At 40.3% G+C, this 288,358-nt stretch overlaps 5 protein-coding genes, 1 long non-coding RNA gene and 1 pseudogene across 29 annotated transcripts in view; 3 read left to right on the plus strand and 4 right to left on the minus strand.

Annotated features, from left to right (window-relative positions):
• The first annotated feature begins 23,028 nt into the window (after positions 1 to 23,028).
• CSTF3 (cleavage stimulation factor subunit 3) lies at positions 23,029 to 101,308 on the plus strand. Its single transcript, XM_037899881.2, has 21 exons — positions 23,029 to 23,402; positions 37,731 to 37,832; positions 37,962 to 38,057; positions 81,006 to 81,038; positions 81,528 to 81,625; positions 83,465 to 83,531; positions 83,619 to 83,653; positions 83,762 to 83,888; positions 85,302 to 85,379; positions 85,597 to 85,759; positions 86,360 to 86,469; positions 86,869 to 86,985; positions 87,339 to 87,413; positions 88,906 to 89,049; positions 89,138 to 89,240; positions 91,718 to 91,787; positions 92,936 to 93,131; positions 98,272 to 98,425; positions 98,901 to 98,995; positions 99,155 to 99,215; positions 100,618 to 101,308. Exons 1-21 carry the CDS (start codon positions 23,373 to 23,375, stop codon positions 100,818 to 100,820), a joined length of 2,157 nt encoding a protein of 718 aa, XP_037755809.1. The 5' UTR covers positions 23,029 to 23,372; the 3' UTR covers positions 100,821 to 101,308.
• A 3,147-nt stretch (positions 101,309 to 104,455) lies between these two features.
• On the minus strand, positions 104,456 to 125,088 carry TCP11L1 (t-complex 11 like 1). Of its 17 annotated transcripts, XM_043550183.1 has the most exons (14): positions 124,177 to 124,485; positions 123,304 to 123,378; positions 121,685 to 121,842; positions 120,730 to 120,846; positions 120,063 to 120,193; positions 119,457 to 119,621; positions 115,022 to 115,154; positions 113,713 to 113,833; positions 112,894 to 113,114; positions 111,566 to 111,702; positions 110,902 to 111,095; positions 107,889 to 108,070; positions 107,125 to 107,297; positions 104,456 to 106,582 (listed from the first exon to the last, which is right to left on the minus strand). In XM_043550183.1, the coding sequence occupies exons 6-14, from the start codon at positions 119,608 to 119,610 to the stop codon at positions 106,362 to 106,364; spliced, it is 1,536 nt and encodes a 511-aa protein (XP_043406118.1). In that variant the 5' UTR covers positions 119,611 to 119,621; positions 120,063 to 120,193; positions 120,730 to 120,846; positions 121,685 to 121,842; positions 123,304 to 123,378; positions 124,177 to 124,485; the 3' UTR covers positions 104,456 to 106,361. The 17 variants fall into 17 exon arrangements, with proteins under 17 accessions (XP_043406118.1, XP_043406111.1, XP_037755812.1 ...); XM_043550176.1 differs by lacking the exon at positions 120,063 to 120,193 and having other exon boundaries at positions 120,726 to 120,758; positions 123,304 to 123,375; XM_037899884.1 differs by lacking the exon at positions 121,685 to 121,842.
• A 3,724-nt stretch (positions 125,089 to 128,812) lies between these two features.
• DEPDC7 (DEP domain containing 7) lies at positions 128,813 to 141,708 on the minus strand. Of its 4 annotated transcripts, none has more exons than XM_037901506.2 (9): positions 141,387 to 141,708; positions 138,191 to 138,578; positions 136,181 to 136,308; positions 134,966 to 135,155; positions 132,709 to 132,923; positions 129,925 to 130,067; positions 129,576 to 129,701; positions 129,386 to 129,464; positions 128,813 to 129,132 (listed from the first exon to the last, which is right to left on the minus strand). In XM_037901506.2, exons 1-9 carry the CDS (start codon positions 141,457 to 141,459, stop codon positions 128,918 to 128,920), a joined length of 1,557 nt encoding a protein of 518 aa, XP_037757434.1. In that variant the 5' UTR covers positions 141,460 to 141,708; the 3' UTR covers positions 128,813 to 128,917. The 4 variants fall into 4 exon arrangements, with proteins under 4 accessions (XP_037757434.1, XP_043406119.1, XP_043406120.1 ...); XM_043550184.1 differs by having other exon boundaries at positions 141,375 to 141,706; XM_043550185.1 differs by having other exon boundaries at positions 141,381 to 141,593.
• A 2,576-nt stretch (positions 141,709 to 144,284) lies between these two features.
• LOC102935261 lies at positions 144,285 to 146,665 on the plus strand (annotated as a pseudogene).
• Positions 146,666 to 173,362: 26,697 nt separating this feature from the next.
• QSER1 (glutamine and serine rich 1) lies at positions 173,363 to 259,883 on the minus strand. Of its 4 annotated transcripts, none has more exons than XM_037899887.2 (13): positions 259,440 to 259,883; positions 229,664 to 229,776; positions 228,661 to 228,822; positions 210,000 to 213,704; positions 203,483 to 203,772; positions 201,549 to 201,665; positions 200,565 to 200,698; positions 196,540 to 196,751; positions 194,104 to 194,241; positions 192,105 to 192,202; positions 182,549 to 182,701; positions 179,752 to 179,847; positions 173,363 to 177,426 (listed from the first exon to the last, which is right to left on the minus strand). In XM_037899887.2, exons 1-13 carry the CDS (start codon positions 259,565 to 259,567, stop codon positions 177,286 to 177,288), a joined length of 5,487 nt encoding a protein of 1,828 aa, XP_037755815.1. In that variant the 5' UTR covers positions 259,568 to 259,883; the 3' UTR covers positions 173,363 to 177,285. The 4 variants fall into 4 exon arrangements, with proteins under 4 accessions (XP_037755815.1, XP_043406122.1, XP_043406123.1 ...); XM_043550187.1 differs by lacking the exon at positions 259,440 to 259,883 and adding an exon at positions 259,181 to 259,389; XM_043550188.1 differs by lacking the exons at positions 173,363 to 177,426; positions 179,752 to 179,847; positions 182,549 to 182,701; positions 259,440 to 259,883 and adding exons at positions 187,811 to 188,058; positions 259,181 to 259,389.
• A 102-nt stretch (positions 259,884 to 259,985) lies between these two features.
• On the plus strand, positions 259,986 to 271,967 carry LOC122466460. 2 transcript variants are annotated; one of them, XR_006291946.1, is made up of 3 exons: positions 259,988 to 264,782; positions 264,966 to 265,015; positions 267,287 to 271,967. It is a non-coding gene; the product is annotated as an uncharacterized LOC122466460 (long non-coding RNA). The 2 variants fall into 2 exon arrangements; XR_006291945.1 differs by having other exon boundaries at positions 259,986 to 265,015.
• Positions 271,968 to 275,552: 3,585 nt separating this feature from the next.
• Positions 275,553 to 288,358, minus strand: part of PRRG4 (proline rich and Gla domain 4) — an 18,035-nt gene continuing 5,229 nt past the window's right edge. Inside the window, exons 3-6 of the mRNA XM_007067889.4 lie at positions 283,998 to 284,161; positions 282,470 to 282,518; positions 281,523 to 281,658; positions 275,553 to 277,970 (exon numbers count right to left, since the gene is read on the minus strand). Coding sequence (XP_007067951.3) covers positions 277,745 to 277,970; positions 281,523 to 281,658; positions 282,470 to 282,518; positions 283,998 to 284,161 — 575 coding nt within the window. The 3' untranslated portion in view covers positions 275,553 to 277,744. The remainder of the gene's footprint in view (positions 277,971 to 281,522; positions 281,659 to 282,469; positions 282,519 to 283,997; positions 284,162 to 288,358) is intronic.

Below are 288,358 nucleotides of genomic sequence, written 5' to 3' on the forward strand. Positions count from 1 at the left end.
TAACTCACTTTTATGTATCCATTAAACTATTTCTATTTGATTTTGCTATTAATTTGAATGAAAGATAGCACTGATGCAAGTGAGAAAATAACACCAATTGCTAGAGCCAGGCATGATGTGAAGAGACACCATGTAGCTTCCCTTCAAAGTTCTGCCAATCCACAGCATTACTGAATCGTCTAGTCCTGGGAACTTCCTGAACAGAGACTGCCAAACAGTGGTGATTCAGCAACCTAGGGTAAATGTCCAAAACTCCTGCCATCCAAGCTACTCTGCTATTCTGCAGAATTATTATTAATGCTGTAATCTTCCTTTTACTCTATCAGGTTTGTTTGAAGAGCACAGCCATTGCCTTATCTAATCGGTGATCAGTTTTAATGAACAGAAAGGACCTTGCCCTTCCAATTCCTCAGCTGAACCACAATTATGTATGTGTTATTTTTGTTTGAGACGGTTTTGTATGTTTATCTTTTATTCATTCCTGAGCCTTCATTATTGTAAAAGGCTATACAGATACGTGTTGCACATCATGCAGTGAAAACAGTCAGCCCAATTTAAACTGATCTCCAGTTGAAGGCCCATCAGGTAGAATGCTTTGCCCACTCTATTGTATTGTCTTTCTTGTAATGTTTTAATGGTTTATGGCCCAACCTGCAGGGTCCTGAGTGTCCTCAACTCCCACTGAAGTCAGTGGGAAATGAGGCTGCTTAGCCTCTCATAGAACCAACCCTAGAATATTTTAATCTACTTATGGGTTTTTTTTAATATTCATTATGTTCTTGCTGTAATTTGTATATATGTCAGAAAGATTAACAGATCATTTGAAGTAACAGTGCTTGTACCTCTGTTACTAGTTATAAAAGCTACATCAATGTATTTTAAATACTGTAAGTACAATATGAAATGGCAATAAAAACTACATCACAGTCAATTCCCTGTCCATTTTTCTGGCTATGACAGCACATATGGGACCAGATGATTCCTCCCCAGGGGTTTCCAGATTTGGTGACAGGTAGTTTTCCACAACCCAAAGGGCTGTGCCTAATCTGCATATAATAAGGATACTTTATACTTGTAAGGCATTTTTTTCCCAAGTATTTCAAAGCATTTTACAAATATGAATATATGTATTATAAGTATTTTTAGTATGGCTGTCGATTAATTGCAGTTAACTCATGCAATTAACTTTAAAAAAATTAACTGTGATTTAAAAAAATAATTGTGATTTAATCACTCTGTTAAACAATAGAATACCAATTGAAATTTATTAAATATTTTGGATATTTTTCTACATTTTCAAATATATTGATTTCTGTTACAACACAGAATACAAAGTGTACAGTGATCACTTTATATTATTATTTTTATTACAAATATTTGCACTGTAAAAATGATAAACAAAAGAAATAGTATTTTTAAATTCACCTCATACATGTACCGTAGGGCAATCTCTTTATTGTGAAAGGTTTCAGAGTAACAGCCGTGTTAGTCTCTATTCGCAAAAAGAAAAGGAGTACTTGTGGCACCTTAGAGACTAACCAATTTATTTGAGCATAAGCTTTCGTGAGCCTGATGAGCTGTAGCTCACGAAAGTTTATGCTCAAATAAATTGGTTAGTCTCTAAGGTGCCACAAGTACTCCTTTTCTTTTATTGTGAAAGTGTAACTTACAAATGTAGATTTTTTTGTTACATAACTGCTTTCAAAAACAAACAATGTAAAACTTTAGAGCCTACAAGTCCACTCAGTCCTACTCTCTTATTCAGCCAATTGCTAAGACAAACAAGTTTATTTACATTTACGGGAGATACTGCTAACTGCTTCTTATTTACAATGTCACCTGAAAGTGAAAAAAGGCGTTCAGATGGCACTTTTGTAGCCGGCGTTGCAAGGTATTTACGTGCCAGATACGCTAAACATTCATATGCCCCTTCATGCTTCAGCCACCATTCCAGGGGACATGCTTCCCTGCTGATGATGCTTGTTAAAAAAATAATGAGTTAATTAAATTTGTGACTGAACTCCTTGGGGGAGAATTGTATGTCTCCTGTTCTGTTTTACCTGCATTCTGCCATATATTTCATGTTATAGCAGTCTCGGATGATGACCCAGCACATGTTCGTTTTAAGAACATTTTCACAGCAGATTTGACAAAACGCAAAGAAGGTACCAATATGAGATTTCTAAGGATAGGTACAGCGCTCGACCCAAGGTTTAAGAATCTGAAGTGCCTTCCAAAATCTGAGAGGGACGAGGTGTGGAGAATGCTTTCAGATGTCTTAAAAGAGTAGCCCTCCGAAGGGAAAACTACAGAGCCCGAACCACTAAAAAAGAAAATCAGCCTTCTGACTCAGATGATGAAAATGAACATGCGTCGGCCCGCTCTGCTTTGGATCATTACCGAGCAGAACCCATCATCAGCATGGACACATATATTCTGTAATGGTGGTTGAAGCATGAAGGGACATACGAATCTTTAACGCATCTGGCACATAAATATCTTGCGATGCCGGCTACAACAGTGCCATGCGAACGCCTGTTCTCACTTTCTGGTGACAAGACGTGGGCAGCATTATCTCCTGCAAATTGTAACTAAACTTGTTTGTCTGAGTGATTGGCTGAAGTAGGACTGAGTGGACTTGTAGGTTCTAAAGTTTTACATTGTTTTATTTTTGGATGTAAGGGGTTTTTTTTGGTACATAATTCTACATTTGTAAGTTCAACTTTCATGATAAGGAGATTGCACTACAGTACTTGTATTAGGTGAATTGAAAAATACTATTTCTTTTGTTTTTTTACAGTGCAAATAATTGTAATCAAAAATAAATATAAAGTGAGCACAGTACACTTTGTATTCCATGTTATAATTGAAATCAATATATTTGAAAATGTGGAAAACATCCAAAAATACTTAAATAAATGGTATTCTATTATTGTTTAACAGTGCGATTAATTGCGATTAATTTTTTGAATTGCACAATTAATCGTGATTAATTTTTTTAATCACTTGACAGCCCTAATTTATAGAGAACCTGTAGATGGTAGTGTCCGATACTGGCCCACTGAGGTCAATAGGAACTTTACCATTGACTTCAGTGGGTTCAGGATCAAGGATCAAGTGCTCAGAGGAACCCTGTGAAGAAACAGAGGTATTATTATGCACATTTTACAGACATGGGGACTAAGATTAAGTGATCTTTTATTATATTTTGGATCTTATACTACTTCCATCACCACAGTATCTGGGTGCCTTCCAGTAGTGCATTAAGTGATGTGACTAACATCTGTCACATGTGGTTTATTCTCCCATCCTATTTCCAGGAGGAGAATTTTGTGTGCAGTGGAGTATTTGTTTTGGTAGGTTTGGGAGTTTGTTTTGTTTGGGTTTTTTTGTTTTGTTTTAGTTTTGGTTTTTTTGGTTAATGCACAGGCCGCTGTGTGTTCAGAGAAGGCAAAGGCAAAGAAGTGCACCTTGCTCTTAGAGCGGAGAAGTGCACCTGGCACCTAGAGCAGGAGGTGGTGAGGTTTGTGATAGGATGGCCTTGACTACTCTGGGAGTTTGTTCCAAAGTCTTGAACCATTCTCCAAGTGGCTAAAATCACATAGCGAATTTGTGGGACACAGAATCTCAGGCCTGGTTTAACTAAAGGTATGACTTTTGAACTGATTTAGTTAAACCAGTGCAACTTTCTTGTGCAGAGAAGGCCTGGGAATCTAGACTCACACTCCCCACTCTAAACATTAGAACAATTTTTTTTGCAGAATGCATAGAAACATATTTGCTTGTGCTTCAATCTACCTTGAGAACTAAACATTACTAGTTGTTTGAGTTAAAATGGAAAACATACAGAGAAGGGCATCGAAAATTATTAGGGGTATGGATTGTGACAGACCCAAACCAGTGGGGTACAGGAGTTTGATAGAAGGCAAATATACTGGCCACTGGATGAATAGTTTTCTGTTCCCTGAGTGACCACAGCAGGGGCTGCACTAGAGCAATCAGGAACCTGCTAGAACCAATTAAGACAGGCAAGCTAATTAAGACAATTGGAGCCAATTAAGAACATACTAGAATCAATTGTGGCAGGCAGACGAATCAGGACACCTGATTTAAAAAGGACCTCCCATCAGTTAGTGGAGGGCATGCAAGGAGCAGGGAGTGAGAAGGCGGGCTGCTGGAGGAGTGAGGAGTACAAGTGCGATCAGGCTTCAGGAAGAAGATCCTGCGGTGAGGATAAAGAAGGTGCTGGGGGGGAAGCCATGGGGAAATAGCCCAGGGAGTTGTAGCTGTCCCGCAGCTGATACAGGAGACATTGTAGACAGCTGCTATCCACAGGGCCCTGGTCTGGAACCCAGTGTAGAGGGCGGCCCCGGGTTCCCCCATTCCCCCAACTCCTGATCGGTCACAGGAGGAGTTGACCTGGTCTGTGAGCAACACCAGAATGGAAGATCTAATTTGGAAAGGGATCTGGCCTGTCCCTGACCCACTAGGTGGGACAACAGAGACAGCGGAGATTGTTCTACGTTTCCCCCATGCTGGCCAGTGATGAGGTTAGCTGAGTGAACGGCAGGTTTGAGCCTCTAACAGAAGCAGCCAAACTGAGGGCTGCCGTGAATCTCTAAGGTGAGCAAATCCGCCAAAAAGCGCAGGATCCACCAAGGCAGAGGATGAACTTTGTCACAGGATCAGCTTCTATTTGAAGAGAGATTAAAAAGACTGGGACAATTCAGTTTAGCAAAGGTACAACTAAGGGGGGATATGTTAGAGATCTATAAAACCATGAATGGAGTGGAGAAAGTGAATAAGGAAGTGTTATTTATCCCTTCACAAACACAAGAACCAGGGTCACCCAATGAAATTAATAGGCAGCAAGGTTAAAACAAACATCGGGAAGTACTTCTTCACACAGCCAACATGTGGAACTTTTTGTCAGGGGATGTTGTGAAAGCCAAAAGTATAACTGGGTTCAAAAAAGAAACACATAAGTTCATTGAAGACAGGTCCATCAATGGCTGTTAGCTGAGATGGTCAGGGATGGAACCCCATGCTCTGGGTGTCCTAAGCCTCTGACTGCCAGAAGCTGGAACTGGAGGACAGGGCATGGATCACTCAATAAATTGCCCTGTTCTGTTAATTCCGTCTCAAGCATCTGGCACCAGCCCCTGCAGAAGAAAGGATACTGGGTTAGATGGACCATTGGTCTGACCCAGTATGGTCATTCTTATATTCCAAAAAGGTCTCAGGCTGGTGATTAGTCCTTCAAACCCCACACAGGAGTTTTTCTTATGGTCAGAAGTTCACCACAACTTTAGCTCAGAACAAGCACCAAGTTTTATTGGTATTCAGCAGGCCAAAGACCTTCAAACCTTCCCTAAGGGTGGGGGCCCCCTTTGACCAGAGGACCTGTCCATTTGTTGCATCAGAGAGAAGGCCCTGCGACAGTTTAAACTCAGGCTATTTAACAGAAGTCCTTGCTTTTTTTGTTGGTTCCTTGAAAATCTAGTTTGAACCAGTATATGTGAGCCTTTCCAGGTGGTGGTAGCTCTCTGGAGGTGTTACAACCTCAGTGAACGGTTTCAGAGTAACAGCCGTGTTAGTCTGTATTCGCAAAAAGAAAAATAGTACTTGTGGCACCTTAGAGACTGACCAATTTATTTGAGCATAAGCTTTCGTGAGCTACAGCTCACTTCATCGGATGCATACTGTGGAAAGTATAGAAGATCTTTTTATACACACAAACCATGAAAAAATGGGTGTTTACCACTACAAAAGGTTTTCTCTCCCCCCACCCCATCCCAGCTACCTTCGAGACACCACTGACTTCCTGAGGAAACTACAATCCATCGGTGATCTTCCTGATAACACCATCCTGGCCACTATGGATGTAGAAGCCCTCTACACCAACATTCCACACAAAGATGGACTACAAGCTGTCAAGAAGACTATCCCCGATAATGTCACGGCTAACCTGGTGGCTGAACTTTATGACTTTGTCCTTACCCATAACTATTTTACATTTGGGGACAAGGTATACCTTCAAATCAGCGACACTGCTATGGGTACCCGCATGGCCCCACAGTATGCCAACATTTTTATGGCTGACTTAGAACAACGCCTCCTCAGCTCTCATCCCCTAATGCCCCTACTCTACTTGCCCTGTATTGATGACATCTTCATCATATGAACCCATGGAAAAGAAGCCCTTGAGGAATTCCACCATGATTTCAACAATTCCATCCCACCATCAACCTCAGCCTGGTCCAGTCCACACAAGAGATCCACTTCCTGGACACTACAGTGCTAATAAATGATGGTCACTTAAACACCACCCTATACCGGAAACCTACTGACCTCTATTCCTACCTACATGCCTCCAGCTTTCACCCTGACCACACCACACGATCCATTGTCTACAGCCAAGCTCTGCGATACAACCGCATTTGCTCCAACCCCTCAGACAGAGACAAACACCCACAGGATCTCTATCAAGCATTCTTACAACTACAATACCCACCTGCGGAAGTGAAGAAACAGATTGATAGAGCCAGAAGAGTTCCCAGAAGTCACCTACTACAGGACAGGCCTAACAAAGAAAATAACAGAACGCCACTAGCCGTCACCTTCAGCCCCCAACTAAAACCCCTCCAACGCATTATTAAGGATCTACAACCTATCCTGAAGGATGACCCAACAGTCTCACAAATCTTGGAAGACAGGCCAGTCCTTGCCTACAGACAGCCCCCCAACCTGAAGCAAATACTCACCAGCAACTGTATACCACACAACAGAACCACTAACCCAGGAACCTATCCTTGCAACAAAGCCCGTCGCCAACTGTGCACACATATCTATTCAGGGGACACCATCACAGGGCCTAATAACATCAGCCACACTATCAGAGGCTCGTTCACCTGCACATCCATCAATGTGATATATGCCATCATGTGCCAGCAATGCCCCTCTGCCATGTACATTGGTCAAACTGGACAGTCTCTACGTAAAAGAATAAATGGACACAAATCAGATGTCAAGAATTATAACATTCATAAACCAGTTGGAGAACACTTCAATCTCTCTGGTCACGCGATTACAGACATGAAAGTTACGATATTACAACAAAAAAACTTCAAAACCAGACTCCAGCGAGAGACTGTTGAATTGGAATTCATTTGCAAATTGGATACAACTAACTTAGGCTTGAATAGAGACTGGGAGTGGCTAAGTCATTATGCAAGGTAACCTATTTCCCCTTGTTTTTTCCTACCCCCGCCCCCCCCCATCCTCAAACGTTCTTGTTAAACCCTGGATTTGTGCTGGAAATGGCCCACCTTGATTATCATACACATTGTAAGGAGAGTGATCACTTTAGATAAGCTATTACCAACAGGAGAGTGGGTTTGTGTTTGGGAGGGCGGGGGGGGAGAAAACCTGGATTTGTGCTGGAAATGGCCCAACTTGATTATCATACGCATTGTAAGGAGAGTGATCACTTTAGATAAGCTATTACCAGCAGGAGAGTGGGGTTGGGAGTGGGGAGAGAAAACCTTTTGTAGTGGTAAACACCCATTTTTTCATACTTTGTGTGTATAAAAAGATCTTCTATACTTTCCACAGTATGCATCCGATGAAGTGAGCTGTAGCTCACGAAAGCTTATGCTCAGATAAATTGGTTAGTCTCTAAGGTGCCGCAAGTACTCCTTTTCTTTTTGCGAACCTCAGTGAATTTGCCTAACCACCCCACCACTGTTCTTAGTTCCTGGAGATCTGTGGTCCCCCTTCCCCATGGAATTACATACAATCCCACAATAGTACATAAACATTGCATTTACCGTATATACTCATTCATAAGTCAAATATTTCTGGCAAAAAAGTGACGCATCAAAGAGCAGGGGTCGGCTTATATATGGGTCTACACCACAATTTGATTATTTTAAACTCTATGAAATGATTGAATTGAATATCTAATAGATTGCCATTTTGTTTACCTGGAGTGTCTGCAGACATGGAGCCCCTCAATTCCCTGTGGCCGCGGTTTGCCATTCCCAGCCAATGGGAGCTGAGGGGCTCCGTGCCTGTGAACGCTCCAGGTAAACAAAACGTCCCGACCCACCAGCAGCTTACCCTGACAGGCCTGGAGCCAAAGTTTGCCAACCCCTGAAATATAGGGTCGGCTTATGAAAGGGTCATACAGTTTTTACTATTTTTACCTATCCATCTTGGGGGGTCGGCTTATAAACGAACGGGCTAATGAACAAGTATATACGGTATATTTTTAATACAATGAACTCCTAAAGTACCTATGCTTAATTCAGAAAGGTTTCCCCAGGATATTGTCTTTTCTGTCACAAACAGGAACTTGGTACTTATTTTTCAGGCCATAGTCTCCACCTCTTCATGCGTGTTGATACACTAAAACCTGCACATACAGGTAATTGGGTCTCACAACTGTTTGTGCAAAAAATACTGGATAGAGAAGGAGGTCATTTTGATGCCCCATGTAAAATCTGGCCCTCTTTATACACAACCTACAGAAAGGGGAAAAACGTGAGGATTATGTTCTGAGCTTTTGGGATCATATGTACACATCATAGCACACAGTGAGGTGTTTTCTTTTCATGATGCACTGACCTCTTATTTATTTTAAACATGCAGTTACATACATATCTAGAGGAGAGGATTAGATTCCTGCAAGGAGTTTGGAGGCTCAACAGGGCCTCTGCAGATCAAGAACTTTGCGTCCCCCAAAGCAGACACCTCCCTCTGCCAAACTATGGTTAACACCTGTCAAGGTTCCTTCCCCACTCTGAACTCTAGGGTACAGATGTGGGGACCTGCATGAAAACCCCCTAAGCTTATTTTTACCAGCTTAGGTTAAAACTTCCACAAGGTACAAACTATTTTACCTTTTGCCCTTGGACTTTATTGCTGCCAGCACCAAGCGTCTAACAAATATATAACAGGGAAAGAGCCCGCTTGGAAACATCTTTCCCCCGCAAATCCTCCCAAACCCTACATCCCTTTTCCTGGGGAAGGCTTGATAAAAATCCTCACCAATTTGCATAGGTGAACACAGACCCAAACCCTTGGATCTTAAGAAAAAGGAAAAAGCAATCAGGTTCCTAAAAGAAGAATTTTAATTGAAGAAAAAGTAAAAGAATCACCTCTGTAAAATCAGGATGGTAAATACCTTACAGGATAATCAGATTCAAAACATAGAGAATCCCTCTAGGCAAAACCTTAAGTTACAAAAAGACACAAAAAACAGGAATATACATTCCATTCAGCACAACTTATTTTATCAGCCATTTAAACAAAACAGAATCTAACCCATATCTAACTAGATTGCTTACTAAGTTCTAAGATTCCATTCCTTTTCTGTTCCCAGCAAAAGCATCACACAGACAGAGAGAACCTTTGTTTCTCCCACCCCCCTCCAGCTTTGAAAGTATCTTGTCTCCTCATTGGTCATTTTGGTCAGGTGCCAGCGAGGTTATCCTAGCTTCTTAACCCTTTACAGGTGAAAGGGTTTTTCCTCTGGCCAGGAGGGATTTAAAGGTGTTTACCCTTCCCTTTATATTTATGACAACACCCCTCTGCCCCCACCTCTGTTTAGTATAGTCATCTATAATTCATTTAGTACAAAAATCTGGGTTATTGTGGTGAAAATAGTGTATCAAGCCTTGGTTCAGGAACCAATCCCCCCCTTTATACCCTTGATTCCTATGGGAAAAGCGGTTTCGATTTACAATGTTTCGACTTACAACGCAATTCTGAGGAACGAATTGTGTCGTAAGTCGGAGGACTCCCTATAATTTTTAAAAACAGGCAGATCTCAAAAAATATTCTCTCCGGTTCAAGGCTGGACTTGTATCTTACACAGACACCCTATATATGCTTTTTTAAAAAGGCTTAGACGCACATCCCATTTTCACTGCTGCTGTCATGTGCTATGTGGCCTCTTAAAAAATGTACTAAATATAAAAACAGAATGAAAGCAATACAGCTAGAAAAGTGTGCAGATGCACACTTGAGACAGCTATATGGATGAATGCATGCATTTTAAAAAATTAGTTATAATGCATCCAGTTGGTTGTCTCACTCAGTGTTTTGATTTAGTATTAGTGATGTATGATAAAACTTTTAATTGTCAGTGCAAAGCTGAAACCAGCCGTAGCAGCCCTTGAATCAGAAGTCCTGGCTTTTGAGTTTGACTAGAAGATTAAGGAAATATTTTGTTATGATTAATAGTAATCATTGCTCACCATATTTAATGCCAATGTCCATTTCCCCCCCCCCTTTCTTTTTGGTATTAAATTACTTCCTTATTCAGAGTTCTCACTTCACTGACATGGTAGAGCAATGTTTTCCCACCAGACTCAGAAGTGTTTGGAACTGGAGATACATAAAGTAATGTTATTTATGTCCTCAGTACATCTTTTCTCTTGATGATATTGTATTTTGCATTAGTAACTTGCAAACAAAAATGCAGAACCTGGTAGGGCTGGAAAACGTAAGAAGTCCCAAAGTTTGTAAATATATGCATAATCCAGCCCAGAAATTCTCAGGGCACATCTTCACTAGCAACGTTAAAGCAGCAGCGCTTTAACATAGCTTGTGTAGTTGCAGCATAGTGATGGGAGAGTGCTCTCCCAGCTCTATTTAAAAAAATCACCTCCGCAAAGAGAATAGCTCCCAGCTATTTTTTCCACAACCTGAGCGAGAAAGTTGCAGCGCTGTAAAGTGCCAGTGTAGACAAGCCCTCAGTGAACTTGTGAATGACAGTAGCCAAAAGAAGGCAATAGGACCCACTGTAGAAAATAGGGGGCAATACCTTATGTGTAGTAGTAAAAGACAGTATTGTATAGAAACACTATAAAGGTTCTGTGAAATGCTGCATGAATCAGACAGGAATACAGGATAAAAGGCTCATTTCTGGAGGCACAAGAGGGCAGATCACAGAACCACCTGGGAAAAAGATTTTGAGTCAGATTAGATACCAGAATCTTTTAACTGTGATGTATTGCACAACCCCTCCCCCTACAAACCCATTATCTTTCACTTATTTAAACACAATTGCCTCCTTTGTTTGTTGATCAAGTAATTAACCTTGACACCATTATAGGCTCTGTTCTTCTGCCCATCACATACAACTTGTACCATCATCAATTATTTACTGCTCTCTCTATAAAAGTTTAGGATCTTTTTTCATGTACTTCAGATGTTTTGCATTAAAGTTTTTTGCGGTTGTTGCTTGAAAGAGGCCCAATCCACATCATAACTTGTATGTCATCATTACCCTTGTTGTGCTATTTAAATAATATGCCTTTTTCAGTGCAAATACTTTCCTGTTTAATTTTTTTGTTAAAAGCAGCTCAAAACAAAATAAATTGTACTTTGTGCTGTACTGGCTGAGTTAAACCCTGTCATGACTTAAGTTTTAGAAGGTGTTTGATTGAGCTAGCTAACATAATCTAGCATCATACCTTTAAATCTGTGACTATTTGTATACTAGGCAAAAAGGTGTACATCTAACACACCTTTTTGAGTGAACACAAGGCCCTAGTCAAGACAAAACCTGAGTTCCTATGAAAAAAAGGCTATAACATACTTTTAGATGACATTGGGTGTGCACTTGTCTTTCTGTCTGATCTAATTACTGCATCTATGCTGTGCTCATCATGATGGGATCTGAATGCTTCAGAAGCAAATATAAAAACACAATCCCTGATTCAAAGAGTTTACAAACTAATGCCCCAAACCTGCAAGTTCTTACATACATGAGTAACTTTACACAAGTGAGTGAACTCAGTGGGACTACTCATATGCATTGTTACTCCAAGCTGCAAGTGCAGGATGGGGGCCTAAATTTAGACTAAAGATTTAAGAAGTGAAGGTTATTTAAGAAGGTTATTGCCAACCTCCAGTGTTCAAAAATCATGAGCCCCCAAAAATCATGAGGTCTAGAAACTTTCTTAAGATTTTTTTGTTTAAATGAAAGCACTAGTTTCCAGGAGCTGGGGCTTTAAGTAAAATATTAAACATCCCAGTTCCAAAGCAGCCCCACTCCCCCATTACCAGGTTGGGTGATTGTTCAATTTCACTTCCCCCAGCTCTCTGGACTCCACACACAGGGAGCCAGAATCATCAGATTTTATGTCCGGGGTGTGAATTTCATCTTCTGAGTGTAGAACTTCCATCTAAGAAAAGAAGTGTTCTACACAAAGCAGGTACAGAATTGAACCTATATGTCACACAGGTGTTGGTGTAGTAATATATTATGAAAACACATAGCAGTCAATGGTCGTTAAACTCACTCTTCCACTCATGCCATGTGGTGCTTAAATGTTATTCAACTATACTAGAAAACATGTAGAACAGTGCAGGCAAGACTGACTAAGTGTTTTGTCTGCAGTGTCTACTTTTCCTTTTCAATAAGCACTGGCATTTTTTTAGAAACAAACAGATCTAAAAATTATTCATCATCATCCTGATGACCATTAACTTGTGTACAGTTCACCCAAAAATATAAATTAAAAAAATTTTACATTTAAAAAGTTTTGCATGTATGTTTATAGCCAAAGCCTGCACGAGAGACAAGGTGGGTGAGGTAATATCTTTTATTGGACCAATTTCTGTTGGTGAAAGAGACAAGCTTTCAAGCCACACAGAACTCTTCTTCAGGTCGAGGAAAGATACTACAAGCCTCAGAGCTCAATGTAAGATAGAACAGATTGTATAGCATAAGTTGTTAGCACATATTCTAAGGGACCATTCAAGGCAGATACTTAATACCCAAACATGTGACACACAAAATACAAATATGCTCTGCCCCACCTTGAGCTTTATTTTCTTTTTTAATTATTGGATATTAATCACTGCTTAAACTATTCTAAGGCTATGTTTACACTGGCAACAGAACGACAAAACTTTTGTCTTTCAGAGGTGTTAAAAAAAAATCCTGAAAGACAAAAGTTTTGCCACAACAAGCGCCAGTGTGAACAGTGCATTCGACAACGCAAATGCCACTCATTGGGGGGAAGTGTTTTGTTGGCAGGAACGCTGACAAACAGCGGCTACACTGCACAACATTTTGCAGCACGGCTGTAGCGACACACCCATGTCACTAAAAGCTGTGTAGTGTAGACAGCCTCAATATTAGGAGCTGTTCCCTCCCTGAATGACATTCAGCTTTTAACATCTGCTTCCTCCCTCCGACATCCCCTTGCTTGCTACTTTTATCTCTACCTTGAGTGCAAACAGCTTTAGAACTACCCTTCTGAAATAAGGCATAGTTTGAATACTTAAAAAGTGACCCATCATTGCAGGACGAGTGTCCTGGAGGGGAGTCATAGAAAGCCACATTCGCTGTGACATAGGAATGTGAGAGGGTAGAGTTCTGGAATCTAGATATAAAACCACCAGAAATTACAGAGATTCCATTTTCCCTGTTGGACTGTTGCCAGGAATGAGCTGAGCCTCATGACCACATGCTTTCCAGAACTGAACTAAAGAGTTTTTGCTGGAGTTGTATTAGTCTGCCATCTAGCGAATTAGTGATAACACTGAAACAAACACTTGCCAGAATTCGAAGGGATGTGAGAAAGAAAAATTTGGTTATCACTTGGTGGTGGTAAAGATATGTTTTAATTACACACAAAAAAGACTTTGTGAAAAGAATGTTATTTAGGTTGCAAAGTCTAGCACTCAAAAGTTTGCAAATGCCAGAACTAAGGTTGTCTGTGCAACCTTAATTATGTACCTTTGTGAGTATACGTAGTTCTTATTACATGTTCACATACTATTCCCTTCATTCGGTTCACAAGTAAGACAGTGTTGATCAATATTTCGTTTTACTTCCATCTCATTTACTGCACACCATCCAAAGCTTTCACGGAATACAGATATACTTTACAGACATTAATTTCCTCATGGCCTTTTCTAGTATGTTCATAATGCCTCACAAATGTTAATTTTATCTTTACAACCCCACTAAGAGCTAGGAAGATATTTTATCCCCATTTTATAAGTGGGTAACTGAATCACAGCGAGATTAAAGCCAACATTGTCAAAAGTATCCACACATTTTGGGTGCCCAGTTTGAGACATGCAGAGCTTGGTTTTTCAGAGATGCTGAGCTGCATCTCCGGCTTCAGTGGTGAGTGCTCAGCTCCTCTGAAAAGGAGGCCCTAGGTGTCTCAGGTTGAACCTAGAAAATGTGGGGCACACAATTAGGCCCCAATCTTCCAAACATATATGTCTATGCTTAACTTCAAGCATGTGACCATTTCCACTGAGGCAAATGAGACTACTCACTGGGTTAAAGGTAGGGACAAGCATAAGCATTCACAGGATTGCGCCTTAAATTACTACTGCAAAAGAGGATTGCTCTCTGCCCTCAAATTAGCTAAAAACCCTTATATAATTCTCTTCTGTATAGACACCATTTCACTCCTGAAGATTTCCAGCAGTTGAGAGCCAGAATACCCCTAATTGTTGGCTTAATGTGGATGTCATGCTGTTCCTGATGTTTAGCAGTCCATCTTCAGTTAAAAAGTGAACCCTGAAAATAAAGTGCTAATAGAAAGACATGCAGCCCTAGATTCCAGCTTGTTAAGTTTCCAAAAGGGTTTACAAGAAAAATGTAAATAAAAAATTATTAAATAATAAAAGTTGACTAATATTTGTATAAGAAAGAAAAATAACTGATTGAGTGGAGAAGAATATTCAAGTAAAAAAGGAACAGGAATTAGGAAGAGAGAAAGAAATCTAAATACAGGTGAATTATATATACTTCCTGGAAAGCTCACCCAAATATTTCTAAGGATGTTTATTTTTATTTCAGTATTGTGCTAAAACACACAACCAGGGTGAAATCCTAGACCCACTGAAGTCAATGACAAAACTCCCACTGGCTTCAATAAGGATGGGATTTCACCCTTAATATTTGTTTATGCCACATTTATGGTAATATCAATAAATTCCTTAGTTTATATTATTGTGCTAAACTGAAGCAAATACTCACCAGCAACCACATACCACACAACAGAACCACTCCCAGTCTCTATTCAAGCCTAAGTTAATTGTATCCAATTTGCAAATGAATTCCAATTCAGCAGTTTCTCGCTGGAGTCTGGATTTGAAATTTTTTTGTTGTAAAATAGCGACTTTCATGTCTGTAATAGCATGACCAGAGAGATTGAAGTGTTCACCGACTGGTTTATGAATGTTATAATTCTTGACATCTGATTTGTGTCCATTTACTCTTTTATGTAGAGACTGTCCAGTTTGACCAATGTACATGGCAGAGGGGCATTGCTGGCACATGATGGCATATATCACATTGGTGGATGTGCAGGTGAACGAGCCTCTGATAGTGTGGCTGATGTTATTAGGCACTATGATGGTGTCCCCTGAATAGATATGTGGACACAGCTGGCAATGGGCTTTGTTGCAAGAATAGGTTCCTGGGTTAGTGGTTCTGTTGTGCAGTGTGTGGTTGCTGGTGAGTATTTGGTTCAGGTTGGGGGACTATCTGTCAGCAAGAACTGGCCTGTCTCCCAAGATCTGTGAGAGTGATGGGTCGTCCTTCAGGATTGGTTGTAGATCCTTGATGATGCGTTGGAGAGGTTTTAGTTGGGGGCTGAAGGTGATGGCTAGTGGCATTCTGTTACTTTCTTTGTTGGGCCTGTCCTGTAGTAGGTGACTTCTGGGTACTCTTCTGGCTCTGTCAGTCTGTTTCTTCACTTCAGCAGATGGGTATTGTAGTTGTAAGAATGCTTGCTAGAGATCTTGTAGGTGTTTGTCTCTGTCTGAGGGGTTGGAGCAAATGCGGTTGTATCGTAGAGCTTGGCTGTAGACAATGGATCGTGTGGTTTGGTCTGGATGAAAGCTGGAGGCATGAAGGTAGGAAAAGCGGTCAGTAAGTTTCCGGTATAGGTGTTTATGTGACCATCGCTTATTAGCACCGCAGTGTCCAGGAAGTGGATCTCTTGTGAGGACTGGTCCAGGCTGAGGTTGATGGTGGGATGGAAATTGTTGAAATCATGGTGGAATTCCTCAAGGGCTTCTTTTCCATGGGTCCAGATGATGAAGATGTCATCAATGTAGCGCAAGTAGAGTAGGGGCATTAGGGGATGAGAGCTGAGGAAGCGTTGTTCTAAGTCAGCCATATAAATGTTGGCATACTGTGGGGCCATGCAGTGCCGCTGATTTGAAGGTATACATTGTCCCCAAATGTGAAATAGTTATGGGCAAGGACAAAGTTACAAAGTTCAGCCACCAGGTTTGCTGTGACATTATCAGGGATACTGTTCCTGACAGCTTGTAGTCCATCTTTGTGTGGAATGTTGGTGTAGTGGGCTTCTACATCCATAGTGGCCAGGATGGTGTTTTCAGGAAGATCACCGATGGACTGTAGTTTCCTCAGGAAGTCAGTGGTGTCTCGAAGATAGCTGGGAGTGCTGGTAGCGTAGGGCCTGAGGAGGGAGTCTACATAGCCAGACAATCCTGCTGTCAGGGTGCCAATGCCTGAGATGATGGGGCGTCCAGGATTTTCAGGTTTATGGATCTTGGGTAGCAGATAGAATACCCCAGGTCGCGGTTCCAGGGGTGTGTCTGTGCGGATTTGTTCTTGTGCTTTTTCAGGGAGTTTCTTGAGCAAATGCTGTAGTTTCTTTTGGTAACCCTCAGTTGGATCAGAGAGTAATGGCTTGTAGAAAGTGGCGTTGGAGAGCTGCCTAGCAGCCTCTTGTTCATATTCTGAACCTATTCATGATGACGACAGCACCTCCTTTGTCAGCCTTTTTGATTATTATGTCAGAGTTGTTTCTGAGGCTGTGGATGGCATTGTGTTCTCTGCATTTACAGTATAGACTGGAGTGTCAGATGAATTCCATTTTTTAATTAGGGTCTGTGGAGATGAGGTATTCATTTTGGACTACATTCTTCCTTCAAACCAAAGAACACCCATTGAAATCAATGGGAAGATCGTACAAACTTCAAGGGTAGAATATGGCCTTTATGTAGTAATGGGGCCACCCACACAAGAGCCATCTGCTGAGCCGATGGTGGGGCCCACCACCACTCTTCCCTAGGTAGACTTCATCCCCCACAACTCCCAACCAATGCTTCCTCGTCTTCAGGCAAGCAACAGTCCATCCTACCCAGCAAAGGACTCTGTGTGGTATTCCCTGCCAGCACTACCCCAGAAGAACTATGATGGAGTGGGAACAGTGAAGGCTTCCCACAAAGCCCTCTGATGGGGTGAAGAGCTCTGGGTTTCAGAGGTAACCCCTAATAATTGAACAGGACAGTTCACACCTCTTAGAGACATTGTTTCAGGCCTGGTCTATGTTTAAAACTTAGGTTGACCTAGCTACATCACTCAAGGATGTGAAAAATTCACACTTCTGAGGTACATAGTTAAGCCAGCCTAAGCCTTAGGTCTGTTCTGTACTACGGGCGGGGGGATCGATCTAAGTTACGCAACTTCAGCTACATGAATAACGTAGCGGTGTCTTTACTGCGGTGAGTCGACTGCTGACATTCCCCCGTCAACTCCGCCTCTCACTACGGTGGAGTACCGAAGTCGATGGGAGAGCACTTGGTGGTCGATTTATCGCGTCTAGACTAGGCACGATAAATCGACCCCCGCTGGATCAATCGCTGCCTGTCGATCACTGCCCATGGATCCAGCGGTAATGTAGACAAGCCCTAACTGTAGACAGCATTAGGTTGATAGAAGAATTCTTCCATTAATCTATTTTCCACCTCTCAGGGCGGTGGATTTGCTGCTGATGAAAGAACCTCTTCCATTGCTATAGGGTCTACACTACAGTGCTACAGCAGCACAGCAGCAACTATGCTACTGTATCACCATTTCTAGTGAGGACCTAGCCTCAGGATGTCTCTAGACTCAGGAAGACATAGTTATCCACTACACTCAGTTCACATTTAGTAGGTTTTCTTCAAAATGTAGAAGAATTCTGACAATTGGAATATGTCATGAGGGCCAAATACATGAAGTGGGTTGAATGTTTGACAGCAAGAAATTTCTGAATAGCTTGAGATTCAGTTATTTGAAATACTACCTCTTACCCTATACTCTGCGGTAGCAGTTAAATAGCATCTGGGCAACCAATGATCTGAGAGCAGTTGCCTTTGAAATCTGCTCCACTCTGTGGTCTGCCAGGGTTTGAATTTCACAACCTTCAGGGTGTAATGTAAAGTCCATTTATCTTGTTTAGCATTTGATGGACTGATTCTACTTTAATTGTTTCTTCAAGTAGCATGTAATTTGTATCTTTAATTTTTGTAATTGAAGCACCTAAGGTGCCACAGTAACAGCTGCTATAAATATTGGTACCATACATAAACTCCTTTGTGTTCGTCCACTGATGCATAACTCCTACCATACTCAGTTATTGAGCAGTGGAGTCCACAGAGAATTACTCAAATAATTCACACTTAGTTGTGTATTTGCCCTTCAGCTTCATGCCTATTACTGAACAAAGCATGAATCACTACAGTGTAGTTCAAATTAGAAATTGTCTTGTTGCTTTAACTATGTGAGCCTTTCAAAAAAAATTCAGAGAAGCTCTGTTTAACAAGCAAGCTCAGATCTATAAACTGTTTTTCATGTTATTTCCAAACACAATCTATAATTTAAACAACACAGCCCTTGCAAATGCATTTGGGCTGACTCTTGTTAGGTGACAGACTTCACCTCCCACAAATAAAATAAAAAAATAAAATGCCTTTTTAATCACACTACTGTGAAAGCCAATAAATGTAATTGAAAAAAACATTCAAAGCTTCAACCAGAGTTTGCAACAACCAAAACATCTACAGGGATTTTTCTAAAGGAATTTTATTTCTGTAACTTAGGTGCCTCTTTTAATTCTCTCATGTTGGGCTGTAAAAGAAATAAGATGATGGGGCATGCCCACAGTTGGTGTAAATTGTCCTGGTTCCATTGACCTTCACTAATTTTAATGGAGCAACAGTTTACACCACCAGAGAATCTGCTCCCATATTTCATACTGGCTTACTTTGTGCCTGGATTGTAGTAAGAAAGTAATTCTGTTTTTAAAGGATGGAGTATTATTTATTACCAATAAATTAAATAAATAAACATACCAGTCAGTGAATAAAGAAGAAGGGCCCTGAAGAGTTTATAGTCCAAAGACAGGAAAATAAACAGACAGCAGATAGAGAAAAGAAGAACAAAAAATATAGAGCTATTAGGGGTGTCAAGCGATTAATCGTGTGATTAAAAAAATTAACCGTGCGATTAATCGCCCTGTTAATAATAGAATGTCATTTATTTAAATATTTTGGATGTTTTCTACATTTTAAAATATATTGATTTCAATTACAACACAAAATACAAAGTGTACAGTGCTTACTCTTTATTTATTTTTGATTACAAGTCTTTGCACTGTAAAAAACCAAAAGAAATAGTATTTTTCAATTCACCTAATACAAATACTGTAATGCAATCTCTTTATCATGAAAATTTAATTTACAAATATAGAATTATGTACAAAAAACTGCATTCAAAAATAAAATAATGTAAAATTTTAGAGCCTGCAAGTCCATTCAGTCCTACTTCTTGTTCAGCCAATCGCTCAGACAAACAAGTTTGTTTACATTTGCAGGAGATAATGCTGCTGCTTCTTGTTTACAATGTCACCTGAAAGTGAGAACAGGCATTTGCATGACACTTTTGAAGGAGCATACGAATATTTAGCATATCCGGCATGAAATACCTTGCAAATTTCAATTGGTATTCTATTGTTTGAGTATGATTAAAACTGAGATTAATCACAATTAATTTTTTGGAGTTAATTGGGTGAGTTCACTGCGATTAATTGACAGCCCTAATAGTTATATTCCTCTAACAGCTATTGTGTGAGTGATATAAGAAATACTAAGCTTATTTTTCTTCCATTAACTTGTAAATTGGTAGGGTTTATTTTTATTTTGTTTTGCATTCTCTATGCTAGAAAATTATCAGAATACTGAGAGACCAGCGTGAGACTTAAAATATTCACAATCTCAGTCTTGTTATCTTCATAATTATTTGAAAGTGATCTTTAAAATGCTATTTAGCTAATATATGGATAAGGAGAAGAAAAATTTGTTTTCAAAGCCACCAACAAGGCTCAAATGGCGATAATTTTGAAGGCCCAGAATACAGTATGTGTGGTTTTAAGATGTAAATGGTTGTGAGAGTCTCTTTGGGCCATGCTCTGAATAGTTCCTTTTATACCAGTAATTGAGTAGGATGAGAAACTGGGAAGGGCATTACACTACTGAATCAGAAATCGAGCTACTTTAAAACAAGATTGTATTTATAACCAAAAATCTATTGCACTGAAAGTCATTGCGGAGAGGAGGAAATTAATAACCTACACCACTACCCTGATATAACGCGACCCAATATAACACGAATTCGGATATAACACGGTAAAGCAGCGCTCTGGGGGGCGGGGCTGCACGCTCCGGCGGATCAGCACGTCAGCATGTCTGTCTCTGACACGCTGCTCTGAGCGGCCTGTTAAGGGTGCCGGGCCGGGGCCGAGGGATTGGATAAGGGGCAGAAGGTCTCGGGGGGCAGTCAGGGGACAGGGAGCAGGGGGGGTTGGATGGTTCAGAGGTTCTGGGGGCAGGGCGGTCAGGGGACGGGAAACAGGGGTGTTGGATAGGGCATGGGAGTTCCGGGGGGCCTGTCAGGGGGTGGGAGTGTGGATGGGGGTGGGGCAGTCAGGGAACAGGAAGCCGGGGGGTTGGGTAGGGGTGGAGTCCTGGGGGTGATTAGGGACGGGGGGGGTCTCTGGAGGGGGCGGTCGGGGACAAGGAGAAGGGGGGGTTAGATAGGGGGTGGGGTCTTGGGTGGGTGGTTGGGGTGTGGGATCTCTGGAGGGGGTAGTCAGGAGACAAGGAGCAGGGGGGGTTGGATGGGTCAGGGGTTCTGAGGGGTCAGTCGGGGGTGGGGAGTGACTATTAATAATGGAAATGCTTGAGGCCAAAGCAAGTTCGATATAATGCGGTTTCACCTTTAACGCGGTAAGATTTTTTGGCTCCCGCATACCACGTTATATCGGGGTAGAGGTGTATATGTTAGGTACATCAGGCAGGATGAAGTGGTGCAGACCCCAGTGAAGTATTAAAGTCATGTAACTAATTACATTCTTGATTTAGCAATTAGGGTGAGCAGTTGGAAATTAGACCAGTGTCATAAAACCCACCATCATCTCCAGAATTCTGAGATTGCGGCACTTTACCCATCGGAGTATTTTGATAGTTTGTCTTCGAAGGCAAATGGAACCAGAACTCTTTATGAAGACCCAGAAGGAAGATACTGTTCTTCCCACAGGCTGCTCTACTGTGAGTTGATTAGGATGCTATATTAATCTTTTATCCTCAGTCAAGTACCCAGTGGGCACTTCTTCTTTCTTTGCCCTCAGACTTCCATGGTTTAACAGATGATATGTGAAAGATGTGGCAGGAGAGAAGCTGACTAGAATGTCAGTATCAGAAGTCTTTAACCAAAGCTGAGTGACTGTATCATACAGAGAGATTCAGAATTCTTACGTCATTGCTGGGCAGGAGGCAAAGAAAGTTTTGGCTTTCACCTCAGCTGGTGTTCCTAAGCAGTGGCACTGTGATAATGCAAATAATTAAAAATAATAATAATAAATAGTGAATTTGTTTCACAAAGCAGACAGGTGGGTTAATCTAAATTTCTTCCTGTTGTGGAGAAGTTTCTGATTATTTTGCAGATTTAGGATGAGCTGTCTGGTTCTGTGGCTGCAAAGCAGTATAAATGCTTTCTTCTTTGGATGAGTTTGGGGTAATACTCACTGAGGTACTAGAGGTGCTGGGAGCTCTTCATCCTATAACCTGTCCTTTTAACAGGAGTCCCTTTTGGCTGATGTGGGCCTCCTAGAGATAAAAATTGATCCACTGCTGGTGAACATTGTTGACACTTTCCTTATGGAGGGTAGCATGCCAGCTTATCTTAAGTAAGCTGTTGTGCAGAAGACAAACCCACATGATTCTAACAAGCTAGTTAATTATTGCACAATATCTAATCTTCTAGTTCTGGATAAGACTAGAACACCTATACGTCTGAGGTCTTCAAACAAACAGCACTTCTGGTAGATCTCCTCTTACTGAGGACGATTGGGTTTCCATACTGATAGATTTAATGCTATCAGTTGTTTTTGATATTATTGACTTTGAGGAGTTACTGATTCACCTGAAAACTGTGGCAGAAATTGACAGGGCTGCTTTTGGTGGCCCCGTTCTTTTTTTGCTGAGCATTTACAGAAAGTGATGTTGGGCAATTGCTTTTATTCTTAAGAGTGTTGTCTTGTGCGAGCTCCAGAGGCTTCCATCTTGTCTCCCCTCTTGCTGAATATGTATACAGGTATGTTGAGAGGATTAAAGAGGAGACGTAGGCGGCTGTGCTGATGCTCTGTATCTCACCAGACCCTGCCACTGCAGTTAGATGCTTGGCCCCGTGATCCAGGCCTACATGAGAAGCGAGTGGCTGAAGCTCACTCTATATAAAATGTAGGTGATGTTGGTGCATTGGGGAACTCAGCCAGATGATGGTGGGAGATGATGGATGGTGTTTCTACCACTTGTCGGGGTCCTCAGCGAGGGGTGCTGTTGGCTCTCCCGTTAGTATGAAACAATCAGAGGGAAGCGGGGCCCCCAGGAGGCTTTCTCCCATCTCCCTCCGGCTAGAGGGCTGCAGCTACTTCTTGTAGGTGTGATCCTGGTGCCTCTGACTCGCACCACAACCACGCCATTAGTCTGGCGCAACGAGCTCTGAGGGGGCTGCTCTTCACCCACTGTTAGCGCGGGGAAGCTGAGGCTGACACCACAGTGCACGAGGGCACCACGACCAGGTCGGGAGAGTACCAGCGGCTTCCTTCGGCCCACCCACGGGAGCCTCCTTTTGCTTCTAGACCCATCCCACTTATGTACACGCGCCAATCACTTCCGCCTCGCTGCGGCGTGCTGAGGTCAGAGGGTGTGCGTGACACGCTGTTCCCTCCGTGTCCTCCTTTTCCGCTCGTCTCCGCGCAGCGCGGCGCCCCTCTCTACAGTCCTCGCGCATACGCTCTGCTCCTTCGGCCTCCCAGCAGCCCCCGCGCGGTGCCGTTCCTCCCCCCGTGAAAGCCGATCGGGGGCGGCTGGGCGGCCATTTTGTTCCTGGACCCTGGGTTGCTGGAATCGGCGGCGGCGGCGGCGGCCGAGTGGCTGGCGGGACCCGGGGAGCCGCCGCAGCGCTGGTCGCTTTTTAAAGGGTTTTAATCTGTTTTGGGGGCCGCTGCTCGGCCCTGTTTTAACCCGCCATGTCCGGAGAGGGAGCCGCTGGCGACCAGGTGAGCGGGAGCTACGAGGCCGGTCGCCTAGGGGCAGCGGCCTGGGGTGGGCAGCGCGGTACGGGGGCGGCGGGGGCGAAGGGGGTACCCGCGCCCCTGTAGGCCTTGGGTGAGCAGCTTGGCCGGGCCTTCTCTGTGGCTGGGGGAGGGGACGGCCGAGTTGCAGGGCTCCGCTGGGCGTGTGCACGGGAGCAGCAGGGAGGTAGGTAGGTAGATGGGAGGAGTGGCTCTGGGAAGCGCGGAGCACAGGCGGTTTTTTCGCTCTTTAGACTTAGGGCTCCCCCGACCAACTGCAGGGCCTTACTGTAGGATGGTGGCACAATCAAAAAATGGGCCCGTTTTCGCCTTACCCCAACACATATTGTACGAAATCTTAGATTTCCATATTTAACCAAATACAGTCGGGAAACGCCTTGCATGCGACTCATGGTGGGTGCTGGCCTTTTAGATTAGTTAAATCGAAGAAACTTTTTAAAATTCGCTTTTGCCATCCATGTTGGCAAGCACGTTTTCTTTCGAGTCAACTTGGACAATAGGAAGTGTAATCTGTTTCAGTTTCTGGATGCCATGCACTACTAGTAATATTTCGGTTTCAGACTCCAGAGGATAGTTGAAACCCAATTAAGCTGTTTAGAAACAAATATTTTATTTGCTTTTGTAAAATAAATTTAAACTTTGGGCTTATACTAAGAGATTGTGCCCTTTTAAACAAACTCTAGTGACTTTTCTAAATTTCAGAAGAGTAATGTACTATCAAATCTTTTTAAACAACACATTTGAATGCATCCGATGAAGTGAGCTGTAGCTCACAAAAGCTTGTGCTCAAATAAATTTGTTATTCTCTAAGGTGCCACAAGTACTCCTTTTATTTTTACATTTAACAATGAAAATATTAAAACATACTTGTTCGACAGAGGTTGTCTTTCCCCTGAACAGATTTGTAATGGAGGGAATCTCTTCCCCGTTGGTTTTTGTACAGCAAATACCTCTTTTTAATTATGTTTACCTCAACTTCATTGTGTGTTTAATATGCTGTTGTGGGAAATAACTTTTCATTAACTTGTTTTTGTTTATTTTATAGGCAGATACAATCTGGTATTGTACATCATCCCCCTTAGAACTGGTGTTACTATGAAATGCTTTCTTCACTTTCCAGCTTTCTTTCCTTCCGTCCTTCCGGTATTGAAGAGCCTGCTCTGCCAGTCAGAGCTATATTTTAAATCCATACTCACTTTGCGGGAAAACCCAAAGTTTCTGAAGCAGGGAGGAGTGATGGAAACAAGCTCAGAGGAGATGGAGACCACATATATACAGTACTTAAACAAGTTGATGATTCTGCTCTTCCCTTCTTAGTGAACTTATTTTTTAATGGAGGTGTGAGTTAAGAGAAGTTTACCTGCAAGTCAGCACTATCACCCCCACTTCTCGCCCAGGCTTTAGTAGTGGGGGAAGTGAGTGTCTAGGTTATAGGGAGACACTTCAAAGGAACACCGGTTCTTGGGGGGGGGGAAATGGGGACCTCATTATCTATTTTAAAGCTCTCAAATCTTGTCTGCCTGTAAAGTAAAATAAATTTAAAACAAGCTAAATTAAAATACACGTCACAAAAGTATATAGCAAAATTGATCTAATACATATTCAAAATTCAGTGCTTTTCCCATTGAAACCAATACGGAAAGTTTCTTAATCACAGTTACGCTGTTTACTTCTTGGCAGCCATTTTCCTTGTAAAGTTCACTGCAACAGGAATTCTGATGTTCCCATACTTGTCTGCTTTTGATGTAAAATTGCAGCAGTCAAAAAAGCTGCCAGTGTTGGGAATCCTTAAGAAAGGAGTCGATAATAAGACAGAAAATATCATATTGCCTCTGTCTAAATCCATGGTACGCCCACATCTTGAATACTGTGAAGATGTGGTCACCCCATCTCAAAAAAGATATATTGGAATTGGAAAAGGTTCAGAAAAGGGGGGAAAAAATGGTTTGAGGTGTGGAACAGCTTCTTTATGAGGCAAGATTAAGAAGATTGGAACTTTTCAGCTTGGAAAAGAGACGACTAAGGGGGGATATAATAGAGGGCTATAAAATCATGATTGGTATGGAGAAAGTAAATAAGGAAGCATTATTTACTCATAACACAATAACTATGGGTCACCAAATGAAATTAATAGGCAGCAGGTTTTAAACAAACAAAATGAAGTATTTCTTCACACAATGCATAGCCAACCTGTGGAACTTTTTGCCGGAGGATGTTGTGAAGGCCAAGACTATAACAGGGTTCAAAAAAGAACTCCATCAATGGCTATTAGCCAGGATGGGCAAGGATAGCCTCTATTTGCCAGAAGCTGGGGATGGGGGATGCATCACTGGATGACTACCTGTTCTGTTCATTCCCTCTGAAGTACCTGACATTGGCCACTGTCGGAAGACAGGATACTGGGCTAGATGGATCTTTGATCTGACCCAGTATGGCTGTTCTTATGTTCTAAATATTGTATAATATGCAACATTACATAGGAAAATCTTAGTGTTTCTCTTTAAACATTGAATGGAATTATACTGATAATGGTTTGGGCATTTTAAAGTTGTTTAATGAAGCTTTACCTCTTGGAAATAACTTTTAGTATAGTTTCATGGAAATTTCAATAAGGCAAAATTACTGGGCAGTGACTTAATTGTATACCTCTTTCATCACTGCAAAGACTATTAGAAAGCCATTTATGGAAAATTAAAAATAATGTTCTGTCCACAGTAAGGGTAAAACCATTCTAAAAGTAAGCTTCCTGGTATAATTATTCTTGTGTAGCCATGCGTTTGAGGATTTCCACAGTCAAAGAACTGTCAAGACTCGTTGTATGTGCAGCATGAGAGTGGAAGGTAGTGGTGAGGTTATCAATTTTAGTAATGTTTACGTGTGAGTAAATCTTGTATAAAGGGGAAAATACTTCAGTTTAGCACCTTAGGGCCAAGTCCTGAAGGGTATCCTCAACTCTGATACTGTCTGCAGTACAGAAATGTAGGGGAAGATGTCCATGAGCTACCTACCACTGGTAAAGCTGCTGTTAGCAAGATTAATTTGTGTGATGGTATAAATGCTAGATCCCACTGGACTGTTGTCAGCATTAGATCTCCCACCAGTTCTATCACTGGTATTACCATTTAATTACTTTTTAAATTACCTAGTGTAGACAAGGCTATGCTATTTCCGATAAGAGTTAAGGATGCTGAGCACCTCAGAGATCAGGCCTTTAAGCCTATGCAGTTTGAGAGTTCTGTATAGCCTGTCTAAAGCATGTAATTTCACAAGGTTTTGGAGCTTGTATGGTTTATATTAAGGTTGCTAATATTTTCCTCACTGCTCTAACTCAGCTTCTTACTGATCTCATGATCCTTAAACTGTATCCATGCTGGTGAACCCATTTATTTCAATGGGGCTCTGTGCAGACACAGGGTTTTGACTGTGTGGATCTAATCTGAGGATCAGGGCACAGCTTCTTCAATGTACTGGGTAAAATTTCCAGTAATCTAAGAGACTAGACGTCCAAATCTCTTTAGTGCTTTTGAAAATTTTAACCACAAATTAAGTATCTGTAACAGAATTTTACCAGGATGCAAGTGTAATTGGGTTCTGTTTTGTTCCCTGGATCAATGTAAAATGTCTGTATTTCCATTTCAATGATAACAGAATACATTTTAATATTAAAAGGTTTTCAAGGTAAAAATGAAACCACAGAGAACAACATGATTAAATAAATCCTGCAACTCACTCCCCTCCTCCACTACACTGGAACTACTTTTACCAAGGTATTTCACAACCTCTTTCTGGCCAAATCTCAAGGCCTCTGTATTACATTCTCATTCTCCTTGACCTCTTTGGTTCTGCTGATACAGTTACATGTCCTTTTTGAACTCCCTTGGCTTCAGCGATACTGTCCTTGCCTTGTTTTCCCACCTCTTTTATTTCTTCAGTGACTGTTGTCAGGGTGCTCCCTCCTTTCTCAGTCCTGGATGTCTCACTGCCAACTTAAACTTAGTGAGCTCAATATCCTCTACTGCACCCAGTTTCCACTGAGTGCAACAAAGGAGGTGTGACAACTCTTTGATTAGGGGGATATCTAGATGCCAGGTTGCCACCTCAAGATAGTGTAGAGCTGTTTAAGTACTATTTTAAACTCTGCCCTAGCTTTAGATGCCTCTGAAGGCCAACTACCAGCTAGGGATTGCTGAAGTGCGTGCAGGTCTGCCTCTACTTGTTCCCCTATACTGATGGCTGGGCAGGAGATGGTATAGCTGGCTACAGCACTGGAATCCCCAGCTATCCGTCCAAGTCCATATACAGCTGAGAGGGTCTGTAGTGGGTCCAAGGACTGAATACAGCATTGTCTACCAGAGAGTTCCTTGTTTTTTTTCCCCACAAAGCTCACCCTAATCTGTGCATTCTTTTGTCAGCCTCTGTGTCACTCAGCTGTAGGTCATCTCTGAATTCTTCCTGCAGCTTGCCCCACACATCCAGCCTCTGTCTAAATTCTGTTGCTTTTTTCTCCACATCCCTCTGATATGACCCTTCCTCTTTATCCGGACATCAGAAATTCTCATCCAGGTACTCAATGTCTCCTCTTTTGATTACTGCAACTCTAATCTGCCTGACACATAATTTTCCTCCATTTCATACAAAATGCATTGTATCCCCAAGGTCATATTTGCCTGAAAACCTGATAATGTCACCCGTATTGTTCTCTCCTTGATCTTTACATTAACTCCCCATTTCCCCCTCACTTTTTGTGACCTTCAAACTACTGCATATCTGTTCTTCTGTGCTTGTCATCTTTTGCCTTTTAGCTGTGCCTCTTATCTGCTTTGTCAATAGTGCTAGCCTCGGAAAATCCATTTGTCCACTTTTCCCACAAATATCTATTTTGTCCACACTGCCTTTACATAAGCAACACTAATTTAATTGCTAATCTAATCTGTAAAGCCACAACCCAAGAGTGGATTAATTTGATAATGATTTAAATCCCGAAGCCGGAAACATTGATTTATATACTTGATTTTAGTCTTGTTTTGTATTTGTACTTTTTAGTTCTTTTCCTAAAGAGAGATTCTCATTGGTTGGTAACCATTAAAACATGTTTTTCAACTAACTATGGCCTTTAAATACACTTGGTGCTTTATCCCCCCGTTTAGCAAATACTGTGTCTGTACACATTAAGGAGTTATGTAGCATAACATATATTTATTTTGATGCTAAATTTTTTATTTTTTTTATTGTTAGAAAATGGTGACTAACACATTGATTTTTATTTTATTTTGCCAGTGATGTGTCAAACTGTATTTGGATGCAAATTGGAATTCAATTAAAAAATTGAACAAAAACCGGCATTTTAAATTTTTTTAGTTAAATAAAACAACCTTAGAAGTGCTAGAGATGCATAAGAAGAAAGTGTATCAAAATGTGTTGCATTTAAAACTAATTGATTACTTAAACAGGAACTATCATTAGTAGTTAGTGAAGTGAATTGATTTTCCGGTTACCAAGATTTTAGAAGTAGTAGATCGCATCCTTTTTAGTCATAGATATGAAGAGGAAAACAAGTTTTTCTGTTTTTCAACTCCCAATCTGTTTCTTAATTTTTAACTAAACTAGATGAATAAACTGAAAATATGCCTTCATCTGAATAAGAGGCAACTACTGTCAAAAACTGTTTAGCACTTCAACAAACCCTGGTTCCAGATGCTTAGCCACTCACTTCCACTGGTTCAGTGGTTTGACTTTACTTAAAACTTTGGCAGCAAATATGTATGGCTTGAATATTTATTGAATTTAAATTATTTTAACAGATTATAATAAGTTTAGGCCTTAGGATAGAACATAAGAACAACCATACTGGGTCAGGCCAAAGGTCCATCTAGCCCACTATCCTGTCTTCTGACAGTGGCCAATGCCAGGTGCCCCAGAGGGAATGAACAGAACAGGTAATCATCAAGTGATCCATCCCCTGTTGCTCATTCCCAGCTTCTGGCAAACAAAGGCTAGGGACATCATCTCTGCCCATCCCGGCTAATAGCCATTGATGGACTATCCTCCATAAACTTATCTAGTTCGTTTTTTTTGTTTTTTAATGCTGTTATAGTCTTGGCCTTCACAACATCCTCTGGCAAGGAGTTCCACGGGTTGACTCTGCGTTGTGTGAAAAAAATACTTCCTTTTGTTTGTTTTAAATGTGCTGCCTGTTCATTTCATTTGGTGACTCCTAGTTTGTGTGTTATGAAAAGTAGTAAATAACACTTCCTTATTTACTTTCTCCACACCAGTCTTGATTTTATAGCCCTCTGTCACAGGGGTGGCCAACCTGAGCCTGAGAAGGAGCCAGAATTTACCAATGTACATTGTCAAAGAGCCACAGAAATATGTCAGCAGCCCTGCATCAGCTCCTCCCCCCCCCGCCCCCCCCCCAGCCCGCTCCCAGTGCCTCCCACTCCTTGGCAGCACCACTGATCAGCGCCTCCCCCTCCCCACACCTCCTGATCAGCTGTTTCGTGGTGTGCAGGAGGCTCTTGGGGGGAGAGGGAGGAGTGAGGGCATGGCAGGCTCAAGGGAGGGGGTGGGAAGGGCTGGAGTGGGGGTAGGGGTTGAGCAGTGAGCATCCCCCAGCACATTGGAAACTTGGTGCCAAAAGCTCCAGCCCTACAGTCAGTGCCTATACAAGGAGCCGCATATTAACTTTGAAGAGCTGCATGTGCCTCTGGAGCCACAGGTTGGCCTCCCCTGCTCTGTCAAATCCCCCCTTAGTCGTCTCTTTTCCGAGATGAAAAGTCCCAATCTTATTAATCTCTCCTCATACGAAAGCCATTCTATACCCCAGTCATTTTTCTTGCCCTTTCTGAACCTTTTCCAATTCCAATATATCTCTTTTGCGATGGGGCGACCACATCTGCATGCAGCATTCAAGATGTGGGTGTACCTTGAGTGGTAATAGCTAATTTAGATCCCATCATTTTATATGTATAGTTGAGATTATGGTTTTCAGTGTGCATTACTTTGCATTTATCAACATTGAATTTCATTTGCCATTTTGTTACCCAGTCACCCATTTTCGTGAGATCTGTTTGTAGCTCTTCGCAGTTTCCTTGGGACTTGAGAAGTTTTGTACCATCTTCAGATTTTGCCACCTCACTGTTTTACCGCTTTTTCCAGATCATTTATGAATATGTTGAATAGGACTGGTCCTAGTACAGACCCCTGGGGGACACCACTATTTACCTCTCTCCTTTCTGAAAACTGACCATTTATTCCTACCTCTTGTTTCCTATCTTTTAAGCAGTTACAGATCCAGGAGAGGACCTTTCCTCTTATCCCATGACAGCTTACTTTGCTTAAGAGCCTTTGGTGAGGGACCTTGTCAATGGCTTTCTGAAAATCTAAATATGCTGTATTCACTGGATCCCCCTTGTCCACATGCTTGCTGACCCCCCTCAAAGAATTCTAGTAGACTGGTGAGGCATGATTTCCCTTTACAAAAACCGTGTTGATTTTTCCCCCCAACAAATTGTACATCTGTGTGTCTGACAATTTTGTTCTTTACTATAGTTTCAACCAGTTTGGCTGGTACTTAACAGCTTATAATTGTCGTGATCACTTCTGGGGCCCCTTTTAAAAATTGGCATCACATTAGCTATCCTCCAGTCATTTTGCACAGAAGCTGATTTAAATGATAGGTTACAAATTACAGTTAGTAGTTCTGCAATTTCACATTTGAGTTCCTTCAGAACTCTTGGGTGAATACCATCTGGTCCTAGTGACTTATTACTGTTTAGTTCATCAGTGTGTTCCAAAACCTCCTCTAACAACTTCTCAATCTGGGACAGTTCCTCAGATTTGTCACCTACAAAGAATGGCTCAGGTTTGGGAATCTCACTCAGATCCTCAGCCATGATGACTGGTGCAAATAATTCATTTTGTTTTTCCGCTTTGACCTTATGGTCCTTGAGTGCTCCTTAGCATCTTGATCATCCAGTGGCCCCACTGGTTGTTTAGCAGGCTTCCTGCTTCTGATGTACTTACAAATTTTTTTTGCTATTACTTTCTCAGTCTTTGTCTAGTTTGTTCTTCAAATTCATTTTTGGCCTTCCTAATTATGTTTTTACACTTCTCTTGCCAGAGTTTATGCTCCTTTCTATTTTTCTCATTAGGATTTAACTTCCACTTTTTAGAGGATGCCTTTTTATGTCTCACTGCTTCTTTTACTTTGTTTAGTCATGGTGGCACTTTTTTGGTTCTCTATTTTTTTTTAATTTGGAGTATGCATTTAAGTTCAGCCACTGTGTTATGGTGTCTTTCAAAATTTTCCATGCATCTTGCAGGGATTTCACTTTTGGCACTGTACCTTTTAGTTTCTGTTAACTAACGTCCTCATTTTTGGTGTCATAATTTCAGATAGGTTTATTTTTAAAAAGTTAAGTTCATTTAACTTAAATAAAAAAATGATTTTTATCCATCCTTTTCTGCCTTCACTTCATTCATTTGCCTCCTTGGACCCTCTTCTGCTGTGACACCTGGGAGCAATTGGCTTACTTATGATGGCTCAATTCATTGGCAGTTGGGTATATCTGATATTAAGGAAGGGTTTTTTTTAATTTAAATATTACCAAGTTGTACAGTAGTTAGCCTACATAAGTGATTCCTATTGTGGGATTTTTAGTACTGTTACACTCCTGCTGCTGCCCCCTTCTTCCTTTTGTTTCACACTTCTATTGCTTTTGTGAACTCTTTGGGGACGGAGTTTCTCCCTGTGTATTTGTACAGCCTAGCCCATTGGAGCCCAAAGAGGAAGAATGGCCTCAGGGTTAAGACCCTGATTGACTTGAGAATCTGCGTTCTGTTCCCAGCTCAGCCACAAACTCTGTGAGCCTGGGCAAGTCATTTGTTTGCTTCATGGTTACTTCCCCATTTTGAGAATGAATGTGAGATGCTCAAATACAATGGCATTGAGAACCATAAAAAAGCTTATTAAGAAATCATGATTGTGACCTTTCAGCTCCACTGAAATGCAGAGATTTTTCTGCTACTTTTTTTTTTTTTAGCATTAGATCCCTTTCACATATACAGTCAGGGTTATACCTTAGCTGATTTATTTTGGATACAAAAGTCAGTGGACAGAGCCCAATTAAATGTACTACAGCAGGGATTAATCTACTTCATTTATATTGTCTCTTCCGTTTCCAGATTCTATATGCAGTGTTAAATAAAATCTTATTTAGTTTAAGTGCAACTTTAAAAATGTGTGGCAGCAGTTAAATTACAGAGAGCTGTCTAGTCTTGAGTGATGTAGCGTGGGAAGTGAAATTTAACTTTGCAGTGTTAAGAGTGATCAGAAGGAAGAGCAGGTAGAAGTGTAGAGGTATTTAGAAGGTAAACCCCAAAGGGGAAGATACTTAGGATGGCACAAAGGGCTTGTTAACACTTATATATAAAGTGGGGGTCTTAGTTACAGTATGGCTAAAACCATGGATTATTGAAGTTTTTGGCCTGGTTATTGAAGTTCCAGTCCCCGTGTAACTGTTTGTAATCAATTCTCTGCTTTGGTTATATTTATCAATAAGCCATAGGTGTACTGGGAAGAAATTAAGGAGAAAAAGTGGTCCAAATGCTGAGATCTGTGGAATAGCCGCACAAGGGGGGGATGAGGTGTAAGCCTCATTTGCTTTTTTACAATTAAGTTTCTTCAAGCTTTCAAAAAAGTAGAGTCCAAACAAACTTGTACAGTTAGAGGTTGGACTAGATGGTCAGCTTAACTGCATCGTTCATGTGTGTGGATTTTTCACATCCCTGAGCGACATAGCTGGGCTGACTTAACTTTTTTGAGTGCCTTATTCACAGTAGTTACTTGTGGTTTTCAAAAAGCTCAAATCAGCTGTTGTGAATGATTGTTTAAACTGATGTCCTGCCCATGTGAACCAGTTTAACCATATTTAAACCACATGAACAGGAGGAGGTTTTAAACTGCCAAACACCTTTCAGTAAATGCAAATTGAGCTCAAATATGAATGAGTTGTTTGGGTTTTGATTCTGTTATGCACTTTGGAGTCTACTATGCTGTGGGATCAGGAAATTGAGGGTCAAACTGTTGAGTGCTCTTGATGGCAATCTGGTAATGGATATGAATGAATTTTTCCTTGAAATGACTTGCCAAAGAAAATTCAAAATAAAGTTTAGCCCTGAAATATGGCTTGTTTTTTCCTCACATTAACCAGACTCAGTGGAGCATTTGACCCATTTCGAGGTGAACTCAATTTTGAATTAACATGTTAGATCATCTTTTGAAAAGGTCCTTATGAACTTCAAATTGAGTCATCTGAAAACTAAAATTAGTTGTAGGTACAACTGTTTCTATCTGTGTTTGGTTTTGCAGGATTTTCCTATTTTTAAAAAAAATTCACCTTCACAAATAAAAGGAGAAACTGATTAACTGAAGCTCTTACTGCAAGCAGTTATGTTTATGGTTAACTTTTCACACTTCAGTAATTCCATTTTTTCAGTGGAATTACTTGTGTGTAAAGTTAAACGTGTAACTGATTGTGGCGTAGGGGCATCATTGACTATACAGGAGAAAATGACTGTACACAATTACACCGAAGTGGGCTGCTCTTACCCAAGAATGCCTTTCCTGGGAACTGCTTACTCAGCTTGCCTCTCAGGGTAGGTGGTGGTGTCTTACTTCCAACTTTTAGGTCAAACAGCATCAAACTGAGCTCCGGCAGAATCCATGCACTGATAATGGGGAAAGCTTCTCTGCTTGAAGGAAGGGTTGATTTTTTTTTTTTTTTTTTTTTTTTGGTACCACTCGTACTTCCAGTTTCCACTCTGCCACAGTATCAAATAGGAAATAGATTTCAAATTAAGAGCTCTCCTTCAGTCAAAATATATTTAGAAATGTTACTGACAAAGCTGAGAATTAGTTTCAGGTCTGAATAGGAAATAAAAGAAGAATTTTTACCTTTAAAATATAACTTAATTTAAAAATTGTAGAATGGGCAGGGACTTACATATTTGCAGTTAGTAGAGACCGATTTGCCCCCTTTGTTGCCCTCTGTAGCAAAATAGAGAACTACAATACAGCAGCTACTGCTCTGAGTGAATGTTTGCCATTTTGAGGTCAAATTGACTTAATTTTTTTGAAGGGTTAAAACATCAGGAGCACAATGAAGCGTGTCATTTTTCTTACCCCCAAATTTCACAGTGATCCTGCACCATGCTATTTGAGTTACATAAGTCTACTGGGTCATTGTTAGGATGTGCTACTGTGGCACAGCCCATCTTCCAACCTAAAAAGTACCCTGTTTCTCTACAGACAGGTTTGTAGAGACTAAATCCTCATAAAATAGCACATTTTTGTGCTTCTATAGCACAGTCAGACTAACAAATTTTACTTGGTTTAAATTAACAATAGTGTGATCTAAGCAAACAGTATTTGCCAGGAGCAAAATTGTATTCCTATCATGTTTCATAACTTCACTAAGGCAAAAAACAGGTGTCTGTGAACTAAGCTTTGGTGAAGTTTGTGACTTCATTGTAAATTCCAAATACAAGAAACAAACTCTGTGTATATTTTCCCAGAAGGAGTCCATTTGGAAGTGCTGTAAAACTGAACTTTAAATTTAAAAGCACAAAGCAAGCTAATTAAGTGGTGACTTAAATAGAAACTTTGATTCCCAGTAAATACGCAGCACTGTAAGTCAGAACTCTGAAAGAGTAGGGATGTGACAAATTAGATTTATAAACACCTCCTGTTTTCCATCACCTGTAGTCAAATAATTTTTAAAAACTATCTACTAAAATGGTTTTGCTTCATGACACTGACCATTTTAGGTATGTTTTAGTTCTGTTTTGGGCTCTTATGGTGGTTGTGTCCCAGAATGAATTGCTGTGAATTTGGAGCAGGTTAATGTTGGGGAAGACTCACATTAAAGATCTGTATGTAGAGATGGCAGCACTATCTACCACTGACTTCTCTCTTCTCTACTGTCCCTTCTTCCTGGTGTCAGTATGTCTTCCCTGACATTTTCTTTGTTTGTTTTTTGGTACTCCATAGAGTTTTAATGAAAATCAAATTTTGCTCATATAGTTAAAGAATTTCAGACATTATATATCGTTAATATGTAAGTGGCATTATGAAACTTGGTAGCACTGAATGAATAAAAACATTTTAAAATGCTTCTTTTTGAAGCTATTATGTGGTCCTAGGAACCTTTAATATATGTTTGAAATGTACAGTAAAAAAAACAAAACAAAACAATGAAAATAAAAAGCGACGGTTCCTGCACTGGCATTAACTCAGCCTTGTTGCACATATACAGTGTGTTTTTTTGGATTTCTAATTAAAACAGCTTTTTTGAGAATTTTGTATTTCGTTGAGGCTTTTAAAATCTCATGCAAATTATCCTACCAGTAGTTCTTGTTCCTTTCCAGGCCTCAGAATATGGTCTTCCAAGGGGGTCCATTATTTCACTGGATTTATATTCTTGGAATAATGAGACTTCAGTGGGGTAATGCACTCTTAAGGGGGTGTGATTTCTAAAGCACACTAACATGTTGTGCATTAATTGGTTCATGCAGACCCTGCTGGTGTGCTTTATGGTAGTGCTGTTGAAACAATTCTAACATTAAAATGCACTAAAAAATCTTTGCACACCAGCAGGGTCTACACAGACCAATCAGTGTGGTAGAGTGTCGTGTGCCTTAGAAACCACACTTCCATAGAACACATTTCCCATGATGTAGACAAGTACTGTGACGGGGATGGAAATTGGCTGACTTACACTAAAACAACATTTAGTGTTCAATGTATTGTCAGTATTTGTGCTTCTTAGCTGCTTTGTCATCATCTGCTTTTGTAAGTTTGAATGATGGTATGAAGTGCTGATAGCTGCTGCTCTTCCATAACCAAGTGTTATGTCTGCCGCCTATTTTCTTTTCATTGTAATCCTAGGTTGTGCAGGTCTGTTTTTTTTTTTTTTTTAAACCATCTAATGCCAAGTAAACTTCAGAATGGAAATCCCCATTTATTCTTCCAAGTTTTTCTAGCGCTATTGTCTAGTGCTACAACTCTTAGCAAGCTAATGGTTGTCAAGTATTTAAATATACTAGTGTTGTGTACTTGAGGCTGTAAAACATGTCGTTACACTTAAATTTTGAAAAGAAATAACAGAATACCAAGTTTTTTAGTAATAGTTACGGTTGCAAAACAGTTTATCATAACCCCTTTTTTCCCACAGACATAACTTACTGAAACATCCAGTGCTTAGGCTGAAAGTTTCCTTATTTTGTTTCTGACTGAAATTGAACTGTTTTTGGAAAATGTGAGCAAATCACTTCACCTGTTTTGTGTTACTGAAGAGTGGTGCTGGTGAGAACCTTACCTACTGTTAAAAGAAATAACTTATAAACACACTTGTTTGAACAAAGCAGCCTCAAAATAAGCTGAATTTGTAGTTTAACATAACAGTGGTCCTCACAGAAGTTGGTTTGTTTAATGGCTTTGACTTAACATAGGTATGACAATTTGAAAGTTTGGTATTGAATTTGCTAAGAGGAAAATTGCAGGATGTGCAGTACGACCATGTATTTTTTGCAAGGTTAACTTAATTAACTATTTTTTGGCACTTAAGTTGTATCGTAAAAATAATTAAACTTCATGTTCTTTTGCATTTTAAGAACCATAATAAATCAGTTAAATAGAATTACAAATACAGAACACTTCTTAGCAAGCTTATGGACTTAGGCTGTGTCTACATTGCCACTTTTGTCACTCAGGAGTGTGAAAAAACACCCTTCTGAATGAGAAAAGTTTTAACAACGAAAAGCGCAGGTGTGGACAGTGCATTGTCGACAGGAGCTGTGCTCCTGGCGATGAAGCTACCGCCCTTCTTTGAAGGTGGTACCTCTTAGGGATAGAGTGGCTACACAGCACACCTTACAATGACACGGGTGCAGCAGCACAGCTGTGCCGTTGTAAGGTGCGCAGTGTAGACATAGCCTTACACTATCATATTATTTATTTAACTTATTTCTTCTTTGGGCAGTGAGACATCAAATTTTGAAGTTTGCCATTGGGAAGTTGGGAAATACATTTTAATGTTTCTGTAGGAAAACTTGCTTTTCATTAAAATAATCATTTTACTTCAGTTGTTTCAGTGTAACAGCGGAGATCAGAAATTCCAAGATGTGAAATGCTGTATTTTCAAAAGACATTAAACTTATGCTATAGGTAGTATTGGACTCTTCAGACTCTTGTAGGCACTTACGCTCCTACTTTGTGTTTTTTTTTCCTAGGCTGCTGAATATGTTCCAGAAAAAGTGAAGAAGGCTGAAAAGAAATTAGAAGAGAATCCATATGACCTTGACGCTTGGAGCATTCTCATTCGAGAGGCACAGGTTTAGTGACATAGGATTACATTTCCTTATCTATGGGTCCACTCACGCTGTGTGGTTCTGGAAGTCAATATAAACATTTACATAAATCATAATATTGTAAATGCTGTTTGTTGGTTTTCAATTTTTTAGAATCAACCTATAGACAAAGCACGGAAGACCTATGAACGCCTTGTTGCCCAGTTCCCCAGTTCTGGCAGATTCTGGAAACTGTACATTGAAGCAGAGGTTAATATTTTAACATTTTTTCTTATATAACACTTAATAGGAATTTACGTTTACATTCTATGATAAAACATAACTGAAGTTAGGCACATAAACAAATCCAGGTAAAGGAGGATTTTAAAGATATCTTGCCTTTATTTTGTAAAATAGGTGCAAAAGAGCAATTAAAATGAATTCTCGAGTATTTGGGTCTTTTTATGAGCTGATGATTGTTGCATTATGGAATTGCAACAACATTAAAACCGTTTCAATGGTGTTGGAGTGCTTTAGCCTTTTATTTACTTGTCGTGTCAATTTATTGCCTCCTGTGTCATTTATTTAGAGCTCATTTTTTGCTCATATGTACAAACTGATTTGAATTACTTTCTATGAATGTTTGAATCTTTAATATTTTTGCTTCCTAGGATATTTTGGGTGTCTCTGAAATAGTCTTTTCCAGCGAGGGTGTGGGAAGGAAGATTATTTCTGATGTGAAATGTCTTGAAAATGCATAGTTTATGCATAAATATTGACTAAACTATCAAAAGTCCAACTAACTTACATAACTATTTTTATGTGTATAAATAGTAGCTGTTTTTTGTTCCAGTTGGCTAAGCCCAAAGACCAATCCAAACAGTCTTTATTTCATGCCATGCCATGAAATTATTTGTATGGGTATTTTGATATTTTTTTTTAACTTTCTGTAGGTAATTGATAGTTTATCCTGATACACATGATTTTCACTGGCATTCTTAAGCTATAAATTTTGATAAATATAGACAAGTCTTTTATTAGTTAAACTCCTCTAATGCAGGGAATTGCTGTTCCTCAGGTGATAAATGAGCTAGTTTAACCTCAGAACAAATAAATGTCTGCAGATTGGTGAGTAGGAATCTGAGTGGCAAACCACATCGCTTAATCCTTACTATATCATATAAGTTGTGTCCAGATTAGCTCCGACACTAGATAAACGTTTTAAAGGTAATGCAATAAAACTAATGAGTCCGTTGTAACTAAAAATCTTGCATACTGTACTTGAATTACTGCTTATACTTACGTGTAAAATATGCAACATAAATTCCAATATTCACTCTGGTTACATATCCTATAATTGGCACTGTTTCAATCATATGTAGAAGTTAGTGAGGCATCAGCTGATAGGACATGTGTGGGTGTGTGTACTCTAATGCATTCATGTGTGGGTATCTCCTATCCAATATTAAGGTTAGATCTTGCAACTAAGTCCATCCTCTGCAACCATACAGGTCTAAGTTGCAGGATCAAGACCATAGCCTCAGGACTTCATCATCAAAACTCTCTCTCTGGGATCATTAGTGCCTATTTAGAACTGTTGTTATTCACTGGAGATGCCCCTGACTTAAGAGATGAATGAGACCTGATCTGTGCTGCTTTTTGGGTCACCAGGAGCCATTCTTGTATTAAAGCAAGAAGCCTCAAGCCACTTCTGTATTGGATCTTCTGCAGAAATGGCCTGACAGAAATACTCTTGCCATTTATTTAATGCCATACCTTTTAACTAGTGAACACGTTAGTAGTATATATAAGCACAAATACTATTGTAGCATAAACAATTTAGGATACAGCTACCTCTCGGGTGATATTTCAGTAACATACTATATAATAACTTGGGAGGGAATGAGTCTGCATTGAGTTAACTATAGCTATGAATATAGAGGGTTTAATTACTCTTGACCTGTAGGATAAATGGAGGATAGAATTAAATCTTTCAAAAAGATGAAGAAAAACAAATGTGGTTTAGTATTTTGACAGACGTGTCTTGAGCATGTTACATTTTAAGCTTGATTTCTCTTAAATCAAAGTTAATTTTTTTAAACCAAAATTTTGATTTTAAATTTGAACATATTCTCTTCTCGTAACTTTCTCTGCACTAACCTATATAGTTAGTGATATAAGTGAAAAACCTGCATTGTTCATTTCTACCTTAACAATTCTATCTGCTAATGTGTAGACTTCAGTGTAATAAGTTAATTTGCTTCTTTTTCTTTTCCCTTCTGACTTCATTGACAAGAATCAACATACAAATTGGATTACTTGGCAGTACTGCCAAAATGTTGCTTTAAAATGCATCATGTATGCTATGAACAGACAGCTTCAAAAAGTAACTGCAGAATTATACATGTTTCTAACAATGTAGTTGAACCGAAATTAACACTGACACAAACTCATTTTAAAGGTGACCTGAGATAGGGGCTAGAAGAATTGGTATGTGGATTCTTTTCTTGTTGCTTTATATTGTACAAAGAAAACCCTGAAAGGGTTTATCTAAAACCCTTTCTGCTTTGTTTATTGCTTTAGACATATCAGAAATATCAAATTTAGTCGTCTTACCTTGGTGGAGGCTTTTCTTGAATGATCCAGAAATGTGAATAGGGAATTTCACAGCACTGAACAGAAGCGGGTGGGCATGTTGAAACTTCATCAAGAGGAGTTCTTAATGAGCTGCATTCCCATGGTATTTTAAATCCTAAACCTACTAATTGTTCAGTCATCCATAACCTGCATTTTTTCTGGAAGACCAGACCTGAATTTCTAATGTGAAAACACAAACAGATTTTTTTCATCTCAAATTAAAACACAGTTTTCATTGTTATCTTTTATACATCACAGAGAAGCAAAGAGGGTAACAAATAATTTTCTCTTGCTTTCTCACTTTTAGCAGTAGTGAAAGTCTTTCTCTTAAGAGTTTGACAGAATGATATAGGAAAAAACTTAGGAACCAAATATTTAAGTGTTGTGTATTGCATAGGGAAATAAGTTAGTGTGAAGATTATACCCTCTGGGACCTGTTAGTGTTAGTGTGGAATAGCTATATTCAGCTATTTTCTTTATGAAAATTCAGATGTCTTAAATATTAAGAATTTTTAAATCTCCCGTTAGCTGATTTCAGGAATTGACCTTTTTTACGTCATTTTTTTATACCTTTGAGTAGAAAGCAATTCAAATTAGTCTTCAGCATTGATATTTTAGTGTGATAGACAAATGTGAGACTGTGAGAGACAAATCCTTTTCTCCCCTACTTCATTTTTCTCTGTCTTGTAATTTTTGGAGAGAGCTATAAACCCTAGTAAAATATTTACCTTTATTAACTTCAGTATTACATATTTTTGCAGTGCTGTCCTGTCATTTTGTGTTCGAGTGTGTTCTCTGGTGGACTATAGTAGCATATTATATAAAGCAGCTTTCATCACTTACCTATGATAACATTTATTGCCAGAAAATTTGAAAATAAATATGTGCTGCAGTAAATTGGATACTTCACAATACCATTTTTTGGTATGTTGAACGCTGCTGTGGGCTTTTATGAAAACTACTGACTTTGTAGTGTGTGAATGAATCTGAACATAGGTTTGGACTTAATCTGAGTTAAGTACACTTCCTCTCTGATTCCCTTCACTGATGGGAGACAAAACTACTACTACACAAAAATATAAACCTGTAGCAGTGAAAACAGCCTGCTTTTCACCTTGGTTCCTATTTGTGCAGTGACTTCAAGAAACGGTTGGGTGTGGGATTGAAGGGGAGGGGCAGTTATTAGCAATAGAAGAAATAACTCCATCTGCAATAACAGTTTATTAGGCGTTGGTGTTGAACCACTTACGGTCTGTGACCTTACGGTTTTGTTTAGGGGTTTTATGTAGGCTATCCTCAACAACCTGTTTTGTAGCAAGTTGAGAAAAAGGCACTTGCTAATATATACTGTATCTTTTTTGAAAATTATTTATATGGCACAGTAATAGCCACTGTAGTGATGAGAAATTTATCTTTTTCCAGTTGCTTAACATTAAAATAGTTGGTTATCCCCCTTGATGCCTTTTTTGGCAAAAAGGCCACTCCCACCAACCTGCTTGCATAAATCCACAAAAATGCCTCTGTTTACAGTTTTAAGGGAGCACGTTACAAGTCTCAAACATCCACATATGCTATGCATCCTAAATTAATAGTTCAGTGATCTGGATTCTATTTCTGCCCAGCTGACTTGGTGTGCCATCTTGGGTAAGTTATTTAAACTCTTTCCTGCCAGTAAAGTGGGGATACCTACCTCACAGGGTTGTTGTGAGGCTTGTTTATAGAACAATGAGGTGCTATAGAGGTGCAAAATATGTATGTTCTGATGAAGTACACCATGTGGGCCCATGAAACCTAATGCATAATATATATCCATGATCTCTGATTTTGATCCAGACGGCTAGATGACCCACTTACTTGTAGATCATTATTTTTAGAATTAGTTTAATTATCTTTTTGAGACACTTGAAGAATTTACACGTTGGGCAGTATCATAAATGTTTGAATAGTACAGCAGTGAACACTTGTATGAAACATGTAGTTACCTTTTTAATTTTCAGAAATTTCCCTGCATTCCTAGTTTCCCATGGAAAAATGGATCTGCAGAAAATCCTTTTAATCAATTCGTTAGAAATAATCTATACTTACAGTATTTTAGAGAAGTAGTATTACTCTCATTCCAATTCTGACACTTGAAATGGTATCTTTGAAAGATTTTAGGATCCTGTGCTATAGTCCTTGGATGCTCTGGGCAAGTTTACACGATGCTAACTTCATTCTTTCATGGGTTTATTTCAGTATCTCCTTGTTCATTCTTTCTGCTGTTGGGAGAGGTCAAAAAGTTTGCTATAACAAGATATTTAAAAATCACAACCACAATACAGTTCCGACAAACACGTAAAAAAACCCAGAAACTAATAAATGCAAAGCTAGTCCATGTGCTTGTAAGGTATTTCAGCTGTTCATATGTATTTTCACTGTTATACATTTCTCAAGTTTGAATTGTGTGTAATTGCATGCACTAAAGAAAAAAAACTTTTTATAAATAGAATAGAAATATTTGTAACTTTAATATGAACATAGTTTATTTTAAATGTAGTTTAATAGCAAGAGATGTGGTACAAGAACTCTTTCTGTGGGAAGATGGGAGAAGGAAGAGGGCTTGAACTATATAATCAAAGGCTAGGATTGATGGCTTTTGCATTTCCACATAAACATATACATGAGTATCTTTAACTCGTGTAATTCAGTTTGGTGTGAACACTAGCCAGAATGTTATCATTTCAATATATTTGTACATTAAAAAAATGTAACTTTAATAAAATCATTTAGAAAAATGATTGGTTTTGTTTAAAATGTTTTTTCTGCTTGACAGTATTTTCTTACTCCTAATACTTTGATTTGGGGCTGGAGAGGGAAATTGTGAATACAAACTTTCAAAATCAGTGTTCTGCTTGGAAAATTGAACTAACTTCTGTCAGGATGAAGCTGATGTGACCTAAAGTCAAAGTAGACTTCTCCACTACTGATATTCCTTTATTGGCAAGACCTTACCTGAATTAGACATAACTACTGTTTGCTAAATTTATGTAAACACTCTTATAGTAATTGAAAAATATACCCATATAAAACTTGCTGCTCCAGTTATCTAAGCATTTTTCTTGGTCAACTTTTGTTGCTGAGAGAGTATGTTGTACAGAGTTTCTGCACATCCTAAACGTTGGAAACTTCTGTCCTAAGCTTTTAATCTTTACAACTGTACTACTTATGATCTTTTCTTATTCTTACGGACTTGTTCCTTTCTTGTTAATAAATGTTGTTCTATGTCTGTGTGATTATTGTAGACTTGTACTAGAAATCAAATGCAATTTGTCCGTCTCCTGTCCCCTCTGCCCAATATGTAAATATAAGGGTGTGCAATTTACAAAGTGAACAGAACATGTTTTTAGTTGTGAAGTATCAGAAATACTTTTCCACACAACCACAACTGATAAAATGTTTCTCACTTAAAATAGATACACAATATTGAAGTGGAAGACTGTATATTTATCTGCCTTCCATAAATATCAATTACTACATAACTGTTCATTGAACAAATTTTAATAATGAAAAAGGGGATAGACAATATTTCTAATATTAATGGTGAAAGGACAAGATATGATCAAAGAATATCACTATGGCTTTCTTTTGTAGTATGTTGTCATTTTCGCATGAAGAAATGGGTTGTTCGCTCTTCTCTTAACTGTATTCTTTCCACGTGGTGTGGCAGTGGAAATGTTCACTTCATAAGGGTTGGCTAGCTGAACACTGTTCCTAAAGATATCTACATTCTAGATCAATTAGAACCAAACATACTACAGTAGAAATGTTACACCTCCATTAGCTTCATCTTTCTATTCTGATTTTAATAGGAAAAACAAGCATTTAGCTTTCCTCACTGGGTACAATTTCCAAAAGCTTCTAAGACCCACTTATAGGATTTATGTAAACAGTAAAAAGAAAAGGAGGACTTATGGCACCTTAGAGACTAACCAATTTATTTGAACATAAGCTTTCATGAGCTACAGCTCACTTCATTGGATGCATCGAGCTGTAGCTCACGAAAGCTTATGCTCAAATAAATTGGTTAGTCTCTAAGGTGCCACAAGTCCTCCTTTTTCTTTTTGCAGATACAGACTAACACGGCTGCTACTCTGAAACCTGTCATTATGTAGACAGTGAAAACTTTAGCCATTATACTACTTTTTTGATACATCAATGTGCTAATACTACTTCTGACTTTTCTTTCCTGTAGTTAGGCACAAGTTAAGCCTCTTTCTGCTCCAATTTGCAACAGACTTTCAGTATAGTATAGAACTTTCTCTGCCCTGCAGTGTTTATGGGTGGGTCACTTGAACCTGGACCAAAGGGACTACTATAGCCAGCTTTCTTCTTACTTTGTCTTTGCCCTCATTTTTGTACCTCACTCCAGTTATCAGCTGGTCAAATCTCTCTCTACTCCTTGGACTACTTCAAAAACTTACTGTATATCATTACTATTTCTTTGCACACCTGTCGTGCTAAAAATATGTAGGTAATAGCCCCATTACATACTAGACTAGTGCAAGTTTTCTTATATCTCAAATCCTTGCGGACTGTGAATTACCTGTTGAAGGGAACACAGTGGCCTCTCTCTGCCAGTAACTTATGACCAGTCATGTGATTTACTGTATTCAGTTATGGCATTCATTGTAGGATATGAATATGCTTGTTTAAAATTGGACATCAGAATCTTTTCCCTAGCTACAATAAGCTTTGCCAATCTTTGTGCCACATGATGTCCCGTGTCCAGTGACCGCCAGCTTGTAAAAAGTTTGCGGTGATGTATCAGGTAGTTGATAAAAATCATTTGTTATACTATTACGAGATTAAAAACATGTTTGTCAGACTTCCTTTAAAAAAAAAATATATATATATATGTAGGCAACTCCTACATGAGAAGAAATGGCAACGTATGTGTGCAGTGAATATGTGTACATGTTTATATACAAAAAGCAAGCAAACATCTTTGTATGTATCAACATAGTTTGTGTTTATGAAAGCTGATTATATTTTGTAAATTTCTTGCAAAATTCAGTGATCTTATCTCAATCTATTTGTAAATATTTACATTATGGTAATTGGATTGGGGCTTATAGTGCTTTTGTCTCTGATCAAATTAGCTAACTTTTGTAAGTATGGACACACTTTGAGTGCAATATGGCTACTTGTGCCATCAGAAATTTGGTCAAGTGTATTGTCAACAAACTTTTATATTTGAGCACCTGCAAGCCATCTGCATTAGGCTGACAGTTTTATTGTGAATAATCCCAAACTGATCCTCTGAATAAATTACACATCTTAAGTGTTAAGTGTCGTGACTTGTTGAACATCTGCATTTTTTTGCTTCCCATTTGATGTAGATTCTAAGTAGCTTAAATAAGCAGTATCTCTTCACACAATGAACTTCCTAATTTGGTGCAGTTCAGTCTCTCATCAGTTCCCTCATATCTCCTATTAGTCCATGAGATGGAAAACAGGAGAATTTTAATGTGGAAATCTAGTTTATTACAGGAACACATTTTGCTTCACTTAAAGAAAATTCCATTAATTGGTGTGGGGAGTAACTTCAGTTACAAAATTCTGGTAAATAAGGTTCTCACCTAAACCCTTAATTGTACAAAATTCATAGTAAAAGACAGTCTGAGACTTTGACACCAGTTCATCTGTTGTAGTAATATTTTTATATATATTAAGATACATTTAAGATACATTAGTGTGAAGGGTTAGTTTGTTAGGTTTAAGTGAGAGGCTTCATGTTGCTAACTGGTTTTGTAGTTCCTCTGTTTACTCAGACTTTTATGTTTTGGACAACTTTACTCAGGTCTCTCTTCTAGAAGTACAGGATTTCAGACTCATGAAGTTCTGTCACTCTCTTCTTATTACTGTACAAAATCAACAGTTCTGTAAAATGAGACTGGGTCACTAATGGTTCCTAAAAATTGTTGGAGGATGTGTATAAGGATGTAATCCTGCCAGTACATAAATGTGTGCTTATCTTTATGCAGATGAGTAATCTCATTGAGCTCAATAGGACTACTTACATGCATAAAGTTAAGCATGTGCTTAAGTATTTGTAGGATTGGGCCCTTACTTGCTTGAAAGGGATGCTTTCAGTGACTCTCAAAATAAAATTTAGATTTTTCTTTACTACTCTTTGGTTTGGAGGAAAATAACTCTTCCCTGTTTTACCAAAGGCAAGGCCCAAACACAGCTTCCTTTCTGTTTCTCCCATCTCCTTGCACATCTACCCCTTATCTTCCTCCAAAACCAACAGACTTGTTGTGAATAAGCATTACATGGGTAGTAATCTGCCAGAGTCAGTGGAGTGCAGGGAATAAATTATCCTCAGCTGTGAGAGTTAGGTTTCTCCTATACAGTTGTTAACAGACTCTAGAGCAGCAGTGAAAAACGTGATTTACTTTCTTCTACACTAGGAACATGGAAGTTTTTGAGAAAACTAAATTTAAAGATGATTTGGAAAAAGTAGGGTTATGCCTTACTTAAATTTTTATTTTTCAAAAACAATTTTGCTTAATTTTTGAGTAGAAAAGTTAGCTCTTGCTCAGTGTCCATTTTGGAATGCACAATGGGTGCCTGGAAAGCATATGTTTGTCAGATAAATTGTGCAAGTGAAATCTACAAGAGGAAGTGGCTTTTATTCAGGCATCTAAACTTCTATTTTGTAAATATCTATTTAACTCAAACTACTTCTAGAATAGTTATTTGCTCTTAAAGATTCAGCATCCCTGTCCTTTCAATTAAGGGCTGAGATAACTATTTAAGACATAGTTGAGCAAAAACACAGTGAAGAATTGACATTTCTAATACTTCTAAGGTAAACAGGGTCCTCCCTATATTTCTTGAGTAGGGGGTGGGGATTGAGGTTGTCTTTATACCTAAAGAAGCCAATAGGAGTTGAACTTTTTTTTTCCATTTTTTGTATGTAATACCCAAAGTTTAGTTCAGTTTCTGGTTAAGTGGTGTGTGTGCGTGCATATGCTGTGGGTATGTATGGTTAAAAAAATTAAAACCTTCCATTGGCCCCTACCCTGCAAAAAGAACTGCTACCTCTGTGGAGTCTTAAGGAATCTTTTTGGATTTCTGTGTTGGTAAATCCATTTACTGGATATGGAGACACATATGGATTTAAATGGACAAAATAGAAGTTTAATCCTGATTATTCTGATAACTCATCTAGATTTTTTTTGTTACTCTTAGTTGGATCTTACAAATGATTTGAAACAAAAAAAAGTGTGAAAATATACCATGATCGGTTTTTTAGTCCCAACATTTGGAAAAGGTTTTTATGAGAACTTTCAACCAAACCTGTAACCTTAAATAGTTAACAGATTAGTTCCAGTTGTGTGTGTTTCTGGAGTGGGGGCTAGACCAAATACATCTAATCATGGCCTCTCTGGGATAAAACTTTATATATGCACTACACCATCCAGGTGGTTTTACATGTAATAAGCTTATAAAAAATTGAGACATCTTACATTCATTTTTCTTTTATTACACCCCAGTGGCTAAAATTAATAATCTACTAACATGATATACAACTCAAGAGCATGTAGGGAAACGGCTGAATACAAAGCAAGGAGTGACTGAACTAGATTGTCCTACTCTGTCATCCAGTCTTGACTGCATTCTTGTAAAATGTGAATTTTCGTATTTTACATGGTCACAGGCAGTTTGAAAAACATAAGCAACTTATGAATGGCTTTTGTTGATTTGGAGGGATGGGTCCTAGTGTACTTGAAGAGCAACGCCCTCATGTTGCCTAGCCCCTACCATTAGCTGCTGAGAAAGGGGAAGGTGCCAGGATTCCTAGCCAAGGTGTAGTCCCTGGACTGTACCACAGGATTGAGTTTAGAGCCAGTGTTGGCACCTGAGACGCATGCCATATATTAGGATTTTGGGGGGGCTGAGAAATATCAGGACTAACTTCATTTTCATTTTAAAAATAGTTCCTTGCCCTTTTCCTTTAGCAACAGATCTTCAAATCTAAACGTATAGCCAGCACTGAAAGTTTATTTGCTGATTTTTTTTTTCTGTCTTCCATCCTTGTAAAGATCATGGGTTATTCAGTGTTTCCCTTTCACCACCTTACAGTTGTTCTAGCCTGGCCTTCAGTTATGGGTTTGTCAGACCCACAGGTCAATTCAGGGTTTTTCTAAGGAGCAGAAGGGGTACTGTCTAGTGGCTACTACTGTTGCTACAACTATTGCAAGTTACCTCCTTGCTGGGTGCCTCTATTAGATCTGCCTCCTCTGCTGACCAGACAATGTGATCTTTGATCACAAGAAGGTGTAAGTAAATAGCATAAAGCAACCTGGGATAGAAGACCAAATATGGGACTAAGACCACAGAACTCCTGTGTTGTGATCCTGGTTCTGAGTTTGGTTTCCTTTGTGCCCTCTATCAAGTTATTTAACCTTTCCATCTTCGTTTCTGTCTGTAAAATGGGGCTGCGTTATAGAGATGTGACAGAATAGTTAATGCTAGTAAATTAGTATAAGATACTAAAATTAACTGGAATGGGCACACAACGTTTAGTGAGGGGGTGACTTGTCCTGTTCCTTGTAAAAGTCTTGTAAACATTTGCAGCTATGCATAGTCACCAGCATAGGCACCTGGGATCCACTTCTGCAGAGAAGATTATTTTGGTGGCCCACACCAAAATACAGATGGCTGTTTGATTTAGGCAAACATACAAAAACTTGTTCCTACTAATTTTTTCACTAAAATAACATAGAAACTAGCCAGACTGTAGAAAGAAGATGTTAGTAATTTTAAAATTACAGGTTTAAAGTTGCATTTTTGTATGGGCATAGTATACAACTTTCCACGTGTTCTAGTCACAACAGCATAAATGTGCTTCTTGGAATTGAGTAGATAAGGAAAAACTGTTTTCCCATTTCTGTAACTGTATTTGTAAAAAGGTGATGCCTGCAGGTTTAAAGTCTTGTGCAAACACCTATTACAAGATCACTGATGGTTGGCAGATGTTTTGTGAAAAAGCAGAATTGGAGAAATCTGTAATAAGTGTCTTCGGAAAGCATGAATGCAACTGCTCTAACTCTGGAGTTCATGTTTCTCCCAGATTGATTTGATAAGTGGAGATTTTGCAGTTAAATCGTGTTGGAAGGCAACTTCTCTTACCAGTTCTGCTTTTGGGCAAAGAGTATCCTTCTCTGAGCACCAACGAAAAAGGCATCTATCAGTAGAGGCTACGTTTTTTAACTTTATTTTTTTCTCTGAATTTCCCTGTATGTGTTTTAGTTAATAATAGTCTAGTGCCAAGGCTTGAAATTAAAATGCAATAACTCTCTGCCCCAATCCCAAGATTCAAATGTTACAGTTCTTCCACCAGCGTTAACACGGTTCTATTTAACATACTGCTCATTTATATCTATGCAACTTCATAGATGCTGGTGAGAGTGGTATTAGTGAGGGCAGAAGTAGGCCTGTTACATATATAGGAAGATACATATTTAGCAGTATAAACAGCAGTCTAAAATGCGTGCAATAATGGCCCATTAACTGTTTCATAGCACATTTTGGAATTAAATTTGCCTTTACAATCGGAAGTTAGTTCTACTGTACAGTCACCAGTAACTTTCATACTGTCTGAAAGAAGCATCTGTAATTCTTAAATGATAAATTGGCAGTTCTCTTTTAATATGGCATGGGGATCTTGGGGTATAAAAAGTCCAATGGTTTCATTGACTCTTCTGAAGAAACCAGGTAACTAACGTCTTTTTGTTCTGTTTGCACAGTGCCGAGCACAATGGGGTTCTGGTCCTTGACTAGAGCTCCTAGGTGCTAGGATAATTAAAATAAATGGATTTCTATCAAACTGAAAGTGTTGTGCACTCCTAGTAGCTTGTTAATATGGTTTAAAACTGAGCGCTACCATGAATGAATGTGTATAGAGACAATTACTGTACTGATGCGTTTTCTAAGTGGGAGTTTCACATACAACTTCCTGCTCCTGGATGTATGTTGATTGCTTTTCCTGAATTTTACATAGGCGATTCAGTAACATAATTGTTTTCAAAATGGGCAAAATACTTTTTACAAGTCTGTATACTTTGAGAATATTGACAGCTTTACATATTCCAAAAGGGAAAAGTGTTCCTAACAGATTAGGTTGACAGATTTTACATTGAGGTGTGGTTTTAGGCCAGGAGTGGGAAATCCAGAACATCACTTAGCCTCGGTCTTCCCATTTGTAAAATACCCTGATAAATATTTTAGCCTTATTATGACAATTATTGGGAGACTGTTTTAAAGAACATACGTTAATATTATAGTCAAAAACAGAAAAGTTCGTGTGAGCTGGCCTTTAACTGATGGGAATCTAGAGTCAAGTGTTCAGTTATTTAGGCATCTATAGGTACAAATAGTACCTAGTGGGATTTTGAAAAGTGCTTAAGCAGGTTAGATCCTCAGCTTCCATGTTAGGCACCTAAGCAGATTCGGGGTTTTTGAAAAATCTCACTAAGTACCTACCTAGATCTTTAAATGTCCAAATACCTTTGAAAATGATAGTCTTGCTGAACATTGGACAATGTCAGAAAACTTAAGAAGGAGGAAAACTAATCATATGCTGAAAGGGGCACTATCCTATTTCTTTGAGTCAGCTTCAGAATTCTGCCTGATAATATTAAGTCTGGAATATATGGATGGATGGATGGAGTGGGTAGACTGAAAAGAACTGAAAATATTCCTGAATGTCTACAAGAAGAGCAGTTGTTATCAATGGAAAACAATCATTAAGTTAATATAGGGATACAACTACACAGAATGTGCTACTTACATTAAAATGTAAAACTTCATTTATGTTTTCTGCCATAAAATGTGTCTGAACACAGGATTTGACCCTAGAAGGCCATAAATTAGAATTAATGTTATGTCAATATGCCGCTTTTTTTTTCAAGTCTGATATAGCTCACTCGCTGATTAAAGATGAGACATCTTTACAGTTCTAAATGTAGTGCCTAAAATTTTTATTCTGCGCAAATATTTTTGCTGTAGTGTTGGTAGATCCAGGTAAGTGAATCTTCAATAACAGCCCAATCCCTCTGCTCTTTCTTTCCTGTGCTGAGGAAAGCACAGAAGACTACAGTGCATATAAGAGAGATCTCATTGTTTGAAAATAGCTTTTTGATTAACATCCGGTCATGTACTACATACTAATTTAGTGTTTTTTACTGATGTTCTTTGACTTCTACACTTAAAAACGGTAGTGTTTCATGTGTGTTTGGAGAAATTTTAGACTTTCCTACTTTTCCCACTTAGAAATGAATTTGTCTGCCTTTGCTCTTATGTAGATGAGTTGTCATCTCTTCCTGTTGATGGCTATTGCTCTGATCAATTAAACAGTGGTCATGAATCTACCAATTACTGTTCTCTTATACCGTTAATGGTTGAGTGGAAGGTCAATCTACCTGCTGTGGTTCACTGGTCGGTCTGTGACTGCTGTAGTGCTTTGCTGTAACACTTTCTCATTGCTCTTGGAAAAGCCTGTTTGTATTGATTCACTGGGTAAGAATCTTGCTTGAGCCATAAAAAAAAAATCTGATTACTTGGCTTCATAATTAGCTCATCTATACTTCCATCTTCGCCCATATGGCTGGAGATGCTAGAAATACAAGCTTATCAAGACACAATTTTCTGTGGTGGTTAAGCCTCTCCGTCAGTGCTATCCACTTCAGTGCAGGTCCTATCAGAGTCCTTCATAGTGATGCTTCACCATATAATGGCCAGACCTGGAAGCTGGGTGTGTTGAGAACATTTTGTGAGTGACTGATGGTGCTTAATGCTGTTTTTAGGCTTGGAGGCACCATTTCTCTCAAAGGGCAGGCTAAGTTCTGAGTGAGGGGAGATCTATTTGCTGTATCCTTTCAGCTAGTCTGCCCTTACTATTGACTTGGATTTTATGAGTTTGGACACTGATAGCTCAGACTCATGTTCTAGCTGCAGTTTGATCCTTTTTGTTTCATCAAAATGTTTCAGTTGTGCGCTGATGGATGTACCACATCTTCTGGCAAAGTGAGCTATTGAGCTAATGCAAGAACCCCTTTGGAGATTAAGCGGCTTGGATGTCCTGTGATCAGTGCATTGATGTAACACCTGCTGTGATAAACCTACCATCTGTCTTACCTTAGGAACCAGAACCTACTAAATGGGACAATAAGGGATGATTACACCACAGTGTTACCTAGAGGAGCCTGGCCTCTGACACACCCTACATCTGTAGGCAAATGGCACCCTTGACACCTCAGATTGAGGAGCTTAAATATTCTTTTTAGATACTGTGCATTAGATGCCAGCAGAATTTCAGCATTGAGATTATTTAAACCTTGTGGTGATCCTTTACGTGGATAGAAATGTCAGACCACCTCATCTTCAACTGCCTGCTAAAAATCTGTATAATACTATTGCAGTCTCCAAAATAGGTGGAATACAAGTGCTTTGCACATCAAGAGATGCTTATGGCTTCTTCCATCCTCCTCACAGTTTGCCTATGGCTTTTGTAACAGTTTGCACAGTTGAGTGGTCATGGAGCACAATTACAAGCATTGCAGTGTTATAGCTGGGAAGATGTGTCTTTGAATCTAGGTGCTCATGAGTGCTATAAATCCCACATGGGCAAATAGTTTAAGTTTCAGAAGGTGGTTCACCCATTTGTGCCTCAAAGAATAAATATGTGGACTTCCAAAACATTCATAGATTTAGTTTTAGAAATGTCTAGCAGTAGGTATGGGTATTACATGATGTGACAGTGGAAAAATATCCAGTAGGCACACATGGCATTAAATTTGTCCTTTCAACCAAGAGGTATAGCAGTAGTAACTGGAGGACCTTCTGTGACACCATTACTCCCTTCGGAGATAATGTGGAGGCCAGTCTCAAGAACATGGTACAGTTTGTTTCTTTTGGTCAATAATCTTACTTTTCCTCTTCTGAGAAAACAGCGGACAACAAGTCGCTTTAGGCTATAACCAATACAACAAGTATCCCCCAACAGCATACTGATTTTGGCAAGGACTGAGTCTTTGTACTTGGGAAACATCTGTCACCCTTCGGATGCTGTGTGATCTCAGCAATATGCCTTAACTTCAAAGCAGCAAAAAGTTAGATTTTTTTTCTTAAATTTCTGGATCAAATAATTAACCTGCTTCTGTCTGCCCTCTATGATCTCCCTGTCAGAGGAAGATATGGGCTTTCTTCCTTCTGAGTTCCCTAATTTCATACACATGGGTCCTCAGGATTATCAAGCAGAGTCACAATACTTTGTTTAAAAAAACAAAAAACAAACAACCAAACCACAAATCCCAACTAATTGAGTCCACAGCCTCACTCCTGCAGGAATGCAGCAAATGGGCATTCTAGTAAATATAATTTTAAAATAAAACCCAACATCAAACTCCTATTACTGTATGTCTCTGATAACTGAACAGTACTACCAATTCAGTTTTGCCTTTTGGACTGGTTGTGAGATTAGCAGTTAGAGCAGGATACTGACTGAAAATGGGAATTTGTGTTTTTCACTGCAAGATAATAGCTTAAGAATAGTATTTCTTGAAGGAATCTGAGGATTTGCCCATGTCACCAATGGGTGCTGGAGTCACTGGAGCTCTTTAATATAATTAACTGACTCAGTTTCTCTCCTACTGAGACAATTGGAATATGAGACCTTATGAACATGTCTTACCTCAGTGCCTTCTCTCTATTCCCCACAAGTCAGTGAAATTGTGAACCTTGTAAGAAGAATTTGCCAAATTAAACAAGTTTCAATAAAGAACAAGCTATAGATATTGGGACTAATAGCCACAGCTAGTCATTGTACCCATAGCTTATCTCCATGAGGCAATCTCAGTAGACTGAGGTTTATGTGGATCGCAGGCCACGCATGTATTCAGTTCCCTCTTCATGAAACATTTGGTAGACCTCTAGGAGCAATCTGCAATATGGCGAGTACTTCCAAACCTATGCCATTTAAATTCTTGTAACCATACATTGATCCACTGGAAAAGGAGGGATGTTTCACAGTCAAGGCACTTAGTTTCTGCAGACCCCCATATCTCCACCTAAGTTTACTGGAAGTGAAGAATGTGTACACTTCAAACTTTCAGAGACGTAGATTATATAGGTGATGTGCTATTACAACTTAATAAAAGATGGTTCTGGTTTAAACAAAAATCATACCAGTGTGTTCCAAGTTAATTAGCAGGAAGAGACAACATGTCCCCTGTACTGGGAAGGTATTGTAGATATGGAACTGGGCTTTATCCATATAACTCCTAGAGTCCATTTACCTAGCATGGAAAGGAAACACGTTAACCAACTAGCTGAGCTTGTGTGTAATTAGGCCTTCACAGGGAGACCATATATCAGATAGTAGTGGTGCCTATCTTTACTGCGGCAGAACTCCCAAGACTGAACTCTGCTTTTTGCATCTTTTCTGAACTACCAGTTTTGTGTGTGTACTGTGTTCACTGTCCTCTGTGGTAGGAGCAGTAATCTTTTCTTTCCTGTGACAGAAACTTCATGGATGTCTATTCCTCCACTGTTCTCACAGTAAACATCCTCGCTAACCTCTGAAAAACAATGTTTTTGTGATCCTGATTGCCTTTTTGGTAGCCAAGACACATCTGATTTCACTGCTATTGCACATAACCATTCCCATTAAAGGATCTTGTCACACATGATTGCTCATATACAGGACACCTGTCTATAGCTCAACCTGGAATCTCTCCCCTGTCAGTTTTCTTTCTGAAAAGAGATTTTGACAGGGTCTTGGTGTGTCTAAACAGGTGTCTGTTCTTGTTGCTGGGAAAGACCTTGTCCAGTGTGAAGAGGGCCAGTGTGAATCTCATTATTTGTTCTGAATAAGCTGTTTAATTACATTCTTCACTTTGTCAATAGAGCTATTGTGACTAAACTTTGTTTCTCATGAGCTGCTAAAGGTAAAAATTTCTTTAAGTTCATGAGGTTTTTGTTGCATTTGAAAAACATTGTTAGGTATAGTGACAGATATTTTCTAGAAACACCTCAGATGCTTAAAAAGTTCCCACTGTTATGCAAGAGTAGCATAGTCCTTTATTAAGCTCTTCTTTTAAGACACTTCATAATTGTGACCTGAAGTTTGTATACTTGGAAGGTTTTATTCCCGTGGCTTCAGTTCAGAGAGGGAGAGATGTCCAAGTTTGCTACATACTTAGGCTCTTTCAGAAAGAATATCATGGGGCAATTCAGGGCCTACGAGAATGGCTTTTTATCTGTTGTCCCCATTTCTGAGTATTTTAGGTAGTCCCCTTATCAATGAACATATGCTCCTTTATCATTGTGTAAGAATAAAAGTATACATCAAGTACAAAATAAATGATACACACGCCTACCGAAGGTGACAGAATTATATCTACACAGTCAAACATCCTGCCAAAATATTTCTCTCAGCCTATGCCCATTCCAGGAATATATTTTTAATAGCTTAGTGTTAGGGCTTGTCTATGTGAGAAAGTTGAACCTGTTTAAGGTGTGAATTAAAACCAATTTAAACAGGTACAAACCCCTGAGTGGACACTTTTCAGTTAAACTGAAATATCTGTTTTAGACGAGCTAAACAGATATACGACGTTTAAACTGAAGTAAAGTGTCCACTCAGGCATTTGTGCCAGTTTAAATTCATACCTTAACTTAAACAGGTACAACTTTCTCACATAGATAAGACTTCAGAGGGTGTTTGGGGTCTTACCTTGAAAAGACTAAAACTCAGTCTAATTCCTTAATTTTGTGTACGTGGCCCTGCAATTCAGGACAGTGATGTGAATTGCAGTGCACACAAGCATGCTACGCTGTAACTGCCCTGTGTGGAGCCTGCGAGTGTGTACGAAAAGATACCTAGTTTGCATTAACTCTACAGTTTATACCCTCATAGTCTGAACTGTAGAGCTTTGCAGGGGTAGGATCTGTTGTTTCTGTAGAGACTGGTTCAGTAGAATTTATTTGGAGTCTGTGCTTTCTCATCACTGTTTAAACTTATTACTGTTCAGTTATCTTGATTTTTTTTTAAATATAACAAATATGGATTTTCTTCATTGTTGCTATAATAAAACTTTTGCCACCTTGATTGAGTGTAGACTTGCTGTGTTTTTGGTCTTCAGTTCTGTATTCTGTAGACCTGTATTGTTTAGAATAGAGAGTAACTTTGAAATCTTTTAAGGGATAGTAGACTGCAACGTCAAACTGGAAAACAGTCTCAGTGGAAATGTCACTTAAGTAGCTTTCATTAATAAAGCTCTAAGGCATGACTTATAAGAACACAGCCTATATATATGTGTGTATATATATAAAATATATTTCTCTTGTTTGTTACATATAATAACTAAACAAATACAGACCTAAATCAGCAACTAAGAAAATAGATTTGGATGTGAAAACAACTTCAAAAACTTCATAAAATAAGTTATATGATCCTCATGAAGCTTGGGTTTTTAGTTTAATAGTTTTATACTCCAGAAACAGCAATAAAATATGTAGTACAAAAGATAATTAACCCAAGTACTTCAGCTTATTCTTTTCATTCTTTTTTCCCTTGCCTCTTTATAAAATAGATGTTTGATGGGAGGAAAAAACTTTTTAAGAAGCAATTTTAGGGGAAATATTCTCTTTAGTATGTTTTCTCTACAAAAAATTGTAAAAGATCATAACTTTCATGAAGAATGCTTACCAGTACGTCCAGTCCTATTTTGAGAAGTGACTTCATGTCATGTAGGTATGACTAATTACAGTTGTGACGTGTAGTAAAAACAGTGGATAGAAAACTGGATGCACTAGAGTTGCACTTAACTTATCCCACCACTTCCAATGAATAGGCCAAAGTGTAAATGCAAAATAAACCTCGTCATGCATCTTGGAAAATAATTCCAACCCAAACTTGTTGAAAACTTAGGCAGTTTCTCTCTCCTTCATCCTCTTAAACTCTTAAAAGTTTCAATATATATTGGAGAAATGGAACACATCCTAGATACGTAATCCACTGAATATAGGCTTTGTCAGTAGACTTATAGTTTCCCAGGTGTTTCTCCATTAAAACATTAGGTTAATGTTAGTTCTGAAACAAGGGCATATAATCCAGCAAGGTTTGTAAACTATTATTGTGGGATGCCAGTTTCTCCTGTAACTTCTATCCACCTCTTCTCATTCATATAGAATAAGAATGGTGCCTTTGGCCTGTGCCTTGGGACAAGTAACCTGTTTGAGAGCTAAAAGTCTTACCATGGGACTTATGTTGCATTAAAAAACAAATGCAGGATACTGCTTCCTGGATCCAGATCAGCTTTTGTTCTACCAGCTTGTATTCATTTTAAGTGCATTAATCCTAATATTGATTATGTATTCCCACACATTAAAGTCTGCTTAAATACTAGTTTTAATACAAGTGTAATTGAATTGATGATTTTGAAAACTTTTTATTGTAAACAATATCCTTATTGTAGATACTTTGGGACACTTATAATGTCATCATTAATTGAATCTTTAAGTGGTTTAGCTAGTTTAGGCTCAAAATTTAGGCTCTTGGGCACTGAGAATGGATGGTTCTGCAAAAACTATTAAAATTATGTATTTAAATTCAACATTTCTACTTTTTTATTTAAAAAAACTCCTTTTTTACAATAGCTCTTTTGGATAATTTGTTTTAAAAATTAATGTAAATAAAATCTTGGGAAATAGGAACCAACTGTCTTGTGATCTGGTTCTCCAACCTTTTATGCATGAGTTATTTTACTGACATAAGTAACCTTATTAAAGCCAATGATACTCTTTACCTGAGTAAACTTTTACACGTTTCCAGGATTGAAACCTTACAGAAAAATATTTAAATGCCCATTTTTTTTAAAGTACAGGAAGGTTTGTCAAAATATAAATGGTGTTGACAACTTTTAAAAATACTGATTATGTAATTTTTCCATATATTAAATGGACTGTGTGTGGATGTTTGTAAAGATAAAAGCTGCATTTCCTTACTTTAATTTTCTGATACTTATACAAATAAGTACATGCATCAGTGATTAAATTATTTTTTAGTTTTGTGAAACATCTGTGTTTTTTTAGGTTTTGTGTTTACAAAAATAAAAATAATCCCTCAACCTAAATTTTGGACTAAACTACTTTACAATGCCCCTTCATTTTTCCTTTTCATGTCTGTCAATTTGAGCCTAATAAACTGTTACTCCCTCTTCCTAATGATAAGTACTGTTGTGCTCAAGTTATTAGTTTGAAAGTAACTCGTGGAGTCTATTCTCCAGCTATACATTGTGACATGTAATATAACCATTAGTGGTATGGTACTGTGCTACAATCTGTGTTGTCAAACCATGCAAACATGTTTTCTAGCTTGCAAACATGTTTTCTAGCTTGCAAACATGTTTTCTAGCTTGCAAACATGTTTTCTAGCTTGCAAACATGTTTTCTAGCTTGCAAACAAGAGAACAAGCTTATTTAAAAAAAAATAGATTACATTTACCATAATAGCCTTATTGCTTCTGACCATGTCTTTCTACTTTTTCTTCTGCTTAATTGATACTAATATGACTTGTTCTAATTCTCAACATGGGCTGCCCTTTAAGGTTCAGTTTAACCTCCCTACACATCAGGTGGTTGTGTATAAACAGTTGTAAATATCTTTGTCTTCCTTTTTTTTTCTTCCTCCTTTCAGTGGAGGAAGCAGTTCTGGACTTGAATATCCTGTAATTGAATTATGAAGGTTTTTTCATATTTTAAATCCACCCTGAGTAGCTGCACTATTTACAATTGCAGTGTAGATACTATTCCAGTAAATTCCAGGACAGAACTTCCGAAAGTCATGATTTCAGCCTTATGAGAAGCTTATCCAAAGTCCAGTGAAGTCAATGGAAAGACTTCTGTTGTCTTTCATGGCTTTGGATCAGACCCTGAGTATCCAACCTGCAGTATGTGAGGCGACTGATTATTGAGAAGACACTCAGCAGCAAAATTCAGAAATGATGAAAATTCATCTGAAACCATTAATTCTCTGTTGGATCCTAGTTTTGTATTCCATAATTAACTCTTTACCTGTTTTTCTGTGTTTCTGAAAGACTGCAGGTGTAGAAAATTAGGTTTTCTTATGTAATTTTCAACTTCTTGAGATTAAACATGACTGTCCAATCACTAATATTGGGGAAACTTTCTGGTTAGTGTGGTGGAAATCACTGGAGAAGTTCCTGGTTTTCTGATTGGCCCTTGATGGAGTTGGCTTTAGGATTCCAGGGGATATATGTGCAGGAAAAAAATCACTTCATATCAGCTGAGGCTTTCTCTGTATTTACATTGCCCCGTCACTGTAGTATCTGAACACGTCACAATCATCAACTTGTTCTCACAGCACTCTGTGAGGTGGATTACTGTCCCTATTTCATAAATGGCTAACTGAGAAAAAGAGATTAAGTGACATGCTCAGGGTTCCGCAGGAAGCCCATGGCCGAGCTGGGAACCAAAGCCAGATCTGCATCCCACTGCTTTAACCACAAGGCCATCCTTTCTATAATGCAGCTCAGTATTCTTGAGTTCTGCTTTAGTTACTGTACTTTCCATGTAGTGCAGTACTACTTTTGTCATCCATGAACTTACGAGTGCAACATTATACAGTGTGTAGTGAGTTAAGGCACTATCTGTATGTAAGTCCCATTCTCTAATAAGAGAAAATAATAACTCTGAGTTAGTCTTGGAATTCCAGATTGTGATTCCTCTTTTCCTTTTATCTGACGTCTCACTTTTTGCTTCAAGTATCAGTGTAGCAGACCAATTTTGATGGTCAATTTTAGGAGATTGATCTTTAGTTGCATTCCATCCCAGTGTTAGGAGCTGTTTGTCTTGTCTTTGGAGTGTTCCTGCAGTAAATTAGAGAGGTGGTAGCTATTTGCTGTACAATGCCATCCTCCAAATGTCTCCTAAGCATTCCTTTCTTTTTGCACCCTTCTTGTTTCACATTGGCTTATATGCAGTAAATGAATCTTTAAGGAACAAACCGTGGCATATTAGTAAAAGACTGTTGGTCCAATCAAGCACTTGCATACTGTGTGAAGTCAAGGAGGCTTCCTCGTTTCCACTGTAGCGAGGGTGAAGAATTGTCTGGCACAACTACATCTTGGGTTGTGGTGGTTTCCTCAGTCTGGTCTGCTTGTGGCCCTTTACCAGTTAAGCCATTGCTCACTGTGGTGGCCTTTCTTTTCTTAGTGAGAAGACAGCCCTGTTGAAGTATGTGTCAGCATGTGAGGGGGTGAATGCATAGTCTTCGGATAAATTTGACACACTGTCTCTTTGAGATATGACAGTACTTCATAGCTCTGTCCTACCATTCATGTGTGTGGACCATTCTCCTTCCTGATTAGCTACGGTCAGCTGGGAGATGTTAAGCCCATTGTTGATGGAAGTAATTTAGTGCTTTTCTGGGTTATTTCCTGCTCTTAAATGAGTTTAGATTCAAATGTCACTTTAAAAGTAATAAGATCTTAATTTGGTCAGATGCCAGTTGGTCTCTAACCATGCCTTTTCCTATAATCTTCCTGGTGATTCTTTGTTCTGTGTTTATTTAATCATTCAACTGTATCTTCAAACTTCTGTAACATTTGGTAACCTCATTCAACAAATATTTGTCTAGTACTTGATTAGATTTGTAAAATACCGTGCAATCCTTATTTCTCAAGGCACATAGTCTGCTTATTTGGGCTTTTCTATTGATGATAATATTTGAAAGGGAGACTATATGGGACTGTAGCCACAGAAGGAAAGTAGAGTGGAAAAATCCATAAGACTAAGAAAAGTAAACAAGAGTATGATTTACTTACATGTAATATAATGGAAATGTACTGGAAAGGACTTCGGTAGGTCATCTTGTCCTGTCCCCTGCTCTAAGACTGAATACCATCTAGACCATCCCTGACAGGTGGCTATGTTACCTATTCTTAAAAATCTCCAATAATTCTATATCTCCCTCGGTAATTTTGTTCCAGTGCTTAACTACCCTAACAGGAAGTTTTTCCTAATGTCTAACATAAATCTCCCTTACTGCAGTTTAAGCCCATTACTTCTTGTCCTGTCCTTAATGTTTAAGGAGAATGGTTTATTACCCTCCTCTTTAACAACTATTTAAATACATGACAACTGTTATTTGTCCCCTCAGTCTTCTCTTCCCCAGACTAAACACAATTTTTTTTTCAAATTTTCCTCACAGGTCATATTTCCTAGACCTTTATTAAAATTCTGGACTTCTCCAGTTTGTCGCCATCTTTCTCGAAGTATGATGCCCAGAACTGGATACAGTACTCCAGCTGAGGCCTTATCAGTGCTGAGTAGAATGGAAGAATTACTTTTCGTGTCTTCCTTACAACATTCCTGCTTAATACTGCCCAGAATGAGGTTCTCTTCTCCTCCCCACCCCCCACCCCCTTTTTTTTTGCACTATGGTATTACATTGTTGACTCTTACTCATTTTTTGATCCTGTATAACTCCCAAATCCTTTTCTGCTGTACTCCTTCGTAGGCAGGCATTTCCCATATTGTATCTGTGCCATGCATTATTCCTTCCTAAGTGTAATACTTCGCATTTCTCCTCATTGAATTTTATCCTACTTATTTCTGACTGTTTCTCCAGTTTGACAAGAACATATTAAATACTAATTTTGTCCTCCAAAGCAGTTACAATCCCTCCTCGCTTGCTATCATTCACAAACTTTGTACGTGTACTCTGTCATCCAAATAACTTAAGAAGATATTGACTAGGACCAGACCAAGGATAGATCCCTGTGGGACCCCACTCCATATGCCTTTCTGGCTTGATTGTAACCATTGATAACTACTCTAAGTATCCTATTTCAACCAGTTGTACACCCACCTTGTATTAGGTTTGTATAGGCTATACTTCTCTAATTTGTATTCTTGATATACTGTATGGATAGAAGTAATTGGATCTGAAAAGATGCACTCTAGTAACATTATTAATTTTTAAAAAAGCGATCAGCTTAATCTTAACTAGATCTGCGAAGAATTGGTATTATAAACAAACCATTATACCCCTTTGTGTTCTTTAATTCAAAAGCAAACTAGAGGATTTTTCAGTGTTCAGTCAAATCAAGGAATATATATGCAAAACCAACATAAAATACTATGGTGTGAAACTAATCTGTATAATGACACTGAATTAGAGTAATTGTCACTTGGTTCTTCACCTTTCTTCCAGATATTGCTGCATAAGGTGTGTACACTTGATAGTATGTTACCTGTTGCACTAATCTGGCCACTGCATTAGTTAGGCCCAATGAAATCAGTACAGTGTATCATCTTATTTTTTAATTTCCTTTTGTGCCACAACCTTAAAATTAACTTAAAATAACATTTAGTGGTCTGACCAATGTGTAAAAGATCTTCAATCTTTAATTCATCCCATTGTACCTGGGTATGTTGAGGGAATGATTTTGCATTCCATATGTGCTATATTGATTTTTTTTTTTTATTTCAATGGTAGTGTAACTTGAATCGCATCCTTCTATTGACAAGTGAGCAACTACAGTGTTAGTTATGGTTGTAAAGGCATTGTGAATGTGTGTGTGAGAGATGCCTCCTTACAGCTGCAAAGAATACCAGTAGGTCTGTTTAATTGAATTATACTTAATATCTATGAATACTTTCATAGACCTGTAACAACTCCCATGTGTGTTTAATACTTTTTCACTTTCATTGTAATAGTTTATAAAGACTGAGAAATAGGGAGTGTGAAATGGGAACTACAGTAAATAGAACGAAGACCTGAAAAGTGAGCAGAGAAATGGGGGCGGAGGAATAACTGTTGCAGAGGGAAGCAAGCCAGTCTGTTGTAGTGAGTGTGTAATGTTTATATTCTTTGCTGTTGACCTGGAGGTGTCATATGGGTAAGCAATATAAGCTGTTCAGAAAGCTGAAAGAGAAGTTGAGGCTGGATGTGTAACATAAGTCATCTGGGATGCTGAAGACTTTTCTACCATTTTATGCAAGAGATGCTTACAGCTGAAATTAAGGAAGATTTCAAACACAAGAGGACTGAATCTGAGTAGAGAGAAGTGGAAAGTAGAAGAAAAGATTGTGTTCATAAAATGGGTTATTCCATGTGAATACATCCAGGGAGAGTGTATTATCTTGCATTATATTTGACAATGGACAAATAGAGCAAACTAGTGGTCCAAGTTGAAATGTGAGGTAACTGCACTGATCTGAGAAAGTCTTGAAGAACGTTGTGGATCAATGAGTGGAAGATCACCATGATCAGGGTATTTGTATGGAAAAAAGAGGGATTTGATAACATAAAATAGGGATAAGGAGAACAGAGCAGTACATTGCTTAAGAGTTTGGAAGAATGGTTGCAAAGTGTCATCCACATTAATATTGACACAAGCAGTAAGCAGGGCAGAAGTGTCGTACAAAAGTTCAATGACTTGGGGAGCAAAACAGAGATGATTAGGTTAACCATGCTGAAGAGTGGGCAAGGCCTAGAAAACGAGAAACAGATTGTTGGATTAAAGGCTGTTGCTTGGAAAGAAGTTTGGTTTAATGAAATAGAAATTCCATGTATTGAGAGAAGGAGCTGTTACAAATAAAAAATTTTCACTTGTGTGCATGGGGAATCAGCCTCCTGGACTCAAGACTGGACAGGCTTTTGAAGACTTCTTTTAAAATGTGACAAGTGAAGTAGTAGGTACAGCTCATGTCATGAGGAACGTAGCAAAAAAAAAAAAAAAAAGGCGGAGAAGACAAATTTTCCTAAAGACTATATGAACAGACTAAATGTAAAGAAATGGACAAAAGATAACAGAAGATAATCTTCAAAGGAAAGAAAAGTAACTGGACTAATGCGAGAAGCATGATGGACAGATAATCACCTACAAATATTAGTTAAAAGATTTGGTTCTGCTGACAAACATGGGTGAGAATAAAGAAACATGTAGAGTAGATGGAACAAGGAAGTTGATAAGAAAAGAATTCTGATGGGGCCTATTGCCTCTAATCATGGTCAATGCAAAGAAGGATGTGACTTAATTATATTAGGGCTACCAGTACATAAGACTGAACTAATGGGTTTGTTTTTTTTTCGAGAAAGGGCTAACAACTTGTGGATTTCTAAATACCAATTTTACCCATGTAGTAAAAGAAACTTACTTGCAATAAACTGAGGAATTATTAAGAGAAGTGAAAGAGGAGGACAGAGACCCCAACTACATTTTATATTTGACTATTTTATTTTGGGGTAAGAGGTCAACTAGTGCTCTGTTTGAAAAAAGAGTAACTTGAAAAGGGTGAGAAAACTGAAAGGTGTTTAGCTGTCATATTTTTCAAACAAACTCTTGTATGTGAGCCTGCATCTGCCATTCTTACTCATATCAAGCAGCATCTAACTTCGCAAGAAATATCATTGGCTATACTGGGACTATTTTGTATTTAGGTACTGGTGAGGAAAGTAGAGATGTGCACTGGCCTACAAGTGTGGGCTCCCTTTTTAAATTGGTATGTGATACTTACTTGAGATCAGAAATACATTTCTCTTCAAAATACGCACTCAGGGATGGGAGGAAGAAGAAAGGAGCTGGCCATGCTGGTGAAATAAAAAGAACAAGCAACAACTGATGTTGATGATTGGAGGAGGAAGTAGATATATAGAATTCTTCAAAAAAGGAGTGAGTGAGGAATCAAATATAGACTAGAAAGGGAGAAGAATGAACCTGAGAAACAGACGGATAATGAAAAGACAAAAGTTGAAAGAAAAAAATAAAAAGCCAACATAAATAGTGGGTAGGAGGAGAGAATTTTCAGAGAGAAATAAATTTTTAAGGGTGAGTTAATTAGTAATAGCAACCCAGTGCCATTTCCTGTTGGTTATTTTCTAACGTCCAGAATAGAAAATCTTTTTTTTGTTTGTTTTTTGTTGTTTTAAATTAGCTTTTCTCCATAAAGACTTAGCTTGTATCTTGTAGACTGAGGTCACTGAACTGTATGCTAGCTTCTAAGACTATCACTCTAAAGAGTGGGCCTCTTTCTGTGAAGTGCTGAGCACCCTTAATTTTCATTCAACTTCCACAGAAATTGGGGCTTAAAACTGCAAGCTGCTGAATGCCTTCAAACTACAACTGTGTTGTCTGAAGTCTATAGTAGAATGTGGACTGCTAAGGTGGTGACCAAGATATACACCATAGTGTGAGTGGTTAAATTCTTCCAAGAAAGCTCAACAATGAATCAGTCCTTAAAGCTTTCCTGCACTTTAAAATTAATTTGGATTAAGGTAGGCTGTGAATTTGAAGAGCAGTAACTGTTCCTGAATAACTCCTGAATAATAATCGTGAATAGCAGTTGTGGACATCCTTGTTTTGGAATGTGTTGATTTCTGTTTAAATAATCCACATTCAAAGTGGATTAAGATAAATGGGAACAATGCACTCTTGCTTCTGAAGAGCTATTTGGGAATAACCCAATGTGCAGAAAAGCCCTTAGTATTCGAAAGCATATTCTTAGCTGCTAAGGGAAGGAAACTTATGTTTCAGTGAAGGTTGTTATGCCCTTCTCTCTCCCCCCGCCCTCCTTTAGGGGATGTAATTAGGAAGGTTAGCAGCCCAGGTTTCACCTAAAGTTTGATGATTAGGGTATACCCAGATTCTGTGTGTTGGTGTTTCTCTGTCATATTTGAATGCAGACTTGATTTATATAGTTCAGGAGTTTGCATTTTAATATGTGACCTTGAATTAATTCCTCCCATCTTACACTGGAGATTTAGTTAAAGCAGCATATTGGATCAAATCAGTAGATTCTGTGAGCAGAAAGAGAAACTTGTCTGCAAATTGGTTTTCGTTTATTCAGATCTTGTTGCCATTCAAATCTATGTTGCCCTACATAGGCCTCTCTTAGAAGGATTTAACTTAGCTTCCAGTGGAGCATAATATATTCAGAGTTTCCAACTAAGGGTTCTGATGATTAGTGTTGGATGGTGGAGACACCAATATGAAAGCCTCTCTCTCATTAGTCTGCCACTTTGGCTTTAAGGAAAAAGATGTATAAAGTTCATTAATCTAGATTGTGGAAACAAAGATCTCAGACAGAAAGGGCTACTACATGCTGCCATCCGGTCTGATTGTCCCCCCGGGGGAGGGGAGTGCTGAGGCTGTAGAGGGCTGCAGGTTTCCAAGAATCCATGAGAAAAGCAAAAGACATCCTTGCATATACCAGGCCATTCCTGGAAAGGCCCTGCCCCTCTGTACTGCTATTTTTTTCCCACCTTCCCTTGGCAGGTTGGCTCCCTAAAGAGAAATGCTTCCATTTATGTCAATCTGTCCTTCCTCCTAGAGGAATGCTTTCTGCTATTCCAAGAAGCAGTAACTAATGAGCAAATTTCCACTGAGTTCTTTGAGTTCTCTGAAGACCAATAGATTTCCTTTTGTCACCAGGAAGGCTGGGGTGGGGGTACTAAGTGCCATTTTCTCCTTTTCATAACACACAACAGAAGATAACATGAGGCGCATAGTTTGGAAGTAAAAAGTTGCTAATTTTGCTAAATACTCTTCAGTTTCTTTATTGCTATATTTGTGTATAGTAATTGGGTAAATTGACTATACAGAAATATAATCCTTTTATAGTTCATTTGAAACAACTTTCTCAATTCTTTGGAGAATGTTCAGAGAAAATGTGTTCATATTTAATTTCTCTTATAAATAGTTTTTATTGTGAACATGTACAAAGTGACTATTCACATTAGATTGAGAAAAATCTTCTAAATGTGGCAAAGCAAGTTCTTTCATTCATTTCAAACACCTCCATCTTACACTTTCCTTCAGGAAAATAAACTATAAAACTTAAAGGATAATTATGAGAAGAGTGACTATATAATGGCATTTTCTTACTCAGCAGCCCAGCTTTCAATGTAGATGCAGAGTCACAGCTGCTGCTGTCTTGCATGACAAAAACCAAATTGTTCTTTTACCACTGCAGAGCCAATACAGCTAAAGAGCAAGGGGACTGATTGTGTTTTGTTCTGGTAATAGCTAAAAAGAACACAGCTTGGTTTTCAGGTGCTGATGTGATACTACAGTGATGGATGCTTTAGAACTAAGTACATGTAATAGTAGAAATAATCCTAAATTGAACTTCTAGCACTAACAGAAGAAACTCCTTTTTACATGTAAGATGAACTAATCTGATCTGGAATCAGAAAGGGACAAGAACTTTAAAACCCAACAAAGCCATTTTAGAGTCACTTTCAGAGCAGGACTTCACTTCAAAACAAAACAAAACAGTGGAAATAAAGAAGGGAAAATTTACACTAACACGATGAGACTTGTAAATATAATTTTTATTGTAATTTTAAGGAAAATGTATTTCTTTGATCCACTTAAAAGGGGTTTTTCTTTGTCAATCTTCACTCTTTCCTTTATCTGTTTTTTTTCCCACCTCTCATTTCTTAAATATTAGCTCTTAATTATCCTTCAGTATGTCTTATTGTGAAATTTCGGGTAATGGGGGGGGACAAAACTCTAACTAATATTTTGTAGTGATTTACGGTTTGATTTGTATGTAGAACTGCTGCAGAATTTGAATCTGTCATTTCAGTCTTCCATGAGTGCATTACACAAGTCCTAGTAAAAGAGCACTGCCTGCCTTTGGCTTCTAAGGCTGTAGTTAGTGTCCTGGTATTATATAGAAATTAAGGAACCTGCATTTAAAATCTTAGTCCCTGAAAAATCTGACACATTTGGAATCTATAAAAGTCCTCCTTAATGCAACAAATTAGTTGAGAAGGTAAACATTCAAAAATCGAGAAAGTGATTAGAGCCATCATAATCCAGCCCTGTTGTATATAGATATTTTTGATACTGTATTAGACATTTATGTTCTGTTGCCACTATAGAGCCTTTCATCTCTACATCACTTATTTGAACAGACCCTAGGTTGGTAGCGACAAAGTTGTTAATGGCTGGTGGGTGTCTGGCCCACATGAAATGAGTTAAGTCATCTCAGGTGCTCAGTGAGATACTAGAATTGGCACTAGGTGGCATGTTGGCAGTCTGAGCAGACAGGAAAAAGACTGAATGTGCATAAAGAACAAACTAACATGTTACTTTACAAATGATCCCCCAGGTCAGGGATGAAGCTTACTGGTGGTCAGTGTAGGGAAGCTTATCAGTTCAGAAATGCTGGATTGGCTCTAGAGAACTGATTATCTTATTTTACCCACCAGACAGGTACAGCATAAGAAATGGCTGTACCTGTTTGTGGGTAAAATGAGAACATCAGTTCTCTAGAGCCAATCCAGCATTTTTACAAACATAACATTCAACAAAGCCAAATATTAGTAAATATGCTATTACTACTATTATTTGTACTGTCGTAGGACCTAGATGTCCCAGTTAGGAAATGGGACCCTGTTGTGCTAGGCCAGCGGTTCTCAAACGTTAGGAACCCGAGGACCCCTATTTTGACTTAAATTTTTTCATGGACTCCCAAGCCCCTGCTCAGCCCCAGGCCCTGCCCGCCCTTCACCTCTTCCCTCAAAGCCCCACACCACCCCACCTCTTCCAGCCCCCCTTCCAATCCTGCCCCTCCTCTTTCCTCCCCTGAGCATGCCCCATCCTCATTCCTCCCCCACCCACCCAGTGCTTCCTGCAGGCTGGGGAACAGCTGTTCAATGGCATGCAGGAGGTGGGGAGGAAGGGGGAGGAGCTGAGCTAGCAGACCCCCTGAAGTACCCTCGTGGATCTCCAGGGCTCCACGGACCCCGGTTTGAAAAATGCTGTGCTAGGCAATATACAGTTAGGCAGTAAAAAGACAATTCCTGCCCCAAAGAGCTTAGTTTTTCTCAATGAAAAATGCATGAGTTAGATGAGACCGAAAAATGTATTGAATGTGTGGATGAATTCAGTGAAGCCAGGTTATTTTCTTTTGGGAATGGTAACTTTAAATCTTTTGATTTTTGTGTATTTAAATTCTCACCTATAAATTGCATGAATGTTGAGTGTTAACATGGAACTCTAATTGTTCTTGAATAAAGAAAAATTGTGACCTGCAATTACTGCTCATTCAAATAAATACTTAGTTTAAATATTCTTGTGTGTATCACATATAGAATCACATACTGAAACGTGTTGGTATGTGGTATATTTTAAAAAAAAAAAAAGTGGAAGGCATTTTGTATGCAGTATGTTTTGCAGTAACTTCATTGTGCAGGAACAACATTTCTTCAGACATATTAGACATCTGTCACTGTGAACTTAGTCGATAGCAAATTTTACTTCAGGATAGTATTGCTGCTGTGGCACTATACAATATTTAAATTAGCCATTAGGAAACGAGCTAGTCCCTATATCTTTCAAGATTCTCCCCTCACCCCTATGTTAATTGGGGTTACTCTTTCAGAGTGATGGGATGGTTTGTGGCCACTGGAAGACAAGGTCTGTTTGGGACTACCACCCCCCCCCCCCTTTTCCATATCTACTCTGCCATTTCATCCCATAAAGCATCATGGCCCAGGAGACACCCAGCAGCACCGCAAGCTGAGTGGGACGGATGGTGGTGCGGGGACCAAATTTTTTTGACATGGATGTCAGAACAACCACATGCAGGGACGTGAGCTAAAGAAAGTGGAGTTGGGAGAATAAGACTTTCTGCTTGGGAAAATTTGGGGCTACCTTATACAGCAATCATGGAAGGAACAGGGGGCTAGAGAAATAGGAGAGGTCTCATATTGGAGAGGCAGTAAGGAGGAGTTGTCATGAGTAGGGAAGAGGTGACAGGGTTGAGGAAGTTTCTTCCTTAAGGGTCAGATGCTGTACTTTTAGGCTTTGTCTACAGTACGCACCTTTTAGCGCCACAGCTGTGCTGGTACAGCCGTGCTGCTAAAAGGTGTGCAGTGTAGCCACTGTTTGTCGGCAGGAGAGAGCTCTTCCGCCGAGAAAAAACTTCCAACCCCAACGAGCAGGGGTAGCTTTGTCAGCAGAAGAGTGCTCCTGCTGACAAACCGCTGTTTGCACCGGCGCTTTTCATTGGCCAAACCCTTGTTTGGGGGGGGGGGGGGGGGTGTTTTTTCACACCCCTGAACGACAAAAGTTTTGTCGTTCAGTTTCCAGTATAGACAGACCTTACTGTCCTATTGTGTGGAAAATGGAACACTGAAAACCTGTTCTAAAAACAATCAAAATCCTTCATGCTTCTGTTCAGAATTGTTGACTGTTGCTAAGTCTTGAGATTTAATTCTATAGGTAACATAATGTAAGAACTTATCTTGTGCATACTATAAATAACCTCTTTTAGAAGCCAATTAAAATCCATGCACTACAGCATCATAATATATGGGCTAAATTTTGCCATTGATTTTGTAGTAGGAGTTGCGCAAACACATATGAGGGCAAAATTTTGTCCCTGTCATTGTAAAATGATTACTATGAGCTTCTTGTTATTATAGTATAATACGTTTATTTTGTAACAATTCAACTGGACAATAAGAATTACTTATGATTGGATCTATGAAATACAGAGCTGAAATGAATCTTCTATTATAATGGATGGTCTGATCACAGAACTAAGAGCCAGGAACTCCTCTTTCTATTACTTATTATTACAGAAGCACTCAGGTGCACCGGTCAGATTGGGGTTCTGTAGTTCTGAAAACTGTAGAAATACAAAGTGACATTCCCTGTCCTGAAGAGTTTATGATCTGGATTAAGACAAGACACAACAATTGAAGGTAACGAAGGGAGGACAAGGATAAAAATTATGAACACACATGGTAACAAATCTGGGATTAGCTTAATTTGCAGGGTTTGTTTTTTTAAGGATAAAAATAAAGGAAATATTATAGCAGTAGTTCCTAAAATTCCAACCCTAACTTTATCATTGTCGATTCCTGTGTCCATGGTCAAATCACCTAAGTTCTTTACCTCTGTTTCCCTATCAGTAAAATAGAGGTAATATGTAGTTCATAAAAGTGATGTGAGAATTAATTTTGTGAATATTTGAAAAGTGTTAAATATTAATATCCAAATATAATCTCTTTAATAGTTTCATATAACCCACTGCATCACAGCTGCAGTAGAGGAACAGATCTCAGATTTTTAAATTTAATTTCAACCTAACCTGAGTATTATCTTGATAAAATAAGATTGCAGGTATCAAAAATGAAATAGTCTGCAGTGTCAGCTGCATCCAAGAACGCTTATTGTTTAAATGTTAAGGGTCAAAGTTAGAGGTGAGAGAAACTGCAATTTAAAATCTTCTGCCCTGCCTCCTTCCCAACAACTATGTTACATCAAATTAGTCTCCTATTAGAATCAGACCCCTTCTTACCCATCCCTTTGTATTTTGGTCCACTGAAGAATCTGAGAATTCAAAATAGTCTGACTTGTCCTGAGGAGTAAGAAAACAGACTGCTATTAAGAAAAGCATGAAAAAGGATGTAAGCAGGTGCAAGTGAAAGTAGACTCTTCTCCTTACTTTAATTCTTTAGGTTCTTCAGCATGTAACTTACACACCAACTCAGTCCTTTATATGGTATCTGTGGGTATAAGTGGATTTCAGAGTTTGCCTACACATCACCTCCTAAATCTGTCTCTGAGAATTATAAATATTAGGTGTCCTTGCACATCAATCCTTGTTCAGCAAGATGGTGCCTAGATGCAAATGTCTCAAATAGTTTGGCAGTAGCTTAATTTTATGTATTTTTAAAAGATTTCTTACGTTAGCCTGGACATGAAAATAGACTCAGAACCCACTAATAGTTAATACATCCAAAGGGCCTGCTCTTTATATCTCTGCTTTGTAAATCAGAAGTAACTCCGATGAAATTCAGTGTAGTTACACTGGTGTAAGGTAGATGTGAGGTTAGAATCAGGTACTAAAAGTCTAGTTGATTTATTTTTTTTTAATTTACTATTCCTACTGAGGAAAAATCATAAGTTTTTGATATACTCTAAAAATACTTTTTCTTCTGAATGGATTTTATCACAGTTTTACTCGTGTTTGTCATTCTCAGTAGCACCCAGATTTGAAAAAAAATAAACCTTGCAATACAAATAAATATTGGAGCTGTTGGATTCTCATGCTGTAAACTTGTAAACCACTGCTGCTTGAAGCAAAATGGGCTGCTTCTATCTTAAAAATATTTATAAAAGTAGAAAGCATTTTAAAGAAAGGGTTTTAGATTTGTATTGTCTGGTCCAAAATGTGACAAACTTGTCTTACCTTTATGTTGATTGTTTTTAGACTTCATGAGCATGTAAATTTTTTCACACAGTAAATTAGATCTGGATTCTCTCCTGCACCCAGTCTCCTCTAAGTATAGCCTGCGGGAAGCGGTCAGAGAGTTGGTTTTGACTCCCTGACCTTGAGGTTGGTTTTATGTCAGCCCTAGCTTAACAACGTTTAGAACAGCCTACATCATGCTCTAGACTGTGCCTGCTTGGGATAGCTAGAGTGAGGTGTGCTCTGGCTATGTCCTGTTCTACAATCTTGACATAGCTCTGAAGCCAAGAACTGTAAGTGGGGTGTGGAACAGGCTCTGGCATCTATAGTACCTGTGGCGATTGCACCATATTAGGGAAGCTCCAGCACAGATGTTGTGGCCATTCCCCCTCTATACCTTTCCAGTGGCACAAAGCAAGCTGACTGAGGCAGAAGGGGGCAGTATCTGGTGCCTGTTATGCTTTTTATAATCAGTTACAGCAATCCAGTATTAATGGTCTAGTAAACTGATGACCAGTGTAATGTGGGCTGATATTTTTTTTCCTAAGGAAAGATTTCAGTTGCAGCATCTCAATTACTTATTAAAAACAGAGTTGAGGTTTTTTTAAAAAGGGGAGTTGAAAGCCTGATCCCACTGAAATCAATGCCATAACTCACATTGGCTTCAGTGGGGGGTAGGATTCATCCAAGGACTGATTTTTTTTTTTTTTTTCACCATATAATCTGCATGTGTCTGAAATACGCAGGAGTAGCTTTCTTCTAAAATTGTCAGCTCTGCCGCTGTATTCACATTGCACTGAACTCTGAATGTTAGTCAGTCATAGGGGCAGCCTTCCTGTGACCAGCTGTAACTCATGTAGTGGAGAGCTCCCTTGGTCCTTCATACAGCAGTAACACATGCATAACAGAATAAATTTGCACTATCTAACTTTGTATTGCCTTTATCTTTTCAAAAATATTTTTAAAGGGGTGTTCAAATACTTTGGATCAAAAATTGGGCCTTTGGATTTTATTGGTTTGCTTTTGGCTGTTACCAAGCAACAGGCATAATGCCCCATAACCTGCATTAATAAGCTAGCAAAGTACAGTTGCTGAGATCAGCCCTAAGCCACCCTCTTCATACTGAATGTAGGAGTCATGTGAATAGGGGGTTGCAGGTTGGGGCTCTTGCCTTGATCATGGCAGATACGTATGCAGGCTGCCCCCACTGTTCCTTCAACTATGCCTGGTTATTCTGGTTGACAATATAAGTCACAGATGCCCTGCAAAACAGTCTTTCCATGGCTCTTCACAGGTGGCAGAATCCAGCTGACCAGCATCTGTCTTGAACTCCCCTTGCTGCCTGTATTGTTTTGCGCATGCAGAAAATCAGGCTGGTCCCGCACTAGTGTCTATTTATGATTAGTCAGTGACCAAAGGGTGAACTATGTTAGGAATAGTTTATTTTTTTAATATACATTTCAATTTTTAGATCCCTTGTGGGATTTAGAAAAAAAAATGCTTTGGGCCTCCTTTCCTGTGGGGAACAGGGGCAAAACTTAATTCATATGCTCAGCTCTAAGAATTGCCTTATTTCTGCTGATCTTGATGAAGATTCTACATTAATAAGTAGAAGTAAATAGAACCAAGGCCCCTGGGCTTCTCCTGCATTAGAAACAAGAGTCAAAAATCACTGTTAGCCCAATGGAAGAGGATAAGGGACATGAGCCTGTAAGACCTCCTTGAAGATGCTGAGAGCTCTCACTTCCAATTGTCTTTAATGAGAGTTGAGGGCACTCTTCAAACTTCCTAGAGATGAGCAGCACTTTGTAAGATTAGACCCAAATCATAAAGATGTCCTTTTCAAGCTTCCAAGACCTTACAAACAATGGAGAATTTTAAAGCTATTGACAGTTATGCCCCTTCGTCCTCAATTAAAAAAATAGGATGGAATTGAACCCTTCATGAAAGTTTGCATCCCATGAGAGACTTTTGTTAAAATAATTGTAAGGTGTCATGGTAAACATTTTTAAGAGAAGTTATGCAAACATTGTAATGTTCCAATTATATTAAGAAGCAGTGAGAAGTGGAAGTAGATAGGTACTCCATACCTGGAGGTATGCAAAGCTGATACCTCTTATCACAGTGTCCCGGGACAGCAGGGACGCTCTAAAATTTTCTTCTGTTAAATATTAAATTGCCTGTCAGAGCAGGAAATGCCTTCTTCTGAGGCCAGCTGCTTTTTTATTACATGGTTATTGCATGCATCATAATGCACGATCCTTTATAGAGGTGTAGAAAGGGAGATGTACTGTATATGCTGTGCTCTTTGTGTGTAAAAAACATACTCTTGTGGAATGGTAGGGTTTAATTTTCCACTATGGGGACTTCGTGGAGTTATTTATGACTGCAAAGTGATTGTAAATACCCCTGTTCTAATGTTTACATTCACTGCACAGGTGTAAATGACTGCATAGGGTTCAAGGCAGTGCAGAATCAGGCCCACAGGCTTTTTTTTCTTAGATTTCCTCTGTAATATTTCTTTCATGTTTTGAATTCTCAGAGTTTAAATTACTCTTTTTGTTCCTGAATTCATTTCCAAATATTCAGGAATGAAGGCGCTGGAAATCAGGTCACTGGGGAATGTGGGAAGCCATCAAAGGAACAGGAATATTGAGAGACAGTATCTGTGTTAGGGTCCCTATACCAACATGGAGGAGGAAGTATTTTAGTCCAACTTCTGCCCCTTGTCGCACTTGCAAAAGAAATTATTCCCTGCAAATGAGTGGGAAAACAAAGGCAAAGTTACCTTCTGGGTAAAGGCTGTCCCTGAAGTACTACTGGCCACTAAATATGTATAAAAATATGAACAGAACTTTTCCAAGGCTAGGGAGAATAAATGGAAACTAGGGCTCTGCTTAGAGGAGGATTCAGCAAGAGGGAGTGATTCAGATGAATTGCAAGAGGCTGCAAGGGTAAATAGAACCTCTGATGCAGCTGTTAAAAGTTTAGAACCCAAAATAATATTTCCTTCAATACTTGATCCAAAATCCGTGTTTCCCTCTTTGTGGAAGTTAAAGGAATGGGAGGTAGCAGAATGTATAAATAGGAATGTTTATTTGAGGCCTTCTGCAAAGCTAGAAGGCGCTCCTTCTACAAGCTCTTTTAAAACCTATCTTCCTAGTGTTTTAAAATAATAATGAAAGTACATCTACATTGTACATCTACATGGGCTAAAACAGTACATCTACACTGTACATCTACAAAGTACATCTACATGGGCTAAAACAGACCTTGTTCACTGTGTCCTCATGGATTCCTACCTCCTCATGGAGAATGAGAAAAGGCCAAGAGCTTTTATCCTGTGGCTCCATAGCTAAAGGGTAAAAATTTTGAAAGCACTGAAAAAACAAGAGCAATAGGATTTACCATGCAAACTGTTTCTTTTTTCGTTAGTTTTTAAATATTCCAGCACTTTTCTCTCCTGTTACAAAATAAAAGAATGCAAATAGGATCTTTGAAAATTTTTTTGAAAATAAAGTATGAACTTCTTCCATAATGTTTAATGGCTATAAATAAACAAGAGCCGTGAAGAATATATTACAAATCAAATGAGAGAGGAAAGGTCTGAAATATGCACTGCTATATGAGAAAGCGTTAATTAAATGAGGATATAATGATATATACATTTCATAAACCTAGATAGGCAGTGGCCTTAAAACGTCAAAGAGAATCAAGAAGCTGGCTATAGCTAAGCCTGAAATTCAGGAACAGAGTACTTCACTCATAGCTTTTCAAGCTAAATAATTTCCATTCCTTTTGGTTTAAGGATCCTTTTTTTACTGCAAGCATATTTTTTCTAGCACAGATGGAACTTACATTTGCAGACTTTCTCCCTTCTACTTTAAGGAGTGACTGCTAATACCTTAGCATATTTATGCAAATTTAGCCTATTTGTACCTGTGTGGTTAGGTCTTCTAGTCTGTGGACCTGAACATAGCTCAACCTACCCTGTAAATGCAGCCTTAAAATCTATTTTAATTATCCTACCACATGCTCATCAGTGTCATGAGAGGCAACATATATACTTAAAGCTGTCAGTAAAACTATATTTTCTATCCTTTATTTGTGAGCCTTCTACTTGGGTGTGTGTTTCACTGTCTGTTGGGCAGTTATTGGATGAAATAAAGTGTTATGAGACGAGTATTAAGAGTGAAATGTAAGGTCATGAGATCCATGATCAATGGTATCTTGTAGAAAGGAAGTTCCAGAGCTGTGGGGCAGATACTGAGAAAGGCAGGTCTCCTTGCAAATCTCAGTTTCAGTAGAGTCAGCTCCAGCATCCCTGCTGCTGGTAGGGTCAGGTCAAGGAAGGAGAGGCAGTCCTACGATAGATGGGTTTCTGCACACTGAAATCCTGAAAAATCAAGACCTTAAGTTGGAGCCAGTATTAAGCAGGGAGCAGGTGCCATGTTGAGACTGCAAAGGTGATGTGCTGTCATTGACCTGTGTCAAAATCAGGAGTAGGATATAGGGTTTATTGATCTCCTTAATATCTCTTGTTTGTTTATAGCCTTTAAAAATTAAGAAAGCAGTTCACACTTTAAGGTAAAATTGGTAAAGAAATATTACTGTTGAAATGTGTTTGTTAATATTGAAGCAACCGATTTGTTTTTTGTGTCTTTGACAAGGTGCGCATGATTCACAGGAAGTTTGCTGGAGTTGGTAACTCCTGTTAAAATAGTTTGTTTTGTTCATGGGATATGGGCAAGCTTTTGGAGTTGGCTTTAATAAAATGTTTACTTGGGTATTAGTGGATCAGTTCCATGTGTTTCTGTAAATGTTTAAATACGCATGGAAATATATTGGGGCCCACCGGATGAATTCTGGAAATGGCTAATGTTCCTTCTCCTTTCTTTTACGGGGAAGGTTCCTTCATAGCATTAATCCTAGAAAGATGATACTATTACTTATTATTTACTGTACATGTTTCCCTCAGTTTAATTATAGAGTTTATCTGCATATCTAATCAGACTTAGGTCCAGGGCTAAGGGCAGGCTTTCATTTCCTTTCGTAAGATATTATAATACTGTTTGTCAGTTACTGTTCATTAGCAGGAATTGTGATTCTGTCCCTTGGATTTTATGGTACAGTTGCCCTTTTTCACCACAAATAAGTCAAAGATGTTGGTTAATGTATTTAGTGCTCCATCCTGCATGTGGAGATGTTTGTATAAATTAAAGGGAAAGGGCTCTCTCATCCCTCTCCTAGTTCTGTGTTCCTCCTGGGATTTGTGAGATTTGTTTTTGAATGTCAGAGAAATGGTACAAACTTGGCTGATTGGCTTGGAAAATCATCCATGATTCAGAAAAAAGCTAGAAGCTGTCTTTTGTATAAATTGTCTGGTAAGCCAGGGGAAAGGGAAATATAATAATCAGTCCTGGAAGTGGTAAAAATATGGACTAGAGGCCCTCAATCTCCTGAGAAGACAAAGTATGCATTTCAGCTAGATACTTAAGGACATAAACTGAACATTCAGAAATGCATGCAGTGTGTTCCTACAAATAAAGCTGGAAGACAGAAATGACAACTAGACATTTAACCATTCAAACAAAAGCAAAGTCACATATTCATACATTATCCCAGTTAGTTTGATAAGACTATAAAGCTAACCAGAGGCTGCAGTTCCTGGGATGGCTTCTGTAATGGGAGGGAATCTTAGCATCAAGCTGAACTTTTATATGAAGATGTTGGGATGACTTACACGCACAACTTAGTTTGTTCATTAGCCTTGTGAACTTCCAGTCACAGAACTATGTGGGAACAAATGGGCTAAAAATTAGATGAGATCTTTGTCTTTTGATTTTATATTTGTAGTAATTATGAGCTAATTGTGTACAGCATAAATATAGGGCTGTAATAAACTTGAGAGGATCTGTTTGTCACAGACTGTAAGGCTGCAGTACAGTTAAGCTATAAGCAGGTCTATGAGACTTCAACTATGTATTTATTCCAGAGCCGTCAGTTATTTATAATACATACATCAACTTTTTCAAAATCCCACTAGAGGTTACAGATAGTCTCCATGTTACTAGTGAAAAGCAACTGGTGTTTCTCTGACTTCTTGGTAAAATTCTTTTTTTTTCTCTCTCTCTCTCTCTTTCTTTGGGTCAGGGAACATGGTCTTTATAAGTTTGGCCAGTACCTAGGAAAATAGGGCCCTGATCCTGATTAGGGCCTTTAGGAACTGCAGAAGTATATATTTTTTCCTCCTCTGTTGTGGTTTACTTCATAAATATTGACCAGGAACATTTGTTTCCTGGCCAGTGGAATAGATGGTCCAAGGTGACACCAAAGGCTGTTAACCCAGCTGGTCATTAGCAGCCTCACATAGAGTTCACTATTATTGCTGTGCTCTGTGAAAATATAAATATTTATGGGTTGAAAGCTGAACTCTGTTGGTTTGGGCTTACAGTTTGGGGAGTTTACAGTCATTTCCTCGTATTGTAAGACTGGTTCCGTAACTGATAGGAAAGCAGAATTTTGTTCTAAACTATAAAGCAAATTCCTTATTTCACATAAAACTAGTTGGCAAATTTAGCCGTTTTCCTGTTTGTGAACATTCACAAACTGATCCTTAATTTTTCTAATATATTTATTATTTGTAAATATTTGCTGAATAATGCAACCAACCGAACAAGTTTGAGCCTTTTGGTTGTTTGCAAACTGTTTACTATGACTAAGATACCATGACTTCTGCAGCGGATGGTGCAGCTGGCTCAGGGGTTGCCTGCAGAAGTTTGGGTGTGTGTGAGGGGGCTCTGGGCAGACGGTTGAAGTGCGGGGCGGCACTGACCTTGGGGGGGGGGGAGAGAAGCGGGCTTCCTGGCTTCCACCGGCATGTCTCTGCAGCTCCTAGGCAGAGGAGCCAGGTGGCTCCGCGCACTGTCTGTGCCTGCAGGCGGCAGCCCCACCCCCCAGCTCCAATTGGCTGTGGTTGCCAGCCAATGGGAGCTGCAGAGCCGGTGCTTGTGGTGGGAGCAGCGCACAGAGCCCCCAGGCCCTCCACCTAGGAGCTGCAGGGACATGCTGGTTGGAGCTGGGTAGAGAGCCTGCCTGCCCCGCCAACCCCCTCCTAACCCCCCCCACTAGCGGGGGGGTCCTGGGCCACACTCCATCCCCACCCTCCCCCCAGCATCAGCGGGGGTCCCAAGTCACGCACCACACCTGCCCCCCCCACCCTGCCCCAGCCAGGCCACCTCCTCCAGCACCCGTGGTGCCCCCAGACCATCCCCATAGAGAAACGCTGGCCCAAGTTTTAGTTAGGGGTATATAGTAAAACTCATGGTCGGGTCACAGGCCATGAATTTTTGTTTACTGCCCATGACCTGTCCATGAGTTTTACTAAAAATACCCGTGACTAAAAAGTTGCCTTAACTAAGATTACTCAGAAATCAGGTTCAGTTAATGAACGATTGGTCACATAAATCCCTGGATATTTCTGCTTTCTAATTGGATGACTGAAACTTTTAACAGGAAAATAATATTCTTCTGGTATGGAGTTGGGATGAATAATCGCTCTTGCTGAAATTTGTAGAAGTTGCTAACATACTTCCAAATGATAAATAATATGACTCCACAAATGTGAGAGAGCTGAATTTACTGGGTTTACTCAAGAATACTTTGTTATTCAGCCAACTCTTGTTTGAACATTTCAGGAGGTTTATTTTAATACATACACTTTTCAGCATGATGTAATGATGTTTGCCAGCAATACGTTACAGAACATCATTCAAATGTTATAGTGGATTGATAAATGAAATGACCCATTTAGCTCAATATTCAAACTAGGGTGGTTACGATGGGGTGCCCAGAATCTGGACGATCAGATGGGCACAGAGGTAACTAGTATCTGTTTTTGTGCACTTAAGTCCACAATTTAGCACCTTAAAGTAAGTGTCCAACTTAGAAAATTTGACTTCCAATACAGAATATAAGTAAGAATGCTCATTAAGGCTGAAATTTTGGTCCTGTTGGAAGTCAATGAAGTAAACCTCCATTTGACTGCAATAGAACTAAGACTTGGCCCTAAAAACAGAAATAGCCAAGAAAAATAGAGGCTTCTTGTACAATGAATAATAATTTTGCAGAGTTATGTTGTGTTGAAATATAGGGAGGCAATGTGGCCTAGTGGACTAGAACTCATTATTACTCTAAACACAGACAAACCATTTCATCACTGCGTATACAAAATTTACTTTTAAAAATAGGATTTTTCCAATTTATTTATTCTTTTCTGCTTCCCTACAGATTAAAGCAAAAAATTACGACAAAGTAGAAAAGGTGAGTCCAATAATAAATTCTATACTTTATGTAATTTTTAAGATTTTGGTTTTTAAAACAAAAAATTCTTAGGACCTTACATATGAAATATATATTTATAAGGAGACCAGGTATCATCTCATTAGGCTGGGGTAGAAATTGGAAAGAACTGCAGTTTGCATTGAATATTTTATCTGAGTCATTCTTTTTTTATCCAGTTTATCCAAGGATACCTTAGAAGTATGATCACTAAAGTGGGTTTTATTGCTGTCAACACACTGTAAACAGTGGGGTGAGCAGAACAATTGTCCTGCATTTTATACCTCGCCAGTTCTCACTACCTAACATGAAGATAATCTTATCAAATCAGTGGGTATTTTAGGTATTCTTTCCAATACATTTCAGCTCAGAATAACAGAGAAGGTTTTAATTGAGGCGCTCAAAGAAATAATATAAAAATCTAATTTTTGTTCTTGGATTCCTGATCATGTTTTCTCCATATATTAACAGTTGTTTCAAAGATGCCTTATGAAAGTGCTACACATAGATTTATGGAAGTGTTACCTTTCGTATGTACGTGAAACCAAGGGAAAGCTACCCAGTTACAAGTAAGTAAAAATGGTTTGTTCCAAATTCTTATTTAGTTTTGGTGGTGGTTCTCTTTTCCTTTACAAGGCATTGAACAGGGGTTTTGTCTTGACAAACCTGGCTCTGATGATAATGGGTCTATAAGATATCGCCTGCTCTCTGTTCCAGAAACATTTTCTCTTGATTCTTTCTGGTAGGCAGTTGCCATACTCATGCTCCATATAAAATAGCAGATAAAGTTGCTTCCTTGAGACAACCAGAGAAGTTAGAGAAGTAAATTGTCCTGTCCATTTGCCTGTTAATGAGGGATTGTTCCCTATCATACATTATCTTTTGCCTAGTCTAATCTAATTTTAAACTTTCTGGTCAATGGGGGCAAATAATAAAAGCCTCCTGTAGACCAGGATTGATGGTCAAGTAATAGAGCTCAAGTGTTAGCTTTAATCAAGATTCAATATTCGAGGTGGGAAGAGTTGAAGAACTCTAGTTTAGACAAGGCCTGGGAAGATTATTCTAGAACTTAATACATCATGGTGTTGGGAAGAATTTTTGGATATTCATTTTAAACTTTTCTTTCCTTAATTTCATCCCATTTCTCCTACTTATACTCCTGCGTACTGCACTAAATTCCTCTCCATCCAAAGGCCTGGCCTACACTTACAAGTTAGATCGACATAGCTGTAGCACTTAGAGGCATGAAAAATTCACACCCCCAAGCACCGAAATTAAGCTGATTTAACCCCTGATGTAGATGTGGCTAGATTACTGCAGAATACTTCTGTCGACTCTGCTACTGCTGCTTGGAGAGGTGGATTAGTGATACCAATGGAAAAACTCCTTCTGATGCTGCAAGAAGCGTCTACGCTATGGCACTACAGCAGCATAGCTGCAGTGGCATAGCCGTGCTGCTGTAGCACTTGTATTGTAGACGTGGCCTTAATGTTTACACTTTAAGAAGCTGTAGGTTGTTGTCATGTTCTCTCCACAGTCATCACTTAGCGAAGCTATACATACTCATTACTACTGCTGTTAAAAATGGTAAATAAATTTGATGAAGAAAATCAGAATTTTTAATTTAAAAATATCAATTAAAAATATGAAAAATCACATTTTTGGGGGTATTTGTTCTCCCCTTTCCTTTGTCTTATATTCCCTAACCCTTTTTTCAGTGGCAAAATGTGTGGAGAAGGGGGTGAAAAGGGAGGTGGGAAGATGGAAAAAGGGAGAGTGAAAACAAAATTACAGTTTTTGGCAGAGACCGGGGCAGCGAGAGGTTGATGGTTGAAAGATTTTTAAAAAAATTTCCATGAAATCTTTTGATTATTAAAAAGAAGTAATTTTTATGGAGGGAGGGGAAGAAGAGCATTTCAAAGTAAAAACCAGGTTCATTCAATTTTTTTAATTATAAACCACTCCTTTTAATTCTTAACTGCTTTTTGTTGTTTTTCTCAGGGATTCCTAATCTCTTTCAGGTATTGCCACTAAGTAAATCAGTCAGCAAGGAATATTTATAGAGCAACTGGCCTTATCTCCTCTATTCCTGGTGCACATGGCATATGTGAGCTCCAGTCATCTAAGAAGAGAGAGCCCCAGGCACACGAGAGCATTACGTACTGCCATCAGTGCACTAGGCCAGCTACAGTTTTCCTTTTAACTTCCTTGCTTGTGGTAATTGTCTGAATACAGAATGCCAGGAGTTTAAGGAAACCAAACACCTGTTTTACAGCACTAGTCTTTTTTACTTAAATATATATTTAGAATTTGTTGCTAAAAGAGTTTTTAAAATAAATACTATTTATTAAAATTGATAAAACCTAGTCCTAGCTCTGAATGTTTTCAATATTGTGGCATTTTTTCAGAGAAAAAATGGCTCAGGCATATGACTTTGCTCTGGATAAAATCGGCATGGAAATCATGTCATACCAGGTATGTTTTGTTATCTAACTAGTTATTTCTGATTACTGTACTAAGTGCTTCTTGATTTGATTTTTTCTGGGGTTTTTTTTTACATAGATCTGGGTCGATTACATCAATTTTTTGAAAGGCGTGTAAGTACTTTTAAGTATATTTTAAAAGTTAATTCATGTAATTATAATGTTTTATAAAAGTTACAGTGTTTTAATTACTGACATGTTAGTGTCTCACTTCACTATTAGAGAGGCAGTTGGATCTTATGCAGAAAACCAGAGGATAACTGCTGTTCGTAGGGTTTACCAGCGAGGTTGTGTGAACCCAATGATCAACATTGAACAACTCTGGAGAGATTATAACAAATATGAAGAGGTAACTGAGAAAATAAAATTGTTTGTGATTTTAGGTTTGTTTAGAAAATCCTGTCTTAAAAACTACTAAAAGTTGGTCCCAGAATTGTGTCCACCCTATATATGCGTGCAAACAGATAAAAGGTAGTCCAATGCATGTTTTGCATGTACAATGGTGAGCTCTTTGTGCATCCATGCAAGAATTTTACAGGGTGATAATTTGTTTCTTTGTATTTCTTCACTTACAGACTATTTGTTCGGATAAACTTTGAGAATTTTTCCCTTTTCATATAGTTTGTTGTGATGTTTTAAGTTACATAGTGTCATGCGTTTTCCGTCTGCTGTATTGGAGAATTTTAGTAGCAATTTTTTATTTTTAATATTGATATCCATTGTGAAGAGTCAAGAAAAACGTGAGCCTTTTGAACATCTAAGTGTGCTGGTTTTTAGGGTCTTATTTGATCTGTACTCAGTAGGTGCCATATCCCCACAGAGTTCCCTTAAGGCCTGAATTCAGTAGGAGTTTATGGCGTTCAACAAATTGCAGGAGAGAGTAAAATTTGCAGGATCTAGTCCAGTTCATGCCCTTAGTCCAATGTGTAAGGCATTTGAAGTAGCAAATACCAAGGGAGTTTCATTCCATTTAAATGAACAGCACGATGAATTTAAAGAATATGATTATCTTTCTCAGAAATTTAAAATTAATATATTTATTTAAGGGGCATGATTATAACTTGTCCTATGAGCCCACCTGGGGGAATAAGTGTGTACAAAGCCTACTCACCTACTTGAGTACCCAGATTGCCAATCTGTATTAATGGGACAGAGCAGATTTTGTGGAGCTGTTATTACTCTTAACCCCTCATAGATGAGCAAGGAGGGATGGGAGTGGCCAGTGCCTTGGCTCTGACCTCTGCAATGTGCTGGACAACAGAGCTGAGCTTCACTTGGTAAAGGACAAGGGGTAATGAGGGAAGGAATTGTGACTGACTGTGGACTGATCATTACTTCGGGCAAGACAAAATTTCAGTCTTATGTCCCATAATTTGTATGTAAAGTTTATTCTTATGTTTTAGAAGTCTTAAGTCTCTGAATCCTTCCTGCACAGTCAAACATCACTTAGGGCATGTGTGTGTTAGAAGTAAAAAAATCAAAAATATTTTGTGATATAAATGACTAAAAAGTTTTGGGAGCAAAAAGAAATTGCCAAACACAGATTGTTCACGTCATCGCATTTGTTCCCTAACTTGGCCGCTTATCATACATTTATTTGGAGATATTTGTTGTTTTCTGATGTCCATACCTTTTAAAAGACTTCTGTTGAACATTCTTAAATTGTTTTACAGGGCCCTTCCTCTCTCTGAAATAAAATCCAGTAGTTTGTATGTTTTTGTAAAATAGTGTATTTTCAATTGCTGTTTATTTTTCTCCCCAGGGAATCAATATTCACTTAGCTAAAAAAATGATTGAAGATCGGAGTAGAGATTATATGAATGCTAGACGTGTGGCCAAGGTACAGACTCCTGTTCACTTCATTTTTACATTGGTTAATTCCATAAAAGCCAGAAAACATTAAGCCTAGTTAAGATTTTCAAGTACAGCTACTTGTTTGGTAGGCTGATAGACTTGATATTTTCACAGGACAAAAATGCTAAGCATACCTGTAAGCAGTCACTTTCATGATGTCTATTTCTCTCTACAACTTAAAACATTATCTATCTCTTCTTCAGGAATATGAGACTGTTATGAAAGGTCTGGATCGCAATGCTCCCTCCGTCCCCCCACAGAATACTCCCCAAGAGGCTCAGCAGGTTGACATGTGGAAGAAATATATCCAGTGGGAAAAGAGTAATCCACTGCGCACAGAAGACCAAACTCTCATAACAAAAAGAGGTAACATGATTAGATATCAGAATCAGACATAGATACTCTGCAACATGTTTTGAATCATTGTTGAGAATTGGGAGTGACCTTCAGCTGCAGAAGTAAAGTGTTCTTAACATTATCAATGTTAAGGTGCTATGTCTAAAGTTGGTCAAATCATGTGTTTTCTTCATTAATCCCAATTCCGGCTCTACATACAAATAACACTGCAACACTTCTGTCAGTACTTCAAGCTGCCTTAACTCCCTTCAAAGGCCAGGCTGCAATTGCCCTATAGCGGGCCTGGAAAATCTGCAAATATAGGCTATTTCAGACCATGATGGGAGGTCACAGGCCCATATGCAGAAGACTTTTCCAGTCACCCCCTCTCTATTATACTGAGGGGATCTTGCATCAGTATGTCCACTGACTACAACTGAGTAGTGTCCCAAAGAGAGGCAGGCTGTCCTCAAGCCACATTGGGTATTAGTAGGATCTACTGTATTATCTGATACTTCTGTGTTTGATACATTTGTAATTTAGTTACCAGTAACCAGTGTAAGTTACTAATATACAGTCATACAAATTCTTTTGCCAGGAATATTTATCACTTTGACTTTTTCTCCCTAGTTATGTTTGCTTATGAGCAGTGCCTGTTGGTCCTCGGGCATCATCCAGATATCTGGTACGAGGCTGCACAGTATCTTGAGCAATCCAGTAAGCTGCTAGCTGAGAAAGGGGTAAGGGAATGGATACGGCCAAAGGGGAAGACACATTTTTAGCATTTCAAACTGTGTGTAGATTTTAGAATTCTGAACAGTATTCCATAATATCAAAAATTAAAAATAATTGCACTTAAGAGACTTTGAGTTATGAAATGCAATTATAATGTTGACATTAAATATTTTAAGTAGTTTAAATGTTAGATTTTTATGGTTGATACATATAGTAGCATTCTAATGCTGACCCTTCAAACGCTTATGTACATGAGCGAATGGAGTGAATACTCCATTTGAATTCAGTAGGGCTACTCACATAAATAAAATCCATGTGCACAAGTGCCTGCCAGATCAGATCTTAATTTTGTCTTCAGTGTCATGAGTATTAAATAATGTTGTTACAATGTTTGTTTATCATAGGACATGAACAATGCTAAACTGTTCAGTGATGAGGCTGCTAATATTTATGAAAGAGCGATCAGCACTTTACTAAAGAAGAACATGCTTCTGTACTTTGCATATGCAGACTATGAAGAGGTAAGCGTAAAGATTTCAGTATTGACTCAAACTCCAGTGTGACAAGATGTCTTTTCTCCAAAATCTCATCTGCTTGAAAAGTACTGTATAAACAGAATATTAATTCTGCCAAACTTCTCAGCCTATATTGATACTTTGTAGGCTAAAGCAATATAATGGAAATATATTTCTATATTATTAATTCCAAAAATATGTTAGAAATATTCAGCTTTCTACTTAATTATTTAATTATTATTATTTTTCAGACAAGTAGGTAGAGGCAGACAGTGGCAGAGAGAGACTTCCAGGAACTTCAGCTTCTCTAGTATTATGAAGCATGTTAGCAATTTTTTTATTTTATTTTATTTCCTCAGAGTCGAATGAAGTATGAGAAGGTGCACAGCATATATAACCGGCTCTTGGCTATTGAAGATATTGACCCCACTTTGGTAAGATGATTCTATACTATTCAGTTTTAGTTTTTACACATTTCCAGTCATATTGATCTCAGTACACCCAAAGAATGGGTAGCGTTCTCATCAGTTAATAGCTCGAGTGGATGACTAGTGGACTAAGTATTAGGTTGAGAATACGTAGACTCTTGGAAACCACAGTTTCAAATTCCAGCAGGGTCATCAACTCTGCCCTTTAGTCTTCCAAGGTAGATAAATTAGGTACCATGCACTTTACTCTCTGTGTCCTTAAAAACCTACAGCAAGCCATCTCCATTTGAATGGACTTTGAAGATCCCTTGACATGCTTCATAAGAATAGGCATTTGCTTTGTTGACTTGACCAAAATTTCATTTCCTCTTGCCATAACTGCGTGCTTTGCACCCATTGATTGCCACTCTCTATCCCAGTGGATGATGCAACGCAGTGGTCCTTTATGTTTAAGTTTATGAAGCACTTTGGGATGAAGTACACTGCATAAATACCCAAGATTAGTACTACACTGACACTTCAAGGAGGAAAAAAAAGAAAGTTGTATTATTACTATTTGTATTACAGTAGTGCCCATTGTACTAGCATTGTACGAACACATAGTGAGGTAGAGTTCCTGTCCTGAAGAGCTTATATTATGAATAGACAAGACAGGGTGGGAAGGGAACAGAGGCGCAGAGAGGTAAAGTGATAAGTCCAAGGTCATACAGCAGGGCAGTGGCAGAGTCAGAAATCTGGTCTCCTAACTCCAGTCCAGGTCTCTGTTTACTAGATCGCAATGCAGCTTCAAGTACAAGTGCATCTCTGTGAAACTCTCAGAGCCTGATTCTCTCTCCCTCTCTCTCACCAGTTTTTCAGTTGAATCAATGCTGTTACTCCTAATTTAACCCAGAATAAGTGAAAGGAGACTCAAGTCCATAGAGAATACACACCACAGATCAGTCAATTAATTACCATATGCTTGCTATTTGCATGACCATACATCAAAATTACAAGTCTAATAGGACAGAATGAATAGTATTTCAGATCCCGTTACCCACTAGTAAATTTTTGAACAGACTTTTAGCATACATCTTCAGTTATGGGTCTTATGGCCTCCTGTATGTGCTCTGTTATCCCTGTAAGATACTTGCCATTTTTAGAAACAGCAGATGACTTATGTATAATTGTAATTCTCTGAAGGCAATAGCATATGTAAATTCATACCCACCTAACCACCTCTCCTGCCTCAAGAATTTTAATATTGATTATCCTTGTAATTTTATACAGGCCTCGTGTCAAAAATAAATAGGTCGATTAAAGCTATGGTGCAGTATATATTCCATGATGCTGCCTCATAGTTGCTACCTTGTCTGAACGTGTTGTTTCTATTATGAATTATTATATTTTGTGACTGGAGCGGATTCTAGATGTGCCCAAAGGATCTTTTTCATATCTTAATACTTTTATATTTTGCATACCATCTTGTGTGTTGAACAAATCATCATGTATATTTCAGGTATATATACAGTATATGAAATTTGCAAGGCGGGCAGAAGGCATCAAATCTGGAAGAATGATATTTAAGAAAGCGAGAGAGGATGCCCGGACTCGCCATCATGTCTATGTTACGGCAGCTTTGATGGAGTATTACTGTAGTAAGGTAAACTCAGACATCTTCTTTGGGATTAATGAAGTGTTAATAGTTGTGCTGCTTTTTGAAGCTAATAACGCTATTTTAACATTTGCAGGACAAGTCAGTGGCCTTCAAGATTTTTGAGTTGGGACTGAAGAAATACGGAGACATTCCAGAATATGTACTGGCATACATTGACTATTTGTCTCACCTTAATGGTAAGCTTTGGGAACTGGGAGGGCTACTAATGAAATATGAACCTTCGCTATCAGAGTTTGGTTTCAGTCCAAGTTGTTTGCATACTGGTTTGAATTCTTTCCTACGGGGCAATAATCTTCTTCACAAAACCTCTGTGATTTTGTGCCATTTTCTGCACAGTGAAGATCCAGAAATGAAGTGACATTGAGATCCCATTTTGTCTCATCACTATACAGAGTGGGCTTTCCAAGTCCTTAAGTACTTTGCACTGTGGCAGTTTCACTGCATCTGTAGTTGACAATGGAAAACATATTAGGAAAATCTAACTCCTTGGGCACAAAGATTCATAGGGGGTTAAAAAGTCTGTCTGCAGACTCAACAACAGTGATGGATTGATCCTTTCCTGTAGTGACTGCGGAATTCTGCTTTCAGGGTTTTCTGACCTTTCACAAGTACAAATAAAATTCATTCCCCAACAGTTGATGGGAAAAACAGAATTCAAATTAGTATTGTGAATTCACTGACAACTTAGAATTGGTGTTTCCTTGGCAGGGGGCTATGGCTGTCAAAGGCCATTGATACGAGGGGCATATAGTGCTCCAAGGATACAAAGCCATACACGTGCAAGGGGAGAGGGCGTGTATTCAGTGTCAGTGTACCTGTTGTGGGGCTAGCAGCAGGGCAATGCCACTGCAGGACTCATTACTGTGGGAGTTAATGGAACAGACAAGAAACTGGAGCTGTCTGAAGCAAAGGTATGGGGTTGCAGTGGAGGCTGTGTGTGTAGCTGCTGTGGTGTTTCACAGATTCAGAGAAGAGTAGGGAGAGTGGCTTGTCCTAACTCCCTAGTCTCCTTCCCTGCCCAGCCATGCTTTCTAAAGATTCATCAGATCCCCAAACCGCTGAGCTCACATGGAGGGGCTTCCACAGCTCTGGGTGATGTTACTTATCCATCCACACATAGTGGCCCATTTGGGCTTATGCTTGCACCACTTTCCTTTCCCTACACTGGCATTTAAATGATACAGTGTAACCCTTAGTTATTATCTAATAGCTCAATTAGCACGCTTCATTTATTTTATCTCTTTGAGAGATTTTGAAGAGGGGGCATACTTGAAACAAGGGGACGTTTGTACAAAAATCCAGTTCCCTAACATCCCTCTGAGAAAATGGATATTTGTGTAAATTCTCATAAGAGCAGATGTAGAGAGGGGAAAAAAGCAAAGACTTTGTGACATCACATACCAGTGAACAGAGTTGGCTGGCTGAGCCTGCTCACTTAAGAGATTTTTCTGAACAAAGGTAATATTAGTGCTAAAGAGCTTCACACTAAATATTTTTGAAAATAGCTCCCCCTTTTTTGTTGTTGTGACTATCTGGCTGGCATAGGGGGATTTTAGGGAAATCAGATGAACAGATAAGAATTTACTCTGCACCATTACACACAGTATCAGCTGGAACTTCACCAGCAGGACAGGATAGCATCACAGCAATAGATGGTGGTGGGTGTCACAGTTACTGGACTATCTGCACCCCGACCCCTTGCTGGTCTCAAAGTGCACCCCTTCAGCTCTCAGGCCTTGAGTCTTTACCTCTTTTGGGGTGGAATCCCACTCTTGGCCCAGGGTCTGGGCTACAGTGCTCTGCAATCAATCATGCTTATTCCAGCAAGACCACGTGGGTTCAGTACCTGAAGTTTCTTCCCTTCAGGAGTCTGTGGCCAGTGGTGCAAACAGTGATCAGACAACCTTTTTTAAACCAAAGTATTGTTTGTTTTTAACAGTAGAAATAAAGCATAGCATAAGAGAAAAAGGATTCTAAAACAGTAGGTCTATATGCATCTCTTTCTTACCTAGAGGCGTGCCATCTCTACAGAGACTCTAGCCAGGCCTGAACCTGTTGGTCTGGGTGTCAGTCGTTTTCCCCGTTTGATGGGGTGTCCTTTTAAAACTAGTTTAGTTTTTTGTTCTCCTGAGTTCAGACTTGGACCTTGCTGCCCACAACCAGTTTGGGGAACTCTGCAGGCAGTCAGAGAGAGACCATCAAAGCAAAGGGCTCCTGCATTGTACCTTGCTGGGCAGATGGATGGTTATCTCAAGCCATTGTCCTGTTTCCTGCTTGTTTTTCCAACAGCCTGGTATTAAACTAAGCCAACATATTCATACCGTGAAAAACCCAATACACTATTCATATGTTACAGAACAACTCCATTTCCACCACAGTAAGTACCTATAAAATATTGAGAGGTCCATGCAGGAGACTTTTGCATTTCCTGATACCACCGCAATAGGATTGACTTGCATATTGATACAGCTGTAGCTGTGTATTTAGGTTTATTGAATCCTATTTATTGAAAATAAAATAAAGTCAGAATATCATATCGTTGGAACGAGCTTTTATTTTTCACTTTAAAGACAAATTTCTCTGAGTAGAAGCAGATTTGGAACTGGATTTAATGTTTATACTTTTTAATTGTTATATATTTTTATTTTTTTAGAGGACAATAATACAAGAGTTTTGTTTGAACGTGTTTTAACATCAGGAAGCCTCCCACCTGAGAAATCTGGGTAAGTTTGTCAAATTATTTTGTTTTTCTATCCTTGAAAACCCTCCTTTAAAGCTTAGATGTCACAAATTAACTAGAAGAATTGCTGCAGGTGTACTCTCCCTCATAATCCCACCTAAAGGAAAGGGCATAGAATTCACCCCTTGGACTACAGAAGCTGCTCAGCACAGCGCTGGTGACGACATAGGACAAAAACCTCCTGCACTGTAAATATACAACACTTTCTTTAGCCAGTGGTACTGCTGATCACAATATTGTTCCCTGCCATTTTGGGAAAGGAAGGGAAAAACTGTGGGGAATAATGCAAGCCCATGAGAGAAGGTGAGATGGGAACTGATGGGAGATGGACTTTCCAAGGAGTACAAAAAGCAGAGAAATAACTACAGTGCAAAAGGATCGTAGATGAGCTTGCAGCCCTTTCCCATCTGGTCCCTAACCCTGTCAGCCATGCTTCCACCATCTCCTCTATTAAACACAGTTCTTCCAACAAGACTACAAACCCTGGTGCTCCCCACGGGGAAATGTCCACAAGCCTTACATTACAAGACCTATGCATCATAGTCAAATGTTCCATTGCTCTGCTCATTCATGCCCCAGTTTGTTGCTTCTGATCCTCTGAGAAAGAAGAATTTTTATCCACATTTCAAAGAAGGTATAGAGTTTAGAAGCCAAATTCTCCTCAAAGGTGGGCTGTGAAGCTCAAATGAAAGTTGAATTAAGCCCAGATATACGTGCTCAGATCCCTTCTTACCAAGCTGTGTGGGATTTTCTGCAAAGAAATTGGGATATACCATTGTGCAGAACACGGGGCATTGGTTGCTTGCTCGCTCTCTCTCTCTCTCTCGCTGCCCTCCACACTACTGCTGTGGTGTTGGTTGTATATAGTTTGTAAAATGCTATAAGGTCTATTGGAGAGAAAGGTGTTATAAAAATGAGAGAGATTATTAGGAGCATAGTATTAGTGTTACCTATTATGCATGCACATAAAATAGATACTTGAAGAAATAATTTCTTCAAATGGTAATGTCCATGCTTCCAAAACCCTTTTATTGAAATTTGTCATCTTGTGTATCTTTACAAGTAGGAGGGATTCAGCATAGCTTTCCCCCCAGACAATCATTCATTTCCTTTATCTTTTTTCTTTCGCAGAGAAATCTGGGCCCGGTTTTTAGCTTTTGAAAGTAACATTGGTGATCTAGCTAGTATACTTAAAGTGGAAAAACGGAGGTTTACAGCCTTCAAAGAAGAATATGAGGGTAAAGAAACAGCTCTACTGGTAGATAGGTACAAATTCATGGATTTGTACCCTTGCTCTGCAAGTGAACTTAAAGCTCTTGGTTACAAGGTAGGTAGCTAAGAAAATTTAATTTTGTGATTAGTTCTTTTGAGATCTGGTGCAATCCTGTAACACTGTCTCACCTCATCTTAAAGTTTTCCTTGACAGACAAGAAAAAATAAAAACGGGTACATTTTTTATTAGGGTTTTACTCTAATTTTTTAGCCTGATCCTGCCCCCAGTGGAAGTTTTGTCACTGAGTTTCAAATAAAGCAAGATTGGGCTGTTATTTCCATAGACTCCTTCTAATTTTTAGTTGTTTTAGCTGGGCCCAGATCTGATCTAGAATGGAGTTAAAAGCATCGGGGTCTAATTCATCCCTGATTTAACTCCAAGTTAAACCAGGAATTAATGTAGTTCACAGCCTTTTTGTTCAGTCCTTCACCTGCAAAGTTATTGGGTGGCAAAGTGAAAACTTCAAGAAGTCCCAGACTGCTGGCTCTTTGAGTGCCAGGCATTAACTATTGGGGGGAGAGAACATGACTAACAGATACAACTCTGCCTAAATTAATATTTAAGTTTTTGCCTCCCACCAATGAAAAGTTGGTGCAGTAATGCCTTTGCCCTGTAGTACCCAAATCCTCAGTGCAGGCTTAATTCTGAGCTCCTTACTCAAGCAAAATTCCTGCTGAAGTCAATGGGCATTTAAAAGCAGGCATTCCTCTGCTAAAAAACTTAAAAACGACAACTATCGGAGCAATGAGCCCAATTGCTGTTCAGTCAGTAGCAAAACTCCCATTGACTTTGATGGACTGAACATGATATTAAGCAGGAGGGCTGAGAAAATCTGCCTGTCCTAGGTGGATTTGACACTGCCTTTATTTAATAACAACCATACTTCTGTTAGTGCTGAGAGCCTCAGGCATGTCAGTCACGATTTAATAGAATGTGGTAAGTGCTTGTATCTGATCTGTGGTACTGGCAGTTCTCACGTCTGTTAAGCTCTAGGAATGTTTTAACCACTAGTTTAGTTTTTTCTGGGTGTATTTTTTTTCTGATGTTTTAATTTTTTGCAATATGTAAAGTTTTGGGAAAACAATAATTGAGGGATAAGACTAGAAGGTTTTTGTGTTCAATGTGAAATAAGTAAACAAGTGTGAGAGCAATAAGAGCTTGTCTGCTGGAAAGGTTGTTTTGTTTCCCACTTCTGCTAAGAGGAAAGACACTGGAATCACATCTCTCAGAAAGGGTGCTTCAGAGTCACTTGTTGTTTTCCAAAATTGTTTATAAAGAACCTGATCATGCGAGCCAGCTTCATGTGAGAATCCTTATGAGAACTAGCTTATTGGCTTCAATCAAACTGCTCACATATGGAGGACTGGGCCTAAACATCGATTACAAATAATCATGGTTGGTGGAAGCAGGGCTGGTGTTCAGGCTTTGAGTTTGTGGACTCATACTTTAAAAACAAAATAAAAAAAACCCCACAGATTATTCAAACATAAAATGTTTATAAATACACACAATATACGACAACCACATGTTTTAGATGGTGCAAGTAGCAATGCCTTTAATTAAGGTTGCTTAAAATTTTCCATTTTAGGATACTGTTTTCAGTATCCTATAATTTTGCTAAATTTCTGCTGCGCTGAAATTTCTGCTGTGCTGAAATTTCCAATGCTAGGTACAGGCCTCATGCTGACTTTGGTTTTTGTTTTTTTGGTGAAGTTTCAGCTAAAATGGTTCAGCTCTTTCCACAAATGAGATGTTTAGGAAAGACCGAAATAAAGGTAACAGTGATGGAGTAGCACTGTATATCAATGATGAGGTAGAATGTAAAGAAATAAGAAGCAATGGAATGGATAAGACAGAGTCCGTCTGGGCAAAAATCACATTGGGGAAGAAAACTATTAGAGCCTCCCCTGGGATAGTGCTTGGGGCGTGCGATAGACCGCCGGGATCTAATTTGACTATGGATAGAGCCCTTTTTAATGTTTTTAATAAAGTAAATACTAATGGAAACTGCATGATCATGGGAGACTTTAACGTCCCAGATATAGACTGGAGGACGAGTGCTAGTAATAATAATAGGGCTCAGATTTTCCTAGATGCGATAGCTGATGGATTCCTTCATCAAGTAGTTGCTGAACCGACTAGAGGGGATGCTATTTTAGATTTGGTTTTGGTGAGTAGTGAGGACCTCATAGAAGAAATGGTTGTAGGGGATAATCTTGGTTCAAGTGATCATGAGCTAATTCAGTTCAAACTGAACGGAAGAAGGATTAACAAAAATAAATCTGCAACTAGGGTTTTTGATTTCAAAAGGCTGACTTTCAAAAATTAAGAAAATTAGTTAGGGAAGTGGATTGGACTGAAGAACTTATGGATCTAAAGGTAGAGGAGGCCTGGGATTACTTTTAATCAAAGCTGCAGAAGCTATCGGAAGCCTGCATCCCAAGAAAGGGGAAAAAATTCATAGGCAGGAGTTGTAGACCAAGCTGGATGAGCAAGCATCTCAGAGAGGTGATTAAGAAAAAGCAGAAAGCATACAGGGAGTGGAAGATGGGAGAGATCAGCAAGGAAAGCTACCTTGTTGAGGTCAGAACATGTAGGGATAAAGTGAGACAGGCTAAAAGTCAAGTAGAGTTGGACCTTGCAAAGGGAATTAAAACCAACAGTAAAAGGTTCTATAGCCATATAAATAAGAAGAAAACAAAGAAAGAAGAAGTGTGACTGCTAAACACTGAGGATGGAGTGAGGTTAAGGATAATCTAGGCATGGCCCAATATCTAAACAAATACTTTGCCTCGGTCTTTAATAAGGCTAAAGAGGATCCCATTTGTCATGGTAGCATGACAAATGGGAATGGAGGTAGATGCAAAACTCAAACAGCTTAATGGGACTAAATGGGGGGCCCAGATAATCTTCATCCAAGAATATTAAAGGAATTGGCACCCGAAATTGCAAGCCCATTAGCAAGAATTTTTAATGGATCTGTAAACTCAGCAATTCTCCAATCATACGGTACAACCCCTAACACAGTTCCTATTTTTAAGAAAGGTAAAAAAAAGTGATCCAGGTAACTACAGGCCTGTTAGTTTGACATCTATAGTATGCAAGGTCTTGGAAAAAATTTTGAAGGAGAAAGTAGTTAAGGACATTGAAGTCAATGATAAATGGGACAAAATAGAACACGGTTTTACAAAAGGTGGATCGTGCCAAACCAACCTGATCTCCTTCTTTGAGAAAGTAACAGATTTTTTAGACAAAGGAAACGCAGTGGATCTAATTTACCTAGATTTCAGTAAGGCATTTGATACTGTGCCACATGGGGAATTATTAGTTAAATTGGAAAAGATGGGGATCAAATTGAAAGTTGGATAAGGAATTGGTTAAAGGGGAGACTACAACGGGTCCTACTGAAAGGTGAACTGTCAGGCTGGAGGGAGGTTACCAGTGGAGTTCCTCAGGGATCGGTTTTGGGACCAATCTTATTTAATCTTTTTATTACTGACCTCGGCACAAAAAGTGGGAGTGTGCTAATAAAGTTTGCGGATGATACAAAGCTGGGAGGTACTGCCAATTTAGAGAAGGACCGGGATATCATACAGGAGGATCTGGATGACTTTGTAAACTGGAGTAACAGTAATAGGATGAAATTTAATAGTGAGAAGTGTAAGGTTATGCATTTAGGGATTAATAACAAGAATTTTAGTTGTAAGCTGGGGACGCATCAATTAGAAGTAACGGAGGAGGAGAAGGACCTTGGAGTATTGGTTGATCATAGGATGACTATGAGCTGCCAATGTGATATGGCCGTGAAAAAAGCTAATGCGGTCTTGGGATGCATCAGGAGAGGTATTTCCAGTAGAGATAAGGAGGTGTTAGTACCGTTATACAAGGCACTAGTGAGACCTCACCTGGAATACTGGGCGCAGTTCTGGTCTCCCATGTTTAAGAAGAATGAATTCAAACCGGAACAGGTACAGAGAGGGGCTACTAGGATGATCCGAGGAATGGTAAACTTGTCTTATGAAAGGAGACTCGAGCCTGGCTTGTTTAGCCTAACTAAAAGAAGGTTGAGCGGAGATATGATTGCTCTCTCTAAATATGTCAGAGGGATAAATACCGGAGAGGGAGAGGAATTATTTAAGCTCAGTACCAATGTGGACAAAAGAACAAATGGATATAAACTAGTCATCGGGAAGTTTAGACTTGAAATTAAACGAAGATTTCTAACCATCAGAGGAGTGAAGTTTTGGAATAGCCTTCCAAGGGAAGCAGTGGGGGCAAAAGATCTATCTGGCTTTAAGATTAAACTCGATAAGTTTATGGAGGAGATGGTTATGAGGGGATAACATGATTTTGGTAATTAATTGATCTTTAAATATTCAAGGTAAATAGGCCTAATGGCCTGTGCTGGGATGGGATCTGAGTTACCCAGGAAAGAATTTTCTGTAGTATCTGGCTGGTGAATCTTGCCCATATGCTCAGGGTTTAGCTGATTGCCATATTTGGGGTCGGGAAGGAATTTTCCTCCAGGGCAGATTGGAAGAGGCTCTGGAGGTTTTTCGCCTTCCTCTGTAGCATGGGGCACAGGTCACTTGCTGGAGGATTCTCTGCTCCTTGAAGTCTTTAAACCACGATTTGAGGACTTCAATAGCTCAGACATAGGTGAGAGGTTTTTCACAGGAGTGGGTGGGTGAGATTCTGCAGCCTGCGTTGTGCAGGAGGTCGGACTAGATGATCATAATGGTCCCTTCTGACCTTAATATCTATGAATCTGTGAGAGAAAATGTTTTGCAGATGCAAGATGAACCATTATAAGTCAGGTTTAAACATATATAAAAGTGTGTCCACACAGTGATTCAGTTTAACTGCTTTTAAACCCATTTAAGTTAAGCTGGTACAACTTATATTTAGACAAGCCCTAAGTCATTGTACAGTGCCTAGAACAAGGAAGCCTGATCTCAGCTGGGGCCTCAAGGCACAACTATAATACATATAAGTCATAGTCTAAATATAGGATCGAGGAACCTCCTAAGGCACCCAAGTTTGAATAGATTGAACAAATGTCTTCAGAAAGCATTAGAAAAAGTGTAGCTGAGATTGTCATTCTATCATTAATTCCTACTATAATATTGTGTGTAAATTAAAACATGAAATTACTAAATTCCCTGGTTCAGTGCTCTCTAATTTCCGTTTTCAGGATGTCTCACGTGCCAAGTTAGCAACCATAATTCCAGACCCTGTGGTGGCTCCTTCTATAGTGCCTGTTCTAAAAGATGAAGTGGACAGAAAACCTGAATACCCAAAACCAGACACACAGCAGATGATTCCATTTCAGCCAAGACATTTAGCACGTAAGTCAAGAGTTTAGTCATGTTAAGGTTGGAGACTTCGTTCAGGAGCCTGTTACTGTTCCCCTAACTCACATCAAGCCATCCCATTGAATTTAATGGGGATACTCATGAAGGCCCCTGTTCAGAAAAGCACCGACTTAACTTTAGGCATCTGCTTAATCCCATTGGGACTTCAAAAGAATTTACGCACATCTAAAGTTAAGTTGGTTCTTAAATGCTTTGCTGGATTGGGATAGACATAAGTCTTTGCTGAACAGAGGCCAGACTAAGGTAAGCATGAGAAAGGGTTGCAGAATCTGTTACAGCTAGCAGAAGCCTCAGGGCTAACATGCTGTAGGTTGTTTTATAGGATTCAGATAGCTGAAGACAATGACAAAATGTACTTCTGCCAATTAAACATTTGTGTCAGAAGAGCTCTAAAGCCTGAATTACTCTGCCGTTCACATTTGATTTATACTGTTCTTTTCCTCAATAGCTCCTGGTTTGCATCCTGTGCCAGGTGGTGTATTTCCAGTCCCACCAGCTGCTGTAGTTTTAATGAAACTCCTCCCACCACCTGTGTGTTTTCAGGTTTGTTTCAATAATTAAATATTCCACAGGCTTCACAACTGGTACATACACTCCAGTAGAGTGCTTTAACGAATGAATTATATATACTGTGCTACTTAATGCTTCCAGTAATGTGTAAGTATTTCCTAGTCAGTCGTCTAAATTCTTCTCTAATAACAGGGCCCTTTTGTGCAAGTGGATGAACTCATGGAGATTTTTCGAAGATGCAAAATGCCAGAAAGTAAGTTTTTTCTCCATTTTTATTCTATGTCCTTGAAGTAGCAACATGGCAGTGCATGGTGAGTGTGGGGATAGCTGTATATCCTCTTACACAGGAAATCTGCCTAGCAGTCTGTACTGAGATTACGCTGCTGCTTGCTGCCCTTTGATTATTTGAGATTTCCCTGTAATAAAAAAATGAGAATTATTGGGTCAGTATATTTCTCTGATTCATTATTGTTTCTATTAGGGCTGCTGTAAATTCTACAACTTTCCCATTAGCATTTCCTGAGGTGAATGGTTCATAACTCAGCTAATAAAAGCCCCTCAGGCCTGGACCTGGGCATACACCTTTTCATTCCCCAAGTACACATTTCACAAACTTAAGAGGCATTGGCCATTTTAGAGTATGCATTGACCGTTCAGAATGGGGCTGTATAATGAACAAGAGATCTGAATGGATCAAGAGTCTCTTTATGGGTCTGGTCCCCTAATGCTTATAGTAGAACATGACACAATAGGGCTGCTGTGAGATCTAATATGCAACTTTCTCAGTATCTTCACCCTATATTGGAGCAAGTGACCAGACCTGAAACTAAAACTTAAGTCTTGCTTGTTACAGGAGAAAGTCACCTTAGGCAAGGATACTAAAGAAAGATGTTGTTTTCCATTTTGGACATCAATTTCCACCTGAGATGTTTTCTGAAAGTAGCATGCAGCCAAAGTGACTCAAAAGTCAAAGCAGTACATTTCACTTGACTTTTCCCTGAAGATGTTTTCCCATGCAGTATAGTTTCCAGCCCACTCATTATTTTTGTTGCAAGATTGACATCCCGTGAGATGACTTAGATTTTGAGAATTCCCTAAATGGAGAAGGTGCCTTGTTGTTTTTAAAGTAAAGTAATTAATTTTTTAAATGACAGTATCCTAGACTCTCACAAATGTTTGTAAGGAGTAAAATGGCAGAATTCTTCATTGTCCCAAGTGCAGTGGATTAATTAGTGACTTAAATGAACTGTCTTTTTTCATGTCCTTGTTAAATTTGAGTCAAGCACCATCTTACAGAAACATTAAGAGATACTGAGAAATGTGGAAGGAATGCCTTGTTAGGAAGTTTCTGAAATGTAACATTTCAAAGCTAAAAAGTCCTGCTTTCGCAAACTAAGCTACACTACTCAGTGTGAGTTCTATTCCCCCTTCGACAACACACTTTAACAGCAGCATATCCTTTGTCAGAGGCAGTAGTAGGAAATCCTGACTCATATGTGATGTCAAAGGGTGACACATTTCTGTTCTGTTTTTAGCAGTGCGTCTCAGTACACCTGCATAGTGTCTAGGGCAGCTTAATAACTTGCTGACTTGTTTTGCTTATCAAGGAAAACCCAGTTTGTTTCTGAAGCCAATTAATCTTTCTTGTTCCAAAGCTGTTGATGAAGCTGTACGAATAATTACTGGAGGCCTGCCTGAATTAACTGTGGAAGGCAATGGACCTGTGGAAAATAATACCATGTTCAATAAAGCTGTCAAGAGACCAAATGAAGATTCTGATGATGAAGAGGAGAAGGGATCTGTGGTTCCTCCTGTACATGACATATACAGAGCACGACAGCAAAAGCGAATCCGATGAAACAGGTTCCAAATCGGACTGTGAAAGACTTGTATGAAGAGATTTTTTTGCCTCTTATGTCAAATGTTTAAAAAGGGACAACCGTTTTTAACAAACATCTCCACCATGAGGTTTTGTTACTGTGGTGCCTCTTTATACTGTATGGTTCTTGATCAGCAGAGTCTTAGAAAGTGCTCTAAACAAAATTAGGTTTTTCAAAAACAATAGCACAAAATGTCTGAATTGCATTTTGTTCCTCTTCAAGTGTGTTAACATCTACCACTTGAAGTTTTGGGGGGCTTTCAACAGTTTTATTTTAAAAACTGGATGGCTTATAATTGTGAAGCATTTTTAATTCACAGTTCCTGGAAAACAGTTGTTCTCAGTTTGCTCATGTAGTGTCCTGCCTTATTGTTTGTTTTTATTTATGGCAGAATGTATGGAATCTGTTTTGTAGTTTTAAAATGGAAAAAACATTCCATTAAAATAAAAAGATATCAATAACTTCATGCCTCATTTGGATTTTATGTGTACACTCTTACATCAGTCAAACAAAGCAGCCTCCCAAGCAATGTTCAGCTAAACATATTGGTTGGGAGGTAAATTCCTCATGATGTTTTCAGAGTTCTACTCCCTAGTCCCTCCCCAAAATGTTGGAAGATAGTACATTTCCTCATTGCAAAGTAAGTTAAAATGAAAAAACTTATCTTGCTGTGTTGTCAGTTCATCAGATTGTATACTGAAATTTCCAGAAGCACTGTTAGTCCTGCATTAATTTTATCCATAGTTACGGTTTTTAGGTTACAGGCAAAAACAAGCTATTAAACATTAAAAGTGTTTTTTGTTTTTAAAATCACTGCAGTCTTTTTCAAATAAGTTAATGGTGCATGGTACTTTGAGAAGCAAATTCTGGGTAATTGTACATCTTAGATTGCATTTAAAAACTTGCACCTTAATATTCAACATTGCACTTCAATAATTAGAGCATTATTTTTTCTCCACATTATACAGGCTCTTACTACATAAGAAACTTAAATTCCGACCACTGATGTGGATAACTGTAGTTTAGTGGTGCCAGTGAGATTTGAAGAGGTGGACGTACTCAGCCAGTAAAGTGTATTCTTCACATTGTGCAAGCTGAATTTGCAGTAGGAATTGCTTAGTAACCTGCAAAAGCATAATTTCATTTGACAGGAGAGAAGGTAAAGTGTAGAGGGGGATATTTACAGAGGTAGCCCCTGATCTGTTTGGCACAGAATCCTAGAATGGGGAGCAAATGTGGTTGTGTGAAGCAGCACAAAGAAGTTGAATCAGGTTCTAGTTGCTGGCCTGAGTGCTTATATTGCAACACTTATCTGAACTTATTTTTTATCAGAATATTTTTCAGTTTAGCTTGTCATCCAACAATCAGAACACCTGGGGAAAGTAACCGAAATGTGACATAGTAACATTTAAAAAAAAAGTTTAGTAGTAAGTAACAAATGCCCAAAATAAACATAACACAGCAGCAACTTACACTATCTGCAAGACTGACAAAGCCCAAACATGGAGTCACTGGTTCTTGGTTAGTGCAGTACCCCACACTCAACCAATGTGCCTGCTGCCCAGATAGCTTTTACAAAAAATGTAAATAAAGCTTTAGGAACAAAACACAATATTGAGAAAAACAGGACTTACTGTACTGACCAACGTGCACTGGTGTGTGTTGGGAACAGTAAGCAGGAGCTGGCACTCATGGACATCTGGACTTTGCAGCTTTGCCTGAATGGGGGTGATGATCTCCTACATTAAGCAAGTACACATTTATCCAGACAATTTGGTATTTGACTATTGCTTATCCATACAGTGAATCACCCATCCTGACATTGTACTTATTGCAGCATTTACTCAATGGATGCTAAGCATATGCAGTCTCTGCTCATGAGTGATTGTTTCTATGTGCTTATTTTAGCATTAAGCTTGTGGGTTGGTTTGTAAGTAATCAGTTATCACAGTGATAAATGTAATAAGAAAACCAGAACAGATTCAGTGTATTTTTAAACAAAGCTGGTAGGGGAACCACTCTTCCACTGCAATCAAGTAGTTTTTCTGGGAGGTACTAAAGTTTAAGTCTGGAACTCTGTGCAGGATTTCCCAAACACTTAGGGTACGTCTACACTACCCACCAGATCAGCGGGTAGTAACTGATCTATCAGGGACAGATTTATCGCGTCTAGCGTAGACACGATAAATCGATCCCCGATTGCTCTGCCATCAACTCCTGTACTCCACTGCTGTGAGAGGCAGAGTCAACAGGGAAGCGGCAGCAGTTGACTCCGCGCCGTGAGGACGCGAGGTAAGTCAACCTAAGATACACAACTTCAGCTATGAGAATAGCGTAGCTGAAGTCGACGTATCTTAGGTCAATCCCCCCACCCACAGTGTAGACCAGGCCTTATATAGCACAACATAAATAAAGCTCACCCACAAAAGCCATATGGGGCTGAGAGGGAATGGTGCCAGTCACCACTCATCTGCTATGCTTATTCCTCACTTAACCACCCAGATCTAAAAATCTTTGGTGTAGGTGTCTAAGTAGTTTTATTTTCAGGAGTGCTGAGCACACAAGAACCAGGTTTGAAAATGTTAGCCTTAATCCTCAATTTCACATCATATCAGCTCATGACCCTTACTTCTCATTTTGGCTTGTTCCTACCTTGAAATAATCACTCAAAAGGTTTGAGGGTAAAGTAGCCAGAAGTTTGGGAGCTTTCACTGAACTTGAATCTATAAAACTGGACTAGAAATTGCACTAGGAACTGTGCTGATGACCTGAGAACCAGGATGTACAGAGGAGTGTGAAAATGAAAACAAAAATTCAATTTAAAAAAAACCAAACCTTAAACAGTTCAGCTATGTCCCTCCTCCCTATCCCATACCACTGCACCCATATCATAAACAAAAATGGATGTAGTGGTACTAGAAAAATGTACTGATCACTTTGTGGGTTGTATCCTTTTCCCCAGCACTGTTATTTTTAAGATTGTAAATCACTGCATTTATGGACAATATGGGCACTGCTGAAATATAAACAAAGAGCAGCAATTTAGGACCTGTACACTTAGATCCCATTAACAAGAATATCACAAGCAGAGTAGTTTGTTTTCTAACCTTCATCTCTCACAGAAATTGTTCAGGTGAAAACCAAAACATAGGTTACGCAAAAAGGTAATATTGGGAGCTGCAACAGCGTTTGGGCTATTGTAATTCAAGAGCACCAGCTGTTGTAATAGGTTTGAAGCATCCACTGCTAATACACAAAAGAGTTAAGATCACACTGACACTACGCAAAGGTATAGAGAAATGTAGTACCAATGCTTGAGGACAAGAGCAAGAAATGCTTCTCTCTAATAGCCCTCAGTAACTGCTATATACAGAAAGTATAGAGTTTAAAGGCCAGAGTCATCTAGTCTGAATTCTTGCATATCGCAGGCCACCAGTACCTGCACACTAAACCCAACAACTGAAATTAGGCCAAAGTATTACAACCCAGAGAAGACTAGACTATTATGTGCCACAGGCAGAGAACAGAGGGACTGAGGCCCACCAGTGAGACCGAGAGTAGAATAGAACATAGACAATCCAAAAAGTAGTGCTAGACAAACTTTTGAGCTTAAGCTACTTATTTTCAATTTACTAAAGAATGTTCAAAATATACATTTTCAGGAGTTCAGCCAAAAGAACCATCCAACAAAGAAAAATGTTTTTCTAATATTGTCATTAGTTTTGTAATCATAAAAATGAGGTAAGCTTTGTTTCAACCAAAGTTTGAGATTGATTTAATACGCTAATGTGGGGATACATCAAGCAAGTAAAGCTACTGTTATTTTATTCCATCTTCCCCATAGAGCAGGAAACTGTTAGAGCCGTAATCTGATCTCAGTTCAAGCCCTAGGAACTACTGAAATTTCAAAATGCAAAGGGAAGTGTAAGCATTAGAATAAGTACTCCAGGGTACCTCCCTTCCTATCACCATCATGTTAGACTGGTTGACTAGTCTGTGACATTCATTATTTTATTAATCAATAGTGTCAAAAGAGGCCACCTTTTAAATTCTTCATTTTAGAATACAGTAAATATTCTATTTTTGTCATAGCGCGCCCCCACCCCACTGCCCCAAAACTCTTAGGACAAGGTACCAGCCTATCATTTATTAACATGAGCTCCTTTCACCTTATATTACCTGAGATGCTAAGAACTTTGGCAACCATTTCTTACCCAAAACCGGATGGGCTCTATCAGCTGAAGAAAGTTTCAATTTTGCTTTTAAACTGTCCTAAACCTTATATTTACTTCCAAGAAAAGTTTAAATTTCAATATTTTATGAATTACTAAGAACAGAAATCCTTCAGAGTGCATTTAGAGGACATCTTGCTAGTTATCTTCTCAATAATCTAAAATATTTCAAGATCATCTGTAAAAAGTGAAAAAGTATCTAAAACACTAAATAATATTTTCCCATGACTTTAAATAGTTCATTTCCTACTATATCTTTTAAAGTCACTGCTTAAAATATTAAGGAATTCTTGGTATGTTTCAATTTCAGTGATATTTCTGAAACTATGAGCATATACAATTGTCTCGTAAGCCACACAGTCTTAGGGAAAAAAAATGAGGAAATTTCCTCAAGCCTGAAATTCAATGCACAAGTCTTTATCCATCTTCTGAAAATGTTTACTTTAGTATTTCACATAAAAAGGAGTAAACTACCAGCAAACGAAAGGCAAGAAATGCCACTCTTTTCAAAACATTTCTCTTGGCCCATCTGAAAGTTTTACAAAGAGATAAATTCAGCTGCAATCTTATAGACTGTCACCCTTGTAACACTGTACATAGAAGAAGAGCGTTATTTGATAACCAGAAAATTCACTACAAAATATAATTATATCATGTTTTTGGTAACTTATTTGCAGATAGAGACCAAAAATTGCCATAGAAAAAATGTGATTAGCAGAAAGACTAGTAGCCTTATATTATTACAATAAAATGCAATGTTTGGACCTGCTCTTAACTACCATTATTCAAGTCTCTTACATCTCAAATTTTAAATTATTTCTTCAGTTGTTAAAATAGGATTTCAGAAGGCCAAATCACTCAATATGGAACAAACCTTGGCTAATCTTCTCTAGATGAACGCACACACTAATTTCATGGTAAACTGGAGAGTTAGAATGCTACAAAAAGCCCCCCACAAAATCAGCAATTTAAAAATGCAGTCTGTTTGTACAATTGTTTAGTCTTATCTAACATCTGCTCAGTAGCAAATACTACAGCCATAAACTTAACAAACATATCCTCAGCATGAATACTTGTGCTAAAAATGCATCTATTTACCATTTAATTCAAAGCACCTATTCCAACTTATACATAATTTTCCCCTTCAGAATCAGTGCTATTGAGTTATAGTAATAAAACTGTTTTAATGGAATGCCATTTTCCAAAGCCAAGTTAATTGCAATTTTGTTAGCAGACAAAATTAACACTATCTAGATAGCATACAAACTGGTATGATGATTCTTCTGACTACCCTAACAATTGGGATTCTTCCTTATTCAGTAGTTTGCTGAGGATCACATCATAGTAAGGGCTAAACACCATCTTGTTATAGTTGACAAGGCGAACATACTTGACAGCAATTTCTTCCATCTCTCTTTGAATAGGCCCTAATCCCCCAGGAATAGCAGGAAATGATTTCTGATGACCAGAAGCCAGATAGCTCTCCAAAAATTCCTGAATTCGAGAATCTGGAAAAAAAAAAAAAAAAAAAAAAGGACCAACGTATTTTTAAATACAAAACAAGAATAATGCATGTGATCTTCCTCCATGGTGCACTACCAAAAAACCCTCAAACCCACATTAAAAAGAATTGGTGAGAACACCCTGTGTTATGTACTTCAATCCAGAGACTCCTCTGAGCATAGACTCCCAACATTATGTTTTACTGTCCAAAAAGATCATCGTTTTAAATAATCATCACTTCAGGCAGTAGACTTGGTGATGCAGGTGGTAGGGCAGCTCAGTGAAGATCCAAGTTTAGGAACAGATCACTTCTACAGTTGGAACTTGGGCAACTACATTTGAAAATTCTGACCTGATTTTCAGAGTTGTTGAGCTGCCCAAGAGGTCAAGGTAAGGCACTCAACTTTGTCTAGTGGCTCACCATACATCAGAAGCAAGTGTTATTAATTAATTAAATCAATCATACAAAACAGGTTATTCAATGAGTTTACTAGTAGCAAAAGTAAAAAGCATGCTTGAGAACACTGCATATACACTCCAAGATTACCTATCAATTTGCATATGGTGTTGTCAGAATTTCCCAATGTCTGGATCTGTCCTTTAAGCACAATCTCTTTCTCAGTTGTCAATGGCATGAATCCATGTTGGGAAAGACAGCTACTAACTTCAGCACAGAGCTTCTCACCAACAGTAGCCAAAGATTCACTCAGGTTAAAGGAGCTAGAGAGAACACAAAGGAGTAAACCATTCCTTAAGGATTGTTGCTTAGTCATTTATTTTGACTCTTTACAATCAGTCCAATTATATTGATTTGAGCTGCCTATATATAAACAAAACACTTGTTCCTCTCACCACCACTGTCTATGGCAGTCATCCTAAACCTACAGGTGTCTGCACATATGTACAGAACAAACAATTTTGTGAAGGATGGAGGGAGACTGGTCCAAGCTATGAAGCTTGGCTAATTGCCAACATAAAGCTGTGGACTTGGTAGAAGACTTCACATGAAAGACAGTAATGACAGCAAATGAATTGTTTGCCACAGGAATGTCAGATGGGGAGGAAAGGAATAAGGTGGTTAATTTCCTTAGGAAAAACTGCTAGCTTTGTATACTTGTGAGTGAAAGCCCTCCATTCTAATTGCTTGTCCCTTCTATCCTCTCCTAAGTTTCTTGAAGTCAAGAGAGTAAGAGAAGCCCATGCAATCAATACTCACTAGGATCACAACAAAATTAAGCCACTGAACACCACTTCCACTATTGAACATAGCATAGTTGAGAGATGCTACGTAGGAGTCATTCAGATACTCACGGAAGGTGCATTCCCGTCAACAACACCTTTATAATGGTTTTGATTTTGTCAGCAAACCCTGGCAGATTGGAAAGCGCTGCACCTGCTACATTGAACATGACCAGGAGGATAGCACCCGTCAAGGTGAGCTGTTCCAGCTCCAGCTGCATTTCCTGAAAGCGGGTGTGGTCCATTAACAATGTCTGCAAAGACAGAGTAAAATCAAAATACTGGGATAACAAAGTATAGTGAAGATGAAATTACGAGGCCAGGTAACATAATGAAGATTATTCTGAAAACTGAATTCCGTTAGTACACTGACTTCAAAATTGTATCAGTATTCCATTTATTTGAAGGATGGGCCAGTGGTCCGAATGCCACACTGAGTAAAATCTGTAAGCAGCATGTTTGGAAGCCCAGAGAGGAAACATTCTCCATTTGCTTCTCTTACAAGATTTCCCAATTTGCTCCTAAAACCAGATTCCCAGATAGCAGTATAATTCAATGTCACTGTTAATATATAGCAAAAAGATGCAATACTCAGAAAACAGTCCTCTTCAGATTAAAAGCTTTTACTATGGTTAAAGTTAGATAATTACTAGAGATTCCTCTCTCTAGGACCCTTCAAGGGATTGGTGTTGCAGTGGGATAGTGCACCAGTCTTTTATTTCCAACACCTAATTACACAATCAGTCTAGTTAAATATGGTCCATTTAATCTGATATTTTCCCTCTAATGGAGGACAGTGCAACAAATCCACAATGAACAATTATAGAATAACCTTCCTATGGGAGAAATCTTTCTACACTGGTTAGTTAGTGGCTGGTTTATGGACTGAAGATGTTTGTATCCATTATATGCTTTTTATCCTAAGGCAGACCCAAGGTTAAGTCTCAGTAAAGGTCTCATCTTAGTGCTCAGAGGACATTTGTTTCCATCCCAAATACCACCATTTACGTTTATTAAAACTCAGCATGATAGGCAGTTTGTGCTCCAGAAGTGGAGTATCAGGGATTAGCAGGTAAGAACCAAGGTGATTTAACAGAGCTGTGTTTGTAAACTTGCACAATGCCTGGGGCTTTATCTAATGTTTTCAGTCCCGCACTTTCATGAGCACTAATTCAATTCACAAAAAGAAGAGAGTGTTTTTTAAAAATGCTGATGTTTCATCTTTGAATTACTCCGCTTCTATTACAGATGGATTTGTTTCAAGACAAACGAATAAAAATATGCTCCTTTTGAGATAAAAAGTTAAAACTTATTGGGTTACTATATTCAAAATAAAGCATGAGAGTTATCAATTAATAGATCACATTAACCAATCATAATTTATAGTGAACAATTTAAACTTTTGTAGCTCAGTTGTGAATGTTAGTTTTCTGAAGTCTCTCACATGTCCCTCCCTCTCAAAACAGAGTTACAGGGAAATACATTAGATGGTTCATAAGATACAAGTTATAACCACCATAAAGGGGAAAGATTTTGTAGAGAGTTCATCCTGGGTGGGCAAACAGCTGTTTGATTACTTAACTCGGTCAGTTCTTGACATGTCATATCCCTTATGCTTCTCCTCCATCAAACTGAATACAATGGTCAAAGTTAATGGAATCTCTCTCTCTAGGTTTACAGTGGTACAACAGAATCTAGCTGCACTGCTTCTGCAATAACCTGAAGGTTGTAAATCTAGTTTAAATTCAGAGGTTTGGGTTCAGAATCTTCCCAGCAATGAACTAGCTGTCCAGGTCTTAAATATAAGAAGGTAGGAGACAATTGATTAAAGATATCAAGACAGAAAGACAATTCTTCTACTGCGAAATCCTAAACCCTGAGATTTATGCTATGAGCCTCCTACACAAAGAGATAGTTAAACGGAGACATTTTGCATGCATAAAACCAGACATTAGTAATGAAAACATCTGCTCAGTCATGCAGGAAGAACTCTTTTCAGCATCTTTTTTCTTTACAGTTGCTGCAACTCACATAACATAATGCAGTTTATGAACCACTGTAGTGAGAGACCATGTGACAGTGTTTGAGAGTGATATATACACATACATAACCCACAGAAAATTACAAAATCACACACAGAAAATTCATAATGGAACTCCCTAAAGGATCACCTATAAAGAAGTAACCTGAGAAAAAGAATACATTATGATTTGTATTACAGTAGCATCCAGGGGTCCCACTGAGATTGGAACACTCCTGTGCTGGGCACTGTGCAAAGTATTAGACTATCCCGGTCCTGAAGAGTTTACAGTCTAAATAGATAAGACAGAAAAATGGTGGGAGGGAAATCAAAGGCCCAGAAAAGGAAATGACTTGTGCAGTGACACAGAGCCAGGAACAGAACCAAATCTCCTGATTCCCAGTCCAGTGCTCTATACCAGGGATGGCCAACCCGTGGCTCCGGAGCCACATACGGCTCTTCAGAAGTTAATATGCAGCTCCTTGTATAGGCACTGACCCTGGGGCTGGAGCTACAGGCGCCAACTTTCCAGTGTGCCGGGGGGTGTTCACTGCTCAAACCCTGGCTCTGCCACAGGCCCTGCCCCCACTCCACCCCTTTCCGCCCCGAGCCTGCCATGCCCTCGCTCTTCCCCCTGCCCACCTCCCAAGCCTCCTGCACGCCATGAAACAGCTAATTGGGAGGTGCAGGGAGGAGCTGATCGACAGGGCTGCCTGTGGGCAGGAGGCGCTGAGAGCGGGGCTGCTGATGTATTACTGTGGCTCTTTGGCAATGTACATTGGTAAATTCTGGTTTCTTCTCAGGCTCAGGTTGCCCACCCCTCCTCTATACAGTAGATTACACTCCCTCACCTTCAGTTAAACTTCAGTTTTGAGGGGGAAAAAAAAAAAGAATTCAGAATGTTGTTATCCTATTAAAAGAGTTGCAAGAGTTCCAGTTAAATCCTAAATCTTTTAGTATTTTATGTCAAGAACAAGGTTATAGATCCAAATGATTTCTGCTTTTTCACCAAACACAGTGTAGAAAATTAAATAAAAGAAGCTACATCTTCTCTTAAATACCTACTTCTGGGAAAGGCCTGTGCACATGATCCCACTTAAGCAGCTTTAGATAGGCCCAATTCTGTACAGCAGCAGGACACAATACAGGAACTCTACTAGCTGCAGCACCAACACCAGGAGAAGGTGGATTTTTACACCTCAAATTGGCAAGATCATCTGATGCTTCTTGCAGCCAGTCGGTGACAAAGTCTAGAGAATCTGAAAGAAAGCGGTTTGGTAAAAATCTTACTTTCAGGAGTTATCTTTTTACCCCCATGAATAGTTTTCAAATAATACCACTACTAGGCTCTTCTGATACCCATGGTGCTAGTTACTGAAATGCATTTTATTTACTTTATGATTCAGAACTTCTGGAGGACACCAACGCAGATTGAACACAGAGAACCTTGTGGATGGAAACCACAAATTAATCTGGCAGTACTACAGACTAGCATGTTGATGCTGATTTATAGTGCCATATATTACATGGATATCCCGGGTCTGGGTTTGTTTTAAATGCAGAATTGTTGTACCGGTAAATTTCTTGAATTGAAGCCTACGGACCAGAGGTATCTCTATTTGAATCATGGAGCAATGTAACAAAATACTTATTTTGGTGGATTGTTTTGTGTTTGTGACACCAACATGCAAAGGCACATAATTCAGAAGAGGGGAAAAAAAAGTCATACTTGGCTGTTTCTCAAAAATCCTCTGAAACTTCTCTCTTTCGTATTCAACAGATTGTTGCATTAAATGCGGCCTAATGCTACTGACAGCAAAGTTAGCCATGTCCATTTTCATTAAGTTTAATACAGAGAAAATTGCTCTGGAAAAAAAAAAAAGAAAAAGAAAAAGAAAAGAAAGATGTTATTTTTTCAAGCAGGGTTGCACATGTTTAAAATGTACAGTTTGCAAGATTTACTTAGCATAGATTGTCCAAGGAAATGAGCTATTAAGAACACTAAAAAAGCATGATAAGTATTTACACGGAGCTTGAAGTCTTGGGAGAGATTGCCAGGGTAATGAGGCTTGTTCGCCTGTAAAGAAACTTTTAAGAATGTACTAGAGTCCTTTTCACAGATCAGTTCTCCTGGGACATGTGTCACCACATGCTGAATTTAGGAAAGACTTAGTTTTCAGCCTAACACAAGGCTTATCGCTATACATGTGTATACTCGGACCTCTGTCAACCTGTGCATGTATACTCCGCGAGGGAGCTAAATAAAAGTGAAAAGGCCATGGAAGAAATTAACTCCAATGTCTACTTAGGTGTAAACATTTCCATTTAAAAAAAGAAAAAAAAAAAAGATGTTCTCCTCTAAGGAAATCCTTACTATTGGAGACTACAAAGTTAGGAAATGCCTTAGTCAGGCAAGACACACAAATGGCTCAATATGCTACTGATGACAGTTCACAAAATTCCCTAAAACTGTTGATAACTTGCACAATTTATTTAAATGAGATAGTAACAAAACAGAAAATGGCATATGACATATCCAGGCCCTATATGCTTTCCACTTTTAAACACCTGTAATATATTCTTTTATTACATATGAGAAAGAAGGTGGAGAGATAAGGGAGGAATTGACTGAAGAAGACCGTAAAGCTGAGTGAACGTTATTTTCTAATTTATTTAATGTATCAGCAGAAAGGAAAAGTGAACAAGGAATTCATACTTTTTCTTAAGACGGTCTCCCAATATCCAGGGAAAGATCCTCTTACCTAAATATGGCATTTCAGAAAATGATTGTTTCCAATTACACAAAGGTACAAACAAATACCTTCAGTCCACTAGAACCAAAAGGGTCCTTGCTAATAGCTGCTGGAATTTTCTTCTTTATAATTTCCCCCCTCTGCTTGCTTTATATTTTTCCAGAAAGAAATTTTTGCTAGCAGACTGTATGCGCCACCAGCACGCACAGATAAAATTTGGATCTTTAACAAGGATCTACAAGCAAATTCGAAATAAGTGACCCACAGTCTGATTCCTTGCAATTCCTTAACGTCATTCCAGTACCTGAATAGTGGGACTATTTCATGAATGTCTTTCAGTTTCTTAATTTCCTCATCTCTAACTGGAGCACAAAGGGTCCCCATCATTCCAATGATGAATTGTGCCAGCTTAGAAATATCCAGGGCCCCATTCACTGCCTCCTGCTTTATCAGATCCAGATCCAGAACTTCAGTAATCTGATTTCTTAATCTAGTATGACCAGGCAATAAGAAAGATAGAAGAGTCTGAAAGAAAACAAATTTTCATTTTGTTAGTTTTTCCACAACAAACATTATTGTTTCACCATCTTACAAAGGAACTGAATAATGGTCTGAATTAACAACCAAATTCATACTGGATTTCTATGGCAGATGACATCTTAATAGTTGTTCAAAACATAGGGCCACAAAAATTACACAATATATTTTTTAAATCATAGTTTTCCTGCATTCTATACAGTATTAGTGTTATTCAGATTGTAAACTCTTTGGAACAGGGAGGGTTTTTTCAGTGGTGGGAGGAAGGGCGCACATGTATGCAGCGCAAAACCTAGCCTCTAATTATTTGTGCTTCAATAGCACCTGTCACATTTTGCTACTGCAACCTCAGAATTATTAAAGTAACATAACCTGCAACCTTCCCTTCATCTAACATGACTCGGCATTTCTTGCTTTCACATTTGATTACTTTTCCCCCCATGTATGCATGCAGCCTATAGATAAAGCTACTGTCTAGACTTCTACAGAGCACTTTACACACAGTTGTTATACAGCAATGGCATACAGTTTGTGTATTTGTGCCATGTAATCTCTGTAAATTACTTCTGATATCACACATTCTTACCTCTTTAATCTCCCCCACAAGTTTAATTGAATGATCGTATGTTGGTGGATCTTCGCTTAACTGGGCTTCCAGACAATCCCAAAAAGCTTTGTGTACAATCTCTTTTACGGTTTTCTCCAGGCTGTTGGTAAACACAACAATATCAAAAAATGACAGTATCTTACATGTAATGAATTAGAGAGGTTTAGAGGAGAAAACTGCCATTTTAATCAGGCACAAGAGTATAAAAACTGGAATGATTTGGAATGGCTGACTTCACAGCTGAAAAGATACAAGCAGAGTTGGCGAAGAACAAAAAACAAAAACAAGACCCTTAAAAGCATCCAGAAAATGACACTTCTAAAAGTAATCTATAAAGAGAAGACAAATCACAAAATCATAATTTATTTAGTCTTCACATGAACAACATCTGTGTTTCTTAGCAATACGTAACCCATTTAACTTCTTAGAAGCAGTGCAAGTCCTCTGGGTAAAATTTTGAAAAGTGAAACCAGAATGTGATAGCAGTGAGGTATTTCCTTCATCACTGAGCACAACTCACCGCTTGTCAAAATACATGGGCATTAAGATATTTTTTTACTAAATTGGATGGTCAAATTCAGACTTAGTGTAGATAATCCCATTACCTCAACAACAAGTTACAAGTTCAAATGTTCTGATTTAATTGTGCAACTTTACTAAAGCCGCATATGTTCATACCAGATCTGAATGTGGCCTTGATCCTTTTTTGAAGATGCCTGGGGCTACCTTGGAATTCTTACTCCATTAACCACTGAAGTTCAGGCAGATCCTGAAAGCTGTAACCATTTGTTCCGAGAGCAACCTAAGGGTATGTCTACACTTCAAACGCTACAGCGCTTCAGTCCAGACACTACCTGTGCTGACGGGAGGGGTTCTCCCATTGGTATAATGGCAATTCACCTCCCTGAGAGTCAGTAGCTGGGTTGACAGAAGAATTATTCTGTCAACATAGCGCTATCTAAATGGGGACTTATGTTGGCTCAGGGATCAGGATTTTTTACACACCCAACCCACATAGTTAATTTGACCAAATTTTCTAGTGCAGACCAGGCCCAAGAGTCAATCTTAGCAAGTTATTACAAAGGAAGAGGATGTTAAAGAATACAGAAGAGTAAAATAGTGGTGCTAGAATGAAGAAGTGGTGAAAAGCTAAGAAATATTACAAAGCTAAGAAAACACATTACAATTCTTTCCATGGAATTTTTCCCCAAACATATTTTCATATTCCACTCTTACATCCAAAGGATTGATATAAACTGCTATTTATTTCTATCAGTAACCATCTTACCTGCCTTCTGGTAATTCAGCTGGTTTAATCTGGAAGCCTCCATTGACTACAATTTCATGTGCTAATGCCATATTAGAAACTCCTTTCGCTGTTTCCATCAGCTCTTCCATCGACACAAGCCGAGGGGGACTAGCTGTAACATTAACAAATATATCACATTTCATTATTCTTTCAAAAGCTGGAGGTAAGATCCTCCTCCACCTTTCCGCCAGTTGGCCAGTACAAAGGGGATGAGAGCCAGCAGACAAACCCAGCTGAGGATGCCCTCGACATCATAGATCTGATGAGGCTGTTTTCTCTACCACCCCAAAAGGGACACGTCAACAGCATTGTTGTGCTCCAATCAGCCATCAACTAGGCCCCAACATGCCTGTGACCTCTGCTGCATCAAGTCCCTCCTTAAAACACACATCTTTTAGGGCTATAGAATCAAGTCCTTCTCACAGTGAAGGGGGCAAACCATTTCTACAAAATATGCAAACAACATTGTGGGGCCAACAAGCTTCATATGCAACCTCACCATTCAGTCCTGGAGATTTCCGCTGCGTTTATCATGTGCCCACTGCCATTTGGATTATACATTTTTCAAGGCAAGGAGGGAATCTCATCTTCCAAAGTATCTGTAAAGCACTTACACCACCACCACCACCACGCAAGAAAACAGCTAGTTTTCCCTTCTCTACTTTCAGTGGAACCAGCAACCTCTTTGCCCCGTTTCCTGAAACCAGGGTCTTGCTATTCCTAACTTGCTAATGATTTCAAGGCCTAGCCTGTGTGCTGATGCCACAGCTCTTCTCCTTCCACTCATCTCTGTATACTCAACGGGACATGGGTTGCGCCATATCCTAGAACACAGCAAGTAGCCTGAGACTGGGGTTTGGAGTGGCATGAGCATTAGAAAGTGCACACAGGAATGGGAGGCAGCAGTGCAGCAGGACACCACACAGAGCAGGTCCAGCTTTCATTAGGCAGTAAAGGAAAGAGGTCACTAGCTATAGAAAATTGGGAGGTGGAAGGTCACTGGGTAGTAAAGCCAAGCCTTGAAAACAGCACCAGCTGTCCGTGCTCGAATTTGTCCTGACTTATATACACACCAGTGGGCCAGAGCGGATATTGCTGTGATACAGAATGTGCCACTGCATTAGCAGCATGTAGCAATAAGTGTGGCAAAGTTGATAATGATGCTGATATAACAGGTGCTGATTAAGGGAGTAACGCTGCACCCACTGAAATCAACTGGAGCTTTGCCGTTGACCTTCTTAGGAGAAGGTCATCCCCCCGCCCAAGTTGTGCTTGTAGCAGTGCCTATGTCAGTGCTAAGCAGCACAGAGACAGAGCAGGCCTGCAACGAGCTATTCCGAGTAATAAAGCATGTGCCTTCCAAAAACTGAGAAGAAAAAGGAAGAGAGCTTTTCTCCGGTCCAATCATCTGTGAGAAGAGACTATATCATTAGCGCCATCAGATGAAGAGAGGGCTGGCCAGACTTCTCCCCAGCTGGACAGAAGGAAAAGTGAGAAAGAGGAAGATAAAGAACAACAGAAAGCAAGGACTAGTTGCTGTGTCATCCTGATTGTGATAATTCTGTCGCTTCAATTCCAATCTTGGCAAAAACATTATATATATAGATTACACACCCCACACTGAAATAAAACCCCTTGAGCCACACTAATCACATATTGGGTTAATCTGGAATAGATTTTTTTTTTTTAGATCGACGAACAGTTTATATGATTGGGTTTATGCGGGTAAAAACCTTCTACATGGAACAGGCCCTTCATTAAGAAGTCTTTCCCCAACTGTCTGCTATACAAAGTGTTATTTATTTAATAAAGAATTACCTGTGCTACTTTGTCATAAACAGCTCTTCACCCAGCACTCTAGACACTTGTATGTTACTGCCTAGGGTTTGATCCTGCAGGATGCCTGTGGGGAGTATTGCAAAATCTGAAGTCATGAGCAGACAGGCAGTGCGCTCACTCTGCATTTAAATCAAAGTGCTCTTGCCCGATAGGCAGGAATAATTTGGCAAACAGCAGAAGTAAAGACTAAAAAGGGAACCTATAGTTAAGCACCTCATTTGTATGCTGAAAAATGCACTTAAGCACATCTCTTGACCTTAGGCCCTTCTTTACCCAGCACTCATGACTTGATACCTCTCACTGTAGAGGACTATGCCTAACACTTGACTTTTGTGTTTGTTCACACATGCACTGCAGCACGCTGGACTCTCTGAAGGGCATCTTGCAATATCAGGGCTTAGAGCATAAATCCCATAGGGAATGGCTCCTGTGTTTGATACAGCTCCAAACACCATCATGCTCAACAAATAATTAGCACCGTTTTCAAAACAAAAACACAAATAATAAAATGCATTGTATTCAATGGCTCAAGACATAATTGTTGCCAGGCTTTTGCAAGTATCATCTGGGGTAATTCTGCTTCTTTAGCCATAAGCAGAAATCATACCCAGGGAAATTCCCATTTGCTTTTTCATTTGTTTTACCTATAGGGACTTGCTAGTCATACCAGACTTGTCAGAGTCAATAGTAATATCATAACCAGCTCCTACATTAAAAACAAAAACACCAAACCAGACAGACCATACTCTGGCAATAAATTTTAACACAACGTGATGATCTGGCAAGAATGTTTGTCACTGCCCTGTAGCATTAGGACTGAAAATGTTTCCAGCCCCATTAAAGCCTCATTAATTTTCAGACTTAAGGTACACTTCACTGACTGGCAGAACCAAAAGCTGACACACCCTTAGATTTGACCTCTTTTGCGGGGTAAGGGCCATTTGAAGATTCCTCCCACTTAAGGAAACAACTATTAAACTATAAACCAAAGGCTACAACCCTCCAGAAAACTAAGCAGGTGGATTGGATGATGTAACAAGAAAATGAGCATACTATATTGGGGCCAGATCCTGTAAATACTTTTAGACACTCAAATATTCCCACTGAAGTCAGATAACTCACAAGAGTTCTCAAATTGGGAACTGTGACCCCTTATTATGTGGGGGTCGCAAGCGGTCAGCCGCCACCCCCAAACCCCGCTTTGCCTCCAGCTTTTAGAATAGTGTTAAATGTTTTTTTTAAATGTGGTTTTAATTCATAAAGGGGGAGCACTCAAAGGCTTGCGGGTGTGAAAGGGATCATCAATACAAAAGTCTGAGAAGCACTGAGTTACTCAGATGCATAGGTATTTGCAGGTGCAGGCCCTTGGTTAGGATCACAGACACAGGCATGTACACGACATATGTAGAATACACCACTCTACTGATTCTGGCTCATAGTAATGTTAGGTGCAAAGGGCTGAAGTTTATTAATACCTGTGCTTTCCTTCCCCCCCTCCCTTATGGGTATCTCTAGACACAAACAGGACCTCTATTATTTGCCTGTGGGCTTTCAGCAACGATAGGGTTTAAAGTAGATGTAGATTTCACATAGTAGTGGACGGTGTAAGAGACACTATTTCAAATGTTCCTGGGAGCCTCCATGACCACAGGGTGTTCTACAATAGCACTCGTATTCTCCCCCAACAAAACACAGCAAACCTGCAGGATTGCTGCTCCTTGCAGGCAACAGAAATTGCTAGAGGAGACCACACAGAGGCTGCCTAGGACGTGTAGCGTGTCTCTGAGACCCTGCTAGTTTGGGACTTAAATTTGGATCCCTGTACTTTGCAAAATCGACCTGATACAAAAGCACAAAACAATTATTCAGAAAATGACAAATGGCCAAATTCTGAAGCTCTTATTCATGCAAAATTCCTATTTATTTAAATAAGAGTTTTGCTAATGTAAGGATTTGGCCCAATAATTGCAAAAAGTGAACTGAAGGAACAACTCTTCTCAAGGAGGAGGTGGGTGGTGATTTTATGATGGAAGGATAGCCAGGCAGGGTGGCAATCCCACAATGTTGATGAGCGCCTTCCACCCACGTTGACTTTAATAAGGATGGAGGGCATTTGCACCTTTAGTATCAGGCCCTAACCAACCAAGGCCAGTAAAATTATGAGTTGATGACAACGGAATTCCAGGACTTCTTCCAGTGACAGCTTTCACTTCTCGAATTTACTTCCTATAACTAACTGGAATGAATTCCTAACCTACTCTGGGGAAGAAACACATTTGTTGGTTTTTATTCTGGTATTGTGGCCTGATCAGGAGTGCTTGAGGAGTGCATTAACTTATGGCAGTCTTACCCAGCATGCCTATAGGCTGTTTCACAGGACAGAAAAGCCAACCACATTAAAGAAAAAAAATGTTTGCTTCTCCTTTTTAATTGTTAATGATTGATACAATATTTAATTAATTACACAATAGTTAATTGTATAGTAACTAATGAGCCTTTTAAAGGAATCTAAACTTTTATCTTCGCAACAAGAAAAAAATTTATTTTTGTACTTTATTTTAACAGATTTGCTTACATTGAGCTGTGTTGCACCTGTGTGGACTTGAGGAACTTTGTCGTATCCTCGCTCTCATAGACTGATCTGGGTTGTTCAAGCTGTCCTCTTTGATATCCTCTGAATCGCCTAATTTTTCTTCACTTGTATGTGGAATATCAGGTTCCTGAGACATTTTCAAAGTTTCTTTTTTTAGGGAAGAGGAAAAAAAAACACAAACAGAATGGAACTGCATGGATATATACTCTTCCTGCCCTTGCAGAACAAAAACAAAATCAGAAAAATTCCCTGTATAGGTATAGATATATCAGAGATCCTCCCTCTTAATTTTTTTTTAAAAGGTTCAAAATAAGGAGATCCTTTCAATGCGATTATCATTTACTCAGTCTTTTTGTTCACAAGCCCTCAAAAATCTGAAACGGTTTCCTTCCCATAATGTACATGATAGAGACAAAATATCTGGTTTGTTTTTTTAAGATTGGTAATGAGTGCTTGACTTTTTAGAATATATATTAAAAGACAAGAGACCCCGAAGCCATTTTATGCACATACGTTACTTGGATTTTGAAGTTAGATAAAGGATAAAGGAATTAGATAGAGGAAAAGTAGATTACATTTTTAACCTACCATTTTAGAAATTATCCTTACTTAGGAGTGTAATAAAGTGTTTTGCTCATATGTTCCAGAACTGTAGCCAAATTCTGCACTGACTTATTATCAGAACTCAGTGTAATCCACCTAAAGACAATGGGATCCACCTGCAGATAGTGAGGTAAATCAATGCAGAATCTAGCTCCTAAATTTTAATTCCATACAAGAGGCATGATTTATCCACACCGGGAAGTTAGGAGGATTTATTAAAAACCATAAAAAACCCTGATTTAAACAAACAGTAGTTGTGGAGATTACAATGTTGGATTTTCTAGCATAATATCACATCACATACACTTTAGAATAGTCCCTTGGTACACTGCAAAAGTGGCATTTGTAAAATATTTTACTCAATTCAATAACTTTACTTCAACTATTTCATGTTCACTTTTTCCTCTAAAGTATGTAATTTGCATGTCTTCATGTTAAAGAGTACCTACTATATATTAAGTTTCTGTTCACTGGTCATGGCTTCAGGTAATAATAATTATAATACCTAGCTCTTAAATGGAAAGCTAAAAACATTAAAAAAATATATCATTGCTCTGAAATCAAATATCCAGCATCTCCCATTTCACAGAATATCCTCTGCATGGAGGGGGGGGACGGGAGGGAAATAAAAAACAAAAAACCCACCACTTACTTTTTCACTTAATATCTGTGGACCACAGGCTGCAAAAGATGAACGAGTCAGGCTGTCAGCAAGAGAAACTGTCCCAGGATCACCTCAAGGCTACTAAAGGAAAACTGGAGCATAGGCCTATATGGATGAGAAGGTAGCAGGAAGTAATACAGAGAAAAGACAAGAAGCTGCTCTGAGTTTTTTATACAATAATTAAAAGACTGAACCTGGTGCATCCTACCTCCCTCATCTTAGAGGAGGTAACAGGAAAACTCAATGAGTTCATGAATTATTTTGTATTACGTAGTGACTAAAGGGCCCAATTGTGCAAGGTGCTACATACATTCACGTAGTAAGAGACGGTCCTCTGTTCCAAACAACTTACAATCTAAATTGCCAAGACAGATAAAGGGTACGAGGCAGGAAGTATTATTATTCCCATTTTACAAATGGAAAAGTGAGACAAAGAGTTTAACTTGTGTAAGGTCACACAGGAAGCCTATGGCAGAACCAGTAACTGAACCCAGATCACTTGTGTTCCAGTCCAGCGTTTTAGCCACAAGACCAGCCATGCCCCAATCTGTAAATTGCGCCCAAGAGGGGAAAAGCTACACCACGCATTCCTCTCTGCGTGACTGAACCAGCACCGGAATCACTGACCATCTCTATATCACATTTCTAATCACTTGAGCCATCCAACCTCCACGTACAGGACTACATCCAGTGCAAACAGACCAATGAGCAGAGAGCACCAATCCTGATGTCCTGGAGTCAATCTAATACTCAACTGAGACAAGAAATAGGTCCCATCCTTGAAACATGGTTCTGTAACCCACATGGATCTGCTGCCAACCTCCTTACCCCATGGCATGCAAGGGATAACCTGAGCTCTTTCTGATAGTACAAGAGCAGCCCCAACCAAGTTCCAGAGCCACCATGTCCCCAGTATACGAGAAAGGTAAGGATGGCAAGATACCAGGATGTTCCATGAGCAGAAAGGGTAGAGCAAAGGGTCTCAGGCCTGGAGAATGATGGGTCACAGCTACAGTGAACAATGCAGCAATTAGGAGAAGGAGGTCTGATGACAAAAAGGCATCTAGAAGATGAGTACAATGATGGATGCTGTAGAAAAAACTAAGATGGATAAGGTAGATCTTGTTAAACAAATGGAAGAGAAAAAATTTAAAACAATTTGTATCTACTTTTTCTTGGAAAATAGTGCTGACACAAAATTTCCCCAAATATATCAAACAGATTGGATTGTTACTATCTATCCATTCACATAATGTGGTTTCCCCGAAAGCCCCAATCTGCCGCTTCCTTTGAAAAATGGCTTCCAGAAATTCTGGATCTGGAGTGCAAGCATGGCTGTATTACAATCTCTCTCTCCTTATGCACCACCACAATATCTGAGTGCGTCACACTCATTAATGGATTTAAACCACACAACAACCCTGAGATATAGGGAAGTATTATCTTTATGTTACAGATGAAGAAATTGAGGCATGGAGTGGAATAAGTGATTTACTCAAGTTCATACAGCAGATCACTGGCAGAGCCAGGAACACAGACTAGGATCTGGCAGACATGGGCTACCTCCCAACCTACTAGAACATCCTTCTTATGCTACAGGCTGCACTCTAATCGGTCAGTCTCCACAAAATAACAGACCAACAGCTATACTCTCCAGGCTACACAATTTCACATGTAAAATAAAAATTATTCTCCACATTTCATCTGTGCAGTGTCGCTTTGAAGAACTTCTATGCCATCTGATCAAAGACCTTTTATGCATTTGAGGCAGTACTTATTAAGTTAGTGTCTAATTTTCAATAGTCTATTTTCACTAGATTGTTACTATTGTCTATTAGAACGTATCTAGAACAACCCCCGTTTGCACTGGTCAAATAAGCTTAACAATGTCTCTTCTGAATCAGCTAGCTGCATCTTTTGTAAAGAGATTGGAGTCCATTCAATTAAAATGAAAGGAGTCTTTCACTGGACTTCTCTTCACCTTCTTTTGACTAGAGAGAGAAATATAACACATTTAAAATATTAAATTTCTTTTAAAACTTAAAAATAATAATTTGCATGGACATGGCTCACTTCATTCAAGGACCTCAAACTGTCCTGCAAATACTGACAATGTTAAATAAATGTCGCAAAGCCCCTGTGAAGTATTATTTCCAGTTTTACAGATGGGGATTCTAAACTGCAAAGATGTTGAGGTCTCAATGCTGCAATGAGCTCCATGCGAGCTCTGGCATTTGTTTGTGTGTAGCTCATTGCGACAACAGTATCAAAATCACAAATCAAGTCACCATCCAGGCTGAGCATCTTGACTTCCCAGCTAGACAGATGATACTCACCCTTTAATAAGTGTCTCATCCAAAACCCACTGACTTCAATGGGAGTCTACTGATTTCCATGGCCTTTGCATCAGGCCCTATCCACCTAGTGACAACCCCATTTACAACTTCATAAAGTAACAGTAGTAGTGAGCACTATTGCTCTCCTCTTTAGTAAACAAGCCAGGGAATCATGGGCTCTAGACTGCCAGGGCAAAATAAGCATGCAGAAATTGTTAACGTTTACCTTGCTTTATTAATCCTTCCACGCAGTGCTGTAATATGATGCCCTGGGACACACTATGCTGCTGGAGCTGACCTACTGAATTAAGGCAAGTACTAGAGTTATTTGTTTTGTCTATAGTACTGTATGATTTTGCTAATGGTTCCTTACAGAATCATAGATGATTAGGGCTAGAAGGGACCTCAGGAGGTCATCTAGTCCAACCCCCTGCTCAAAGCAGGACCAACACCAACTAAATCATCCCAGCCAGGGCTTTGTGAAGCCAGGCCTTAAAAACCTCTAAGGATGGAGATTCCACCACTTCCCTAGATAACCCATTCCATTGCTTCACCACCCTCCTAGTGAAATATTATCACTCCTTTTGGGCTACAGAATATTAGGAATGAAGGAGTCAAGCCAAACGCACAGTAGGATGGCAGGAATAATAGGCTTTACCCACACCCCCACTGCGTATCAACCCCCACACACCATGCTCCCCACCCCACATGTAGGGCCAGAACTTCAACCCCAAGCAAAACAACAGGAACCAGACAGAAAGCGAGGCCTACCCTCCCCGCCCTGACTCAGCACTGCAGCAGGGACACGGGGCCTTTCCGCAGACAGGGAGCCGAGCCCGCCAGCCACAAGCCAAGGCGCGGGCTTCCCCTGGGGGCTGCTCCCCCAGCAGGGATGCGGGACGGAGCTGGCCTCCTGTTCCCCCCAGGCACCGCCTTGCACACACTGGCAGCGAGCGAGCGGGCAGCCCCAGCCCCTAGCGGGGGGGGAAGGTGTCTCTCCAGCCCCCGTGGGGACAGGGAGCGGCTCGGGGCGGGGACAGGGGCGCGGGTGCTGGCGCAGCTACCAGAGCATGGGCCAGGCTCCGCGCCCCTCGCTTACCTGGGCGGCGGGCTGGGGAATCCCTTGGCGCCGGCAGCCACAGTGACTCTAAGCACCGGCAGCGAGGCGGAGGCAGAGGGAGTGGGCGAGCGTCCGCAGCTCTCCCCCGCACGCCGGGCCCCGCTGCTCGCTCCGGTGCCGGGCTACGGTGCGCGGGGGCTTCGCAAAAGGCCGGGAGCGGCCAGCCTTGCGCAGGGCGGCGTCATGGCTCGGAGCCGGGAAACAGGAGTCGCCGCCGCAGCAGCAGCAGCAGCGGGGCCGGGAGGATGCTGCGGAGCTGCAGCCAGCCAAGGCCCGGGGGCGGCGCTGGCTGCACCAGCCGCTGGAGGGGGCTGCGGGCAGGAGCGAGCCAGCTAAGGAGGGGAGCGCAGGTCCGGGGGGAGAGTGTCTTGGAAAGGGAGCATGCCAAAGACACAGAAGAGGAGGGTGAGAAAGTAGGGAAGTTTTCTTTACAAAAGAAAAAAAGCCAGATGTCTGACATGCTATGAATAAAGACTATATATAGACCAGGAAATGTATTTCGTCTGTTTAAAAAATTGATCCCTTAATTCTTTAAAGTGCATAATTTTCCTTGCAACTAAGCTATGGTTATTTTGATTCAGTTAAGGTCTTATATAATGGAACACTAAAAGCCCTTAGGGTAGATAACCTACCATATAACAATCAGTTTTACAAGCTATCTTTTTACACACACAGGATCAGGATAGAAAAGAAATTTTAACAGTGACAAAAGTTAGACTTATTACGGCATTCAAATTATAAAGCTGTTGTAGGGTGAATGCAGAGTACTTACCACTGTCTATCTCCTTGTGGCTGCATGGCATAGCAGGCTCTCCTCATCTAGCACTACCACCAGCTCCGGCCCTGCAGCAGTCTGCCTCTTCTCCTGAAAAGGCCCTGCAGTCAGGTAATCATAGCATGTTCCCCTCAATCTGGGGTAACAGAATCCAAACAAGAATCAGACATCTTTAAATCGGATCTTCATCCCCTGACTCTGGGCTCCGTGGTCCTTAGAGTCCCCTCTTTCAGCTTTCAAGAGTCCCTATCCCCTTATATCAGGGGGCTTCAAACCACATTCCCTTGTGGCTGGTAGGGGAACCCAGGCAGCCCTCCTCCTCTGGGTTCTAGCCCAGGGACCCTGTAGTGAGTAGGCAAGAGCAGTCAATTCAGACCTACTTCCAGCTATCTCCCTGGACTTTGCTATGTCAGGCTAATAGCAGGGTTCCTACCGTCCCTTCCTAGGCCCACCATGTACCTGTATTCTTCTCAGGTACCACAGCCTCTCAAGATTCACCCTTCTTTCCTGGCAGGGCTTAACCAGGCTCCTCTTTAGCATCCTCCAAACAAATCCCAACTGAAAAATATAAACTGACAATAACTTCTGTCCTCCTAGGGCTTGGCTTTTCATCCTTCTTTAAGTTTTCTCCTACTCCAATGAGAATGCTTCCCAGAAGTCTAGGTCCTGCCCTTTTAAATCAGGGCTCATCACCAGAGCTTACTCCATGTCTCTCTTGACCCTTCGCCAGAGTGTCAGTGCAGGAGAGGAACCAGGCCTCCTCTGCCCCAAGAAATCTTTTGGCCTGCAGCCCCATCATACTAGCCAGCCAGCTCCTCCCCAGCTGGGTTTCATCCCACATTTGTCCTGGCCCAGCCTGCACCTGCAAACAGTGCACTAAGTGAGCTCCCTTTAACTGTTTCAGTGCCAGTAGGGGGGTTTACACTCCATCACAATGTAGTCTGGTTTTTGGAAAGAAAAGGTAAATAATTATTTTTTCTAATGGAATTCTGGACCATTGTTATGGATTTCCCCACTTTATTTACTACTATTTCTGCCTTTTCCAATAATCAGATATTTGAATAAGGGCTCTAAATTAGAGGTCCCCAAACTGTGGGGTGGGATGTACAGGAATGTTCAGGGGGTGGGGAGCCCAGGCCAGCCCCCATGGGTTCCACCCAGTTCCGCCCCCACCTATGACCCCAGCTGCCAGCCTCTAACCCCTGTCCGTATCTCCAGTGGATAGGGGTAAGGGAGGGTGCGATTTGGGGAGCACTGCTTTAGATTAAGTTCCTGAATTTAAAAAAAGGGGGGGAGGGGGAGGTATCAGTGCAGTATATACAGTTACATATTCTCCAAAAATCTATAGCCAAATAAAGAAAAGGAATGTACTTAAGCCTGGATAGTCTTTGAAGGTCATTATGTTCTAGACAAAATCTTCCCTCTCAAGAACTAAAGTATTATTGGGTTTTTCCTTACACTCAACCCCAGATTACTCAATATCAGCTGTTCTTTATGTGAAAATACTCTAAAGTATGTGTTGGTAGCTGTAAAATTAGTTGAGACACTCAGACTGACAGTTGTCTACACATGGTATTTCCTGCCCTATTACATCAACTATTAAGGCAGTTTGAAGAGAGGAAACTCTTAGAACAAATTTGGTACAAATGGGCACAGACAGTTCCCACAGAGCTAGGATAGTAATAGCAGGTTAAAACTGGCATGTTAAAAGTGTAGCAATATTAATATTGCTTGACAAAAATAAGCCTTGTCACTTGCTACCAAAGCTTTTTCAAAATGGATAATTACCTCTTTGTAACTCTTGCTTTTTATGTCACCCTTCTAGAAAGGAGAGGAAACAATTATTCTTTGCCTCAAATAGGTGTGAGGAAGAGGGACTAGGAAATTTAAAGAGGGACTAGGAAGGGGGAGGGAAGGGTAGGGAGTCTTGAATCCTACTACTTCACATCTAGTTTGTTTTTCCCCAGAATGCAATAAAGGTGGTTTCAGTACTCAATCAATTCACTTAAAAAAAAAAGAATCCACCAGAACAGAAGCAAAAATACAGATCAGCGTAGACTGAGCAGCCATTTGTTACACAGAAAATTATATATTGAATTAATAGGGATCACTGCCTATGCACAATACTTGACTTCTGCGGTATATGAAATTCTACGGTTTCATGGAGAGGAGAGTGGAGCTGTCATATTATAGAAAAGATTATGTAATATTTGCATAGAGGTGTTGTATGTGCTCATTGCTGTTCTTACTGGAGTACTAGGTAATGTGCATTTTGTAATAAGTCTATACTCCTACCGTTTAAGATGAGGCACTTTATGGACATCTTCAGAAACAGGCTTGGATTTAGGCAGCTCAATGATCCATTTCACAATACTCACTCTGATCTTGAGCCAGTGCAAAGACCATTTCAATAATCTGCCATATGTCATGAATTCTCAGATTTACAGCTGTTAGGCACAGTTCAATCTCCATCTTGAATGTAGTTAAAAGTAACCTAATAAGAAAAATATAGCAAGAGCCTATCTTGCTTTAGCTACACTGAATCAACACTGTGTCTGAAAGTCAATTGACTTCAGACCCATTAAGTAGCATCAACTATTGTTGATCTTTCTTCAGGATAATTCACATTTAGGAGCCAAGGAGCAGAGTGTCATTGGGAGCTGGAGGAACAGCCATCTAGTTTTTTTGCCCCTGTAGTTCAGCAACCCTAAATGGCAGTGGCTATTTGCATTATGGCACACTAATTAACCATCCTTACTCTCCCAAATTAAATAGTAGATAGTTTCTCAGTTACATTGTTCCGCACCAATGAAGGCAGACAGCAATAATGCAATTTAGAGTTCCTGTACAGCAAGGGACATACATAACGAAGGGAAACTGTTTTTACTGGCACCAACAGCTTGGTGAAACCCTCTCAACTCCAAGTAAGGGCAAAGTTGGCTCCACGTCATTGAAGAGACTGATGACTACGCTCCCACTAATCTTTAAGAGCACAATAGGAAGATACATCGCAGCCTCCAGGGTTTCACTGTGGGTTTATGTGGACAAATCACATGTCCACATTGTAGAATTCAAAATCCCTGTGTTTGTTCCAAAATCACTAACTGTAGCTAGAAGGTTCATACTAAGAGCACTCCATCACTGACCATTACTTTGCAGTAACCAAGATTCATTAAAGCACTGAGACTGGCTTTTCTGCTAAACCAGTTGATATCCAGCTACAACTGAATATTATCTTTTCTACAGCAACTCTAAAGCCATTAAAGTCAATGGGAGTTGAGGGTACACAGCAGGATCAGGCCCTTAATGATCAAGTCATTCCCCCATTAAGCTTAAATTGGCACAATGAGTCATCTTAACATGATGAGAGTTCAATTAGTTTGATACAGGTTGTGGAATACCAAACAAGTGTTTACACAATTTTCTAGACTACTGTGGTACTGCATTGGTTAAAAAAAAGGAAAGATATGTTACCTTGAACTATGTCTTACAAGGGCAGTTAGATTAGGCTAAGATTCAAGACCAAAAAAATTGCTGGAGGAGGAGAAATAACCCCCCCGCCAAAAACCAGTCCCAGGCAGCCAGAAGTAAATACTTTTGCTAAGTGACTCACTTTCCATTGTCACAGAACTTTACTTCCATGTTTGAAGAAAGTAATATTAAAAATAATACAGGAGTTGGGATTCTTGGTTTCAGATTTCACTACCATTGTTTTGGCAATTCAGCAACAAAAATTTAAAATGAGCATTCAGACTGTTTCATAAATATCAGCTGCTTTATAAAAGCAACTGAAGACCAAGATTATAGTTTATAATTTGGATTAATTACTTGTAAATTCCATTCATCTTCAAAATAATTTTATTATGTGGATGAATACAAAATCTTTAAAAAAAGACATTAATGTTTTGAAAACTACTGTACAGATTACATTTCTTTAATTTTAAATTACACACACATATTAGTAACTCTGTCACCAAAGTATTGCATGAAAATAGTTGGATTGCTACTATGGAATTGACCTAGCAGCTTCTTTCTCTCCTTGGCAGAGATTTTTGTATCTTCATCAATAGTTTTTAGCAAAGATAACAGCTCAGCTTTTGTGGTCTTCTGAACACTGTAGCGATATTCACTTTGATCAAGTTTCTGGCAGAAGGTGTAGCCTAAAGACATGTGAAAGACAGTCAGATAATTTACAAGCAATAGGACAGAATTAGCCATCCTGTAGATTTTACAGGCATGTTTGCCTTTAAGATGGTTCTGTACCTTTCATGACACACCCAGTTTTAAAAAGGATCCTTTGATGCAGGTCTTAGACTGCATTTTTAGTGAGATTACGTATTTGTCCAGATTACAAAGAGAGTGACTTTTAAAACACATTATGTATAGTCTAAAAGGCAATTTTAAGACACTTACCTGTATCCTTATTAGGATCTTGTCCTTGTTGTACAGCCATCAGCTTATCACTAACCATTTTATGTAATGTTGCTGGGATCTTGAACAAGAGAGAGTAGAAAATATAAACATTTTCTATGGTTAATGTTTTAGGTAGATTTGAGATGTAGTTTAGTTCAATTGTCTAAGGTGGCTGCTTTCTCAGCCTTACCTTTAAAACGTCTTTTTGCTGGTCCACCAAGAACAAAATGAGGAGGTCAGTTTTTCCTTTGGATAAAGTTTTATTGTTGACAATAGCTTTAGAGAATGTTCTTTTTACAACCATCCTGTTGTCACTCTACAAAATAGAGTGACAGAATAGTCAGAGGATAGCGCTATAGTTTTCTTATTTACTAAGTATGGTTAACAAGAAAGCATTACCTTGTTCATTTTAGCGTACTTTTTTAGTATACAGTCTTTCAACATTAAATTATATGAAGACACAGAGGTAACCCCCCCACAGATATTACAAGTCTGCTGGAAGTTATAAGAGTGCTAGAAATCTTGGACATTAAATTTACCTCTTTCTGCAACTTGAACTCAGAATGATGTGCTGCAATAGCCATGAAGTACAACAGCCTCCTAAACTCCTCTCTAGTTTGACTATCCAAAAGCTTCAAGTAGAGTTGAATTGCTTCTAAAGCTGGTTCTGTCTTTCCATTCACTGGGACAAAACACAAAGTTGAATAGGTTCATGCTCCTATTATATATCTTTTTTGAAAGATCAAAGTCCAGAAACATTAATTTTTAGTAAATTAACCAACAAAAACAGATAAAGTTATCCATTAAACTAGACATATCTAAGCAGAGACTAAGGGCAAGTCTACACTACCAAACTGAGTTGACCAAAGTTACACTGACACACAGCCACCACAGTAATCAAATCACTTTTGTATGTCCACACTACACTCCTTGCGTCAGCGGTGTGCATCCTCGCCAGGAGCGCTTGCACCGATTTAACCGTCAGTGTGGGGCATTGTGCAATGGCTTCTGAAAAGCAACAACAGTTGCCATAAGTAACACAAGTGCCTGCACTGACACTGCGTTGACCATAGCACTACGCCTCTCACAGAGGTGGAGTTAAGTCAGCATAGTGGACGAGTTACATCAGCGGAGCTACGTTTCAGTGTAGACGCTTACAGAATTAGGTCTACGTAAGCTGCCTTACGTCAACCTAACTCTGTAGCATAGACCAGGCCTAAGCGTATCCACATGCGAACAGCAAGTTTCTCTTTCACTCTGCTCCTGTTTTAGAAAGGTAATTGATTCTTGTATTAAAATTTAGGAGTAATTTGTCTCTATGCAAGCAAACAAATTTTTTTCCATTAGATTATGCAGCCGTAAATAGATTTATACAGATTTGAGGTTTATAATGGAAAATATTTCTCTATCAATTGATTTAAAAATATTTAAATTATATACCAGCTTTGAACCTGTAAGGCAACAGGATGCATACTAACAGAGACAAAGATAAACACAAAACTAAACAAACCACCCAACTGAAATAATTTTTGCATTTGTGTTACTTCTGGCAGTTTCTATAGAATTCTATGCACTGAATGATTTCACAGGCCACTTTGCTTTAAGTTCTTCAGTATTCTTAAATGACACATGATCATTGCCCCGATCAGGCTGCATTTATGCTCAAACTGCATTTATGCTCAAACAACCTTTAGCAATTCCGGCCCCTGACCTGGACACTCGGATTCCAGGTATTTTCCACCTGTACCATGATAATCAGTGTTGACAAGTCTGGTGACAGGTCTGTTTGGCTTGCCATTGTAGAACACTCCACACCTGAACTCTCTACACTCATATTTAAGAGATCTCACTTTGTCAACTTCAATTAGCAATTTACATTCCACAAAATAAGATTGAATTGTAAAGTCAACATTACAACCAACTTTGGCAACTTTACAAAAAATAGCTAATATATCAGCATGACCTCCAGTTGTGCCAGACATTGCATTGTGTAGAGTCTTCAAAGGGAATTACTTCTGAAGTTCTTACTGGCACCAATTGAACTTAATATTTAAAAGTTAATTTACACAAGACTAAGGTAATCTCCTCCAGTAACTCTCTGAATAGCAAGTGGCACTTCAGAAGAGGATTGGTAAAGAGAGATGAGGCTCTGTGTTTTCAGTATGCTGATGACTCCCCGCTGTATGCCTCGATTTTGTCTGATTTAGATGATGCACTTCAGGTAAAGTCTAGTCAAGTTAGGGGCATGGATGAGAGTGAGCTGGCTCAAGCTAAACCTAGAAAAGACTAAAGGCAGTGATGGTGGAAGCAGCTGGAGGAGATGGCAGAGATAATCATAAGAATGGCCATACTGGGTTAGACCAAAGGTCCATCTAGCCCAGTATCCTGTCTGCCAACAGCGGCCAATGCCAGGTGCTCCAGAGGGAATGAACAGAACAGGTAATCATCAAGTGACCTATTCCCTGTTGCTCATTCCCAGCTTCTGGCAAACAGAGGCTAGGGACACCATCCCTGCCCATCCTGGCTAATAGCCATATTTAAAGTGAATCATATTAGGTTATTCACCTCTGAAGTATTTTTAAATGAAATATATTATCCACAGTGTGGGGTGGGGGGAGCCACTAGCAAGCTATACGCATGTCTACCTAACGAAAACCAAACTAGGCTTAAAAGAACACTTGGTAAATTCTAATGAACCAATACAGATATGCCAAAATGAAGTTGTACGGAAGTAGATATGGTAACTTAGGCCTGATTCTCTACTGCTTTACATCTTGCGTAGTCATTTACACCTGTGTAAAATAGGTATAAAATACAGTCACATCAAAAAGTTAGAGTTTCACATCCATTTTGAACAGGTGTAGACAATCTGGCCTTGAGGCTCCTAAGTTAGAGTTCTCTTACTCAAAATTTAGGCCACAGCTGCACCGCTGCTTAAATACAGCTGCATGGCTGCATCACATGTGGAGAAGATACTCGGACAGGAGAGAGCTCTCCTGTTGGCATAAAAATATATATTTTTTTATATTTATCCATCCACCCACACAAGCAGCATAAGCTATGTCAGCAGGAGAAGCTCTCCCGCCGACATAGCACGGTGCACATGAATACTTATGTCAGTGTGTAACTTACATCACTCAGGGGGGTGGAATATTCACACCCCTGAACAACTAAGTTTTGCCGACATAGGCTTAGTTTTTAGGACTAGAGTTTATACCTTTGTAGCACAGCAGTCAAACCTGAAGCCTGACAGCTACGTACCCAGTCCTGCTGTCCACTCACCAGATGAGCCTGGGATCTCAGCTTCATTTCATTTCACTTACCCAACAGCTCTGTAATTCCTGTGTGGATGTCAGACGCATGGCTTAACAGTGGCTCCTTCTTTTGGCTGTAGTATCTACCAATGGTATCAAACAGCAGTAGTTTCCATGCGTCTGCTTTATCAGGTTGACTAGGCAAATTTCTGCTTATATCCACCACCATTTGATCTGGAAGATACTCCAAGCAATCTATTGCTGCAGAGAGCCATTCATCAGTCCTAGAAAGAAAGACCATTATCCAAAGACCAAAAAATAATTCTATGAAGATACAGACATGAAACAGTCAGCCAGCTGAATTTTGTCTCCAGAGGACAAAAGACTCTGCAAATACATCCATGTAAATGTTCAAACCAGTAAATGAAAATATGTTTGGTGCTCAGATGATATAGTAACGGGCAAAGCCTAAGAACCTAGACTGAGAGTTTAGGATCAAGTTAAGGGTTTAAACGTCTGCTCCTCCACTATTTGCTTTTCAAGATCGGAGTTTAGGATTCCTTTTGCTTGAAATACTTGTAATCTCATTTAGCTGGACAAGGTCAAAGTGGCATTCTATGTATGAGGTATAATTACCAGACCTGATCAGAGATTCCTCAACTTTGATCTGATCTTAACAGATAAGGACAGGTTTCAATACATATTTTTAATAGCAGACTATACAATTTCAGGCTAAGACTTTTTTAAACTAATGATTAAGGATTTGAAATCTCTTAAGTACACTGAAGAGATTTTTAGTCTGCTCACTCACGGTTGATTAAGAGCTTCCAGAATCCAAAAGAAGGAATTATACAGCCATACTTAGTTTTAGGTTCTTTTTTTGTTGTGCAGTATGGTTAAAGAAAAATTTTATGTTACCTATCCTCACTGTCATCTCCTCTAATCAGGTGCTTTTCTTTTTTTGTCTAATTAATTTCTCCCCGCTCTGAAATAACTTACCAGCACCTATTCTGATCAGAAGTGCTAACCCTTAAAAACTACATTTAATAAATTTCAAGGCAGATGATGTTGGCTTACTGCATACCTCAGCATGCTTTTTGTATTTGCATACTTCAGGTGTGAGACAAGTTTAATTCCATGCTGAACAATGCTAATCTTTTGAAACCTCAGGGAGTTGACACAGCAGTAATACACAATTACGACCAAGCCCTTCATTAAAAATAAACTACATTACAAGATTACACTGTTAATACTTTAATATTAAAAAGGAGAGTGCGCTTAATTATTTTCCAGCTGATTTTCCACTATTTGCTGTAATTCCAACGACATATCTATCTGGAATACTCAGCAGAAGAGAATAAGTTATAACTCTAATTCCCCATAGACAAGTGGTGTCCAAACTTTTCCTATTGCACCCCCCTTTACCAGTAATGGAATCTGTCCACACACATCCCCCTCCATTACTGCACAGTTGGTTCAGCAGGGAATCTTGGGCTGGGGTCTAGCCAGCCGGAGGGCCCTCCCCATCTCCTGCAGGGGCTGGCCCAGGCCCAGCTATGCACTCCCTGAACATTCTTCCATGCTCTCCTTGTGGGGCATGCCCCACAGTTTGGGGACCACTGCTATAGACTCAACTTAAAAGTTTCCTATCAAACCAGAGTTCCTAAAACCTCACACTAAAAGGATGATTGGCTAAAAGAAAGTCAATTCACCATGTGTAGAAACCCCTTTACTTAGAATAAAATAGACCATAATTGAAGGTGGCTGATGGACAAGCTTATCTCTCTGTCCTGGAGAAATCATTAAACACAGTCCCAGGCTTGTCTCCATTTCTGTCCAATAGCTTCTTGACTTGTGTTGCATGTTGCTCACAATCTACAAGTGTTGGAAAGTTAAACCCTATTTTGAGTGTTTACATCTCCATGTAATAAGGTAGCCCTTACTGGAGAATTCACCAACTTTGCTAAGTCAAATGAAAAACCAGTGGTATTTTGCTGCCATTTTAAAAGTTTATTTTAAGACATTTGGGCACTTTTGTTCCTTACTTAACTATCAGTGCTTTCAGAGACCTTCCAGGGATCAGCAGTAATGGTCTGTGTTGAATCTGATGTTAGCAAACTATATCACTATTCAACCCAGTCAACAGATACCATCCATGCCTGTTGTCTTTCATGCAATAAGGGAGGCTGATTTTATTACGCTTATTACAGTCATGCCTATGGATGAATCAACAATAGGCCCATGTGTGCTAGGTTTCTATGTGACTTAGGAAGAGAACTGTCCAGAAATGCTTCCTGCTCTCACAGTTAAATAAGTTTCTACTTACTGAGAGTCACTGAAAGCCTTGAGAATTTCTCTGTCTATGTAGTTGCTTGTGATGACGCATCCCGCCTCCTTCTTGGGTTGGGGAAGCTTGGACCTAATCCCTTGATGTTCAAGTAAAGAGTCAAGAAGTGGAAGGTCCACAAGCTGCAGCAGACGAGCAATTGTTTGTTCTTGCCATACTTCATTAATAACTGGGAGGGGTTGGAGCATATAAAGACAGTGAGATCCTGCTAGTGAAGTGAAGAGTCAAGAAAGTTACAATATTTTTCTTTCCTCTAACAGACTTCAGTGTTCTCTTAGCACGGGGTTCCAGTAACAAGGAGTGGGTTTCTTATCAACTTTAAGGGCATTTTATCACAGCAAGAGAAAAGAATTTGTTTAGTTAGCTGTTAGAGTAGGAGAATTACCTTTGGATAAGTCTGAAATGCTTTACATTTTTTGTACTCTAACTTGCAAGCAATCTTTGTCATAGATAAGGAATCAAGTCAGGTAATTCATACTCACAGGGCCTTCTGAAGAAAGAAAGGTTTGTTGAAGATTCTAAAGCTCAAACAATGACTCTTAGCTGTAGATCCCTACCACATTTAGGGCTTCCATAACTGAAAACTAAAAGACCTGTCTACTGTAGTTTCCAGGAAGTATATTTGAATCAAGCCAAGAGAAGGAAACATCTAGCAATAATCCAAAAATCTAAATTTTACAAACAATTTAAATTGAGTGAGAAAACACGAACTGTCAGCCACCATTTTAAGCCCTCTCACATAAAGCAATTAAGGGGGAAGTTTGGAGACTGGGTAGAGCATATGCACATTTTGCGGGATAGGAAAAGGGTTCGAACCAACAATGAGTTATGTCTATGATGAAGTCAGGTATGACTGTATCTTAAGATGTTAACTGACAAACAGGGAAGATTTCTGACTCCAGTTTGAATCTGTGCCAGCCCGTGACAGTAGCGTGTTCTCCCTCAGAAATTTCTACACTGATGTATTGATTAAACTGGAGAGAACAGATCTCTGTTAAAATCTAAGCTAAAACAAAACTTCAGCACACAATGTTCTCCTTGTGTTTCGAACTTTGAGTTTCATAACAAACACTGAAGAGAGTCTAGCTTAACATCTTTCCTCCAGTTTAAGACTGGATAGGTGTATGCCTGTCATGCTAGTATTAGTCCTTCCTCCTTGCCCCACAAGTAGTTGGGACATCTTATCTGGCTTACCTTGACGAGACAAACTTGCAGAGAGGTTTACTTCAGGAGCATTAGCAGGTTTTAGACTCAAGTTTTCCCAGAGATCTTCTAAGCTTTCTGATTTGATTGGAGGAGGATTAAATGCCATTTTCTCAAGTCTGAGACAAAGAGAAGGGGTGATCCAATATCAGGACTTCAGAAATAACGGCCCATTTACTTATTAAAAATCAAATCTATACACATGAAACAGTGACTACCCTTGGTGCCAATTAATAAAGAGCTTTATTTTTTAAAAATCTTACTGAATGCTTCTGCAGAATAACGGCAGGGGAGGGGCAGGCGGAAGAGAGCACAAAACTCCTAAAGACTGACGAAAGTAGAGTAAAAGTGCCTCTGAGCTTCTTGTTAAAATTCCCTTTGCTCTCATTGCTCTGCTCCAGTTTGAACAATGCAAGGGAAACTGACATTCATTTCACTTCCTTACTGCTTGTTCATGGAGTAAAACAGAGCAGCACCAAGTGACAAAGCTGCACAGTGTGCTATAGAGGAGGGAAGAAAGCAAGTCACCAATATCCCTAGCTCACTGCCACGACTCTCCATCCTAGGCTGCACAGATATCACGGAGCACGAAAGCAGTGCACTGTTTGGAAAGCTTTTCTGCCTTCCCTGTAGCCACAGGCAGCACGTATAGACGCAGCCACTTATCAGGACCCAGCTAAGAGCCATGAGCACGTGTACTGGTTCACCCTTGCCTCCCCTTTCAGGCCTGGAATTGGCAGGTCCCTCTGAAGCAGCAGGGAGTTCTCTTCCAAAATGACCCCTGAAAAATGGGAGAAATAAAACAGGAGAACGGGATGTTCCAGACACAGCACACACCCCCGGTGAAGGATTTGTTGGGATTAGGTTATAGTTTGTGAAGCAATAAGAGGTGGGAACACATCATTGCTAAGGCAGTACGGAAACAGCCTGTGAGACAAACTTAACATGAACACAAATGTTTGTAGGCTGTTAGCCCTTCTGTCCCTGCTCCCTCTCCACCCACTTCCATATTTTACTCGATTCCAGTCATGGCCTACTGGATCCAAGTGTCTTTCCTTCTTTTCAGCTATCCACCATACGATGGGAGAAATACCATAGCAACTCCAGCTGGCCACTCATTTCTGCTTTAAGCAGCTAGAAACAGGAAGTAAAGGGGACTGCTTTATAGAAGTATAAAGATAATGGACCAAATTCATCCCAAAAATAAAGGCAGTGCAATTATGCCAGGGATGAATTTGGCCCAACAACTTTTATATAGCAAATTTCTTCAAACATTCATCAACATAGGAATATGTATAATGTTTTAAAATGGTAATAATTTTTTTTGCATTTATCTAACTCTGGACAGCAAGACTAACCGCATTAGTCTCGCTTTCTGATTGCATGTGCAAACTTTGCAGAACTGTGGGCCATAAGTGCAGCTACTCAGAAGAGAGACCTCTGTATACATAAAAGTAGTTGTTTTCGGGGTTTAAAACAGTAAATTTGGAGCCTAATTTACACAAGTCTTTTTAACAGCTAGGGACTTCCAAAAGTGGCAAGACAGTAATAATTTTGCAGTTTTTCTTGGGGACTACATGGCTCAGTCAATTGGTAATGAAACAACCTCTGGATTACTAGCCTAAATCCACACCAGAATTGCAGTGACTGAACATTATTCCATGTGATTAGTGATCAGATACCTCCATTAGATGAGACTGATGGTCTCAATCCATTTAGTGGATAAACATCCCATCTCCTCCTCCCCACAACTAGCTCCTTGATTTCAGTCCTTGTGACTTCTTGGACAGAGATGGCAAGGGCTGAACCGACATAGAGACTAAACTTTCTCATTTGAAGATGTGGTTCCAACAGGTAAAAACCACCCATGCTGTACTGGTTTTGTGGATGGAAGGGATTAGCTGGATGCCTTTCAAGAAAAACTAAATACACAAACCACAAAAAATAGCATTATTTCCCCACTGCAAAGCATCTTATCTTTGCATACCATTGAGTACTAACCTTTGACTACTAATATATTCTTTCTCAAATGAACTGTCTTCTGGGCTAGGTACATTTGTCAACCTATAGAGGCTGCAGCTACTATCTTCGAACATGGACCGTTTGTCTTTTCCAAAGACTCTAGTTGAAACTGCCTCAAACACTTTGTAATCCATCAGTGCTTGACACACTCGCACTACTTTAGCACGGGAAATATCGACATCCCCAAAATATTTGTTCTGGAGGAGATGAGCAAAGATGACATCCACTGCATCAGAGCCAATAAAACAGTTATTAAAGTATTTCAGGTTCTGTCGCCGCTTTTTCACTTCCACTTGAGTCTGAAGAGCATTGATGATGCTGCTCCATACATATGTTGCTCCAAATGGCTTTTGTGCTAAGCTGAAACCTAATGGCGGAAGGACAGGGAAAGCATTAGTAACGGCATTTACTGTGATTTGCTGATAGCTTGCTCTGCAGTTTTTCAGAATTATATACTCTCTTCAGAGCAGACTATCACTCAGCCAAGAAAAAAAAAAAAGGCTAGGAAAATGTAGTACACTGGTTTCATGCATGCTCTTTCCCCCAGCACCTCAGCCTGCTACTTATTCACAGCTAAAGTTCTCCTGCCCCTTAACTGGTAGCGTCCTGTGATTTGCCACTCAAAGTACCTTGTTCAAGACACCACTGACAACCAACATGAGATATATATAGGGGACCACTTACACAGACATTTATCTTCTACAGAATTTAAGACCACCAGCAAGTTAAAAAACTATGGACCCTATAATCCCAGCAGTTGCATGTTTGGAACTCCCTGGCTTCTCTGCTATGGCTGCCAACAGGATATGTTAACCGTGTTAATTTTCATACAGATTTCTGATAGAAAGCCCACCAATACAGGAAGGGAACACATCCTCGCAAGTATACACATGCACCCCAAACCTATGTAGCGTTTACACATACTAACTTCCACAAGCAGCCAAACGGATCATATAGCATCTCCCCTTTTATTAAATATATGGCCCTGTTTCACTTGTGGAAGCAAAATTCAGGAGTTAAGAAAGTACTGTCAACATCCACTGGGTCAGTCATGGCTATCCAGCAGCACATACCCTGGTAGCAGCAATATTCATTGACTGATAAACTCAAAATTCAGCTCAAAGTTAACACTAATAAATGGGCCATCTTGATTATCACTACAAAAGTTTTTGTCTCCTGCTGATAATAGCTCAACTAATTAGCCTCTCACAGTTTGTATGGTAACTTCCAATTTATCTGTATGTGTATATAGATATATCTATCTTACTATATGTTCCACTTTATGCATCTGATGAAATGAGCTGTAGCTCACGAAAGCTTATGCTCTAATAAATTTGTTAGTCTCTAAAATGCCACAAGTACTCCTGTTCTTTTTGTGGATACAGACTAACACGGCTGCTACCCTGAATCTAATAAAGCGGACATTAGAAAAAATAACTCTGCTCAGTAGAAACCTGCTGATGTCAATTTATGTTTCAGGGCCCTCTGGTACGAAGGAGATGGGAGCAGAGAGGCATCACATTCATAATCCTGGTCAACAAATTAGGTTAATGTTAATTTCAAGAAGTCTTGGAATGCTGGGGAAGTTCCAGAAGACTGGGGGATGGGGTGGAGGGAAGTGGGGAAAAGAATCTAATGCTTTGCCAACATTTAAAAAAGGATAAACCGGATGTCCTAGGTGATTATAGGCCTGTCAGTCTGACACTGATCCTGGGAAAGATAACAGAGCAGCTGATACAGGACTCAGTTAAGAATTAAAAGAGGGTATTATTATTAATGCCAATGATATGGGCTTATGGAAAACAGATCCCATCTAACTTGATTTTTTTTTTAAAAATGAGATTACAAGTTACAAATCAGCACTGATAATGTTTGTGGATGACACAAAAATTGGGGGAGTGGTAAATAATAAAAACAGGTCACTGACACGAAGGGATACGCATTGCTTGGTAAACTGGGCACAAGCAAACAGTGTGTGTTTTAATATGGCTAAATGAAAACCATAACCATCTAGGAACAAATAACGTAGGCCACCTTTACAGGGGGTGGAGGACTCTATCCTGAGAAGCAGTGGCTCTGAAAAAGATTTAGGAGCTGTGGTGGATAATCAGCTCAACAGGAGCTCCCAAGGTGATGCTCTGGCCAAAAGGGCTAATGCAATTCTTGGACATGTAAACCGAGGAATCCAGAATAGGAGTGAGAGGGTTCAGAGAAGAGCTGCAAGAATAATTAAAGGATTAGCAAACCTGTCTTACAGTGACAGACTTGAGCAGCTGAATCAATTTAGCTTAACAAAGAGCAGGTTAAGGGATGACTTGATTGCAGTCTGTAAGTACCTATGAATCTATACAAGTTACTAGAGACAAAACTAGAGTCTCAATTTGCAGCTTGTGCAGCTGTGGAATATAACCCAGAGATGCTTAGCCTCTTATGCAGAAACACTTTTCTCCAGGAGTTTGGGACTCAGGAAACTCCAGGCAAGTTCTGAAATACTGTCAATAGGACAAGGAGTCAGCCAGTTGCATATCCTACCCAGCGAGGGAGCAGTGCTGCTAGGGTCAGGTACATCTCAGATACCAGGATAAAAAACAGTGACACCACAGTATGCTGTGCAGGGTCAGAGTACACAACTCCCCTTCGCCCCCGCAGGATGGAGTTGACTGTTACTTGCTCATACCCACACTAGATCCCCTCATCGCCCCTCCCTCACAATGCCAGGCTCTGGGCAAAGGGAAGAGGGTAACTTCTAGGGTCGTTGGGGACAGGGAGATTTCCCCCCCGGGCAGAGACACCTCCACAGAGAATGGGTTTGGGGCACCGAAGACACACCTGCGTGAGCCCCACCCTTGCAGGCCTGGGGAAAGCGCCCTCAGACCTAACTGCAGGGAGACTGCTGAGGGGGCTAGGGGGGAAGAGCCTCAGGCAGGCAGCGCCTACAGCCGCCCTCCACAGGTTCAAGGACACATTCCCCCCACCCCCGCTGCTCGCCTGCTCCCTTTGCGCAGACACATCCCCGCTCCCAGCAGCTTTTCACGCGGGTGCGTGCGGAGACGGGACCAGCGGGGCTGAGCGAGGGCAGCGTGCGGGTCACGCCTCGGCTCGGCTCCCCCCGCGGTGTTTCCCACTCACCCCGTCCCCCCTCGGCCAGTGCCCGTAGCCGTACCCGTGCCCGTACCCGGGGGCTTGTTAGCCGGGCTGTACACAGCGCAGAGATTCAAAGCTGCCGCCTTCTCCCGCACGCCGGCCATGGCTGGCCGCTCCCAGCGCCGCGACCCGACTGCGCCCGCGGCCGCCGGCCCAGCTGGGATCTAGCCGAGGACGTGGGCGGAGCCTTCCTGAGCAGCGCCCCCCTCCCCATTGGCTTGTCTAGGCCCCGCTCCGTCCTCCCTGTATCCGCCCCGCCGGCCAGGCCCCGCGAGCGCGCGAGGTACAGGCAGCGTGGGCGGGTCAGGGACCTGGTCCGCACCCCAGTGCCTGGGGGAATGAGCCCGGCTTCTCGTGTCCGCCTGCTCCGCCCCCAGTGCCGGTTTACAGTCTCCCTCGTTTCCACTGGCCCAGCAGAAGGATAACGGGAAACATAATTTAAAACGGGACAGCCACTTATAATAAAATCAAAACCAGGCGCTCAGGGAAACGGCTCCCTGCCCATGTAAGGACTTTTAGCACCTAAGGCAGGCACGCGGACTTCTCTTCAGGTTGCAGTGGTGGATTTGGGGGGGGAAGGGGGAGAGAGCTGACCTGTTACCGCAAGGCAGTTCACATACATTCAAAATTTCTCCAAAGTCCTGGGCCCGCCTCTGTCAGTATTTTAAAAATATATAATGTTTAACCATTGGCTCGTGTATGTGTTTCAGTTTTTGTAAGTAGCAGTGGGATCATCAGCAAAAATTATTTTTTGTTCATGAAAAGGTTAGTATTTCTACTTCTTACACTATTTTCTGTGATAAAAAAATGCTCTTTATTTAATTATATGTTTTTGTGATTTTAACAAAATGGTGTTTATTTAATTATAGTTTTAGCTGGATAAAATTACAACCCGTTAAAAAAACAGCAGTAGAGAGCTGTAATATTTCAAATGCCTCTCAACCGCAATAAAATCTTCATCTTATACTCCTAACAGGAGAATATATAACCCTGTCACAACACAAGCGTAATCAGGTTAGTCCATTTACTCTGCAAGAATATTTTAGATTAACAAAATAATAAAAGGGGACAGACTCAACAAACAAAGATCAAGGTCTCACATAATTCAAAACTGGCCAACCACAACATGAAAGCAAACTCCTAGTAAATCTTGCAAGTGATTTTAGATGAACACGTGATAAACAATAAAAAATGCTCTTCTATCTGTTTAAGAGACACCAAGTATTTACTAATCCATCCAAAACTGTATGTCACTCGCATTTCACTGATGTTTTCAGTGTATCTTACAAAGTCTTTTTATTTGGTGTGAAAGAACCATAGTTTGTTGACCAGGGCTGCAAGGAAAGGTCTGCCTACTTCCACAGGCTTTTGCCTTGGGTGGGAAGAGGTGAGCTTTGCTTTTGGTAGGGATAGCGAAGTTGTTGAAGCTTTTGTCTGACACTTTTTCAGTATGTTGTATTAGCTTCCCTCTTGCATTATGGCCTTCAACAGAACTTCCACCCTTGAAGTAGAAGCAGCCGCAGAGCCTTAAATTGCATTTTAATTATATACATACACTAAGACGATGTAAGTTTATTTTAGAAATAAAGAAACTAAATTATAGAGATTTTAAAAGTGAAAAACAAAGCTATTAAACTTTTGATTCTAGATTATTAAAAATATTGGGCCCAATCCTGCCTAAGTTTACAGATGTGCAAAACTTTACTTAACCCAGATCGCAATTTGCTCAAGGCTGGCAGCTCTTGAGTGGAGATTTTCATCTGCCCAGTACAGCCTTGAAGATTTTGGGCAAACCTCAAGATGCTGGCAGATACAGGCTCCAGATACCTTAAATTTACACTTAGGTGTCAGTGAAATGCAGATGTATAGCCAGCAGAATGGATTTATTTAGGTCCTGTATAAACAATGGCTGTAGTTTAAAGCTGGAAATTTCAAAGGGGCCTAAGGAAATTAGACATCCAGCTCCCTTTAAATTTCAATTGCAGTTGGGTGCCTTAGGCTCTTTTGAAAACTGCAGCCTATGTATTAATTTCGCATTGACAGTGATAGATTTTTTAAAAAACATTGCATTTTGAAGATATTTACTATGCTATTTAACAATGTAAGTTACTTTTGAGGCCTAAGTTACTTGATAATGTCCTTTCAAACACACACGTAAAAAACAGAGAGACTCACCCAAACCAAAGCCCCACATTTATCTTCAAAATAAAATGTAGGTGGAAATTTGTTAATTATTCTCCTTTGTGACAGTTCTAATTTTGAAGGGTGAAAATAAGTATATTTTAAAAATTAGATAAAAGGTTAGGCCTCTCACTCTTGACAGGCCTATAAAATGATCTTGGTATCTAGACTAAAAATAGTTCTGCATCAGAGTTGATGGTGTCATTAGCAGTTAAGGCAGGGGTGGGCAAACTTTTTGGCCCGAAGGCCAGCGGCGTATTATTGCCTAGGCCGACAAGGCCTAGGGCTTGGGCAGCAAATTTGCAGGGGCGGCAAATTTATAACAGCAGCATTTTTGTAATCGCTGCATCAGTGATGCGCACCGCAATTCTACCAATTATAGTGCGTATTGGAACCACCCATGACGGCGCAACACCATTTAGTAAAGAACATGCTCGCGACAATCCTAAGCGTTAACAATATGACCAGAAGGAAGAAATTAAGTGGTTCTCAGTTAAAAAAAATGCTATACAAAAGAAAGGGAAAATGAAATGATAGCAAAAATGCGCAAAATTGATTCCTTTCTTGTATCAGTTAGTGCCGACAGTGAGACAGAACAAATAGTGAAAGTAGTAGTGAAGTAAAAAGTGAAAATACTGGTGTTGATATTGAAAATATTGAGGTGGTTAAAGTACATATTGAAACTAATGAAGAAATTCCGGCTGCGGTTAGTTTTGAAGAAAATGCTCCAAATACTAGCATATCAGAGATGACCAGGAATCATGTTGATCTGGATATCTTTGACAATACTGCAGAGATTTGCAAATCATGTCAATCAGATATTCAATCTGGCATTGAAATATCTACCATAAGTGACGACCCAGCCCAATGGATATTGAATGGTGCTACAATTGAATATTTATCAATGCATAGTATTAAACAAAATATCGACAGTGATTTTACTAACTCAGAAAGACAATATACTGATAAAAAGTGTGTTCTAACAAAAAATGTGTTTGAACGACATTTTTTAAATGGTGAAGTAAAGCCAGAGCAGTATCTTGTATATCCGGAGAGCAAAGGAGCCGTGTTTTGTGCCCCATATCGATTATTCAGTGGGATCTCTAGTCTGGCGACAAGTGGATACCATGACTGGAAAAATGTATCAGCTCGACTAAGTGAACATGAAAATTCGACTGAACATAAAACATGTGTATTGACAATGGTGAAGAGAGGCGAGATACCCGGAAGAATTGATACGAATGTAAAATTTCAAACGGAAGACGACATGATTTATTGGAGAAATGTGTTGAAGAGGATTGTAGCAGTGGTAAAGAAACTTTCGAGCAGAGGACTTGAATTTAGAGGTAAGGTGGAAAAATTTGGATCACCTTATAACAACAATTACATGATGGCCCTTCAGCTTGTTGCAGAATTCGATCCATTTTTAGCAAATCACATTGCACGTTACGGAAATGAAGGTCGAGGTAACGTATCTTATCTTTCATCCTATATATGTAATGAATTTATAAAATTGATGGTTTCAAATGTAATCTCAAATATTATTAAAGAAGTAAAAGAAGCCAAATATTTCTCGATAAGCGTTGATTCAACTCCCAACATATCTCATGTTGATCAATTGGCTTTTATATTGAGATATGTAAACGATGATGGCATACCGGTAGAGAGGTTTCTTTGTTTTTTTTTACCAAATACTGGCCACAAATCAGAACAGTTAGCTGATGCTGTACTTTCAACTTTGAATTGTTATGGATTAGATATCGCAAACTGCCGTGGCCAGTCATACGACAATGCCACTAACATGTCTGGTGTATATAGCGGGTTGCAAGCAAGAATAAAGAATATAAATCCTTATTCTGTATGTGTGCCTTGCTCTGCCCATTCTTTAAATCTGGTTGGAGTATGTGCAGCAGAAAGTTGTCAAGAAGCATGTTCATTTTTCTCAACTGTCCAACATTTTTATTCATTTTTTTCTGCCTCTACTCACCGGTGGGAGATTTTACTAATTTGAAGCCAGGCAGTAAAGTAATAAAAAAACTTTATGAGACTCGATGGTCATCTCGAGTGGAAACTTGTCATAATTTGAGTGAAAACTGGAATGCTGTAATTAAAGCCTTAAATACAATAAAGTAACATGCTACTGAGAAACCTCTTACATGTAAAAAGAAAAGGAGTACTAGTGGCACCTTAGAGACTAACCAGTTTATTTGAGCATAAGCTTTCGTGAGCTACAGCTCACTTCATCGTAATGAAGCTGCAGGCCTGCAGCGAAAACTTTATCAACTTGAGGCAGCTTTTATGGCTGTATTTTGGAGCTCACTCTTGGAAAGATTTCATATAACTAGCCAAAAACTGCAAAATGTTTATATTGATATACAGGCAGTTGTAGAACTCTACAACTCACTAATAGGATACATTAACTCTATACGGGACTTGTTTGATATGTACGAAGAGACAGCCAAAGAAAAATCTGAAATTGAAGACTATAAATTTGACACAAGGCGAAAAAGAAAGCGTAAAGTTCAATCTGATGAGACACGCAAAGTTGAAGTGGAAATGCGTGGTAGAGATAAATTTAAAGTAGATACCTTTTTAACAATACTAGACCTTGTATGCTCTGAATTAAAACACAGAAGTAATGCTTATCAAGAAATTTATGGCAGATTTCAGATTAGGTTTCTCTCTAACATTACCAATACTTCAACAACAGATATAACAGTTCATGCTAAAAAATTACAGCTATGCTACCAAGGAGATTTAGAAGAATCATTCATGAATGAGTGTCTACATTTTTGATCGTATTTGGAAGGTGTCAAAATTCCTGAAAATGAAAAGAAGTCAATTTTAAGATATTGCAGCCTTCTTCGAAATTGAAATAATCATTCAGTATATCCAAATATTGATATTGCCTTCTGAATGTTTGTTTGCACACCTGCTACAAACTGTTTAGCGGAACGATCATTTTTGGCATTAAAAAGGGTGAAAAACTATTTGAGGGCTAATCTCAGTGAAGAAAAATTAAACTCCCTTTCTCTCCTGACAATTGAAAAGGATCTAACAACTTCTCTGGATTATACAGAATTAATTAATAAGTTTTCCTCTCAAAGGTGTAGGCGTAAACAAATGTAATTACTTATTACTCACATACTTTTATTTCTTTTATTGTATCTACATAAAATAAAAAATAAATATTTGATATACACCAGACCCCCACTTGAATGTGGAGTTTTGGATCCATGTGCTGTTCCGCCCTATAAGCAAAATCGTGCTATACAGACGCCCGTTCAAGCGAGGGTCCGCTGTACTTGTAATTTTATTTATAATAAAACTTGCAAATGTTCAATTATTTTAATGATATTTAGATTCATTTTAGTTCAAACGAATTTGTAAAAAAACTAAAACAAGTTCGGGGGCGGGGGGGCACGGCAATTATTTCAGGGCCTAGGGGCGGCAAAATCATTAATCCGCCACTGCCGAGGGCCACATTGGGGTTGCAAAACTGTATGGAGGGTCTGGTAGGGAAGGCTGCGCCCCCCCCCAAACAGCCTGGCCCCCGCCCCCTATCCGCCCCCTCCCACATCCCGCCCCCTGACTGCCCCCCTCAGAACTCCTGACCCATCCAACCCTCCTGCTCTTTGTCCCCTGACCATCCCCTCCCAGGACCCCCTGGCCCTAACCGCCCCCACCCAGGACCCCATTCCCTATCCAACCCCCTTCGCTCCCTGACTGCCCTGCCTCCTATCCACACCCCCACCCTCTGACAGGATCCCTGGGACTCCCATGCTTATCCAATCCCCCCTGCTCCCTGTCCCGTGACTGCCCCCCGGGATCCTCTGCTCCTTATCCGGCCGCGCCCTACTGCCTGTCCCCCGACTGCCCCGCCCCCTATCCACACCCCCACCCCCTGACAGGCCCCCCAGGACTCCTACGCCTACCCAACCCCCCATTCCGCCTCCCCTGACTGTCCCCCCAGAACCTCTGCCCCATCCAACTGCCCCCTGTCCCCTGACTGCCCCCCTGAGACCTCCTGCCCCTTATCCAACCCCTCCCCCCCACCCCCCTTACCAGGCCGCTCAGAGCGGCAGGACTGGCTTATTGGAAAGCCTGGGAGGTGGGCGGACGCAAGCTGTGCTGCCCATGCGGCAGTGTGGCTGCCGGGGAGGGGGGACAGTGGGGAAGGGGCCAGGGGTGAGCCTCCCCCGCTGGGAGCTCAAGGGCCGGGCAGGATGGTCCTGCGGGCTGGATGTGGCCTGTGGGCCGTAGTTTGCCCACCTCTGAGTTAAGGTTACAATAACATAGCAATGAATGGTTTGGATCAGGAGACTCCATTTAAATGAGTATGCGTTATTACTAACATAATAGCAGATTTGGCTACTGCTGTCCCTTAAAGGTCTGGAATTGAACCTAAAAATCATCAAGAAGTTTAGTCGCCAAATTAACTGCAAAGCAGCCATAGTCCAAATTCCTACTGAACTTTTTGTAACTTTATTTTCAGTACATTGCTGAAATAAGGTGATACTGCAATGGCCTGGTATCTTCAGGACCCTCAGTTTTAAACCTAAAGAGAGTTAAGACCTACAAAAATATTTTTAGGAACTAGATATAGCACCGCAGTAAAAGTACAGTACAACTTTTATCAGAGAACAAGTTGTAAAAACTCTGTCAGAAGATAATGAACTAGTGCTAGCACGTAGTGAACTGTATGTCTCTGAGAAGGTTGTGAGCTTTTTTTTTTTTTTCTAAATAAAAGAAGAAAGCAGAAGAGGCTAAGTTCATTTCAAGGTAGTATTTCACTCGTATTGCTATAAATAATTTATTTTGCTTTGCTTTATATGAATGCATAACATTTCCTGTTCACCAGAGGACCATCTGACAAAAAGTCATCCAAATTTATAGGTTAGCCACTTCTTATCTCACTACAGATACTGTATCTGTATCTCACTATAGCAACGGTAACAGAAAAGCTGGACATTTTCCTTCCTTTTCCACTGGCCAAAGGACATCAAAAAGCAGTGACAGATTAACTGTTCCCAGGGGCCCTGGCCAATTTGGGGGCTTCTGCAGAAGCACCAGAATCCATACAGAATCCACCCCTTGCTCCTCCTCTCCCTCACAGGGTCCCGCCCCCTGCACCTCATCTTCCCCCAGAAGCCCCATCCTCTGGCCTGGCTGGAAACTGGAGCCGGGTTGTGGTAGGGTAACCATATTCTCCCTCTCCCCCTCCCCGGTGTGGAGCTGGCCCAAGCCACTCACCTGAGCCTCCGTCCTCCCCTGCACAGAGCTGGCCTGCCACTCACCACCCCTCATTCCCGAGCCCCTTTTTGGAAAAACTGGGCATTTGTCCCGGTTGCTCTTGTTAAACGATCAGTTGGAAAGAACAAACAAGACAAATGCCCAGATTTACCAAAAAAGTTAGGACGTCCAGGGCAGGGCTGAAAAGGGGGCCTGTCTCGGCCAAAACGGGACGTATGGGTACCCTAGGCTGCACTAAGAGCTGCCCAGGGAGCTTGGGCTGCAGTGGGGGAGCCCTGGACCCTCCACCTGCCCTGGGCAGGGGGCTAGGGTGTCCGAGAGCAGCCCCTGGCCTGTGTATCCGCCCCGTGGGGTGTGCTGCTCAGGGCAGGTGGAGGGTCCAGGTCTCCCCACAGCAGCCTGGCTCCAGCTTCTGGCCTGGCCAGGGCCTTGTGGGGAAGGGGAGGTGGTGAGCGGGGGGGAAGAGGGGAGAAATGTTCTTTGTTCCCAGGGTCTCAATAAATCTTAATCCGCCTCTGAAAAAAAGGTTATGAGGCATATAGTCATTTCTACACTGAAAACAATGTAATTAAAAATGCAGATTAAAAAGGTGTGTATGTATTTGGGAAAGGAGCCAAAATTACACTGAATATTTTTATAGACCTATTTTAAAGGGTAGTAGTATCCATTGATATTACTCTGGGATTTAATTGCTTGTGTAATTCCACTGACCCCAGTGGAGTTACACCAAGAGGAATGTGGAAATCATGATTTCTTCAATTTTCCAGGTTTTTTTTTTTTTTTTTCAATTGCACCTTCATAAACTTGAACCTGTCAATATAAAATTCAGTTTGGAGGCTATATTATCACTTCCTATCTAGACTCATAAGAAGAGGCCCCTCTTCTGACCTTCCAACAACCCCAGCCTCAGCATCAAAAGCAAGCCCCCACAGACCAAGACAACAACTCAAAGAGGCACCAAACCCTTCCAGAACAACAGATGCAAAACCTGTAGACATAGCTCCACTGATATGATGATTAATACTCCCCACAACACACCTTTCAAGATCCATGGGTCCTACAGATGCCAATAGCAACATGTGGGGTACATCAGCCAGTGCATCAAATGCCCCAACAACTTTGTGGTTGAAAGCAAACAACTACTCTGCTCTCGGATGAACTCATGCAGAAAAGTGATAAAGGACAAAAAAAAACTTACCACCCCTCAGCAAACACTTTTCACAAAGCCATCACTCCTCAGTCCTTCTGTCCAAAGGAAACCTGCACAACACCTTCAAAAGATGAACCGGGAAATTTAAATTCATAACTCTACTAGACACTAAAAACCATGGACTTAAAAGAGACACTGGTTTTATGGCTCATTATAACAATTTGTAACACATCCTACTGCCTTCTAACCCTTAATTGCTCACGTAAAATTAAATGATCTACAGCATGTGTGATCCCTTGTGCTTAACAATCTGTCCCACTTTATATTTAGCTTGGACACTTTGCTTACTTTCTCCAGACCTGAGGAAGAGCTCTACGAAACTTGAAAGTTTTTCTCTTCCACCAACAGAAGTTGGTCCAATAAAAGATATTATCTCAACTACCTAGTCTCTTTTATAGATAATTCGGATCACTCATCCAAATCATATAGGGTCAGAGAGTGACACACTTACTTAAATTCTGGGATTTAGATCTCATGAGTAAAATATAGTTTTTAACAAGTTATGTAAGTGAATCCTAATTTGTATGAATGTTGTTACAGCTGAATTTTTTGTTTGTTTGTTTTGAAGCTGTTAAAGGTTTTGTATATAGCTCATCTTTGATAAATTCCATGTGTGACTCTGAAGTAAGTTCTGTGAAGAAAACCTAAAAAATAAATCAAACCGAGGGTTTAAGGACCAAGATCCTGCTCCCATTGAAATCAATGACTGCCACTGCCATTGCCTGCAATGGGGCCAACAGCAGACCCTAAATTCTGAGGACCTTACTCATTCAAACGCCCATTGAAGTTCTTGAGAATTTGGATTGTGTGAAGACTGAGTAAGGACCTCAGAACTCAGTCACAAGAGTACAGTTTTAGTTTGAGTAGAAAGAGCAGACTATTTAAATTCTTCGAGTTTCAGACATGTTTCTGTTGCTCGACGTGGGAATTAACTATCAGGTGAAAAAAGCCATTGACTGAAGGAGATGGATAGTATAGGATAATGTGGATTGACACCATATTTCAAAACTACGTTGGCAGACAGATGGCAATGTTGAAAGGCCTGTAGCTACAGGAGGTGATAAGCTTTAGAGTAGCCAATGCTAGGACTTTGTTCCCTTAAGTGCTGCCTAACCAGATGGAAGTGTATTATTAGAAACAATAAAGATGCCTGTCCTTACCCAAAACAGGTAATGAAATTGTAAGGAAATGTATTTTGTTCCTGCAAAATTTTTTGACAATACCAAATAAGTTTTTTTTCACCATTTTGGGGGTTTTCTTATAAAATGGAAGATTCAGAAACTGAAATTTTCTTGGCCTAAAATCAGAAAATTTTGGCCAAAATCCACAATATTTTCAGGCTTTGATTACCAAAGAGTGAAAAAAAATTGGGCTATGGTTTTGCAGTGAAAACCTGAAAAACAGTAAGAAACAGACATTTCCCACAGAGATTTCCATTTTGACACAAAAGCTATTTTTATTTAAAAAAAAAAAAAAAAACCAAAAACAACCCCCCCACGCATGTTTAAAAAAAAAACTTCACCAAATGTACCCAAGACTTCACCTCAGAGATGAGTTAACTTCAGTGCTTAGATGGCACACTTTAGACGTTGCTAAAGCACAGGAAATCTAAACATTCAACTGTAATAGCTCATTTCCATGACTTAGAACTTAGCTACACTAGACTTATTTCCCTAGATTTCTATAAAGTGTATTTACACTATAACAAAGGGAAAGTTTAAAAATAAAGTGGATGCTCACAAAGCTTTAATTTCACTGAATACTGGTGTAAGTTTCACTGATATGAGCGTAAGGACATATTGGACCCAATTTCCATGGCTCTGTTGCTGTTGAAGAACTATAGAAAATCATATTTACCATAAAAATGCAGAAATATTCCAGTTATTTAGAACAGCCATTCTTTTCTCTTTAACCTAATTAACAATATCAACAATGTGTCCATTCATTGCAGTATTGAAGCAGATGAAAGGAATACATTTTAAACAGTTTCTTGTATGATTTTGTACCATTCACATTCAGATATGAGACAAATGACATTTCAACATATAGTTCATACGTTCACATAAAGGTATTGTGGAAAATAGCAACTTCAGCTGGAGGAATTTACTATTATATTCTCCTTAAATTGCAAAGATAATAAAACTATCAAATCCCCACTATTTCATTGCATGGCATTATGAAATCTAATCCATATGGTCTCCCTGTATACTGAAAATCCCCCATCACATCCTGAAAACCTCCTCTCCTCATCTTCATTTCTCTCACTTCCCCCCCTCCTTCACTTTAAGAAATTGACTACAGGTGCAAAATCTCACTTAACATGCTGGAAGGAAAAGAATGTGATGCACCAAGCCAAAGGCACTGATATTATCACAGCAGACAACATGATAATGCAAACCACACTCTTGACTGTCTAGTTTTCATTTGTGGTGGGTGTGGTGCTTCTCAGGATACCCAGGCCTGAGAGTCACCTTGTTACCTCCTTCTCCAGAGTGAGGTCTTGCCTATTCCTGGCTGGGAATCAGTTCCCTGCCACCACCAGCCATTCAGCCACTCAAGTACTTTCCTCTGGGCAATGCCAGCAGTCTCTTTGCCTTGCAGGTTAACAATAGGTGCAGCCCTGTCCCCGAGCCCTTTGAATTATTCCCCTGATACCCAGCCCAACACTGGCTACTCCCACATCCCAGATCCTCTGCCCCCAAAGAAGCAGTGTGCCCCAGTTTACGAGTTTTACCTTAAACCACTGCTTCTGTAAACCACACAATGCTTGTGAGGCACTTATAGTCAAACAAAAGTTGGTTAATTTAAGAAAGAATAAAGATTTAACTAGACACAAGAGAAAGTGCAAATGGTTACAATAGAAAACAAAACCATAAAATGTGAAGCTGGATCTACACATTAATAGTTGCCTTTCCTATCTAATAAAGTAGGTGCCCACCCCACATACAATGTTCAGTCTCTTCTGGCTTCACGGGAACCAGGATGCAATTTTTCATGACAACACCTCACTCCTCGTCTCTTCAGAGAAAGGATTCTGAGGTCCTCTTCCTCCTCGGTGTCACACAGAAACACTTTTGTTTCTATTCAAGAACAGGAAAACCCCTGTTTAATTGTAAAGTTCCTTTTTTACCTTCAAGAGAATTTGATTGTTTGCAGTTGTCTCTGATGGTTTTTCCATTGAAAGTCTTGGGATTGAGCAAAGATAAACAGGATATAGGAGAGTGGACACCTAGAAGAAGGCAGCAGTGTGCATGCCCAGAGGCAGGAACATAGGCACCTAAGGAACTTTTACTCTGAAAAACTTAGGTGCTGAATAAGTTTAGGCATAGTAGAGCCAAAACTGGGACTTAGGTGCCTAAGTCTGGTGTTTAGGCACCTCAGTCCCTCTGTGGATCACGCCCATAGATATTATATGGTGACTGGCACTATAAAAGCCAGACATAGAAAAGGTCACACTGAGACAACCTAATGACGTAAAGAGGGAGGATAGAATGTAGAAGCAAGCTTGCAAACTTAGTGGCATGGGAGTAATTTTGCCACAGTACCATAGTCTGTGCAATAGAGACACTGGAGTTTTGATCCCTTCAGCATTTGCAGATTCTTTTAGTTTAGTGAAGCAGAGTCTTGCTGGAGTTCAACAGAATTTGAGATTTTGTTTTAGAAATAAGCAGAAAGTAGGTGATGAAGATGCACCTTTCATATCTTGGATCTTAGCCTAATTTTCTCTCAACATGGTAAGATTAAGTTCATCATCATTTGTTTGTAAGGAAATTAGTGTAGAAGGACCTTTGGAGCAACTAGAGCAGTTGACTGCAAAATGAGATTTGACCCATAAATTGACCATCTTATCTCCAAAGGGAAGCTGATTCCTGTGTTTCAATTGAGGATACCTTCTATAAATAGTTGTAGTATTTGGTGAAAAGGGAGATGTAAATCTAAGACCTGATATTTCTCCTAAGCTTGGGTAAAGCCCAGGCATTTATGTTCTTTAAGCATATTTTCTGTATTTTGTTGAATATGCTGAGTTTTGCAAACTATGTTATTTGCCAGTCTGTGTGGTTAAAAGTTACTTCTCTGTTCACTATTGTTAATAATCTATGCTGGTTAATATGTTTCATAAGGTGGAACATGCAATGTGATCCTCATTTTGCCTTGTTCTCTTTTTTGGGGGTACGTCGTCTTAAGAGACATTTTAATTTGAGAAAGGTCACTGTTTTCATCATGCATGTACTCAATTTCTTGCTCATGTTTTTGGTTTCAGAATTACGGCCCCCGTTTGATGATAAGACAGACTGTGTTATTCCAAAGGCAGATGCTGGTCAATGAGTAGAGGGAGCATTACTATATAATATACAAACTCTTTTGAGGGTAGCTCAAGATTATTTAGATGAGTTTTTCCTTTAATATCTAATCTCTACAGACTCCTAATCCCTGACTCTATGTAGGTGCTCAGTATGGTCACATCACAATTCTAAAAAGGCATATTACTCATTGAGGCTACACTTACTTTCAGCATGCCACCAGTGAGAACTCCAGTTCAAACTTTCCACAACATAAGCAAGAGCTTTAGCAATTTCACCCTGGCCGCCAAGTAGGCAAGAATTCCACACCAAATCAGGGCAAAATCATCTCTGGGTCGATTGGATATTAAACCTTATTATCTTTCTTACCACCCAAGATACATTACAAAGTGCTTGACAAACATTCAGTGCAATTACTGCCCACATTGGTTGAATAAGATCTTCCTGCTCCAAATTGCAAGCTCTCTATTATTCTTTATTAACTATTCCATCCTAAACTTTACTTGATGCAAGTATTTTCCATTGAGACCCATTTTACATGTGATTTTTTTCACATAGCCACAAGTTGACCCACAAGTTTTAGAAACACAGCAACAAACAATGCTGTTATATGATGGAAGGAATGCAGCAGCCCCTGCCACCTAGTGGATGCAACTGGCATTCACATGCAGAGACAGACAACTTTAATTTTAGTTTCAGAGTAACAGCCGTGTTAGTCTGTATTCGCAAAAAGAAAAGGAGTACTTGTGGCACCTTAGAGACTAACCAATTTATTTGAGCATAAGCTTTCGTGAGCTACAGCTCACTTCATCGGATGCATACTGTGGAAACTGCAGAAGACATTATATACACAGAGACCATGAAACAATACCTCCTCCCACCACACTCTCCTGCTGGTAATAGCTTATCTAAAGTGATCACTCTCCTTACAATGTGTATGTTAATCAAGTTGGGCCATTTCCAGCACAAATCCAGGTTTTCTCACCCTCCGAGCCCCCTCCCCCCCAAACTCACTCTCCTGCTGGTAATAGCCCATCCAAAGTGACCACTCTCTTTACAATGTGTATGATAATCAAGTTGGGCCATTTCCAGCACAAATCCAGGTTTTCTCCCCCCCCCCCCCCTTTCCAAAAACCACACACACAAACTCACTCTCCTGCTGGTAATAGCTTATCCAAAGTGACCACTCTCCTTACAATGTGTATGAAAATCAAGGTGGGCCATTTCCAGCACAAATCCAGGTTTTCTCACCCCCCCCCAAAACACACACACACAAACTCACTCTCTTGCTGATTATCATACACATTGTAAAGAGAGTGGTCACTCTGGATGGGCTATTACCAGCAGGAGAGTGAGTTGGGGGGGGGGGGGGCGGAGGGTGAGAAAACCTGGATTTGTGCTGGAAATGGCGCAACTTGATTATCATACACATTGTAAGGAGAGTGATCACTTTAGATAAGCTATTACCAGCCGGAGAGTGTGGTGGGAGGAGGTATTGTTTCATGGTCTCTGTGTATATAATGTCTTCTGCAGTTTCCACAGTATGCATCCGATGAAGTGAGCTATAGCTCACGAAAGCTTATGCTCAAATAAATTGGTTAGTCTCTAAGGTGCCACAAGTACTCCTTTTCTTTAATTCTAGTGATTGTTACAAAAACATACTCAAACACAGAAAAGGAGTGGGGCTCAAGGGAGCTGGAAGAGAGTAAACTCCACAGCGTTTACATTTCTATGGAGGCTTATTTAAAAGGTTCAAAACAGTTCTTAAGATTAAAACTTTAACATTTACTGCTGATAAAAGACTAAAAAGCTCACAAAATATGCCTGGATTTTCCTGGTGTAACTGAAAGGCTGAATTTGACCCACTTGGCCAGATTCTCCTCTTTGACACACCAGTGTAATTTGTTATTGCAGGAGTTACATTGGTGTAAAGCTACTGTTACAGGGCAGAGAATCAGTCCTGCTGTATATAAAGAGTCTTCTTGTTTGCTAAATGTATATGAGGGTTATCCCTTTGTACATCACTGTGCAGTGTAATGAGATGGTGTCATTAAAACAAATAATCACATGATGTTTGGCCTGACTAATATTTCAGAATGGTAAAATGACCCTGGAGGCCCTGCTTATAGAAAGTGGGATCCCCAGTAAAACTGCTGAGATGCCTAGGAGTTGAGGATGGGTGGCAAGTGGCAACCCCCAGTGAGCATGTGCAATGGAGAATGTGTGTTTAAAGTCCATCAAACTACAGAATTGCAATACCTGAGATTCCTTGCTTACGTTAGACTCCAAGGAGGTTTATTCATCGTTAACAGTATATTCAAATACAATTGTTAGGGCCCAGTGGAAAGAGGATAGCATGAAAAATCATGTGAAAAGGAATCGGGAATACATTATTCCTTATCCTGGCTCTGCCAACAAACTGCTTTGGGCAAGTCACTTGGCCTTTCTGGCCCTGTCTACAATACAGACACTGCCATTTAAAAAAATGATTTCATTCATTCTACCATTTACCTTTTTGCCGTTGTAAAAACATACTATAGCAACAGTGCAGGGGTAAGTCATTCCAGCATTACAGAATTATAATTTATAAAGCCTCCCCTCACAATCTTCTGAGGTGTTTAGAGTACTGCATGCATACCTCATACAAAGGTGTTTAAAACATCATCAAGGCAAACAAATTAAATGGAATATTGAAAAGCACCACTAGAAAGGGGGTTCCTATCAAGGGCAGAAAATGATTTGAACAGGAAACAGTATGAAAAAGTAATGCTTTAGAACTTTTATTTATATTTTTCAAGTGAAGGGGATTAGTCTGAGGCAGATGTGCCAAGGGTGGTTTCTACCATCAAACAATCTTCAGGATATTACATAGGATGACGGAGAGATACACAACTAACATTCTTACGCGGTGCGTGTACACGCATGAGACTACAGGAACAGCAATAATTTTTGTCTTGAAACCATAAAGAGATTAGTTAATTAACATTCGAATGCCACTTTGGAGGCAGAGACAAAGCTTGGTGCAAGTGCTAAGCATTAATACTAATTACTATTTCCTTATGTTGTAAGATATTAGCATAGATAGAGCCTGACTTTAAAAGCCTGTTTAAAATTAACTGTAGAAAAAGGGAAGGTGGGTAGGGTAATATCTTTAATTGATCCAACTTCTGTTGATGGAAGAGAGAAGTTTTCAAGCTACACAGAGCTCTTCTGCAGGTCTGGGAAAGGTACTCAGTGTCCCAGCTAAATACTAGGGGGAACAGATTGCTTAGCTTAAGTAGTTAACACATATTGTAACAGACTATGCAAGGTGAAGTGGCTTGTTAATACCTCTACAATCATAGGACAAACATGGGTGGAATTAGTGAGTTACAGATTGTTGTAATAAGTCATAAATCCAACATCTTTCTTAAGACCATGATTTTTAGCATCTAGGAAAGTTATGAATTAAACTCACAGGCTTGTCTTTTGAAGCTGTTATGCAGGTTTCGAGAGTGTAGTGATTGTCTGGTTTCTCCCACATAGTTGTTGTTGGGCGACATCACCAAGTGCATCAAATGCCCCAACAACAACTATGTGGGAGAAACCAGACAATCACTATGCTCTCAAATTAACACTCAGAGAAAAACGATAAAAGACAAAACCACCATATTACCCGTGAGTGCACACTTTTCACAAAACAGTCAATCTGTATTTGACCTGAGTCCTTGTCCTCAAAGATATTACACCTCAACTACCTAGTCTCTTTTATAGATAATTCAAATCACTCATCCAACTCATAGAGTCAGATAGTGACACACTTACATTCTGGGATTTAGATACCATGAGTGAAATATAGTCACCTTAGGCTGGAACTTGGGCTCTGAGACTCAGTGCCATGGGTCTTTTACTGCGGCATAGATATACCCCGAAACAACACATTTTTGCTCAGCTGAATAGGGATTTGTTCCCGTCTAGCTGCCAATTTGCCTAAAACTCTCATGCAGGCTCATAGCTCTACACTAGCGAAATGTCTGCATAGCAGTCACAAAAGTACAGCATACTGTAGAAAAGTGTTAAGAGCTCATCTACTCTGTACAAAATACTGTATCAATGACAATATGTAAGTCCCCTGACGCAACTAAAACATACTTCAGTCTTGCAGCGTATATGAGACTGAACTGTATTTTAAACACATTGAGGGACTAGTGTTGAAAATGGCACTTAGTACCTTCTAATTCTACACTATAGAAGGATTTACCTCTCACTTGGCAAAATCCTTGAACCTAATAGTTTTCTGGTCTGAAACTTCAGAACTGAGCTCATGAGCAGGAAGGATAAGGATTGAATACAGGAACATCAAATATGTACACATAATAAGAGTGCTAGAGAAAAATCAGATTCATATATGATTTACGTTCTGGCTCAAACACAAATGCGAATCGCTCTGGGCTTGTCTTTACAGCAACAACTAGCTCAAGTTAGTACACTGAAGTTCTTCCTCAAGTGCTGGTCCCTAGGCATATTCCACTGTGAGTGCGTGTAAGTGGTCCACATGCCCAGAGTTGGAGAATTCTTGCAAGCAGTGTCTGTTGATCTGCACATGAGCCATTGCCTTCATCGTACTTTCAACCAAAGGCATAAAGGGGGGAGCAGACCGACCACCTCTCCAGTTCCTTCTTACTGCTGCATAGCCTGGGTTGGAACCTCCAGGGTCTGGAGCTTTCCTTCCACTAATTCCATCTGTAAATATTTAAAAGTTTGCATAGTGCCCTTTGTATACAGTTCTTTGTAGTTACTAAGTTGTTAGTAGTTGTATAGCTTTTAGCGGAATTTTCTAGTTCGATGGATTCCCCACCTCGGAGACTCCCTGCCCCCTGTACTCAGTTACGGGTATTGGACTATGCCCAGAACTCTGGGCTTCAAAAACTGTGCATCCTGCCTCCATTCCCTCTTGGTCAGTGACAACCTCTGGCACTGTTTGTACTGTCTGAGAGAGGCACGCATTGCAGCAAGGCGTAATATCTGCTGTTCTTTTCGTAGCTGTTCCCATGAGGCAAGGGAACTCCAGTTTAGAAAACATCTCATGGAGAAGACATGAGGCTGTAGCTGCATCCAGGTCTTCAATTCAGGTCTTCCCCATGCATCGGCCTGAATTGACACAAAGTCCAACTCTGTTTCAGGGAAATCCATAACTATAGATGACCCCCCATCAGCGTCTTGTCAGGAAGGCAGAGAATGCTCACACAAGCATGAGCAAGTCTTCCTCTAAGGCTGCTTCGAAGATGTGCACCACAACTCTGCATAAATCAAGCAAATCTGCACGTTCAACCCCTCAAGACTTAGTAAGTCTTAAGTCCCACGGCCATGATTATAAAGCTCATAAACCCAGGGCTCTACCTGTACTGGACCCTGTATCAGCGACACCCACTTCACTGGTACCATCCAAGTCACAAAGTCAGGATCCATCGGTTCTGGCATGGTCAGAGCTTCTACAACCGACAGTACCATCACTGTCCCACACTCCAGCCACACGGAGCCTCCTTCCTCCGACCCCATCAACACAAATGAATTGGACACCTTACATTCCAGGGAGGTGAGACTTATACACCGAAGGACATCTTTGCTCTTCCTGAGCCTCAGTTTATCCTCTCATTGGGACCTTCTCTCACTAGGGAGATTGTGACTCCATCAGGGGATGGTGTTACCTTTGACAGAAACCTGTCTCCTATTTCATCTACGCCTTTCTTCCATCAGAACCGTCAGTACCACTGTTGGATCCGGACCCTTACTTCTCTTCCTCTGGACAATCTGAACGTCCAGAGGAGCCATCACTTCCTCCTCCAAAAACTATTAGTCCAGACTGGAGATCCAGAGCATTCTGATACCAATCTCCACATCAACATTTACCTTAGGGACCGTTGGTTATTCCTCATACATACAAAATGATGGGGTCTAAATTAGCTGTTACCACTCAAGAAGGAGAGATATTGGAGTCATTGTAGATAGTTCTATGAAAACATCCACTCACTGTGCAGCAGCAGTCAAAAAAGCAAACAGAATGTTGGGATTCATCAGGAAAGGGACAGATAATCAGACAGAAAATATCGTGTTGCCTCTATATAAATCCATGGTACGCCCACATCTTGAATATGGTGTGCAGATCTAACTACCCCATCTCAAAAAAGATATATTGGAATTGGAAAAGGCACAGAGAAGACAACGAAAATTATTAGGGGTATGGAACAGCTTCCCTATGAGGAGATATTAATAAAACTGGGACTTTTCAGCTTGGAAAAGAGATGACTAAGGGGGATATGATAGAGGTCTATAAAATCATGACTGGTGTGGAGAAAGTAAATAAGTAAGTGTTATTTACTTCTTCTCGTAATACAAGAACTAGGGGGCATCAAAAGAAATTAATAGCCAGCAAGTTTAAAACAAACAAAAGAAAATATTTCTTCACACAATGCACAGCCAACTTGTAGAACTTATTGCCAGAGGATGTTGTGAAGGCCAAGACTGTAACAGGGTTAAAAAAAAAACCTAAATAAGTTCATGGAAGATAGGTCCATCAATGGCTATTAGCCAGGATGGGCAGGGATGGTGTCCCTAGCCTTTGTTTGTCAGAACCTGGGAATGGGCAACAGGGGATGTATCACTTGTAAGTTGTTCTGTTCATTCACTCTGATGCACCTGCCATTGGCCACTGTCAGAAGACAGGGATACTGGGCTATATGGACCATTGCTCTGACTCAGTATAGCCATTCTTATGTTCACTGGGATTTAAACCTTGTACTTTTGTCACTCACTAAGCCTCCCTTTGAACCATTAGCTACATGTTCCATGCCTCACTTATCAACGAAAGTTGCATTCCTTGTGGCCATCACTTCAGCCAAAGGGTGGGTGATCTGGGAGCCCTGTTGGCAGATTCTCCATACACTATATTGTGTAAGAACAAAGTCTCCTTACAACTATATCTATAATTCACCCCCAAAGTAGTTTTGGAGTTTCACATAAATCAGTCAATCCACTTACCTGTGTTTTTACTGAAACCGCATGCATATGAAGAGGAGAGACTTCACTCACTTGGTGTATGATGTGCTCTGCAAAGGACAAACCCAATCAGAAAATCATCTAGACTGTTTCTTTCTATAGTAGAATGAGCCCAAGGTCAAACTATATTCTCCTAGAAGATTTCTAACTGGATTTTGAGCTGTATCCTACTCTGTCACCAATGACTGCATCTTTCTCTCCCTCATGGGGTGAGAACTCATTCTACAAGAATGCAAGCAACTTCAGTGGCATCGCTTCAAGAAATAACCTTACTAGACATTTACAGAGCAGCTGTAAATTTACAGCTGTAAATTTACAGTGGACATTCCATCCACACATTCGCTAGATACTACGCTCTAGTGCCGAACTCCTCTGCCGATGCATCCTTTCAGATAGCGATTCTCAAAAAGGCTCTGCCATCTCACTGACTCATAGATTAAGACTAGAAAGGACCATTGTGATCATCTATTCTGATCTTCTGCACATTGCAGGCCACAGAACCTCACCCACCCTCTCCTGTAATAGACCCATAACCTCTGGCTGAGTAACTACAGTCCTCAAAATCATGATTTAAAGACTTAAAGTTTCAGAGAACCCACCATTTACTCTGATTGAAACCAGCAAGTGATCCATGCCCCATGGTGCAAAGGAAGGTGAAAAAATCCTAGGGCCTCTGCCACTCTGACCTGGAGGAAAATTCCTTCCTGACCTCAAATATGGCAGCCAGTTGGCCCCTTAGCATGTCAGCAAGACCCACCAGCCAGACATGTGAGAAAGAACACACTGTAGTAACTCAGGCCTTGTCTACACTGGCAAGTTTCTGTGCAGTAAAGCAGCTTCCTGCGTTGTAACTCCTGAGGTGTACACACTGCCAAGCCACTGTGAGCAGAAACTGCGCAATTGCAGCGCTGTAAAAAAAAAAAAAATCACCCTAACGAGAGGTGTAGAGCTTTCTGCGCCGGCGGTACAGCGCTGCAGTGCCAGTGTAGACACCCTGGTCAATTACAGCGCTGCGATTGGCCTCCAGAAGTGTCCCACAATGTCTGTTCTTGCCTCTCTGGTCATCGGTTTGAACTCTACTGCCCTGCCCTCAAGTGACCAACCGTCATCCCCACCCCATTAATTCCTTTGAAATTTTGAGAGTCCCTTTCCTGTTTGCTCAGTGAGCGTGCAGTGGTCTCAGCGCATCTTTTCAGGTGGCCATGCCTGCTCCACGCACCAAGTGATCCCCCGCTTGGAGCAATGCCGAGCTGCTGGACATCAGCATTTGGGGAGAGGAGGCTGTCCAGCCCCAGCTGCACTCCAGTCGTAGGAATTATGACACCTACGGACAGATTTCACGATGCACAACAGAAAGGGGCAATGACCAGCACACACTACAGTGCAGGGTCAAAGTGAAGGAGCTGTGGAACGCCAACCACAAGGCGCGGGAGGCAAACCACCATTCCAGTGCTGCCGGTTCTACAAAGAGCTGGATGTGATACTCGGTGGCAACCGCACCTCCACTGTGAAGGCCACTGTGGATACTTCAGTGGCTTGCATGCCAATCGAGAGTGGACCGAGCCAGGAGGAGGAAATCTTGGACGAGGATGAGGAGGGGGACCCAGAGGCAGAGGATGTCTCGGAGGCCAGGGATGCATGCAGCCAGGAGCTCGTCTCTACCCTGGAGGAGGCTAGCCAGTTACAGCTGTTTGATCTTGGTGAAGCGCAAATAGGAAAGGATTTGGTAAGTGGATTTGATTTTGGGAATCGCTGAAGCAAGTTGTTGGGGGCAGGAGGGTTGCAGAAAGCAGCCTTATGTCTGTATGATGCACGTACCCCACACACGCCTAGTCTGAGCGGCGGAACAGGCTGCTGATTGACTCCCTCATTTCATGGGAATCTGCCTTAGAGATCTCCAGGAAACTCTCATGGAAATACTGGGAAGTCCGCTGCCGCAGGTTCTTTGTCAGAGCTGCTTTGTTTCTTGCCCCATTAACAGTAACTTTCCTGCGCCACTCTGCCGTCATGGGGGGAGGGTGGCAGGGAACACCATTGCTGCATGCAGGCAAGCCGCTTAAGGGCCAAGGTGGAAGTCGCAGTCTTGGAGAAGACCCTCCCTTGATTCCCTGCTCATCCTCAGCAGTGAGATATCTTCCATAATGATCACCTCCTGTGGAAAATGTGGGGACAGGAATGATTATCAGGCCCCCCCTACAGTGCTGGCTCTCCCCAAAAGCCACGTGCCCAGTGTACAGTAGGGTCCGGGAACACTGATTTACCCTGCCCCTGCAGCTATTCACCATTTTGGGCGTCTTGTGGCTCATGCGTGCTTGCCTGGGGTCAGCCAGTTAGTGACAGGTATGTGAATAGTGGCTGTGTTTTAAATCACTGAATCAGTGTTCTGTGTGTTGCAAACAATACTGTTTCTGAAAGATGTGTTTTGGCTTCACAGAGATGACCTTGGCAGCCCAGCCTCCCTCTTTGTTATCGCCGGCTGTACAGAATTAGAAAGCAGCCATGAAGAACTGAGGAGGACTTTCTGCATAACATTCTGATGCACTCCGTGGCTGAAAAACAGGAATTGAAGGAGTGGTGGGACAGCAAGAAGAGGGACAGAAAGGAGAACGCAGCCCACCAGAATGAAGCTGCAGAGCGGCTCTTAAACATTATGGAGTGCCAAGCGGACACGCTCAAGGTGCTACTAGCACTGCAAACCGAGCAGCTCCGTGCCCACCCTTCCCTGCAGCTGTCGCAAAACTCTTCTCTGCAGCTGTTGCAAAACTCTTTCCCATGCGTCCCACACACACCACCAACACACTCTTATCAACCTCCTGGCTCCAGTCTGTACCTGCTGCATTCCATTCCTCCCCCATCACAGTCCAGCACTGCGGACTCCCACTACCCACTGCACTCAACATTCATCGCTCTGCAGTTTAGCCCTGATGAAGTTCAGCACCCGCTGCACTGTACTCCAAAGGAGAAGGTTGGACATGATCCCTGGACATACACAAATCTTTAACTGTCTTGGGACCCCACCTCCGCCTGGGACCTTCCCTTCCCTCATCCTCCTCAGTGCCGATATGTTTTTTTGTTTGACTCTCTCCTCTGGTTGTTGTTTTTTAATAAAAGAATTGTGTTGGTTTGAAAGCAATCTTTATTCTATTAATTGAAAGCAAACAGAGTCCTGCAAAGCAACAGACAATTATCTTAAACCTTCATATTGCATCGTCTGCACCAATCACAATCACCTCCTAGCATTATAAGCGCTGCAGTCCCAAGCATAGCAACAAATATTAGTGGCTTTCAGCTTCAAATTGCTGCCTCAAGGCATCCCTGATCCTTATGGCCCCATGCTGCACCCTCTAATAGCCCTGGTCTCTGGCTGTTGAAATTCAGCCTCCAGGCGCTGAGCCTTAGTGGTCCAGTTCTGAGTAAAGCTTTCACCCTTCCCTTCACAAATATTATGGAGTGTACAGCACACCGCTATAAGCATAGGAATATTGTCATCAGCCAGGTCCAGCTTCTCATATAGGCAGCACCAGCGGGCCTTTAAATGGCCAAAAGCAAACTCAATAGCCATTCTGCACTTGCTCAGCCTGTTGTTGAACCGCTCCTTGCTGCTGTCAAGGTGCCCTGTGTATGGCTTCATAAGCCATGGCATTAAGGGATAGGCGGAGTCTCCCAGGATCACAATGGGCATTTCCACTTCCCCTTACAGTGATCTTTTGGTCCGGGAAGAAAGTCCCTGCTTGCAGCTTCCTGAACAGGCCAGTGTCATGCACTTTTCTGGACCAGCCTGCGCTAATGTCTGTGAAATGCCCACGGTGATCCACAAGGGCCTGGAGAACCACTGAGAAATACCCCTTCCAATTAATGTACTCGGTGGCTAGGTGGGCTGGTGCCAGAATTGGAATGTGCATGCCATCTATTGCCCCTCCACAGTTAGGGAAGCCCATTTGTGCAAAGCCATCCACAATGTCATGCACGTTGCCCAGAGTCACGATCTTTCAGAGTAGGATGTGATTAACAGCCCTGCACACTTCCGTCAACAGGAGTCCAACAGTTGACTTTCCCACTCCGAACTGGTTAGTGACTGATCAGTAACAGTCTGGAGTAGCCAGCTTCCACAGTGCAATTGCCATGTGCTTTTCCAATGGCAGGGCAGCTCTCATTCTCATATCCTTGCCCCGCAGGGCTGGGGCGAGCTCATCACACGGTCCCATGAATGTGGCTTTCCTCATCCGAAAGTTCTGCAGCCATTGCTCGTCATCCTAGACGTGCATGACGATGTGATCCCACCACTCAGTGCTCGTTTTCTGAACCCAAAAGCAGTGTTCCACTGTAATCAGCACATCCATGAATGCCACAAGCTCTTGTCGTAGCTAGTACGCGTGGCGAGATCAATGTCGCACTCCTCTTGCCTTTGTAGTGTAAGGAATAACTCCACTGCCACTCATGATGTGTTAGTCAGAGCGAGCAGCACACTGGTCAACAGTTCGGGATCTATTCCTGCAGACCGAAGATGCAGAGTGCATGGAACATAAACTGTTGAAAGATGGCGCCAAATGCGGACGGAAGCACATTGCTGGGATGCGAAGCAATGCATTATGGGGCATTGGGACAGGACCCAGGATGCCCCCTGACCCCTCCGCCTTCCCACAATGCTTAGCGGCAGAAGAGGAAGAGATGCTCTGTGGGATAGCTGCCCAGAATGCATCGCTCCGAATACCGCTGCAAGTGCCGCAAGTGTGAATATGCTATTGCACAGGCAGCTGACAGTGTGAACACACAACAGCAGTTTCCCTTCAGCGCTTACTGAGCGGCGCTGTAACTCTGCCAGTGTAGACATACACTTAGAGCCCTCCCCATCTAGTGTCTCATCTCTGGGAATATTTGCTACTAGCAGTCACAGATGGATCACATGCCATTGTAGGCGATCTCATCAAACCATACCCTCCATAAACCCCTCAAGCTCAGTCTTGAAACCAGTTTCTGTTCCTGAAAATCATTCCTCTGATGGTTAGAAACCTTCATCTAATTTCAAGCCTAAACCTGTTAATGACCAGTTTATATCCATTTGTTCTTGTACTAACGTTGGTGGCTTAACTTAAATAACTCCTCTCCCTCCCTGGTATTTATCGAGGGCACAATCTGCATCCTTGTACCCTCCTCCTCCTTGCGTACTGCTTGCCAAACACCCACAGTGGAATTCTTATTAGGACCAGCACTCAAAGAAAAAAGAGATAGTTACTTAGTTTAGAGTAACTGGAGGTTCTTCGAGGTGTGCGGTTCCAATCTGTATTCCACTACTGGATTCACAGTAGAGAAGAAACTGAAGAGGTGATTGGTGCGCTCCGCCCTTTCTGCCTTCATCTGACAGCACAAGGAAGGCAAACCTCGTGTGTGGACTAACAGAATTGCAAGAATTCTCTTACTCTGGGCACATAGGAGTGCGTGTGCACAGCTATAGTGGAATACAGATAGGAACCACACATCTCGAAGTATCGCCACTCTGCACTTAAGCAAGGAGGAGTTTGGCTGGCTGGCTGGGAAAAGAAGGCAATGCTTTCTGGCTTGGGGGAAGAGGGGAAACGTAAAGCTGCTGAAAAAGCTGTCAGCGTGGTGGATGACTCACCACCTAGGAATGAAGGGTTTAAAAAGGTCAGCTGGGCCTGGCCCCTCCTCTCTCCACTCAAAAGAGGCTCTCCGCTCTCCCTCCCTAATTAGGTCACAAATATGCTGGGTATTTAGCTATATCTGCTGTGGGCATTATGCTAGCTGCCCCACTAATGGGGGCTGGGAAGGAATTTTTCCCATACCACCATATTGGCCAGGTAAAATGGGTTTTTTTTTGCCTTCCTTGCAGCAAGTTCAGGTAGGCTCTGTTCATGCATAGCATGACGGGCAGTAGGCCATATGTCGCAACTCTTTATTTAAGTGCATAGCGGATGTTCAGTGCAGGTACTCCATAAATTAAGACACAAAAAGAACGAAAAAATGGCTTGGAAAAGGAATTAAGGAGAGGTGCTTGGTAATTGAGTAAGCCAGGGGCAGTTGGGGACTCCTATGACTGGTACAGCAGGGAGCCAACCCCCCATCATCATAGTTCACCATAACCCCCTCCTACAAAGGGGCATAGTCGGTAAGGTCCTGGCAAGGAAATTGCTGGAGGGATCTGGATGAAAAGTGGGGGAGGGAGCTGGTAAAAGCCCCCTCCCCCAGAATTGGCTGAAAGTGGTAAGATCCCGGCAAGGGAATTGCTGGAGAGACCTGGATAAATGGGGGGGGGAGCTATGGAAGACCCCCCTCCGCCCCTCAATTGGCTGGAATTGGTAAGGTTCCAGCAGGGAATCTGCTGGAGGGACGTACATTTTGCACCTGCTCTGCACACATTTTATCCACCGGGTTAGTCCCAGACATCTGTCTAATAATAAAGTTGGAGCCTGATTAAACCCATATCTAATGTTTCCTGTCATTCTTTCAGCATAGCCAGACAACCTCTAGTTACTATACGGTAAATAACTTCCTCTTACTGCACTAGAGCTAGCTTGAAGGAGAGCAACCACACTTCAAAATAACATTGCAGTAACAGAATGATTGGATTAGCAGCATAGAGGGACTGGATTAGTTGTTAAATTTTTTGTAACTAGAGTTGCTGTATCTCCACTGATGCTTGAGCATCACCAGTTCTCCAGCTTCAGCCCCCAGCAACTATGGGCCAGCCATCTTGAGTTTAAAGCACCATTTAACTCAATCTAGAGATTTTTGTGTGTGGACTGGAGTCAAGTTAGGGGGTAACACCTGAGTTATAACTCAAGCTAACTGTTTTGTGAAGACACATCCATTGTGGCAGGTAGGATGCAAAATAGTAACATGTGAGTTGTCTAAAAGCATGCTCTCAATTACTGTATATCCTGCAGGGATTTTGCAAGTCTCCCAGTTCAGAGCCAGGCCTCTCTACATGGTACTGCAGAGAACTAGGGAGTATGTATGTGGACTACTGCCCTGAACTGGGTAGAATCAGACCTGTGTCTCTCAGGTGCTATGCTGCTAACAGAGATATTCCTTAAACTCAAGTAACAGGAACCTATGTTTTTGGAGCAAGAGGACTGGGGTTTTATGCCTGCTGTTACAGTGAAATTTAAGTGTCCTATGAGCAGGATAATGACAACTGTAAAGCCCTTGGTGGGCACTGCACTGTCACCATGTGCAACCTCCCCATCCCCTCACTGATTACACAGGAAAAGCCTTCTAGAACAATCCATATGGTACACTGTTCTCTGAAAGTAGCTTTGTATTCTCTCCACAAGCTTTGCCCAGCTTGGGCAAAAGTGTCATTAAATCAGCAAATAGAACAGAAAAATATTAACTAAGCACTGGTCCGTTTCCAGGTTCAGAAAACAAGAACAATGGATTAAATACATAAAACATATCAGGTAAATTTTCATTCTGTAATAATATATTACATGGAGGACAGGGTCAGTATTTTTTATTTCTATCACATGAACATGTTTGTTACCTTATAATGGTAGGCAGGGGAAGGGGAAATCCTGCCCCAGAATTTGGTGTATTTATTTCAGTTTTGATTTGGTGTACTCTCTGCTGCAGAGAGTCACTCGAATTATAAGTCAAAATCAAACTTAATGAAAACTAAATTTACATTTATACACCACCTTTCATCATGGGAGCTCTCAAAATACTTTACAAAGCATGGCCCCAGTCCTGCAATTGGATCCATACAGATGGACCTTTGCATCCCTGCAGAGCCCCACTGACTTTTGGACTGGGTGTTAAGGTCTAAACGGGCAGATCAGTTTTCAGGACTGGGGCCTAAATAACTGCAGTATCTCTGACATGCAGCTATTCCTGGGGCGGAGTGTTGCAACCAAATGGTATACAGAACACAAAGGAGGAGAAATGTTGGTCGAGTACAAACAGGCATATTTTGTCTCATGAAAAAGTGCCATGGGATCTTTAATGTTCATGCAGAGCAATCTGGGTCTCCATTTGTAAAGTCTCACCCAAAAACCTGCATACAATGAGACTAACCTTGCACCCACTGAAATCAACTGAAAGATCCCCACTGACTACAACGGGCACTGGACTGGGTCTAGTACACATATTCAGCTTCCAAAGCTGAAGAGCCGAGTCTAGTCTGCTGGGATATGATCACATGGTTTCAGGGAGTCCGGATATTTCAAACCCGATGCTTAGACCATTAAGCTATGAACTAACAAACCAGATTCTTCATTTAGCCTGCCAACGTTACACATGTGGAACACTCATTGACTTCAGTGGGAATGCTTTGTATAGAACAATGGCAACTTGTGATGCAGAAAACAAAGAGCTCTTTTCTAGTAAGGCATTAAATTGAATATTAAAGGGGTTCATTGTTGCCTGGATGAGAGTAAAAGCAGATAATATTAATAAACATAATACTTGTACATTGAGAGCACTAAAGAAAGAGAAATGGCCAAATTCTGCCTTCATTTATACTCATGCAACCCCAACAAGCACTTTGCTTTGGAAAGTACAATTTAGTTCATTGACTTCAGTGGAGTTATGACAACTAACAGCAGCTGAGAATCTGCCCCAAGAATTTTTATTTAAAAAACAAAACCAGTTTTTATTTTTTGCAGTTAATTTCACTGTGTTATGGTGGAGATTTTAATTGCATGAATGGCTGGAAATTTGCAAAGTCTATGAATTTGAAATCTAACATTACCAACAGTATTCACACATTCCGATAGGACTGCTAATTCTAAGAAATGTGCATTTAACTGAACATGTAATTTTTAAATAGAAATTTCAATGCATGGTTTGCCAGATATACTCACATCCATAATGGACCTAGGTTCATTGTTAAAACGTTATTTATAAAATGACTTGGTCATGTGTGAATTAAATTGTCTTAATCGTATCATGGTCCTAGTTTTCCCAGGGCAGTAGCATGGTTCTGTAACATGGGATAACAACAACACTCTTTGGTCCTTGCTATACAGATAAAAATCAAACTATGTTATAACACATTCCCCTGATGTAATGAGTTTTTACTGGCCCTTTAAATGGAAATCTGGGGTGAAATGTAAATGCTGAACTGATAAAAATAGAAATGTTCACAGAAATTCTTAGAAAGGACAGATTTTTTTTTTTTAATTAACTAAGGAGATACCAGTCTGAGTTTACAGAAATTTTAAGACATCCATATAGAGCCCCACTGACTTTTGGGCTGGTGAAAGTCCAAATGTGCAAAAGGTGAGCTTGTTTTACAGAAACTTCCCGGAAAAGGTGAGGTCAAGTTTGTCTTGCTTGCACAAGGAGATGGGAAGAAGGAAAGGGGAGAGACTCTAGTAATGATATGGTTATACAAGCAAGAGAGGAAGCAACACATTAACTAGACTGGGGGGTGGGAAGTGAGGTGAAAGATAGGGAGTCTGGAATCAAGGTTTTTAGACTATAAGCCTCTGGAACAGGAATTTCCTCTTATCTATGACTGTACAAAGCCCAGCAATATGGAACCCCAAATATTTACTACGATTATCAATCATAAGGCAACAGATGAAGAAGGCATGGACAAAAGAATGGGAAGAGGTGGAGAGACAGAAAGGGATAGATTTTGGATACATACAATAAGAAGAATTGATGGGATTTAGTGACAAACTTAGATGTAAGAGATTAAGGGTAGAGCAGTTGAATGACATAGTCATTGTGAGCTTAAGGCCTGGAAAGGACAGGAACAGGCAAGAGTTTAGTGGGAAAAGGATAAATCCAGTTTTTGGCAAGCTGAGATTGGGCATGCAGTTGGACTTTAAGGATGAGAGATAGGCAGGAAAGAAGTGATCAGTGAATGAAGAGCAAAAACAGGAGAATATGGATGCCTGGAAGCCAAAAGGAGGAGAGATCATTCAGTACATGATCAAGTATATTGCAAGTGAGAGAAAGGTTGAGGAAGAGATTGGAAAGAAGGCCTTTAGACTTAGCCAGAAGATCTTTAATGATCTTACTCTAGTGCTTTCAGTAGTATAGATGTAAACCAGAGTGCCCCACCCATGCAGAAAATGCACAGAGGGATTCAATCTATGCAAGGGGAATTCCCAGGTAAATAGATAAGCAGGCTTTCTGATGGCTATGCACTCCCTCGAACATCACAAGTCAGCGAGAGCAGGGACCAGAATCTCTAGCACATAACATGATATATACATATTTACATATACCCATACCTAGAATGGGTAGCACTGAAAAACCTTTGCTTCTCTCTGAAGAAATGTTGGCAACCAAGTTATTTTCAGGATTGAAAAGAGACAAATCCAAAAAATCAACACACATCAAAGAAAGGTAAATCTAATAAATATTCTTCCATTTTATCCTGAAGCTCATTACACTCTCGCGAACACTAAGGGAATAAAATTGGGGGGTGGAGGGAAAGAGAAGGTCCTTAATTGTGAATGTCCACCAACTACCAGATCATGCAGGTAAGTCAACGCTATCTTATGGTCATAAATTGCTGATATACCTAATTAAATTAGTACAAACACTTACCCTGAATAATCCCTAGGTGAAGATTGGTGAATATTGATACAATCTCCATTTCACAGTAATCTCTAAAATGAGACTGATACGCAAGCGTTAATTTTTGTATTTTTCATATGTGTTGACATTTATTACAAAGTTGTTTTTTAAATTCCATATTTCCATTTATACTGCATTCTCCTATAATTCTTGCAACTCACACTTCAAAACCAACAAATCCTCAGTTGACAAGTTTGAAAAGCACCCTCATCGTTCAAAGTAATGATCCAACACACCTTAATATCCACATTAAAAACAAACAAACCCTGCTTCTCATAGTAGGTTGTTGTTTTTTTAAAAAATTTTATGATTTAGATTTTTCCTTAAGATTTTTGATGGCTATGAGGAGTCTGTGTTTGTTGTTCTTCCTGACTCACCTTTAATTTTTCTTCTCTCTCAGTTGCTTGCTCTCTGTATTCATCATTTTGCTGTTACAAGAAATCAAACTGTGTAAGAAGCCTTAAGAAATTTTGTTCTGCTCTTTTGTTCTCCGGAAAGGAATAAAAGATCTGTTATGATACCCAAGTGAGGGAGAATTCCCAGTGGAAAATATGTTCTCTGAAAGCTTGAGTTATTCACTTATTGTGCACAACTATTGACAGTGAGAGCTGCATCCCTATTGTTCTTTTCTCTTAAGAGGGTTGTACACATCTGGCTCATTACACCTTCATTCTTAAAAGTTCCTTTGTAAAATATAGCTTCATTACATTTGAATGCAGAATTAAAATGTTAGCATCCCTCCTTTGCAATATGAAGCCCTCCTCACCCACTCCCCAAGGGGGTTTGGAGGACAACAGCTGTTGAGGCCTCCATGGAAGTGTGGGTCTTGCAGGACTTGTGCTGCACAGGGGTTGGGAAGCAGTGCAGATGCATATGGCCTTCACAAAGATGTCCCAGGCCTCCAGTAGATCTCTCAACAGCCACCCATTTTTCTGCTCACAGGGAGTTGGGAGAAGGACAGACCATGGTTCCTGACCAAAGATTCAAAACTTGTGGCCCTTCCAGTCCCCTGTATGGAAATAATATGCATGGGAGATGATTTGGGTTTAAAACATGATGTTTTACCATAACTAGACAAGCAAATCCCTAGCAATATCTTTCTGTAGGCATGACGTATTTGTAAAACTCTGTACAGTTATCCACTCTGTACAAAAAGGATATATTCTCCCCATTTTACCAATGTCCAAAACCTTTTATCTCCTTATTTTACATCTGTTCAGGGACTGCCTTGCTACAGTGGAAGTAGATTTAAAACATTTGGAAACCAGACACAAATTAAACAAAATTAAAAAGAGTTAAACATGATAGCATGTGTCTGAACAAAAGAGTATGATGAAACACACTAGATCAGTAAAAGAGACTTCTTCGTATTAAGTGAGAAATCAGAAAGCATTATGCCTCAAACATGCCAATTTTCTCAGCAGTCTAGCTTTTCAAGTTTTGATGTTTTAATAATAAATCACTGAACATTATGACTTTTTGTTTAAAAAGTGTTTTCATTTTAATGGATTTAGTTAATAACATCAAATGAATGGTACAAAATTGTGTCCTTATTCACATTTCCATACATTGTATTATGGACCACCTGAAAATCTGGACTAAAAATGCATAAGGTGTCTTAGTCCTAACCTAATTTTTGCTATATGTAGAGGAGATATACAGAAACATGCATTTGTTAACAATGACATGTTAACATTAACTTCAACAGTAAGATATGTTAAGGTGTGCATTGTATAATAATGCACAGGTGTGTGATATGGGGTGAAACCAAATGTCAGGTGCTACCAACAAAAATCAGAAGTGATTGCACACTGACATCTTGTGATGATATTTTTAGCTTGTTTTGTTTTACATTTGCTTTAAATATTTAATATTTAAAATATATTTTCCCTACAGAAAGCATTTACTGGAAGACAGACTGGAAGATTTTCCTTTTCTAAAAGTATATCATTTAAACAATATATTAAATATGAGAGAGGTGATAAGACTCTAGAGGCCCTAAAGCCCGTAGAGGTTTTCAGAGACAATTTTTCAACCCAACGGTTTCACTGATTTTCACTAACAAAACTTTGGAAGTAGCAGCTTGGAGAGCACCCTGCCTTTACAGAAATACTATGCTTTAATTAAAACAAAAACAAGAGAGAGGGGGATGCCATACTGGTTGGGGGAGGAACGGGAACAATTAAAACCTAAATAATTTACCATGGATTTGATTTCCTTAGTTTCTCTACTTGCTAACTAACGAAATGTCTATACAGGGGTTTGTTCCTTCCTAGTGCATCTTCTCTTCCAATTTGTTCCTGCAGTCAAGTAAATGCTTGAATTTTCATTGGCAACAGAAGTTAAAGGAGTTGGACCCTACTGCAGGATCAAGGAGGAAAGGACATTGGGGTGTGGGTGCAGAATTAACTCTTACCCATCAGTTATCTGAAATTGCGACACAACAAAACAAAGCAAGATATTTGTGCAAAAAAAGTAATTTGTACATTGACATTTCTTCTAAATTTGCTTCAGTATGAAAATCCCTCTTCAATTCCCATTGACTAAGTTTTATTCCACCTGAATGGTCCTTCACATTCCTAAGATTCCCACATTTTTAATTCATCCTAGCTTGATGGCCTAGTAACCCAACCACCATCTTTCTAGCCAACGACAGGATGACATGGAGCTCCTTTATATTGCTCTTTAATAGCCTAGAGTGGTCGCTTTTGAGCAATGCAGGGTGCTTCCTATCTTCTATAGGCAGACTGCTTTGTCAACTGGCCTTGGGAATGAAACAGAGCTGGAACTGAAGCCAGGTCTCCCTCCATGGCAGTGCAGAGCACTGCGAATGACTGGCCATCCCTTTTTCTTTTCAATGTACCTGCTTTTATGAAAAGACCAGCTTCTCCATAAGCCACTGCTTAGCTTCCAATAGTCTGAGGGCTTAGTCTGGGGCTTGGGCTGAAATGACTGGTTTCTTAAAACTTCCATTCAGGCTCCTACAGGAAGCATAAAGTAGAAACATATAAAATTAAAAATGTAGAAACGTCTTCCATTTGTTTTTTTCATGGGTGTATTAGGAAGGCACCTGTGGCTAACAAGTTCTGACTAGTACTTTGCTGTATAACCAAAGAGCCAACCATATTGTTGGCTCAATCTATGTTATCATGCTTTTATTTTTAAATGATAGATTAATGAATATTCTAGGTAAATGTCTATATAGTTTAGTGTTCATATTTAAATTAACAGATTTTAAATGAATACTATTCATGTTTGTAACATTGCTGACTGGTACCACCTCATTAGTTTAATTACAAAATCGGGGGGGAGATGAAGCAGTTCATTCCAGATTCAGTACTGCATGAGAGAAATATAGCAGCTCTCCTACCCTATCACACCTCAACTCCCTCCTTTTCACTGAAAGAGCAAATTACCTGCATGATGCTTCTTAATATTCTACACCTCCTAAGTCAAAATCCATACTGTTCCCTGTGATTACAGTATGCATAGCAGTAACACAACGCACCTCATGCCATGGTAATAAACTGCCTTTTTAAAGCAGGTACAGTATGAAGAAGCTTTAAAGTAAACAAGGGGCATTTACCAACTTCCATTGTTCAGTCAGTCTGTTCATACTAATGTGGGTACAAACCTTAAGGAGAATTATTGCTTTTAACAAGATGAAACCTTTGGAAACATGGCAAACATCCAACTTAACAAGGATCTAACTCTATTAGTTAAAATGACAAACATTTTGATTTTCGAAACCCTAATTTGATTACTCAAGAGGATATCATTTCATTTTCACATCTCTTCATTATATTCTTTACAATTCTAAGGTCTACTGAATATATTAGCAGCTAAATAGGACCAAAACAGAAAACTGGAAAACAAACCACATTGTATACAAGCATGTCCTATTTGGCCAATGAATGGTGCACCCTGTTTCCTGGTTGAAATTAAGGCACTAAGTGGCAGTTAAAGGACAAAAGAATTAAAAAACAAAACAAAAAAACATTATCTGAGGAAAGAATGACATGTCTATTTCTTTTGGGCCCCAGCACGTATATGGTTTGAATGACTGAAAGTAAGGCATTCTGTTGGCAAATTTAAAGAAAATGTTCTTCTGTTTTGAGCCTATTACATTCGTTGTCTGAGTGGGACTAGTGGCACTACTAACTGCTAAGAAACTGGATGGGAGGGATGCTACAAAAGTATGTCTGAAGATCTAAAAGGCACCAAAAAGAGAACAACTCTGCCACTGCCAGTTCTAAAAACAACTATGTAAGCTGTGTTTAACACTGCATATAGTCTATTCACAATCATAAATCTTTGTTGACCAGAAGATAAAGTGTAGTAGCTTTTCATTTAAACTCTCAGTTAATCAGGGGCTAGTTTAGTAAGAAATTTATTTTCACGTATGAGAAAATAACTGCAGTGTCTAACACAACTACACTTAAAGCAAAACTAGTCTATTATGCATTATTCTGGTTAACACTGAAGAAAACCTGTATAAACAAAAAGGGTTACCTCAAGATATATAGTTTACAATATGAAATCAACATATAAATGAATAAGATTTACTGAAAACAATGTAAAGTGTATTACAAAGATACATGAAACAACTTTAACCACAATATTTTCTCTGTGAAAAATACAACTATCAGTGAGATAAAATGTACAATTGAATTTTTTTTCCAAAAGAAAAAACAAAAAACACAGTATAAAGGAAAATATTTTTCTTCAAAACAGGGAAAATAGTTAAGGTCATTGTCTTTCATTACAATATAATTTGACACAAAAAGCAGTCATAGGATTGCACCAACTCCATGTTCAGTCTCCTGAACATGATAATAGTAAAAGGAGTCCATAAAGCATAATGACATTTCTGAATTTTATGATGGCAATATTTGTATACAGAATTTGATGTCACACCAGCTCTGTTTACAAAATGCGTAATACTCTAAATTTCATGGCCAGACAGAAATGCAAATATTAGTTTACCCCAGCCCTGACTCTTTTTGGTGTTCACCAGAGTCGGAAATAGCCATAGTATTTTAAGTGTTATTATCTCTATAGCAGTAAAGAAAAAATTATACTTAGTGCATGCTTTATCATTTGTCAAAAACATTTCTGAAAATAAAACTAAGTTACCCAATAGTTTACAAAATAGAAAAATCATTATTCAGGTTAAAATGTGGTGATGTTTATGTTTACTTCCATCTCTAAAAGACTCATTTTCTTGGCAGCATCACTTTTCCTTAGTAGGAGCCAAAGTACAAAGTTCCATAAGAGAAATAAAATGCCTATGAATAAGAACGTAGTCTGGTATTGTAAGAGAATCAGAGCCTTTCTCTGAGCTTTCTTTTCCATCAGGTTAGTGCTGTAGAAAAATGTGAGATTCTGAAGAAAGTTTGTTATGAACACTTCTGCTGTACATGATTCAAAAGTTCACCAAACTTTTCAAAAAGATCCTCCACCCATTTTATATTTTTCATGCACAGCTGAACAATCTCCTCCTGTCCTAGATCTGCGCTCTTTTTCTGAACAGAAGAAATCTATTTAAGAGAGAGAAAAAAAAACATATTAGCCTGCCTCTGTTACTCATTTAAAATGTAGCATGCAGCTCTTAAACCCTCCCTTGATCCATATGCTAATGTATGCAAAGTGGCAGGAATTCTTAGCCAAGCTTTATTTGTCCAGGGCTGTCTCTTCTGCAGACACGGCTAGCTAAGGTCCAAGTCTATTATTCATTACTGAAGTGATCTAGTTAAAAAATACCAATCTAGGGTCTGATTTTCCAAGATGCTAAACACCTTCAACTCCTGGTATCTTAAGAAATGTGTAGGAATGGGACTGGTCATAAGAAATGCCATACATATAAACAATGCTGTGTCGACTTAACACTCTTAAAATATAAGATCCAATAATATAAATAAATGCAAAGATATTTTTAAAATATATTTAAAAACATGCTCAATTAAAAGGCAATACTATCTTATTTGCTAGAGTTTGATAACTAGTCTATAGTTTACAATGCAATGCGGGCAGGGATAAAGACAACTTGTCAACTGATTTTCAAAATTGGCTTTAGGATACTTAAAGAGGAAGTATACAAATAATTAAAAGATCTTAGTCTGAAAGAAAGTTCAAGCAATAAAGTAAACTATTCAAAAACCTTAAACTTTTCTCCACAACCACAGCATGGGGAAATGTAAAAATAAAAAACAGTTGTGCCTTCTCTAGCAAAATTAGGAAGAATGAACTTAAAAGGAAATGAATTATTATGAATACACAAATATGATTTTTTATATTAGTCTAAACTATTATATATTCCCCCCAAAAATGTGTTAAAAACCAGTTAAAATACTCCAGTGTACATAACATAAACACATCTATAAAAGAGGCAGGATATCAATAGTTAAGTCCTCACCAACCCTTGCATCCTTATTGTCCAGGGTTTCATGAACCATCAGAACTGAGTTCCACTTCTCTTGCTGCAGACCCAATCTAGTGCAAACCTGACTTCCTTCCATGCTCCCTTCACACTATGCTTCTTTCCCTCCCTCTCTCCCTTTTACCTTGTTACAAGATAGAAATACTATGAGCATTAGGCAGCTACTCTCAGAGGTCCCCACAGTGCTGCTGAATAGTGGGCTTGCAGAACTGAGTGGTGAGTTATTAGTGTGTTTGGAGGTGGAACCAAGGCTGTACATGGCCTGGGTGCATATGAGAGCGTGTGCATGTGTGTAAGGAACTCAGTGCATTTGCATCCAGGCACTGGCACCTAAGGGCTCTATTGGTAGTTGTGGCCTCTATTCACCGAGGAAGAAATAACATAGGGAAATCTTGATATGCCAATGCCTTATGCAGAGGCAATAGGCTACCTCTTATCCCCGACTCTCAGCACAACCACAGACACCCCAATCTCAGGCTCTCCTTCCCCTGCCTCAAAGACTTTTGCCTCCAGATCCCCCACGTCTGCTAAAACATCCTGCGTCTCCCAAAGTCCCATACAGTCTATCTTCCAGCATCCCTACTCAAACCTCATGGGCCTCTCAAGGTGCCTCTCATCCACAGACCACAATCCTCATGCCTCTGGCTACCTAGCCTACCTCACCAAGGGTTTGTGAACAGCACAGGTGGCGAGTCATGTCATAAAAGAGAAACAGCTGCTGGTCTGAGCAGTTTTGTCACTTAATCTTGATGAAACTCAATCAGGTCAATAAGCATATGTATTTAATTAAAAAAAAAAAAGCCTTATGTCCAAAATGTTATCAGAGTTGTGTGTATGTGAGGATGCAAAGTGTGTATGTTGGCAAGACAGAGTGAGAGAGGAATCTGGAGTCTGTGGGGACTGTGACTGTTTAGTTAGAGGGATTGAAGAACTGGGAGAGAAAATAGAATATTTTTAAAAATTGGTGTTTTTAAATGTTTCTTCTATTAAGGTTAATATTCTACTAAAAAAGTTATACAGAAAATCCACTTGTCCTAGGAAGAGTTACTGTCCCAAATATACAAATTAATTTCAATTTACTAAAATACAAAAAAGAAAATGTTAATCAAGTTATATACTAATGCCAACACAGGCTTAACTGCGGAGTCACTTCCATAGTATTCCCTATTTTAACATATCGCCTTGTGCAGAATAGAAAATGATCACCCACTAATGTCAGCCGATGATTACTTTGTATTGGCTGGAAAAAGTTTCTAACAGTTCCAATAGAATCATTACTTTGGTTGGGTTAAAATCAGAAACACATTTAGCTGCCTTATACTGATGTTTTTAAAATGCTGTTATATACAGATAATTTAACTTTCTGCACTACTTCTTAATTAATCTAATAATAATGCCACATATAAGAAGCAGAACAAATACTCACCTCCTCTTTACACGTCAGATATATGTGGTATTTGTAATGATGGAGTGAGTGATACAAAGAGTACAACTGTATTTTTTCTGGATCTACAGTAAACTCCTGCAGAGAAAATAGTTATTTTTAGGCAAATTAATGATATTTGTTCCAAGATAGACTTCTTATTACCAAATGGATCATGTCAATTTTAGCAATTCAGAAATAAAAGGTAACTATCATCATGTCTGAAATGGCATCAAGACATATGTGACACCAAAATTAGTATACCCTTACTCACTTTGTTTCTCATGTAAATTTAATGTCTTCTTCAAAGCTGGGTTTAATAGTTCTTTCCACTACTCTGAATATATGGAGGGTGTGTTAGCTTGCCATTTTTCAAGTATTACTGACATCTCTAAAAATAGCAAAAGATATAGCTATTTCTTGGTGTTCACTTAATCTATCAAATTCTGTATAGATTTTTGGAGAAGGGCAGATCTTAGGAACTGTGGAAAGAGCTTGCATATATTGCTGCGATAGTTTTTTCTTTACAAAAAGTACAAAAATATGTGGAATATATTCACTGGTTGGTGGCATCTCCTGCATTTACTGATGTTAGCTAAACTTGCTTTAGGTATGTCTGCCAGTATCCTGTAAAATCTAGTTAAGACTGTTCTTAGCCACAAATATGAGTTGTATGTATTTCTCTAATATTTCTTTTCAATATTCTTTTTAACAATAAGGTATAAAACAACTTCTGTCACTGGAGATAAATGAGAAGCTACAACAAAGAATTAATTTGTTTATATGCCTGCCCTATGAGGTGCCTTATGATCAAATTAAAGTTTCTCCAGTGGAAATATTTGTCCATGTAGTAACAGCTATTGTACAGTTTACAGTAGAAATCTACATTAACTTTAAGTAAATGTTAATATTAGAGGCTAAACTGCCACAAGCAGCATGTAGGGGCAACATATTGTGCTCTGCCAGAAGCTGTCCCGTATTCCTCCTTGGCTATGGTGGGGAGAGATGAGGGGCGGGGGCGGGGGAATGTACCCTGAACCAGACCTAAACGTGGTCTAACATGTGCCTGCTAGCACAGCTGTGCTGCCTGTTACACTATGGAGATGGGAGGGTCACCATCTAAGGCTGAGCCCATTCCCTCCTCCTGCCTGTGCAAGAGGGGTAGCAGCAGCACCAAGGAGACTGTTTCCTCCTGCTACCTGTGATGTGAGCAGATTGCACAGGGGAGTAAGAGGTTGCCTTATACTTCCTTAATTCCTTGCTTAGGCATACAGGACAGGCCATGTTGGGTATGTCTACACAGGAATAAAAGATCAGTGGCACAGCTGCAGCTGGCCCAGGTCAGCTGACTTGGGCTTGCGGGACTCAAGCTGAGGGACTAAAAATTGCAGACTCCCTGAGCTCGGGCTCCATCCCAAGCCCGGAACATCTACATAGCAATTTTTCAGCCCCAAAGCCGAGCCCTGTGTCAGCTGGCCTGGGCTAACTGCGGGTTTTTTATCTCTGTGTAGACGTACCCAATGTGGCCCTAAATACATTATTTACATATGCACATGATTCCATTCAAGAATTGTTGTGTGGAATATTATTTTAATATGTGCACCATATTTTGCTTACCTATTTGGAATAAACTATGTAGAGTTGCCAACTTTCTAATTGCAGAAAACTGAACACCCTTGCCCTGCCCCCTGCCCTGAGTCCCAACCCCTTCTCCAAGGCCCCACCCCATTCACTCCATTCCCCCCCCCCCCGGGGTTGCTCGCTCTCCCCCACCCTCACTCACTTGCTCACTCATTTTCACTGAGCTGGGGCAAGGGGTTGGGGAGCAGAAGGAGGTGATGGGTCCAGCTGGGAGTGCTGGCTCTGGGGTGGGGCTGGGGATGAGGGGTTTTGGGTGGGGTGGGCTCCAGGCTAAGGTAGGGGGGTGGGCTGTTGGAGGGAGTACAGGCTCTGGACTGAGGGTTGGGCTCCAGGGTAGAAGAAATGAGGGGTTCAGGGTGCGGGAGGGGGCTCGAGGCTGGAGCAGGGGGGTTGGGTGCAGGAGTGGGTGAGGGCTCAGCTGAGGATGTGGGCTTTGGGGTGGGGCTGGGCCCGAGGAATTCAGAGTACAGGAGGGGGCTCAGGGCTGGGGCAGGGGTGCAGGAGAGGGTTTAGGGTGCAAGCTCCGGGCGGTGCTTACCTCCGGTGGCTACTGGGAAGCGGCGACATGTCTCTCCAACTCTTAGGTGGAGGAGCAGCCAGGGGGCTCCGTGCTGCTCCCACCTGCAGGAACAGCCCCCGCAACTCCCACTGGCTGGGAACCGTAGCCAATGGAAGCTGTGGAGCCAGTGCTCGGGGTGGGGGCAGCATGCGGAACCCCTGTGGCCGCCCTACCCCTAGGAGCTGAAGGGGCATGCTGTGAGCCACCCAAAGCCGGGTAAGGAGCTTGCCAGCCCTGCACCAACTGGACTTTTAATGACCCTGTCAGCAGTGCTGACCAGAGCTGCCAGGGTCCATTTTTGATCAGCTGTTCTGGTCCAAAACTGGACACATGGCAACCCTATATCTATAATGGTTTAATGCTAAAAGGAAACAGGCCACCAAGAGAAGTGATTTAATATGCTGTAGATTTCAAACAAATCATTATTTTCAAAATTACTTAATTATTAAAATGTTTAAAATTTTATCTTTTTTATATATTTGCCAAAAAAACAAACAAAAAAACTAATTACCAACAAAATGCAATCCTTTAAAGTATTTTTTTTTAATCTATCATGTTAGAAATAAGATGGAAGCAGCGATGAATCTTCTAAACACTTACGTGTGCTAACTTAGTGGTTGATTTGGAAGTCCTCAGTGTTTTCTTGTTGTAAGCTTTACCATTCATTCTGATTTTAGAAAGAGCAGCTCCTCCACTTTTTGTTTTAGAATCGCGAGTGATTACTGTCAGTTCAGGAAAGTTTTCCAAAGCACTCTTAAACAGAGCATAAAAGCAAAAAGGATTTTGAATTATGCAAAAATTCCACCAAAAGAGAACTTCTCAATCAATCAGATTGCTGGAAAACTGACCATTATTTTCAGAGAAGTTAAAATATTGAAAGCAACCAATCATAAAATATTTTACATACAAATCTAAAAGCCTCACTCAGTCAATCAGCTATGAGACAGCAATATACGAACACATACAGACACACGCACAAAAGTGACTTTTTTTGACTGGCTTTAAAAGTAACGTCTCAAGGGACTCAGGCCTTTTCATATATCACAGCTGTCATCTTTGGTTCCTCCATTAAAAAAACAAACTAGCCAGGAATCCAGCAGGCAGTTTTGATTGTTTACAATTCTTTATTTTACTTTGCATTCTATTGCTCCTTCCATCCAAGAATCTGTAAGTGCTTTAAAAATATCAATAAATTAGGCCTCCATACACCTATGAAGTAGGGAAGCATTATCATCTTAATTTTACAGTTGGGTCACAGAGAAGTGTTACAGCAACCCACCTCAGTCTATAAGAGCCAAGAATAAAACCCAGACTTCTGATGGTTAGTCCTGCACTTTAGCTATCAGACTACTGACTATTTTCTCTACACTGCTCAGAAAGGAAAACACACCCAATCTCATTAACAAATTTGTTATCCAACAATAGTCGGGAATATTTCAAAAATAAACTTTTCTGTTTTAGACAACAGTGTCTACCATTACAGGAGGATAAACTTGCATTGTAATTATAATTATTGCTTTATAATATAGGTACTTTGAATTAACAGAGTTAAATTCTCCATTTGCCCCCAAGATACGAGATAGTCTTTTGATAGGACTTAGTCTCACAGTTTGAATACTGCAAATGTTTTAAGATGTGGGAACCCTATTTATTTTAAATTGAAAACCTCATCAAAGACTGTCTTTGTTTAACTCCCCTCCACATCTGCACACAAAAATTTGAACTTTGACATCAGTTCAAAAATTTAATACAATTTTGAGCACTTACAATTAAGAAAGTTTTAAATGAATACATTGGTTAGTCAGAGGGTGCACATGAATGAAAAATAAGTCACAGAGGAAGACAAACACAAAGCACTGTCTGTTACTAGAAAATTGGAATGGGGATAGGGGGAGGTCAGTAAAGAGCAAGCCCTTAAAAATTTTAAGATTAAAGAAGGAAACAATAGTAGCTAGATAGCCAAAGGGGTCTAAGATATCCTCTAAAGTGTCGAACCCCCCTCTAGCCCTTCTCATAGGTCCATTCCTTGACCTAAACTTCTTTAAATGAAAATAAAAAACACCCTGAAAATCCTAATTAAGATTTAGAGGTGCCTTCTTCTTTCCCCTCCTTCCCAAAGGAGCATCTGAAGCAGCCCTAATTGCTGACACCCAACTAAATTCATATGTTCCCATATTTTCTTCAGACAGATTTTATTAATCATAAAATTTGATTTCCAGGTGAAGTAGTGAGCTACATCCACCATAAAAAAACCCTGAACTCTCTACAGGGTATAGAAATAATGTATTGCTGTGGCATGCTGTTTTCTTTTGATTCCTTTTTTTAAATGAGGATCTGTCCATCCCATTTTATACAGGGGCACCAAAAAGCTGTAGAACAGTAGTGACTTTTGGGCACTCTTAATCGGAGTTAGTCAAACTACTGACTCAGAGGCGAATGGCAATTATATGTAGCAGTTTTCTCATCGGCCTTTTAGTTCCCCTTTTTATAACATGCTTTAGAAGGTCTTGGTCATCCAATTCCCAAAACAAACAGAACAAAACTCCTACAATTAATTAATTCCCTTGATAGCGGAATGCAAAGGATTGTACGAGTAGAGACACTCAACTGTCCTTTAAGTTCAGACAGTGGTAGCTCTAGAACAAAACCTCAAGTGAAGCATAGTAACTCTCCTTAGCTGCATGTGTTCTCGTTAATTAAGAATGTTTTTGAAAGTATCCCTCAGGCCCCTGTTGTTGTAGTATTGCCAATACCACATGTTCAAAAACCATGAGTGAGGCCCAAAAAAATACATGCAATTGGCATAAAATTCCACACAATCTTTAAAAATAATATCTTTTTAATTTATTTTTAGTTGCCTTCTGATGTATTTTAGGATTCATGTTTTCAAACTTTTCTCTAGAAACAGTCTCATGTAATCACATGAATCCAGGAGCTGGAGCTTTATGAAAAGTATCAAATATTGCAAGACTTGTGATGAAATCATGACAGCTGGCAACACTGCAGCTGGCTCCAAAAAATGCAAGCTCCCTCCCCGAAATGTTGCTGCTGCTTTAGTGGGAGCATGTGACAGGAATGAGTACAGCATGCTTTGGATTCCTGAAACATCTACCCTAACACGGAATCTTCATCTAGAAGTTGGAATCACTGCAGTGTTAAAATTAACATTTAAGCCTTATCTATACCAGAAAATTATACTGATTTTAATAGTAAACTGGCTTATAATTAAATGGGTGCACCCCCTAGCGCAAACACTCTTATTTTGGTTTAAGAGAGCCTTAAGGCCAGTAAGGAGAGGGGATTAGAGAAACTAAGTTAAAAGAGGTTAAGTAACTTGGCCAAGGACATGCAGTAAGTGAAGAGCCAGGATTAGAATTTAGAGGTCCCAGCTCAGTACTCGTTCCTCTAGATCACTTGCTTGTATAGCTATATGCTGGCAGACCCCCTTAGTGGGGACACAGCATAAACCAACAAAAGGAGTTCAGCTGGTGTATAGCTATATTACCTCCCCGAATGACACTGCTATGCCAAAAGAAGCACTTTTCTGCTGGCACAGTTGCATCTACACCGGGAGTTTTGTCAGTATACCTTTGTCAGCAAGGGTATGTGATTTTTTCACACCCTTAGCTGACATAGCTATGCTGGCAAAGCTTTGTAGAGTAGGCTGAGCCTTAGTTAATTTCATGGGGAAAGAGTACCTACAGTTCATCTTCAGAGAAGTGTTTGGATGTATAGAATTTCACATGAAAGATGTGATGTCAATATATTTGCAACAAATGGCACTGGATGTCATCATTCTGCTATAGATACAGCTATAGATCTCCAGCAAAGCATGAGATCTTATCTGAGACACACACTAACTAAATGGTGGTGTATTTTATTTTTATTTAACTTCAGTTTTGCATTATGTGTTAAATGAATAACACCTTGTTGCAAAAATGTAGAATTATTTTAACAAATCATTTTTAAAAGTTCCATTGTATTATGTAATATCTTACTTTCATCCAGAGAGAATATATTCTTTTAACTGATTATATTTCTTTACTTGCATAAATTACTACATTGTTCAGGGAAATGTGACTATAACAAATTACAGGGAAGAACTCAGCATACCGTTGGACTTACTGCTGCACGAAATTAAGGGGTTAAAATGTTCAAATTAAAACTAATGGTGCCTTATATAGTCTACAGATGATAAGATGAACTTTTTAATAAACAGTTACAGAATTCAAGGACTTTCCTATCCAGACTCCTACAGTTTCCAGGCACCTGGTTCTGTGTCCCTGAAAACAAAATGTGCTTAATTAGTGTTTTACACAGATCAGTTACTTTTCCCTTAGTAACAATCTCAGGAGGAAACTAAAAATCCATGTGCAAAAGAGACAGTTGCATTTTGGTACTAGTCAGCTCAAGGGAACAAAATGTAGACTAGTCATAGCAGCAGCCTTCAAGTTAAGAAAAATAACCCCAGCTGATTTTTTTTCCTCCGTGAGTTTAATTTTCTACCTGTTATAGAATTCTCTGTAGAGTTTCAGTGCATTCTGAGAATTTCTGTCTTATGCCAGGAAGTCCTGCCTCATCCGTTACTGGCTCAATGTTATTGTCTATTCCTATGGAGTAGAACAGACTTCAAACAGGAACACTGACCCAAAACAGGACTAGTTTTGAATTGGAAGGAGGAGGAGGAAAATACTAGTCATTTCCATGTTCTGATGGGTCAAGAGGACAAGCTATAAATCAGACTTGCTCAGTGGAGAGAGCCAGACGACTCTGAATAGTGAGTACTTTACAGAAAATGAAACTTCCAAGAAATGAAGCACAATTGATGTTAACTAACAATGCTATTCTGAACAACATTTGTAATAAGTCTAATCTATTTCCAAATATGTACATTGGTGAGTTGCATCTAAAAGATTGAGAGTTAATTTACAGATATGAAACTAACATAGAAACAATAGTTTAATTTTGTTTACTAAAATAAGATTATAACCAGACAGTGTGGGATTTTATAGCTGTTAGAACTGTGTAGAAAAGTGTATAGACAAAGCTGCTGATTTGACCATTGATTGGTGATTTTACTTGATGATTTGTTTGCAATTCTACACTGAAATATCCCATACTATCCCTTTCAGTTTTAATTAATAGAATATATAATCACTATACACAGTTACCAGTACAGAGTATTAAAAAGTATGCAGAAATGAATGGTGCTCATGAGTAACCAACTTTACCATCTTTTTCTTGTTGGTTGCCTAGTCTGAATCTCTTACACCTGAACTACTTATTTTTATCAACATTATTATAGAAACAGGCTTTCTTGTTCTAAACAATGGATTAAACTGGATTTTAAAAGTATGTAACCTATTTGGTATCAAACCAGTAGAGATGTTCATGGTAGGAAATTAGCCTTTCATTACTACAAAATTGCTACCACAAACATGATATGGGTTTGTGCTTCTGTACTAGAAATATAGACATACTAACATAACCAGCCATTTTACAAACATATGCCCTGATCCTGCAATCAGATCCACGTGGGCAGATCCCTGGGCTTGCCTGGAGCTCCATTTACTTCCATACAGATCAGACTGTAGGATTAGGCCTACATTATCTGATTTAAGAGACATAATTTATTTTCTTTTATTGTGTGAGAAGCAAGCAAACGCTTCTTTATACAGTTGGAATTTGTAACATGGTATAGTGAGTAAGTGGATATAATTATATATAATTGTGACAATCTTCTGTATGCTAAAGATGCTTTTCTTCTAATTGGGTGTAATGATCAGCTACAGAAGTATGAGCACAGTGGGAATCAAATTGTCATTATGTCCCTAACTCTCACTGTAAAAACAACAACAATAAAAATGGTGGCTCAGGGTCAGTTAAACAGACCGTTTGTATCTATTATGAAAAGTATCAGAGAGATTTAGACACCCTCCAGGAGCTTTGCTGTTGCCATAAGGGAGCCACAAAGGGATACTGGGAAGATAGGAGCAGGAACTACCACTTCTACAGGGAACAGCTTTTCAGCAGTGATGAGACAGGGGGAGTAATTAACTCTCTTGCCCCAAAGTCCTAGATTAATGAAGAGAGGAAAACAGGACTGGTACCTACAACAAGGCGGATAAAAATCAATTAAAAATATCTATTTTAAAAAAAATGTAAATTAAATACATTTCTCTTTTTAAATATAAACCTATTTAAATTAAATCTGAAATTATGATAGCCCATGTTAAGGTTTAAACTTGGTAAACTCTATTAAAATAATTTAAATTAAACTAAAAAACTGTATTAAGCAGCATATGTTTGAGGCGAAAGTTTTAAAGAAAGTCAAACCACTGAACAGGTGCAAGTCACCGCGTAAGCACCTGGAACCAGAGTTTGATGAAGTGATAAATCAACGTTTGCAAGCAATAGCCTCTTCTGCACATGCAGAGTGTATATTTACTTATTTTCAGTTTATTTAACTAGTTCAGTTCAGTGATTGTTATTTCAAGGTTAAGAAACAGATTGGGAGATGAAAAGGTTGAAAAGCTTGTTTTCCTCTTCCAATTGATGAATAAGACTGGGTACGGGAGAATGAGATATCTTAGTTCTAAAGTCTTGACGGACATGGTGACCAGAAACAATTAGTTCAATTCACTAATTACAGATTAGTATTTTATTTTTGATAAATCCGTTTTAATTTTCTACTTGTTGTAGGGATAGTAACCATTTTTCCTTATGCAGCCAGCACTTTTATGTTAAAGTATTTTATTTAACAAATAAAAAACAAATTTTAAATGTTGTTTGTGCATTTGTAAAAATTCCAATTTCTCCAAATAAAGCTTGACAAAATCAAGAGTAAAAAAAAAAAACCCCCAAAACCCCATCATCTAGTAAATAAGACATGCACCATTCTAACATAATAAAAAAGTGAAAACTAAAACTATCTAAATAAATGTATGTACGTCTATATAACAGCTTAAATAAAGATGTATAGATATAGCGGATCCTCTTGATTAGCAAAAGAGAATTATCAAAAGATAAACATATTTTAATGGTTTCCTACAAATGCAAATCAACCTTTCTTTAGGAAATGGACTGATACAAAACAAGATTAAAAGTGATTATTTAAATCAATCCACCCTGGTCAACAATGCCTTCATCCCTAGAACAGAAAGCCATGATGACACCCACAAAATCAGTTAGGAAATAAACATCCCTTATTAGGGCTGTCAAGCAATTAAAAAAATTAATCTCAATTAATCGTGCTGTTAAACAATAATAGAATACTATTTATATAAATATTTTTAGGATGTTTTCCACATTTTCAAATATATTGATTTCAATTACAACGCAGAATACAAAGTGTACAGTGATCACTTTATATTTATTTTTATTACAAATATTTGCACTGTAAAAATAAATAATATTTTTCAATTTACTTAATACAAGTACTGTAGTGCAATCTCTTTATCATGAAAGTTGACCTTACAAATGTAGAATTATGTACAAAAAATAACTGCATTCAAAAATAAAACAATGTAAAAATTTAGAGTCTACAAGTCCACTCAGTCCTACTTCTTGTACAATAGCTCAGACAAACAAGTTTGTTTACATTTGCAGGAGATAATGCTGCCTGCTTCTTGTTTACATTCTCACCTGAAAATGAGAACAGGCATTCGCATGGCACTCTTGTAGCCGGCATTGCAAGATATTTACGTGCCAGATGTGCTGAAGATTCATATGTCCCTTCATGCTTCAACCACCATTCCAGAGGACATGCATCCATGCTGGTGTGGGTTCTGCTCGATAACGATCCAAAGCAGTACAGACCAACGCATGTTCATTTTCATCATCTGAGTCAGATGCCACCAGTAGAACGCTGATTTTCTTTTTTGGTGGTTCGGGTTCTGTAGTTTCCGCATGGGACTGTTGCTCTTTTAAGACTTCTGAAAGCAAGCTCCACACCATCCCGATCAGATTTTGGAAGGCACTTCAGATACTTAAAATCTTGGGTCTAGTGCCATAGCTATCTTTAGAAATCTCACACTGGTACCTTCTTTGCGTTTTGTCAAATCTGCTGTGAAAGTGTTCTTAAAACTAACATGTGCTGGGTCATCATCCGAGACTGCTATAACATGAAATATATGGCAGAATGCAGATAAAACACAGAGCAGGAGACATACAATTCTCCCTCAAGGAGTTCAGTAACAAGTTTAATTAACGCATTTTTTTTTTTAATGAGCGTCATCAGCATGGAAGCATGTCCTCTGGAATGGTGGCCAAAACATGAAGGGACATACAAATGTTTATCATATCTGGCACGTAAATACCTTGCAATGCAGGCTACAAAAGTGCCATGTGAATGTCTGTTCTCACTTTCAGGTGACATTGTAAATAAAAAGCGGGCAGCATTATCTCCTGTAAATGTAAACGTATTTGTTTGTCTTAGTAACTAGCTGAACAAGAATTAGTACTGAGTGGACTTACAGGCTCTGAAGTTTTACATTGTTTTATTTTTGAGTGCAGTTATGTAACAACAACAAACATTTACATTTGTAAGTTGCGCTTTCACGATAAAGAGATTGCATTATGGTACTTGTATGAGGTGAACTGAAAAATACTATTTCTTTTGTTTATCATTATCTACAGTGGAAATATTTGTAATAAAAATAATACACAGTGAGCACTGTACACTTTGTAGTCTGTGTTGTAACTGAAATCAATATATTTGAAAATGTAGAAAAACATCCAAAAATATTTCATAAATTTCAATTGGTATTCTATTGTTTAACAGTGTGATTAAAACTGAGATTAATCAAAAGCCCTACCCCTTATTATTTTTAGCATAAGGGGACAGACATGACACTCATGTTTACCCTTGCTCTCTTCACACAGACACGTATGCACTCATCCCCAGAGACAGGCAGGTTGTAGGGATGGAATAAATAACTCTCGAAAAAAGTGCTCCAGTCCTGTGGTCAGGAGCAGATTCAAGAAGGTAGGGCAGGACAGCCGCAGCCACTGTTTCACTGATGCTGGAAACTGTCTGCTCAGGATTTTATCTCCTTGACTTTCTCTGCTGTCTACTGAGAGGGCTGCTACAGTGCTTCTTTCTTCATAGATTTTGAGGCCAAAAATACGCTTCATCTAGTCTTAGCCCATCCATAACGCAGGTCACTGGATTTCATCTGTTCTGCTGAAGCACCAAGTGTAAGACAGGAGGTGGGACTCTGTCTTACCAGTTCCATCTTAAACCCCTGTTGTGATTGGGTTGAGAAGGGAGAGAGACAGGGGAAGAGACAAACCTACTTCCTATGCTTTACCCACAGTGTTTCAAGGAGCTCTTTTAGCAGAAAAGAGAAGCAGCATTGGGACAGTCCTGCTTATAAATAACAAGGAGGTCAGATCCTGGGTAGCCCGTTTCCAGCAGCAGTAAAATTAGCCTCTTTTCTCTTTGCCACTCCTTTAAAACTTACCCCATCCCTCCTGTCTATTTTGGATGGGTTATGCATAGCTGTTTGGGACAGGGAGAAGAGTAGGTGGCACTATAGCCTGTCTTGCCCATCGATACAGAAGTTGTGGGATGGTAGTGCTGGTGTTTCTTGTCCCTGACCAGCCCACAACAATTTACTGTCCACAGTTTCAAAGGGTGAGACACACTGTGATTGTCTGACCCATGCTTAACTCGGGACTGTGGGTAAGAAAGAGTGCTTGTCTGTTTCATCTTCCCTGATCCCTAACCTTTGGCTCTAGGGAGCCCTGGTGCTGCTCTCTGCACCTCACCACAGCTGAAGAGCTGGAATGCACCATGGGACAGCATCATGGGGCAGAAATACAGGTATCCTTAAAAAAAATAAAAAAAAAAATGCTCCACAGGGACAGTAGTTTGATTTTCTGATGAGGAACTTGAGAAGCTTAGAAGAGAAAATGCTTTAAAATGAATATTAAAGCTTGGGAAGTAAAACTGACCTTTTAAGATCTACAGTAGAAACGTCTCTACCGCAAAATGTTTGCTAAGTGGAATATATTAACACTTAATTCAAAGTATCTCTCAAACCTCATATTCCATTCCCGGTACAAATTTTGCCATCTCACTGTATACTTGTATATAATTAGTGACTTGCTTAGGACTTTGTTTTAAATAATCTGAAATTTTAAAAGGAAATACCTTGAATGTATGCTCCAAACGTAATTTGGAAAGCAGTCTTTTCCTGTTGTCATTCAGCATGCCATCAATTTTTCTCATATGAGGCAAAAGTAGCTCATCTGAAAGACATGAAAAAATACATAATAGTTAAGTACAGATGTAAGACAATTATTTACATAAAACCTTTATGCCAGATGGGCCACTTTACCCTATTTATTAGCATAAAACAATCGAAGTCCAAAATAATACTTTTTGCTCATATACCCTAGCTTTAAATAGGAAAGGAAAATTACTTATTAAGATCTACATGCTAAGATACAGAACTCAATACTTGACTCTAAAACTTGACAAATATGCAAAGGCCACATACATTATAATATCCAGGCCAACAGCTAAATGTAAATCTAACTGTTATTCTGTTCTTTCATTTGTGATTGAAAGTTCAGAAAGGAGACAGACCGGGCAGTGCAGAGAATGAACCTTACAGACAACTTTAAATTGTTCTCTAAATCTCTCCCTGTCATGCAAGACAATTTTCAGTTCAGAGACAGGTTCTTCTCAGCTGAAGAGTGTGTGCGTGTTTCAAACTGGCTGTCATACATTATATATATATATATACACACACACACACACACACACACACAGAGCTTAGCTTGGATTTATTTTAGGTAGGGGTAGTTGCACCGCCTACTAGTAAGATTTCCCGACACTTACCATTATATATAGTTATAAAATTGCACAAGAGATGTTAGAACCTAGGTAGCAAGATAGGTGGTCACTGGTGCTTGAGAAGATTGTTTATTAGCTCTGAATTTGTGGCTCAATCCTGCAGTTTTAACTGCATCAGCAGTCCTATTGCCTTCATTGGGACTACTGACAGAATAGCTGCAGGACTGCGCCCTTGGCGTACAGAGAGAGGGTAGAGTCTCAAACAGGAAATAGCTTTTGAAACATGGATAAACTGAAATTAGCAGCACAGAGCCCCATGTTGCAGCAGCTGTATACTATGTGAAACCCATGCTTTCTATCAGTGTTTCAAGTCGAATGCATTCTGTGTTAAATTTCCAAGAGACAGAACTGACCTGATGTTTGTATGCTACAGTCCACTATAGTGCATAGTTCTAACATGTTGAAATTCAAATGACATGCCCATCAAACAGCAGTTCTCTTGAAGACAGCCTGGACATATGTGTGTTCAAACACTAATCTTAAACCCAAACTCCAATTACTGCACAGCTCAGAAATCAGACTTCATAAAGTAATGAGTATGTTTCTGCATGAAAAACTAGGCACACATTTGAAATGGTTTTTAAATAAAATTAGCATTTGTAAGTCTATTATTGGTGATGGTGATCTTAATTAAAAAAAAGTAAGGTTCATTAGTGATGCTAACAGGAGAGGGGCCCAATATAACCAGATGACAAGTCCCTCTGGAGTAGTTTAAAGCAATTCGAGTAATACAGTAATATTTTAAACAAAATGTAAAGTTAAAAAATGTCTCCATTAGATTTTAACAACACAGTCATATTAGGGCAGTATGGTAAACTCATTCAAATACATCAGTATTTCACTCACTCATTTATATTGGTGTTCATTTCTCATGAAAGTCATGATGTGATGAAACTGGAATTTGGAGAAAAGTGGTCAAAGACACTATCGCAGCAAAACTACTGCTCTGGCCACTCTACTGTGGAAAAAATACTATTTGCTCTGAACATCTTCCTGTTTAGACCTTTTAGATACAGAGCAAGTACAAACTCAAAACACTGCCTGATGTGGTACCAAAGTATGCTGAATCTAGGAAAACAGGAATTTGGGGCAACCCGAAACCAATACAAATTACACATACTACATTACTTTCATCAAAAAGTGTAGGTTAAAGTACTGCTGTGAAACAAGAAGATTTTTCACATTTGCTTTATTAATTAAAAAAATGTACGTAGTACACCTTAAAATAAAAAAAACATCATGGGACAAAACAAAGCCGAGCACAAAGAAATTCATGTAAAACACACTGTACCATTGCTCTTTTCCAAGGCTTGCATTGTATCTGGATCTAAGGCAATGCTAACAAGCAGCTCCATATAACTCTTAAAGGTCTCCTTCATAGCTCTTGTGTTCAAAAAGCGGGTGAAAAAGGGAGATGGAGGTACAAGTTCTGAAAAGTAATTGGAATACAATTAATGTTTTCTTCCTCTGATATTCTGAAAATATTTGTATATTAGCATACGTTCCTATTTTGAAATAAAAGGCTTTCATTGTTAAACGCAAGCAACCTCTAGTGGTATCCCAAGAGACTACAACACATGTTATTTCTCAACAGAAATAATGTCAACTTTGCATTTATTAAAACAAGGGAGGTTTATAGTGTATCAGAGAAGCAGGGCAATATTTCTCAGAAAGATGCAGAATTATCTGCATTATCAGCATTTAGATACTCTGGTTATAGGAGCCTTCTAAAACTCTGAGGCAGACAAACATCTGGAGAAAAGGGAGGATGAAATATTCCCATCAAGCAAACTAGACTAAACACCAATTTCCAGTAGCAACTTAGACATTCTCTGAGACCAACTGATTCAGCTGAGTCAAGGGGTAAAACGTTCAAAAACATTGAAGTCACTCAGCATCATAATTACCACTAAAAGTCAATGTCATGTTTTCATGAGCTCATCAAAATACGTACAACCACTTACATTAGCAAACAGATATATGTATAGCTACTGTCACTTTCCAAGATGTTTCAAAAGTTTTGTAGTCAGCCATTTCAATCATACGTGTTATACAGAAATCATTCACACTTCTAAACTTAGGGTTTGCGCAGCTTCTTGAGGCACTTTACTGATTCCAGCGCACAATGTTAGAATTTGCGACCAACTAGGTAGTGAGACTGCTCCATTCTGTCAAGTTTCCAAGTTGCCATGGGTGACTGTCACCACCAGAGTAGTCCTTACTCTAATAAACTGACAGTGGTATGTATGTGTTAGAGAGATTGGTATCATGATACGTTAGATCAAAAATTAAAATTATTTTTAGTTGCGACCTTCAGCAGAGGGGCTCAAGACTATCTGCAGTAACTCATCTGTAGTCTAAGTGGTTCTCAAGCAGGGGTACGCATACTCCTGGGGTATGCAGAGGTCTTCCATGGGGTACATCAACGCATCTAGATATTTGCCTAGTTTTACAACAGGCTACATAAAAAGCACTAGCAAAGTCAGTACAAGCTAGAATTTCATACAATGAGTTGTTTATACTGCTCTGTATACTATACACTGACACGTAAGTACAATATTTATATTCCAATTGATTTATTTTATAACTATATGGTAAAAATGAGAACATAAGCAGTTTTTCAATAATAGCATGCTGTGACACTTTTGTATTTTTATGTCTGATTTTGTAAGCAAGTAGTGTTTAAGTGAGTTTACGTTTAAGTAACTTGGGGGTATGCAAGACAAATCAGACTGCTGAAAGAGGTACAGTAGTCTGGAAAGGTTGAGAGCCACTGGTCTAAATTCCAGTGGCCAATGTGCCTTGAAAATCCAATAGTGAAGGGGTCAGGGTGCTGCCAAGTTTATCTTCAAATGCATGTGAAGTTTAAACAACAAACTGAGAAAAACAAAGCTATGGAAACTCTCTCAAAGTAATCTAAATATGGTAAAAAGAACCTTTGAAAGGGTTGTTCTACCCAGAAATATGGCTGCAAAAATGGAATCTGAAGGTTCTATGATTATTGTGTAAATGACTCCAGATCAAATCTAGTTGATTTTTCTATCGAAAGATTTTTTTTCTAAACTGCCAGTTGTTCAAACTTAACATGCACCTGAAAATCAAGCTCCTTTTTGTTCTGGCTTATGCATCACCACCAGTAATACAGATTCTGTGCATCCAAATTCTGCCCACTTTTACATCCATGCAACATCAGTGCAGACAGTGGGTGTCACAGATGTGGTTAAGGCACCCTAATTGGAAATGGTAATCAATTCTGTTAAGGAGGCGTGATCCAGAATAGAATCAACTTCTTCTGAAACAGATGTCCTGGCTCTGTGGGACTAAAAGGAGCTAAGTATTAAAAATGTTTTTCTCTCACTCAACTAAGCAAATATAACTCTGAATACACACAAAGAATAGATCTGGTAAGATTAAGATGTGTCATTCTTACATTACCACTCTTTAAAGCAGAACTGCATTCTGAAGCAACCTTGCAAAATCTGCTCACTCCCAAAGGGAGTGTAAAATATTAGATTTTTAATAATGTTAATCGACCTGGTAAAGGGCTGGAAGAATAAACTTTATGTGGAGGGTGTTAAATTTTCATGACAATTTTGCACAGCTGCCTTCTAAGGGAATTTTGCAGATCACACAACATTTATAGACTATATGTTATAATATACGTATGATTTCAGTTTAAATTAAACTAAAAACAAATATATAAGACTGACAACAGAAAACCACTCACCATCCTCATCACTCTGGGCTTCAGGAGAAGAATCAGACTGGGAAGATGAAAACTCTTCTTTCCATTTTTTCCGTTTCTTTGGTGGTGGTTCAGCCTTTATCTTTGGCTGTTTAGCTTTGGGTTTCACAGAAGAGACTTTTGTTGTTGTAGTTTTTGGTGCTGGAGGATCAGGAGCTTTGCTGGTGCTATTACTTGGTTTGCAATGAATGGGCCTGCAATATTATAATGAATAGTTTTATAAGTCATCTACATAAATTCACACAAGATCTAATTTTAATAAAAAGAATCATGGTACTTTTTGTGAGTCATGTAAGTTTATTCCATTGCACTCTAGTATGATCATTTTCATTAATACTTAGCACTTAGTTTTACATTTTTGAAGTGCTGTTACATGTTAATTAATCCTCAACAGCTGGCGATTAATTAGTAGTATTCCCATTTTGCACACGGTAAACTCTCTTTTCCAAGGTTACGGTGAGTCATGGAAGTATTTGGGGGCTACAGGTGTATTCCAATCACTATTTTACTAAGGTATTGGTGGCCTTACTAACCTTGAATATCTGATGGAAATTTTGTAACCCCTTTTGGCGGACTACGAATCAAGATTTTGTGGTTGAAATATAATACAGATGAACTGTACTTTAATTTTCACAACCATATATGAATGTGTGACATTTTATATTTCTGCATAAATACTGTGTGGGATTTAATGTAATGAATGAGAATTTTATTTTTTATCCTGTCATCGCTACCCCAGTGGCTCTGTAGAACACCACATTGCAATATTTAAAAGTATTTAAATATAAAAAATAAAATAAAATAAAACCAGATTTCTAAACACTATATAACAAAAATTAGAGGAATTAAACTGAATACAAAGAAGAAAATATATAAATATTGTCATCACAGTCCAACGTTGGAGAGAGAAAGTTTCAGACCTAGAACCCTCCACAAAGACACAGTCACCTGATGACCTAAAAAGCAATGGTGTAATCCCTCAGGGGCAGATGAATCACAGTTAAAAACTCCATCAGAAGGAAGTTCAAGAAGGAGATCTCAGATATAGATTCACAGAAATGTAAGGATGAAAGGGACCTCAGGAGGTCATCTAATCCAGCCCTCTGTGGTGAGGCAGGACCAAGTATAGCTAGACCATCCCCTACCGGTGTCTGTCCAAACTATATTTAAAAACCCATAGTGATGATTATTCCACAACATCCCTTGGAAGCCTGTTCCAGAGCTTAACTAACCTTATAGTTAGAAAGGTTTTCCTAATAGCTAACCTAAATTTCTCTTGCTGCAGATAAAGCCCATTACTTCTTTTCCTACCTTCAGTGCACCTCGACAATTGATCAACCTCCTCTTTGTACCAGCCCTTAACATATTTGAAGACAGCTATCAGACCTTCTTTTCTCAAGACTAAACAAGCCCAGTTTAATTTTTTCCTCATAGGTCTGGTTTTCTAAACCTTTTACCATTTTTGTTGCTGTCCTCTGGACTCGCTCCAATTTGTCCACATTTTAAAGTGTGGTGCGCAGACTTGGACACAGTGTTCCAGCTGAGGCCTCACCAGTGTTGAGTAGAGGGACAATTACCTCCTGTGTCTTACATATGACACTCCTGTTAATACATTCCAGAATAATATTTGCCTTTTTCACAACTGCATTGCATTGTTGACTCCTATTCAATTTGTGATCCACTATAACCCCCAGATCCTTTTCAGCGGTACTACCGCCGAGTAGGGTAACCAGATAGCAAGTATGAAAAACCATGACAGGGGGTGGGGAGTATTGGAGCCTCTATAAGACAAAGCCCTATAAAATCGGGGCATCTGGTCACCCTACCGCCGAGTGAGTTATTCCCCATTATATAGTTGTGCATTTGATTTTTCCTTCCTCAGTGTAGTACTTTGCACTTGTCTTTATTGAATTTCATCTTGTTGATTTCAGATTAATTCTCCAATTTGTCAAAGCCTCTTTGAAATCAAATTCTGTCTTCCAAAGCACTTGCAATCCCTCTAAGATTGGTATCATCCATAAATTGTATAAGCATACTCCACTCCATTATCTAAGTCATTAATGAAAATATTGAATAGTATCAGACGCAGGACAGACTTCTGTAGGACTCCACTAGATAAATCCCCCAGTTAGACAGCAAACCTTCAATAACTCTCTGAGTACAGTCTTTCAACCAGTTTTGCACCCACCTTATAGTAATTTCATCTAAATCACATTTCTCTAGTTTTCTTATCAGAATGTCATGTGGGACTCATGTCAAAAGCCTTACTAAAATCAAGATATGTCATGTCCGTCACTTCCTCCCTATCCAGTGGCTAGTAACCCTATCAAAGAAGGAACTTGGTTTGGTTTGGCATGATTTGTTCTTGGCAAATCCATGTTGGTTATTACTTATAACCCTATTATCCCCTAGGTGCTCACAAACTGATTATTAATTTGTTCCAGTATCTTTCCAAGTATCAAAGTTAGGCTGACTGGTCTACAATTCCCCACGTCTTCTTTGTTCCTCTTTTTAAAAAAGCATTACATTTGCCTTTTTCCAGTCCTCTGCGACCTCAGCTGTCCTCTCTGAGTTCTTGAAGATAATCATTAATGATTCTGGGATTGCCACTGCTGTTTCCTTAGGTACCCTCAGGGAAATTTTGTCAGGCCCTGCCAAACTGAGTACAACTAACTTATCTAAATATTCTTTAACCTGTTCTTTCCTTATTTTGGCTTGTGTTCCTTCCCCTTTGTTGTTAATATGAAGTGTGTTAAGTATCTATTATACTTTTTAAAGAATAGTGAAGCAAAACAGGCATTAACTAACTCAACATTCTTGTTGTCATCCATTATCAGCACTTCTTCCCTGCTAAGGAGCGGACCTATACCTTCCTTCATCTTTCTCTTGCTCCTAATGTATTTATGGAACCTCTTCTTTCCTTTTATGTCACTTGTTATGTATCACTCACTTTGTCCTGCAGCCTTTCTGATTTTGTCCCTACAAACTTGTGCTATTTTTTTGTATTCATGATGGGAGCCATAATGGCCTCTTACTATTTTATCAGGATTGCTGTTGTGCCTTAAAACATAGCCAGGGCCTACACGATAAAAGGCTTTATCGCCAATAGGGTGGTCACTTTATAGACAGCCATTGTAAAGAATAATGTAAAGGGGAGGAATAATGTGACCATGATTACTCAAATCAGTAGGTAAACATATTGTCATATTCACAACAAGTATGAGCCAATGAGCAACAAAAACTGTGTAGCTCTGCTAAGAGAGAAATACAATAATTGAACTTCTTGGCATTAGATGTATTGCTGTTGCAATGTTGGCATGTGATATATAAGGGAGCAGTCTGTGAAAATGTACAAACGAAATACTTTCAGACTAAGTCTGATACATGGCTTTCCATGGTAAGAACATGATTTAAAGTGTTGACAAAATTCTTTAGTTTGCTTTTTACTGCCAAACAAGCCCGCTCTATGAGCAGTGATATCATAGAAGGAAAAGCATCTTTCTGACAACCATCTCTACTACCCAAGAGCAAAACTTTTGTCTTCCCAGAGTTGAGAATAAAGTATTCTACTTCTCAGGCATCCAGACAGCATTGTCATCCAAGCAACCTGGAAACACAGACTTACCTTGCAAAGCCAACAAGGGAAGAGATATGTAATTGTGTACCAGAATCATACATATATATTACTAAGTGTTTAGAAATTATCTCACCTGGGGGCCTCCATTTATGTTGAGTAAGAAGTAAGGCAAGATAGACATTTGAGTCATGTGGCATTCCAAATCCTTCATAGCTGTAATGGAAAACTATTGTAATCCATAGAAGCCAAGGGGAAGAGTTCATAGTTGCTGTAGAAACTTTAATTAATTGCTCAAAGCACGTAATTCAAAGTTTCCACTTAATGCTGCATTAATGTCACTTTTGAATAAGATATTCTGAACTATTAGAGCACGTGTGGGGCTCATGCCAAACCAATACAGTAAAATAAAAAGTGATCTGAAAATAAATACCTTGCAGACTGTACAGGTTTACTTCGTGGTTTTTTTGAACAGACTCTGACATACTCCTTTTTGTTTGCATTTTCAATGAACTTCACATACACCCGTTTGTATTTCATTTTTGCATCCCCAAAATACCCAAGATACTGTGAAAAGCAAAACAAAAACATATAATTACACAGATTTTCCTATTAAAGTTATTTTGCTAAGCGAAGTTATTCTATTGATCATTTACACATGAAAATACTAAGACCATCTATTTGGGTACAAAAGCGACCTACTCTAAAACTGTTGTAATTTAGGAAGGAATTGCCGCTGGATTTTAAATATCCTTAAAATATAAATAAGACAATATAGTCACTGGGCTTGGTTTTCTTCTGCATCTGAGCTCTGCTAGGCACAAGGTGAGGGGCACCATCAGGGAGTGGGTTACTGGGCTGGTCTGCGCTTACACTTGCATGGAAGAGCAACTGGGGAGATATCCTACTTTATACTGTCAACGTATGGTCCATAAGGGGTCATACACTAGCTGATCTTCAGAGTGGAGCTCCACTCCACCCTACCTCCTCTCTATCTCTTTGTGCCATAAACAATGCCAGGATGCAAGTATGGGAAAAGAGCACATGACCCAACTCCACCAGCTTTATCCCAGCTGAGAACTCCTCCTCGCTGGGGGAATGCTAAACTGGGTAGTTGAGACCAGAATCTGGTTCCTTTGCATGACCAGCATGGCACAAAGAAACCAGAATGAAAATGAGAACTGGTCTTGAATATACAACAGCAATTCTTATTGTCGTTCTGCTAAATGTAGCAGAGGGACCCACTAACTATTCATTTCTAGCCCTAGAGTTAGGGAGATCTTTGCAGAAATGCTAGTACAGAAAGTAAACAGAAATGTCATGTTCCTTTAACGCTCCAGGGTCAGACATTTTCTTTTGTGCAAGCAGGGGCTCAACCAGAAGTCACTGTAGTTTTACAAGGAATCTTCATACTTACACTATTAGTAGCAGCAAACTCTCTCTGTCCATCTCGAATTTCAGGAACAAACTTTTGTAACAAAGCCTTTTGTACTTTCCAGATTGCTGGAGGCTCTTTTCCTGTTTGTAAAGCCATCTATAAGAACCAAAAATGTATTAGCTAAAAATTGTGCTTATTTTCCTTCCAAAATTTATTAATTTTTTTCTTTAGAGATAAAACGGATATAAATTCTCCAGATTCCAAATACACCACTATTATGTGCTGATGGCACCAGGATATTAGCTACGAGGTATATTCAGTACAGTACCATCTATAGACTAAACCTCAAAATTTATTTCCTCAAGATCTTTGAAGCTGACCCAGCCAACTCCATGTATGCAATCAAGCCACAAAAACCTGACAAATTTCATTTCAGCAATTTGTCATTTTTTTCAAAGTTTCTTTTATCATCATGCCTTTGGTAGTATGAAAATAATTTTTAAAAACAAAACCACCAAATAGCAGAAAAATGACTCCCCATAGTCCCTAATGCTAGCTCTCTGTGACTGTAGAGTTCCCAAAGTACCTGACATTATGGCATGATACTTGCAGTTACGTGAAAACAAAAAGTTCAATAATAACTAGTGAACTGGACGAAGATTACATTTGCAGTTCAACTTTTAGTTCAACAATTAGCTCAAACAGATTATCCTCTTAAAAACATTTCTTTCTGTCTTAAATATTGTAAACATATCTGTAATAATTAACCGCCCAACCCCTAGAAATCCTTCTTTAAAATATTAATCTATAAAGATTCTCATATTTTAAGGGAAGTGTAGAAAAAACTTAAAAGTGTATTTTCAAATGGTTATGAGAAAAACCCTACAAGATTAGGATCCAACATTGCAAAGTGAGAATATTTTAGAACCAGTTATTCCTTAATTTACCTGACACACCTAGCAAATTATTAACAGAACTTTTATTTTAAAATTTGAATTCAAAAGGGTCCATAGGAAGGCAAAGAATAAACATATCTAGGAACGATTTTTAAAGTGACATGCAAAAGTAATAATAAAATCTGTGAGCTAGAACAGTAGCAGAGGAGTGGACATGAGGAAGACAAAACAGAAGAAGAATTAGAAATGGAGAAAACAAATAAGGTTTCCTTAAACTCGGCAGACATTATGAAGAGTTGTAGTGGATCCACATAGAAGCCACTCCTTGTTAGAGGAGCGAACAAAGCCGCCACAAAAATAAAAAAAACAAAAATCCTAAAACAAAAAACTAAGGGCATGTCTACACGAACAGTGCTGCAGTAGTACCGATGCAGCTGTGCTGCTGCAGCACATCTGGTGAAGACACTCTATGCTGATGGAAGAGAGCTCTCCTGTTAGCATAACAAAACCACCTCTGTGAGCGGCAGAAGCTATGTTGGTGGGAGAAGCTCTCCCACCAACATAGCGCTGTGCACATGAGTGCTTATGTCATTGTAACTTATGTCGCTCAGGGGGATGGTTTATTCACACCCCTGAGTGACATAAATTATGCTGACATAGGCTGTAGTGTAGACATAGCCTTAGACACATACTTCAACACCATACTCATGAAAGCTAATCAAAGTCTTCAATAAGGATGTATTCTGGTGGGGTCAAGAATCCTTGAAAACACCAAATCTGGAAGACTCCTGCCAACTAATGTATGTATATCTATAGACAATGTTGAGATCTAATTGAGATTATCTGCTGCAATTATTTACCTTTTTCATTTAACTAGTATGAATGCTTGACACATAATTAAAGTGATGCATATTCCCTCCCAAAAACTAGAACCACAACTGTATGCCATCTTGGCAGCATCACAAATATGTTGAGCTATGCAGTAGAAAATTAAGCCTCTGCTCTTTGGTAGTTTGATTGTTGATGCGTGCTTCATGGTGTGTGTTGGTAATTACTCAAAACAAACATTTGGATTACCTTTAGCACATCTATATCTTCAATCTTCACTACAAATTCATCACGTTCTCTGTACATGCCCTCTCCTCCACTGTCCGTATTCTCCTCATCAGTACATCCTTCTATTGCAACAGCTGCCTGTATTTTTGCTAACTGGTCTGAAGTGAGACCATCCTGGTCAGCTATCTTTAGGAGTTCTGCTGAATTTGTTTTCTCCTGAACATTTACCACAGGAGCAGTAGTGTTTGGAGATTCCTGCTTTACAAGAGCAGCGGTGTTGGCAGTAGTAGCAGCTGCCATTTTTTCAGTTTCTGAAGCAAAAAACAAGCAAGCATCGGTTATATGAATCATCAAGGATCAGCAACATAAGAAGGAAATTATGTTTATTTTATTTACTTTCCCAGACAATACATACAAAAAGCACCCATTCTACAAATTAAAATAGTGAAGTTAACTAGCCCTAAGTTAAACCTATATCTAAAAAACTTAAAATAATTAGTATTAAGTCTGTATGTTTGCATGAAACTGATTTTGTTATTGCTATAGCACATAGGCATTATGGTGATAACGTGCCTTAGAACACATTATTACAGAGAGGACCAACAGGAAAACACTGTTTTGCTCTGTGGAACAAAGCAAATGGCAGACTAACAGATTAGTATTTTGGATCTTGTTGGCCTCCCCTCTGCTGATATGCAAACTACATCTTCATCATTTTCATCAAATAAAGAAAAAGGAAAGTGGCTGTCATGTATAACACAAAACCTAAATCAAATATGAAAAAGTATTTTCTTAGTGGCGCTTCTGGGGCACTCTCATTTTGCATCTTCTAATAAATTAACTGGTGGTTTCAGATTATACTTTAACACTCCTAACAATCCTATAATACAATTTCACACAAAGTAGTGCTTTGCAATGAGAATTAATGGTACAAAGTGAAAAAATGAAAAGCACTCCACTTCTGTATGCCACACTTAGTCAGTGGAAATTCCCAATTCCCCAAATGATTATTATTCCCTTTCCCCATTCACAAAGAAGACCTCTTTTAGGTATTGTATTACCATCTGCCCTCAAGACATACTTGCTTTAACGCTGGCTTGCTAATCTAACTAAACAATGCAAGCCACAATTTAATTGCTAATATCACACTTAGCGAACTAGCATCAAAGGTTGGGACGTATCCTTTAAAAACACAAACAATAAAAGTATCATTTCACGTGATAAATTTCAAACAATGAGATACAGGAAAAAGAATATTCTATATAAATCATCATTATAAAATAATCCAAAAACAAGATAACTGGACATTTAAATTATTGCATCTCTATTACAAACATGCATTATCTGGAAACAGGAAGAGTCATTAAAAAATCACTATTGCCAAATTTGAATAATGTATATGAAAAGAAGTTACAGTGCATGCAGAATAAAATATTTCATGTCACATGACTGCAAGTATGGTAAATGCATTGGTCCAGTGAAAGCTGCAACACTTTTATTTAACATAAAAGTTGGTATACAGTTATTTTCCAAGTACATCTAGAAGTTTCCCAAGAGCAGTAAAGTATGTATGAGGTACCCTAGTGTTACCATGGTAGAAAGGTCTATATATTAGTTTGAATATTTTTACATTTTTATATTGTTGAGTCTAAAAAATAAACAGATGTATAATTGCACATGTATATGGAAATCAGTACTGACTCTGCATGACCAGCATGTTGCAGAATGTCAATTAATGTTATCTTGGATAAGGTACAAATAGTCCTTCCTACAACAGAAGAGGAATTTGGTGGTATACATATGTATTATATCTTTATACAAAATAGTGAAAAGATGGTACAACCATATTTTTAAAACAAAGTATGAAGAAAAAAAGGTTAAAATAAAGCTTCACCTACTTTTCTCAGAATAATGTTCTCAATGCTCAAGAAAAGGGAAATTCCTTTTGTACATATGCTCTGTAAAAAGTTCTTAAATGCAATTATTTGATTTAAAAAGATGTTCACATTGTCTCTGGTTAGAAGTATTAACTGGGAGACTGTCCACACCGCTTTAACATTCAGAAAAAATACCAGTTATTTAAATATCTTAAAAATTCAGAATTTTGCACTGAGAGAAATGGACGAAGCTTTATTTTAAGACGTTTCCTTCCTCTGCTCAAAAATAGAAGTTATAAACGAATCATTTTAATTAAGTATACTCACAAAAGCAAACATGTCAGTTATTCAATCAAAATTGTTTCCTTTGTACTAAATACACTGTAAAATAAATCTTTTTGTATCAGCTTATTATGCCAAATTATTATTTTTTAATTTAAAAATATACTTTTGGGTCACATTAGCTACAGCAAATCAGTTTACACTTATTTCATTTCAATAAAAACATCCAGAAATTATCCACAGTGAAAGAATTAAAATCAAATCTTATTTATATTGGCCCTGGTCAGAGTTCGTTCATTCACATGTAAATTTGCACATGGAAATGTTTTTACTAAGTACATATATACATCTTCAACAAGATTACTTTTGATAAATACGAACAGTGGAGCAGACAGCTTTAAAATCGTAAAGTAATTTTTCCAATGGCTGGAAGAGGAAGATGGATGATATTTGTAACAGAGTGTCTCTGGAGTGTCAACTTTGCTGGCTGGGGGCCCCTTGCCACACAGAGTTACCACCACAAGGTCAGGCCAGTCCAGGTTCTAGCCCCTTATGGTATGTCTACACAGCAAAGAAAAATCCGTGGCTGGCCCATGCCAGCCAACTTGGGCTCAAGAGGCTTGGACTACAGACCTGTTTCATTGCTCTGTTGACTTCTGGGCTAGGACCCTGCAGGGTATTAGGGTCCCAGAGCTCCCGAGCCCAGAAGCCTACCTAGCAACGAAACAGCCCCTCAGCCTGAGCCCTGTAAGATCGAGTAGGTTGACACAAGCCAGTAGCAGGTTTTTCTTTGTTGTGTAGACATACCCTTAGTCCTTGCAGTGGGCCGCACCCTTGTAGTACTGCTTACTTTGTGATGGGTGGGGCAAAGCAAAAGTTCAAACTCAGGAAAAAACAAGCCCCTCCTGGGGTCAACAGAAGGTGAAAAGGTCAGCAGCCCCACCTTACTTCAGGAGTGCCTGAGTAGCAGCTTTACTGGAGTTCTTACGGCCAGATAGCTGAGTCAGTCTCTTCGTAGTAGGCTTGCCCCTGGAGTTTGCTGGACTCCTCGCAGAGCTGGCAGGATCTCTTGCATGGGGGGTTCTTTCTGCTGCTTCAGGACCACTCCAGCCGTTTCCTTCTCAGGGCTTCCCCCTGGCCAACAGCAGTTTCCTCCTTTTAAAGCCCTCCTCCCTACCATGCGTGATTGGCAGGGCTGAAGGGGAGGGGCTACCTTTGTACACACTGCCTCCCTAGTCCCTTTGCTGTCAGTGCGGGATTTATACACCCTACCATAGTATTACAGAGCAAAAGAGACAAATATTTCACAGCTGGGGAGAAGGAAAGAAGTACAGCTCAAAGTTTCTTTAGCACTTTGGAGGATAGAGCTGAAATTCAGAGGGATCTGACTGGAGAACGGGGCTATACACAACAAAATGAAATTCAACAAAGACAAACATAAGGTGCTACACTTAGGGGAAAAAACCAAATGCACAAATACAGAATGGGGGATAACTGGCTTGGCAGCAGCACTGCTGAGAAGGATCTGAGAGTTGTGGTGGGTGACAACCTCAACATGGATGCCTCAGCAATGAAATGCTGTTGCAAAAAAAAAACCAAATGCAATTTTAGGTTGCATTAACAGAGGCACAGCCTGTAAGTCACGGGAGTTGAAAGTATCGCTCTACTCGGTACTGATTAGGCCTCAGCTGGAGTACTGTGTCTAATTTTGGTCACCAATGTATAGGAAGGATGTAGAGAAATTGGAAAGGATCCAGAAGCAAGCAACAAAGATGATCAAAAGAATGGAATGCAAGCCATATAAGCAACACTGAAGGAACTGGGTATGTTTAGTTTGGAAAAGAGAAGATTAAGGCGGGGAAACATGAGAGTGGTCTTCAAATACTTGAAAGGCTGTCATAAAAAAGATGGAGAAAAGTTTTTCTCTCTTGCCACAGAGGGCAGGAAAAGAGGTAATGGGTTTAAACTACAGCATAGCAGATTTAGATTAACTCTCAGGAAAAACTTCCTAGCTATAAGAACAGTAGGACAATGGAACAGACTGCCTAGGGAGGTTGTGGAAGCTCCTTCACTGGAGATTTTCAAAAGGAGGCTGGCTAGCCACCTGTCTTGGATGTTCTAGACGCAAAAAATCCTGCATCTTGGCAGTGGGTTAGATTAGATGGCCCTTGCAGTCCCTTCTAACCTATGATTCTATGACTCCCAAGACTAGCTATATGAGATTCCTCAAAAATGCCACATGCAGGCAGAGGTACCTTCCAAATACACTATATTTGAGATATGAAGGTAGCTTGTGTGAACAGCAACAAAGAATTTACTGAACTTAACATATATATGAAAACCCTGACCCATATGCTTCTAGGAAGCACTCCTGTTAACACAGGGATCTTTATGGATACATGTTTAGCATGGAGCTCCAGGACAACACCTATTCTAATACTGTGCACTTAAAAGTATCAATACCTTCCTATACAAAGCAATGATAAAACATGCTTAGAGCATGTTTGATGTATAAAAAGTTGTGATAAGAGACAAAGTGGCACTGAACTCTACGTGTCAAAATTGTTTCTGAGATGCATACATTTTTAGTGATAACTAGGTCTCTTAAGCAGTATCCAGTAATTTACAAACTTCATGGATCCACCATTTCCCCTAGTCCCCAAAGATTCATGGACTGGACATGCTTTTGGGAAAGGAGGTCTGGATAAGGTTCCTCTGAATAATAAATGTCTCTGCTCTTGACTTGGCTAGAGATACTGCTGTAAGATTACTTGAGGCATTCCTTTTCCCAAGGGTCTGTGAGCCAGCTATAGTTGCCACCACACTAATGGACTGGCCTGAAAGTTTGTCTCTGGAGATCCACAATTGTAGTTGAATGTAAAGTATGTGGCAGCACTAAATCTCGTTTAATATGCATGTAAATATTAAAGCCAGAAGAAACAAACTGGACAAGCATTCAAAAAGATTGCTTTCAGGAAATCAAAAGGAGCCGGAACCACTAAAGTAACTGGGTACTCTATGTTGCTAGCCTTTAAAGCATTTGGGCAAATGCTGATGAAGCCGTGCCTGCTGAGGCAGACCCTGACCCCTGTTGGTAGAATCTGCCATTTTTGCTTCTTGGAATCTGATGAGTTCTTCATTGTGAACTTCTGCCCAAATGTTACTTGGAAACCCTGTGACTGACATTTGAAGGTGAAAGTGTGGTTCTCTCCAGATGCTGCATAGAGACCCTGAGATCTGAAAGTGACCATGAAGTCTAAGATGTGCAATGTCTTGCCACTGAACTAATTAGGCCCCTAAAAAGGGCAGATCTAGACTTCCCTTGGAAAGTCGGAGAAATTTAGTCTCAAGGACCGGCATATAGTGACTGCAGCCACTGTCTTTGCCAAAACATTAGCAGCATCACAGTCTGCAGGGCTGGTCCAGCACTTGTCAAATCCAAGTTACCATGGTTTTCGCCTCCTACTTATCAACTTTGTCACAAAAACATAAAACTATTTTAAAATGTAGATACAAAAAAAACCCATAGTTTGCTGAAAATACTTCCAGAGGAAGCACCAGTAATTAAAATATATGATTGTTGACAAGAACTCTCTAATGTATAGAATAGACACATTAATATTTAGCAGAGGAACTATATATAAAATATAAATAGTGCCATCAGTACCACCCAAGTTGCACTAGGTAGGACATTTACCTTTCATAAGTTCCATTTCTCTAAAGTCATCTACTTAGTGCTTAATAGTACAAAGTCTGGACTCCCCCTATTGAGAAAGTACCAATAAAACACATCCTCAGCTTGCCAGTGTAAAAAGAAATGTTTTTATAAGTAATTCTGCTTTATGTAATTCAATCATCACTGAAAGAACATACACAATTCCACCAAGGTAAAAACAATCTTTTCTGGAAGTAACTCAATTATGTCATCATGATGAAATTTCTGTAAAGACACTGTTGCATTTTTACAATCTTTACTGTCCATGTGATGGAACATTTGGTACTAGACTGTTGATTTTACAGACAAAACCTTATCTACCATTTTGAGTTAGAAAATAATAGAGTTGACATCTGTTTACTAAAATAAAAGTTTCTCCATTCCATGCCAAAATCATCTTTTAAACTGAAAAAGAAATATTTAAGGATATATTTTCAAAACAAAGTGCAAGGATTTAGCCACATAACTTCCACTATTGTGGAAAACACTAATTTAGTTAAATCTCAGTTCAATAATTTGAATATTACTCCTAAATTTTAGTGTGACCTAACAAAGGTCTTTTGAAAGATATGGTTTATCTAAAACTAAAGATATCTAACATTAAAAATTAAAGTATATGCAAAATCTACAGAATTATGTCTTTGAAAGTAAACAACTATTTTACCTGATTTGTTCTTTTTGTCGGCAGTATCATCCAAAGCTGATAATGCTGTAGAGATGCTCTTCTGAAGATCATGGTTACCCCCTACAGAATCATCTTCATCAGAAGAAAACGAAGGCAATGTTTCCAAATTTTTCTTAAGTTCATCATCAACTTTTTTGGTTGGACTTTCACAGCCACCCTCAACAGGCAAAGGAGCTGCTGCTGGCTGTGGCTTTGAAGGTGGCTGGGGACCCGGGGCACGGACTATCTGGGTAACTGGCCGCCTCGTCCTGTTAGGCATTCGTACAGCAGGTGCTGAGAACTGTTGCCTGGGCCCAGATTTTAGAAAGTCTAAAAAAGACGCAAGGAACCCTGTTTTGACTTCTGGTTGCTTTTCTTCCACTTCTTTAATTTTTTGCCTCATTCTTTCTTGATGCTGATAAATATCATAACTTTCAGAAACAGGAGAAGAATAAGGTAAACATATGTCAGTTCCTCTTATATTCTGACGTTTGCACTGTCCACTTCGTTTCAGTTGTTTCTGGCTTGCACTGTCATCTTCTGTAGCATTTTTTATTTGGCTTTTTGCTTTACTTTTTTTCTTTTGAAGGTTCCCTTGACTTAAATCTTGGTTCTCTTCTTCAGTTTTGCTACCACTTACATCTCCTGGTTGTAGCACAGATATTGCTTGCAATGGACTTTTAATCTTGTTAACTACTACAATGCCATCATCACAACCCATATTAAAATCATTATCTGATGTAACGCTCTCTTCACTTAGACTCCGACCACTTGAAACAAATTCTGAGTCTCTAGCATTCAGTGTACCATCAATGGGAACATCATTGTCTTCTTCAGATTCATGACTAATGCTAGACTGTTTCTTAACTTTGCCAGAACCTTGTTCTTGCTCCTCCTGATTAGGTCCAAGGGCTGGAGAAGTCATTCTAGCTGATACATTTTGATCAGAAGTCTCCATATGTTGATCAAGGATCATATGTTTTGATTGTATTGTAGACACTGTTGTAAGGTTTATAGTAACTTGGCTTCCATTTAGAGAAATATTATTTATGCTATGTGGTTTTCCAACTACAGTGGGTGAGGAGCTGAAACTAGGAGATATGTGTCGTACATCTATTGACTGGAACTGAGATTTGGAATCATCACCATTTTCAACAGATTGGATTTCTTCTTCGTTAGATGTGGATTTGGCAAATTCTGATGGTGTGACCCCACACGCTGCTGCTGTTGCTGCTAAGATGTCATCCACATTAGACAATATATTCCTATCATCACTGAGAAGCATAGACTCTGGAAAACATATCGAACCAAGAGAAACAAACTGATTCTTTGATTCATGTTGATTTGGTTGAGTAAAATGGTCTTTTGATGTCATATGTTGCTGTAGTGGTTTTGAGGACTCAGAAATTTCCATTTTAATAACTTCTGCATTTTGAGGATGAAGCTGTTGCTGAGAATGACGCCCATTACTTTGAATAATGTGATTATCCATTTGAAGGAACTGATGGGCTACCTGCTGAGGACTCTGTATTCGTCGCACATGTGGAGATGCCTTTGCTTGTCCTAAGCCTGACTGCAGTATTGACTGCTGAAGAATTTGTAAGTCACAGGCAGATTCCAGAAGTACCTGTGCATTAGGCAAACATAGTTGATTGCCATGCCTCAAAGCATGAGCTTGAATCTGTGATGATGTGCTAATGACTTGGCCCTGCTGTTCTTGGGCCTTAGTTTCATGTACCTTATGCATAAGAGAATGCTGATGGTTTAGTTCTTTAGCATTTACACTTATTTGTGTTGTCTGCATTAAATTAGCTGCCTTTTTAATATCATGGCTTATTACATTAGTGATATGGCCAATCTGTTGAGTAAGCTGTGCCACAGAACCAACCATCCTCTCATCTTTTTTTGATCCTTGGAGAGTAAGCCCAACAACTTGATCTTCAAGACGAGAATTACTTCTGATTACACTTTGAGAATATCTGTCATCTGCCTTTGAGACCCTATAGGCAGCATCCTGAGCATTAATTTCACTATCAGTTAGCCTTTGGGTAGAGGATTCAAGAGAAGCTTGCTGTTGCAATGCCTGTAAATCTTGCACTGACAATTCATCTTCCTGTTTTGATGAAGCATACAAGTTAGAGTCAGATTTCCTTTTAACATATATTTTTGTATCTGAGGAAGGTCTATTGTTCTGCAGTGTTTGTGAATGAGCTGGGGATGCAAAAGTAGGAGACTGAACAGCTGTCAAAAACTTTTGAGACTGTGGAGAAGATGATTCTTGGGTCTGAGAATTCTGAGAAGAATGTAGAGAAATATAGTTCTGGTTTGGGCTTGAGGCTGACAAATTTTGAACACGAGATGAGGAAGAAAATGGAAGAGAAGGTGAAGTTAATGTTAAAGACTGCCCTGAAGTATAACTTTCTGAAGGACTAACAGCTGACAAAACCTGTGATTGAGATGAATAATTAACCTGTGATTGGTTAACGGGAGATAAACCCTGAGAGTGATTAGAAGAATAACTCTGAGATTGGCTAACTGAAGAAAGATCCCTTGTTTGACCAGAGTAGTTCTCATTTGGAACTGAAGTTAATACCTGTTGATCTGCAGAGTAACTTAGTGTTGTCTGACTATCAGAAGTTATAGTTTGCGATTGCCCAGAAAAAGTCAGCGTTTTATATAATGAGGGCAGCTTCTCAACCTTGCTAGATGAGAAAACTTGTGAATGACTGACAGATGGCATATTCTGTGACTGTGTGGAAACATAGTTTTGGGATTGGCTGACTGACAACAGACTTGGTAGCTGTGCTGTAGAATAGATTTGTGCTTGACCTGCTATTACAGAACTCTGGTTTTGTGCAGTTTTGGAATAGCTTTGTGTCTGCACAGGAGAGGCTACATTTTGAGGTTTGGGGGTCTTTGTTGACCTTGATAGCTGCTTTGTAGAACAGTTTTTTGCTTTTACTGTAGAAGTAGATGGGAAACCAGGTGATGGAATTGAAGATGTATAAGACTGAGCAAGTTCCACAGAGACTTGAGAGGTCTTCTGTTGTGATCCTCCATTGCTCACCTGAGTAGCGTCTCCAACTGGACTGCAGGACAGTGCTGACTGCCTGGATGTATCCTGAAAATTAACCCCACTTGTACTTGATAAATAACTGTGTAGGGAATGCTGTGAACCAGTCAGTTGTGCCTGAACAGACTGTGTACTTGAAGGCCGCTGATGGTGTTTAATAACACTACATTCTCGCTGAAGTGCTCTATCAATGGAGGCAGTGGAACCAGAAAAGAGAGATGTGCTATATGCCTGAGAAGCCTGCTGAGCTCCTCCAAGTGTTGAAGGCAACAAACTAAACTGAGGTTGCAAGAGATGGGGTGCAGACTCTTGAGCAGAACGGTACGTTGATGACTGAGGTGGTATGCTGGTACTTAAAACAGAGCTGCCTAGGCGTTCAAATGTCAAAGCAGTTGGAACTGTGCCTTGTGATGTCTTGATTTGCAATAAAGGGTCATGAGCAGTTAAAAGACCATTTGATGTAGCACTGAATGTTGCATCTTGAAGTGTGAGAGATGGAGTAGTAGCAAAGTTTCTACTGCTGAAAGAGTTGGGATGCTGATAAGCTGATAAAGCAGATGTTGGTGGAAATGTTCCAGAGGTTGGCAATGCTCCAGTAACAAATAGTTCTGTTGCTGCTGAGGAATGCATACCTGGGGGGGGAAAGGGGGGCAAAAAAAAAAAGTGTAAAGAAACTTTATAAGTAATAATATTTTGTACTTCCATTTTATTCTACAATCTCAAAGCCCTTTACAAGTGTAACTTCAGACTCAACACTGCTGTGAGGGAAAGAAGTAGTATTACTCTTAGATTTAAGCAAAAATACATCACAAAATGTTTACTTGCACACCTATGAATATATAAGGACACATTTTCTGGGTCTATTTTTCAAACTGGGCCTCCATTTTTGCAGGTATAATGAACTCCACACTGCAGTTAATTGCGAAGAAAAAGCACAAACTGAAATTATGTACTATTGGTGCAAAATGTGCCACAAAAAGAGAGCCCTGTTTGAAACCTCAGACACCTTTATATTTATTTTTATCTATTTAGTTGTTTTGATTTTAATCTATATGAAACTCCACATATCCACAACTCTTAATATACATTTAAATACATCATAGGAGTTAAAAAACATAAATCAAAGCAGTAGCACTTTTCTTACTCCTTCACTCCCACCCTAACACACCTTGTATAATCATCAGACAACAGAACACAACTGCTTAAGAAAGCTATAGAACACTTCTTTCAATAATGTACAGATCTCATTAAGTGGTGGTCACTCACGAATGCCTGGGCTACAAGGAACAAAATGCCTGTTACTGTGAACAAAATTTACATTGCACTCCTAAAAGATGCAATTTTATAAATCTATATCAAAACATTCATTGAATGGGAGTTTTGTCAACAGTTTTTACAACTTATTTTCTGAGAAACTGCATTTATTTTGCTGCATGTGTACTTTTAAAAGGAGGCTTTGCTCTGAAGGGGCGGGAAAGAAATGCATTTAGATTACATCTGTATGTATAAAATAGAATAAAAGCATCCATGACATCCACAATATGAGTATCAGGTCAAAAGGTCTGACATTCACTACTTGCAGCCTTGCTTTGCTGCACCATCCTTAGCTGATAAAAAAAAATATTTATCAATGGAATATAATTTCTGTATTACTTGAATTATAATATCAGAATTATTTATATTATCTTATTAGATGTAAGTCTAGATATAATCATATTATTTAATGACTTTTTGCATTTCTATAGCACTTCCCATCACAGGAGCTCAAAGAGCTTTACCAATAGTGGATATTAAGATTCACAGTGTCCTGGAGTAAGAAATTATTATGATTCCTATTTTAGAAATGGTGAACAGAAGCATTGAATAGTTAAGTGATTTGCCCTAAGTCTTACAGGAATCTATGGAAAAGCTAGAGAACCTTGGTTCTATTCCTCACTTCCAATCCATATCCACAAGATTATCCTTCCATTAACTAATAATGAAAGTCCTCAAATAGATTTATATAATCTTACATTTAAAAATACAGGCAATTGGTCAATTAATCCCTGGAGCCCTACCCTGCTCCTATTGAAAGTTAAATGCAGTACTCCTACTGACTTTCATGGAAACCACACTGGGCATAGGGCAGTGATTCATATAGTTCAACTTTCAGTTCAGTGGCTAAGGGAAAAAACCAGCCTTTTAGCTTTGAACTACTATTTGAGAATAAGTAAAATCCTCACTAAGAAGGATTTCAGTTTTGACACAATAATTACCTCAGCAAATAAATTCCATTTAAAATAATTTAAAATATTTCAGTTGTTTCAAGTTTTTTAGTTGCAGCAGGGCATCATTACAGCTTAATCTCAAAACTGTTTAGACAGCATCAGCTGAGGCAGCTCAGGAGGGCATTTGGATGGCCTTTCAGTTCAACAGAAATTAAACCCTTATAATAAAAACAGAAGCATTTTAGCATCAGTTTAAAATTTGCAAGCTGTACAAATAAATATGCTATATACTATTTGTACATATATCTATATGGATGCAGTAAATAGAAATTTTAAGTAGCATTCAAACACCAATCAGATTCTCCCAAACGGAAATACTTATTGCCACAGAGACAGAAGGACTACTGTCTAAAAAAAACATGGTTACCTACCTTCTTCTTTGGGATGTGTTGCTCATGTCCATTCCAAGTACATGTGCCGCGTGCACAGTCATCAGAAGGTTTTTCCCTAGCAGTACCTGTCGGGTCGGCTGTGGAGCCCCCTGGAGTCACGCCTTCCTGGCGGTGTATATAGGTCCCTGCCGACCCACTGCCTTTCAGTTCCTTCTTGCTGGATACTCCGACAGAGGGGAGGCGGGTGGGTCTTGGAATGGACATGAGCAGCACATCTCGAAAAACAATAGTTACGAGAAGGTAAGTAACTGTTTTTCTTCTTCGAGTGCTTGCTCATGTCGATTCCAAGTAGGTCACTCCCAGGCATTTCCTAGGAGGAAGGGTCAGAGTTCATGGAATTGCTGATTGATGCACTGCTCTGCTGAATGCTGCATCGTCCCTGGCATGCTAGGTAATGGCATAATGAGAGGTGAAAATGTGGATCGACGACCATGTCGCTGCCCTGCAGATCTCCTGGATCAGGACCTGGGCCAGGAATGCCGCCAAGGAGGCCTGAGCCCTTGTAGAATGTGCCAGTAGTGCTGGGGCAGGTATCTTTGCCAAATCATAACATTCCCGGATACAAGACGAGATCCATGACGAAATTCTTTGAGATGACACTGGGAGGCCCTTCATCCTGTCAGCTACTGCGACGAACAACTGAATCAACTTATGAAACGGCTTTGGGTGCTCGATATAAAAGGCCAATGCTCACCGAATGTCCAAGGAGTGGAGTCTTTGCTCCCAATTGCTAGTGTGTGGCTTAGGGTAAAAGACTGGGAGAAAAATGTCCTGACTGGCATGAAACTGAGAGACAACCTTTGGAAGAAAGGCTGGGTGAGGCTTAAGCTGCAACTTGTCCTTATAAAAAATGGTGTAAGGAGGGTCGGAAGTTAAGGCTTTAAGCTCGGACACTCTCCTAGTTAATGTTATTGTGACCAGGAATGCCACCTTCCATGACAGATAGAATAATGAGCAAGTCACTAGGGGCTTGAAGGGGAGCCCATTAGTCTTGAAAGAACCAGATTAAAGTCCCAAACCAGGACTGGCTGCCTAACTTGCAGGTATCATCTGTCAAGACCTTTAAGAAACCGACCGACCATCAGGTTGGAGAAGACTGATTGGCCAGCCACTCCTGGGTAGAATGCCGAAATGGCGGCTAGATCAACCCTTATTGATGATACTAACGGGCCCTGCTTCTTTAAGTGCAACAGATAGTCTAAGATGAGAGGTATCGGTGTCTGCAACGGAAGGGTACGGCCCTGCAAAACACCAGATCAAGAATCTCTTCCACTTGGCCAAGCAGAGTTTTCTACTGCCTGGTGGAGGGTTTCCTACTGCCAAGGAGAACCTCCCTAATGGGATCAGAGCACATTAGTTCCATTTGGTTTAACCAGGAAGTGTCCAAGCTGTAAAGTGGAGAGACTCGAGGCTGGAATTCTGGAGACGGTCGTGGTCTTGAGTGATCAGGTCCGGAAGCAAGGGCAATGAGATTGGGGTATCCACCGATAGCTCCAGAAGCGTGGTATACCAGTGCTGGTGAGGCTAGGCTGGTGCTATCAGTATGTGACCCTCTTCCTCCCTAGGTCTTCAGCAGAATCTTGTGGACGAGCAGGAAAGGCAGGAATGTGTACAGCAGGTGGTCCGTCTAAGTGAGGAGGAACATGTCCATGAGGGAGCTCAGGTTGCGATTCTGGAAGGAACAGAACTGCAGGCACCGACTATTGCTTTTTATAGTGAACAGGTCGATCTGGGGAACTCACCACCTTTCGAAAATGCTATTCACCATGTCTGGGTGAATGGACCACTCGTGGTTGTGGAAGGCTCTTCTGAGATAGTCCACCAGCTCATTCTGAGAACCCAGGAGATAGGATGTTTCCAGGTGAATTGAGTAGGCTATGCAGAAATCCCACAGTGTGAGGGCTTCCTAACATAGGAGAGAGGAGCGAGCTCCACCTTGCTTGTTTATATAAAACTTTGTGGTTTTGTTATCCGTCATCACCGCCACACATTTCCCTCGCAAGTGGGCCTGGAAGGTCTGGCATGCTGCCGGGGGGACTGCTCTCAACTCCTTGACATTGACGAGAAGTGAGAGAGCTTGACTTGTGACCAAAGTCCCTGGGTCCTGAGTTCTCCCAGATGAGCTCCCCACCCCAACGCTGACACAGCTGTGACCAGGGACAGAAAGGGCTGTGGTTTGGCAAAGGAGACCCCTGCGCATACCGCCTGTGGGTTAAGCCACCACTGGAGAGACCAGAGAACTGGCAATGGGAGTGTCGACCACCTTGTCCAGGCTGTTGCGCCCTGGCCGATAAGTTGATGCCAGCCAGGCCTGGAGAGGTCTGAGCCTCAGCCTTGCTTATTGTACCACATATGTACAAGTTGCCGTACGTCCAAGGAGCTTTAAGCAATTCCTCGCTGTGGTGGTGGGGTATTGCTTGAAGCCTTCTATGACGTCTTGCATTGTCTGAAAAAGAGTCTCTGGCAGGAAGCCTCTGGCCTGACCCAAATCCAACACTGCCCCAATGAACTCTATTCTCTGAGTAGGGGATAGAGTTGATTTGTGTACGTTCAGGAGGAGACCCAGCTTGTCGACGTGTTGCTCCACTTGCGCCCTGGAACAGCCCCTGACCAGCCAGTCATCGAGGTACAGGAAGACCTGCACCTGCCTTCTTCTCAGGAAGGTGGCTATGACTGCCGTGCACTTGGTAAAAACTCGAGATGCTGCTGACAGGCCAAAGGGGAGGACTGTAAACTGGTAATGGTTATGGTTCACTACAAACCTGAGAAAGCATTTGTGGGCTGGAACTATCGATACATGGAAGTATGAGTCCTTTAGGTCGAGGATGGCGTATCAGTCTCCTGGATCCAGGGACAGGATGATAGCAGTCAAAGAGACCAGGCAGAATCTCAACTTCTTCATGAACCTGTTGAGGCCTTGCAGATCAACGATGGGTCTGAGACCCCCTTTGGCTTTGGGGATTAGGAAATTTTGGGAGTAGAATCCCTTGCCCTTTAGCTCCTCAGGAACCTCCTCCACTGCTCCCGTGGCGAGGAGCGTCTGAACCTCCTGCATGAGGAGTTGCTTGTGAGAAGAGTCCCTGAAGAGGGACAGGGAAGGGACATGGGAGGGAGGAGAGGAGCAGAATTGGAGAAAATATCCCACTTCTGTGGTGCAAAGGACCCAGCGATTTCAGGTTATCTGGGTCCAAGCATGACAGAAGTGGGACAGACGATTCAGAAAACAGGGTGAAGGATCCAGTGAGTGGACTGGTGCATCGCCCCGAGGCGCGCCATCAAAAGGCTTGCTTAGAGCCTGATGACTGCCTCGCTGAGCCTTGGCCGGGCAGTAGATGGGGAGGCTTACGTCTACCATTCCTGCCCCACTTCCTGGAAAAGTCCTGCCTAGGCTGGGGAAGGTAGAAGGGGTTGGGGCTTAAAGTGTTTCTGCTGGGTGGCAGGAGTATGCAGACCCAGCAATTTCAATGTTTCCCGTGAATCCTTTAGGCTATGGAGCTTGGAATCTGTCTGCTCAGAAAACAGCCCCATGCCGTCAAAGGGCAAGTCTTGAATTGTTTGTTGGACCTCTGTGGGAAGGCCCGACACCTAGAGCCATAAGCTCCTCCTCATAGCTATGGTGGAGGACATGGTTCGTGTGGCAGAGTCTGCTGCATCCAGTGAGGCCTGTAAAGAGGTCTGCGCCAGGGATCCTGAGTGAGGACACCACAGAAGGGCCGAGCAGGACGGTGCCAGAGAACAGTGCCATGGGGAAGGCGAGCAGTGCCTCATCATTTAGGCTTGCCACTAGACGGTGCAGCGCCTTGCGGTGCTGGAGGTCTATCTTGCCTGCCTGGGGCCTGCGGTGCCGTCATGTCAATTAAGTCCCTGGCCGCCTCAAATGTGTCCAGGGTGGAAGGGAGCTCCATCTTCTCCACCTGGCACTCTCTAGCAGGAGAATCTAATGGCACCGGACCCCAACGGATCCCTTTGTGGGCCCAAAGTCAACGGTGCCGGTTCCTCCACGACCGGCGCCGGGTGCCCCTGCGCTAGACACACACCGCTGGCAGACCTGGCTGCTCTCACTGTGGGCGAGCACCCTCTATCCATCTTCTTGTGCCATTTATGCGGCACCAGTGAGTGTGAGGTGCTGTGTTGCCACCGTGGGCTTTGGCACTGGGGAGTGACAGTCCCAAGGCTCTCTATACTTAGAGAAACTGCACCAAGGAAGGACTCTAACGGAGCCTGGAGCACTCTGCACGGAGGTGCTCAGTGCCAGGTCCAGCTAGCCTGGAGCTGGCTGGGGATAGAGGGCTGCTTCCACAAGGAGTTGTTTGAGCCTGAAGTCCCTTTCTTTCTTTGTTCTCAGGTGGAACCCTTTGCAGATCTTGCAGCGCTCTGTTCGATGTGCCTCCCCCAGACACTTTAGGCAGGGATCGTGGGGGTCACCCGTTGGCATGGGCTTGTGGCAAGCTGGGCACAGCAAGTTCAGCATGCCCCAAACCCCAAGAGGTGAGGGAATTTGGTTGGGGGGGAACCCCCCACTTCTATCTAACTAATTAACTACTAAAGACAAACACTAACTAAAACTATTTACAGGATATTCAAAAGCCTGATCGCTAGGCGAAACACTCGCCGAGGCAAGAGAGACATGCAGCTCCAACGACCATCACTGGCGATAAGAAGGAACTGAGGAAGCGTCGGGTCGGTAGGGACCTATATACACCGCCATGAAGGCGTGACTCCAGGGGGCTCCACAGCCAACCTGACAGGTACCGCTGGGGAAAAGCCTTCTGACGACTGTGCACGCAGTACGCACACACCTACCTGGAATCGACATGAGCAAGCACTTGAAGAAGCTGAATTACTAGAATATGCCAACTTTTTTTCACCTGTCAGACAGGGCGGTAACTATGAGTTCTTCCTGTCTGAAGTAGTATAAATAAATATTATTTTGATGCATAAACACTAGCATTTAAAACAACATTAAATACAGCTGGACATTTTTTTTTTTTAAACTGGCCCTCACCTTCTATAAAATGAGGATAAGGGCACAATAATAGCCAATAACAATAATTTAAGAAAGGAACTCATTTATTTCTGTTTCAATTGTAGATGTATAAAGGTCCCTAATGGATCTGTCTTTATTCCTTCCTTTTGACAGATTCAAGCCTTTCCTACAGCTCTTACATCATTGGAGACATGCCAAGCCAGCCACACCAGCACCACCTCAGCAAAGCTGCTGTTTCTTAAAAGCAGAAGGCAGGAGCAGCAACCTTATTAGTTCAGGTTTCCTTTGTTGATGTGGCTGGCTCTATACCCTACTCATGATATGTGAACCTGCCTGAATAGCTATTCAGTTTTGACCTGTGAAAGCAAGAAAAAGGTCACACTGGCTTCAGACAAAGCTGTCACATGCTCAGCACTTTTGAAAATCAAACCACTTAGTTGCCTAAACATGGATTTAGGACTCAAATTTAGGAGATACTCTTAAAAAAAACCAAACCCACAACTTAGTGTGTTGTGAAAGTGGAGGCTACTTACTGTAACTGGAGGTTCTTCGAGATGTGTGGCCCCTATCCATATTCCATACTTGGATACGCATACATGCCATGCGCCTGAGCCTGGAAATTCTTCAAAGCAGCGTCCGTTTGCCCGCACAAGCTCAGTCGCGCTCCTCACGGTCCCGACCAAGGGTACAAGAAGCAGTTCGAGTCAATCCTTCTCCAGTTTCTCTTCTTACCACAAATTCAACAGGATCCGAAGCAGAGAAGATGGAGGGCGAGTAGGGGAATGCATATAAGGTTCACACATCTTGAAGAACCTCCAGTTACAGTAAGTGACCGCCACTTCCTCTTTAAGTGATGCTCCCTATGTGAATTCCACATGTGGATGATGGGCAAGTAGGGAGACCAGACTGGAGGCAGGTGAGGAAGCTGGTAGCAAAGATGCTTACACTACTGCCAATACCAGTGCTGCATCCGCAGCCAAGGCATAAACTAGGGCATAATGCATCGCTAACGTGTGAACTGAATTCCAGGTGGCCACTCCACAGATGTGCTGCAGCAGAACATCTGATAGGCTTCTTCCACAGCGTCTGGCCTTGTATGGAGTGAGCTGTGATATCCTCAGGGGGAGGAATGTTTGCTAACTTGTAGCACTTTAAGATGCATCCAGAGACGCACTTAGAAATCCTCTGGGGGGATATGGCTTGCCCATGCGACCTCTCTGCTATAGCAATAAAGATCCTCGGAGATTTCCTATTGGGTTTGGTTCTTTGCAGGTAGAATGCCAGGGCATGGCAGACATCAAGGGAGCAAAGTCTCTTGTCTTCAGGGGAAAGCATGGGATTTTAGGAAAAATACAGGTAAGTATCATTTGATTGATATGGAACTCAAACAATCTTGGGGAGAAACTTGGGGTATAGTCGAAGAGAAACCTTTTCTTTGAGAAGCACTGTATAAGCACTGCATCATGGGTCTGCCATGATGGCTCCGAACTCACTGACCCTCCTAGCTGAGGCGATAGCTTCTAAGAATGCCAACTTCATGGACAAGTGGACCATGGTACAAGTCACCATAGTGAACCTGGACAGGTCCTATTGAGGGGTAGATTTAAGCACTGGTTAGAAGGTCCTGATCAGGTCTTTCATGAATCATACTGTAGCTGGGTGAGTAAAGGTGGAGCATCCTCCCACCAGAGAAGTAAGGTACTAATTGCTGCAAGGTGTACTCGTAGTGAACTAACAGAGAAAACTGAAGTCTTCAAGAATAGGAAATAGCCTAAGAACAACTGGAATGCTTAGAGTTTCTGGGTAATGTTGGCGCAGCTGTGCCTAGGATGAAAAGCATCTCAATTTGGCCTGATAACAGATTCTAGTAGACTCTTTTCTATTCTGATTAAGGATCACCTGAACAGGGGCTGTACATGAGTGTTCTATTTCCAACCCCCTCCAAAAACCAGGCCATGGTGGAATGAGCCTGGATTGGGATATTTGGTCTTTCCCCAATATAGGGTTAGGAGATCATGGGTCACTTGCAGCTTTAAACTAGTGTAAATGGTGGATTCTCTGTAACTTGAAGTCTTTAAATCATGAATTTGAGGACTTCAGTAACTTGGCCAGAGGTTATGGATCTATTACAGGAGTGGGTGGGTGAGGTTTTGTGGCCTGCAATGTGCAGGAGGTCAGACTAGATGATCATGATGGTCACTTCTGTCCTTAAAGTCTATGGGTCTAAAGGCCGAATCCTGATAAGTTGATGGGAAGACACTCTTAGAAGTTCCGTAAACCAGAACTGTCTGGGCCAGTGGGGTGCTAAGAGAATGATGGTGGCTCTGTGGATGACCTGAGGAAGCAGGGGAATGGGAGGAAAGGAGTTTATGAGGCCATTTGTCCAAGACGTAAGCAGAGCATGACTTTGGGAGACGCAACCCATGTCTCCTCTGGAGCAATATAGGGGTAGCTTTCTGTTGTTTGGGATGCAAAAGTCCTGGATGGTGTTTTGGACCTCCCTAGGAAACCCTGACAATTGTAGCCAGGAATCCCCTCCTTACGACTAAACCAGTGGCCAAACTTCTGGAAGCCATGTCCACCGTATCCACTGCAGCTGGAAGTCTATCTTTGCCACTAACTTCCCTTCATCTAAAGGATGCTGGAATTGGGCCCTAACCTCTGTGGAAAGCTTGTCTGCGAAGTCCACAAGCCTGGAACAGAAGTTAAAATCTTGTTTCACAAACAATGCTTGGTAGTTAGTGACATGAAATTGCAGGCCTGCAGAGGAGAAGACTTTCCTCCCCAAGAGGTCCAGTCTCTTACACCCTTTATCTGCTGAGATAGTCCTTTGATAGTGGGACCTAGCGCTTTCAGCAACTGCCTGTACTACCAGCAAGTTGGGGGCAGGATGGTAGAATAAGAATTTAGCAGGACCAAAAACCCGCCTCTTGGCCCTTTTCGATGTAGGGACACAGGATGCTAGAGTGTGCCATACTCCTCTAGCCAGTTCTAGCACGGCCTCACTGATGGATAGAGCCAACTTTCTCGGTCCCTGAGGCTGCAAGATGTCCAGGAATTGGTGTTGAGGGTCCTGGATCTCCTCTAACAGGATCTGTAGATCACTGGTCACTCTTTGCAACAGCTCCTGGATGTGATGTCCCAGGTCTTGAACCCAGACGCGGGTGTCCCCAGATTGCTGCTTCACCCTGGCCTCCATCCAGTCCCTGCTGAAACTTAGTAGGCTGAGAAGCTAGTAGGACTATAGCCTCAGCCAAGGAACCACCCATGGGAGCCCTCACTGGAGAGTTCTCTGGTTCCACTGATCGGTCCAATCACACTCTTTAAGCCAGTACCAGGAATTGAAACTGAGGGTCAGAGTTGAGGTCTAATACAAAATGCCAGAGCTAAAGATCAAGCCAGAATCGGGGTCAGAAGTCTGAGCCCAGGGTTGGAGCCAGGACTGCACCCAAACCTGTTCCTGAGTCCTGCTCTGTTCCTGGCTCCTGCCTCACCCCTGCCTTCGCCCCTGTTCCCACCATGCTGCTGCTCCGTGCTTGATCCTTGCCTCTCCTCCAGTTCTTGCCCCTAGACCTCACCTCCAATCATAAGTTACCAGTCCTGGCTCCAACCCCAGCCTCAGACTTCTGACCCCAATTCTGGCTTTATCCTTGGCTCTCGCATTTTGTATCAGACCTTGGCGCTGACCCTCAGTTTCAATTCCTGGTTCTGACTCTGGCTTGACTCCTGGCTCTGGTAATTGGCAAATGATTCTAGTGCTGACCCTTGGCTTCATTCCCCAACCTGGGCATCTGCTTTGCCCTCTAGAGCTGACTCCTAGACCAGACTGCCTACATCCTGGTCTATAAGAGTGGTCCCGGCAATGATCATCCAACAGACAAGGTGAAGAAGGAGTGATTACTTTGTCTGGGGATGATGAAGAGACACCCGTCAGACCCGTTGGTACCTGCGGATCTGGTTACACCTCTTCCTGCTTGTACACCAACAGAACTGGCTGGTGACAGGGAAAGGAAAAGCACAATTCTTGAGAGGGGCCTGGATGCTTGCCACAAGGATCCTATGGACCCCAATAAAGCCAGAAAGCAGAATCAATGGATTGCGGGGGACCCCAAAGGAATTGGTACCAGCGGTCCCTGGAAGGGGACGGGGTCATAACCGGGGAATTGCCTGCGTTGTGCAGGAGGTCAGACTAGATGATCATAATGGTCCCTTCTGACCTAAATATCTATGAATCTATGAATCTATGAATGGTGAGCGTAACCACTCAACTGTCTATCAGGGTTCAACTGCCTCTGCGGAGATACCAGTGCGGCCATATCCTCAGATTCATCCAAGTCCAAGAACTGCTCCATCAGTAGCAGCGGCGCTGTTGGTACCAGGGCACTCCTGCCGTATGGCTGGAGGTGAGATGGCTCCTGGGACAGTAATGCGGGCTCCTCCTCCAGAGGACCAGGCTGGAAAGAAGTCAAGACTGGAAAAGGGAGGAATATAATCTCTGGTGTTACATAAATCTCAATACATCCTAGTATCCAAGAGGTTCCCACAGTTAAGTCTGATGGATCTGGTGAATCTACAGTGACCGGATGGTCTTTAGGTGGATGAAGCAGTACCGACAATGGGTCCGGACCAGCACTCATAGACAGAACCAGCGAGAGTCTATCCTTATGTTTTGGTACCAAGGTGACGGACAAAACTGGTGGATCTTTCTTTTTATGCACCTTGGGGGGGTTGCATCAGAGCTTGTTCCTTAGGTTCCAATCACAATGGACCGGCTCAGGGAGGAAGTGTGTTTCTTATGGACAGTCCTCAATGGGGATCTGTTCTTGCACCCATGAGAGTGCCCTCAACACTCATGTGGAGACCTGGAAGAAGAGTCCTTGGGATTAGATATTGATGGCTCAGCTCAAAGGCACATGCTTGCAGGGGCTCTGCCAGGCAGTTAAGGCTCATGTACAGGGCAGTCTCCCTGTCCCAGATTGGAAAGGGGTCTCATAGCCTTCTCCATCAGATGATTCAGTAGGCAAAACTCCCAGGCTTCTTGAGTTCTGGGTGGGAAGTAGTGACCATGGAACAGTAACAAGTAACTAGCAAGGCACTGACCTGGACTGCCTCTTATACCCTCATTCAGGAGCACAAGGAGAGCTACTGAGCATGGGCAGGCCAACAGACACTGCTCTGAAGAATTTCCTGACTCAGACACATGGCGTGCACTCATACACATATGTGGAATACACATAGGAACCATCACTTGAAGAAGCAGTCAAGGTTATCCATGAATTTTAAGTAGAAACATTATGGAAAATAATTGGTATGGGGAGAGAGGGTTGAGAATACATGACTTGCCAGGGTGTGTGGATGGTCTAGTTGAGGAAGTCTGATTAAACCTAATTGATTTACATTTTTTGTTAATGTGAGTAGATCCAAATAGATACTGGAAGTGTAAATTTAATTCACTAGAGAAAATGACATCCTAGCATTCCCACTAAACCATTTTCAAATGTTCATAAATTTTTGCAAAGCCAAGTACTTTCACATTTATTCTGTTCATAATCCCTAATGAGGATTTCCATGTACAACTAAAAATGTTGGAGAGGATTTTTTTAAACTAAGGGTTGGGGGAAAGCCGAAAGCTGCGGAGGAGCATACAGTTCAGGCAGAGACATCCCTAAGGGATGAATCTATTAAAGGAGGAACTCTATACCGTAGAGAAGAAGATAGGAAAGAAGTTGGTTAAGTACAAGAAGAAGCTAGTGAGGAACAGTGAAACCATATTTTTTAGGTGACAAATCTGAGGAACTGTCCCAGATTAAGGTGTCAGTAGGCAAGGTTTTGGAACAAAGTGATAAATTAAACAACAGTAAGTCACCAGGACCAGATGGTATTCACCCAAGAGTTCTGAAGGAACTCAAATATGAAATTGCAGAACTACTAACTGTGGTATGTAACCTATTGCTTAAATCAGCCTCTTTACCAGATGACTGGAGAGTAGCTAACGTAATGCCATTTTTTAAAAAAGGTTCCAGAGGTGATCCTAGCAATTACAAGCCAGTAAGCCTAACTTCATTACCAGGAAAACTGGTTGAAACTATAGTAGAGAACACAATTATCAGACACACAGGTGGACACAGTATGGTGGGGAAGCATCTACATGGCTTTTGTAAAGGGAAATCATGCCTCACCAATCTATTAGAATTGTTTGAGGGGGTGAACAAGCACATGGTCAAGGGTGATTCAGTGGATATAGTTGGACAAGGTCCCTCACCAAAGACTCTTTGGCAAAATAAGCAGTCATGGGATAAGAGGGAAGATCCTATCATGGATCAGCAGCTGTTAAAATATAGGAAACAAGGGACAGGAATAAACGGTCAGTTTTCACAGTGGAGAGAGATAAATAGTGGGTCCCCCAAGGATCTGTACTAGACCACTGCTGATCAACATATTCATAAATGATCTGGAAAAAGGGGTAAACGGTGAGAAGGCAAAGTTTGCAGAGGATACAAAAACAATGAGGAGTCCGGTGGCACCTTAAATCTGTTAGTCTTTAAGGTGCCACCGGACTCCTCATTGTTTTTGTGGATACAGACTAACATGGTTACCCCTCTGATAGAGGATACAAAATTACACAAGATAGTTAAAGTCCAAATCTGACTGCAAAGAGTTACAAGGGGAATTCACTAAAGGCGGTGACTGGCAACAAAATGGCAGATGAAATTCAGGGTTGAAAAGTGCAAAGTAATGCACCTTGGAAAACATAATCCCAACTATGTCTAACGATGGGGTCAAAATTAGTTGTTACCACTCAAGAAAGAGACCTGGGGGTCATCATGGAGAATTCTCTGAAAACAACCGCTCAGTGTGCAGCGGCAGTCAAATGAGCTAACAAAATGTCAGCAACCATTAGGAAAGGGATAGATAATAAGACAGAAAATATCATCTTCGTGTCACTATATAAATTCATGGTATGCCAATGTCTTTAATACTGCATGAAATTTTGGGGCACCCCATCTCAAAAGAGATATATTAGAATTGGAAAAGGTACAGAGAAAAGCAACACAAATGAGTAGGGGTATGGAACAGCTTCCATATGAGAAGAAATTAAAAAGACTGGGACTGTTCAGCTTTGAAAAGAGATGACTAAAAGGGGATATGGAGAAAGTAAATAAGGAACTGGGAACTGTTATTTGTCCCTTCACATAACACAACACAAGAACTAGTGAGTCACCCACTGAAATTAATAGTCAGCAGATATCAAACTAAAAGAACAACAGCTTCACACAACGCACAGTCAACCTGTGGAACTTGTTGCCAGGGGATGTTGTGAAGGCCAATAGTATAAACTGGGTTTAAAAAAGAATTAGATAAATTCATGGAGAATAGGGCCATCAATGGCTATTAGCCAGGATGGTCACAGATGTAATCCCATGCTTTGGGTATCCCTCAATCGCCAACTGCCAGAATCTGGGAATGGACAACAGAGAATGCATCGCTCAAATCTGCCCTGTTCTGTTCATTTCTTCTGACACATCTGGGGCTGGCCATGGTCAGAAGATAGACTAAATGGACCACTGATCTGACCGTATTTGTTTTGCCAATTTCAAAAATTTGAATGAAAAGCGTGGCTTGGGTTATTATAGTGCAAAACAAAATGGATGTGGAAGATGTGCAAATTTTTCATAATTGCTAAATTCAAAAGTGGCTGAGAAGCTTTTTTTTTTTTTTTTTTTTTTAACTCTCAAGAAATATTCACTACTAGGCTAACACCAATATGAAAAAATTTGTTTCAAGAGGAAATGTTTTCACAAAATTAAGAATAACGAAAAGAGGAGTTTAAGAAAGAATTCTCATCTCAGTCTTATTTATTACATCACCAAAACTCAACTTTTAAATACATACACCCATATATAAAAATTTACAAGTGTGCTAAAAATTAAGAAAATATCACCTGTCTGCCACGACGGAGCCCTGAATTGTGGTAAAAGGGTAGCTCCTGAAGAAGCAGCCTGAGCAGTGCGAGACTCAATTGCAGAGAGAAAGTTCATAACTGAAGTTTCTTTAGTGTTACTTCCAGCACTGTGCATACTGGTATCAAATATTCCAGAAAGACCTTGGAAAAAAAACAAATATACAAATCCCAATGAATTCCTATTGCAAATTTAAGAGCAAGCCACAGTCAGAGATATCATTGCTACCCAAAGACTACAAACCCTTCCTGTTCGTAGGAAGCAAAGTTATCAGTTTTAAGTTTGATATGCATTTCCCACTCCCCCAGGTTTTGTCCCACTGTTCTTTTTGTGAAGTCTTCTTCTTTCATATGCAACACAAGTTGATATCTAGATTGCAGAACACAGGCTCACATTTTTATGAAGTGATGACCAGTTAGGTTACATCATTTACTTCTAAGGCATTCACTATTACCATGTTTTAAAGCTATATTTTTAGCTAGCCTTTAATACTACACCATAAGGTTGCACAAATTAGTAAGAACAATTGTGTGTCCAGATTTGCATGGATTAGGCTTCTAAGTATCTGATTTGCACAAAAATTGTTGGCACAATTTCAGCAGCTGGCTTTGGAGACCAACAGAATATTTGACTCTTACGGGTAGAATAGGTTAACAGTTAGATACTTATTGACTGTCATTGAAAATTTGATGCTCAATATCTGAAAGAAAAAACTCAGAGGACTTTTTTGTTTTTAAAGCTCATAGAACTAGTAAGCCAGATGATGAAGCACTGCACTTTCTAGTTACCTTCCCCATTGTGCACTCATGACAAACTCATGGTTGAAGGCTCAGTAAATTGCTGAAATAGTAAATTCACTCTTGAAATAGCCTTTGCCACACCTTGCATTACAGGCTCCCTAGGACCATATAATTAATCAGCTTAAAGATATAGTATTTAACAGAACAGCTATTTAAATTGAGTGTTCATACAATAGACATTTACCAGTAGGATGGTGGGTGGTAGCATATCCTGGAAGCTGATGAGAAGCTGCATATGTCTGTCTGTGAAGAAGATCCGTTTCCGAGTGTGATGGATGTCCTCCTCCATAGCTTATGCTAAAGGAAGAAATTATATGTGGGAAACAAAACACACAACCAAAGAAACAAGTAGATGAAACTCTGACAAGAAGCCAAAAAGTTGTATAAAGGAAAAACGCCAAGACTTGATATTTGTGGTTGAGCAAGGACTTGACAAAAAGTGTAGGGTAATTAAAAATTGGTACTACATGAACCAGCTGGCCAGATGAAAACTTGGGTTCACAACAACAAAAATTCTATTTGCATTAACTTCAGAAAAAAGTGATATTTGCTTAGTTTAGTGATGGGAAGGAGTGAGTATACACTTTTTGCAATTTACTGCTTCACTATCTGCATTAGTGGGCCACTATCTATACGTGAGTCATTACACCCTAATACATCAATTTCTTGTTCAATTTAAATTCATTTGTGTAAGCTGAATATTATTTTAACAAATATGTTAACATGGCTAAACAATAGCAAGAATGAAAGAACATTTAAAAGGTTTTGTTCATTACTAGAATAGAACAGAAAAAGGTGAAAGTGACAGCAATAGTGAGTGGCAATATGGCCAAAAAAACCCCATCCTTTTGGACCTCCACTAGTAAATATAATTAAATAAAAATTGTAGATCATGTTTACATTTTATAGTAAGCCGTTTGAATTATCAAGGAGTTTTATCAATTTTATTGCCAGCAAAAGTGCGTAACTGATACAAACAGTTAAAATACACTATGTCTAGATCTTTGCTAATGTCAATAATGCCAGTGCATACAGTAAACTAAGAAAAGCAACATTAATATCAAGCTCCATTAGAAACACAGGACAAAAAAGCTAATGTTTGCCAATTAGAAAAGCAGATAATTGGTAGGGGGCAGAAATTACTTTCAAGCTTCTAGAGGCTCAGTTCTGCAGGAGCAACAGGAACATTGAGTCATCAGTGGACTTCTGACTATGGTGCAATATGATCAGGTCCAAGCATTCAAAAGTCATCAGTCAGAACCAAAAACCCATGAGATTATTTTCAAATATATCACGATTTTTAAGCTAATAAATTACAGCTTTTTCATTTGCCTTCTAGATTTTGAGCCTTTAGGGTACAACTGCCTGAACCTGTGTGTGTCTGATTATTTCAAGCATAAAATTCAATCTTAAACTCATGCCCCCTCCCATCAAAAAAAAAAAAAGCAGGCCTCCCTGGAGGCTGCTGAGAAGGGGACTCCACTAACCCTCTGCTGTCCCCTGCGATGTGAAAGCAGTCACTCTGTATAAGGGAAAAACTTGAGTGTTTGATGCCAGCAATCATGACATCATGGGAAACTTTCAAAAAGTCACCAAATATTGCAAGAATTGTCAGCTCTGCAAGCTTTGTTCCTTTGTTTTCACTGAAGATGACAAGAGCAAACAGTGTAGATTTGGTGGACCAGCAAGAACACTGTGCCCACTACAGAACATGAGGCACTGAGCACCTTTCTGTGAGGGACATTGCTTTATTAGAATTTCCAGGCACATTTCTGTCATAGCTGGCCCTTGTGATTGTGTCAGTCCTCAGTTTTTCTTCCAAATGCAATGCTTAAGCACTCTCATGTAGCCACCATTCCAGGCTGCCAAAAAGAGTAACTATGGAGTCAGGGTGGGTGAGGTAATATCTTTTATTGGACCAGCTTCTGTTTGTGAGAGAGACCAACTTTTGAGCTAACACAACACAGAGCTCTTCAGATCTGGGAAATGTATTCAGAGAGTCACAGCTAAATACAAGGTGGAACAGATTGTTTAGCATAAGTAGTTAATGCATATTTCAAGGAACTATCAAGGTGAAATGCGTGTTAATTACTTACGCTAAACAATCTGTTCCACCTTGTATTTAGCTGGGACACTCTAAATACATTTCCCAGACCTGAAGAAGAGCTCTGTGTTGTGTAAGCTCAAAAGTCTGTCTCTCTCACCAACAGAAGCTGGTCCAATAACAGATATTACCTCGCCCAAATTGTTTTATTAATATCCTGGGACCAACACAGCTACAAAAACACTGCATACAAAAAGAGTAAATGAAAATCCTAAAAATGGCTACTGTGCACATCATTTGGTCTCACTACATAGCACATCATCACCTATGTGCAGATGATAATTATTTTCCCCTAATCACCAATGCTCAGTTTGGCACCACTTCAGACTGTTGAGCACTGTACAAATTTCTTCCTATTGTTCAGTGGTAAGCATACATCAAATGCTCTGTGCTACCAGTTTGGCAATATTTCTTTCGGTGATATATAGGATTCCACTCTGGCAGCTTATTATAAATTATTAAGGAAAAAGTATTAAAGTCGAAAAAACTATTTGAGACTACCTCTTTATAGCTGCATCTTTAGTTGTGACAATATTAACAAATCACTTGAGTTTGGCTCTTGTGCTCTGTGACACAAGACATTTTTACTGATTTGTATCCTTGTTAAGATTAGTTGGCAGACATAACTGTATTTCATTATGGGTGAAGTTATTTTCTGTTCTCTCATTCTAAAAACTGTTATATTTCCAGCCCAGCAGAGAATTTTATAATACACACACAGTCAGTCACATATGTTTAACTTTTAAATTTATATATCAAGACTGGATTGTAATGGAAAGTACAATTCTAAACAGATCATCAATTCAAGTTATACAAGTATTATTAGCAAGAATTATATTCAGTGATACAAATTCTAACCTTGGGAGATCTTCTGATCTAGAAGAAATTTTCAACTTTGGTTACAGTGAGTACAATTTTCAGTAACATCCATAAAAACATATAATTGATTCTTTTCCTTGTTTTTGAAAGTTTAGCTATAAATTCTCACTAAATAAATTACTTCTAAGGTAGAATATCTTGTTTTTCCTTCTATAAGCATTTACAAGAAGCAGGAGTATGCTTGGTTTTGCAGAAATTCTCTGGGACAAAAGGACCATCAATTCTGCACCCCCAAACATCACCTCTGCTCCTCCTACGATTCTTCACCCCCTATCCCAGGCTTGGGGGAGGCTGCAGTGGGGTCCCCTCTTCCTTGTCTCAGGCCAGGGAGAAGGGAAGGAGGAGGAGCAGAGAGCAGACTGACCTGTTGCTCACAGAAGAGAAAGGGAAGGAGGTAGAGGAGCTGCCTTGAACTGCTGTGCTCTTTCTGTTCCCTCTTTTCCCCTTGCCTCTTGGAAGAATAATGTCACATTGCTGAGTGGAGAGGGAGGAGAGCTCTGCCTCCTTCTTACTGCACCCATGATTGGCTGCTTTTCCCCAAAATGCGGGTAAGAGCCAATCAAAGGCGGTTTCCCACAAGGTTTGCTTTTTAGAAATTTTATGTCCTGAATCTGCAATGTGTTTTGACCTAGTGCACTAGAAGCATTGCAAGCACTGGAAAGGTTGTGGGGCATACTGCCTCAAATATTTTCCCTACACAACAGACAATTCCTCCCACACTGTGAAAAATCCACATTTGCATAATGGGTGACTTTCTGTTCAAAGTGGTCTGTTGGAATATTTTGAAGAGTTAAACAATATTTGGTTATTCTGGTCCTTTGGTGCAGACTGTTTTTAGAAAAAGTAATTGCTTCTCTTATCCACCCTTCCTTTTTTGTAATGGAAATGTAACATTACATTCATACACAGCAAGACAACCTCTTAAGTTAGTTTGGTGAGGTGGAAGTCTCTGAATGACAAAAACTACTTGAACAGGAGGTATAATGACAAGCTATCCCAAAACGGCACACTTCATAACAAAGAGCACAGTAGAACTTATACCATTATCTCAAGTATATCCACTATCTAAAATGCTTTGTTTATCATCGGAATGTCAAAATTCTAACAATAATGAATAATTAAAGTTTCATATTTATGTCATGGAAAATATTTGAAGAATCCAGCATTTCTGTTATGCTTTCTTAACCACCCATGTCAGGAGTTAATGCAACCTCAATCTTAAAAATGAATTTGTCTTTCAACACAAATATCGTATTTAATAAAAATAATTAGCTAGCAATTATTGTGCACTAAATTGTTAACAGTGTAGATTCTTATCTCAGAAAACCACACATATCCCTGCAGATCATGTAATTCATGTGCTGTGCCTGAATGCAAGCATGAACAATCTGAAATAAGATTATGGCCTGAGGTATCTTTATGAAATACATTTTTAAGCACATGAATGCTTAATGTATTTAATATACAAAGCAAAATTATAAACATCACGTTTGAATGAGAATACAATGGACATCTAGTCCATTGTATAGTCAGTTTGATCGCTTATTTTAAACAATTTCAGAAAAGTTCTCACTTTTGTTGAAAAGTCCTTCATACACCAGCTTCTCTATTAGCTAATTTTAATTGATATTAGTGGTTATAAACACCTCTAATAATATCTCATGACTTGTATTTCTTAGCCTCAATTGCTATTTAATGTTCCAAAAATATTTAACACTCAATTTAAGTAAGCCTTGGTGACTTTCTCATTTCTATTGTAAGGAATTTAATATCACACAGTGAAGTGGTTGAAGGGGCTGCGGGAGGGTTTTTTGTTTTGTTTTTTTTTAAAAGAGGATAGCAACATCTCTGTGTAGGGTAACAATTCTGATATTTTTTTAAATATCTATACAGAATCAAAAGAAAAAAGGAGAAACCAAACAAAAAGAAAATAAACTATTTTAAATTAGTCCCTTTCCAGAGACTTCATATCAAGTACTATTATTAACTTTTTACTGCCATAACAATGCTAACAATAAACTCTTCAGCACTACTGTAAGTGAAATTCATGTATTTACTTTTATCTCTACTAAAATACCTCAATCCTGATGTACAACAACGCATCATGCTGTTGTGTTACTGAGCTTCTTTTGCATCAAGAATGTTAACTATCCCAAATTGAAAGGATTAGCCTAATTTACAAGAAAATTTTAGATGCAATTTAAATACTAGTGTTTTTGATTTATTTAAAGGCATTTCTATAGCACTCATCAAGTACTCATAGCACTCATCAATCTATTATGTCTTGAATGAATTTAGTCTGCAGAGGTAAAAGCCAGCAAATTAATCACACTAGCTGCCACTCCAGAGTTTCCCACAGTCTCTTTGTTTTTGTGGCAGATTTTGTATGTCTCCTAATTTCAGGAGAAAGTGCAGGGGACTTTATACTTACAAGACAACATGATTTTGTTGCAATAAACATTGTCTAGACATGGAGCTTTTCTCAGTACTGCTTTTCAGACGATAGCATTTTCCCCCAAGAAATGCTACTTTCTTACAGTTCATACAGCAAAGAATTCACAAGCAAAATATAGTTTAATATTTTATTTTTGACAAGCGTTTAGAGATTACCTTTAAAGGGTATTAAAGAGAGTGCTAGCAAATGGAGAGAGGATAGTTTTGATTAGCTACCTACTGTTCTTTCAACATCCAGGGAATTTAGCAATTCTTAAGCAAACCTCATCAAAAAGTTGTTAAGTGATTGAACTACAGATCAAACTTTAGGCAAGCTAAGATTTAAAAAGCAGCTTTCAGAACTTTTAGAAAGCAAAAGAGCCTTTTGTGGGTCCAATGAACCTGCCACCTTGCTCTGAAGCAGCAACAGTTCCAGCTCCTGTTGATGGAAAAATTAGATCCTTTAGATCAATGGAAATTTTCTAAGTCCTAATATTGCACAAGCTGCTCGAGATGGGAAATTGTATACTATCAGCCTAGGTAACAACACTGGAAACTCTTGTAGACCCCACTAAGACTAAAACTTCTAATGCTGATGCCTCTATTCAGACACACAAGCAGAAAATTGATTTTATTTTTTTCCCAGGCTCCATGCATGTCTACAAAAAGTGACAAAGGTCTCTGACTAATAGGCTTGAACTCCAGAAGAATCAAATCAAAGGAAAAAAATGGTTTGACTCCCAGGGAGAGATGAAGGAGGTGATTTGACCTCATTTCTTGAGCAGCTGATTCCTGACTTACTGAAAGCAGGAACAGTTCATTGAAGAGGCCTGATGCATTACAAGAAGATCACTATTCAAGTACCATGAATAAATGCACACAAAAGCCATTAATTTAAAGTCACTGAAACAGAGAAACATAATCATATCAGCAGCTAGACAGGCAGGAAAGCAAAAATTATCATTACTCTAAAAAAGGATTTCAATGGGCAGAGAAGGGGGACACTGATGCGGTGATTCTTCCCCAGGGCTGTGAGGCACCTCGCTACCACTTGCCCTTTACATGAGGAAGCTTTGTCTGGGCCTCCAGGGGTCAGCTCCCCAACTGCATCCACTCTAGGCAAAACAAGCACTCCCCTTTGGGCCTCCCAGGCCCTGCTGTGACTCTACAGAACAACAATTGGCACACTCCAACCTCCAAGTCCTCTAAGCGTCCAGTCTCTGGTCCACTCGACGCTTGCAGTATTAATAGATTCACTACTTCCAATGGAACAGTACACCCAGCTTAGCAGTTCCACCTCAGATCACTGCTCCAGGTAACACACAGCATGCAGATATGTTTATTGTGAAATCAAATATAAGTTTATTTAACAAAGCACAGAGATTCAAGTTGTAGCAAACAGAAGTATCGGGGACAAATGGGTACATATAAAATAAAATCAAAGTAGGCATTCTAGAGCTGAGACCTAATTAACAAGATACTCTCATATCTTTTAGAGCAGTGGGTTTCAAACTTTTTTTCTGGTGACCCAGTTGAAGAAAATTGTTAATGTCCATGACCCAACGGAGCTGGGGATGAGGGGTTTGGGGTGTGGGAGGGGCTCAGGGCTGGGGCAAAGGATTAGGGTGCAGGGGTGAGGATTGCAGGGTGGGGCTGGGAATGAGTGGTTGAGGGCATGCGAGGGGGCCTAGGCTGGGGCAGGGGTGTGGGAGGTGGGTCAGGGCTCTGGGCTGGGATGCATGCCCTGGGGTGGGGCCGGGGATGAGGGCTTTGGGTGCAGGAAAGGACTCTAGGTCTGGGAGGGGCTCAGGGCTGAGGCAGGGGATTGAGGAGCAGGGTTGAGGCATGGGCTTACCTCGGGGAGCCCCTGGTCAGCAGCGCAGCAGGGGTGCTAGGGCAGGCTTCCTGCCTGTCCTGGCACTGCGGACCGTGCTGCGCTCCAGAAACAGCCAGCAGCAGATCCGGCTCCACATGGCTCTCGTCCACAGGCACCAACACCCTCCCTTCCCCCCAGCTCCCATTGGCTGGTTCCCAGTCAATAGGAGTGCGGAGCTGGTGCTCAGGGTGGGGCAGTGCGCAGAGCCTAGTGCCCCCCCGCCCAGGAGCTGGACCTGCTGCTAGTCGCTCCCGGGTCACAGCACGGTGTGAGAACAGGTAGGAACTAGCCTGCCTTAGCCGGGCAGCAACACCGACGGGACTTTTAACGACCTGGCCAGTGGTGCTGACCAGGGCCGCCGCGACCCAGTGCCTTACATTCCGCAACCCACTACTGGGTCGTGACCTGCAGTCTGAAAACCACTGTTTTAGAGTATTGCTCACCACAAATCCTTGCAGCTCTTTACAGTCAGCCTTGGCTGTGATCCTCCTTTCATGAGACAAGCACACTGTCAGCTTGCCTCCTACATGAAGGACTCAGTGTGTTCCTTTGCACGCCAAGATATATCATAAGAATCCTGAGATTTTATTCATAATCAGGACACCACCTGTTGTTTATTTCATTCTGCAGATTTCCTTTCTTGTAGATTTCATGATCTCTTAGTTTGCACCTGGCTTAGCATGCAGCTAGGCATACAATAAACAATGCACAAATGGCCAGACAGGGAGATAGGTGCTTGTTACCTCCTGTTGGAAAGGAACATTTTTGAGAGGTATCACCACCTGGTAACCTGCCTAAATTTCAAAGCCTTAAGAACATAATTTTTAGAATAGCTACATTTTGCAATGATTATGACGACTAGTGGGCTACCGGCTCTCGGTTGAGATCTCATGTCATCCTTCAGTGACATATTATGCATATATCTGATCCGGGGATCCCTATAAAACTTTATGTACCCTCAGATCCTTTTCCAGTTGGCACCAAGGGGTCCCTGGATTACAGATGCCTCTATCCTCTTCCCTGAAAAAGGAAGGCATTCTAGAATAGAATCTCTTCTGGACAACAATTAGGTGCAAGACTGCTAACAAAAGTCACTAAAGCCTCTCAATGTCTAGGAAAAATACTGAGAAATTTGATTCTGACTAACCTAATTAGAAATACTGTTCTCTCTAAATTATAGCAGATATGTAAGTAAGTTATTTGTAAATTGAGGTGTACTTTACAACTCATTTTTCTTTAGCCAATATATCTGCCTTTATGTTAATCTCTATGCATATAAATTCAGCTCATTTGTATTAGCTATTGATATTTAATGCCAAGAATGAAAATATATTAATAATATCTATCCTTATCTATAACCTGTGTTTATTCAGTGCCCCTGAGCATATTACTCAAACATAACATAGATGGAGCTTAGGACAGAAGGAAGATCACATGGCTATTTAACTAGTATGAACTTGAAAGGTTTACTGTAACAGTAACGCAATTCAGCATCATCTGCTATATTCTGGGTACTGATTTTAGTGTTACTGAATTTTAATTTATCTGGGTCAGGCAATGGTCCATCTAGCTCAGTATTCTGCCTGCTAAGAGTAGCCAGTGCCAGATGCTCCAGAGGGCATGAACAAAACAGGGCGGGCGATTAGTGAGTGATTCATCCTCTGCAGTCCAGTCCCAGATTCTGGCAGTCACAGGTGTAGGGAGCCTCAGACCATGGGGTTGCATCCCTGACCATCTTGGCTAATAGGCATCAATGGACCCATCCTCCATGAACCCAATTCTTTTTTTAAACCCAGTTATATTTTTGGAATTCACACCATCCCCTGACAACAAGTTCCACACGTTGACTACGTGTTGAGTGAAGAACTACTTCCTATTGCTTATTTTAAATATGTTGCCTATTAATTTAATTGGGTGACTCCTGGTTCTTGTGTTATGTGAACTATAAATAACACTTCCTTATTCACTTTCTCCACTCCATTCAAGATTCTATAGACCTGTATCAAATCCCGCACTTAGTTGTCTCTCTTCCAAATTGAACAGTCCCAGTCGTCTTAATCTCACTTCATATGGAAGCTGCTCCATACCCCTAATCATTTCTGTTGCCCTTCGCTTTATCTTTTTCAATTTTTTTTTTTTTTTTTTTTTTTTTTGGATTGCTACTGCACATTGAGCAGATGTTTTCAGAGAACTATCCACAAAGATTCCAAGACCTTTTTCTTGAATGGTAACAGCTAATTTAGACCCCATCATTTTGTATGTATAATTGGGATTATGTTTTCCAAGGTGTATTTCTTTGAACTTTTCAATCCTGAATTTCATCTGCCATTTTGTTGCCAGTCACTGCCTTTATTGAGTTCCCTTTGTAACTCTTTACAGTCAGCTTTGGACTTCAACTATCTTGTTTCATTTTGTATCCTCTACAAACTTTTTTCAGAGCATTTATGAATATGTTGAACAGCACTGGTCCCAGTACAGATCCTTGGGGAACCCACTAGTTACCTCTCTCCACTGTGAAAACTGACCATTTATTCCTAGCCTTTGTTTCCTATCTTTTAGCCAGCTACAGATCCATGAGAGGACCTTCCCTCTTATCCCATAACTGCTTACTTTGCTTAAGAGCCTTTGGTGAGGGACCCTGCCAAAAGTCCACGTACATTATATCCACTGGATCACCCTTATCTGTGTGCTTGCTGACGCCCTCAAAGAATTCTAATAGATTGATGAGGCATAATTTCCCTTCATAAAACCCGTGTTGACTCTTCCCCAACATATCTTGTCCATCAATGTGTCTGATAATGTTGTTCTTTACTATAGTTTCAACCAATTTGCCTGGTCCCGAACTTAGGCTTACCAGTGTGTAATTGCCAGGATTGCCTCTAGAACCTTTTTTAAAAATCGGCATTACATTTATTTTCCTCAGTAGGATCTGACTTCTGATTTTTAAAAGATGTCTTTGTGTATCTCACCATCTCCTGTTATAACCTCAAATAGTCCCCATTTTCAATTATCCTGCACACCTATGGAGAGTATGTTTGAGATGCCTGTGAGTTGGATGGAACACCGCTCAAGACATTATTGTGAAATCTTCACCATTTCCTAGCTTTCAATCACTCAGATGTGAACCTCCAATAAAAAGAGGTTTTGTGGTACAGCTGATCTACATATGCATGGACTGGCTGAATACAGAGCCAAATTCCATAATTTATGAGGGTTTGTTTTGTTTTATAGTGAATATATTCTGTATTTTAAAAAGCAAAACAACACTTTCAAAGCTAAAAGGAAACAGTCTTCCTTTAATTTTGTTTTTCTTATGGCTGAATTCTTTGACTTTAAAAAAAAGTGCATGCTAACTGAAGGCAAAGGTTTTCTTACAGCTACTAAGTATTTTAATACTTGAATGCAAGTGCTGGCTTGTCTGCTTAAGATAAAAAACCACCTACAGAGTTCTTAATAGCAAAGAATTACAACACCATTTTCGTGAAATTAGTTCAAATACAGTTTGAACTATATATTTGAAAATAATTTATATCTAGATGACTGATTTTAAACGTCAATATTAGTGATCTCAAAAGGTGAGTTTGAACTTTTGACCTTCTTGGCTTCTTTTTGATGTATAAAAACAGTCTGAATGTTTTTTTGTTGTTGTTAAACATACACATTCAAAATTCAGTAAAGCTGGTCAAAATTTTCCAAAATTCAATAGAAAAAAAGGAACACATTTTCCACAATTTTTGTAGCTGTTTTTCAATCAGCTCTAAAATTCAGGACTATCTACACAGGGTGCAACTGGAAAAGTGGTGCGATTATAACACCAGAGAAACACTGAAAATTTATTAACTGAAAGAGAAGAAGTCACTTTTATTCAAGATTAAAATTCGAGTTTCATTAAATCCTATTTAACTAACACCCAGACCTCTTCAGTTGGGGCTGAGAAATCTTCTAAAGTTATCAATCTTCAAGGTAAACAAACAAAAACAGGCAAAAGAAGACTTCACACTCCTGATATTTTCAGGTTAAAAAATAAGCATTATTTTATTTGGCTGGGATGTTGGGAAGGTGGTGGTTGTCAGGCTCTTTTTATACATCATTAATTAACAAACAAGAGCACAAATCTAGTTTGCTTTTATTTTGTAAATAAAGGTCACAGTTTATTTAAAAAAATAGTTAAGTTACAGTGTATCTCCCTCTTCCACACCATAGTAATTAATTGATCTTTAAATATTCATGGTAAATAGGCCTAATGGCCTATGATGGGATGTTAGATGGGGTGGGATCTGAGTTACTACAGAAAATTCTTTCCTGGGTATCTGGCTGGTGAATCTTGCCCACATGCTCAGGGTTCAGCTGATCACCATATTTGGGGTCGGGAAGGAATTTTCCTCCAGGGCAGATTGGAAAAGGCCCTGGAGGTTTTTCCGCCTTCCTCTGTAGCATGGGGCACGGGTCACTTGCTGGAGGATTCTCTGCTCCTTGAAGTCTTTAAACCACAATTTGAGAACTTCAATAGCTCAGACATGGGTGAGAGATTTTTCGCAGGAGTGGGTGGGTGAGATTCTGTGGCCTGCGTTGTGCAGGAGGTCAGACTAGATGATCATAATGGTCCCTTCTGACCTTAATATCTATAAATCTATGAATCACCAACCACTGCAAGGGGAGAATTTCCAGTCTCTTTCCCTTCCCATCCTCGCTGCTGGAAAAGAACAGAAAGCTTCAAAGTAACTTCCTTTCACCTCTTCCCATTTTTGCAACCTCTCCCTCAGACCATATTGGTGCCGCTGCTGCTGTTCACAGCTTTCCTAGCTGGCAGCTGATGGCAAGATCTGACTAGTTTCACTGCTACCAATAGCCATTCTGAATATTAGTTGTGACACTGACCAGAGTAACATATATCTTACTCTGTGGCCATCTGAAACCATGAGAGCCCCACTGACAACTGCTATTAGTGGAGAATGACTGCTCTCTTCCTTCCCCCCAAAAACTAGTATTCTAGTATTGCAACACAGTGAAACAAGACTCCAGCTAGTTTCATTGCTGTTGTTCAAAACCCCATTGGACAGCTGTGAAATTGATGAGATCATGGCAATTCCTGTTTACTGCTAATTTAGTTTAGGAAGTTGCATATTCAACACTGCGGGGGGGAGCGGTTGGGAAATTTCAAGTCCTAGTTTTGCATCTCATCCACATTGGGGCATTAGTTCTCAAAGGGGAAAAATGTCACATAATGAATCACGGACATCACTTCCTGCAGCATCTAAATTTTCTTGGGAGATTTCTCAAGCTTATGAAATCAGAGCCCAATATGTTGGTTCAGGTCATACAGCTGGCCATGCTTGGGATCTGTTGTTTGGGATAGGATTGGAGGTTTAATATTTGGAAGTTTTCCCCAAGTCATCATCAGATTATTCACTCATGCAATTTAAGGTTGTGGCACACCTCCCCTGTCAGGGTGAGGGACTTGTTTTGATCATCTGACCAGGCCCTCTAAGCTTGATGGTACCAGAGCATTTCTAGGGAAGTTTGAGGAAGAATGTTGTCCATGTGAAATAACATTCAGTTGTCTGGTAAGAGTTTATAATGATTTTTTGTCCCCAAATATCCATAGAATATCCCCAAGGCACCTTCTTCCCAAAGTCTGTCTTTCCAGATCACTCTGGTTTATGAATGAACTATGCACACTGAGGCAGGAGGAAAGAAAGCTTGAGCAACAGTAGCAGAAGCTGCAATCTGAATCTGACTGACCAACTGCAAAGATTTTTGAAGTACAATTGTGTGAGTATAAAGAAGTCAAAATAGACTTTTTGCCTCCATGATAATATCTGCGAAGTTTCAATCAGTGGATCTGTTTTGAGTGGTAAATAATTTGGTTTATCTACACTGCATTTACTCAGTGGCTGATTCAAGTGTCTTCAATAGTAAGGAAATTCTGTGTTATTTTCCAAATAAAATCAGGCAGATTCGGACTGAACTGTCTGCATTCATAAGGACAGCACAATCTGTCAGAAAGAAAAATACTGCCTCTGACCTGTTTCCCCCAAATTATTCTTAAAGTAAGGGATTTTAGCAATACTTCTAAACAATTAATAACCATCAAGAATACTACCACTCGATTCTGCAGTGGCACAGATGCCACTATTTGTACCAGTCCTAATATAGGAAAAAACAAACCAGTTGATTGTCATTGGTATTAGGTACACCACCAGAGGAAGATACTTAATAAGTACATAGTTTACCATTTTATTAGACTCTAAGTTTCTTGTGGCAGGGATCATTTCTGTGTTCGTGCAGCACCTAACAAGAGGGTCTGGATTCTGATATAGGTGTGTTGCAATAAAATAATATAATAATCATAATTTTGACATTGTTTGCTTTTTAAAAATATTTTGGGAAGTTTTGAGATGGGCTTTGAGTGCCACTGCTCTGCGGATTCATGCATGGGAACTTTACTTTATTTGTAGTTATTACAAAAAGTTACTATACATAAATCACAAGATGCTGTGACTTTCATCTTGTGTGGTGGCACTTTTCTTATAAGCATGACAAAGAGTTTGAAGCCACTGCCATCATGAGAACTTCAGAATCACGATCTCTTCTCCAAATACATGCTCATATAAACTTCAATTTAGATTAAAATACTACAAAACAACAATTTAAGCAATTTGATTTTCAAATTTCATGTTTGGGGCTCACACAGTTCTCCTGCTGACTGGCCTGCTGACCTTCCCTAAAATCTTGGGGAAAGCCATGGATAAATTATATTTGCATGGTTTACTCCACATAAAGAATTCCTACTTTTCTTGTATTGTTTTGATTTTCTGTGGCTCTTTCCTCATGAGGGTCAACTTTTTAATTTTATTATAGGTCTGTCAAGTGATTAAAAAAAATATCGTGATTGTTCACACTGTTAAACAACAATACCATTTATTTTAAATATGTTTGGATGTTTACTACATTTTAAAATATATTAATTTCAGTTACAACAAAATACAAAGTGTACAGTGCTCACTTCATATTTATTTTTGATTACATATATTTGCACTGTAAAAAACAAAAAATAAATTATTTTTCAATTCACCTCATACAAGTACTGTAGTACAATCTCTTTATCATGAAAGTTGAACTTACAAATGTAGAATTAGGTACAAAAAAACCTGCATTCAAAAATAAAACAATGTAAAATTTTAGAGTCTACAAGTCCACTCAGTCCTACTTCTTGGTCAGCCAATCACTCAGACAAACAAGGTTGGTTACAATTTGCAGGAGATAATGCTGCCCACGTCTTGTTTACAATGTCACCTGAAAGTGAGAACAGGCATTCACATGGCACTGTTGTACATATTTATGTGCCAGATGCACTAAAGATTCATATATCCCTTCATGCTTCAACCACCATTCCAGAGGACATGCTTCCATGCTGATAATGGGTTCTGCCTGATAATGATCCAAAGCAGCGCGGACCGACACATGTTCATTTTCATCATCTGAGTCAGATGCTACCAGCAGAAGGTTCATTTTCTTTTTTGGTGGTTTGGATTCTGCAGTTTCCACATCAGAGTGTTGCTCTTTTAAGACTTCTAAAAGCATGCTCCACACCTTGTCCCTCTCAGATTTTTGACGGCACTTCAGATTCTTAAACCTTGGGTCGAGTGCTGTAGCTATTTTTAGAAATCTCACATCGGTACTTTCTTTGCGTTCTGTCAAATCTTCTGTGAAAGTGTTCTTAAAACGAACATGTGCTGTGTCATCATCTGAGACTACTATAGCATGAAATATATGCAGAATGTGGGTAAAACAGAGCAGGAGACATACAATTCTCCCCCCAAGGAGTACAGTCACAAATTTAATTGACACATTTTTTTAACGAGCATTATCAGCATGGAAGCATGTCCTCTGGAGTGGTGTCCGAAGCATAGAAGGGGCATATGAATGTTTAGTTGCAATGCCAGCTACAAAAGTGCCATGTGAACGCCTGTTCTCACTGTCAGGTGACACGGTAAATAAGAAGCAGGCAGCAGTATCTCCCGTCAATGTAAACAAGCTTGTTTGTCTTAACAATTGGCAGAATAAGACATAGGACTGAATGGACTTGTAGGCTCTAAAGTTTTACACTGTTTGGTTTTTGAGTGCAGTTATGTAACCAAAAATAAAAATCTGCATTTGTAAGTTACACTTTCATGATAAAGAGATTGTACTTCAGTACTTGTATGAGGTGAATTGAAAAATACTATTTATTTTGTTTATCATTTTTTCAGTGCATATATCTGTAATCAAAAATAATCAAAAAGAGCACTGTGCACTTTGTAGTCTGTGTTGTAATTGAAATCAATATTGAAAATGTAGAAAAACATCCAAACATATTTAATAAATTTCAATTGGTATTCTGTTGTTATAAGTGCAATCAATCACAATTAATTTTTTTTAACTGCGATTCAGTTTTTTGAGTTAATCATGTGAGTTAACTGCAAATAATTGACAGCCTTATTTTATTACCATGACATTTTATTATCTTCTGCCCTTTGTCCATCAATTAGCTCTTCTTCCCAGCCCGCAAAAGGATAACAACTATGATGTCACTAATAAATAATACTTAGCCCTTATACAGAAATTTTTACTCATATAGCTCCAAATGCTGTACAAGGTAGGGTAAAAAGACCAGTTTCCCCAAAATTATGATTAATATGTTCATTGTTAAAAGTATACTTCGTGATATTTGGAATTGTGTTCTATGGAATATAGCATAATGGTTGAGGCCTATTTTACTATGGCTGGTGTGCATATGCTTGCATATATTTCACTAATATAATTTTATCAGTAAAATTTTATTTAAAAACTTATATTTTAAAAGTATACCATTAGCTCATGAACTGGATTAATCCCATTAACATTTTATTCAAAATAAAATGAATTTCAGCAATTGAGATTGTGACGCTGGCAAACCAGGTGCCAGCTCAGGTCACAACCCCAGGCCAATTCGCTTGTGTGTTAGATCAAAGCGTGTTCAGATGTTTAAACTTCAGAAAAACTAGTGGAATTTTACTTGTATTTCTTTCATTTTTCTGTTCCTGTCATAATGTAACAGCAAACATTACCCTGTAACTAAATAACCCATCAAAAAAAAAATTGTAGAATGCTTATAAAGGACCTAAAGACTTGTAACAGAAAATTCTAATTTCAAAGCAAGTGACTATTATGTATAATGGTCGGAGGTCAAAATACTAAGTGCATTCCACAAACACCACCACCAAAGGAAAAGCCCACGTGGGTAGAGACACTGTCAGCTTGCTTATTGAGTGAGATACTATAAATATGGATTCAAGAAAAGATCCTCTCTCTCTGAAGTGTCTGGACTCTTACAAAGACGTGTATCAGATGCAAAGTGGAGATTCCCCAGAGACAGTCTGGGTACCATGAAAAGACATTTGAGAAACAGGCAGTTATTGGAGTTACAAACTGTGATTCATCTGTACATGTATTTTACCTGCCATAGTCTTTTAATAACACTCATTCTTTTTTCTTAGCTAATAAGCCTATAGTTAGTTTACTATAGAATTGGCTGTCAGTGTTATCTTTGGTGAAAGATCTGAACTACTAATTTATCTGGTAAATGACTAATCTTTTGGAACTCGGAAAAACCTGATGTGGTATGATTTTTAAGTGTTTAAGTGATCTTTTTATCATAAAGTTCAGTTTGCCTGGGTGGCAAGATAGACTGGAGAGTCTAAGGCAGGGGTGGGCAAACTTTTTGGCCCGAGGGCCACATCTGGGTGGGGAAATTGCATGCAGGGCCAAGAATGTAGGGTTGGGGCAGGGGGTTGGGGTGCAGGAGGGAGTGCGGTGTGAGGGAGGGGGTGCAGTGTGCAGGAAGGGGCTCAGGACAGGGGGTTGGGACGCAGGAGGGATGCGGTGTGTACGAGGGGGCTCACAGCAGGGGGTTGGGGTGCAGGAGGGGGTGCAGAGTGTGGCAGAGGGCTCAGGGCAAGGGGTTGGGGTGCAGGAGTGGTGCAGCAGGGGGCTCAGGGCAGAGGGTTGAGGCACAGGAGTGGTGCGGGGTGTACAAGGGGGCTCAGGGCAGGGGATTGGGGTGCGGCATGGGGCTGGGGTGTGGGGTGCAGGCTCCGGCCCGGCACTGCTTACCTGGAGTGGCTCCCTGCCTGCCCTGGCCCCATGCCGCGCTACTCCCGGAAATGGCTGGCACCACATCCCTGGAGCCCCTGGGGGTGGGGTGGGGCAGAGGGCTCCGTGCACTGCCCTCCCCTGTGGGTACCTCCCCTGAAGCTCCCATTGGCCACGGTTCCCCATTCCTGGCCAATGGGAGCTGGGGGGGGGTGGTGCTTGGAGGTGAGGGCAGTGCACAGAGCCCTCTGTCCTCCCACCCCCAGGGGCCACAGGGATGTGGTGCCGGCCACTTCCAGCAGCGGTGCAGGGCCCACGGCATCACAGGGGTGGCAATCCCTCAGGCCAGATCCAAAGCCGTAGTTCGTCCACCCCTGGTTTAAGAGAACTGTCTGTGACTCCATGAGAAGACTAGTATAGTGATCCAGAAGTTCACATTTGTTACTGGCTTGGTGAAAGCTAATTACAGAACATACCACCAGTGTGGGATATCTGCCCTTGTTTTCGGACAGTCTGCCCCAAGGTAGGCACTCAGTCATGAGCCACTCCAGACAGCATGACAGCATGAGATACTTCAAAAAAAATACCGTCATGGTGCCATAACTTGTCTTGAACTGACAACTGAACACTAGTGTCAAAATACCAATCCATAGGAAAGTTTTGCATTTTATTTCTTAATGTACACTTTATATTCTAATTATATGGAAATACTGTGTTAATGCAACTTGGAAGTAGAGACGTTAACCACAGAAGAATCGGGATGTTCACATTTATGTTTCCTGGATCAACTGTAACTAAGTCACTTTGAGCATAAACAGCACTTTGCATTTAATAATTCCTTTCATCATAAAGCAGAATCTCAAAGCATTTTACAAACAGTTACTTAACCCTCATAACACCCTGTGAAGTATTATCTCATATTACATGGTGAAACCAAGACAGTCACAAAAAGCCACATTTTCAAAAGAGGTCAGCACCCACAATTGGGATCAGATTTTCAAGGGCTTAGCTCCTATATAGGCACGAAAATAAGGGTCAGATTTTCAAGATTTTATACAATAGCTCCCATTGTGGTACTCGTGGCTAGATTTTCAGAAGAGCTCAGAACTTAACGTGCTGAGCTTTTTCGAAAACCTGGCCCTTAGTGACTCAGCCAACACCCTACTACACATCAATAGCAAAGCCAGGAGCAGAACCAGTACTTAAATTCCTCACTTCTGACCACAAGGCAATTCTTGTTCCCTATATTAAATGTATATAATAAAACCGCTAATGCCTACATACGTACATGTGACAGGGCTGAGTAATGACTGGTGTGGAAGTCAATGGGAAGCCCCATACCGGCAGAAGGGTCTGCTCCCACATATCCAGTTGGAGGATCTCTCCCTTAATTTCATTTTCCTTAAATCTACATCTCAAACTTAATCTGGCATTAACAGGATGGGTTTGTTTGATTTTTGCAATTCCTGGTCCTTAAAAGAAAAAACATCCCAGAACATTCATATAAGACTATGTAGCATTTAGTTGATTATATAATCATTTAAATAAAATCAGTTGTGTTTGTTTCACTGTAGTTCTATCAGGAAGCTGTGCACTGCTCAAAAGTTACAGAAAAATGACGGTACCCCATTTTAAGAAAGAAATAACTTTACTATTTAAAACAAATTCCTTAAATATGCCAGAAGCACTGGTTTTCATTTAGGATTTAATACGTCTTAAACCTGATGTCTAAAACAAAAACAATTAGCATTTTAAGAATACAAATATAAAATTTTAAAAATTGCCTTAACTGGTATAAAATGCTCCCTAATTTTGAATCTCTTCAAAACATATCACAGTGGGAGTTTTATGAACAAAGATCAGAGAAAAACCCTTGCACCCTGTGGGAACTGGCTGGCTCAGATGATTGGTAACCTCGAGGTTACCAGTTTCAGTAAGGACTAAAGGTGGTTGACAAATAATGGCTATTTGAAAGCCTATGAGAAGTATGAAGTCTCAGAAGCTCACTTTGACTGGCGGGGGAGAGGGGTGCATTGCAAACAGAGCAGGGAGTCAGGGGCAGTGGGGCAAGGTCAAGATGTCAGGGATAGGATGGGGAGTGGTTCCTACCTGCTCCCCAGACCAATCTCAAGCAGTGAGGTGGCCATTCCAGCACTTCTGAGTCCTGCTCTCACTACCCCCGTCCCATGCACGCAGCTTACAATGAACAACAAGCATTGAGTCAGAAATATAGATCAGCCTCCACAATATTTCCATTGCAGGGGTGCTTGCCCCCAAAACCTCACGGTTCTACTGCCCCTGATGAGGAGTCAATTTGGTAGTATCATTATTCCTGTTGCCAGTAGACAAGTGACCACAAACCTAAAGACCCCACTTCCAAATGGTACCCTTGGCAGTCCCAACAGAGTCCAATAAGTGGATGGATATAGAAAACAAATGATCTTCCAATTCCTAGCAGTGGTCTTTTCAGATCATGAATGAGCCACACTGGTGAGTCTGCATGGAGAAGCTTGCATTGCTGTATCTGTTCTCTGGACAAACAGAACCCCTCAATCTCCAGAGTTGTCAAGTCAGCACTACATTCACACAGACACAAATTCAGCCATAAAAGTTAATCTTCCCCACACTAGTAAGTTCATGAAGACATGGACATGGTTTATAATGGAAGAACACTCTCAACCACAACGGTATTAAACTTTAGGTACTACAATCTCAAATGCCTGAGAAGGGGCCAAGGGTGCCCCATGATCCTGAAGTTCAGAGGACACACCTGATTTTCATGGCCTGTCCCACATCTTTGAAACCTTTCAGGATAGCTAAGGAAACCCCACAGCTATTTTGAATTTCTCAGCACCGTATCTGTAACAAATTACACAAGAAATTATATTCTTTTCCACTCACTGACTACTGAAACAGCAAATAAATGTGGAGTCAGAAGATTCCATAGAAGATGTGGAGAGGAGAAGTCTAAAGTAAGTTAGCATAGTGTATGCAACAGGAACCTCATGAGGAGGAGAAAAAACCACCAGGATAAAAGGTAAAGTGTAAGGGCTTATCTACACACGGAGTTATTGAAGAACAGGAATAACTCCACTGGTGGACACTCTTATTCCAAAATAAGGGTGCCTTGTTTCCGTTGATCTTACCCAGTTAAGCTACAGAGGAACACTGTGGAATAAGAGTGTCCACACATGGAGTTATTCCTGAACCCTAAGAAAAGAATAGCACTGAGGATGTAAATGGGAGATAAAGAATGACAAAGACCAACAAAACCACATAAGAAACAACTGAACTAGGGAAAAATGAGAACAGACAGAGATAGAGACACAGACTGTGAAATCCACCTGAAAAATAAGGCTATGTCTACACTACGAAATTAGGTCGATATTAATAGAAGTCGATTTTTAGAAATCGATTTTATACAGTTGATTGCGTATGTCCACACTAAGCGCATTAAGTCGGAGTGCGTCCTTACTACCGTGGCTAGCATCGACTTACGGAGCGGTGCACTGTGGGTAGCTATACCACAGTTCCCGCAGTCTCCACCGCCCACTGGAATTCTGGGTTAAGCTCCCAATGCCTGATGTGGCAAAAACATTGTCTCGGGTGGTTTTGGGTACATGTTGTCAGTCGCCCCTCCCTCCGTGAAAGCAACAGCAGACAATCGTTTCACACCTTTTTTCTGTGCAGACGCCATACTGCTGTCAGCAGACGGTAAAGTAGGACTGCTAACCGTCGTCATCCAACGCTTCCGCTGCAACTCTGCTGCTATTGTCTCAATAGCAAATTTCTCCATGTTGTCTGTCATGGGCTCCCAAGTACATGTGTTCTTCCTCGGGAAACGTGCGTGGTGCTAACCGTCGTCCTCCACTGCATCCGCTGCAACTCTGCTCTCCTAAATCCACCTCGCAGGTCCTCTCGTTGTTCTCCATAAATATCTATTCTCGTGGCGTCCGTCATCAGCCACCACTTCTGCTGCAACTCTACTCTCCTGCAGATGCCATACCATGGCAAGCATGCAGACCACTCAGATCACAGCAGCGGTTATGAGCATTGTAAACACCTTGCGCATTATCCTGCAGTATGTGCAGAAACTGCAAAAGCAGGCGAGGAGATGACGGCAGCGCGGTGACGAGAGCGAGGAGGACATGGACACAGATTCTCTCAAAGTACGCGCCCCGGCAATTTGGGCATCCTGGTGGCAATGGGGCAGGCTCATGCCGTGGAATGCTGATTCTGGGCCCAGGAAACAAGCACAGACTAATGGGACCATATCGTGTTGCAGCTCTGGGATGATTCCCAGTGGCTGCAAAACTTTCGCATGCGTAAGGGCACTTTCATGGAACTTTGATTTGCTTTCCCCTGCCCTGAAGCACAAGAATACCAAGCTGAGAGCAGCCCTCGCAGTTCACAAGCGAGTGGCGATAGCACTCTGGAAGCTTGCAACGCCAGACAGCTACCGGTCAGTCGGGAATCAATTTGGAGTGGGCAAATCTACTGTGGGGGCTGCTCTGATGCAAGTAGCCAACGCAATCACTGAGCTGCTGCTATGAAGGGTAGTGACTCTGGGAAACGTGCAGGTCATAGTGGATGGCTTCGCTGCAATGGGATTCCTGAACTGTGGTGGGGCGATAGATAGAATGCATATCCCTATCTTGGGACCGGACCACCTTGGCAGCCAGTACGTAAACAGCAAGGGGTACTTTTCAGTGGTGCTGCAAGCCCTGGTGGATCACAAGGGACGTTTCACTGACATAAACATGGGATGGCCAGGAAAGGTACATGACGCTCGCGTCTTCAGGAACTCTGGTCTGTTTCAACAGCTGCAGGAAGGGACTTTATTCCCAGACCAGAAAATAACTGTTGGGGATGTTGAAATGCCTACAGTTATCCTTGGGGACCCAGCCTAACCCTTAATACCATGGCTCATGAAGCCATACACAGGCACCCTGGACAGTAGTAAGGAGCTGTTCAACTATAGGCTGAGCAAGTACAGAATGGTGGTAGAATGTGCATTTGGATGTTTAAAAGCTTGCTGGCGCAGTTTACTGACTCGGTTAGACCTCAGCGAAACCAGTATTCCCATTGTTATTGCTGCTTGCTGTGTTCTCCACAATATCTGAGAGTAAGGGGGAGACGTTTATGGCGGGATGAGAGGTTGAGGCAAATTGCCTGGCTGCTGATTACACTCAGCCAGACACCAGAGCGATTAGAAGAGCACAGCAGGGTGCGCTGTGCATCAGAGAAGCTTTGAAAACCAGTTTCATGACTGGCCAGGCTATGGTGTGACAGTTGTGTGTGTTTCTCCTTGATGAAAACCTGTCCCCTTGGTTGACTCTACTTCCCTGTAAGCCAACCGCCCTCCCCCCTTCAATCACCGCTTGCAGAGGCACTAAAGTCATTGTTGTTTCAAAATCATGCATTCTTTATTAATTCATCACACAAATAGGGGGATAACTGCCAAGGTAGCCTGGGAGGGATGGGGGAGGAGGGAAGCACCAGGTGGGGTGGTGGATGAGGGGAGGAGGAAAGGACAAGGCCACACTGCACTTCAAAACTTATTGAATGCCAGCCTTCTGTTGCTTGGGCAGTCCTCTGGAGTGAAGTGGTTGGGTGCCCGGAGCCCCCCTCACCGCGTTCTTGGGCATCTGGGTGAGGAGGCTATGGAACTTGGGGAGGAGGGTGGCCGGTTACACAGGGGCTGCAGCGGCAGTCTGTGTTCCTGCTGCGTTTCCTGCAGCTCCACCAGATGCCGAACCATATCAGTTTGACCCCCCAGTAGCCTCAGCATTGCATCCTGCCTCCTCTCATCACGCTGCCGCCACCTCTCCTCTTGGTCCTGCAACCTCTCATCTTGCTCATCCCTCCTGTCCTGGCATTCATTTTCTGCTTTCCTGGACTCTGCCATTGTTTGCCTCCATGCATTCTGCTGAGCTCTTTCAGTGTGGGAGGACTGCATGAGCTCAGAGAACATTTCATCGCGAGCGCGTTTTTTTCGCCTTCTTATCTGCGCTAGTCTCTGGGACGGAGATGATAGGGGGAGCTTTGAAACATTTGCAGCTGCGGGAGGAAAAAAAGGGACAATAGTATTTAAAAAGACTTTTTACAGAACAATGGGTAGACTCTTTCATGGTGAACCAAGCTGTTAACATTACATAGCACAAAGAAAAGGAGTATTTGTGGCACCTTAGAGACTAACAAATTTATTAGAGCATAAGCTTTCGTGAGCTACAGCTCACTTCATCGGAGTTGAAAGCTTATGCTCAAATAAATGTGTTAGTCTCTAAGGTGCCACAAGTACTCCTTTTCTTTTTGGGAATACAGACTAACATGCTGCTACTCTGAAACATTACATAGCACATGTGCTTTCGGTACAAGGTCGCATTTTGCCTCTTATATTGAGGGCCTGGCGTGAGAGATCACATATGCAGGGCCGGGCAACAGAATTCGGCTTGTAGGCAGCCATGGTAAGCCACAGTCTTTCGGCTTCTTCAACCTTCATAACGTGTGGGAATGGTTTCAAACAGCAGCTGCCTCCTTTCCCATACCAAGCACCCACTGGGTTGGCCATTTAAAAAGAGGGACTGTGGTTTTCAGGTTAACATGCAGCACAAAACACAACTAACCCCCGCCCCCCACCCAACTCTCTGGGATGATCGCTTCACCCCTCCTCCCACCACATGGCTAGTATCAGGGTAGATCCCTGCCAGCCAAACGTGAACAGCTCAGCGTGAACGGGTCCCCCCATCCACCACGTGGTTAAAAGCGGGGATGATTTCTTTTCAGCCACAGGCAAACAGCCCAGCAGGAACGGCCACCTCTGAATGTCCCCTTAATAATGTCCCTGGGGGATTTCCACTCCATCCCCAGACATGTTAACAGACCTTTCCAGTAGCTGTACTGGCCGCGAATGCATCCCAAGTCTTCAGGGCAAATCAATCATTAAACACGCTTGCTTTTAAACCATGTATCATATTTACAAAGGTAAACTCACCAGAGGTGTCTTCTCCAACTTCATGGTCCGGAGAAGCCTGCATTGGGAGGGTTGGGAGGGTACTGGCTCCTGGCTGTCGGGGAGAATGGTTTCTCTGCTTGCCTGTTGTGCGCTATCCTCCTCCTCCTCGTCCCCAAAATCCTCATCCCTGTTGCGTGAGACTCCCCCCTTGCAGGTGTCCACGGACGGGGTGGGGTAGGGGCACCCCCTAGAATTGCATGCAGCTCATCATAGAAGCGGCATGTCTGGGGCTCTGACCCGGAGCGGCTGTTTGCCTCTTTGGTTTTTTGATAGGCTTGCCTGAGCTCCTTAATTTTCACGCGGCTCTGCTGTGCATCCCTGTTATAGCCTCTGTCCATCATGCCCTTGGAGATTTTTTCAAATATATTGCCATTTCGTCTTTTGGAACGGAGTTCTGATGGCACGGATTCCTCTCCCCATACAGAGATCAGATCCAGTACCTCCCGTTCGGTCCATGCTGGAGCTCTTTTGTGATTCTGGGACTGCATGGTCACCTCTGCTGATGAGCTCGCCACACTGGCCAAACAGGAAATGAAATTCAAAAGTTCCTGGTGCTTTTCCTGTGTACCTGGCTAGTGCATCTGAGTTGAAAGTGCTGTCCAGAGTGGTCACAGTGGAGCACTCTGGGATAGCTCCCAGAGGCCAATACCGTCGAATTGCGTCCACACCACCCCAAATTTGACCCAGCAATGTTGATTTCAGTGCTAATCCCCTCGTCGGGAAGAAGTACAGAAATCTATTTTAAGAGCCCTTTAAGTCGACAAAAATGGCTTCGTCGTGTGGACGGGTGCAGGGTTAAATCGATCTAACGCTGCTAAATTCAACCTAAACTCGTAGTGTAGACCAGGGCTAAGTGTGTTCTAATGGTATGTCTACACTGCAATTAGACACCTGCCATTGGCCTGTGCCGGCTGACTTGGGCTCACAGGCCTTGGGCTGCAGGGCTGTCTAACTGCAGTGTCGACTTCCAGGCTTGGGCTCCAGCTCGTGCTCTAGGAGCCCAAGCTGCAAGGTGGGACGGTCCCAGAACTCCAGTGAGCCCAGAAATCTACACTGCAATTAAACAGTCCCATAACCTGAGTCCCATGAGCCCGAGTCAGCTGGCACAGGCCAGCCAAGAGTTTTTAATTGCAGTGTAGCCATACCCTTAGTCCTTGCTCTGGGAGCATGAAGAGTTTGAATTGTGACCTGACCTGTCTTTTACTTAAATACAAAAATATTTTCCTTCTGCATTTGTCTCTGAAGCAGTAAAATAACACCAGTATTTTTGTGAAGGATTTGGTAACTTTCTGGGCACTCTGTAAAGCCCATTCCTCCCCTACCCCCCTTTATTAAGGCTGTTGAGGGCAGCTGTGGGTTGAGGTGGATATATTTATGTGGTGTCCTTTTTCTAAGTTTATGTTATATTTTTTAATTTATAGAATAGGCACACAGAACACTGGACGGATGCCTATAGACGTATTTAAATATTCTGAATTTTAAAAAAAAGAGAGATACATTGATATCAGCTAGGAGACCCATTGCAAATGACTACATTTTGCAAGTTAGCATATAAGCAAAAAACAATAAAAAAAACCCAGGAACGCAGATGACAAAATGTACATTCTTTGTACAGGCTTTCACATCATTTAAAATTCAATCGTTGTACAGTGTTTTTACCTAATGAGAGCAGTGATCTTTCTAAATCCACCCTCCTTCCTAATAGCCCATCCTGCCAGTTTCATCAGAATGCTCCAATACAAACAAAGGCTAGGCAAAAAAGGCAGAAGAAACAAACAAAGAAAGTGAAAGGGCTGCTGCTCTGGCCTGTAATACAGAAAGGGAATAATTTTTCAAAGAAGCAGGAAGGAAGAAGAAAAAAAGACTCAAAAACATTTAGGAACTGAATGTCTTTTTGCATTGGTAAAGGGATATGTAGCCCGTCTCCTCTAGGAGAAGCATTTTTTCAGGAACCTGTTCAGTGGCCCATGCGAAGCTTTCATGTTCTTACGGACAAAGGCCCACATTAGAAATAAAAACTATCAAAATTGACATCTTTGTAGGTACTCTAAAGAGAGGTCAAGGACCAAACTAGCATGGAGACTGAGGCTATGTCTACGCTGCGCTTTCATCAGTAAAACTTTTGTCGGTCAAGGCTGTGAAAAAAACATCCCCAACCAACAAAAGTTTTACCCACAAAAAGCAGCTGTGTGGACAGTGCTTTGTCGGTGGGAGACGCTCTCATTGGGGGTGGTTTTCTTTTGCTGGCAGGAGAGAGCTCAGAAAGAGCAGCTACACTGCGTACCTTACAACAGCACTGCTATAGCAGCACAGCTGTGCCACTGGAAGGTGCACAGTATAACCTGAATTACCTTCTCACATTTAGAAGTTCTCCCTGCAATTCAGGACTTGGCGGGGCACAACGAGGTATATCACTCCCCTTTTACATCTACACTGTATTCTTCTTTCAGCAGCATGTAGAGTAGGTATTTGTTAGCCGCCCTAGCATGGGTTTAAGTAACAGTGTAGAACAGCTTAGGTAAGTGGAGTACAGACACTCCTGAAGGCTGTGGGTACGTACCCAAGTACATATCCTACACAGCTCTTTGCGTGCCCAAGCCATGCCTTCTTATCTACACTGCTGTTTTTAACTGTGTAGTATCCTGCTACCTCCCAGCTGCTGGAGCTTTTCCACATCACAGGAAAAGACTTCAGCAGTGAGCAAAGGCTCTGGCAGCTCCCGGCTGCTAGATCCCTTCCACGCGGCAGGTAAAGACTGGCAGTGGGGGAAGTTCTGACCGCTCTGCTGCAGGGAAAGGCTCCAGCAGTGAGGATCAGCCTTTCCCACCAGCCCCCTTCCATCAGAGCCTTTCCTCATGGCAATGAAAGTCTCTGGCAGCCGTGAGTTGCTGAAACCTTTCCCTGCTGCCTCCCCACTGCCAGAGCTTTTCACTGACACGTGTAGCTACACATACCATACACGCTGCTGAAAGTGGTGTGCAATGTAGACGTAGCCTTAGGCTTACTTTTTACCTGCCCTTCAAAATAGTTTTATTTCAGTGTTTGCCACTGAAAATTGACATTAAATGTTGATCATAAGAGAACTGGTATTGAAAGCTTTGGCTAGATTAATCTAATGTAATATCAAGACTCCTTTTTTGTTGCATAGCTCATTTTGAATTTCTAGCAAGCCCATCACACATCGGGATCTGTGGATAATTGAGGGCTATGTGGTGAGAAAGCAGTTCAATCTCCTTGCTACTTCAATCTTTGACCTTCTTGCTCACGCCCTAGAAGCAGGCCTTCAGAAATGATGGACACACACCAGCAGGGCACTGTGAGGATTCTTACATTGCCTCTAGCTATGTTGAACTTGCAAAATGAATAAGTGTTAGACTTTAGTTTTAAGCACTGTCAATAAGTTTGGCCAATATGATCTATTTTTTTAATGTGCTTACGAAGTTTATTTAATCATTTGTGTGTGTTTTTCTCTTAATGGTAAGTGTTTAAAATATTCAGTAAAGAAAAAGGCTTTAGTTTCAGGCTTCTAAAATATAATTACACTATAGACCTCACTTAAAACAAAAATAATAACAACTCACAGATACCTAATTTGTTCATACCTTTCACAATAATTTAACTTGGTTGAATATATATTTTTATATTTATGCTTATTTTAACATATGTATTATTTATCTAGCATGTGTACAATCTATAATACAAAATTGTATTTGCAAACCGATGAGTCTAGACTGTGACCTACAGCTACATTGAGTTGTTACAATATGGTGTCAGTCTTTATATGAGAAAAAAATGTATAGATTAAAAATCTTTATAGATTATTTGTTGTTTTCAAACCTACTGCATATGCCAACAGCGAAGTGCTAAACCTCCATTTTGGTGGGTTCCAACATTCATTGTCACTGTGTGTAATCTGAATAATTGAACAGTTGCTATATAAACATGGAATGCATTAAATATGAGACTCTTGCAGGGAGAAGGGATGTAGACAGAGCAAGCTGTATTTTAAACCATTTAACAAGGGTGAGGTGAACCCTAAACTCTTCAGTACAGGAAAACCCACTTTCAGAATCCAGGGAAAATCCATCCTATTACAGCAGGGGGAAGAGGAGAGGAAAAGGGGGATTTCAAGTTTAAGTGGCCAAATATTAGCATAGCAACAAGAGATTCCATGTTGATGTTATGCTTACTCTAACACTGTATTTTGCCTTTATATACAACAGTAATGTGGAGCTACACATATACCTAAGATAGACAGATAATATAATTAATAATAATAATAATCCAAAACAGAGACTGACCACTTGGAAAAGTTTATGATTTGTATTTCTTTAAGTTGACAAAGTTAACCTGAGTTATACAATATATGAGCAAACCTTACCCTATAAAATCTTTTGTAAATAATTTTTCTACTTCTAATTATTTTCTCCCAGCTTTTTTAAAAAAAGGGGTTGAATTCTCTTGGACAAGTTTCTGCACAGAAGGAGCACTGTACTTCTGAAAATAGTGATTTACAAGGAAAAGGCGACCCTGAACAACAGGAGAGGAATAATAAGATGCTATAATCAAAAATAAAGGATGAAACAAAGCTGCAAGTATAGCGAAGAGGTTTGGTGCGATCATAAACACGGGAGCTTCCCCATGATGGTTTAGGATGAGGTCACCAGAAGCTCTCAATATCCCAGCATTTGTAACCTCGCAATTCAGGGGCTACACCTACGAGACACAGTATTGTTCTTGACACCGCATCCCTCATTAGTCCATGCCGTTAACAAATGGGACCACGCCTTCCACTGGGCCGCTTTTAATGTTGCCGTTTCGCAGTTTAATGCACGGGGAGAACGTTACTCCTTTGTACAGATTGCGAAACACGTTCGCTAAACTGGGCTTCCCTAGGAATCGCCGGAGGAAAACATGAACTCTTGAACCCTAGCTGCAGATTTAACACAGACCTTTGGAGAAAGGGGAAGCCAGCAACTTTCCCTGCACAGGTTTGCCTCCCCCACTGACTGTTCAGAACCTGGTACAAACTCCAGCCCTGGGACCGCAGATTAGAGGAAAAGCGCCTCCTGCCAGCCTGCATCCACCCCCCGGGGCCCACTGCTGCTGGGGGAGAGAAAGAAAAGCTGCCCTGGCCATTGCGAACGTGCGTGTGCCGGGCCGCTGGGACGCCAGCCCGGATTCCAGCTCTCCCCGGCCCGCGCCGCGCCCGGACGCCGCTGTCCGCCCCCGCCAGCAGCGCGCCGTGGCCCAGTTACTGCCCCGCGGCCTTGCTCCTTACCGCCGGCCCCAGCTGCGCCCCCGAGTCCGGCTCCGTGCCCCGCGGCTCCCTCCCGCAGCCCCGGCTCCCTGGAGGGCCCAGCCCCAGGGGACGCCCCTCAGGCCCTCCCCACCCGCCAGAAGTTCTTCTCCGCCCCGCTTGGCGCACACCGCGCGGAGAAGGGGGCCCCCAGAGAGGGCGCCGGTGGCCCCCATGCGGGGAAGGCCCCGTCTGAGTCCCCGGCTTTTCCTGGCGCAGCCCCCCGGCGGACTCTCCTTACCTGGGCTTGAGGCTGCCCGCGCCTCGCTCGTAGGCCCAGGCGGCGGCTGGCTGCGCGGCGGTGGCGGCGGCGGCTGGAGCCAGCGGGTCGGCGAAGCTGGGAGTCGGCGGGTAGTTCCTGTCCATCATCGGGGCAGCGAGCGGGGCGCGGGGGCTGCGCTCGGGCCCTGCGTGCGGGGCGGCGGCAACGGGGACCGAGCAGGGCGGGTGGGAACGGCCCCCCTTCCCTCATGCGGGCCGGGCAGCGCCGCGTCTCCCCCTCCGTCCCCCCCGCCGCTCCGGGCCAGGCCGCCGAGTGCCTCTTCCCCGCCCCGCTCAGCTCCGGGCGGCGGCCGGCGGGCGGCTCAGGGGAGCTGCACACGGAGGAGGCGGTGGCAGGGGCTGCGAGCCACCCAGGCGGAGACCCATGTCGGGCTGCTCCTTCCCAGGATGCACCTCCCCCTCCGCAGCTCACTGGGGCTGATGGGCTTCGGCTCCCGCGGGCAGGGGGCAAGGGAGGCCGGGGGGTGGGGATTGCCTAGCGGGGGGGGGGATGGCTCGGGGCAGGGGGTGTCTGTAATCTAGCCCCGGAGAAAGGGGGTGGCTTTAATCCCGGTTGAAAGGGGGCCGCGGCCTATCTATTGGGGTGAGTCGAAAATATGGTGGGGAGATGTAATCCGGATGGGGGGTGGGAGGGGGTTTGTAAACAGCCCCAGAGAGGATCTTTAATCCGGACCCTGAATGCGAGGGTGGGTATTTAATCCGGAGTCCCTTTGTGCTTAATCCCGGGGATTCCCGAGTCTCAGGGAGACTCGTGTGCGGGGGTGGGTGTCCCAGTCGGGGGAAGACTGAGCTTCATTAAGGGCTGAAATGTAATTTTCCTTCTCGGTCCGGAGCTGTGGAAGGTAAAGTGCCTGCGTCTTGCCACGCCCACCCCGTGCCCTCCCGCAAGCTTGCTGTGGACACCGTGTTACACAGGAGGAGGCATGTTCTCCTTTGCCGTTCGCACTGGGGGGCGGCGGCGGCGGCGGCGGGGAGAGAGGCGCCCGCGCCTTCTCCACTCCCAGCGGATCGTTTGCCTACAGCTTGTCAAATCGGGGAGTGAGGTAGTTGTTGTTCTGCCCCATATGCGGACTGTGATTGCTGTCCTGGAGAAGGAGGGATGATTCCCCCAACTCCCTACTTGCATTCCTTCGTGAAGCCTCCATATGTGGTGGCCCCCCACCTTGACAAATTCTCCCGACGGGGAAATGTGGTGATTTGTAGTTTATCCTCTTCCAACCAGTTGAGCGATGCCTCCCTCCGAAGTTTACATTCAAAAGCAGGTGCCAAGCAGCAAGGATTTGTTGCAATGATAGGACTCCGAAATTCCTTTCCTCCACCCAGCTATCACCACCACCGAAGACTTCCCCTAACTTTCATTCCGAGGTAGGGAGATTACCTTTTAGGGATTAATTTAAAAGCAGTTATACACAGTTTTCTCCCATTGGTGAGGAAAAGCTTTATTGTGAGTGTATTGCTGCTGATATATTTACAATCTCACTTAGGCTTTGTGAAATTTCCCTCAGTCCCTACTATCCCAGTTTGAGAACAGCTCTGTTGCCGACTGTTCTGTTTCCTGGGAGTTGTTTGTGTTGTTCCTTCAACAGCAGGAATAATAAAAAGAACTAGTTCCTCACATACCAGTAGACAGCATAGATATATAATATTCAGAGAAGCAGAGGAGCCAGTGAAACAAAATCAAACACCTTGACCTATTTTGTACTACATTGGCTTTAAAGGTGTAGCTAACTTCTAAACCTTTTGCCATAATAATCAAAATACGTTAACTTAAGTACAATGAGATAATAGTTATTCTTGATTTTCACATTTTCTCCTCTGTTCTTTTATCATAATATTTATTCCATTAAAATATAATCTCTTTCCTCTCATGATAAAATTAATATATTTTTGCCCCAGAGGCCCCTAGCCTGTTCTCTCACCCACAAGTATTTTTTGTCACCACATCATGTTATTATCTCTTAATAAACATAAAATGCCATTACTTTGCATGGAGTTTTATGGAGATTAAATAAAAACATGGTTCCTGCTACAAAGATTGTAAAATCTAGGATACCTGAACTAGTGGAGAACCTCACTGGCAGTTCCGTGCGGCTGCAGAGATCCACCCATGGATGTCATTGTAGGACTGGGGCCTACAAGCCTAGAACAGGAATATAGACAGAGAAAGGTGGCTAGTGAAAGGAGAGATGAGGGAATCAACTGTGTATATTAAGGCAAAAGAAGAGGGGTTCTCAGGAGAGATTTGATGGTGCAATTTGAGGATGGATGGTGAACTGATAGAGTGGTGTTTCACATGTAGGGAATAGCATGTAAAAAGCAAGAGAGGGAGGAGAGGACAAAAAACAAGGTGAGAAGAGTGCAGGCCATGAAATGAGGAGTAGAGACTTGACAGGTTGGTGGTGCAGAGCCTTAAAAGTGAAGATGAGGAATTTAAACTTTAGAGGAAATGAATTTGAGGGAGTTGAATGGTCAAAACAGCAGCAATAGATTATTTAATCTTTTTATTGGGCGGGAGTTAAGAGAGAGTCAAGGATTTGTCTATAATAGTCCAGACAGAATAGAACTATGGCTTGAACCGGTTTTGACAGTGGAGAGAAAGATAAAGGTGCAGATTTTATAAATGTTTTAAAGGCAGAAGCAGCAAGATTGGGCAAGTCTGTATATGAGCAGATAAAGGAAGGGAGGAGTGAAAGATTAACCAAGTCTGTGAGTGTGAGTGACCAATTCGAAAACAAAAACAGTAGAGTGGTGAGTATTAATGAAGAAAGGGAAAAGGCTAGAGAGTTAGGATCATAGGCTAGGAGTTCAGTTTTTCCATGTTTCGTTTAAGGAAGCAGCAAGTCACCCATAAAGAGACAGGAAGAAATGAGGCCCTGGATGTAAGGGTAGAGGTATATGTGAGAGTTATCAATACAGAGGTCGTAAGAAACCATGAGAGTTCATAAAGTCACGCAGGGGCAAGGGTAGAGAGGAAAAGAGAGGGGACCAAAGGCAGTGAGTTTTCCTTGTCCTTCCATATGACAGCACCTGTACTACTGGAGCTGCCCTGAAAGAGAGTGTGTCAGATAGGGTTACCCCCTGGAGAAGATATAGGTTTCTATTTACATATGAATTAAATGTGATGACAAAAAGTAACTGTCAGTTTTATGCTAATGCCTAAATAAATATACAGTTGAGGCTATTGAAAGTAGCATTTCCAGCAGGAAAGGATTTACATATTGTCTTGATTTCCCTGCAGGATCTCAAGTAATCTCCATTACAATATTACAATTACAATACATTGTTTCCTTCAAAACTGTGGGGGGGGGGGGGGGGAGGTGAATTGCAGACGCCTATACCACACACAATGCCTTGCCAACCTTCAGTGTTTGATGTCAAGAACCTATGCTAATGCAGGGCTCCCACACAAGTTTTATTGCCAGAAGTATAGATCAGCAACATACTAATAAATGACAGCGCTACCAGTGAATTATGGAGGTCATCTCAAATGAATGACAATAGAAACTATAGTTTTCTACCACACTGTATATTTTGTTTATACTATATTGATTAGAAAACAGGTATTAAAGAGAAAATGTACATATTAGTATTATGGTGTGTGACTCTCCGTGTAAAGTCATGCTAAATAAGAGGTAAATAAGACCATGTGACTTTACAGTTAGGAAAAACAGTCCAACATACATACTAGTGTATTAATTAAATATCAGGCTGCTACAAACACAACATTTCCCAAATATTGCTGAGATAGGTCAGGTATCTTTTATAAGGGAAGCTGAGTGACATCTGCTGATTTGTTTCATTTCTTTGAAGTCATTGCAGCTGAGACTGATGAATGAACAGGGTGTAACTTGCATCGCTGAGGTCCACAAGTGCGGAATAAAGTCAGTTTATCTAATGGTTTGCATTTTATGCACACAGTATAAATCCGCTTGCTCTAACGGCAAGCCCTAAGACCTTTGTAGCTTTTTGGCACACTGGCTTGGGTTACTTGCCTCTGTTCTATACCTGGGAAATCCATACTGAATTGTGCTTATCTCAGTGTTTTACATTTTTATGCTTGATTATTGTTTGATTTGAAGGATATCATTTTTTCAGTCTTTTAACATAAATGTGCTTAGAAAGGATCCCACTTAAAAAGAATCAGCTCTTTATAGTGCCTGATCTTGATATTTTATCTCTCAGGGCTTTACTGAAAGGTCTTTCAGTGATCTCTCTAATGATTCTTTGATTGTCCTAATCTCTATTTTATGTTCAGTACTTAAGTTTATTTAAATGTATATAGTGAAATGTACATATAAAGACAAGTATGTGTTTGGATTTTAAACTAATGTATATAAATTTAAAACCCTCAACACTAGTGTGAAAGTATTTAGATTATTTTGGTTCTTGTTGTGTTAACAAATAAAATTTTGGTTTCAAATACAGCAATTATCTTCCTTTCAAGAGCTGAGCTTCAGTTGGCTTTATATAACAGGGACCTGATTTTCAGAGATGTCGAACACTTGCAACTCAAACTGAAGACAGTAGGAGCTGCAGATGCTATTGTCTCTGAAATCAGACTCCAAGTATTTAATGTTACAAAAGATCCTTTTCTGAGATATGTGCCAATGCAATTTTTGAATCTGTGGAGATAAATTAGAAAATCTTTCTTTTATACATCAGAAAACTAGATGGAATTAAGAGATTTAACAGCTGAAATTTAAATACTGTAATACAGTACTTGTGGTTTAGCAGGCTTAACTCATGAAGCTTGGCCTGCTGAGATCTTTTTTGGTAGCTCATTGGTTGCCACTTTGTTTCTGTAGAATTTAAGATCTTATTTAAAAAAAAAAAAATTACTGTTTAGAATGTCTTTTCCAGGGGGAAAACCCTGTATGGGGAAAGGAAACAGGAACTGCTGACTCTGATTTTCCTAAGAATTGTCCTATTGGGGGAAAAGACAGAATTTACTCTCCCACGGAATTGGTTGCGTTCAGTTCTCTAAATCTGCAGATTGTGGGAGCACTATTGGAGGCAACTACATCATTATGGAGGCCTTTTGTCCCTCTGCACTCTATTGGGGCTGCCCAGGAATGCTGCCCCTAGACACTGATGGTTGTGGGTCACTGTGTAGGGGTCCACACTACCTGAGGTCTTATTATTCGCTCAGCATTATCTTTCTCAGGGATGCCCCATCAGGTTTGAAGAGATTGTGCCACAGATACTTGCATGTATGGAATATATGAAGAAAGCTCTCTCCCCTTCCATGGCCCCATAAGGAAGATACCCTGGAAATTGGGTCCCCCTGCTTTTGAAAGTGGAGGTACCTATCCAGCCCAAAGTTTCTAGCCCTTACAAATATGAACCTGTGCAGTGCTGCCTTTCTGAGTCTGCAGAGAGGGAGCTTGAAACTATAGCTCTGAATGATGGTAGAGAAACAAATAAAACCAAACACTTGGAAAATGTTTTGGATATACTGAAAACAACAATATTCTGATTCTTATAGAACTATACTTCACACCTTGAATACAGTGAATGTCCAGAATTCTTTCCCAGGTAAGAACACCAATTATTCATCCTTTTATTGCTGAACTGTATTACTACTTATCATTTTCACAAAATTATCAGGTTATTGTATTTATTCAATAGGGTAAAAATCATAGACGTTACATATGGAAAGGACGGACTGGGTCTGTGGAGCACCATCCATGGTCCTCCTCTTCAGTAAATTTATCGCATGAGTATTGACAAGAGTGGATTGTGGGATTAGGAGGGGAGAGATGGATGCATGTGCTGGTTAGGGCAAGCTGATCCAGAGTCTTCAGCTGCAGTTGGTCAAGGAAGTTGGTGGAAGGCACATACTAACTGCAATATTTATCACTATATCTAAGCATGAAGCCACAGCTTAACTTTCAACAACAGAGAAAATATTATATTCTGATTATATTCTGGAATTAGTAATACGTAACTTTGCAGCTGCTAGGGGATCAGAAGAGCTTTACAAACAAATGCAAGAATTTTAATGGTTAGCTCCACTGGAATAACCTTTTCCACTTATGAACAAAAACTCCAGAACTGTAGACTCTTGGCCTTATGCTGAATGGATCAAAAATATCGAGACTCATAGACTTTAAGGTCAGAAGGGACCATCATAATTATCTAGTCTGACCCACTGCACATTGCAGGCTACAGAACCTCTCCCCCCCACACTCCATAATAGACCCATAACCTCTGGCTGAGTCACTGAAGTCCTCAAAACATGACTTAAAGTTACAGAAAAGCCACTATTTACACTAGTTTTAATTTCCAAGTGACCCATGCTTCAGAGGAAGGTGAAACCCCCACAGAGTTTCTGCCAATCTGAGCCTGGGGAAATTGCTTCCCAAGCCTAAATATGGTGATCAGTTAGACCTTGATCATATGGGCAAGACCCACCAGACACCTGGAAAATAATTCTTTGTAGTAACTCCACGCCCTCCCCATCTGGTGTCCCGTCATCGGCTGTTGGAGATTGGCTACATGCCATTGTAGGCAGTCTCATCATACCATCCCCTCCATAAACTTATCAAACTCAGTTTTGAAGCCAATTAGGTTTTGTGCCCCCACTGCTCCCCTCGGAATAATTCAGAGACTTTCAAGGTGACAAAAATATTCAAATTATTTACAGACCTATGTTCAGTTGAACCTCCAAAAAGCTGAGGCCTAAACTGAGCTAGGACTGATTGTCTTATAATGTTCTGATCCAAGTATAGTGAAAGAAACTTTTTGCAGCTTTACTAATACCCACTGATTGGCAGATATCCACTTCTATGAGGGCTGCTATTTGTGCAGGCTTCCTTTAAGTGTGTAAATGCCAGAGTATGATATCCTCGCAGAGTAGAGGCTTAGATTGAGATTAATGAAGGGACGTAGGTATTGTAATGCTGAGCATCACAGCACCTAATTTTTGGGCACCTAGAAAAATCACAGGAACAAAACTGCAATCCAAAAAGTCTAGGCTCCATGCACAATGAATAGGGAGAAAGAAGTGCCTAAGAATGTGATCCTCAAAAGCCTGCACTCTAGGTATGGTGCCACCTAAAATAGCCAATGGGAGATGCGGATGAGAGGGGTATGAGCTAAGCCCTGCTCCTCTCTTGGATTTAAGCGCCTTATCTGGGCTGCACGGAGGCGTCTACCTTTGCTTAGCGATCCATGAATAAGAACCTGACACCTGGAGTCTTTCTTCCAAGGAGCAGATTTTTGTCTTTCTGTGTATTTTGTAAAACATATATGCACTTACACATATTTAGCTGATTAAACAAATTAGTTAGGGCCTTGCGAATCCTCCCAGGTTAGCAGTTGTGGCCCTCGCAGCAAAGGGTTATGTACAGTTGCTGAAATATGTCATTTCTCCAAAAGCAGGTAGCTCATTGTTTAACAAGGAAAATATTTTGTAAAACTTATCAGCTGTTATGGTTTGTATAATAGCCAAATACTAGAAATGTAACAATAAATCTCCATTTAAAGATTTATAAGACCTTTAGGGCTTTTAAACTAGATCTGCTAGTAAGGCTTTCTATTACCAAGTTATGTTTAGTAGTCTCAGTTGTTAGTTCCCAAATGAAGTTGGGAGATATTGTTCCAAGAATTTGGGACCTTATGCTTCTGTGATGCCATTTTTAAACTGTAATTGAAACAGACTGATATCCAGAAGAAAATATTTTTCCTGATCTTTTTAAACATCTTTGTTATCTATGAAATTAGGATTTGTTTTCTAGAGTTTCCAAGTTGTAGACTGCAGACAGCAGGCTGGTCTATGGTGCTGACTCCTCCTCCTTGTTTCAGCTGCTTCTACGGTAATCAAGTGGCCCCACAAAGAAGAGCCTGGAAGCCTATAAAAGTAGCTGAAAATAAGGAAAAAACTACTTTAGCTGCCTCTTCTAGGTCAAGCTGCTTTCAGGGACCAAAGTCAGCAGTAGAACTGGATCCGCTATGGGAAAAGATGTGTCCAGTGGTGCAACTGGATCCACTATTGTGCAGTAGGTGGTTCCGACCAAGCAGTAAGGAAGGAGAGAGGAAGAAAAGGGAGCAAAGTAACAGAGCATGTGCACAACTGTTGGGAAAGAGGGAGAGGGTGGGTGGTACATAAAGACATCCTCTCTATAAAAGTGTCCACACAATGAAAATGTTTCAGAATGCCTATGCTATGTTTTCATCTAAATTTCTTGGGCCTACTTTAACTGAGATTAATAGTCAAACTCCAGTTCACTTCAGTGGGAACAGGATTGGGTCCACTGTTGATACATTATAAGAACTGCCATTCCCAGGATGGAAGTTAGTCTCATGTTGACTTTTCAGTTTTTGTCAAATTGTTCAGGCCAATTATATTGAAGATAGTGAAGGCTACAAAACTGTATTTACAGTTTGAACTAAAATTGGATTTGTAATGAACTGGCACAGAAGTTATGAATTGCATGGAAGATGTTAATCTGAGTTCTGGCTAACTTTTCTTTTTAGGCTTTTACTCCATGACGATTAGGGGGCATTCTAAATTGTAGTAGTGTCCAAGCTAGGATAGGATTTTGTTGTTAAATGTAGACAATAGTGAAGGCTTTGGTACTTACGTTACTTTCTGTGTCAAATAGACTGCAAAAAGGGCACTGTAAGGTTCCGTGTTTATTGTCTCTGTGATTCCAAATCATACCCACTCCCTTTACTATTAATATTTTTTTCCACACTGGCCCTGAACACAGTGCCTGCGATTTCAAAATTGAACTGGGTTCTTTCTGGAAGCTGAATTCTGCTACTAGTTACATTAATGCAATCTCATTTCCCACAAATTCTGCACTTGGGTTTCTAGTTCTGCACTTGGGTTTCTAGTTCTAGAATTTGTCTGTAGAATCTTTATCATATATTGATAAATTAATTTCAAATAAATGAAGATGAACCTGTTTATGCCAGTAGCAAATTTGAGTATCATAAACAGAATATATTATTGTTTTAATTCCTTTGTTCATCATGTGCAGAAGACAGATCAGTATATTACTGTGTAATGTCTCCAACAGATCTAGGACTTTAAAAACAACAGCTGGGCAAAACCTTTCGAATAAAGCAGATTAAACTTTTCTAGTTATAAAGCCAAATTGATGCCCACATCTTCACAATCCTTCAGAAAACAAGAGCAGGGAGTGGGTTTTTTCTAGGAAGGAATTTATGGTTTTATTCAAAACCATGCAGAACACTAAGGTTTCTTATAGTTGTAACCCAAAACCAAAGAAAGTGTGTCAGATTCTGCAGGGTTTCACTTTGAGTTTTCTGGTTTGTTTGAACTTGAAACACTGATTATTAAAGGTGGTGTGGGGACCAAAATGCAAAGAATTGACAAATTGCATGCAAAGTGGATTTTGCATGATTCTAGTGGATTCCGGGGTGTCTTCCTTTGCCTCAGCACCCTTGCTCCCGCTTTGCTGCTGCTTCTCCTCCTCCTGCCTTGTTGAACTGGGCTCTGAAGTGTCCATGGTGGTACTCGGAGTGGAGGTGGGGTCACCCCCAAGTATCACATCCAGCTCTTTGTAGAAACGGCAGGTCACAGGGGCAGCACCGGAGTGGCTGTTTGCCTCACGGACTTGGTGGTAGGCATTCCGCAGCTCCTTCACTTTAATCCTGCTGTGCAGTGCAGTGCGTCTCGGTCATGGCCCCTTTCCATCATGTCCCTTGATCTCTGTCCGTAGGTATCAGAATTCCTATGGCTGGAGCGCAGCTGGGACTGGACAGCTTCCTCCCCCCAAACACTGATGAGGTCCAGCACCTTGCCATTGCTCCATACTGGGGATCGCCTGGCACGTGGAGGCATGGTCACCTGGAAAGATTCGCTGAGAGCACTCCACGCCTGGCTGAGCAAACAGAAAGGGGATTTTCAAAATTCCCAGAGAATTTAAAGGGCGGGTCTGACAGTTGGTCAACTGAGGGCAGGGCAGTAGAGTTCAAAGTGATGACCAGAGTGGCTAGAACAGGCATTGTGGGACACTTCTGGAGGCCGATCAGAGCGCACTAACAGACCAGGGCATCCACACTAGTGCCGCGGCACTCCAGCGGGAGTGTACAAAACGTTATTCCACTTGCTGAGGTGGAGTACCAGGAGCGCTCTAGCCATGGAGTCAGAGTGTTCTACGTGCCTTTCCAATTGTGGACTGGTAGTGAGCTAATGCCTCGGGGCTTTTTTAATGCTCTGTAACTCGCAAGTGTAGCCAAGCCCGCAGCCTGTCTACACCCCCTACTCCCCAAATGCTAGCAGTGTCCTGGCTTTTCTTCTTCTTCCTTTTGCTCCTGGACATCCTTTTCTTTTTCCTCTACGTCTTACCTCAACTGCTTTGTTCGTTTTTCTCAAATGTGCAGCGTGCTACCTAGTTCTCATCTGTAGACATTTCTCTGCTCCTTTTGGCTCCCATCTCTGATAGCTCCTGGTGTTGGCTTGCAGCCCATCTTGCTGTTCCCTATGTTCCCTTTGTTGGTGCAATAACTGACCCATACTGGAGGCAACAAGGATCGTTTGTGATGAAAAACCTGGATATCTGTATAAACTTCTTGACTAAGGAAATGGAACTTGCAACCTGTGACCTACCAGCTTTCTGCAGATCACCCCCGAGTGAGAGCTGTTGTGTTAGGCAGTCACTGGATAATCCCTTGAGTGAAGAGATTAGGTAGTTAACACACTAGAACTTTATAATTTAACAGCAGTTTTAGGTCCTTAGATCTTTTATGTATATTTTCACTTGTGCTTAAAGTTTCTGTTGCAGGGTGATTAAGTATTTCTCCCTTCTGCTGTGGTTGGGTTTTGAAAGCATTTATTTTGAGAGATTACTTTTCATGTTAATATGGAGACTGGTGCATCTTCAGCATTACGAGCCGGGGGGAAAGCAAGCACTCAGTGTCAAATATGCTGTACAGTTTCCTATTATGGCAGAGGGTTTGAGGGCAGAGTGAAGTGCTCTAGTAAGATTAGGCAATAAAAACATACTAGAATAACACTGTTTTGGAAACAGATTTATTATACGTATTGCAAAGCAGTCAGGAGTTATTGTTAAAATTACAGATAGAACAGCCAGTACATTTGGGGAATGTGTGCAGGTTCTGAAGAGAATCCATTTATTAACCTTTCTTGCTATGAAAATTTATAGCTGATAAATCTGTTACAGACACAAATACAAATGAGGCAGAATATGTTTTAAAGCATAGGTTCTCAACATTAGGCTCACACCTCACCCATCCCTTTTTTATGGCTAGATGGAGAGGCCCCAAAACTTTTCTTTTGTAATATGGGGTCACAATATGAAAAAAGGTTGATAACCATAGTTTTAAAAGAACTATTGATCACAGTAATCTAGTGGTTTCATTATTTGCTTACAAGTGTTCCTTCTTCCCCCCCAAGACTGGTGGTACTAATCTAACCACAGGTAAAATTCTTCTATGATGCACTAGCTAGGGCTGGGCTTTGTTTCAGGAAAGAGCTATCCCATTAAAACAAACTCTAGTTAATTTTACATGCACAGTTAGTTATTAAAACATGCAATCTTCCCTAAGCAATTTTGACAGCAGCATGGTTGTAGGGATATTCAAAGTACCCACTAAATTTTGATTGAAGTCAATTTCTCATTGACTAATGGGAGCAGGATCTAACTCCTCAAGCCCCTCATGAGTCAACGGGTATTCCTCTGACTCACTTTTCACACAGTACTTACGGTTTTGCTCCTTCACTATGCCCATTAAGTGTAAAAGTATTCATTTTTTTAGTATCTTTCATTAGATTTCAAAATACATTATGAAAAGGTAGATATCCTCATTTTATCCAACTAAAGAGCAATCAAGGGATTTGTCCAACATTATTCATTTGACAGAACTGGAAACAGAACTTAGAAATGCTGATATCCAGCCATTTGTGTGACGGATATGGCAATATCCTGCAATGTCCTTAAAATACCTTATTGTATGAAGTTTATGTATTATTGTGTGCTGGGATTGTATGTAACTTCTTTACGGGGGAGATGTGACAGAGATTGTAACATCCTGCAGTATTTTTGGGATCCATTGTTTAAAATGAATGGTTTATGTATGATTGTGTTATTCCAGGTGGGAGGGAAGCTCATCCAGGAACTAAAAACGGTGGGTGGTGATTAAGGCAAATCAGCCAGTTTGTAACCACCTCAGAGCAGTATCTCCTCCTGGGGAGGCTCACATATATTAAATCAACCAATTTCTCTTGAGACCAACAGACAAAGAAAGGACTTTTGGATAGTCTGAGATTAAACTGACTCAAGGCCTTCTTTCTGATCCAGCAAACATACAGAACCTTTCTATCCAACAGAGGGGGACCCCAATCCTTAGGGAAAGTTTGGAAGAACTTGACCTACTAAGGCACCTATACGATTAATGGGTGACCTCTGATAAGCTTATTAGTATGTGTGTAGGTTTTTATTCTTAATGTTTTCTCTGTAATTTCTGTGTGCTTATATAAAGAGCTGAGTGGTAATTTGTGACTGCTGTCAATTACATGTGTTCCTAGCTTTCAAAGAGAAAGCAAAACTCAGATGGTGGCCCATTTAGGCAGTCTGGCTTGCTGGGAATATTAGAGTGTAAGCAGGGAACTATGCAGCTTGAAAAAACGCCAGTGAGAAGGGTAAAGACATGTTTGTCTCAGAAGAGAAGTGATGGCTGAGGAGCCTAGAGCAGGTGCCCTTGAGGGATCACAGAAAGGGAACACAGGTGTACTTGCCCTGAACAGAGAAAACTTGCTCCAACCAGTATTCCATGCAGCGTAGCAATACAATTTTATAAATCACTCTCCAGGGATGGGTGAAGGGTTTTGAAGTTGGGTTTAAAGCCTTACAACTGAAAGGAAACAAAGAGAAATGAAAGGCAAAGAGTACAGAAGTGATGTATCATTGTCATCTTAGATCTGTTCTGTGAAAACAGAGGTAAAAGCACAGTATCAATAAATACAATTTAATGTAAGAAATAAGGACTTGAGTTGATAGCTCTTAATAACAAACCCTCACTCTGTTCACTTTTAAAATATCACCCCCACCCCACACATGCCTGTTCCAAAAGACAAAATCAGATGCACTTATAATATTGAATATCAACAATGCATTTTATTTCCCCTGCTCCTCCAAACCCCATTTCAAAAATGCTCTCCAATAAAAATGTTGTCTCTCTCACCCTCCAATAATAATTATACTTCTAAAGAGCAGAGCAGGTAAAATTGAAAATGTGATGATAGTTCTGAATAAATGAGGGCCTCCCCACCCCCGCCTTAGTGTATCAGTTATATTTAAAAAGGTTTCCCATAGTATCTATGTTTAAATGAGTATCCCTAAACAGAAGATCAGAGGGGGATAGGAATGAAGGTACGGAAGGCTTGGGGCATGAAAGAATTAACTTTGAAAAATTCTTCCTTTTTAGAGAAATTTTTCCCACCCACTTCTTACTGTAAAAAGTTTAATTTTGAAGTAGTTTGATTACATTGTCTACAACTTTATGCAAACATTTAAATGATAGAATAGCTTAGTGTTTTGTAAACTGACAAATTATAAATGAAAGATGAACAGCTATCAATTGAAATATCTAGTGACTAATTCAAAAATTAGCACTAGTAACTAGTGTCTTCATATTTCGTAGTCCAAATAAGTGTTGATCCTTTAAACAAACTGTAAAATTACACAAGCTGCTACTTAGTCCAAAATAACCTGTAAAGTATTTTAAGCAAGGTTCTACTACCTTAAGTGTTTTATTTTAAAGGAGTAATCTGTAAAAATTTTTAATCAAATTTTAAAATTTGGCTTTACAAAGTTTAGAGACGTGTTTAACCAGGCAGTGCAGATCTTAAACTTTTAACGAGGCCTGTCAATTAATCGGAGTTATCTCATGCGATTAACTAAAAAAAAAGAATCATGATTAATCTCACTGTTAAACAATAGAATACCAGTTGAAATATATTAAATATTTTGGATGTTTCTACATTTTCAAATATATTGATTTCTATTAAACCCAGAATACAAAGTGCACAGTGCTCACTTTATATTTATTACGAATACTTTCACTGTAAAAATGACAAAAGAAATAATTTTCAATTCACCTCATACACGTACTGTAGTGCAATCTTTTTATTGTGAAAGTGTAACTTACAAATGTAGATTTGTTTGTTACATAACTGCACTCAAAAACAAAACAATGTAAAACTTTAGAGCCTACAAGTCCACTCAGTCCTACTTGTTCAGCCGATTGCTAAGAGAAACAAGTTTGCTTATAGTATACGGGAGATACTGCTGCCTGCTTCTTAATTACAATGTCACCTGAAAATGAGAACAGGCGTTCACATGGCACTTTTGTAGCCGGCGTTGCAAGGTATTTACGTGCCAGCTATGCTAACCATTCGTATGCCCCTTCATGCTTTGGCCACCATTCCAGAGGACTTGCTTCCATGCTGATGACGCTTATTTAAAAAAAAATAATGCATCAATTAAATTAGTGACTGAACTCCTTGGGGAGATTTGTATGTCTCCTGTTCTGTTTACCCACTTTCTGAGATATATTTCATGTTATAGAAGTCTCGGATGATGACCCAGCACATGTTCATTTTAAGAACACTTTCACAGCAGATTTGATAAAATGCAAAGAAGGTATCAATGTGAGATTTCTAAAAATAGCTACAGCACTCCACCCAAGGTTTAAGAATCTGAGATGCTGTCCAAAATCTGAGAGGGACTAGGTGTGGAGCATGCTTTCAAAAGTCTTTAAAAAAACAACACTTAGATGCGGAAGCTATAGAACCCGAACCCCAAAAAAAGAAAATGAACCTTCTGCTGGTGGCATCTGACTCAGATGATGAAAATGTACATGCGTCGGTCTGCTTTGCTTTGGATCGTTATCGAACAGAACGCATCATCAGCATGGACGCATGTCCTTTGTAATGGTGGTTGAAGCATGAAGGGACATATGAATCTTGAGGGCATCTGGAATGTAAATATCTTGCAATGCCGGCTACAACAGTGCCATGTGAATGCCTTTTCTCACTTTCAGGTGACATTGTAAACAAGAATTGGGCAGCATTATCTTCCTGCAAATTGTAACCAAACTTGTTTGTCTGAGTGATTGGCTGAAGCAGGACTGAGTGGACTTGTAGGCACTAAAGTTTTACATTTTATTTTTGAATGCAGGTTTTTTTGGACATAATTCTATATTTGTAAGTTCATGATAGAGATTTCACTACAGTACTTGTATTAGGTGAATTGAAAAATACTATTTCTTTTGAGTTTTATAGTGCAAACATTTAATCAAAAATAAATATAAAGTGAGGACTGTACACTTTTTGTATTCTGTGTTGTAGTTTAAATCAGTATTTGAAAATGTAGTACACCTCCAAAAATATTCTAATAAATGGTATTCCATTATTTAACAATGCGATTAATTGCGTGATTAATCATGAATAATTTTTTTTAATTGTGTGATTAATCATAATTTTTTTAATTGCTTGACAGCCCTCCTTTTAACTAGATTGTGTGGGTGTTTTTTTTCTGTTTGTCTATTTGGGTTTTTTTTAAGCCTGTTTTCCAGTAATAGTTGAACAGGTGATTTAGAGAGGCAATTATATCTTCTCACTCACTTCCCGTTGTTGAAGTGACTTCATTAATAATCCCATCATATGAAGTTTGACAAAAGAGTGGTGCACCTTTACAAAACTATAATCTCTGTTGTGCTGATTGGTGTGCTTCGAATTCAGGATGAATTTATCATTCCAAGAGTCATTTTCCTTTTATTAACTTTCCTTTTCCAAATCAGAGTTTATGATCCATCCAGCTTTAGTATAATAATTGAAAAAAGCATGGATTTACAGAAGGCACCTATAGTGAAGCCAGGTGCATTGACTCTGGCAGAAACTGATGGACAAAAATGGTGTAAGGAAAGTGGGTAGACCAATACCCACAATATTTCAAAATTGTAATTTGCTTGTTATATTAACATTTTTTTCTTCATTGTTGGCAGTCACCCATTTGTAGTTACTTCCTCCTTTTATGAATTAAGAGTCAGATTCTACATTCAAGTGAATATTCTGGTCTTATTTCATATAGTGTTTTATTTATATTTTAAAAAGTGATGCAATGTTTTTTGACACATGTACAAGATACAACAATTCAGACCAATGTCCAAAACCCCCAAACCGCTCTAGACCTTTCCCCTTCAAATCTCTTCCATCCAATTCTGAATCTCTTTTCACCCAGCAAAAGCCTGGGAGAGCAAATGAGCCTTGCAAAGTGAGTAGAAGGTTAACAGATTTGGGATTTGGAGTATACAGATGACAAGATAATGCAATGGTCAAGCACCTTTCACTGATAATGTCTGGTTTCCACTCTCCTTGTGATTAAGCCATGAGACTCTTAGCCCAGCACTTCATTTATCAGCTGATCAGTTGAAATGCAGTCTTTGAAGTAGATTGGACACAGTCTTTAAGGCTTCAGCAGTTAAAAATGATCTATGGCACTCTTCAACCAAGAATCTCAGAGCACTTGAAGTATGAATGGCAATGAATTAAACATCACAGCACCCTGAGGTAGGTATTCTACCCATTTTACAGATTGAAAAGTAAGGCACAGAGAGGTTAAGTGACTTGCCATCGGCTATAAGTAAGTCTGACAGAGACAGAAGAGAAACCAATTTGACTCCCAATCCTGCCAGTCAGTAACAAGAAAATAATTCTCCATCCACTTAAGTCAACGTGAGTTACTTACAGGCTAGATTGGCTTTATGTAGTATTCTCAGTGCACCCCATATCTTCCAAGTATTCCAGCAATTTCTCTTTAGATGAGAGATTTTTAGATTTAAGACAGTGATATGGAGTCATTACATAGTTTCTCGCTGAACTTCTCTGTCAAAAAAATCATGTTACAAGTAAACATTCAACCTTTAAATGTAAACAGTGACTGAATACAAATGAACCATTTTAAATACAAGTTTGAATTCAATTTGCTGCTATTGAACCATTGGCCAAGATTTTCTAAAGTGACTCAGCTTCTGAATGTCCAACTGGTGAGACCTTAAAGGGTCCCAATTTTAAAGGTGTCTCGCATTGGAGCTCCAGAAATGAAGGTACCCAGAGTCATTAGTCACTTTTGAAAAGCTTGTCCATTGTCTTCTGATTACTAGACATTCTACTCATGAGAGATTTCTAAAATCTCAGACTAATGAATGTCATTCCAGCAGAGCAATGTAAGTGACCTGCATAAGCATGCAGGAGCAACTTTTGGACTCCTATTTTATCAGCCAGAAGTCTTGACTTTAAGCCTCCAAGACTAAGGTCATCAATGGAAGTTGTGTTCAACTTTGTGTTGTGTTCAACTGGAAGTTGCTTCTCCAGACAATGCTTTGAAAATTTACACTGTATATATTAAGGTGGGGATGTGGAAGGAGAGAAATAATCCTACTAGCTACCAGCTAGCCATTGCTATGGGTTGTTTGTTAATGGGATCTAGGGAAAGGCACCTATCTTACTTGCCTAGCAATAAACTACTGTTCTGCAACAGAACAGTAAGTAGGTGATGAAGTTGAGGAGAATACATGTAGTCATTATTTTAGATAACCCCTACCATGATTTTCACAAAGAGAATATCTTGTGTCCTCCTAATCACGGCTTCCTGCCATGTAAAATCTACATTAACTGGACAGTATGAGACAATACTGTAATGTTTAAAATTAGACAAATTAATTCAGAAACCATAATGCTATACAAGCTTGACAGATTAACTAGCTTTCATCAATACAGCCCATCACTACTTCTAGAACCAGTACAAAACCCACCTAGCAACCAAATGAGGTATCTATTTTGTTAGTTATTCAATGCTTAATATATTCACAGTGGTTTAAAGTTTTAATTAAAAAAATGGTTAGTATCAAGTCCAATTTTATTAATATTTTTCCTTCTGAATAAACAGTAAATAAAACTAGTAATGGAATATCAATAGTTTGATACTTGGCTCAAAATGCATGGGAGCTTAAAGGTTAGTACCATTATGCACAGTTCAGTTCTAGCACCAAAAATCTGTATAGACAAGTTTCATGCTGGAAAAATACATCAAATTTTTGCAAAACAATAACTTCCTTTCCAGTATGAAAGAATTCACTTTCTCCTAGCTGTGCTGAAGAACTGTAGGTCTTTCACATTTGTGAAAAATGTCCTGCAAGGTACTGCCCCTTTTCAAATGTACATCTTCCGATGAAGATTAATTCCCCACTCCTCCAGAGTCAAGTTTGGGACTATGGGGCAGGAAGTGACAGAGACTTTTTAAACATCTTAAACCCTTTTGCAGGCCCCAGATATGATGGTGGTGGGACATCGTATTTTCCACCTAATGTCACTGCTTCTTCATAAGTTGGCAGTCCTGACTCATCTGTTCTCAGAGGGAGTGGATTTAAAGAAACCTCTTCATGTCTTCTGCAGATGATAGATGAATGTCTTCTACTTCTTACGCTGTCTGAGTACCTAAACAGAGTTAATAGTATTATGAGTGACATCTTCATTGTTATATATGAAGGAGAGGATTACATAGCCTTTTGCCAAAGCAAGTACATTTTTAATAATCATAAACAGCATGGGCCAAATGGGTATCCCCAGAACCTAGGCTGAGGAACACAGTTAAGTGCTGCAGAAATTCACAGAGAAAAGGATGGGGCAGAATCCTCCTCTAGGAGCTCAGTGGTTTGAGCATTGGCCTGCTAAACCCAGGGTTGTGAGTTCAATCCTTGAGGGGGCCATTTAGGAATCTGGGGCAAAAATTGGGGATTGGTCCTGCTTTGAGCATGGGGTTGGACTAGATGACCTCCTGAGGTCCCTTCCAACCCTGATATTCTATGAACTTAATGTACTCCAAAAGGAAACAATCTGTATCAAAACTGCAAGAGTGACCCACTATGACCGTTACTTCACGGCAATGGCTGGAGTAGCTTCTGTAACTCTGTTGCCCATTCATACTTGTGAGGTTGAGGTAGGGTTACCATATTTGAACATTCAAAAAAGAGGACACTCCGGGGGGGAGGGAATTAGCTCGCACCCCCCTGACCCCACCCCAACTCCACCCTTTCCCTGCCCCCATTCCAACCCCTTCCCACATCTCCGTCCCAGCCCTGCCTCCTCTCCTGAGTGTGCTGCGTTTTCCCTCCTCTTCCCTCTCTCCCAGCCGCGCAAAATAGCTGTTTTGCGGTGCAAGCGCTGGGAGCTAGGGGGGAAAAGCGGGCACTCTCTCGAGTGATCAACATTCACTTTCTTTCTTGAATGATCAACTCTGCTTTGGGGAAAAATAATAATGGCAAAATCCCAGATGTTTTTAGATATTTAAAAATTCCTCCCGGACGGTGATTTAAGAACCAAAAAGCCAGACATATCTGGAAAAATACGGATGTATAGTAACCCTAGATTGAGGGGAGCAGAGAGAGGAGGAGGGCTAGAGGATCTATGTAGCAGTGGATCCTCCAGATTACTTCAGCTCCCTGTCCCAGCAGAACTATGCAAAGGTCCACCCCTCCTTTGAGTTGCAGAATTGTGCCTCCTTCCGTAGAAGAGGAGCTTCTATGCTTATGGAAGTCAGAAAGGATTTGCTTTTAACAGGTAGAGAAGAGGCCCTTAAAGGATTCCAACACAAGTAATTTCAAATCAGCTTTTTCTATCTCAATAGATATTTAAGTTGCAAAGATATTTACTGTTGTAAATAGTGTAACTCAATTTACTGTTGTTTTATGTACACTCTTCCTTTTATTTAATATATAATCAAAATTCAGTGCAGTTTTCTGTACTTTAGATCACGGGGATATTTCCGTGTACGCCACAGTGTGCATGTAAAAAACAAAAGTGCTGTTTACAAGAACTGACAAGCGCTCTCCTTTAAGATGATTAAGTGCCGATTACTTCTATACTTGATCTCAAGTTTAGTGTTTCAAGTACTAGTACAGTCTAAATTTTAAATCATATTCCAGAGCATATGTAAAATAAATATCTTAAATAATAATAAAATATTAATAAAATAGTATATTTGTTTCTTAAATACTCAACGTTCTGTGGAGTTTATGGGTGCTTCAAATGATAGGGAAAGCTTTTTGTCATAAGGGGAGTCTTAGGATGGGTAGTATCACAGATTTTACTTTGATGGTGTGCCCTTGTTGCCAAGAAGGCCAATGGCATTTTGGGATGTATAAGTAGGGGCATTGCTAGCAGATCAAGGGACGTGATCATTCCCCTCTATTCGACATTAGTGAGGCCTCATCTGGAGTACTGTGTCAAGTTTTGGGTCCCACACTACCAGAAGGATGTGGAAAAATTGGAAAACGTCCAGCGGAGGGCAACAAAAATGATTAGGGGGCTGGAACACATGACTTATGAGGAGAGACTGAGGGAACTAGGATTGTTTAGTCTGCAGAAGAGAAGAAGGAGGGGGGATTTGATAGCTGCTTTCAACTACCTGAAAAGGGGTTCAAAAGAGGATGGATCTAGACTGTTCTCAGTGGTAGCAGATGACAGAATGAGGAGTAATGGTCTCAAGTTGCAGTGGGGGAGGTTTAGGTTGGATATTAGGAAAAACTTTTTCACTAGGAGGGTGGTGAAACACTGGAATGCGTTACCTAGGGAGGTGGTGGAATCTCCTTCCTTTGAAGTTTTTAAGGTCAGGCTTGACAAAGCCCTGGCTGGGATGATTTAGTTGGGGATTGGTCCTGCTTTGAGCAGGGGGTTGGACTAGATGACCTCCTGAGGTCCCTTCCAACCCTGATATTCTATGATTCTATGGTGTACATAACCCTTGGAAAAAATTAATCGGACTTTATGGTTCCATCCTTTCATCACCCTGTATAGAAACAAGAACATATGCTTATACTGAAAATGGATACACATTTGGTTCATGGTGAAGTCTTGTACCTATAACAACCCTGGAGGAGCAGATATCCACTAGCACTATACTGGATAATTTTAGGTTTAAAGATGTATTTTCAATTAAAAATGCATTCAATTTACTTCTTTGTAAATAATTGTGTGGTTTTTTTTAAAAAAATTAATGCAGTTGAAAGGAAAGTAACCAGAACTGCCGTAGATTTTATACACAGAAAGAAAACTGGAGAGGAGATTACACTAACAAGCTGGCCAAACAAGTTTTTGAAGACTGAAAGATCTATTGCATATCATTTAGTCCAAAAGTGAGATTATGTATAAACTAAAATCTGATTTACCTTTTTCCCCTGCTTTAGCTATTCAGAGTCCACTTAACTCTTTGAATACAATTCCCTAACACAAGTATTTCAATTCAGTGATGGACAAATGGCATACTTAGTGCCATCTGTAAGCCTTTCACATTGTTTACTGGTGTGAATTTATGCTTGCAAGCATACATTTATTGCTATGTATCTCCTGCTTTACAGCATATTGTATTTATCACAACACAAAATATTCTCATGAATCTCAGATAAACATACTAGTTACTAACTGTGCCAATTAAGGAGATTCAACTGTATTACAATAGTAGTTTCCATTATGAAGCTCACAGGAAGGCTGTCTTTAGGAGTCTGTGGATCCTTAGCAAGCTTATTTTTTGGAAGAAGTTAAGGCCACTCATATTTCCTCTAGCACAATTCAATCTCTCCAGCAGTTACAAATTCTAATATCTAAAACTATTCTTAAAACCAGTTCACCCTGCTCCACTGCAGGTTTCAAAAACCAAATCTGGCTCAGGGTTCCCTCATGCTGAAACCATTTTTCTTGATAAAGATTTTGGGGCCCAGCAGTAAAATATTGTTTAACAAGGATCTGTGATCCATGCAAAGGTCATTTGTTTTATATATTTTCTTGTGATTTATAGTTACAACCTTGTATAACCTTAACTCTGAGAATGATATTTTCAAAAGCATTTAGTAGTGACCTAACTCTGTCTCCACTGAAGTCAACAGAAAAATTTCCATTCACTTCAATGAGAGCACAATGATTTTGAAAATTCCACCTAAATTACCAAAGTTTTTTCTATGAAAGTAAAGTGAAATATTATTCTCAATTCCTTACCCTGGTGGTTGTCTTGCTTTGCATCTGTTTTTGCAGAAATAGTAAATAAGTAATCCAGTTATAACTAACAGAACTCCAGTAGCAACTAGGCCAGTCAGAAGTCCTGTAACATCAATTTTCTGTGTAGCTTCACCACCTAAACAGAAATCAGTAATTATTTCTAGTTGACTAACACTATAGTACTATTCACAATGCTTCATCAATGGTGGCCTTCTCTCTTTTTGAAGATTTGAGAGAGATGTTACAGTAAGATTAACAGTAGTAGTTCCTTTCTATTAGTCTTCTCACATGACAAGCCATCACATCAATCCAGCACTACCTAAAGACAGCCCAACCAAAAGCAAAGGTTAGCAAATATTCCTCTCCTCGATCATTTATATATGCATGTTATTGAGATTCTCCACCACTCCATCCCCATCAATGTTATTTCACACACTTATTGTATCTTTCATCAGATTAAGTCCTTCAGAGCAGATGCTGACTTTCACTATGTTTGTATAGCACCTACCACAGTGAGGTCCAATCCTAACTGGGGCCTCTATAAAACTACTGCAGTACAAAATAAAAACAGAAGTAGGCAGCAGCAGAATTATAGTTGCAAAGTTTCTATATTGTCTAATACATACAAGGAAATGGATAGCAGAATGCGTATTTCCATATGCAGTAGTAAAGGGCCAAAGTCTTCAAACTCCCTGAACTTCACAAATATATTAAATACTATATAATATACATTTCAGTATATCAAATATAAAAAGAAAATGCACAAAAAATATAAAAAGACAGTAATCAAGGGTTGTAATTGTGCCAGTTGAATACTTAATCATGACCAGATAACAACATACATTGCAACATGCTTGGGGGGGAGGGAGTCTAGAGTATGTTTGAGGGGAGCAATATTTTCAATGTAACAGGGAAAGAAAACGAGATAAGCTCTGATCTTGACTTACCAAATTTTGTGCTGGGTCCCTTAATGGAATATTCTTTCCAAAAAGTCATCTATGAAAATAAAAATGTTTTTTTAAAAAGTTCAAGCCTGTATGTAACGTATAACTTAAATAAGAGATTGTGGACATTATTCAGACATGACATAAATGGCACAACTCCCACTGAAGTCAAAAGTTGCACCTGTTTACCCCAGGGCTGAAATTCCCTGAAACTTGTGTATTCAGGTATAACATCATAAAAACTGCCATACTAGAACAAACCAATGGTCCACCTAAACCGATAGAAAGAAATGCCAGCTGTTTAAAAGAAAAGGAAAGAGACAAACCAAGAACACCTTTAAATTGCAATACTATATCATACAGATACATTTCTTCTTGATACCACTTAGTAATTAGCTTACACTGACAATGGAGATTGGTGGTGCTTATACTTTATCCTGGTTAGTGTATGTTCCAATGCTATTCATGCAAGTGTCTGATCTTACAAAGCTACTTGCCTCAATAATATCCTGCAACAGTGAGTTCCATAGGTTAATAATATGATGCATATAAGAGAATATTTTATGACTAAAGACAGTAATGCACTGTGTAAAATTTAATCCTATAGTTTAGACTGAGACTAAGCCACAACCCACATTGGAAAAGGCAGCGGGGAGGGCAGGAGGAAGAAGCCACTGTGCAGCAGAAGCCTCCAGGGAAATTAAGGTGTAGTCATGTAAAATTCCTCATGGGAGACTCCCAGGGAATGCAAACTCCAGTGGCCGCTCCATCCTCCTGGGAGAGGATGCACTGCTTGCTCCTTCTGCAGCTGAGTGCAGAAGTTGGCAGGGGCCCTGGAAAGGTTTGCACTACAAGCAGCACTAGTTGTTTGAAGGATTGCAAGTACTGCCCTCATCTGTGCCTGGCTTCTTCCTGGGGAAGGGGGTGAAAGGCTTGCATCCCTTTTCCCTCTCCTGCCAAAGGTTTCTTTTACTATACAGTAGCATCTTCCAAGTTGCTCCTTATCCATAGAACACTCACACTTAACTGATCTACTGCCCTCTTCTCAAGATTCCCCTTTGCTGTAACTTGTATGTGAAATCAGCCAATTAATGAGGGCAGATGGAAATAGTTGGCACTTTATATATAATTTTTTAAAAGTATAAAATACACAAAATTATTTGTGTGATTTTATCCCCTTCCCAGATCACTTTTTTCCCCAAAAAAGTTCCCAGTTCTGAAGACACTCATGCATGCGCCTAGCTTTACTTTTGTGAGTAGTCCTACTGAAGTCCCACTTAAGTTTGTAAGTATTCACAGAATCATAGCCTTTGCCCGCAAACTCTTCGGGGCATGTACCGTATATTCATGTGTGTTCATTGCATTCCAAACACAATGGGCCCCATCTCATTGGTGCTTCTGGTTCTACTGTAATATACATAACAGTGGCAGAACTCCTATTTTAAGTGATCTCTTCTGGAGGGCTGCAGTAATTTATAAGAACCATCTACTGATGGCCACCCAGTATTTTAAACTAAATCAAAGCAATTACCGTTTTATCAGGGTCTTCAAAAATTTCTCTTGCTTCTTCATAATTGCACAGTTCCTCATAGCATTCTCTTTCTAGATTACCAGGGGTAAATACTTCAAAATCAAATCTGTTATACAGAAGATGTCGTCCGATGAACAAATTGGCTTCTTTTTCCGATGTAAACACTAACAAAAAATAAATTAATTTAAAAGAGTTAAATTAGGGGGATAGTTCTGGTATTCTTACAGAAAACTCTGGAGTTCTTTAAAATCCCAAAAGAAAAACCTCTCTCTGTTTTTTTCCCGTTTCACCGGATATAAAAGGAGACTTCAAGCCCTCTTCCTGAATCATTTTCTTTGCTGCCAACACAACAGTTCTCTTTCTGCCTGTTCCACATTCAAATTGAAATATTTTCTGTCCCTTGTAAATAGTTTCAGATTTTCTCATAGCAACTTTTTAGAATTTGGTCCTCATGCCAGCTGTCTGAAATGCAAGTGACCACAGCTGTGGTTATGACCCTGATGGGGTGTGGGAGTCCCTGGGAATCTTAAGGTTCCTTGTAATATTCAATTACTTTAAGATGTACTTCTAAGCAGACCCAGACTGAGCAAGATCCAGTATTCACATCTTGAAAAAGGGTTACCTCCTTTGATATGTTCCAGTAAGAATCCTAGGCATACATTCCTTTTCACACATTCTGGTATCTTAATTCTAGTCTTTGTTTTAGAAATTGGGTTTCCATCAGCACAGTGGACAAATCCCATTAATTTATTCTTAATATCACACTATTTAGGAACAGCATTTAAGGGTAGATTGAAGCATTAAACAAAAACGGCAATAATTATTTTTATACCTTTCAAATAAATGCTGTTTTATGGTCATTAGGTTCATGATGGGGTTCTTGCTGACATCATTTTTGATTAAGCAGTTTTTAACAACTCATTTTTTCTTTATTTTTGCCATTTTTAGAAGCTGGTTAGGAGCCTAAAAAATAAACTCACTCACCCTAGTTGTGAGGTAGGATTCCAGAAGAGTTAGTGAAGTTATGGCAGACTTAAAGACACTGGAATGCATTTTCTCATCAGGTTTCTTCTGGGCTCAAGTTTTAGCCTGTCTTTGCTATAACTTGTAATAGAGAACTCATCTTTGAACAAAAGAAATATTCTGACCTGGTTTTCTGTGCAACTGAAATATTTTAAATTAACTTCTAGTATAAGTAAGTAGACTGTTTTGCTAAGTGCAATGACTAGAGGGTTAATTAAAAAGAACTCTCCAATGTGTAAGGGTGTTAATGAAAGCAGAAAGAGCATTCTTACAAACTAAGCCCACTTGCTTCAAAAGGGAGAAAGAGACAAGATGCAGGATAAAGTTATTCAGTCACAAAGAAGATATGTGCTTGTTAGACAATTCGTTTATATAGATCAGTGGTGGGCAACCTGCGGCCCACGGACTGCACGTGGCCCATCAGGGTGATCTGCTGGTGGGCTGCCAGACAGTTTGTTTACATTTGCACGGCCGCCCGCAGCTCCCGTGTAAATGTAAACAGCACAGGCCACAGGGATTGCTGGCTGCTACGTCCTGCGGCTCCCATTGGCCGGGAACGGCGAACCACAGCCACTGGGAGCTGCGGGCAACTGTGCAAATGTAAACGAACTGTCTGGCAGCCCACCAGCAGATTACCTTGAGGGGCCGCGGGTTGCCCACCACTGGTATAGATTATCTCATAACTCAGGAATTTTTGCCTTAATAGTTACTGTTGGGCATTGCAATGGTATCTCAAAGGGTTTTGCTCAGTGACAATTCCAAGAGACTTACAGTATCACTCATTAATTTCTGCTTCCTTTAATACTATCACTGAACAATGTGAGGAATCACTTATCTTAAGATGCATTATCTTGTCATTATGTTATCAACTCAGAAGGAGTTACAGCATTTAAGATTATCACATTTTTACAGCATAGAGAAAGGGACTAGACTTAAGAAGAATTGAATCCCCAAAGTACATTTGGGCAGTGCTGAAATAGTTTTCCCTAGGAGTTCACTTTAGTGCGACCTGTATCGAAACAAGTACTTTGAAACTGAATACTACTAATCAAACTGAAAAGAAAAGCTTTGCCTCTTTTGTTCAGCAGTGTTTCATTCACTTATCAGATAAAACTGGAAAAAAAATTGGGCTTCAGAATAGAAGAGTTTAACTGAAATCAAAACCTGATCCTTCAACTTGTAGATTTTTCAACAACTTGATGGCTACATACAAAGCCAGCAGAATGGGGGAAATAGTGTCAAATCAGGTTCCATCCTGTTAACACTAGTTAGCAACCTAAGAAACTTGCACATATTTGCATTAACTTAAATACCTGAAACATGTGTAATGAACAGAGTTATGGTTGGGGGAAGGGATAGCTCAGTGGTTTGAGCATTGGCCTGCGAAACCTGGGATGTAAGTTCAATCCTTGAGGGGGCCATTTAGGGATCTGGGGCAAAAATTCAGGATTGGTCCTGCTTTGAGCAGGGGGTTGGACGAGATGACCTCCCAAGGTCCCTTCCAACCCTGATATTCTATGATTCTATGCTTTGTGTCTATTTCCTGACTTTTCTGTCTCTCATATCTGGAACAGAACATTAAATTAACAACTTGTAATTTTAATTTAAAATTGTGGCAGTTATGCATGCAGAGGACTTGCAGAATCAGGGTCTATATAGAGCTGGAAGGGATCTTGAGAGGTCATCTAGTCCAGTCCCCTGCACTAGTGGCAGAACTAATTATCTAGACCATTCCTGACAGGTGTTTGTCTAACCTGCTCTTAAAAATCTCCAGTGATGGAGATTCCACAACCTCCCTATGCAATTTATTCAATTGCTTAACCACCCTGACAGTTAGGAAGTTTTTCTTAATGTCCAACCTAAACCTTCTATGCTGCAATTTAAAATCATTGCTTCTGGTCCTATCCTCAGAGATTAAGAAGAACAATTCTTCTCCCTCCTCCTTGTAACAACCTTTTATGTACTTGAAAACTGTTATCATGTCCCATCTCAGTTTTCTCTTTTCCAGACTAAACAAACCCATTTTTTTCAATCTTCCCTCATAGGTTATGTTTTCTAGACCTTTACTCATTTTTGTTGCTCTTCTCTGGACTCTCTCCAGGTTGTCTACATCCTTCCTGAAATGTGGCACCCAGAACTGGACACAATACTCCAGTTGAGGCCTAATCAGAGCAGAGTAGAGTGGAAGAATTACTTCTCATACCTTGCTTACAACTCTCCTGCTAATGCATCCCAGAAGGATGTTCGCTTTTTTTGCAACAGCGTTACACTGTTGACTCATATTTAGCTTGTCTACTATGACCCCCGATCCCTTTCTCCTTCCTAGGCAGTCATTTCCCATTTTGTATGCGTGCAACTGATTGTTCCTTCCTAAATGGAGTACTTTGCATTTGTCCTTATTGAATTTCATCCTATTTACTTCAGACCATTTCTCCAGTTTGTCCAGATCATTTTGAATTATAATCCTATCCTCCAAAGCACTTGCAACCCCTCCCAGCTTGGTATCATCCGCAAACTTTATAAATGTACTCAGTATGCCATTATGTAAATCATTGATGAAGATATCAAATAGAACTGGACCCAGAACTGATCCCTGCAGGACTCCACTTGTTATGCCCTTCCAGTATGACTGTGAACCACTGATAACTACTCTCTGGGAACGGTTTTCCAACCAGTTTTGCACCACCTTATAGTATCTCTATCTAGGTTGCATTTCCCTAGTTTGTTTATGAGAAGGGCATGCGGGACAGTATCAAAAGCTTTACTTAAGTCAAGATATAGATGGGCACTATGTTATAGATGGGCACTATATTCCCCTTTTCCAGTCTTCTGTAATCTCTCCCATCTTCCATGACTTCTCAAAGATAATCGCAATGGCTCAGATATCTCCTCAGTCAGCTCCTGGAGTATTCTAGGATGCATTTCATCAGGCCCTGGTGATCTGAAGACATCTAACTTGTCTAAGTAATTTTTAACTTGTTCTTTCCTATTTTAGCCTCTTCTGATCCTACCTCATTTTCACTGGCATTCACTATGTTAGATGTCCAATCGCCACCAACCTTCTTGGTGAAAACCAAAACAAAGAAGTCATTAAGCACCTCTACATTTGCCACATTTTCTGTTATTTTCCCCCCCCTCACTGAGTAACAGGCCTACCCTGTCCTTGAACATAAGAATGACTATACTGGGTCAGACCAAAGGTCCATCCAGCCCAGTATCCTGTCTACCGACAGTGGCCAATGCCAGGTGCCCCAGAGGGAGTGAACTTAACAGGTAATGATCAAGTGATCTCTCTCCTGCCATCCATCACCTCCTTCTGACAAACAGAGGCTAGGGAC

The sequence above is a fragment of the Chelonia mydas genome, chromosome 6, assembly GCF_015237465.2.
Source record: "Chelonia mydas isolate rCheMyd1 chromosome 6, rCheMyd1.pri.v2, whole genome shotgun sequence".
Classification (NCBI taxonomy): Eukaryota; Metazoa; Chordata; order Testudines; family Cheloniidae; genus Chelonia; species Chelonia mydas.

Coding starts and splice junctions, on each gene's coding strand:
- CSTF3 (XM_037899881.2), top strand. CDS start 23,373: ATGTCCGGAGAGGGAGCCGCTGGCGACCAG. Junction 93,132..98,271: donor TTAAAGCTCTTGGTTACAAG/GTAGGTAGCTAA, acceptor TTCCGTTTTCAG/GATGTCTCACGTGCCAAGTT. Junction 99,216..100,617: donor AAGATGCAAAATGCCAGAAA/GTAAGTTTTTTC, acceptor CTTGTTCCAAAG/CTGTTGATGAAGCTGTACGA.
- TCP11L1 (XM_043550172.1), bottom strand. CDS start 125,000: ATGCCATGCAGCCACAAGGAGATAGACAGTG. Junction 119,622..120,725: donor GATATTAAGTGAAAAAGTAA/GTGGTGGGTTTT, acceptor CCCTAAAAAAAG/AAACTTTGAAAATGTCTCAG. Junction 106,583..107,124: donor CACCATATGCAAATTGATAG/GTAATCTTGGAG, acceptor TTTTTTTTCCAG/ATTCTCGAATTCAGGAATTT.
- DEPDC7 (XM_043550184.1), bottom strand. CDS start 141,459: ATGGCCGGCGTGCGGGAGAAGGCGGCAGCTTTGAATCTCTGCGCTGTG. Junction 130,068..132,708: donor AGGAATTACAGAGCTGTTGG/GTAAGTGAAATG, acceptor GTTTTGTCCCAG/TGAATGGAAAGACAGAACCA. Junction 129,465..129,575: donor AGCAAAAAGACGTTTTAAAG/GTAAGGCTGAGA, acceptor CTCTTGTTCAAG/ATCCCAGCAACATTACATAA.
- QSER1 (XM_043550187.1), bottom strand. CDS start 259,374: ATGGGGGCCACCGGCGCCCTCTCTGGGGGCCCCCTTCTCCGCGCGGTG. Junction 229,777..259,180: donor GGGCGCAGCTGGGGCCGGCG/GTAAGGAGCAAG, acceptor TTCTTCCTTTAG/CATAAGCTATGGAGGAGGAC. Junction 203,773..209,999: donor CGACAAAAAGAACAAATCAG/GTAAAATAGTTG, acceptor TTTTTGCTTCAG/AAACTGAAAAAATGGCAGCT.